This window comes from Oncorhynchus mykiss, chromosome 11 (genome assembly GCF_057628025.1).
Source record: "Oncorhynchus mykiss isolate SJ-2025 chromosome 11, ASM5762802v1, whole genome shotgun sequence".
Taxonomy (NCBI): Eukaryota; Metazoa; Chordata; class Actinopteri; order Salmoniformes; family Salmonidae; genus Oncorhynchus; species Oncorhynchus mykiss.
This window is the reverse complement of record NC_143032.1, coordinates 54,574,318-54,859,834: the sequence shown is the minus strand read 5'-3', so window position 1 is coordinate 54,859,834 and position 285,517 is coordinate 54,574,318. Positions and strand designations below refer to the sequence as shown.

The 285,517-nt window shown below is 43.3% G+C and overlaps 7 protein-coding genes, 1 long non-coding RNA gene and 1 pseudogene across 15 annotated transcripts; 6 read left to right on the top strand and 3 right to left on the bottom strand.

Annotated features, from left to right (window-relative positions):
- Window positions 1-75,516: 75,516 nt before the first annotated feature.
- LOC110535944 (coiled-coil domain-containing protein 92) lies at window positions 75,517-92,190 on the top strand. 2 transcript variants are annotated; one of them, XM_021621340.3, is made up of 4 exons: window positions 75,517-75,701; window positions 79,218-79,391; window positions 80,273-80,314; window positions 90,620-92,190. In XM_021621340.3, exons 2-4 carry the CDS (start codon window positions 79,256-79,258, stop codon window positions 91,408-91,410), a joined length of 969 nt encoding a protein of 322 aa, XP_021477015.1. In that variant the 5' UTR covers window positions 75,517-75,701; window positions 79,218-79,255; the 3' UTR covers window positions 91,411-92,190. The 2 variants fall into 2 exon arrangements, with proteins under 2 accessions (XP_021477015.1, XP_090046604.1); XM_090190478.1 differs by lacking the exon at window positions 75,517-75,701 and adding an exon at window positions 77,156-77,705.
- A 1,360-nt stretch (window positions 92,191-93,550) lies between these two features.
- LOC110535943 (E3 ubiquitin-protein ligase DTX1) lies at window positions 93,551-169,709 on the top strand. Of its 3 annotated transcripts, none has more exons than XM_036935768.2 (10): window positions 93,551-94,645; window positions 95,433-96,113; window positions 136,389-137,169; window positions 151,795-151,856; window positions 152,020-152,181; window positions 160,685-160,746; window positions 160,879-161,037; window positions 161,417-161,578; window positions 163,777-163,866; window positions 164,035-169,709. In XM_036935768.2, the coding sequence occupies exons 2-10, from the start codon at window positions 95,855-95,857 to the stop codon at window positions 164,257-164,259; spliced, it is 1,962 nt and encodes a 653-aa protein (XP_036791663.1). In that variant the 5' UTR covers window positions 93,551-94,645; window positions 95,433-95,854; the 3' UTR covers window positions 164,260-169,709. The 3 variants fall into 3 exon arrangements, with proteins under 3 accessions (XP_036791663.1, XP_036791665.1, XP_036791664.1); XM_036935770.2 differs by having other exon boundaries at window positions 93,553-93,750; XM_036935769.2 differs by having other exon boundaries at window positions 93,671-94,244.
- A 1,035-nt stretch (window positions 169,710-170,744) lies between these two features.
- On the bottom strand, window positions 170,745-230,157 carry LOC110535942 (rasGAP-activating-like protein 1). Its single transcript, XM_021621337.3, has 21 exons — window positions 229,481-230,157; window positions 228,994-229,050; window positions 217,507-217,620; window positions 216,683-216,744; window positions 208,938-209,067; window positions 195,694-195,775; window positions 195,430-195,570; window positions 195,153-195,244; window positions 187,077-187,194; window positions 184,735-184,888; window positions 182,057-182,121; window positions 181,711-181,823; window positions 180,163-180,355; window positions 179,864-180,001; window positions 178,762-178,906; window positions 177,680-177,855; window positions 176,484-176,621; window positions 176,179-176,314; window positions 175,846-175,966; window positions 173,547-173,614; window positions 170,745-173,395 (listed from the first exon to the last, which is right to left on the bottom strand). Exons 1-21 carry the CDS (start codon window positions 229,543-229,545, stop codon window positions 173,247-173,249), a joined length of 2,457 nt encoding a protein of 818 aa, XP_021477012.1. The 5' UTR covers window positions 229,546-230,157; the 3' UTR covers window positions 170,745-173,246.
- Window positions 230,158-230,400: 243 nt separating this feature from the next.
- dgcr6 (DiGeorge syndrome critical region gene 6) lies at window positions 230,401-233,288 on the top strand. Its single transcript, NM_001160553.1, is given in 6 exon segments — window positions 230,401-230,515; window positions 230,756-230,868; window positions 231,234-231,394; window positions 231,531-231,631; window positions 231,805-231,945; window positions 232,714-233,288. Coding segments are annotated over 5 exon segments (594 nt in total). The 5' UTR covers window positions 230,401-230,515; window positions 230,756-230,758; the 3' UTR covers window positions 232,795-233,288.
- A 3,558-nt stretch (window positions 233,289-236,846) lies between these two features.
- Window positions 236,847-246,559, top strand: LOC110535941 (cationic amino acid transporter 4). The gene is made up of 5 exons (XM_021621336.3): window positions 236,847-237,007; window positions 238,085-239,152; window positions 239,435-240,147; window positions 240,857-240,965; window positions 241,770-246,559. Exons 2-5 carry the CDS (start codon window positions 238,171-238,173, stop codon window positions 241,979-241,981), a joined length of 2,016 nt encoding a protein of 671 aa, XP_021477011.1. The 5' UTR covers window positions 236,847-237,007; window positions 238,085-238,170; the 3' UTR covers window positions 241,982-246,559.
- On the bottom strand, window positions 244,750-252,210 carry LOC110535940 (coiled-coil domain-containing protein 157-like; annotated as a pseudogene). The gene is made up of 8 exons (XR_002475343.3): window positions 252,189-252,210; window positions 250,852-251,475; window positions 250,693-250,770; window positions 250,408-250,577; window positions 250,064-250,240; window positions 249,686-249,862; window positions 248,425-248,503; window positions 244,750-248,228 (listed from the first exon to the last, which is right to left on the bottom strand). The product of XR_002475343.3 is annotated as a coiled-coil domain-containing protein 157-like (transcript).
- Window positions 252,211-252,539: 329 nt separating this feature from the next.
- LOC110535938 (splicing factor 3A subunit 1) lies at window positions 252,540-268,661 on the top strand. Of its 4 annotated transcripts, XM_021621333.3 has the most exons (17): window positions 252,540-252,679; window positions 252,816-252,914; window positions 253,017-253,111; window positions 256,186-256,295; window positions 256,408-256,615; window positions 256,762-257,013; window positions 259,902-259,976; window positions 263,863-264,013; window positions 264,135-264,334; window positions 264,489-264,603; window positions 264,733-265,040; window positions 265,175-265,429; window positions 267,133-267,340; window positions 267,510-267,670; window positions 267,851-267,952; window positions 268,081-268,152; window positions 268,241-268,661. In XM_021621333.3, exons 3-17 carry the CDS (start codon window positions 253,064-253,066, stop codon window positions 268,340-268,342), a joined length of 2,367 nt encoding a protein of 788 aa, XP_021477008.2. In that variant the 5' UTR covers window positions 252,540-252,679; window positions 252,816-252,914; window positions 253,017-253,063; the 3' UTR covers window positions 268,343-268,661. The 4 variants fall into 4 exon arrangements, with proteins under 4 accessions (XP_021477008.2, XP_021477007.2, XP_090046590.1 ...); XM_021621332.3 differs by having other exon boundaries at window positions 252,540-252,914; window positions 256,756-257,013; XM_090190464.1 differs by having other exon boundaries at window positions 252,561-253,111; window positions 256,756-257,013.
- LOC149979630 (uncharacterized) lies at window positions 260,853-261,409 on the bottom strand. The gene is made up of 2 exons (XR_016484564.1): window positions 261,271-261,409; window positions 260,853-260,915 (listed from the first exon to the last, which is right to left on the bottom strand). It is a non-coding gene; the product is annotated as an uncharacterized LOC149979630 (long non-coding RNA).
- Window positions 268,662-269,131: 470 nt separating the features above from the next.
- Window positions 269,132-279,339, top strand: LOC110535939 (TBC1 domain family member 10A). The gene is made up of 9 exons (XM_021621335.3): window positions 269,132-270,154; window positions 271,950-272,049; window positions 273,371-273,478; window positions 273,554-273,660; window positions 273,794-273,908; window positions 274,144-274,209; window positions 274,328-274,517; window positions 275,289-275,443; window positions 276,040-279,339. Exons 1-9 carry the CDS (start codon window positions 269,973-269,975, stop codon window positions 276,679-276,681), a joined length of 1,665 nt encoding a protein of 554 aa, XP_021477010.1. The 5' UTR covers window positions 269,132-269,972; the 3' UTR covers window positions 276,682-279,339.
- Window positions 279,340-285,517: the final 6,178 nt, after the last annotated feature.

The following is a 285,517-nucleotide window of genomic DNA, read 5'->3' as shown; positions in this document are numbered from 1 at the left end:
CAAACACTGGAGAAAAACAAGTTTATATTTTGGGTTCTCATGGAGTATGACAGTTGAACTAAGGTCATGAGGCATTTATAAGTTATATTCTTCAAGCATCAATGGATATATATGTATATATATATATACATAATTTATAAGTTTAAAAAAATATGTAGCAACTATAGATTGCCCCTTTAAATCGATCAAAAGTGTGTGAGTTTGAACATGTGTCCATTAGGCCTGTGGATTTTTTTTTTATCAGAATGAATTAGATTGAGCAATAAAAGCTCCACTTTTATTCCATAGGCTGGGGTCCGCACTATGCAGCTGTTGCAAGAGCGCATTTGTCACTGGCTGTCCACTGGTTTCAAAAACAATGATTGATAGGCAGCTTAAACTTCTTGAATTCAATCATTATTGGGTTCAAATACACATTTAGATTTGTGAACAGCCATCCACAACAACCACATTCCGTAAGGCGCAAAGAGCTGAATGAGAGAGCAGCAGTGTGATTCACATCAATGCGCTATGTAGATAACAATAAGTGATATCCGTATCACCGTAGCCTACACCACTGCTGTCATCCTTACCTCCAAGCGTTTGTTCAAGTTGGATAATCTTTTGATGCCGACAGCAGTCGCACCACTGGAAGATAACTTGGACTGTAGCCTACAAAAGCCTATTCCTGCTTTTTTCCCGCGATCCATCAAACACATTTGGTGTGTCATCATAGTGGTCTCTGACTTGTGGTCAGACTCGCTCAGGTGGAACAAACTTAAATTTGCACCGTTTTTCAATGCTGATTTGAATGTCATTGAGAAAACAGAGAAGTGTCAAAACATTTTTTTTCTCGCAATTTAAAAGTAATCATTGTAGTAATCATCTAGTTTCTGTAATGGGATTTTTGTAATCCCTTACATATAACGGATTACATGAAATCCGCTACTCCCCAACCCTGTGCAAACCTTATAAAAACATATAGGCCTATGGGTTTGGCTTCATGAGGTGTGAGACTATGATTTGAAAAAGTCGCAAAAAAAGCATGTTGTGTTTCTTGCCTTAAAATGGCCATCATTCACAAATAATAATATATAAACTTAACTAGCGAATGGAGGAGGCTTTTCACATGGTTCATTTTCATGCCAGCAAGGTAGGCTATACTCCTGTTGTAAAGAGAAGCAATGTGCTTTAAAAATAAATATAGTAGGCCTAGCCTATAGAAAGATGATAGCATCCTCCTCTTTTTAATAGAGGCCATCACTCTGTTTTCTCACACAATTGTAGGCTATAGAAATGTGCTAGAGGCGTCACTACAGACCCTGGTTTGATCCCGGTCTGTATCCCCAACCGGCCGTGATCGGTAGTCCCATAGCGCGGTGCACATAAGACCTAGTGTCGTCCGGGTTAGGGGAGGGGTAGGCCGTCATTGTAAATAAGAATTTGTTCTTAACTGACTTGCCTAGTTAAATAAAGTTTAAATAAAGAAATTAAAAATGTGCATTGATGTCAGGTTGATTCAAGGGACAATAGAGTGTGGTGTACCAGGCAGTTGTCAAGTTTGGTAGGCTACTAACAACCATCAGTAGCATCAGAGCTTGGAAAAGCCTAATTACCGTGACTAAACGGTCACGTGGAATTTGACTGCTGTCATGACACATGACCGCCGTTGTGGCGGTAATACGGTCACCATAACAGCCCTAGGTCTAGGTAGAGGTTTTAGTCAGATGAGAAAGGAGAGAGGACATGTTTGGTTGTGTTTATTGGAGAAGATTAAGAGAGGAGTTTGACTGTACATGGTTATGGGATAAAGAATAGATATTTAAATGTAGATGGTGATAATAGGAAGATGAGATTTGAATATATGGCTATGCAAGGAAGATAAAAAACTTGGGTGTATGTGAATTTGCAGGTATAATGGCAGGAAAATTGAAGAAGGGAGGTTTTTTACAGAATATTTTTCTCTGTGTTGATTGCCAGAATAACTGTGACCACCGCTGCGCACATTTTTATCTAATCATTTCCATGCATTTCATAGGACTGGAGCAAGTAGTGGAAGTGGAACATACATATGGGGCTAACTACTCAGCTAATGTAAACAGAAAAGTAAATTCTTTATTCTGTTTATCCTGCCTTTCAAATCACCAAACAAAAATAGCAATTTATACTAAATACAAACATTATGGCTCTCGCTCTCTCAATTCAATGGGCTTTATTGGCATGGGAAGCATATGTTAACATTGCCAAAGCAAGTGAAACAGAACCTCTCTCTCTGTCTTTCTCTCTCTCTCTGTCTCTGTCTCTCTCTCTCTGTCTCTCTCTCTCTCTCTCTCTCTCTCAACCCCCCTGTTTCTCTCAAAGTCTTTTCTCCTCCATAGCCGTTAATTAGCACTCTCTTATAGCAAACAGATGCCTATTAATACATTAGGGGCATGTTTTAAATTCCTTTAATGTTGCCATTCCAATACATAGGCAGCAAAATGAAAGCATTCCTCTGCCTGTTCAACCCACTGGCCACAATTCACAGAGATTTGCGGGTGGCAGGACAGCTGGAGTAAGAACTTTAGTCCTCGCCGTCTTCATACACACACTCATCCTGTGCTGAGTGAGTGTGTGTAAAATAACTATCTTCCTCCCACACATTTTTTGTTGTTGTTGTAAGCAGTCAGGCTGATCAGCACTGGGCGGATGCTTGTCTGCAAGGCTGCAACGATGCAGTGTGCAGTGGTGACCCGTCATTGAGGGCAGGTGAGCCCCACCTGTTTTGAGCCCCACCTGTTTTGTTAGAAAAAGAAAACATTTTATTATTATTTTATTTGCCTGTTTCGCATGTTATTTTGGCATTAATACGAGTCACAAATCCGTTTGCAAACAATGTAAATAAAATAAAAATAATTGAGTTAATAAAGCGACATATAAACATGGCCTAATTGTTGTTTTCTTGAGTAAGGCAGCTCCAACATGCAGGTGTTAAAGCCTAGCTCAGTGCTTTCTGTGGTGGTGGGGCAGCCCGCAGAAAATATGGAGGGTAGAGGTTGGTAATGTTCTCTAGTTGCGCCGTGATTGTCTCAGTGTTCTGTCACTCATGGGGACATCACGTCACCCCAAAATCTACGGACAGAGCTAGAAAATTCAAGCCCCTTGGGTGCTGCCATAGAGTTATATTAGAAGTGCCTATCCAAGAAGTCTCAAGGTCATTGCCCACAGATAAAATTACATAAAATCACGTTATATCTACCATAGCTTTGATTGCACTGATCATATCAACATCATACTTTCAAAATCTTAGCTAGCAGTCATCATGATGAATCAAGTTGACAATCTACTGGCAAATCCTTTTCAATCCTTGTCATATGAAGAGAAATTATGAAGAGAAATTATAGCTAAAACGCATCGGTGCTCATCGGCCATTGGACATAAACATTAAGAGAAGTTGGAACAAGTTGGAAATCGCAAATTCAACAATGAGTGGTTTAGAAGGAATCAGTGGCTAACTGCAAGCGGCGTTACAAAGCAATTACTGGAGTGGGTGTGTGGTCCAAGTCTGGGTTTAAGGGTCTCTTTTCCAAGCTTAAAAGGATAAACTTTCAACACCATGGGCCATAAAAGGTTGAATACATTGGTCATGCTGTCAATCCAGCATGACTTCTGCCGTGTTCAAAACAACTGGAAACTGAACTGGGAAATCTTAGACTTCAGTGAGTTCAAGACAACTGGGACCTCTGAAAAGAACAAGCTCCGACTGAGAAAATACGTTTTGAATGGTCATCCAACTCGGAATTCCAAGTCAGGAAGTCGGCATCTCTTCTAAAACTTTTTCCTGAGTTCCCAGCACCATAAATCCAAAGAATACCAGACTTTGATGACAGTTTGGTGACAAAATTTTCCCACAAAGGATTGCCGCGCCACCTACCTGTTCAAGTGAGCACAGCACAACAAGGTGAGTCCAAAAATATTTTGTATGCTGCTGCATAAATAATGTACTATGCCAGGGAGATATGTATACTGTAGCTAAGAAAGTAATGCTAAGTGTATGTTATGTAGTAAGCTGTTTGTAGGCCATGTGCCTCACCCTAATAATTTGGTCCCTGTCCCCCTCATAATTTGGCCTACTGTTCTGACATGGTGGTGCACATGTAGCCTGTTTTAGAGAAATGTAATCATCGCATATTGTAAAAGCTTTAATTGTCTGCTTATATGCCCCCTTTATTTATCCTACAGTTCTGACTTTGTGTACAGGGAGAAAACTGTAAGAACAGCCCGTGTTCTGAATTATGTCACTATACATTTCAAAAGGGCTAAACAAATAGTTATAATGACTACGTCCATCCTAGCTCGCTCATTAATGTCTTAATCGAAATTCGATTAAGTTTGCCTCTTATCCGCTTGTGGTACCCTTATGCTATAGTTTGTACATCTCAATTGTCAGTAGAAACCACATTTGTCAGCAAGAGAGCAATATCAGCTATGATTTCGCTGCCAGACAAGGCTCCTCTGATAGCCAGGTGTAGCAGTGGTAAGGATTCCCTCCATGGTGCTGAACAGAAAGCTCTGATGTTGAGACAGCTTTATGTTGAGACAGCTTTATGTAGGCCCTAACAGTTTGTGGGCAACGTTTGTCACCGTTATACTGCAATTAATGTATTGTGTTGTGGTTTGGCTGGCATGCATAAAAAAAAGTGTTTGCCCCAGCAAGATGTACATGCTAAAATCCTCGCTGGCACAGTGTGGTAGGAACTAGGCAAAACATGCCCAGTGATAACCAGCAATTGATAATTGAAAGCATATCACATTAACAGTTTCTTTTCCACAGCTATCTAGTTCCCTCTGCTGTGCTGATTGTTCTAGACATTGTGGATAGTCATTATTACCTGTATTGTTGGAAGTTCTGCTGAAGGTAAGTATTTCCCTGGGGAACGTCCTTACCCATGCCCTCTTTTGAGTCAAGTTCTTCCAGACTTTTTGTGGTTTCATTTTTTTATGTCTCCTCCTCAGGGAGTTTTTCCTGTCTAAAGTTTAATGTCTGTATCAAATGAAAAAGATTTCCCCCTCTTGATGGTGCCAGCTCAAGCCCCTATGAACCTAAATCCTTATGGTCCCCTCTGCTTACAGTACAAGTGCATAGCAGGAGGAAAACAACTCCAAATCTAATCCTCTTGAATCAAGTCTCTCCCAATGTCACGGTGTGTGTTGACTCAGTTCCTTAGACTTTCATTAAACCTAAGTACAGTGCCCCCTTTTTCCCCCTTTGGCAAATTTAGTAGCAAAGCGTGAAACTCTGTGTAACGTCTGGGTTGGCCCACAGCCCATTCACTGCTGAAGGATTTAGGTGTTCACTTAAATGACAAAATCAAATCAAATTAACACAAATTAGTTCCTGTAAGAACCCCAGTCCTTTAATTACTGTTGTGTACACATAATACACCTCATAAATTGAATGTAATCTGTTCTCCTTTTCCTCATTGTTTTGTACCAAAGTGACAAATCTATTACTGAAACAGCCGAGTCATTACCCTTTTTATTTTATTAGTAAGCCCCTTCATTTGAGCGGGTAAAATTGCCTTATTAATGTGCCGGTCTCCTGTTGGCAGCTCATGGCGTAACTAATCTGTAGGGCTGGTGTTCTGGATCTGCTCTCTCCCTCTTTCTCGCACTCCCTCCCTCCTCTCCTTTCCTCTCTCTCTCTTTCTCCTTCCCTCCCTCCTCTCCTTTCCTCTCTCTCTCTCTCTCTCTCTCTCTCTCTCTCCTTCCCTCCTCTCCCTTTCACTCCCGTCCTCCCTTGCTCTCCCTCCCTCCCGCTCTCTCTGCGGGGTGAAAAATGGACCTCATTCATACAGCACCCTGGGCCTCAGAAGACAGAGGAGAAACACTGAGGGAAGGAGTTAGTCCTATAGTGGTTACCACTACAGACTTTACAGTACCTGCACGCTAACAACACAAACTGAAAAGCCTTTATTCTCCTAATGATACAAGTCATGTTTTGGCTCTGGCTGAATGTGTGCTTTCTGGGTTACTGGCCACCTCCTCACTTCCTGCTATAACATTTAAGCGCACTATAAACCATGGGAATCAGTTTTTACTTCAGAGGCACTTGAGGATTTGACTCACTGTACCAAGCATTGTGTAGCCTATTAAGTCTCTCTTTTTCTGTCTTCTTCTGTTTTCTGCACTGTATGAATACATTGTGTGGAAAAATAGGACATTGTAATAGAAACCTCTCCACGTGGTCCTCATACTAGCAGCTGGTTTGGGTTTAGTCAGTTTATATGTGAAAGACTGAAGGAGAAAGGAGTGTGTTCCTCACTAATTAGAGATGTCATTTCCCTGTTTGCCATCCCTGGTTGCCCATGGCTGGTTGGTTGCTGTTGTTCTGATTTAGGAAATTATTTTATCGTCTCAGACCTCTGAGGGCTCAGGTTGTCCACTCTCCCCCAGCCTTGACAAAGCTGGTTTCTACACATCATTTTAAGAAGCATCTCATTGTGGCGCCACTCCTCCCTCCCAGCTCCATAGTGGTAATCCCGTCTTTAACAGTGTGGAGAGAACATTCCAGCAGCCTCCTGTTCCCTGCTGCTGTGGAAGAACAGGGCTTTAACCACTCTGCGTGGGAGGAGAAACACACAATGTCAGTTGTTAACTTCCCCTTTTATGGCCCTAGAGTAGCCAGCAAAGAAAGAAACCATGTACTGGCTTTTTTACGTGTCCATGTCCACAGACAATCACACACACACACACACACACACACACACACACACACACACACACACGTAAAATAGTTTTTGTCTCACAAAAGGTAAAGACACTCATGGTTGCACACAATACACCTACAATGAAAAATTGTACACATACAGATGCAGGCTGAAATGTTCAAATTCTGCAGGAATGCTACTACTGTACTGTGTTTTGGAAACAGGAAGAAATGTATCAACAGAACAAGAACTAATATGCACCAATCATTTCATTTCAGCAGAGTTACTGGGTTGAATTGAGGCAGCATGCCAGTGGAGGTGCTCAGGGCACAATTGGAGGTACTGGCGTCCCACGGGCACAAACTGGTTGAATCAATGTTCATTTATCAACGTATAGCGATGTTGAATCTATGTTGAAAACACATTGGGATTTGCAAAAACTCATCAACAAGTACTGTTTTCATATAATTTCAACCAGCATAGCAAACATTGAAATTAGGGTAAAACTTTAACTGAAATACAATGACTTAACCTGATTAACAAGTTGTTACATCAATCTAATTTTTACGTAATCATCTAACAGTGCATTTGGAAAGTATTCAGACCCCTTCACTTTTTTCACATTTTGTTACACCACAATCTTGTTCTAAAATGGATGAAATCTTTTTTTTCCCTCATCAATCTACACACAATACCACATAAAGACAAAGCAAAAACAGGTTTTCTGAATTTTTTGTACATTTATAAATAACATTTAAAAAAAATCATATTTACATAAGTATTCAGACCCTTTACTCAGTACTTTGTTGAAGCACCTTTGTCGGCGATTACAGTCTCGAGTCTTCTTGGGTATTCGCTCAAAACTGAAAGCGCGAACCACTGCACTTAACCATGGAAAGGTGACTGGGAATATGGCCGAATATAAACAGTGTAGTTATTCCCTCCGCAAGGCAATCAAACAAGCAAAACGTCGAAAAATGTATAAAGACATTCCTTTGATATTGCAAGAATGTTGGCAGAACAGTCTTTCTGAGTTCTGTAAATCGTCCCAGAATATTTAATTAGGTTGTGGGACCAGTGTGGGTTCATTACAAGAGATAGGTTCCCAAAAAACAAAATATGCTCAGTTGCGATGACATTCATACAATGTTTAAGTTAGGTTTGACAAGACATTCCCTTAATGTTCTAAGAATATAATAATGATGTTCATAGCATCGTTGTTTTAGATTTAAAATAATATGCTATTGATGTTCACGCAATTTGATCTTGTCTTGGAGTCCCCTCAAAACATTTCAAGAGAATTTAGAAAATGTTATATTTAAGTTTGACCTAATAATACCACAACATTCTGTCACGCCCTGACTGTGGAGATCATTTTATTCTCTATGTTGGTTTGGTCAGGGTGTGACTCGGGTGGGAAAGTCTATGCTTTCTGGTTCTTTGTTTTTGGCCGGGTATGATTCTCAATCAGGGACAGCTGTCTATCTTTGTCTCTGATTGGGAATCATACTTAGCAGACTTTTTTGCTTTTCTCATTTGTGGGTTGTTGTCTCTGTTAGTGGCATGTAAAGCCTTACAGAGCTTCACATTCGTTTTGTTGTTTATTGTTTTGTTGGCGACATTTAAAATAAAAGAATGTACGCTTACCACGCTGCACCTTGGTCCGGTCATTTCCTTGACGATGATCGTGACACATTCTCAGCATTAAAATGTGTAGCTACTTAAAGCAGATTGGAATACATCCCCATTATGTTTCAAATCAGATTGAATGGCAATTTGCATTTGAGGACTGTATTTTAAGTGATAGAGACACATGGCATTTTAATTGAATTCATATGACATTTGAACAGCATTTAATCAGACAAACACAACCATATTCTTTACACTTCATATGATGACAATCTTCACATTATTTCATTCATAGGACATTTAAATGGCATTTTATCAGACAAACAAAACCATATTTTTTACACTTCAAATGTTGACAATATGCACATGTGGGGTTTGAACCTTCAATGTTTAGTTTCTAGCCAGGTTGTTTATCCTCTGCACCCACAGGGAAGCACTCATATCTTTTTTTTTCAGGACAGTCCAGTATATAGCTACGGCAGCATGGTCAATCAGGAATTCCGTGCTTCCTTTTTAGCCTTCCTAGACATAACTAACCCAGGGATATACTGGTAACTGGGTTATTCATCATCACTTCACCCATCCTGTTTATATGCTGCATACTTCTGCACCCACATTTACAATGTATCCAAGACTATGAGTGCTGATCTAGGATCAGTTTTGCTTTTCAGATCATGAAAAATAAGCCAAGGGGGACCATATCAAGTGTCTCAAAAAAGGAATTATGTTGAGTGCATCTTTTTAGAGTTGAACAGTCAATTGTTTAACGTTTTAGTTAACATTTAGTCTAAATTATGCATTTCTGACTGGATTTTCTAAATCTGGACGAAATACAGACATCCTCTCTTTTATTAGAGTATATGGGCAGCCTCAATTTCACAGTTTTTTTTTTGGTAAAAGTAAAAGTGGGATTAAACCTACAATCTTCAAATCTGCAGCCAGAACATTAACTCTCTGCGCCACCAGGGGATATCTGTGGCCTTGGGGGTTTATTTTCTTTGTCAAATATGGTTCAACAGGACACAGAAACCATTTCTGAGTTGTTAAAATGTTCCCATCCGCTTCGTATGATGTGTTCTTGTAACACTGTATTTTATGATTTTATTTCTTCATCACTTGTTGAAAGTCTTATAAAATGCGATTTTCAAATTGAGAAAAGGTAAAAGGTTTTCTTAATTAGTTTGAATGTTCCGAGTTGTATTTAAGTATTTAAGAAGCATATTCATTGAAAATAATACAAGTTATTTAAAATACAGTGTTACAATGTTGTGTGCAACCTAACTTAAACATTGTATGAATGTTATCACAACTAAGCATATTTGTGACCCGTTTCAGGAAGCTAGGCGTATGTCGCACATCACTACTTCACAGAGAAATTTGAACAAAAAAAGAAAAGAAAAAAATCTAAATCCAGCCGACGCTTGGCATTGTGCATGGTGATCTTAGGCTTGTCGGCATTGAAAATCCATTACATAAACCTCCCGACGAACACTTCTTGTGCTGAAGTTGCTTCCAGAGGCAGTTTGGAACTCGGTAGTGAATGTTGCAACCCGAGGACAGACAATTTTTACACTTTGCGCACTTCAGCACTTGGCGGTTCCGTTCTGTGAGCTTGCGTGGTCTACCACTTCGCGGCTGAGCCCTTGTTGCTCCTAGACGTTTCCACTTCACAATAACAGCAATTACAGTTGACCTGGGCAGCTCTAGCAGGGCAGAAATTTAACGAACTGACTTGTTGGAAAGGTGGCATCCCATGATGGTGCAACGTTGAAAGTCACTGAGCTCTTCAGTAAAGGCCATTCTACAGCCAATGTTTGTCTATGGAGATTGCATGGCTGTGTGCTCGATTTCATACACCTGTCAACAACGGGCGTGGCTGAAATAGCCAAATCCACTAATTTGAAGGGGTGTCCACATACTTTTGTATATGTAGTGTATATAATGTTACTCATGGAGAACTGCAAGAGTGTTGCTACTGCTCTCAACAGCATTGCTGCCCTGAATTTACCAGGTGCTATCGACAAATATCATTTCATCGCAGTACTTGAGGCGTCACTACAGACCCAGGTTCGATACAAATCTGTGTCATAGCCAGCCGTGACCGGGAGACCCATGAGGCGGCACACAATTGCCCCAGCGTCGTCCGGGTTAGGGGAGGGTTTGGCCGGCTCGGGATGTCTTTGTCTCATCGCACTCTAGTGACTCCTTGTGGCGGGCCGGGAGCCGGCAAACTAACTCGGTTGCCAGTTGTACAGTGTTTTCTCCGACACATTGGTGCGACTGGCTTCCGGGTTAAGCGAGCAGTGTCTCAAGAAGCAGTGCGGCTTGGTAGGGTTGTGTTTCGGAGGACGCATGGCTCTCGACCTTCGCCTCTCCTGAGTCGGTACGGGAGTTGCAGCGATGGGACAAGACTATAACTATCAAATGGATATAACGAAATTGGGAGAAAAAGGGGTAAAACACACACACACACACACACACACAGTGTATATTTTGCATGTGAAAGATGTCAGATTAAAGGCTCTTGGAATAGGTGTGTAGTGTTGCACTCTGAGAGGACACATTCAGTGAGAAATTATGCTGATTTTAATAACTTGGCTAGACATCTCCATTGATAGACGCTGGAGTTACTTGTATTTCAGGGTTTCCATTCGATTTTATGCATTATTGTGTGCCATGAGGAGGATATTAATTTTCCTTAAACGAGGCCCTAGAACATGCAAACTTTCTTCCTCTCAGAAAACCAAGTTGTCAGAGGCTCAAATCTCCTTTCAAGGCTTATTGCAAAACAAATTTGCCCGACAACCTCGGCCACAGGCAGAACTTGACCGATGGAAAGCCACTGAGTACAGGCAGTATCTGCTTTAAACCGGTCCCATAGTATTGAAGGATGTTGTTTCCAAAAAAGGTCCATCACTATTTTATGTCCCTCAGTGTAGCCATGTAATGTAGCTAGATTCAGATGACGACAGGAGGCATTACCTTGATGATGCCAAACAGCTGCCGATGCACTTTGTTGCGATGAGCAAGAGTGTCTATGGTGATACATTTACAATGTAGAATGTACATGGTCTCACTCACTTGGTAGATGTTGCATTTCACAACTGCTCACTCAATGACCTTACATGCTACGAATTTGAGAACCATTTGCAGTGGTTTAAAAGTGCAATCAAAGGCCCACATAATCCATTGGTACAAGGGACTGTCTGAATCAAGCCAAGTGAAACATACTGTCAAGAACATCCAAACATACATCAAGAATAACATGCGAGATGGTTGTTTCCTCCTCCAGGACAAATGTGACTCAAATGTTTGCGATTATGGCTTATATTATATTGTTTAATAATGTCTATTTCCCCAGGTTCTAATCTCAGAGGATGTGGGCCAGAGCAGTGTGGATGGAAAATGAGAAGGAAGTAGAAGGTATTATTCAGGGCACTGGATCAAAGACTGTGTGGTGGCCCCCAAATAAATAGGACAAAGCAAGAAAGGATTGGTCCACAACCTCTTCTGATGAGAAAACTGACATCAGGTAAATAGCAGATACATTATACTTGATAATGCAATAAGTAAAAACTGCTGTTTGTTAATATTGACTGTTAAATGTTTAAAGCCTCACCCCACTTTGAAATCACCGAAGCCAGTGAAGTAGAGAAGACCCCCCCCCCAAGAGAAACCAAAAGAAAACTACATTCAAAGAATGTATAACTGGTATGTTGAAACACACATTGACAGTTTGTGTACATTAAACTTACTTGCCATTTTTTTCCCCTCTGTATATTGTTGTATATTTAGAATTTCATGATTAATGCAACCTCCCACCGCCAGCCGCTACTGCCTCCAAGTTATGTAAGTACGGTAGCCTGCAATGCCGATTACTAATAGAGCCTGTGTCCCTAAACCGTAGCCACTGAACAACCTCCTTGCCTGTTGACAGACTGGGAGAACCAGGATGTAATTTGTAATTTGTTGGATGTAATTTTACACTGTTTATTTTCAGGCCAAGGTTTACACCCCACCGAAATATGCTCCGAAACACTAGAAAACCTGTGCCACTGCTACCAAGAAGCAAAAGGCTAAAACGCAGCACAAAGCCACCAACTAATGACAGTGAGGACGACCCTTCACAATGTAAGCCAACTCTGTATTCTTGATCTCTGCATTTGAGAAAGGTATTCTAAATTGTAAAAACTCACATGGCTTATCCCTGGAGAATGAGTACTCAAGGTCTCCTTCTGCCTTCTTAATTGAGGGATCCCCCACACCAAATCGCTGCAAAGGATCAGAATCTTTTCTTGTGACACAACAAGTATGAAACTCACCATTTAAAATTTTGGTTTAAAGTTTGATAGAAATTAGATTGTGTTTAGGTTGCCTTACAAATGTGTGTAGAAAAATGCTGGACGTTATTTTACACTTGCATTTGTTATTTTCTTAGGCTTATCCAAGCCCAACTAAAATCTGCTCCCAAGTGCCAGAAAACCTGTGCCCATGCCACTAAGAAGCAAAGTATTGGTGGTAAGGGGAAATGGCAAACTGAAACACCCAGCAAGCCACCAAGTATTGTTGGTGAGGGGAAATGGCAAACTGAAACACCCAGCAAGCCACCAAGTATTGGTGGTGTGGGGAAATGGCAAACTGAAACACCCAGCAAGCCACCAAGTATTGTTGGTGTGGGGAAATGGCAAACTGAAACACCCAGCAAGCCACCAAGTATTGTTGGTGAGGGGAAATGGCAAACTGAAACACCCAGCAAGCCACCAAGTATTGTTGGTGTGGGGAAATGGCAAACTGAAACACCCAGCAAGCCACCAAGTATTGTTGGTGTGGGGAAATGGCAAACTGAAACACCCAGCAAGCCACCAAGTATTGTTGGTGAGGGGAAATGGCAAACTAAAACATCACACTAATGGAGAATGATTTTAGAAAATACACTGCTCAAAAAAATAAAGGGAACACTAAAATAACACATCCTAGATCTGAATGAGTGAAATATTCTTATTAAATACTTTTTTCTTTACATAGTTGAATGTGCTGACAACAAAATCACACAAAATCATCAATGGAAATCAAATTTATCAACCCATGGAGGTCTGGATTTGGAGTCACACCCAAAACTAAAGTGGAAAAACAACACTACAGGCTGATCCATCTTTGAGGTAATGTCCTTAAAACAAGTCAAAATGAGGCTCAGTAGTGTGTGTGGCCTCCACGTGCCTGTATGACCTCACTACAATGCCTGGGCATGCTGCTGATGAGGTGGCGGATGGTCTCCTGAGGGATCTCCTCCCAGACCTGGACTAAAGCATCCGCCAACTCCTGGACAGTCTGTGGTGCAATGTGGCTTTGGTGGATGGAGCGAGACATGATGTCCCAGATGTGCTCAATTGGATTCAGGTCTGGACGGGCGGGCCAGTCCATAGCATCAATGCCTTCCTCTTGCAGGAACTGCTGACACACTCCAGCCACATGAGGTCTAGCATTGTTTTGCATTAGGAGGAACCCAGGGCCAACCGCACCAGCATATGGTCTCACAAGGGGTCTGAGGATCTCATCTCGGTACCTAATGGCAGTCAGGCTACCCTCTGGCGAGCACATGGAGGGCTGTGCGGCCCCCCAAAGAAATGCCACTCCACACCATGACTGACCCACCGCCAAACCGGTCATGCTGGATGTGTTGCAGGCAGCAGAACGTTCTCCACTCTGTCACGTCTGTCACATGTGCTCAGTGTGAACCTGCTTTCATCTGTGAAGAGCACAGGGCGCCAGTGGCGAATTTGCCAATCTTGGTGTTCTCTGGCAAATGCCAAACGTCCTGCACGATGTTGGGCTGTAAGCACAACCCCGACCTGTGGACGTCGGGCCCTCATACCACCCTCATGGAGTCTGTTTCTGACCGTTTGAGCAGATGCATGCACATTTGTGGCCTGCTGGAGGTCATTTTGCAGGGCTCTGGCAGTGCTCCTCCTGCTCCTCCTTGCACAAAGGCGGAGGTAGCGGTCCTGCTGCTGGGTTGTCCTCCTACGGCCTCCTCCATGTCTCCTGATGTACTGGCCTGTCTCCTGGTAGCGCCTCCATGCTCTGGACACTACGCTGACAGACACAGCAAACCTTCTTGCCACAGCTCGCATTGATGTGCCATCCTGGATGAGCTGCACTACCTGAGCCACTTATGTGGGTTGTAGACTCCGTCTCATGCTACCACTTGAGTGAAAGCACCGCCAGCATTCAAAAGTGACCAAAACATCAGCCAGGAAGCATAGGAACTGAGAAGTGGTCTGTGGTTATCACCTGCAGAACCACTCCTTTATTGGGGGTGTCTTGCTAATTGCCTATAATTTCCACCTGTTGTCTATTCCATTTGCACAACAGCATATGGAATTTATTGTCAATCAGTGTTGCTTCCTAAGTGGACAGTTTGATTTCACAGAAATGTGATTGACTTGGAGTTACATTGTGTTGTTTAAGTGTTCCCTTTTTTTGAGCAGTGTACATTGTGAGAAATGAAACGTTTCATTGGTATGAGTTGAATGACATTATATTGCCATGTAGTACTGGATGGAAAAACCCTGTACATGTGTGATGCATTAATGTTCTTTTGTAAGGTTACAGATATCTCAGATCTCAAAGCTGGAGGGGAAAGACATCCCGGACCGGGTGAAGAGAACAATGCATCGGTAAACTATTACCATATTTCCTTTTTTCATTTTACATGACATTTAAATACCTTCTCTGACTAATATTTGTTTTCCCCCTTTACAGCAGGTGTGCATCTTGGTGAATCAAAGGCTACAGTGTTAGAAATACTACATGTGATGTCAACCTGCCTGAAATATGCACCTGACAGCACAGGGGGCAGTGGGAGGGCCAATGAGGAAGGAGATGAAAGAGTTCTTACGAAGTTTAAAGCATCAAAGCCTTTTCCGACAGTGACGTTTTGGGGTTTATTTTATATCTAATTTGTGTTTTCACAGAAGCCTGTGCCAGAAATGCATTTTTAAAAAATAATAATTTAATGGCTTGTACATTTACATTGTGGTGCAATTTTTTTCTTCTTAATTTAAACCATTCTTGACTTTGACAAAATACATTTGCATAAGAGTTTTTACATGGACAAAGGTTTACACAATGCTTTTGTTGTTGTTTCTGTTGGCTATTGTCACAAAATGACAATAGCCAACAGTAGTATGGACCCTAAGTCTGGAACATTTTGCACCATGTGTAGAACTGTATTATACATATCAGGGTGCTGTTCAAGAGTGTTCAGAATCAGAAGGGTCCTGGTTGATGCAGTTCGTTTTCCTATTCTTAGCTCAGGCTCTTATCCTTATTTAATGTAAAGAAGCCTACATCAACAAATGGCAACTACTTCTAAACATCTAATCAACGCACTTCATGGATTGGTCATAATCCCTGTTGAATTCATGGTGTGTTTAGGTCAAATCAGATCAATGTGTTTTCAACCTCATCCCAATATTTAAATGTAGTTGATTATTAGTTGAGTATAGTATATAAACCCTAAAGTACTGGAAATACAAAAATAACTGTTGGCAGTCTTTTTCAGTGGGTGAATAAAGGCTGAAATCTCATTGATCAACGTCTCAACCATATATTGCCCAATTTTCCACGTTGAAATGACATGGTGTCCCCAGTGCGGTGGGTCTGCACCCCTCTGACCTCTACACCCTCACTGCTGCCAGCCCTACACCCCTTGCCCCAAACCCCTCACAACACAAATATACAGCAGGGTCTCTAGGCTTGTTTTCCTCCCTCTTCCTCCTGGTGCCTTCACCAGGCCTGATGCCCTTGACTTTGTGCTTGTCTAGGATGCAAATTCACAGAGGTTAGGATAATAAACAGCGCTAATGGGCTAGGGCTCAGAGGAGGCCACACTTCCTGCCTCCCCAAACAGGCTCCTGGGAGAAATCACAACAGAGACACAGAGGGGGGGGGGGGGGGGGGACAGGCAGGCAGGAGGACTTAGAAATGTAATGCATGACTTACCCGCCAGGTCAGGAAGGAGACCTCGTCTAGCATCTCCCTCTGAGTAATCTCTATTAGAGCCTCTGCTCCTTTCTTTCTTTTCTGCTCATTAACGTAAAAAAAAAAGAGCTTTCACCACTTTCACTGCCTTTGTATCTTTTGTGCTGTGTGAGTTCGCCAGAGTTCGTACTTAAAGCACGTTTGTGCTTTCCTATTCAGGCAACATCACACAACAGCTCCACAGTATTTCAATCTGGAGTTAATATCATGTCTGAATAAAATATCAGACAAGCTTTGAGCCAGCTATGCAAAGTCCCTATGTTCTTTGTGTGGGTGGGTGGAGAAGATGGGAATCAATGCACATGCTTGTCAGTCTTTGTGGTGCTGATGGCTGCTCCAGCATGTTGAGGTTGTGGGGTTATGAGGGGGGTTATATGGTGGATCAACCACAGTTCTTTCTGGGGTTTTGGCAGATGCACCATGCAGTCTGTGTTGGTCCCATTAGACATTTGGCTGAATAGTCACTCTGTGATCATTAACACAAAAGATCATTAGGATTCCTGAGATACCTCGACACAGGGGAAAAACCCAGCAGCTGAACAGAGCAGCCTCAACAACACAGAGCGGGGACTTGGCCAAGTTCAAACGAACTACAGAAACCTCTCAGTGGGCAATTAAGGCTCTCCAACTTTTATTTTTTTCTCTGGCGACCAGATCTGGCCCTGCTAGAGGAGGGAGGGAGTCTCTGGTGTGTGGAAGATGATGGGAAGGATGGAAAGGGGGCACCAAGTTCTGCCCCAGTTAAAGAGAAGAGAAGGGGGTCAGCGGTGTGAGAGGAAGAGGAAGGAGGAAGGGGAATGGGGAGGGGAAGACTGCTACAGCTGCCGCTGTGCTTCATCTGGGCAATTAGCTGTTATCAGCTCCCTGGGTGTCCTGAGACCCAACTTTCACATTGCTGGCACTTCACCAGATATCCCTCATCCCCACATCACACACACACACACACACACACACAACTCCACAGGGACACACAAAAACATTCAGACAGAGAGAGAGAGAGAGACACACTCAGAGCAGAGGCACATGGACAGAAACACTCAAAGTACAGACTTAAAATTCCAAAGGAAACCTTCAGCAAAAATACGAATTTACATGGGAGAGCTAAAAGTTAGTTATATACTTTTAATTTTTTTAAACCACGCCCATCATCATATTTCCCAGTATGCTCTATTGCAGGTAGATTTTTTTTTAATTGTTTGTGTCAATATCTATGTTTTTTCATGTACATTGATTGATTAAAATAAATCTTATGCCACTCAAATATAAATAACATAAACTATTACAATCTGTTACTTGGACATATTCCATCCGTTACAGAAATGGTTGCTCCAGTTTAGATGTTTAAGGTAGTCTCATATCTTAGCATTCCTAACCCTGGCAGTCATGTCAAATGTTGGATACGCCCACCCTGGTTGGATTCCAATAGGAATTACAACACATCACTTTGCAAGCCAGGATAATGTGACATGCAGGCCTGATGTGGCCTGTAAACAATGAGTTTCAGGCCACTGTATCAGGGTAAAACTAGGCCCACAAAAGAATGCCTTCTAAAATATGTATTGTATTGTCTTAAAGAATTACATTTTAATGACAACATATTCACTTAGGATCTCACTTGATGAAGGCCACAGGACTGAAAATGAATGAATGCAACAACCATGTCTCCGTCACTAGCAAATACATTCATATGTGGTACTGGTAACTCTAAAATTCACTTGAAAGGCACCCTGGGAAATATGCTGATAAGGCTTAAAATCCTAAAGAAGGGCTATTCTATTCCGGTCCTGAGGGACGAAACATTTCTCGTTTTAGATTTTTGTATGGTTCTTCAGAGACTCTAAATTGGTTCCCTTATGGCATCACTCTCAAGACCCTTATTCGGTTCCAACTTGCACCTTTATTGTTAAGAGTGTATGCTACATATGACTGATGAAGACATTCCTCATTAGTGTTACAGTCTTATATCTCGAAGTCTAAGAGGCACAACTGGTATCTGGTGGTTAACTGTAGAGTGTGGTCTTTATGGGCCTCTCTCTTTAGGCTGTAGCTCGGATTGTCTTCTAGAGGGTTGTCACATGTTGCACACATGTTCGTCCAGCCTTGGGAATCACCCTTTGTAAGGAGCGGCATCCTTCACGGCAGTTGGTGTATTTCCCCTAGATAGAAACTCTGACATCGCCACCTTTCCCCCCTGATTGAAATTATATCACCTCCCAGTAGATATGGGACGACATAGGGTATGTGTTGGGGCATGTTACTGTTGGTCCCCATTAACACAAAATGCAAGCTTCTTTTCAAGTGGTGCTATGTTTTAGCACTTCTATCCTGAAGTTAAGCACCGAGCACTCTCAAGGGCACTTATAGAATGGACAGGTGTAGATGGGGTCAAGGGGGGGGGGGGGCTCAAAGGGATTAGCTAGGTTACAGGCACACCACAGACATTCAATCAGAGAGGGAACACTGCTGCACCCAGACAGCAGCTACAGCTGACAGTAGCTGCCCCTTTGGAGCACAGCACCCCTCTTTCCAGGCCAGGAGTTACCACCAGCTCTATTGGCTGCTCCAGCTCCCATCTGCTCACTCATGGCTGTGCGGTTTGGCATGTCCAGTGCGTTTTGGATGTCCTGTTCTGGCCAGCCCAATACTCCTCTCCTTTTTGGTAAATATGGATTGGTTTCCACGCCCTAACTGAGTCTGTACTCCCTTCTCTAGCCTCCGAGCTTGTTTTTTACCTCCTCCCTACACACACGTGCACATGCATGTATGCATGCGTTGACATGGACGCACACACACACACACACAACGCACAGCTGACTCACCCCAGCCCCCAGACCAGAGTGGAGCTCAGCACATTCTCCGAGGCACAGAGAAACCCTGGCAGGATATACAAGCAAGTTCTGGCATCAGGAGCATTCTGTTTTTCAAAGGTCTGCTCTTGTTAAATACTAACTCCTTCCACATTCCCAGCGATCAAATAGGAATTGAAGTTGATTCAAATGCATAATTCATGGTCTGGAAAGCAATGCTTCTCATTTCACAGTGAGACAGGGATTCATTCACCTTACTGTAAGCTGCTCTGCCCCAAATAGTACTTTTCTTGATCCTGTCACAGACTATTTTGTATTCTTTAACTTACTATACTTACTACACTCAGCGTACTACACTCAGCGTACTAAATGTTCTATACTCCTTGATATCTCCTTGTGTTCTTTGTTCACAATGCACAGATGCAGGGTCATGAACCGAGTTGCCACACTCAGTTGAAGAGACTCTGTCTGACAGCTGATGTTTGTGATTTACTGGACCTCCTGTCTCTGGGTAGAGAGAGCAACAGACAGGCCTCGTAACTCAGGTGTTCCCATTCCACACCCTGTCACTGGCTGCAGATGCCAAGGCCTGTAAATCCAATGGAGTCTTTAAGGCAGCGTGTGGGGAGAGCAGATGGAGAGACACACTGCTGTACATACTTTATGAATATCCTAAATTACGCAAGGTTCAAGGATTCACAGCATGACTGCTTTTACTGCAAAAAAACTCAAACTGAGGTGCAACATGCAATGAGTGGAGGGTGAGGAATAGGGTCTTATCAATCAAGTTCATAATTACATTTGTTGTTGATTATGAATGAATGAATAAATACAATGGTGTGTAGATGGACTCATCGATTGAATCAAATGATTCCCAGCATTCCATTTCTATTGCAGAACTATTTTCTCAGAGTGGTCCAGACTAATAATGTGTTTCTTCTCCCCTGTGTTCCACTGTAGTGCCTGTTACATAATGAGCACATCTAATTAGTAGCAGACTGTTTTGTTCTGACCAGGGTCTATATATACAGTGGGGAGAACAAGTATTTGATACACTACTGATTTTGCAGGTTTTCCTACTTACGAAGCATGTAGAGGTCTGTAATTACTATCATAGGTACACTTCAACTGTGAGAGAGGGAATCTAAAACAAAAATCCAGAAAATCACATTGTGTGATTTTTAAGTAATTAATTTGCATTTTATTGCATGACATAAGTATTTGACACATCAGAAAAGCAGAACTTAATATTTGGTACAGAAACCTTTGTTTGCAGTTACAGAGATCATACGTTTCCTGTAGTTCTTGACCAGGTTTGCACACACTGCAGCAGGGATTTTGGCCCACTCCTCTATACAGACCTCCAAATCCTTCAGGTTTCGGGGCTATCGTTGGGCAATACGGACTTTCAGTGCCCTCCAAAGATTTTCTGTTGGGTTCAGGTCTGGAGACTGGCTAGGCCACTCCAGGACCTTGGGATGCTTCTTACGGAGCCACTCCTTAGTTGCCCTGGCTGTGTGTTTCAGGTTGTTGTCATGCTGGAAGACCCAGCCACCACCCATCTTCCATGCTCTTACTGAGGGAAGGAGGTTGTTGGCCAAGATCTCACGATACATGGCCCCATCCATCCTCCCCTCAACACGGTGCAGTCGTCCTGTCCCCTTTGCAGAAAAGCATCCCCAAAGAATGATGTTTCCACCTCCATGCTTCACGGTTGGGATGGTGTTCTTGGGGTTGTACTCATCCTTCTTCTTCCTCCAAACACGACGAGTGGAGTTTAGACCAAAAAGCTCTATTTTTGTCTCATCAGACCACATGACCTTCTCCCATTCCTCCTCTGGATCATCCAGATGGTCATTGGCAAACTTCAGACGGGCCTGGACATGCGCTGGCTTGAGTAGGGGGACATTGCATGCGCTGCAGGATTTTAATCCATGACGGTGTAGTGTGTTACTAATGGTTTTCTTTGAGACTGTGGTCCCAGCTCTCGAGACCAGGTCCTGCCGTGTAGTTTTGGGCTGATCCCTCACCTTCCTCATGATCATTGATGCCCCACGAGGTGAGATCTTGCATGGAGCCCCAGACCGAGGGTGATTGACAGTCATCTTGAACTTTTTCCATTTTCTAATAATTGCGCCAACAGTTGTTGACTTCTCTTCTTGGCCATTGTGGAGAGGTTGTAGTCTGTTTGATTGAGTGTGTGGACAGGTGTCTTTTATACAGGTAACAAGTTCAAACAGGTGCAGTTAATACAGGTAATGAGTGGAGAACAGGAGGTCTTCTTAAAGAAAAACTGAGAGCCGGACTTCATACTGGTTGGTAGGTGATCAAATACTTATGTCATGCAATAAAATGCAAATTAATTACTTAAAAATCATAAAATGTGATTATCTAGATTTTAGTTTTAGATTCCGTCTCACAGTTGAAGTGTACCTATGATAAAAATTACAGACCTCTACATGCTTTGTAAGTAGGGAAACCTGCAAAATCGTCACTGTATCAAATACTTTTTCTCCCCACTGTAGATGGTTCTTGTACATACGCAGAGAATGGGGTTCATCTATCCAGCCTGGCCCACAGAGATCTAACCCTGAGTTTACCATGCATGGCAGCCCAGTGTGGGGCATGCAGTGAGAGATAATGGCAAACACATGTAGAGGGAAAAGGCTCAACGGCGAAGGAGCCAAGATGTTTCATCTTTAAAGTGATAATTATTCTACCCCAACTCTGCACTTCTCTATGTGGGTCTTTGATGTAAGGGAGTATATGGCAGTTCACAAGACAAGATTGAAATTAGAGGAGAGTGTAATGAATTTGATGGCCCCATATTTAGGTTAAATTACTAATTAGTGATTTTCTGTATGTGCGATGTGTGCAATTTGTGAGTGTGTGCTTGCTTGTGTGAGTGCGAGCATGTATAGGTATGCATAGGTGCGTATGCGTGGAGTCTATGGCAGGACACAGATGCCAATGGAAAAGAGTGCATCTCATTGTGCCAGCTGTGCATATTTTTTAAGTTAAATTGTGCAGATAACCCCCTCACCAACCATGAGTCTGGGGGAACTCCACAGGGGGAGCACTAAGGCCTGGAAATGGGGAAAAGGTATTTGAAGTCTTAGAAAAGTACTGAACTGTAGATATTGTACTGTACGTTCTTCAGTTTCATGTTGAATTACAGTAATTCGTGAATAACAGTTTGCAGTGGGGATCGCCTGAAACAAGCATATATCTGTCCACTTCAAATGAACTGGAACAACAGAGTAACATCCCAGTCCAAAACTGTGCTCTTATTGAGTCCCTACTCTGTCCTGAGTTTAAGCTAAAAGATAAACTGAGAAATCCTTTCACTTCTGTAGTAGCCCCTCATCCCCCACCTACTTCACCCCATCCCCCACCTACTACACCCCCATCCCCTTACCACTTACCTTACCTCCTTTAAAGCTGGGCAGCCCTCTTTCCAGCAGCCAGACAGGATAGCCCACATCCTGTGAGAGGCAGGAAAGAGCCCCACCCTCAGCCCCAGATGCAATCGCGTGCTCCAGGCAGCACCCCTCCAGCCTTCCACCGCTCATACTCATCTATCTCTGATACAAAACATGCTAACACTTCAGCATCACAGTAGAAAGCTAATCATTCTCGAAGCAAAACTGAAATTCGGTTCACATGGAATTGACACTTAATTATAGCCAATTGTGTGCACTGTGCAAAGCTGCAGCTCGTTTGGACACTCTCTCAGAGATCTCCAGGCTCTGTGAGGTGTACCACAAGTGTGTGGTTATCTCAACAGCTGACACCAATTTAAGTGAGCTGAGCTCTTCTTGGATCTATCTGCTCCCCCATGCTTCAGTGAACTCTGGCCCTACCTCCATCAGATGCACACAGCCAGTTATGGGTTTGCTGGCTGCAGTGACAACCACATACAGATCAGGAATTTTGTTACCAGTCTTCACAGTTTTTTCACTCTAAATACACAGCCAAAAAGGTCTGTGTTGGGTCAGCTCAGGGTTGGAGTCTAAAGTTTGAGGCAGAAGTCTGACATATGGTACTTATGGTGGGTGAAGCTTTCAGAGTGATTGACCTCTAGTAGACTACAGGTGTTGTGAGAAATACAGCATTTCGTAGATAAACGTTTTTTCTGGTACTCCAGAACAGTGTCTACTCCAACATAAACGGATAAGAAAGGGCTGGATTGTCTCAAGTTCAAATGTTTTGTTTTCATCATTAAATCTTTAGCAATTAACTTGATACTCAACATAACCTCACTCTTAACTACAATGTCAACAACACTTAAAGAAGTCCTTCATTCAGTCTCTGATGTAGACATCTGTCTCCCTGTGTTCCCATCATGCTCTAGTTTGAGGTCAAAGGGAGGCGTCCTCTAAACTCAGCCACACCAAACCTCCCTGGCTCTAACAAGTCGCTTGTTTTGGATAGGGCTGTCAGAATGTCAGGGCCCTGTTTTTCAATACCATGAAAGCACATGCACACCCAACCCAAGAAGCTTGGCCTCCTCCCTTACATGAGAGGCGGTACCAGAGAAGAAAGATGAAGCAAGACACCCCACTCGCTGTTTAAAAGAATAATCTCGTTCAATGAATGTCAATGGACTAAGTAGACCAGACCCAGCTGCAATTGCATTGGTGTCTATGGGAGACACACCCAGTTAAGTAGACCTGAACTGAAAATGTTCTCCCCAATGGTAAATGGCCTGAGTGAACTACCTTCATTTATCCACCATCTTTGACGGGACAACAAGTAAAAGCGGTCTGGGTCCTGAACAGCTCCACAGAGAGGCTAACATGATTGTTCCCTGTCCAGCGGTCATGTTTCTGGCTGCAGTTCACAGGCTGCTTTCAGGTGTGAGAACTCCTCTCTGCCAGACCAGGCCAACCATCCAACCGCGGCAGCGTTGTAATTTAGACCATTAAGATGTAGTGCAGAGGTCTGAGAGAGCTGGCAAGGGGACAGGTTCACACACCACTCCCAGGCCCAGCCGTTACAGTACAGAAGCAGCACTGAGGGAGTGGGCAGGGTCAGGGAGCTGGACCTGCTGGACCTGCTGGACCGGCCAACACATGTTGGATTTCCCTCCCCAGTCACTACCAGGTTGGACAGAGCAAGTCTTGTTTATTTAACTTGTTAGCCTTAACATTTCTAAAAGCATAATATTAAACTGATGAAACACTGAACTTTGCAGAGTTATACAATAGTTCAGACTGGGTGTTTGGCCTCCGAGACCTGTGTAATTAGTAGCCTCATGCACTTTGTCTGTGTGTAAATTTCTCCAGAGATGCACTGTTTATTTACAAAAGTCGAGCCACCTCAAGATTTTTCCAAGATGAATGGTGACTGAGTGTATGTATAAATGTGTGTGCATACAGACATAGGATCTTAATTGATCACTCTTTTGTTGCTGAGAATTTGCATTCAAGGTTTAAAAAGGCTTCTTAAAGTTTGTAATTTCCGCTTAAAAATGTCAGACTTGATTTGCTGTAAGATTTTTATTATCAACACCTACAAAAAATGTTCATTAATTATAATCCACATAATAATTAAATGTCCTGTTGCTGCAGGATTCTTTTCCTGCTGTAGCAAACTGGCTCAAATTAAGATCCTAAATCTGTAGTGTATTTGAGATTTATTAAGGCTTCAAAAGTTTGTAATTTCCGATTTGACATTTCAGACGTGATTTGCCCTAACAAAAATTTTATCAACCCCTTAAAAAAAATCCATTAATTATAATCGAAATAAATGTAATTTCCTGTTACTGCAGGATTATTTTCCTGCTGTAGCAAACTTGCTCAAATTAAGGTCCTGTGTGTATGTCACTGCAGACAGTATCTGATGGGCCTCTGTGCTGCAGTCAGTGTGGAAGTTGTGCCGCCAGGAGTGGCTCTGTCTGTCTGACTGTTTGGCCTAAGGCTCATAAAGCTTGCTCCATCAGCCCTAAAATGATTCCTCCACAGCAAAACTCCAGCCCTGCAGCTTCAGCTCCCTCCAGCCACCACTGAGATAAACTGGCAGGCTGCAGATATGGCATGAGAGCCATGGGGGAACCTAGACCTTACGCTTCAAATCGTGTGAGACCTAGCCATATAATAACTAACCAGATTGGTTGAATTCCCATTTTTATTGTACAAATATAATAACTCATCAATCTACTCCTCATTCTGACTTCTTATCATGATGACAAGCTGGGGGAGCTGATCACTTCATCTCCATCTGTCACGTTTAGTTCCTACAGTACACTACCAATGTAAGATCTTAATTTGATCACCATGTTGCAGGATACTTTTCCTGCACATTTGTAATTTCCATTGAGAAATTTCTAATAGATTTTCCGTTATGAAAAATTGATCCAACCCATACAAAAATGATGATCCACATAAAAATTACATTTCCTGATGCTGCAGGATAATTTTCATGCTGTAGCAAACTGGCTCAAATTAAGATCCTACATCTGTACTCCCTCTGGCTCTTTTAGTCAGTTAAAAATATCAGCTGTGGGAAGGAGCTGGGCCAGCCAGCCAGGATTCAATGCCCCAGCGTGGGTTGGACATGGACTGCATGGTGCAGCTTGACACATGTACACTGTAAACCCCAATGTGCTGTCATTACTCAAAACCTTTGAGGAAACCTGTTGCACTTAATGTATATGAGTACAGTTACTTAAAGTGATTTTGTAGTCATTACTCAAAGCGATACGAGTCCCTTTGACTCTGTAAAGGGTCCATATTTGAGATGTATCAGCTTAAAACATTTTGAGTAATGGCCCCACTAAGCGACACCTCACGTATAATTTCTGAGTGTGCCTTGCCTTATCGAGTGAATTGTAGAGTTACCACCCATGACCTTAATTTGTTAGTAACAGAGACATGAATGTTGAATTTGTTCATTTTCAGTCCTGTGGTCTTCATCCAAGTAAGTTCCTAGGTGAATGTTATCATTGTAATTAAACTCTTTATGACAATACATTACATATCTCATTAGGCCTTATTTTAAGGCCTAGCTTTACCCTAACACAGTGGCCTGCAACTCATGGTTTTCAGGTCACATCAGGCCTGCAAGTGGGGTTGGAAAATTCATGAAACTCTCCTAAAATCCCCAGATCTTCAAAAAATATTGGTTGAACGATTTCAAGGAATCTTCCGACCGAGATTTCTGGAAAACCTGGGAAATGTGACAGTATTTTGCAACCCTACCTGCTAGTTACATTATGCTGGCTTGCAAAGTAATGTGTAATTCCTATTGGAATCCAGCCAGAGTTAGGATATCCAATAGTAGATTTTTTTTTTAAAGATTGCCAGGGTTAGGAACAGTGTGAGGAGACTACCTAAGCCATTTAAACTGGAACAACCATTTAATTAACTAACGGGTGCAAAATTAGTTTAAAAAACAAACATATGTTATATATATTTGTAGCATAAGATTAATACATGAATTACTCAATGTACATGTAAAAACACAGATGTTGAAAACAATTCAAAAAAATTGACCTGCAGTAGAGTATGCTGGGAAAAAAGTGAATATGTTATCATAACTTTAAAAAAGAGATGATGTGACTTGTCATTTAGTTTTGAGTTGACTTTGAGTTCAGCTTACTAGAACTATTTGAGTAAAAAATGCCATGGGGTTTACAGTGTAGTTATCGATATAGTATAGTGTGGAGAACCAGACCGGGACACTCGTTATGTATTTATACTGGTCTAACTGCAGGTTATGTTGCTGTCTGGAGCTGGGTGGATGGATGGTGTCGTGACTGGAGGCTCTGTACAGCAGGACTGGGGAAGGAAGCAGAGACAGGAGACATCTAGCGGCCTTTTGTAACTGGAACACAGACAGGGTTCATTGGTTCTGCTGTTGGTGGATATCAAGCCCTTTGGTGTCTTTGGTGCCTGGTGGCAGGTAGCATAGTGGTTAAGAGTGTTGGGCCAGTAACCAAAAGGTCACTGGGCAGAATCCCCAAGCAAATTAGGTGAAAATCCCTAGTTGCTCCTGTAAATTGCTCTGGATAAGAGGGTCTGTAAAATGGTATATTCATTGTATGTTCCAGTCAGGTGTACAGTGACATCAGCCACTTCTATCTTTTGTTCTCTTTTGGTTTTGGAGACCAACATTTTAAAAGCATACATCATGTAAACACTTCTTTAAAATGTTTACATGTGTATCTATGCAATTTACAACAAGGACACAGCAGATTTATACGGCCATATACAACATATGTAAATATATTTAATATCTTAATGTATGCAACAGCAACAATATACTTGATTTACTGCTGTGCAACAAAGAACCTTTGAAAATGCATAAAATAAGATTGAAACTTTATAGCTTGTAAGTACTAGACAAAAAAATGTCAACCCAGCTCTCCACAGTTAAAAGTATTCTAAATGACATGGCTAATGTGTGCCATTATATCATCTCTTACGTCCAGTCAAACAAATCATCCCTCCCAGCCAACCAGGCTGAGGGACAGGGCATGTGCAGGCAGCGGTGCTCTGACTCCACTCTCCTCCCCCTATCGCCAGGCCTAATTTAGAGAGACATGGCCCAATAGGACAGGGGTTTTCTGTACACTCCCAGGCAAGGGGTCTTTCCTTCTTTTTCTACCCATCATTCTGTTATCTTGACAGACTGTCAGACCAGGGCAGCTACCTTCGGTCTCAACCAATTCCCAACATGTCTCTGGTATGCACTGCGTTGACATAGAATATCATGTCATAATGTCTTTCTTTTTTTTATACCTCAAACGTTTTGTTGTGTGTCAATGTCCTGGGCCACTGGACTCGGATGTGGTTACACCGAGTTTGTAGTCAAGCAGAGAGCACTGGGGGAAGCTGAGTCTGAATAATGGAAATATGTATGTGAACACATGGGGACATACAGGCCTGTTGACACCCAGTCTTTTAATATGTTTGAATTGGCACATCAATTAAAGTTAGGTAAGCCCATGGTTCGGGTTTAATTACGTTCCTGTCAGGTTACGCTCTCCCCCATTCCCCCTGACCTCTCTCTCCATGACTGTTGCCATGCCATTTGTTCCTGCCTGCCAACCATTATTTTCTCAGTGTTTTGACATCCTTCTTTCTGTTAAATGCTTGGTTAGAGGTGGCGGTAGGTCAGCGTTGGAGCATTGGGATGAATTACGACAGCAGCAGCAGCAGTACATGCCAATCGTTCCCTACAGTGCTTTCATAGACAATGTGTTTGACGTAAGGAATTTATGTGCACCAGTGTGCATGCACTAGGTCATTTGTGTGTGTGTGTGTGTTGTTACGGAGAACACATTCATGGGGGATGCATAATGAAGAGATATCTAGCTCTTCAGACCTACATCATACCATTCACTTTAGATGATTGAAATTAAGTAGCTTAAACGGCAAGAGTCCAAACCAAGTAGAACCCATACAGCCTTAGCTCTGAGTGTGACAGAGGGGTGTTTGTTACCAGGCTTATGGTCTCTGTGCTGAGGACAGAGGTTGCAGTGCCACGGTGCCAAACTCTGGAAGTGGGTCAGTGCTCAGTCACACAGTGGCTGTAACACATACATCATATCACGCGTGCACCTGTAAAAACACACCAAGCTGAGGGAGAGCAGAGCAGAACAGAGCTGGCATGGCGTCACCCTCCAAATCTGGACTCAAATAGTGGGTCATTTTCACCCACAGAAAATACTCTGTGACTGGGCTTTCATTCCTCCTCAATGGTAGGTTCTGTCTTCAATAAACCTAACCCAGGACAGGACAGGACAGGACAGGACAGGACAGGACAGGACAGGACAGGAGGGAGGGAGGGAGGTTACCGGTCCAGAGGATCATGGCAACCATGATAGTCTCTGATTCTAAGTTGAGATATTTCTCTTAGTAAATTATATTCAATATTTAGTGAATATTAGTACATTGTACCTGTAATAGTAATACAAACATGATTGATGGTTTGTTTATATCTCATTTGCTAGCCTAAGTTGAGGTGAATTTATTTGTTTTAATAAAAGATTGTGTTTCCATTCTATGGTATACTTATCCCCTAAATCTTTATGTGTGTTCTACACCACTTTATACTTGGGGTCTATCGGACTACTTTGACTCAGCAATTTAACTACACATCCCACTGGGCACAGACGTGAATTCAACGTCTAGTTTTGATTTACATTTGGTTGAGTTGCCAACTATTGTGAATTCAACATGAAATGAACAAAACATGTCACTATGTAATTGGATGTAGGCTAATACAAAATGGCCTTACGTTGAGGACTTCTTGCAAACTCAATTCGTTTTCTACATTGATTCAACGTCATCACATTAAGTTTGGGGTTGAAATGATAGGGAAACAAAGACTGTGCCCGAGGCAGTATCGAGTTGTGAGTTTAGCATGTCTGGAGGAGTAGGCTGTCAGTATGACGTTTTGAGCCAGAGGTCTCTTTGTCTGAGGCTACAAGCCTTCATTTGGAGCACTATGCTATACCACCATTCTTCTGGAGATCTGAAAACACACAGTTCAATGAGGTCGTACGGCACAAACCATTCTGGTTTCGAATTGTGCTTGTTTATATGATAGTTAATGTCATAGACAAATAGAAATCGATGGAGTCTCAAGCGCAGACAGAGTGATAGACTCCAGACATGGTAAAGGAACATGGTAAAGAAAGAATAACAAATGATGATGGCCACTGAGTTGCACCGTGGGTCGGGTCTGGGGGCCTGGAGAGGATCAGACGTATAAGGAAAAGTCTTATTCCTCCCCTGGGCTAACACACGGCCATCTCTCATCTGCTTATCAGCCCCTGAGAGAGCCGGAGTATAGCCAGAACACCACAGGCTTTGTGGATGGACTCATTTCCAAGATCACTGGAAAGTTTATATACAGGCAAGGTCCATATATTGTTCCCATCTGTGCAACTTTAATCATGAATATAACCATGTGCCATGTTTTAATGAAAATAACCAAATTTAAGAGAAATATGAATCTTCAGAGGGACTCCACCCATCTATACATAAAAAGGCTGCACAGAGGAACTTGTGTTGATGACACCAGTCTATGGAAAAAGGCCAGTATATGCCAGCTTCTTGATTGACGTTGGTTTGTTGGGCCTTTAACAACTTTACCTCAGTGTGTAATATTCTTTTACTAAGTTTACTCACATTGTCTAAACATGTCTCAACCATGTCTGAAATATGAAAAGCTGAATCTCAGAGGGGGGTAGGCCACTGTCTCTCCCCCTGTCGCTCAAACCTTCCGAACATGGGCTGTCATGTATGACATCAAGTAAACAACATGTATTAAGTTTAGTTTGTTTAATGTTTGAATAAATTGCACCAGCCTTGTAAAGTGTAACAGCTGTTTCGTTGCTCATTTGCACTTTCCTGCGTGGTTGATGTTTACAGTGGAAAATGTCCCTGACAGCAGGCTCTGCTATGAATCTACTTGTTCTCATAAAACAACCTTTTTTTGGGGGGTGGGATTTTTTTCCAATGCTCTGGCATACGGGCCAGTCTGAACGCTTTCTTCTCATCACGGGATACTTGTAAAGAGAAATTCCAGTAAAGTGGTTCATTAAAACATTTTACAACCAGAACTTGATTAAGGAGCTTTAAAATATATATATATATATAGAGAGAGATTATTATTCTATGTCAACCTCCACAGTCTGGGTTGCATAGAATACTATTGTTTGGAATAGCATGTCTGTCAGGTTAGACAGGATGATAAGCTTGACCTATTAAAGCAGAACATCCATCAACTCTACATGAAGATTGAGGCTGGAACAATTATAGGTCAAAATAGAGCCATATCATTACAAATACTCCTGGACTACAAAATATGGCCCTATTTTCTATTTTAGAGTGTCAGAGTTGTTAACTCTGAATCCCAGTTTTACCAGTCTGTCAGTTCTCTAATGTTACCTGTAATCCTCTGAGTAGGCAGAAATGGCCTCAATCAGGAGTGGCTGGTTCGTTCACCTGTCTAAACAGCTGCTGAACAAACAGGCTGCTGTTAGTTTTTGAGTTATTCTGGCCGGGTTTCGAGGCACACTGAAAGGTAAACATCCCATTCTGAGGATTATTGGCTACACCTGAGAGAGCCCAAAGCCAGCCGCACAATCCTGTATCTGTTCCCCAGGACCCGGCAAGAAATCTGTCAGATAGATCTGAATATGTACATACACCAACTGCCCTGCACACACAAATGGCATCACCCACAAAGCTCAACCACAGGACAACACATTTACACAGTCTGCCTTGATATGTGAATAACGGTATCAAAACTTGCAACCACACTGACTTACCGACATTCATATGGTGTGCGGTGTGGATTTTTCGTCCCGTAGTGTGAATGCACACATTCACAGACAGAGTTAACGGACAACTTTTCTCTGTCAAAGGTGTTGACACCCGGTGTGCATTAGAGTAAAATATTGTAGTCCCTGTTGGCAGCCTTGCCCTTCATTTTCAGCGCAGTAATAAGCAAGTTTACTTGCAATAATCATCAGCTGTGTGTCTCCAGCAGAGCAACAGATGTTCCCTCACCGCCTCTAGTGCTTGAGAGCAGACATACTGTGGGAAAGCAAAGAGTTACCTTATTTACATGTTTTCAGCAGTTGAAATATGCTGAAAGTACAGTTATTTTTGAACATAAGCATTCATGCTGTCCATTCTTTTTTTTAAATAGCTTGGTGACTGATTTGAAGCTAATCTCTTTTGGGAATAGTTTGTGGTTTTCATGCGTAAGATATTGACCAACCGTAAGTTGATCAGTGTGTCCGATTAAGCAGGAACCAGCTCTGTTAGCCATCCTTTTCAAAGAGATCTAATGTCCCAACTCACAGTGTTTCGGCCCAATGGGCACATCTCACAAACTCACACAGTGTTACTGTTCCCTGCGGTTGGCTCCATTCTTGGCAGTCACAACACACACACATAGTGCCAGGCAGGCCCAAGAAGGGGCGAATGTGCCAACGGGTGCTCTATTTAGCATGACTCAATGTCCGTTTAAACTATCACTAGTCTGTGTGAATAAGATCTTTCTAGACCCCATCACTGGTTACCCAGCCCTGGACACTTCAGTCTAACACTGGAATTAGACCTAAACCTGGAGGCCTTAGGGTCCTCTGCCTCAGAGGGTGAGGTAGTTATGGAAACTTATGCAGGTAAACCAAGCAATGGAGAGTGTTTAGTTTGCTCATGGAGAACCCATTAGAACAACCTGCACTCATTTTGCCCTAGTCTGGTTTGAGGACCAGCCTGATCGCCAAGTCAAATTTGCTCTGAACGGAATACATTTAAGAGTAGTGTTTGCAGTGCTGGCAGTCTTTCACATCAACTTCTAGACTAGCCCAGTTCTACACCCTGGGTTGAATTGACAGCGCAGTTTGTGGTATGGTCCCCACATTGCGGTTTTGTAGTTTACACCTTTCCTGCCATGGGGAAGCCATGCTGTGGGGGTTCTGTTTGTTGATGTTTAAATACTCAGGAAGATACTGTATATGGTGTGAATTAGAGAGCACCACCGACCACACAGTGCACACCAGGAGCTCCATTGTCGGCTGGCGGTAAGGAGGCATTTCCAATTTCATCATGTAAGAAATGTAATTTTCCAGCCCTTAACAGTTCGGCAATTTACCTGTGTAACATCAGCTCACTTGCGTTGAGGGGGAGGGATGGGAATATTTGAGGTGTGTCCTTAAAAACAGCGCAGAGGTGACAATTTCATGCTGCGCTAATGGGAAGTTTTAAGACCCACAAAAAGCCGGTGTTAACGGTAACAGTTAGTGGATAATGAATATCATATTTAGAAACAAACTATTGGTTTCCCCCCATTTTTTGGGAGGGGGGTTAAAAACAAGCATAGTATACCATCCACTCTATCAAGGCTAGTTTAGAAGCATCGCATAGGCCTATACAGTATGTGCATATTTTTATCCTGGCCATTAGCCAACTAGCCAATGAATAAAGTGGTTTTAAATTGTCTACTGAGAGTGCCTCTGAAATAATTTGCCAATTTTTGTCTTCATGCTTTTCCATTATTCACAATTCACATAACTGCATACTCATTTCGCTTGTTCGACTAGGCTATCCAATCCCCATTTTTAAAGACGGCCCCTCGTCAGATTACCAAAAACAGGCACTCTCCTCCAAGGTTTTCAATCCTCCTGTAATGCCATATCAACAGCAGATTATTTTGAGAATCTGACTCGCAACGATACAATTGACAGTAACCTAGTATTTTGAATAGATGAGTGAATGTTACGTGTAGACATTTAGGCCTGTGTGCACATACAGTGCCATGGAATGAGAGAAGCGATTTATGATATCACGCTTCCGACCTGATCCTATTTAGAAATATTGTTGTTTGTTAAACAAGATGTATAATTGTTTTGTTTAATTTGAGTTTAAAAAAAAAGAAAGATTCACCGTCCATGTTTTTTTATTTTTTTTTTACCTTTATTTTACTAGGCAAGTCAATTAAGAACAAATCCTTATTTTCAATGACAGCCTAGGAACAGTGGGTTAACTGCCTTGTTCAGGGGCAGAACGACAGATTTGTACCTTGTCAGCTCGGGGATTTGAACTTGAACCTTTCAGTTACTAGTCCAACACTCTAACCACTAGGTTACCCTGCCACCTGAAGATGTAGGATGCATGGCTCAAATGCAGTGCAATTTCCAAACAACAACACAGAGTTACACATGGAGTAAAACAAAAATACCGTCAATAATACAGTAGAAAAATAAGTCTATGTACAATGTGAGCAAATGAGGTGAGATAAGGGAGGTAAAGGCAAAAAATACCATGGTGGCAAAGTAAATACAATATAGCAAGTAAAACACTGGAATTGTAGATTTGCAGTGGAAGACTATGCAAAGTAGAGATAGAAATAATGGGGTGCAAAGAAGCAAAATAAATAAATAAATACAGTAGGGGAAGAGGTAGTTGTTTGGGCTAAATTATAGATGGGCTTTGCTTTGACAGCTGGTGCTTAAAGCTAGTGAGGGAGATAAGTGTTTCCAGTTTCAGAGATTTTTGTAGTTCGTTCCAGTCATTGGCAGCAGAGAACTGGAAGGAGAGGCGGCCAAAGGAAGAATTGGTTTTGGGGGTGACCAGAGAGATAGACCTGCTGGAGCACGTGCTACAAGTGGGTGCTGCTATGGTGACCAGCGAGCTGAGATAAGGGGGGACTTTACCTAGCAGGGTCTTGTAGATGACCTGAAGCCAGTGGGTTTGTATGAAGCGAGGGCCAGCTAACGAGAGCATACAGGTAGTAGTGGTGGGTAGTATATGGGGTTTTGGTGATAAAACGGATGGCATTATGATAGACTGCATCCAATTTATTGAGTAGGGTATTGGAGGCTATTTTGTAAATGACGTCACCGAAGTCGAGGATCGGTAGAATAGTCAGTTTACGAGGGTAGGTTTGGCAGCATGAGTGAAGGATGCTTTGTTGCGAAATAGGAAGCCGATTCTAGATTTAACTTTGGATTGGAGATGTTTGATGCGAGTCTGGAAGGTGAGTTTACAGTCTAACCAGACACCTAGGTATTTGTAGTCCACATATTAAGTCAGAACCGAGTAGTGTTGCTGGATGGGCGGGCAGATGCAGGCAGCGATCGGTTGAAGAGCATGCATTTAGTTTGACTTGTATTTAAGAGCAGTTGGAGGCCACGGAAGGAGAGTTGTATACAATGACAACTAAAAGATACCAAAAGAAATGTAGTCCAATCAACGTAAGCTACAGTGCATTCGGAGCGTATTCAGACCACTTTTCCCACTTGTTGTTAAGTTACAGCCTTATTCTAAAATGGATTCAATATTTTTTCCCTCATCAATCCACACACAATACCCCATAATGTCAAACCAAAAACAGGTTAAGAAATGTTGCACATTTATTAAAAATAAAAAACAGATACTTTATTTTGTAAGGGTTTTCCTCCTCTTCGTCTGAAGAGGAGAGGCGAGAAGGATCGGAGGACCAATTTGCGGCGTGGTAAGTGTCCATGTTTTTAATATGAAAAAACTCAACATGAACACTAATACAAAAACAATAACCGTGAACAAAACCGAAACAGTACCATGTGGCAAACAAACACAGACACGTTAGCAATCACCCACAAAAACCCAACACAAAACAGGCTACCTAAATATGGTTCCCAATCAGAGACAATGACTAACACCTGCCTCTGATTGAGAACCATATCAGGCCGAACATAGAAATAGACAAACTAGACATACAGCATAGAATGCCCACTCAGATCACGTCCTGACCAACACTAAAACAAAGAAAACACAAAAGAACTATGGTCAGAACGTGACATATTTACATATACTACCAGTCAAAAGTTTGGACACACCTACTCATTCAATTGTTTTTCTTTATTTTGACTGTTTTCTACATTGTAGAATAGTAACCAAAAAAGTGTTAAACAAATCCAAATACATTTTATATTTGAGATTCTTCAAAGTAAACACGTTTTGCCTTGATGACAGCTTTGCACACTCTTGGCATTCTCTCAACCAGCTTCATGAGGTAGTCACCTGGAATGCATTTTAATTGACAGGTGTGCCATCTATAATAAATGCTAATACATTTACATCATAAATAGAGATTTGGATGTAAAAAATAAAACGTATCCTTTAAAGCAATTAAGTAGAGGTTACTCAACCATCTCCAACTGCCTGTAGAACTCAAATCATATAATTGGTATGCACTCTGATGTTAATCAGGTGTTCTTGTGTTTTTTGAGTACTGTTTACAAATATTTTGTTCTGTTAATCTAATGTTACTGAGTTTACAAGTTATGATTGTTTAATATTTTAAAGTCTAACATTTATTAGACGAGCTGTTGTAACTTGATTCTATTATGTTTGACTTCTTTGCTTAAAATAGTAAAGTAGTAGCCTGACACTGATATTTGAGTAAAAAACACTTGATTTGTCTATGTTGTGCTGATATAGAACGATCACTTTTTTGCAAGTTACGACTACTTAATAAAAACAGCAAATCCCTTCCTCATCCTTGTTGTGGAGTATGGCGGCCCCCTCAAAACACGGGCTCAAAAAACACCCAAATACGTCCTTTTAGAAATGACAAACCTCTCAGTGTAGTGATGCACGTCTTTAGATTTTGTACACATGAAATTGTTTCATTCCGAACTTTATCCGCAATGTTATATTTCCTTTTGCACGACTCGAGATGTTTCCCCTATCCAGCTGTTCCATTCTCTGTGTAGCCTGCTGCTTCAGGTAACTGCCAAACTAAAGGAAACACTAACATAAAGTGTCTTAACAGGGTGTAGGTTGGGCCACCACGAGTCGCCAGAAAAGCTTAAATGCGCCTTGACATAGATTCTACAAGTGTCTGGAACTTCTTGTGTGGAAGCACCATAGGCTTTCAATATACTTTGTATCCCTCATTTACTCAAGTGTTTCCTTTATTTTGTCAGTTACCTGTACAGTAAAATGGACAGAGAGGCATCACTTGAGTCGCAACAAAATGGAATATAACACTGCTGATAAAGTTAAGAATGACAACATTTCATGTGTACAACATCTAAAGACCTGCATCATGGTGTTTTTGGAGCCTTTGTTCATGTTTTCTGTGGGCCCCTATACTACACAATGCGGAAGTGATTTGCTGTTTGGGGTAAGTTTCTCAAAAACATGTGAAATCACCACAAAAGGTGTCCGGACCCTTCTATAACATGCAGTTTATATCAAAAATAGAGGTTTGGTTGTAAAGAAATAAAACATCTCCTTTAATGAGTTAGGCAATGACTTTTAATTATGTATAGCCCTAGCCCCTATATCAGTGTGAATGCCATAGCCTACGTTTAACAATGCATTTCCATATTGAAGCAATGCAATTAGAACAATATTTTGCAAATGGGGCAGGCTATTTAACTAGGCTGTAACGGACTAGCATTTGAATTGGAGTTGACGACGACGCAACACGTAAAATACTGTAAATACGCAACTTAAAGCAACCGCATATTTAACCATGGAGCACGTTCTGATTGGCCAGTGAGGGGCCAAGCCTTGACACACCACAACTTGTTTATCCATCAAAACCCAGTCCTTCTGCGCCACCACCAGCAACTGCGCCCATAACTGTGGTGGTGAAAATAGCGAAGATATTTCTGACACACCCCCGAACCTATAGCGCTACTGCCAGCGCTTAACTTTACCATGCGTTCGGTTTGTTAAAATAGAGCCCCAGCAGAAATACTGAGCCACTGAACCCGCTTGATTATGTTAAATGACTATTTTAGCCGAGATGCTTGGATTCAACAAAGAGGTATTCAGGCCAGCTGAAGCACAGTTTTCTCCTCCAGAAAGAGAGTTTAATCCTAAAAGCTGTATTTGTTATAGTCACTTTGTAGAATCAATCAAATCATGAGATTAGATGATGTTAACTATAAACACCATATTAGAAGAGTAGTGAATTCGGCATATGACAAAATTAAAACGGCAGTGAGTAAAGTAGTTATTTAACTGTAGAAATAATTCAACAGAGAAAAACAATGAAGAGACATTGTTCAGTAATTTCACTCTCTGCAACTCATAATTAGATACATATTTGATTTGCAAGGCAGTGCTTTTCCACATGCAAGTGTCTCTGTCAGTGAAATGAGTAGGGAAAGGAAGGCAAGGCTGGGATGAGGAGGGAAGGAGGACAAAGGTATGTGTGACCAGAGCCCCTCCGCAGAGTCCTCAGTATCAGGTGAAAGAATAACAGCAGTGCTGCTCACTGGATACAGCCGCTCCGCTACTTCAACAACATTACAACATTCTTCAGTGGCATTCAAAAATATTTAGAGAGGGAGGGATGGAGAGAAACCCAAGACAAACACATAGACCTGGGAGGGCTAACTGGGTCTGAAGGAAGAGCTGCCAACAGGAGCTACTGCTTCTGTGGTGCACAGGAATGTGTACAAGCACACCACTATATCCCATCCAAACCTGGACTGGGGTAGACGTACAGTAACATAGTAAATATAAATCCGTGACACTCCAATTAGTATGATATGTTACGTTTCGTACGGTTTGTGTCCACCCTCCATTTCATATGACATGTTACAAATTGCATTTCGTACAATATGCTGCGAATTTGAAAAACGTATTATATGTTACGAATTCCAATTTATTATGGCTAACGTTACCTAGGTGGCTAGCGTTAGCTAGGCTAGGGGTTAAGGTTAACGGTTAGGTTAAAGGGTTAGGGTTAACATGCTAACCTCTGGGTGTGATGTGGTAAAGTTGGACAGTACACTTGAAAAAACAACACACACAGTCTCAGAAATTCACTCAGGAACAGACCGCACACGGTAAACGATTCAAATATTGCATACGACAGCAGAAAACACACCTCTTTTAACAGGGAAATCACAATGAGTAAATTGGACACACCTGAGTGTCGTTAATGTCTCCAGGATGGTCTCTGCCGACCTCTGGTGACAGGTGGAACCATGACATTGGGATGCTAGACATTCGTGTTATACACCCACACTTCCACCCTGACTAACCACCCTACGTTCGTAAAATGTACTGTTACGTCTAGTCTATGAGACCTCTCTCTCTCTCTCTCTCTCCCTCTCTGGTGCGGTAAGCATTGGACATTTGGAGCAGAAACACTAATGATGCTGTGTGTAGCTGTTACTTTCGTGCTCACTTCCCTCTGACGTCTCACCACCTGTCTCTCTCCACTGCTTTCTCAGCACTACTCAAAGTCAGCTAGGACAACACTGACAGGCACATAGCCACTGTGCTTATCTGACCTCTGATTCTGCTGTTTCACACTGGCAAGTTCATTTAAGATCAATGCTGTCAGATAATGATACCCTGCCTGCCAATGTGATATAAACATGCATTAGTTCTGTACAGACCTGTGTGGTGTGGAGCCCAGCCTAGTAGCAGATTGCTGCCTGCCTATGTGACTACAGGCTATTAAAGGTGCAAGTCAGAACACTGTATAAATGTAATCTGGTGTTACATTTACAGCATTATCAAAGTCAGGAGGGTGTGCTTGCTGTCAACCACTTGTATCAGTGGGAAACCTTGTGCCAAAAAAGTCCAATCCAAACAGACAAAGGAGTGATTTATGCAAAGGTGAATTGGGAGAGTTTTTAAATTGGCCCTGTGTCACAATATTGCATTATATATTTCATAGTATGATATTCGATAATGTTCTCTATTCCCTCCAAAAATAACTGTTTCTTATCACAAAGGTGTAATTGTGAGGTTCACAAAAAAAGCCTGTGAATAAAAAAAAAAACACTGTGAAAGTTTATAGACTTAGCTTTTGGTTTGTGTATACTGGGCAGCGCATGCATTTTGTCAACTAGAGGTTACACATTTCAACTGCAGATCATTAAAGGGGTCTTTTTGACAAATGTAAAATGTAAGTGTTTCTGGCGAGGTGTTGTTCATGGTAATGAGAGTGACTGAGTGGCAGATAAAGCCTCTTTTCATTGAGTGCTCTGGGGCAACAGAGTGGACCTGCGAGGCAATGAAAATACAGCAGGGAAAGTATTTCCTGAAATGAAACTCTATCTGATTGGCTTCTAAACAGTAGAATGTAGACCCGCTTAGGGATCATCGGTAAAGTTCTGTTTTTGAGTTGTTTCTAGAGTGGTTGGCAAAATAAAAAAAATTGTTTACATCCAAATAATTTTGTTGTATTATGGTGACACATTCATCAGAATCTGACAGCCTAACGGTTCAGTTACATGGTTGAGAAGGAGAGTTCTTTAGAATGAACAATAACAGCATTGTGGGAAAAATTCTAAGAAAAACACCCACAATATTGGTTTAAAGAAATGTACACTGTACAATTCAATGATTTCCATCTGAAGCGTTCAGACTGTGGCAGGGCCACTCTATTGCCGAGCGGCCTTCCTTCAGAGGAGATGAGTGGAGTGCCAGCCAAGGACGACATGGGCGTTACTAAAGATACATGGTGTCGCGGTGGAAGTCATAATCCGTAGCTTTCCTGTGATGGCTAGTTTCAAAGAGCCCAGCTGGTTTTGGGTTTCCACCGAGGCAGCTGGGCTCAGAGGGCCTGTGGTCCCCTTCAGTTCCCTTTGAAAGAAGATAGTCAAGCTGAGTCCTTCATGGGGCCCCTTGGACCCTGCCACTGAAGATGTGCACAGCAGACATACAGTGAGTCTATTCCCTAGGGCATGCTGCTGAAGAGGCATCAACAACAGACAGAAAGCTTGCAAAGAGCAGCTGGAGGACTCAGGGAAACAGGTGAGCACTTAAATCACCCCTTCCAGGGGAAAGAATTGGGAGTGGACTGTCTGGGACCAGGATGGGAAGTCAGCCATACCAGGTGCCATACTAGTATGGATGGATAGTAGAATGGCATAGAGGGGTAGTTGAATGGTCCAAGGGAGTGAATGTGGCACAGAGATAGGGCAGGTTGTGTGTGGAGCCTGACTAATTCTAGGAGAGAGGTACTTGGCAAGTTGACTGAGTCCATTTACTTTCCCTGCAGAGGAAGCTGACAACTTTAGGAAAAGCCTTGACAGTGCGTTGATTGGGTCTTTTCACCAATCTCTCTGATCTACACTTTTTCAATCGGGGAAGGTTTCAGGGTTGAAATGGTTTCCTTGTATTTTCCCTGGCCACACAGTCAGTGGAAAACAGGTCTGAAGCCCGTTTTGCTTGGCAAGGTAGCTCCGTTTTATTTGGAGGCCTCTGCTAAAGGATGAGTAGCACTGCTCGCCTGGAGCGGGCCCAAAACCTTTAGAGATCACACAGGCACTAAAATCCATGTGTGAGATGTATAAACAGCATCCAGTGTTTATTTTAGGCATAAGCTCCCTCAGCAGGTACCTCATACAGCTCCACACCGGAAAGAGAGAGGAGCAGGCCTCTAACATTCCTGTTTCAGGTGTAAGAGTACTGTGTTCCTCTTGCCGGCAAGGTGGAAAAATCTTCCCTTGAGCAAGGTAGTTAACCCCGCAACAACTGCTCCCCATCTTCCATCTGGGCAGGCTGGAGAAACTGCTCCCCTTCCATCTTCCATCTGGGCAGGCTGGCGAAACTGCTCCCATTCTGTCCTCCATCTGTGCAGGCTGGAGAAACTGCTCCTCTTCCGTCCTCCATCTGGGCAGGCTGGAGAAACTGCTCCCCTTCCATCTTCCACCTGGGTAGGCTGGAGAAACTGCTCCCCTTCCATCTTCCATCTGGGTGGGCTGGAGAAACTGCTCCCCTTCCATCTTCCATCTGGGCAGGCTGGCGAAACTGCTCCCATTCTGTCCTCCATCTGTGCAGGCTGGAGAAACTGCTCCTCTTCCGTCCTCCATCTGGGCAGGCTGGAGAAACTGCTCCCCTTCCATCTTCCACCTGGGTAGGCTGGAGAAACTGCTCCCCTTCCATCTTCCATCTGGGTAGGCTGGAGAAACTGCTCCCCTTCCATCTTCCATCTGGGTAGGCTGGAGAAACTGCTCCCCTTCCGTCTTCCATCTGGGCAGGCTGGAGAAACTGCTCCCCTTCCATCTTCCATCTGGGCAGGCTGGAGAAACTGTTCCCCTTCCATCTGGGCAGGCTGGAGAAACTGCTCCCCTTCCATCTTCCATCTGGGCAGGCTGGAGAAACTGCTCCCCTTCCATCTTACATCTGGGCAGGCTGGAGAAACTGCTCCTCTTCTGTCCTCCATCTGGGCAGGCTGGAGAAACTGTTCCCCTTCCATCTTCCATCTGGGCAGGCTGGAGAAACTGCTCCCCTTCCATCTTCCATCTGGGCAGGCTGGAGAAACTGCTCCCCTTCCGTCCTCCATCTGGGCAGGCTGGAGAAACTGCTCCCCTTCCATCTTCCATCTGGGCAGGCTGGAGAAACTGCTCCCCTTCCATCTTCCATCTGGGCAGGCTGGAGAAACTGCTCCCCTTCCATCTTCCATCTGGGCAGGCTGGAGAAACTGTTCCCCTTCCATCTGGGTAGGCTGGAGAAACTGCTCCCCTTCCATCTTCCATCTGGGTAGGCTGGAGAAACTGCTCCCCTTCCATCTTACATCTGGGCAGGCTGGAGAAACTGCTCCTCTTCTGTCCTCCATCTGGGCAGGCTGGAGAAACTGCTCTCCTTCCATCTTCCATCTGGGCAGGCTGGAGAAACTGCTCCCCCTTCCATCTTCCATCTTGGCAGGCTGGAGAAACTGCTACTCTTCCATCTTCCATCTGGGCAGGCTGGAGAAACTGCTCCCCTTCCATCTTCCATCTGGGCAGGCTGGAGAAACTGCTCCTCTTCTGTCCTCCATCTGGGCAGGCTGGAGAAACTGCTCCTCTTCCATCTTCCATCTGGGCAGGCTGGAGAAACTGCTCCTCTTCCATCTTCCATCTTGGCAGGCTGGAGAAACTGCTCCTTCAGTCTCTCACTTTTTTTTCTCAGTTGAATGCATTCAGTTGTGCAACCCCTTTCCCTTCATTCAGTTGGAGTCTGAATCTGAAATGTAACAATGTTTCTGTTCATTTTATTTAAATGTAGATGTTGCGATCATTGCTACCAGGGAGCTGGTGGGTTTATGTACCCTGAACCCCATCAACACTCCTGTACAGTCATACCTACAAATAAACATTGGGAGGGGTGCTGGAGGTGCAGGGTCCAGTTACCCTCCTCCCCCTGCACTGGACAAGTAGAAGGGTTTAATGATGTGTTCTTTAAGGGCTTCCATCGTACAGACATACGAATATTGTGAATATTGAACATCTTCTGATACTGTACCAGTGGTGGTGCATGGATAGAAACGAGGAGCCGAGAAGTGGAAGTCAGCAGGATCCTCTACATTATGAGTAGACATTGGGAAATACACCTTCTACTGAAAAAATAATGATCTTTCTGTTGAAAAACAATCATCTTTGAGCTCTATCTGTGAGCAGTGATTATGATGGTAAGTAGTGACGGTTGAGGTGGTTGAAATCGGAGCCTGGAGGATTTTCAGAGTCCAGGAAAGGCAGGTCTGCTGGTACCATTCCATTCTGTGAGTGATTGTGTCCACAAATAAGACTGAATATACACTTATTGTACTGTACAAAATATGACATAGACTAACCAGGTGAAATATATGATATCTTATTGATGCAATCAGTGTAGAGGAAGGGGAGGAGACAGGTTAAAGAAGGATTTTTAAGCCTTGAGACAATTGGGACATGGATTGTGTATGTGTGCCATTCAGAGGGTGAAGATAAAATATTTAAGTGCCTTTGAACAGGATATGGTAGAAGGTGTCAGCCGCACAGATTTGTGTCAAGAAATGCAACGCTGCTGGGTTTTTCACGCTCAACAGTTTCCCTTGCACATCAAGAATGGTCCACCACCCAAAGGACATCCATCCAACTTGACACAACTATGGGAAGTGTTGGAGTCAACATGGACCAGCATCCCTTTGGAACGCTTTTGACACCTTGTAGAGTCCATTCCCCCAACGAATTGAGGCTGTTGCAACTGAATATTAGGACGTTCTCAATGTTTTGTACAGTCAGTATAGATACAGTCCTGAGGCAAGGTTCTGTTCAGATTTTAGTGTTCAGAGAAAATATGGAAAGCATCTTGTCCAGATATTCAGTGAGCAAGTTATAGGTAGGCCTATTAGATTGTACAATATGAAATATACAACATGGTTACTATGCATCTTTGGTGATTTTAGTGGTGTATGTATGTATATGTTGAAACATGTAGTTCTGAAAAGAGAAAACATCACACAGTCCTTGGCCCGAAGGAATGAGGCACTGCTATTTCTTTACAGGCGAGATTCAAAGGTTAAACCGTCGCCAGAGGGTAGAGTCTGTGCCAAGTCCCCTTCCTGATCATTCGGTATTGACTCTTCAATAAAATGTCAAAGTTCAGGAGCAAAATCAGGAGTCGCTGAAATGAAGAATCCAGGTTTGTGCTACTAACAATAAAACATCTCCCCACCATAGGTCCATGTATTCAATAGTAATGCTCTCATCATGACTTCATCCAAATAGATGTTCTCCACAGACTGTACAGTAAACAGGACAGATCATAAAACAGCTAATGAGGAGCGTCTTGAGGAGATGTATGTTCTGTGACATGTTGTTTCAGACAATATAGCATGTGTTTTTGTTACTCCATCTATTTGTTGGTGGAGGGAAAAATGGTCGATTTTTTTTTTTTAGATGAACCTCTGTGCTTCAAGTCAAAGTCTGTATATTGTCATTGTCAGCTGTCCTGGGAACCCAAATGTTTTCATGTCCTGTCACTTCACTGACACTCTGTGTCTTATCACTATGTCTCTTGCACTGTACATGTTAAAAGATTCATTACACAATAATCACGCGGCACATTTTTTCCAGTGAGGCCGGTTGTGTGGGCACCTAGAGTTACAGCCACTTCTGAGGCTGGTGTTAGTGGTCCATTAAGCACTGGTAATTAAAGTGTGGCTGTGAATGGCATGGGCATCGTTACTCTCCCTGGACTGTACAAATGAGTCGGCCTGAAAGCACGTCTTTCTCTTATAGTCCACCCTCATTACCAGAATATAAGGAAAGTGGTTTGGCAATGGTGGAGAAAGCAGTCCTAGTAAACCTTTCCATGTCGACTTTAAACAGTATGTAACATGTTCACTATACTGTAGCTTTTCTCTCTCTCCTCTTCGCTGACGTTATGTACTCTTTTCCATCTCAGTCAGTAAACTTGTCCCAAACTGATTGAAGGACATAATACACATATCAACAGAGCAGTTGCTCATTGTAGACTTCTGAAATCACATATATTCAACACTTTCTTCACATCATCAAACCTTCTTGTTTTCCCACCATCTTTTAGCGAACTCTCATGAGCTAACCCTTACAGTAAGTGTCCCCCCTTCAGTCTTACAGTAAGTGTCCTCCCTTCAGTCTTACAGTAGGTGTCCCCCTTCAGTCTTACAGTAAGTGTCCCCCCTTCAGTCTTACAGTAAGTGTCCCCCTTCAGTCTTACAGTAAGTGTCCCCCCTTCAGTCTTACAGTAGGTGTCCCCCTTCAGTCTTACAGTAAGTGTCCCCCCTTCAGTCTTACAGTAAGTGTCCCCCCTTCAGTCTTACAGTAGGTGTCCCCCCTTCAGTCTTACAGTAGGTGTCCCCCCTTCAGTCTTACAGTAGGTGTCTCCCTTCAGTCTTACAGTAAGTGTCCCCCCTTCAGTCTTACAGTAAGTGTCCCCCCTTCAGTCTTACAGTAAGTGTCCCCCCTTCAGTTTTACAGTAAGTGTCCCCCCTTCAGTCTTACAGTAGGTGTCCCCCCTTCAGTCTTACAGTAGGTGTCCCCCTTCAGTCTTACAGTAGTTGTCCCCCTTAAGTCTTACAGTAAGTGTCCCCCCTTCAGTCTTACAGTAAGTGTCCCCCCTTCAGTCTTACAGTAAGTGTCCCCCCTTCAGTCTTACAGTAGGTGTCCCCCTTCAGTCTTACAGTAAGTGTCCCCCCTTCAGTCTTACAGTAAGTGTCCCCCCTTCAGTCTTACAGTAAGTGTCCCCCCTTCAGTCTTACAGTAGGTGTCCCCCTTCAGTCTTACAGTAGTTGTCCCCCTTAAGTCTTACAGTAAGTGTCCCCCCTTCAGTCTTACAGTAAGTGTCCCCCCTTCATTCTTACAGTAGGTGTCCCCCCTTCAGTCTTACAGTAGGTGTCCCCCTTCAGTCTTACAGTAGTTGTCCCCCTTAAGTCTTACAGTAAGTGTCCCCCCTTCAGTCTTACAGTAAGTGTCCCCCCTTCAGTCTTACAGTAGGTGTCCCCCCTTCAGTCTTACAGTAGGTGTCCCCCTTCAGTCTTACAGTAGTTGTCCCCCTTAAGTCTTACAGTAAGTGTCCCCCATCAGTCTTACAGTAAGTGTCCCCCCTTCATTCTTACAGTAGGTGTCCCCCCTTCAGTCTTACAGTAGGTGTCCCCCTTCAGTCTTACAGTAGTTGTCCCCCTTAAGTCTTACAGTAAGTGTCCCCCCTTCAGTCTTACAGTAAGTGTCCCCCCTTCAGTCTTACAGTAAGTGTCCCCCTTCAGTCTTACAGTAAGTGTCCCCCCTTCAGTCTTACAGTAAGTGTCCCCCCTTCAGTCTTACAGTAAGTGTCCCCCCTTCAGTCTTACAGTAGGTGTCCCCCCTTCAGTCTTACAGTAGGTGTACCCCTTCAGTCTTACAGTAGGTGTCCCCCTTAAGTCTTACAGTAAGTGTCCCCCCTTCAGTCTTACAGTAAGTGTCCCCCCTTCAGTCTTACAGTAAGTGTCCCCCTTCAGTCTTACAGTAAGTGTCCCCCCTTCAGTCTTACAGTAAGTGTCCCCCCTTCAGTCTTACAGTAGGTGTCCCCCTTCAGTCTTACAGTAAGTGTCCCCCCTTCAGTCTTACAGTAGGTGTCCCCCCTTCAGTCTTACAGTAGGTGTCCCCCTTCAGTCTTACAGTAGTTGTCCCCCTTAAGTCTTACAGTAAGTGTCCCCCCTTCAGTCTTACAGTAAGTGTCCCCTCTTCAGTCTTACAGTAGGTGTCCCCCTTCAGTCTTACAGTAAGTGTCCCCCCTTCAGTCTTACAGTAAGTGTCCCCCCTTCAGTCTTACAGTAAGTGTCCCCCCTTCAGTCTTACAGTAGGTGTCCCCCCTTCAGTCTTACAGTAGGTGTCCCCCCTTCAGTCTTACAGTAAGTGTCCCCCCTTCAGTCTTACAGTAAGTGTCCCCCCTTCAGTCTTACAGTAAGTGTCCCCCCTTCAGTCTTACAGTAAGTGTCCCCCCTTCAGTCTTACAGTAGGTGTCCCCCCTTCAGTCTTACAGTAGGTGTCCCCCCTTCAGTCTTACAGTAAGTGTCCCCCCTTCAGTCTTACAGTAAGTGTCCCCCCTTCAGTCTTACAGTAGGTGTCCCCCCTTCAGTCTTACAGTAGGTGTCCCCCCTTCAGTCTTACAGTAAGTGTCCCCCCTTCAGTCTTACAGTAGGTGTCCCCCCTTCAGTCTTACAGTAAGTGTCCCCCCTTCAGTCTTACAGTAGGTGTCCCCCCTTCAGTCTTACAGTAAGTGTCCCCCCTTCAGTCTTACAGTAAGTGTCCCCCCTTCAGTCTTACAGTAAGTGTCCCCCCTTCAGTCTTACAGTAGGTGTCCCCCCTTCAGTCTTACAGTAGGTGTCCCCCCTTCAGTCTTACAGTAAGTGTCCCCCCTTCAGTCTTACAGTAGGTGTCCCCCCTTCAGTCTTACAGTAGGCCTATGTCTCTGTGTGTTCCAGCTGCTACTACAGAGATTCTCTCAAAGGACATACATAGACAAATACGTTCCATACCTTAGAGCAGTGAGCAGTGAGCAAAGGTAAAGACTAAAGCCTCTGGGACGTCCCATTTACCATTTTAGAGAGTGGGAATAGCCTCAACATCTGGTTCAAACATGATGAGACGCCTTACCAGAACTAGGGTGGACTATAAGAGAAAGACGTCCCTTACCAGAACTGTCCCTTTGGGTATACAGTGCCTTGCGAAAGTATTCGGCCCCCTTGAACTTTGCGACCTTTTGCCACATTTCAGGCTTCAAACATAAAGATATAAAACTGTATTTTTGTGAAGAATCAACAACAAGTGGGACACAATCATGAAGTGGAACGACATTTATTGGATATTTCAAACTTTTTTAACAAATCAAAAACTGAAAAATTGGGCGTGCAAAATTATTCAGCCCCTTTACTTTCAGTGCAGCAAACTCTCTCCAGAAGTTCAGTGAGGATCTCTGAATGATCCAATGTTGACCTAAATGACTAATGATGATAAATACAATCCACCTGTGTGTAATCAAGTCTCCGTATAAATGCACCTGCACTGTGATAGTCTCAGAGGTCCGTCAAAAGCGCAGAGAGCATCATGAAGAACAAGGAACACACCAGGCAGGTCCGAGATACTGTTGTGAAGAAGTTTAAAGCCGGATTTGGATACAAAAAGATTTCCCAAGCTTTAAACATCCCAAGGAGCACTGTGCAAGCGATAATATTGAAATGGAAGGAGTATCAGACCACTGCAAATCTACCAAGACCTGGCCGTCCCTCTAAACTTTCAGCTCATACAAGGAGAAGACTGATCAGAGATGCAGCCAAGAGGCCCATGATCACTCTGGATGAACTGCAGAGATCTACAGCTGAGGTGGGAGACTCTGTCCATAGGACAACAATCAGTCGTATATTGCACAAATCTGGCCTTTATGGAAGAGTGGCAAGAAGAAAGCCATTTCTTAAAGATATCCATAAAAAGTGTTGTTTAAAGTTTGCCACAAGCCACCTGGGAGACACACCAAACATGTGGAAGAAGGTGCTCTGGTCAGAATAAACTAAAATTGAACTTTTTGGCAACAATGCAAAACGTTATGTTTGGCGTAAAAGCAACACAGCTGAACACACCATCCCCACTGGCAAACATGGTGGTGGCAGCATCATGGTTTGGGCCTGCTTTTCTTCAGCAGGGACAGGGAAGATGGTTAAAATTGATGGGAAGATGGATGGAGCCAAATACAGGACCATTCTGGAAGAAAACCTGATGGAGTCTGCAAAAGACCTGAGACTGGGACGGAGATTTGTCTTCCAACAAGACAATGATCCAAAACATAAAGCAAAATCTACAATGGAATGGTTCAAAAATAAACAATACGAGGTGTTAGAATGGCCAAGTCAAAGTCCAGACCTGAATCCAATCGAGAATCTGTGGAAAGAACTGAAAACTGCTGTTCACAAATGCTCTCCATCCAACCACACTGAGCTCGAGCTGTTTTGCAAGGAGGAATGGGAAAAAATGTCAGTCTCTCGATGTGCAAAACTGATAGAGACATACCCCAAGCGATTTACAGCTGTAATCGCAGCAAAAGGTGGCGCTACAAAGTATTAACTTAAGGGGGCTGAATAATTTTGCACGCCCAATTTTTCAGTTTTTGATTTGTTAAAAAAGTTTGAAATATCCAATAAATGTCGTTCCACTTCATGATTGTGTCCCACTTGTTGTTGATTCTTCACAAAAAAATACAGTTTTATATCTTTATGTTTGAAGCCTGAAATGTGGCAAAAGGTCGCAAAGTTCAAGGGGGCCGAATACTTTCGCAAGGCACTGTAGGTAGTTACAGCCCATTTTGTGCATGTGTTCTGGGTGTATTGAAAGTAGTTTGGAGTTGATGGCAAAGGTTAAATAGTACTCTAATAGTTAAGAACCGGTCAAACAGCGTTATACATCTAACATAGGGTGAAATGCATCATGATGAACTTGAAGTAATTGAAATGAATCATGTATTTCAGTTACTGTAAATGGACTGGTAGACTTGCTGACTTTGAAGTTATCAAATAAATGACACATTGCATTCAACATTGGAGTGATGACGACTGTCTTTTCACAACAACAAAAAATAAACTCGGAAAATGACATTAGGCTTTCAGAGTTTCAGGGCATTTAGCCTTGCCAACCTCAATATAACAACAGTAAAACTATTACAACCTGAAAAGAGTTGGCAATGGTAGCTGGTCAGAGCGGAGGCAGTAAAACCCAGCCTTATTGGATGCTACAGTATACAGCCACATCCAGCATTTGATTGGATTTCAATGGCATTTCGTGGCATCAGACACAGCAGGTCTATCAACCCTGATGTGCCAACTAAGAGCCCATCACCCACATTCTTTATTCTCCAGTTTAACAATTTCATATTTGTTTTTCTGACCTCCCTCTGTGTGCTTGACTGAATATATGCTGTTGTAACAAAAGCTTAATAGTTCAGTCTAATTACTTTCCCACCAGTGTGCCCTAGCTGTGCCTCCCTACGACAGTTTTGGGTCCTTTTCAAACACCCGTCTGTAAGGCATCACTTGGAACATTTCTGAAGATATAGCTGAATTTAGTGTCACTTGAAAGAATATATTTCCTTGCCTTCATAATTAAATAAAAATCACAATCTGGAGGCCTAGTGGGCAGTAAATCACTGCCACGTTTATTGGGCCTGCCAGCTTGTTAAAGAAAATCACAGACAGTGGACGGCTCTGGCATGGGGGAGTGCTTGGGAGATGTGGGGAAGGACATTTTTCAGCTGGACTTAATCAGCACCCCATTACTGTTACAGAGACAGGGATTCTCCTAAGGTGAGATGTCTGGACCTGCTTTTTTATCTAAATAGATGGCCATGAAATGAAAAAATCGGGTTCCTTCATGAATCTTCGGAACACAAAAAGCCCAACTCTTGACCTATGTGGACAATGTTGACAATGCAAGTCTATACAAAACACAGTAGTGTAAAGGGCACTGAGGACTTCTGCAAAATAAAAGTCAATGGCAGGAAAGGAGCTTTCCACGTTGATTCATTTACATGGCCATACACTCAATCATTGCTCTATAATAAAGGTGACATAAAGCTGGATTACAACCTGTCTGGTGAATGATTTTGTTCTCTTATGCAAAATAATGTGGACTATTCATGATATGTTTTTTTAAACAGCTGATACCTTAAATCAAGGCAATCTTGGAAGGCACAACAGACAAATATCTAGGCATGGGTTTGAGTAAATGAATGTATTACCAGAACATTATCTTTGGATAATCTTTTATTTGGGAGAAGGGACAACACAAACACACCACCATAATGTTTCTGCTATGGAGCACAGTGAAAATGTCTTGAAGCAAAGAAAAAGTGTGCTGATACAGTATAGACTTAAGCTCCTGGTGCCCCGCTTTTCTGTCAATAGGTATCTGAGTGACACACACAGTGACACACTCGCTCCCAGTCATGATTCAGTGCTTTAGAGACACTGGACTTGACTGCTTCTAGATGGTAGTTTATAATGGCCAAGCTCCTTGTTTTACTTGGTGAGCCTCTCCCCCCTCATTGAGCTATTTTACTACCTGTTATGTTATATAAATAACTCTAACAGCCTTTAAGTAAAACAAATCATGAGGAAGGTATGAGTCTCGGCTGAGGAATATTTGTTCACCTCAGAAGGGTAAAGAATATGCTGGAGGAAGGATATCTTATCCTCACCCCAACTGGTTGGTCTCTCCTCTCGATAGAAGGATCTGGGACGTGTGCCAGAAACACTCAAAATAAAGAAATGAGAAGAATTGAATCCCCGTCAAAAACATGCCAACGCCAGAGAGAGAGAGATTAAAGGCTGCTTTCAAAAGCAAGACAATAATCCCATTTATTCCATGAGACATTTTCCCCATTCATTTGAGACACTTTCTTAGGTTGGTTATGAAAATTGATTTCTTGTTTTTGGTTGATATCGTTTTACGCAGTATATGTGCCACTGTGGAATTCCTCGTGCCAGAGATAATTTAAGGTAGCTTTGTCAGGATGTGAGGAGTGCTGAGGGGGAAATGGTGGGAGTAGATAAAAAGTCCACTACTCTCACAGTTTATATACAAAAGTAGAAGAAACAGGACCTGAGCAGAGCTGTTATCCAGAGTAAAGCTTAGTTCAATTGTACCGCTTGAGAGGAAAGCAGGCCAAAGAAGTATGCTGAAACAGAGATCTCTTTAGGCTACTGTACTTACAATTGACTTGAAATAACTTATACGTTGGTATGTCGGATGTGTCAGGAAAAAGTGTTTGGGGAAAATACTACATTTTCCACTTAAAGTATTTGCAATGTTCATTATGTTCATTATTGGTCAGAAGTAAACATTTGCTGGGAAGGTGGAAATATGTTTTTATTTGATTTTACCGTCAATGGTTTAGAAGCTGCAGTATCTTCCTAGGTTTAACCTTCTCTGTAAATGTTTGATATGCGCTGTCCTGTTTGGATACCTGTGGGGAATGTGAAAGAAACCTAGACTTTTCAGAGCAGAAGAGAAGGGTGCTCAAGTTCCAGATACAGGACAAAGAAAAGTTGCATTCCAATCTTAGTTGAAGTGAAAATCAATCCGCATTATGTCAGTCTGCCCATCATTGTACACAGAATGTTTAGGTGGGCTGCTGTGCACTACTGCCCTGCATGTCAAAGGCCCATTCTTCAAGCATTGCTTCCCTCTGGTGTCTGTTCTGGTCTGTTGTATGTGATAATAATATAACAATTTAGGTCTATTATTTTTGTTGAGATATTTCATCTGTATTAATACTCAGATATACATATAGTGTAAATTAATTATGTTGTTGTATTTCCTTTTCACATTGTGAGGAAGAAAGAGAGCCCTCTCACCAGTTACATGTGCTCCTCTCTTTGCTAGATGGCTCAAATGTACGTACCAGATTTGTGAACAGGGCTGCGTTCAGTATGTTCTTACGTTCTAGAAAGAATGGGTTGTACTACAATCTTGGTTTTACAAATGAAGAATGAGAGTTCTTACTGTGCTATAAGCTGTCTCCAGGCAGCACCACTGAATAATTTTCAATTCTGCAACCACCCAAGTTACGTCTTGGCCACAGCAGGCAGTGATTGGCCCCTCTGGGCCATGACGCATATTGCCCCGCCCCTGAGGATATAATATGCACTGCCCTGCCTGACAATGTCACTCTAGCGACCCATTCAGCCCACGTAATGGGAGCCAGCAAGGCCGCATTAGTAAGAACTCTCGTTCTTCATTCGTAAAACCAGTTATAGTACAACCCATTCGTTTTTTTACTTCATTTCGAACTTGAGTTCTTACTTTGCTATAGTGTATATAACCAACCTTGCTGGTCAGCAGGACCTGCACCGCTGTGCAGCCTGTCGGATACAGTCAAGTGGTCTATAGAGAATACCCCTGATATAACATACTCAAGACCAGGATAAGACAGGCAAAGCCTGCAGGCTATGTGATACATTTAATAAGAAATCGGTAACACAGGCCATTGTAAAGAATAACCTACTCCTACGGCTATGCACTGGTAGAAGGGATTATAGTGTGGACATGTAAGGCCTAAAGGGAAGTGTACAGTACATGTTTTGTGGGAACTAACGTCTAGCTGCAGACTATAGAACCTGACAAAAGTGTGAGGTGTAGCCCAAGAGGCTGCTGCGCCCCAAAGTAGGGCCCAAGATGTTTCCACACCTCTAGTAGAATGCGCTTTAAGTCCCTCTGGGGGAGCCTTCCCTGCAGAGGAGTATGCCAAAGAGATACAGTAGCTTCAACTATCCAGCCAGATAGTCGTTCTCTGGACAAAGCCTTGAACCTGTGCTTGTGTACCAAAGCACACAAACAACTGGTCAGAGTGGTGCATGACTGGTGCAAAGAGAAGGCCGCTAGGTCACCTACCCTCTTTGCAGAGGCAAGTGCTAATAGTAAACAAGAGGAATACAAATGTATTGTGTCTATAGGCTCAAAAGGAGGGTTAGTTAACTCATCCAGAACTGTAACCAAATCCCATCCGGGTAATAGAAAAGGTGTAGGCGAGCGGGGAATAGAAAAGGTGTAGGCAAGCGCAGACGAAGGGTGCCCTTCATAAACTGAGAGGCCGAAATGTGACTTCCCGAGGGCTTCCCATCTATATCAGTGTGGCAAATAGACCTTCAATGTAGAAGGAGAAGGCCTTTATCAAACAGACTGTGAAGGAAGCTAAACATTTTACCAATACTGCAGTGCAGTGGTTCTTCACTAGGCGCCTCGCACCAGCGTGTAAACATTGTTGAAGGAGCCCTAGCACTCTGTTTAGTCTCTATAACCGCCAGAGGTAAACCGTCACTTAAAAGACGTTCCCGTTCTGGTACCAAGCGACCAGCTTCCATTTGGGGAGGGGAGGGATGGAATATATCCCCTCCAGTCTGAGACAGAAGGTCTGTGCTTAACGGGAGTGTCTAAGGCGCTCCGGACACCATTGAACTCAGGTCTGCAAACCAAGTCTGTGAGGGCCAAAACGGGGCCACCAGTATCAGCTTCAGCTTGTGCTCCCTCGCTGTCTAAGACCTGTTGTAGCAGGGGAATTGGAGGAAATGCATATGGACGAGCTCATGGGCCAGGACATCGCGAGACAACGGTGGTTTGTTGTTCAGAATGGAATACCAAAGAGGGCAGTGTGTTACTCTTCAAGATGCGAACAGATCTACATGGGTTCGTCCGAACTGTTGCCAAATCGCCTCTATCAACTTTGGGTGGATACGCCACTCCGCAGACTGAGGCTTGGCATTCGACAATAGGCTGCAACTAGATTCAACCGGCCTGGAATGTGTGCGACTGACAGTGAGGACAGGTGTGTGTGTGCCCACAGATGTATCCGTGATGCCACCTGGTGCATGGCCAGTGAGCGGACTCTGCCCTGGCAATTGACATGAGCGATCGAGGCTGAGAAGTCTGAACAAATCAGAATTTGATGCTCCTCTATCCTGGGGGCAAAATGTAATATGGCCAGGTGAATCGTTTTCAGCTCCAAAACATAGATATGACGATTTTTGTGTTCTACCCACTGACTGTTCATTATGCGTCCCTCGTAAACTGCCCCCGATCCCCTCAGGGAGGCGTCAGTCTTTATGACAACCCCCAAGGCTACTTACTGGACCCAGCTCGATCCCAGCTGAGCACATGCTTGGGTTTTTCCAGAAGGATAGGCTGTGGCGACATTGCCGCGTAATGGTTAATAGGCCGATAACGGTCTCTGTTGGATGAATGTGTTGGTTTGCTGGAGAGGTCTCATGCGTAATAGGCCGTGTGGTAAGACTGCTGATGCTGCAGCCATCAGCCCCAGTAGAACCCAAGCCCGGCGATCCCTGTCCTGTGTGTGCTGCAGTCAGAATGTACCTTTGTCTGGTAACTGTTAGAAGAGCATGCACAGACAGAGAGTTCAGCTGCAAGCCTAAGAAGCTTGTTTGTTGGAACTTAGATTGCAGATATGATTATGCAATATCCTGGTGTGTCTCGGCCAATTCTCCCGACTTCGCTATAAGACAGTCGTATGGATAGCACATAGATAGCACATGATCCGGGGGGGCGATATCTGCATTCACGCAAACGGTGACGCAGCAAAGGATTAATCTTATGCCGAATGGGAGGACACAAAACTTGTATTCTTTGTTCTGAAATAAGAACCTGAGAAATTTCCTGTGCCTTTCCACAAAAGGTATGTGAAAGAACGTGTCCTTCAGGCCCACAATGGTGAAATAATCTGCTTGAGCTGAAACTGTGCGGGCAAGACACCAGTGAACCCCAGTGGACTGCCAGCGAACTGCAATGCATAACCTTTCTAAATTGTATTCAGTCCCCAAGTGGTAGCTGGGCATGCGTGTTTCCGCACACTCAGTCAGCTGGACAGGTCTACTCTTTCTATTAGATAGGGCAGGGCTGTGGATTGATTGGGAATATCTGACTATAGACAGAGGCTGCTGTGTAGTTTTCTGATTTAGATTTGGACTGTTCAGCCAAGTCACAGGCAGAGGCTGCTGTGTAGTTTGCTGATTTAGATTTGGACTGTTCAGCCAAGTCACAGGCAGAGGCTGCTGTGTAGTTTTCTGATTTAGATTTGGACTGTTCAGCCAAGTCACAGGCAGAGGCTGCTGTGTAGTTTGCTGATTTAGATTTGGACTGTTCAGCCAAGTCACAGGCAGAGGCTGCTGTGTAGTTTGCTGATTTAGATTTGGACTGTTCAGCCAAGTCACAGGCAGAGGCTGCTGTGCAGTTTGCTGATTTAGATTTGGACTGTTCAGCCAAGTCACAGGCAGAGGCTGCTGTGTAGTTTGCTGATTTAGATTTGGACTGTTCTTCCCTCTGTAAGCCTGGGCAGCATGCTGCTGCTGAGGGCAGCAAGGATTGCGGTTCCAGCCTCTCGCACTAGCTGCTGGAGCGGCGCGGGACACAGACATCTGTCCTGGAAGCACTCGCAGAGTGACGGCGAGATGTCTTGGTGAGGCTGGTTGGAATGAGGTTGTGGGTTAGGGAAAGGAGCCCGGGGCCTGCGGGGCATGACAGCCTTGAAGGCTGCAGACTCCTTCTGTTCTGCTCAAACTTGTGTGTGATGGTCTCCACAATAGGCCCGAAGAGCCCTGGGCCAAGATTTGCAAAACCTTCTTGAGAAGAAATGTATTCTTAACTGCCATGTTTTCCTTAACTATAGACTTAAGGAGAAAGTTAAGTTGCTATTTCTCAAAAAGGTTATTGGGGGCCTCCCGAGTGGCGCAGCGGTCTAAGGCATTGCATCGCAGTGACCAGGAGATCCAAGAGGCGGCGCAGAATTGGCCCAGCGTCGTCTGGGTTAGGGGAAGGTTTGGCCGGCTGGGATGTCCATGTCCCATCGCACTCTAGCGACTCCTTGTGGTGGCCGGGGACATGCACGCTGTCTTCAGTTGTCAAGCAGTGCGGTGTTTCCTCCAATCTAAAATTAAATAAAAAATAAAAAATATCTTCCACTCAGTCGATGGCTTAAACAATTTAGATGAAAAATAAGTAAATATGAATTTACAGATAAGAATGGTGGCTTCGATAAACAGCGGTGGCTGAATAAAGAAAGTGACACTCTCTTCTTCTTCTGTGAGGTTTAACAGTGGTTGGCATCCAATTTGCTGCATCACCGCCTCCAATTGAACTATAGTATAGATCCATTACACGTTGTGATACAAAATGAAAATATATATATACACACACTACTAGTCAAAAGTTTGGACACAACTGCTCATTCAAGGGTATTTCTTTATTTTTACTATTTTATACATTGTAGAATGATATTGAAGACATCAAAACTCTGAAATAACACGTATGAAATCATGCAGCAACCATCAAAATGTATTTTATATTTGAGATTCTTCAAAGTAGCCACCCTTTGCATTGATGACAGCTTTGCACAGTCTTGGCATTCTTTCAAACAGCTTCACCTGGAATGGTTTTCCAAGGAGTTCCCACATATGAAGGAGTTCCCCTTATATGCTGAGCACTTGTTGGCTGCTTTTCCTTCACTCTGCGGTCCCACTCATCCCAAACCATCTCAATTGGGTTGAGGTCGGGTGATTGTGGAGGCCAGGTCATCTGATGCAGCACTCCATCACTCCTTCTTGGTCAAATAAGCAACTGCAGGGCTCTCCAGGGTGTGGTGCGGTCTGCCCAAAGCATAACCGGGGGCACTCTGCCTGCATATCAGGACACCTACAGTACCCGATGTCACAGGAAGGCCAAAAAGATCATCAAGGACATCAACTACCTGAGCCACAGACTGTTCACCCTGCTATCATCCAGAAGGTGAGGTCAGTACAGATGCATCAAAGCTGGGACCGAGAGACTGAAAAACAGCTTCTATCTCAAGGCCATCAGACTGTTAAATAGCCATCACTAGCCGGCTACCACCCGGTTACTCAAGCCTGCACCTTAGAAGCTGCTGCCCTATATACATAGGCATGGAATCCCTGGCTACTTTAATAAGAGTGGAACACTAGTCACTTTAATAATTAAACACTAGTCACTTTAATAATGTTTACGTACTGCTTTACTCATCTCATATGTACTATACAGTATATACTGTATTATATTCTACTGTAAATTAGTCAATGCCACTCCCACATTGCTCATCCTAATATTTATATATTTCTTAATTCCATTATTTTACTTTTAGGTTTGTGTGTATTGTTGTGAATTGTTAGATACTACTGCACTGTTGGAGCTAGGAAAACAAGTATTTCACTAGACCGCAAAAATTCTGCTAAATATGTGAATGTGACCAATAAAATTTAATTTGATTTATATTTTTATACTCATTGAAACCCATCACCTTATTCGACTACCTTATCCTACCCCAGGACAATGGCCTCTACTTAAGTCAAATCTCCAACCCCCATGTACTTTTCTGTGACTTTTACGTTCCATTTCTGTGGTACAGTTGATAGCCATTGCTATGAACGCTACGTAGACAACCTTAATGAAGCATATATCACTCATTGGCATATTTGTCTGTGCTGGCACAGATCTACTATTCACAGAGATCCTCTCAGAATACTTCACCCTTGACCCATCCACCTCTACTTTCTTCACTGCCTCAGCATACAACAACCTTCTGCACTACTCTGACTCTAGCTACCTCAACATGCCTCTCTCGCAGCGGACATTTCTTATCCCCAGCGTCCCCTACAGTTGACACACACAACTTTATCCGACCAAACTACACAATCCTCTTTCCCATACCCTGCACACTTCCCACATCTTGGAATCTCCCTCCTACACACTGCTGGGACATGACCATAAACATTGTAACTGAAACAGTGCAGTGGATTCGCCACAAAAGCTCTAGCTGGATAACTGACACATTCTAATATGACCTTGTCGGGTATTTTTTTTTTAAATATACATTTTAGCTTTATTTAACTAGGCAAGTCAGTTAAGAACAAATTCTTATTTACAATCACGGCCAAACCCGGACAGCGATGGGCCAATTGTCCCAATCACGGCGGATGTGATGTTGCCTGGATACCTACCCGGTACTTCATTGACACCTCTTGCCTTGAGATGCAGTGTCTTAGACCGCTGTGCCACTCGGGAGCCCAAGTGGCCATCGTGGTCATGATGGCTATTTAAAGACTCTTACTCAAAACTAAAAATGATTGACAGTGACTCCTCTGTTTCACCAGGCTCACCACCGGGTCTGCGTCGCATCAAACGGTGGGCGTCACAAACACCTGGAAAAACAACTTCAATTGCTCCACCTCCACACTTAACGCTACCCCAGAAATCCCTCCTTTCAATTGTGCCCTGTTCCTAAGAGCAAAGCAGGAAACAGATCTTGACCCAAGTTGCCTGACATGGAGCGCCCACACCCTCTGATCAGAAAAAACACAAACAAATATCAACAAGTCCACTACAGGTTACCTTCACTGATTCAACTGTACCCAACTCCTTTCCCACCCAACCTGAAATCACAAATGGATCCGCAGAAAGGCAAGGATACACTTTCACCTTCCACCTCATTTATCTCACATTCACCTCCATTTCACCTACAGAACTCGGTATAGCGCACAGCTCACTCTGTTTGCACTTGACACCAATCCTCTTTGACACCCCATCTCCACTTTTATCACCATCTTCCTCAAATTCAAATCCAACCTCTGCTTTCCTCATTTTCTTCAACCTCTTCTTCCTCTTTTTCCCCCTCCATTCCTCCTCAGAAATCCTCCTTTCTGTGTCCCTGCCCCAATATTCCTCTTCTCCTAACTTTGCCTGTGGCCCAATGGCATCCCAGCATAACTCCATCTCAAAACACTCCCTCCATCTGTCTTTCTCCCAACGACATTAGTCCAAGATCGGAACTCTCACTCGTGTTCCACCCAGTGACACGCTCTTCTTCTTCTATGTGGTTTACTGGTGATTGGCGTCCAATACATGTTGTATTACCGCCACCAACTACACTGGAGAATACAGTTACTCCCTTACACTTTGCTTGGAAAAAGGGTAATAAATCATCAAATATTCTACCATCTAATCCTACACTCATTAAAAACCCACCACCCTACTCCACTATTTATACCTATCTAGTCCTAGCTCAGGCCAATGGTCTGGGAGGACGGGACACCACAATTCTATTGTGGTGTCCATCCCTGCAGTAGAGTTGATAGCCATTGCTACAGTATGAATGATTAAAAGCCAATCTTATTGAAGCATATGACTTGTTGGCCTATCCCTCTGTACTGGTGCAAATTTACTACTCACATTAATCCTCTCAGGATCCCTCCCCCTTGAACCATCTTCCTCAACTTTCTTCACTGCCTCTGTCATGTATTGTCATGTTGTGTGTTTCTGTCCGTTCCCTTCACCCTGTCTCCCTCTGCTGGTCGTTGTTAGGTTACCTTTTCTCCCCCGCTTTCCCCCAGCTGTTCCTTGTCTCCTCTAACTACCCATTCACCCCGTTTCCCACCTGTTCCCTTTTTCCCTCTGATTAGGTCCCTATATCTCTCTCTGTTTCTGTTCCTGTCCTTGTCGGATTCTTGTTTGTTGTGTTTCATGCCTGAGCCAGACTATCGTCATGTTTGCTGTAACCTTGTCCTGTCCTGTCGGAATCTGCCGGTCTATCTGAGCCTACCTATGTTTGGTTATTAAAGAAGCTCTGTTTAAGTTAGTTCGCTTTTGGGTCCTCATTCACTCACCGTAACAGAAGAATCCGACCAAGAATGGACCCAGCGACTTCGGATCCTCTCCACTCAGCCGTCGGGATCCAGGGAGCGATGCTAGGCAGACACGAGCAGGAATTGTCTGCTGCTCGACATGCCGTTGAGACCCTGGCCACCCAAGTCTCCAACCTCACAGAACAGGTTCACCATCTCCGCCTCGATCCACCGGCCACTTCCAGGGCTTTCGAATCTCCGGAGCCCAGAATCAATAACCCGCCGTGTTACTCTGGGGAGCCCACTGAATGCCGCTCGTTCCTCACCCAGTGTGATATTGTGTTTTCTCTCCAGCCCAACACTTACGCCAGGAGCACTGCTCGTGTCGCCTACGTCATATCTCTCCTTACTGGACGGGCTCGTGAGTGGGGCACGGCAATCTGGGAGGCAAGGGCTGAGTGTACTAACCAGTATCAGGACTTTAAGGAGGAGATGATACGGGTTTTTGATCGATCTGTTTTTGGGGAGGAGGCTTCCAGGGCCCTGTCTTCCCTATGTCAAGGCAATCGATCCATAACAGACTACTCTATTGAGTTTCGCACTCTTGCTGCCTCCAGTGGCTGGAACGAGCCGGCCTTGCTCGCTCGTCTTCTGGAGGGTCTCCGCGCAGAGGTAAAGGATGAGATTCTCTCCCGGGAGGTTCCTTCCAGCGTGGATTCCTTGATTGAACTCGCTATTCGCATTGAGCGACGGGTTGATCTTCGTCACCGAGCTCGTGGAAAGGAGCTCGCGCTCTCCGTTGCCCCCCTCTCCGCATCACTACCATCTTCCTCTGCCGGCTCGGGAGCTGAGCCTATGCAGCTGGGAGGTATCCGCATCTCGACTAAGGAGAGGGAACGGAGAATCACCAACCGCCTCTGTCTCTATTGCGGTTCTGCTGGTCATTTTGTCACTTCATGTCCAGTAAAAGCCAGAGCTCATCAGTAAGCGGAGGGCTACTGGTGAGCGCTACTACTCCTGTCTCTCCTTCAAGATCCTGCACTACCTTGTCGGTCCATCTACGCTGGACCGGTTCGTCAGCTTCCTGCAGTGCCTTAATAGACTCTGGGGCGGAGGGCTGTTTTATGGACGAGACCTGGGCTCGGGAACATGACATTCCTCTCAGACAGTTAAGGGAGTCCACGGCCTTGTTCGCCCTGGATGGTAGTCCTCTCCCCAGGATTCAGCGTGAGACGCTACCTTTAACCCTCACTGTTTCTGGTAATCATAGCGAAACCATTTCTTTTTTGATTTTTCGTTCACCTTTTACACCTGTTGTTTTGGGCCATCCCTGGCTAGTTTGTCATAATCCTTCCATTAATTGGTCTAGTAATTCTATCCTCTCCTGGAACGTCTCTTGTCATGTGAAATGTTTAATGTCTGCTATCCCTCCTGTTTCCTCTGTCTCTTCTTCACAGGAGGAGCCTGGTGATTTGACAGGGGTGCCGGAGGAATATCACGATCTGCGCACGGTGTTCAGTCAGTCGGTCCAGGGCCACCTCTCTTCCTCCACACCGGTCGTATGATTGTAGTATTGATCTCCTTCCGGGAACCACTCCCCCCCGGGGTAGACTATACTCTCTGTCGGCTCCCGAACGTAAGGCTCTCGAGGATTATTTGTCTGTAGCTCTTGACGCCGGTACCATAGTCCCCTCCTCCTCTCCCGCCGGAGCGGGGTTTTTTTTTGTCAAGAAGAAGGACGGGTCTCTGCGCCCCTGCATAGATTATCGAGGGCTGAATGACATAACAGTTAAGAATCGTTATCCGCTTCCTCTTATGTCTTCAGCCTTCGAGATCCTGCAGGGAGCCAGGTTTTTCACTAAGTTGGACCTTCGTAACGCTTACCATCTCGTGCGCATCAGGGAGGGGGACGAGTGGAAGACGGCGTTTAACACTCCGTTAGGGCACTTTGAATACCGGGTTCTTCCTTTCGGCCTCGCTAACGCTCCAGCTGTCTTTCAGGCATTAGTCAATGATGTCCTGAGAGACATGCTGAACATCTTTGTTTTCGTTTACCTTGACGATATCCTGATTTTTTCACCGTCACTCCAGATTCATCTTCAGCACGTTCGACGTGTCCTCCAGCGCCTTTTAGAGAATTGTCTTTTTGTGAAGGCTGAGAAGTGCACTTTTCATGCCTCCTCCGTCACATTTCTCGGTTCTGTTATTTCCGCTGAAGGCATTAAGATGGATCCCGCTAAGGTCCAAGCTGTCATTGATTGGCCCGCCCCTAAGTCACGCGTCGAGCTGCAGCGCTTTCTCGGCTTCGCGAACTTCTATCGTCGTTTCATCCGTAATTTCGGTCAGGTGGCAGCTCCTCTCACAGCCCTTACTTCTGTCAAGACGTGCTTTAAGTGGTCCGTTTCCGCCCAGGGAGCTTTTGATCTCCTCAAGAATCGTTTTACATCCGCTCCTATCCTTGTTACACCTGACGTCTCTAGACAGTTCGTTGTCGAGGTTGACGCGTCAGAGGTGGGCGTGGGAGCCATTCTTTCTCAGCGCTCCCTCTCTGACGACAAGGTCCACCCATGCGCGTATTTTTCTCATCGCCTGTCGCCGTCGGAACGTAACTATGATGTGGGAAACCGCGAACTGCTCGCCATCCGGTTAGCCCTAGGCGAATGGCGACAGTGGTTGGAGGGGGCGACCGTTCCTTTTGTCGTTTGGACTGACCATAGGAACCTTGAGTACATCCGTTCTGCCAAACGACTTAATGCGCGTCAGGCGCGTTGGGCGCTGTTTTTCGCTCGTTTCGAGTTCGTGATTTCTTATCGTCCGGGCTCTAAGAACACCAAGCCTGATGCTTTATCTCGTCTCTTCAGTTCTTCAGTAGCCTCCACTGACCCCGAGGGGATTCTCCCTGAGGGGCGTGTTGTCGGGTTGACTGTCTGGGGAATTGAGAGGCAGGTAAAGCAAGCGCTCACTCACACTCCGTCGCCGCGCGCTTGTCCTAGGAACCTTCTTTTCGTTCCCGTTCCTACTCGTCTGGCCGTTCTTCAGTGGGCTCACTCTGCCAAGTTAGCCGGCCACCCTGGCGTTCGGGGTACGCTTGCTTCCATTCGCCAGCGTTTTTGGTGGCCCACCCGGGAGCATGACACGCGTCGTTTCGTGGCTGCTTGTTCGGTCTGCGCGCAGACTAAGTCCGGTAACTCCCCTCCTGCCGGCCGTCTCAGGCCGCTTCCCATTCCCTCTCGACCGTGGTCTCACATCGCCTTAGATTTTGTCACCGGACTGCCTTCGTCAGCGGGGAAGACTGTTATTCTTACGGTTGTCGATAGGTTCTCTAAGGCGGCTCATTTCATTCCCCTTGCTAAGCTTCCTTCTGCTAAAGAGACGGCACAAATCATCATCGAGAATGCTTTCAGAATTCATGGCCTTCCGTCAGACGTCGTTTCGGACAGAGGTCCGCAATTCACGTCTCAATTTTGGAGGGAGTTTTGCCGTTTGATTGGGGCTTCCGTCAGTCTCTCTTCCGGCTTTCACCCCCAGTCTAACGGTCAAGCAGAACGGGCCAATCAGACTATTGGTCGCATCTTACGCAGTCTTTCTTTTCGCAACCCTGCGTCTTGGTCAGAACAGCTCCCCTGGGCAGAATACGCCCACAACTCGCTTCCTTCGTCTGCGACCGGGCTATCTCCTTTTCAGAGTAGCCTCGGGTACCAGCCTCCGCTGTTCTCATCTCAGTTCGCCGAGTCCAGCGTCCCCTCCGCTCAGGCTTTTGTCCAACGTTGCGAGCGCACCTGGAAGAGGGTCAGGTCTGCACTTTGCCGTTATAGGACGCAGACGGTGAGGGCTGCTAATAAGCGTAGAACTAAGAGTCCTAGATATTGTCGCGGTCAGAGAGTTTGGCTCTCCACTCAGAACCTTCCCCTTAAGACGGCTTCTCGCAAGTTGACCCCGCGGTTCATTGGTCCGTTCCGTATTTCTCGGGTCATTAATCCTGTCGCAGTTCGACTTCTTCTTCCGCGATACCTTCGTCGCGTCCACCCGGTCTTCCATGTCTCCTGTATTAAGCCCGTTCTTCGCGCCCCCGCTCGTCTTCCCCCCCCCCCCCCATCCTTGTCGAGGGCGCACCCATCTACAGGGTCCGCAGGATTTTGGACATGCGTCCTCGGGGCCGTGGTCACCAGTACCTCGTTGATTGGGAGGGGTACGGTCCTGAGGAGAGGAGTTGGGTTCCCTCTCGGGATGTGCTGGACCGTGCGCTGATCGAGGATTTCCTCCGTTGCCGCCAGGTTTCCTCCTCGAGTGCGCCAGGAGGCGCTCGGTGAGTGGGGGGGTACTGTCATGTATTGTCATGTTGTGTGTTTCTGTCCGTTCCCTTCACCCTGTCTCCCTCTGCTGGTCGTTGTTAGGTTACCTTTTCTCCCCCGCTTTCCCCCAGCTGTTCCTTGTCTCCTCTAACTACCCATTCACCCCGTTTCCCACCTGTTCCCTTTTTCCCTCTGATTAGGTCCCTATATCTCTCTCTGTTTCTGTTCCTGTCCTTGTCGGATTCTTGTTTGTTGTGTTTCATGCCTGAGCCAGACTATCGTCATGTTTGCTGTAACCTTGTCCTGTCCTGTCGGAATCTGCCGGTCTATCTGAGCCTACCTATGTTTGGTTATTAAAGAAGCTCTGTTTAAGTTAGTTCGCTTTTGGGTCCTCATTCACTCACCGTAACAGCCTCAGCATACGACACCCTCTGCTCTACTCTATCCCTTACCTCAACCTGCCTTTCTCTCACCAAGCATTTCTGATCCACTGTCACGGTCGTCCTCCTCTTCTTCTGAAGAGGAGAGGTGCTGCCTCCTCATATCGCCGCCGCTCAGCTTTCGCTGCCTCCAGCTCTGCTTTGGGGCGGCATATTCCCCAGCCTGTGCCCAGGGTCCCTCTCCGTTCAGTATCTCCTCCCATGTCCAGGAGTCCTGTGATACCGGCCGCTGTTGTTGCTGCTGCTGCTGCTGTCGTCGCTGTTTTCTACCACGCCGCTTGGTCCTTGGTTGGTGGGTGATTCTGTCACGGCGAAAAGGATCAGAGGACCAATATGCGGCGGGGTAAGTGTCCATGGTAAATCTTTAATAAAGAAAGACTGAACACTATACAAACGAGTAACAAAAATAAGAAACCAAATTCGACCGTGAAGCTACAAAATGAGACCTGTGCTGAAACAAGCCATCAACATAGACATACCCCAAAACATAGAAAAACAAACATAGACTGCCCACCCAACTCACGCCCTGACCATACTAAATAAATACAAAACAAAGGAAATAAAGGTCAGAACGTGACATCCACAGCCCCATGGGCACCCCTACAATTAACACATACCGATTCTTTCCCGAATGCTACACATTCCTTTATCTCATGCCCTTCCTCACACGTCTCACACCTAGGAACCTCCCTCTCACACACTGCGGCCACATGCCCATAAACTTGACACCTGTAACAACGTAATGTATTCGGCACAACAGCTTGTATTACTTTGTCAGGCACTTTGTCAGGCACTTTGTAAGGCAAAATCAAAACTCAAAAGAAACAGTGACACTCTTCAGCAGGGCTGTGCATATTATACCCTCGGAGGCGGGGCAATATGCGTCATGGCCCAGAGGGGCCAATCACTGCCTGCCGTGGCCAAGACGGGACTTGGGTAGTTTCAAAGTTGAAAATTATTCAGTGGTGCTGTCTGGAGACAGCTTATAACATAGTAAGAACTTGAGTTTGAAATTAAGTAAAACATTCAATTGAACAGAAACGGTGCTGTACTGAACGACCAGTTAAAAAACGGGTAGGGGAACGCTGTCAACAGGGACTTATTTTCTGCAATCTATGGCATGACAACTGCCCTTTAATGTCTAATTTCTTCAAGCCACACCTCACCACGCCCTCCAAACGACAGCAAACATACCTCAAAGTCTGTTCAATAACAAAATAATGTTTTGGTGAAACGTGCCATTCAGTGAAAACCGTTCATAATTAAACATTCAAGAGAACTGAATGCACCTCAGCAGTGTTCTATTTCTATGACAATGAAGCTTACGCCCCAGATTAGCCTTTCTTAAAGTATGGGTCGATACCTAAAGTGGATCGCGGACCTGTTAATGGTGGGTCAAGATGTGTCAGAGTAAATGTATCATTATATTTCATTGATTACTGGAATTGATTTGGCCAAGTGCAACTGCGCTCACTGTTCAGTGTGCTCTCTGCTTAGCAGCAGCCTCTGCTCAGTTTGGCAGCTGCTTGAGTGGGAGGGAGATGCCTGTGGGCTTCATTGTTTACTGGATATTTTTTCTGCGGTTTTCTTGAAGATCACTCCATGACCCACATGATGCAGCTCTGTCGTTCAGCAGCAGATGATGCGCTGTCAGCCACTGACTTGACATTCCCACAAGCCATCACTCACCACTGTCATCAAATGGACTCAAGCTACCCACAAGTTCTCCCTGAGCTCAATAGTCATGAAACGAAAATACAGCAATGAGTTTCTCTCTCTCTCGGTTTCATACAAACTCTGAGAAATAACGAGGAGCGCCCACAATGGGTTTTGTGCAGGGAAGTACTTAAAAAATGAGTCTCTCAAAACAATCAAATTACTAAAACAACCAGTGGTGATTTTGGCATGTAAATCTTGGTGGAGCAACAAAAATACAAGTGGAATGCATGCCAGCAAAGCCACTATACTACACAACACTAAACAATACATTAATTGCAGTACAACGTTGACAATAGGTGCCAACAAACTGTTAGGGCCAACATAAAGCTGTCCCAACCAAATTCCCAACATCTTATCACTGCTACATCTGGCTATCAGCGGAGCATTGTCTGGTAGAGAAACAGTTCATTCAGCCTCATTTGCTGCCTTTAGAAAAAAACTTAGCTGATATGACTGACTTGTTTAACAAATGTGGTTTCTAATGTCAATTGAGATGTACAAACTATTGAATAAGGGGAAGACAGGTGGGTAAGAGGCAATCCGTAATTTCAATTAAGACCATGAGCAAGCTAGGACGGACATAATGTTAGTCAATTTGACTATGAAATGTCAATTGAACAATTGAAATGTACAGCAACAGAATTCAGAACATGGGCCGTTCTTAGTGTTCTCCTTGTACACCAAGTTAGAAGTATAGGATAAATTAAGGAGCAAATAAGCAGACAATGAAAGCTCTTACAATATTCAATGATTACATTTCTCTAAAACAGGTTATAGGATACAGTAGAACAGTCAGAACTGTATGCAAAATGAAGAGGGGTAAATAGACCAAATGTTTAGGGTGAGTCACATGGGCTACTAACATCTTATTACATAACATATACTTAGTGTTACTTTCTTAGCTACAGTATACATATCTCCCTGGCATATTACATAATTTATGAAGCAGCATACAATAGATTTTTGGACTCACATTGTTGTGCTCGGCTCACTTGAACAGGAAGGTGGCACGGCAGTTAGCATAATTACAAGATTATGTTATGTTTCTGCAGCAAATGGTTGTTTTATGAAATAGAGTAAGGTTTTCAGGACTCTCTCTATCCCTTTCTGAGTTAACTGAGAGGAGTCTTTTGTAACTTGGGTTGGCAACTGTTGAAGAGATGGTTTCCACTCTAGCTTCCTGCAGTTAGTCTGGGCACATGGTGAAGGACAATGGGTTTTGCTAGAGATAGCGTGAGCTGACAATGGCTTGGTGATGAAAACCTAAATTGGCATTTCATAGACAAGATATGGTGTGTGTGACTCGATATAGAGATAGCCTGGAAGAGTTTTGAACAATGCCTCATTGTCTCATCTTCCTGGCATCTGGGAAACTATGCCGGGGTGGGGATAAAACACCGTCCTGTGTAGATATCCAAGGCGGCTTATGGGAGTTGGAACCAGTCTGACTAAGCATTTTAAGGTCCTGTATAACATCTGTTTTTTCATTATGAGTTAAGCACTCGGCAACACAGTTCAGAGTGTGGGGTCGATGGTTTCATTATTGCAATAATGAATCAATATTAAATAAAGATGATTGTTTGAAGAAATGTGTAACGATTCTCTTCTTGTGAAGTAGAGGCGGACCAAAGCGCAGCGTGGTGGTTGTTCATTGTAATTTATTGACGACACTATACATGAACAAACTTACGAAAAAACAAGAAACGTGAGAACTCAAAACAGCCCTGTCTGGTGCAAACACAAAAACAGGAACAATCACCCACCAACACACAGTGAAACCCAGGCTACCTAAATATGGTTCCCAATCAGAGACAATGACGAACACCTGCCTCTGATTGAGAACCATATCAGGCCGAACATAGAACTAGACAAACTAGACATGAAACATAGAATGCCCACTCAGATCACACCCTGACCAACCACAACATAGAAATATACAAAGTAAACTATGGTCAGGGTGTGACAGTACCCCCCCCCCCCAAGGTGCGGACTCCGGCCGCAAAACCTGAACCTATAGGGGAGGGTCTGGGTGGGCATCTGTCCGCGGAGGCGGCTCTGGCGCTGGACGTGGACCCCACTCCATAATAGTCTTTGTCCACCTCCTTAGCGTCCCTAGATAGGTGACCCTCCTAAGAGACAGCTCGGGACAGAGGGACAGCTGCTCGGGACAGAGGGACAGCTGCTCGGGACAGAGGGACAGCTGCTCCGGGCGGAGGGGCTCTAGCGGCCCCTGGCTGACTGGCGGCACTGGCGGCCCCTGGCTGACTGGCGGCCCCTGGTTGACTGGCGGCACTGGCGGCCCCTGGTTGACTGGCGGCGCTGGCGCTGGGCTGACTGGCGGCCCCTGGCTGACGGGCGGCGCTGGCGGCCCCTGGCAGACGGGCGGCGCTGGCGGCCCCTGGCAGACGGGCGGCGCTGGCGGCCCCTGGCAGACGGGCGGCGCTGGCGGCCCCTGGCAGACGGGCGGCGCTGGCGGCCCCTGGCAGACGGGCGGCGCTGGCGGCCCCTGGCAGACGGGCGGCGCTGGCGGCGCTGGGCAGACGGGCGGCGCTGGCGGCGCTGGGCAGACGGGAAGCTCCGATGGCGGCGTTGGGCAGACGGGAAGCTCCGATGGCGGCGTTGGGCAGACGGGAAGCTCCGATGGCGGCGTTGGGCAGACGGGAAGCTCCGATGGCGGCGTTGGGCAGACGGGAAGCTCCGATGGCGGCGTTGGGCAGACGGGAAGCTCCGATGGCGGCGTTGGGCAGGCGGGAAGCTCCGATGGCGGCGTTGGGCAGGCGGGAGGCTCCGGCAGAGGCGCCGGGCAGGCGGGAGGCTCCGGCAGAGGCGCCGGGCAGGCGGGAGGCTCCGGCAGAGGCGCCGGACAGGCGGGAGGCTCCGGCAGAGGCGCCGGACAGGCGGGAGGCTCCGGCAGAGGCGCCGGACAGGCGGGAGGCTCCGGCAGAGGCGCCGGACAGGCGGGAGGCTCCGGCAGAGGCGCCGGACAGGCGGGAGGCTCCGGCAGAGGCGCCGGACAGGCGGGAGGCTCCGGCAGAGGCGCCGGACAGGCGGGAGGCTCCGGCAGAGGCGCCGGACAGACGGGAGGCTCCGGCAGAGGCGCCGGACAGGCGGGAGGCTCCGGCAGAGGCGCCGGACAGACGGGAGACTCCGGCAGCGCTGGAGAGGAGGAAGGCTCTGGTAGCGCCGGAGAGGCGGGAGACTCCGGCAGCGCTGGAGAGGAGGAAGGCTCTGGACGGATGGGCCGGAGAGACAGCCTGGTACGGGGAGCTGCCACCGGAGGGCTGGGGTGTGGAGGTGGTGACGGATAGACCGGGCCGTGCAGGCGCACTGGAGCTCTTGAGCACCGAGCCTGCCCAACCTTACCCGGTTGAATGGTCCCGGTCGCCCTGCCAGTGCGGCGAGGTGGAATAGCCCGCACTGGGCTATGCAGGCGAACCGGGGACACCGTGCGCAAGGCTGGTGCCATGTAAGCCGGCCCAAGGAGACGCACTGGAGACCAAATGCGTAGAGCCGGCTTCATGGCACTTGGCTCGATGCCCACTCTAGCCCGGCCGATACGCGGAGCTGGAATGTACCGCACCGGGCTGTGCACCCGCACTGGGGACACCGTGCGCTCCACAGCATAACACGGTGCCTGCCCGGTCTCTCTAGCCCACCGGTAACCACAGGAAGTTGGCTCAGGTCTCCTACCTGGCGTAGCCATACTCCCTGTTAGCCCCCCCCCCCAATAAATTTTTGGGGCTGACTCCCGGGCTTCCATCCAAGACGCCGCGCTGCCTCCTCATACCAGCGCCTCTCCGCTTTCGCCGCCTCCCGTTCTTCCTTGGGGCGGCGATACTCTCCTGGCTGAGCCCAAGGTCCTTTACCGTCTAATTCGTCCTCCCATGTCCATACCTCCTCGCGCTGCTCCTGCTGCTGCTTTTTCCTTTGCCCATTACCACACCGCTTGGTCCTGTTGTGTTGGGTGATTCTGTAACGATTCTCTTCTTGTGAAGTAGAGGCGGACCAAAGCGCAGCGTGGTGGTTGTTCATTGTAATTTATTGACGACACTATACATGAACAAACTTACGAAAAAACAAGAAACGTGAGAACTCAAAACAGCCCTGTCTGGTGCAAACACAAAAACAGGAACAATCACCCACCAACACACAGTGAAACCCAGGCTACCTAAATATGGTTCCCAATCAGAGACGCATATAAATATGGTTCCACAATGACGAACACCTGCCTCTGATTGAGAACCATATCAGGCCGAACATAGAACTAGACAAACTAGACATGAAACATAGAATGCCCACTCAGATCACACCCTGACCAACCACAACATAGAAATATACAAAGTAAACTATGGTCAGGGTGTGACAAAATGACTAAGTTGCTCTAAAGTACTGAATTTCCCCGACACGGTCCTCTGAGTTAACAGTTGTTTTGTGAGTGCGGCACAAATCATGCATCATTGACAGCATGATCAATGTTGAATGTTAATCATTTTAAACTGGGAAAAGAGTCCCTTAATCCCAGATTTGGGACCACACAACCACTGTCACTGATTCCTTCCAAACCACTCACTGAATTTGCGTAATGTTTATGTGCAATGGCCAATGAGCACCGATACGTTTTATGCATAATTTCTCTTCATTATTTCTCTTCATATGACAAGGATTAAAAAGTATTTGCCTGTATATTGTCGACTTGATTCATGATGATGACTGCTAGCTAAAATTGTGAAAGTATGATGTTGCTACTGTACATATAACGTGATTTGAAGTCATTTTATCTGTGGCCAATGACATTGAGCCTTCTTGGATGAGCACTTCTATGGCAGCAGCCAAAGGGGTCTCCTCTTACACTTGGCAGTGATGTAAAGTCCCCATGAGTGACAGAACACTGAGCCAATCACGGTGCAATGCTTTGTATTTTCTGCTGGCTTGCCCCATCACCACAGAAAGCACTGAGCTGGGCTGAAACACCTGTATTTTGGAGCTGCCTTACTCAAGAAAACAAAAAAGAGACCATGTTTGTATGCGTCTTTATTAACTCACTGATATATATTATTTTTTACATTGTTTGCAAACTGATATGTGACACCTATTAATGCCAAAATAACATGCAAAACAGGCAAGCCCCAAAAATAACAACAAACAAAAGGAATAAAAAATGTTTTGCTAAAGATGTGGGGCTCAAAACAGGTGGGGCTCTGCCCTGAATGGCAGGTCACCACTGAAAATGACACGTCCTGACCAAACATCCACAGCATGACGTTAAACAAAGTAGAGTACTTTCAGAACAGGGCAGAATGCTTCAGGAAACAGTGCTTCGACAGTGGAAAAGTAAGTCAGCATGGAATTGTTGTCATTTTCTAAGCAGATATAATGGAGTACTTTATTTATTTATTTAACTAGGCAAGTCAGTTAAGAACACATTTTTATTGACAATGACGTCCTACAAGAAGGTAAAATGACTCCAGCGGGGACGGGGGATAAAAAATACAAATAAATACAGGACAAAACACACATCACGAGATGAGAGACTGTGAGGACAGACGCTGGAGATGAGAAGCAAGTACAGAGAGTGAACATTGAATGAAACCCAGACAGGAACAGAAAACGGACAGCGTCTGGACAGGGGGAAACAAAATGATGCTGATACGGGGATGAGGAAACAGACTGATATAGGGAAGGCAATCAAAACGTGAAGAAGAAGAATACCACTGAAAATATCAAAAAAGAAGGTCCAGGCATCTTCGACAGAGGGGGATCAATGTCACGTCCTGACCTTAGTTCCTTTTTTATGTCTCTATTTTGGTTTGGTTGGGGCGTGAGTTGGGGTGGGCATTCTATGTTGTTATTCTATGTTTTCTTTTCTATGCGTTTGGCCTGGTATGGTTCCCAAACAGAGGCAGCTGTCTATCATTGTTTCTGATTGAGAACCATACTTAGGTAGCCTTTTTCCACCTGGTGTTTGTGGGTAGTTGTTTCCTGTTTTGTGTTTTCACCTTTCAGGACTGTTTCGATTTTTCATTTCTTACATTCACGTTGTTATTTTGTATGTATGTGTTCTGTGTTAATGAATGATCATGGACACTTACCACGCTGCATTTTGGTCTGATCCTTCCTACTCCTCATCCGATGAAGAAGAAGATCATTACAATCAAGCTGATTCTATACCAATTTGCAGAGGCCAGTTCATGAAGGAAGGCTTGCTCATTAAAGTTTTTTAGCAAGCGTCTATGACAAGTCAGGACAGGTAGTTTCACTGAGCAGCCACTACGAACAGAGGCTGTTAAACAGTGTTCAATAAGGTCATTACAGAAAACAACAGATTGATACCTATCAGGATTATTTGTAAGGATGACATCAAGGAGAGTAGCCTTTTCTTGGTGTTTGGAATCATACCTTGTGGGATTGGTAATAATCTGAGCAAGATTTAGGGAGTCCCATTGCTTTAGGACTTGGTCGGGTGGTTTAAGCATGTCCCAGTTTAGGTCACCTAGCAGGACAAATTCAGACTTAGTGTAAGTGGCCAGGAGAGAGCTTAGGGCATTTAGGGTACAGTGCTGATGGTGGCCTATAACATCCAGCAACAGTTAACAAAGAGTTATTTGAAAGTTGAATGCGCAAAACCAGCAAATCAAATTGTTTGGGGACAGACTTGGTGGAGACAACCGAGCACTGAAGGTGTTCCTTGGTAATGATTGCCACTTCACCACCTTTGGAAGATCTGTCTTGCAGAAAAGGTTATAACCATAGACGTTAACATCAGTGTTAAAAACACTCTTTCTTAACCACGTCTCAGTAATGACCAACACATCTGGATTGGAGCCACACATTCAAATGATTAATTTTAGGTAATAAGCTTCTCGTGTTAATGTGCAGAAAACCCAGGCTTTTACGAGAGCAGAAATCAGTGAAGCAGATATCAGAGCACAAATCAGAATTGGGGCTAGCAACATTAGATGGGCCAGGGTGTACATGCACATTTCCAGATATAATCAACAGTAATACAATCAGGGCACGGCAGAGGACTGGGAGAGCTCTGCAGTGTTGATTTATAACATTTTAATGTGCATTAAATGACAACAATATCATATTGTACAGCAATTTCATCAGGTAACATGAATACAAAGCTGGTGAGAGGTTGTTAGAATAGGTTGTGAGGCCAAGAGTCCAATAGAGAGTCAGAGTCCTGAGTGTGGGAACAAACATAGACTGTCCCACGGTTGGGTAAACAAGCTAGTTCATAGTCAACAAAGCATGCAGGAGTCATGATGCAAATAGCATAAAGCACAAGCGAAAAATATAACAACTTGAGGTTAGCCATTGTAAGTTCAGAGTTAATCGCCTCAACAGTGCAACAGGGGAAGGGGAAGGTGTGGCGGGTGTACCTATACCAGATAGGGGGGAGACAAGGCAGACGGTGAACAGATCGCCAGGTGGAATCCAAGCAACAGTGCAGCAGGCAACGGGAGTAGGTGTCACACCGACTTGGGAGAAGCTTTTTTCGGGAGGCAGAATCGTTGTAGAAAACCCCAGCTAGCTAGCTCTCTGTCCGTCTTTTCCACGTGGAAAAGGAGGTCGTTAGCTAGCTATATCTTTTCCGTATCGGAGAATGGTCCTTTACGACGTCCAAACAAAGTTGTCCTGTTGTATTTCGGGGATTCTGAGGTGGTTATCTTATCTGCGCAGATGGATGGGGCTTCAAAGTGAAACTCTCCTGCCATTGTTAGGCTCAAGAGTTTTCACACCTCTCACTTCATTCACACCTCAGTGCTAATTTCAGTCAGATTCTTTCCTAGCAGCTTGGTAGCTTAGTGGCCTTATTTATTGAGCCTCATATAACAAAATTACCTAGAGATTGTTGTATTTTACTTTTTGGCTTCAGAAAGTAGGTTCAGACTGAACATTACTCACTCAATGTTGTGTTGGATGGTATTTCCAGGTTCTGCTGTGTTTCTTCTGCAGGTTTTGGCATGATAGAAGTTTTTTTCTTGATTGTCCTTGGTAGTAATAGTCCATTCAAGTCATTTTGTCCTTGATTTTGGACAACATTACCTGAATGGACTATTACTACCAAGGACAATCAAGAAAACAACTTATATCATGCCAAAACCTGCAGAAGAAACACAGTTTTGATGTTGAGGTTAGTATATTGCAAAGAAATGTAAGTTTATCTACATTTATCCAAATCTAATTCTATATTTTTGCAGGAGCCCATGCTGACACTCACTCCCCACCTCCCTGCCTTGATCGGGCCTACCGTACATCTTACTGTAGAAATTATGTTGAAAACGAGTCTAGATTGGAACTGTGCTGTTAAAATACAAGTCAAAATTTGTATTCTGAACTGGAATAAACTGATTGAAGCAATGTGTTTTTAGAGGCAAACACACTCACACAGTTCTGGGTTGCTCATCTACAGCAGGACTGAGAAAGTATGTTCTTATCCAGTTTGGCACCACATACAAGACATGGTTGTCAACTTTGGCATACTTAAAAAACAAGTACAGAAACAGACTCAATGCTGAGCATGACCTCTATGTTGCACTGTCAAAAACTGAGCCCAGAATAGACATGCTTGGTAAAAACTTCAACCTGTGTGATTTGATTAATACGCTTATTCCAGTTCAGAGTGAAAATTATTTATTGTATTTTAACAGCAACAGTTCCAACCTAGACAGATATGTCAGAGTGTTTTTAATAGGGGGAAATAAACATGATTAGCTATTTATATTTCATTTCATTGTTATTTGTTTTTGTCTATATTGCATTTGTTTTAGGCATAAGGGCAATGAAATGTGCCAATATTTGCTTATAGTTGCATATTTTCATAAGTTTATGTCCCAGGAAAACACAGAATTTCTAATTTAGGCCCCAGGCTGAAAAAGTCTGAGTTTAACAATTTTATGTTTACTAAAATCACATTTCCTTTGATTTGTTTATGCATCTATTTCTGAGTGTCAAGTTATAAGTAATAAAACAAACGACCATTTATTGAACATTGTTACTACTTTTAGTAGTATCCCATGATGCATCGCCTTATTTTGTTGTAGTTCAGGGAGATGAGCGAGAGAACTGACAGACATAGTCCTCTCTATTACTGCAGACAACAGGAGCGTTTGACCAGCAGCATCGACAATGCCTGACATGACAGAACGGATTTAGCCACTGTAGCAATTACGGCAACAATTTATATATTAGAGAATATCAGACGATATTGTAATATTGTTGAAGGTAGGTATCACGATATGTTATTACATTTATAAACCGTTTTCCACATTGGTAACAGCAGGACCCCTCATCGATTGCATCTGTCTCTCGCAGAGTCTGGTTTTGTTAACATTCTCTAGCTAGCAGCAAGCTAGCCACATGAGCATAGCATTGTCAATGATGTATTGCTAAAATGAACATAACAACAGCTTCTTGGGTAGCGCTAGCTTCTGCACTCGTTGCTAACGTTAACGTTAGCTAACAGTTTGGTTGGCTAGCTAATTGTGACATGCCATGTGGGACTGGATATCAAGAATATAGCTACTAACGTTAACTAGCTGACTTGATGGTTGGTTGGCTACACAAAATGACAATCGTATTTACTAACTAGTAGGTGTACTAGATATTACCAGTTCAGCTATTTGGATTTGGAGTGCAATAAGACGATGTTGTTTACAAACAGGGCGGCCTTAACCAATTGTTATGGACTGATCATCCTACGTCTGAATTACAGTTAACATCAAATGAAACAATTAGCTAATGTAGCTAGATGCCTAGCTAACATTGTTGTCAAATAGATTTTTGATTGGAAAGTGATAGTCAGACGCGTGCCTGTGAAAGTCCGGGTGCTGTCCGCAATGCAGGTGCTGAAACCAATATAAAACTACTTTAATTTTGTCCTTGCATGAGGTCAGTTTGACTTGCTTTTCCATTCGGAGGAATAATTCTAATGAATAATAATTATTGCTCCAAACCCAACTGGCTACCTTGCTGTTATGGAGACAAGTGGATACATTTTAATTCTGCACATTTTCTAGTAGAGCAATGCGGCCTTAATATCTCAATTGATTATTCCAAAGCACATGGAAAGTTAGTTATATGAACTGGAACAAAGTATCCATGAGACAAAGATATTTGCTCAACACCCACCCTCCATAAGGTGATTTCATGATATTTTCAGCATACTAATTTGAGGCAGCACTTAGCTCGGTTAGGTGAATTGAAAGGGATTTTCTCAGTCTTAAGTGTGTGAGACTTCGACCAACCTTTTATCACAGGGGGTGTGTCTGTAGCGTTAATATCTGTTTAGCGAAGTATGGTAGCTAGTTTGTCTTGCTTCTGCAGTTCATTGGAGAGAGGGGAGTTGGATATTCAATTTTCTCTCCAAAAGCAACATTAATTTAGGATAACTGAGTATATCAAATCACTACAAATGGAGAAAGAGGGTGGAGGGTTGTTTGTTGGTGATGTCATTACAATGTGATATCATTAGAAAAGTATCGTAATCTAATGTTGTCACTGTGCTATGACATCAGCTGAGCTCTCAAGAACCAAGCCTGATGCTAGGAATGGGTTGTGCTGTGTGAGAGTGTGTGCCATCCAGGGTTTACAGGAAGGACTCAGGATTACTCATTTATTATAGATTATCTCTGAGTGCACCCTTTATGACGCGTCTCTCTCTCTCTCTCTCTCTCTCTCTGTGATTACTCGGCTGTGTTGGAGGTCAACTGGTGTCCTTTGCTTCTGTACACAATGAGAGAATTTGACATAAATCTCCTATCGCTGTAGAGCAAGCTTTGAGAGCCATCAGAGGTGACACAATTTATTAATGTTAGTAAGCCGATGATTTAAGAGGGAGAAGCTATGAGATGTGTTATTGAAGCTTGCTTGCTAATGTATGCAGTGGAAGGCTCTCTCTGCACTCAGAGGGGAAAATCAATGTGCTCTCTACTCCCGGCCCAGTAGTGTTGTCTGGGAGAGGGTGGAGACAATGGGACGGCTGCTCTGCTCTGACTGAGTGATGGTCTCTTACCTCACCTCTGGGCGCTGTCTCTGGCTGAACACTGGATGCAAGGACGTCCAAGGAGGGAGGAAGGGACGGGAGACGAGCGGACCCTGCCTGCTGCTGGAGACTGGCTGCATCATGCCGCACCCTGTATCACTGTGACGTTTACTAATCTTCTCAGGATCTCTGAAAGCATTCTGTTCTTAGCCTCCTCCTCACGCTTTGTGCACTGAAATGGAGGAGTAAGTTCCTGCCAGAGTTTTTTTGTTCCTTGTAGCCTAGTTTTTTTTGGATGACCTGTTGATAATGACCTATTCAGCCTATGATATACCCATTGGCCTGTTAACCTATTCATTTAATCAAATCCATAACGTGTGTTCTGAAATGTGTGTTCTCTTATATGGTATTTGGATTGGTATTCATTTGAGGTCTTTTTAATCCAGGGTCTTGTCTCATTAAAGTGTTGATGTTTATTTTAAGCAACATGCTGGTAAAGGGCCCAAGAAACCCAACAAAAATGCAGATGACTTGTTTCCCCCTGAGGTGTCTTCTTTAGAGACGTAGACTGCTCTCTATCTGATGATAAAATCAATAGTTCGACATCAGTGTGCGTAAGCCAATTAGAGTAAGCAAAAAGGTATTAGCCTATGTGACCCTTCTCTCCTTGCAAGAAATATAGAATTAGGCTGCATTGCGAATTCAATCAGTATAAAAAAGGGTATTGACTGAGTAGTGACCAAGACACTGTATAAATGTACTCGGTTCATTATAATTCCTACATAGTTCCGATTTGGTTTGAGTCATTTTTAAAGTATACTGAACAAATATATAAACGCAACATGTAAAGTGATTTTCCCGTGTTTCATTAAATAAATCGCTGAAATGTTCCATACGCACAAAAAGCTTATTTCTCTCAAATTTTGTGACCAAATTTGTTTACATCTGTGTTAGTGGGGATTTCTCCTTTGCCAAGATAATCCAGCCACCTGACAGGTGTGGCATATCAAGAAGCTGATTAATCAGCATGATCATTACACAGGTGCACCATGTGCTGGGTACAATAAAAGGCTACTCTATATTGTGCAGTTTTGGCACACAACACAATGCTACAGATGTTTTGAGGGAGTTTGCAATTGGCATGCTGACTGCAGGAATGTCGAACATAGCTGTTGTCAGAGAATTGAATGTTAATTTCTCTACCATATGCCGCCTCCAACGTCATTTTCTAGAATTTGGCAGTATGTCCAACCGGCATCACAACCACAGACCACGAGTAACCATGCCAGCCTAGGACCTCCACATCCGGCTTCTTCACCTGCGGGAATTTCTGAGGATGGGGGCATTCTGAGGAGTATTTCTGTCTGAAATAAAGCCCTTTTGTAGGGAAAAACGAATTCTGATTGGCTAGGTCTGGCTCCCAGTGGGTGGCCTGGCTCCCAGTGGGTGGGCCTATGCCCTCCCAGGCCCACTCATGGCTGCACCCCTGCCCAGTCATGTAGAGCCATAGATTAGGGCCTAATGAATTTACTATATTTCAATTGACTGAGTTCCTTCTATGAACTTGTATGTTGCGTATATATTTTTATTCACTATATATTGAGTTATCCTCACCCCAAAAGTACGAAAAATCAAAGGCAAAGTAAAGTTGGTGCACATCCCAAATGGGTGAAAGGGGGAGCATTTAGGCTAAGCACTGAACCCCAGATGGTACGGCTCTTGTTTTGATGTTGTCTCTCTGTCATCTATGTTTGCAGGTCTCTAGAGCTGGTGTGTTTCTACTGCATCGTCTGCCATGGCATCCCCCACTGGTACCCTAGAGAATAATCTGCACAGCGCCCAGAAGAACCTGCTCTTCCTCCAGCAGGACCATGCCAAGACACTGAAAGGTCTACATGCAGAGATCCGCAGACTACAACAGCACTGTACAGGTGAACATGCTGAACCTCAAACTGAACTTGAACTAGGGCCACTAGACCTAAATACATACACTTCACAGGGTTCGTACAGTCATGAAAATCCTGGAAAAGTATTGGAATTTGAAAATGGTGTTTTCCAGGCCTGGAAAAGTTTTGGAAAACAATAAAATAAAAAAATAAAAATGTATCCATCAAATAAAAATCAACATATCAGCCAGAATCGGAATGACAATATTGCATCTGTGTTTGCGCACATCACTTGCATAGTGCGAGACTAGTTTGCCGTTGCTTAAGGAGAAAGTGACAGTCGGGACATTACAGCAACAGGTAGGCCTATAAAATATGATAGAGAACAGATGAACTAGGTAGCCAAATCAAAACATATCTTGTACCCTCTAGTTAACTGTTTAGCTATTATTAGCATATATTTTGTTATGTCCCCAAAAACATTCCATCGACAATCGTGAAAAGGTCATAGAAAGTTGATTTTCAATATTTGACAACTAACAAACACCAAAATAAAATCTAGACCGTCAGGGAGAGTCTAAAACTCCAAAATGATGCATTGATTTTGTTATATGTTTGATATTTGAGTCACTCAGATAGCCATAAGTCTTGTCAAAATGTGTAGAATTTCAGGAAATTTGCTTTAAAACAGCTAAATGTTGTCTTTGTGGCCAACAGGATAGCCTGTTTAGGGTAGGCGACCTGCCCTAGCCATGCCCAACATCTAATCCACATTTTGATCCAGAAAAAAGCCTGCTCTCCACTAGAGCTGCTAGACAGGCTCTCTGAATAGCATGCTTCTTTATGCCACCACACCACTCCTGTCAGAACTGAAGATGTCACTTCCTGGTCTGACGGTGACATTTGATCCTCCTCTCTTTTCACAGACTTGACATATGAGCTGACAGTGAGAAGTTCAGATCCAACAGGTAAGATGTTTAACAGGCGTCCTTTCATAACGTGACCCCAGGCACACACACTTGGCCTGGCATTTTCAATACTTAATTATTACATAGTAATACCATAGTTATTGAGAGATTACTACTTTTTTACTGGGGTGGGATCCAGTCAGTTATTTTCTCACAATTTTTCTAGATGTAATTCTGTGGGAACTCTCTCTGTTTTGACTTGACTCTGCTGTCATTGTGTAAGTAATGCCAGTACTGGCAGTATAGTACACTGTTAGACAGACATGGAATGTAGCCATTGATGTTTTACCACTTGTAGTTATTCTCTTTGACACTGATTTCACTTTGATTGGAAAACTTGAAATTGATATATTTTCAATGCCTCTGCAAACTATCGTACTGGCAGGTATATTGTTCATGATATTATATAGCCTATGTGAACTAAAAAAATGCTCTCTGCTTGGCTTCACACTGGCTGTTCGAAAACAGTGGCAGTGCCTGTGAACAGCCCAGGTACTAAAACCTGCAAAGCTATAAATTAGACTTTCTGCAGCAGAACAGAGGCCTCTGTATGTCTTAGCCCTGGGAATGGGAGAGAGCAGAAGGCTTGTGCTGTATCCTGGTAACACTCTCCCACCCAGGAAGCGGTGCTCTGCGGCTGAGACCCCCTGCTGTTCAGGGCACTGTCCTCCTTTCACTGTCAGCTCACCGTCAAGCTCATAGCACAGCCCCCTCTCCCACGTTACCATGGACATGTCACAGAGTCAAACAGAAGTCTAAATTATATACACAGGAGAACTGACAATGAGCATACAGTAGAACCACACAGAGGTCCAACTCTGGGATTTGACCACGTAGTAGACAGACTCATAGGAATTGAACATGAATCACAGGGGATCTGTGCAATAGGTAGAAAATATAGCAATCAATGATGAAGTGATGATAGATATCCTGTATACGGTCAGTACTACAGAAATACTATTAACAATGGGCAGAAGTCAAGGCCCTCCCACCCTCATCTTTCAGGACATCATTACAGTCTTGAATAAATACCTGAAATAGCTTTATATACTTGCCAGAGAACAGTGAGCTGATACTCACACTTTGTAGCATCTCTAGCCATGGACCCAAGCAAAAAATAATGATAAAAAAGCTAAACAAATCATGGTTCTGAAATCAGGCTTGCTCTTTGATGTCTTTTGTGCTTTTGAATTATTGAATGGGAAATCAGTCAGTTCACTGTTACAGAATAACGGTAGGTTGTACGACAGGTAACATATCTCACTTAATGTTACCTTGTGAATCCTGTAAAGGGGCTCTGTGCAGTGCAGGCAGCGCAGTACTGTGGGGGCTATTTTCAGAGACAGTAGCAGGTTAGTGTGGGAGAACACGCAGATTTCAGTGCAAGAAATTAGATGATGTGTCTGCGACCTACTTAGTGCAGCAAGCAGGGCTCAGTGGCTCAAAACAAAGACGACATCCCCTCTCTCGGCTGGTAAAGAAACACCAATCATGACCCCCCCCCCCCCCCCGCCCATTAAGCTGATAGGAAATATACCAGACTGCCCAGTATAGAAAATAGACGTCTACTCTAGTATTCGTTGTAGATGGGTTGTATTGGGTAGACATCATTATGTGGGCTCTACAGTATGATATAGGCCTATCTATCTGATACAGAGAGGGAATAGCTAGGCTATATCTGTACAGTAGCTGCTTGTGAATGTGTGTCTGATCAATGCTAATGGGGTGGGGTGGGGTGAGGTAGGAGCTGTGTTGATGTGGTAAGGGGAGGATGAAGAGCAATGATGAAGGTCAGAGCAGTGCTGTGACCTTGCTATCGACCAGATCTGTAATTTGAGACAGGAGCTCTTCTCTCTCTCTCTCTCTCTCTCTCTCTCTCTCTCTGCCCACCGCAGATGAGTCTCTGTAGACCATCACTCACATCAGCTGACAGACTCAGTCCATGGTCAGTGGATATACTTACTCTAGAAGCACTAAAACAGTCATTTGGACTGCTCGTGAATGTCATTTTTGTATTACTCTGCCATTTTTAAAGTCATGCCCCTTTCCGTCCTTGACATTTCCGAGATACAGGGCATCGGGAAGTATTCTGACCTATTGACTTTTTCCACATTTTGTTGCGTCACAGCCTTATTCTAAAATTGATTAAGTAGTTTTTTCCCCCTCATCAATCTACAGACAATACCCCATAATGACAGAGCGAAAACAGGTCTTTAGAATTTTTTGCTAATTTATACAAAATAAAAAACTTAAATATCACATTGACATAAGTATTCAGAATCTTTACTCAGTACTTTGTTGATGCACCTTTGGCAGCGATTACAGCCTTGAGTCTTCTTGGGTATGACGCTACAAGTTTGGCACACCTGTATTTGGGGAGTTTCTCCCATTCTTCTCTGTAGATACTCTCAAGCTCTGTCAGGTTGGATGGGGGGGGGCGTTGTTGCGCTGCTATTTTCAGGTCTCTTCAGAGATATTAGATTGGGTTCAAGTCCAGGCTCTGGCTGGGCCACTCAAGGACATTTAGAGACTTTTCCTGAAGCCACTCCTGCATTGTCTTAGCTGTGTGCTTAGGGTCGTTGTCCTGTTGGAAGGTGAACATTTTCCCCAATCTGAGGTCCTGATCGCTCTAGAGTAGATTTTCATCAAGGATCTCGCTGTATTTTGCTACGTTCATCTTTCCCTCCATCCTGACTAGTCTCCCAGTCTCTGCCGATGGAAAAACATCCCCACAGCATGATGCTTCCACAACCAAGCGTCACTGTAGGGATAGTGCCACGTTTCTCATGGTCTGAGAGTCCTTTAGGTGCCTTTTGGAAAACTCTAAGCGGGCTGTCTTTTACTGAGGAGTGGCTTCCGTCTGGCCACTCTACCATAAAGGCCTGATTGGTGGAGTGCTGCAGAGATGGTTCTCCTTCTGGAAAGTTCTCCCGTCTACACAGAGGAACTCTGGAGCTCTGTCAGAGTGACCATCGGGTTCTTGGTCACCTCCCTTACCAAGGCCCTTCTGCCCCGATTGCTCAGTTTGGCCGGCCGCCAGTTCTAGGAAGAGTCTTGGCTGTTCATAACTTCTTCCATTTAAGAATGATGGAGGCCACTGTGTTCTTGGGGACCTTCAATGCTGCGGAAATGTATTCGTACCCTTCCCCAGATCTCTGCCTTGACACAATCCTGTCTTGGAGCTCTACGGACAATTCCTTCGACCTCATGGCTTGGTTTTTGCTCTGACATGCACTGGCAACTGTGGGACCTTATATAGACAGGTGTGTGCCTTTCCAAATCATGTCCAATTAGTTGGGACATAACATTTTTGCATCTGAGCTCCTAGAGTGTGTTGCTCTCCTTTATTTTTTAAAAAGTGTTCCACTCCGCTAGCCAGCACCTCGCCTAAATAGGTGTGCGTTTCTTTCGCCTCACAATTAGTTGGGTTTAACACAGGTGGTCTCCAAAGTAATACAAACATCTCAAGGATGAGAAATGGAAACAGGATGCACCGGAGCTCAATTTCGAGTATCATAGCAGAGTCTAAATACTTAAGTAAATAAGGTAATTCTCTTTTTGTTTTTTTTGCAAACATTTCCAAAAACCTGTTTTTGATTTGTCATTATGTGGTATTGTGTGTAGATTGATGAGGATTTTGTATTTATTTAATGCATTTTAGTATAATGCTGTAACGTAACAAAATGTGGAAAAGGTGAAGGGGTCTGAATACTTTCCAAATGAACTGTAACACACGGTCGTTGTTAGAATCTTAAATTCACAAACAGAACTGGAGTTATAACCATTTTTAAATGGTATTCCCCCATTGCGCCTCCTTCTCCCGACAGTAGGGCTTGCTCCCCTCCTTCTCCTGACAGTAGGGCTTGCTCCCCTCCTTCTCCCGACAGTAGGGCCTGCTCCCCTCCTTCTCCCGACAGTAGGGCTTGCTCCCCTCCTTCTCCCGACAGTAGGGCTTGCTCCCCTCCTTCTCTCGACTGTTGAAGGTGCTCTGCCCAGTTCATAATCACACAGATAATTGTCTCAACTGAACCTAAACTATGCCCAAATTAATTTCACACATAAGAACAGAATAAATAAATTAAGTGAAGTATGCTGGGGGAGAATGGGTGATTTGATGAGCGAGGGGAAGCGTACGCTGCAGTCAGACATCTTTGTCCTCGTCTTGTCGAGTGTGGTGTGGATCTGCTATTTTCTTTACTTATATATATATATATTTGTTTTTTTTCTTTGCATATATATATATATATATATATATATATATATATATATATTTATTTATTCATTTATTTTATCTATTTTTTTTCTTAACCTCAACATCAACATACTCTCCTGCAATCTGCCTCACCCAATGTGGTGTGGATCTGCTATTTTCTTTACTTTTGAACCGGAACCCCCAACAGAAGCTAGCCAGCTAACTAGCTACTAGCTAGTAGTCAGCTAGCCACTGCTAGTGGTCATCAGCTAACCTTTAGCCCGGACAACGCTTGCCAGTCTGCACAGCTCGAGCAAATCAAACTTATTTTTCTCCATATCTCCGGATTCCTACCGCAAGCTCTGAACCTTTTCACCTGGATCATCGCAGCTAGCTAGCTACTATTCCGAGTGGCCACTCCTGGCTAACATCTCTGTCCCGAAGCAAGAACCAATTAGCCTGGAGCTAGCCTTTGCTAGGCCCATCTCCCGGCTACCTGAAGAGGTCCATCAGCCACTCCTTGGGCTACAATACCTATTTTGACAATTGGCCTGGACCCCTTTTATTGCCGACACGGAGCCCCTCCGATTCCATCACGACTGGACTACCGACATAATCTGCCCGAGGGGGTTTTTCATCTGGCTCCTCCGTTACGACGCCACCTGAATGCCCATCTGCTAGCCGCGGCCCGCTAGCTGTCTAGAGCATATCGGACAACTTCTTTGGTCACAATACCTATTTTAGAACCTTTTACCACTCGGAGCCCTGCTGATCCATCACGACTAGTCTGCCGACGTAACAGCACGAGGGGGCCACAACAGACTTCTTCCGTTGCGACGTCCCTCTAAGGCCCTTCTGCTAGCTTGCTAGCCCCGGCCCACTAGCTGTCTGAATCGACGTGTCTCCAGCCCGCCGAGCTATTCACTGGACCCCTATGATCACTCGGCTACGCATGCCTCTCCCTAATGTCAATATGCCTTGTCCATTGCTGTTTTGGTTAGTGATTATTGCCGTATTTCACCATAGAGCCTCTACCCCTGCTCAATACACCTTAGCTAACCCTTTAGTTCCACCTCCCACACATGTGGTGACCTCACCTGGTTTAAATGATGTTTCTATAGACAATATCTCTCTCATCGTCACTCAATGCCTAGGTTTACCTCCACTGTATTCACATCCTACCATACCTTTGTCTGTACATTACGCCTTGAATCTATTCTACTGTGCCCATAAACCTGCTCCTTTTACTCTCTGTTCCGAACGTACTAGACGACCAGTTCTTATAGCCTTTAGCCGTATCCTTATCCTACTCCTCTTCTGTTCCTTTGGTGATGTAGAGGTTAATCCAGGCACGGCAGTGTCTAGCTCCATTCCCATTCCCCAGGCGCTCTCATTTGTTGACTTCTGTAACCGTAAAAGCCTTGGTTTCATGCATGTTAACATTATAAGCCTCCTCCCTAAGTTTGTTTTATTCACTGCTTTAGCATACTCTGCCAACCCGGATGTCCTAGCCATGTCTGAATCCTGGCTTAGGAAGACCACCAAAAATGTCCATCCCTAACTATAAAATTTTCCGACAAGATAGAACTGCCAAAGGGGGTGGAGTTAGCCTGCAGAGTTCTGTCTTACTATCCAGGTCTGAGCCCAAACAATTTCAGCTTCTACTTTTAAAAATCTACCTTTCCAGAAACAAGTCTCAGAAACAACTCTCAACAAGTCTCAGCTGTGCCCTGGACACCATATGTGAATTGATTACCCTCCATCTATCTTCAGAGCTCGTGCTGTTAGGTGACCTAAACTGGGACATGCTTAACACCCCGGCCATCCTACAATCTAAGCTTGATGCCCTCAATCTCACACAAATTATCAATGAACCTACCAGGTACAAACCCAAATCCATAAACAAGGGCACCCTCATAGATATCATCCTAACCAACCTGCCCTCCAAATACACCTCTGCTGTCTTCAACCAGGATCTCAGCTATCACTGCCTCATTGCCTGCGTCCATAATGGGTCTGCGGTCAAACGACCACCCCTCAACACTGTCAAATGCTCCCTAAAACACTTCAGTGAGCAGGCCTTTCTAATCAACCTGGCCCTGGTATCCTGTAAGGATATTGACTGCCCTCTGCCCCCTTGACCAGCACAAAAACATCCTGTGGTGTACTGCATTAGCATTGAATAACCCCTGCGATATGCAACTTTTCAGGGAAGTTAGGAACCAATATACACAGGCAGTTAAGAAAGCAAATGCTAGCTTTTTCAAACAGAAATGTGCATCCTGTAGCACAAACTCCAAAACGTTCTGGGACACTGTAAAGTTCATGGAGAATAAGAGCACCTCCTCCCAGCTGCCCACTGCAGGCTAGGAAACATTGTCACCACTGATAAATCCACGATAATTGAGAATTTCAATAAGCATTTCTCTACGGCTGGCCATGCTTTCCACCTGGCTACCCCTACCCAGGTCAACAGACCTGCACCCCCCACAGCAATTTGCCCAAGCCTCCCCATTTCTCCTTCACCCAAATCCAAACAGCTGATGTTCTGAAAGAGCTGCAAAATAATGACCCCTGCAAATCAGCCAGGCTAGACAATCTGGACCCTCTCTTTCTAAAATTATCTGCTGAAATTGTTGCAACCCCTATTACTAGCCTGGTCAACCTCTCTTTTGTATCGTCTGAGATCCCCAAAGATTGGAAAGCTGCTGCGGTCATCCCCCTCTTCAAAGGGGGAGACACTCTAGACCCAAACTGCTACAGACCCATATCTATCCTACCTTGCCTTTCATCGAAAGGTCTTCGAAAGCCAAGTTAACAAACAGATCACCGACCATTTCGATTCCCACTGTACCTTCTCCGCTATGCAATCTGGTTTCCGAGCTGGTCATGGGTGCACCTCAGCCACGCTCAAGGTCCTAAACGATATCATAACCGCCATCGATAAGAGACAATACTGTGCAGCTGTATTCATCGACCTGGCCAAGGTTTTCGACTGTTGTCCGGACCTCAGGCAGTCTCTATGGCAGTGCCACAGGGTTCAATCCTCGGGCCGACTCTTTTCTCTGTATACATCACTGTATACATCAATGATGTCGCTCTTGCTGCTGGTGATTCTCTGATCCACCTCTACGCAGACGACACAATTCTGTATTCTTCTGGCCCTTCTTTGGACACTGTGTTAACTAACCTCCAGATGAGCTTCAATACCATACAACTCTCCTTCCGTGGCCTCCAACTGCTCTTAAACGCAAGTAAAACTAAGTGCATGCTCTTCAACCGATCGCTGCCCACACCTGCCCACCCGTCCAGCATCACTACTCTGGACGGTTCTGACTTAGAATATGTGGACAACTACAAATACCTAGGTGTCTGGTTAGACTGTAAACTCTCCTTCCAGACTCACATTAAGCATCTCCAATCCAAAATTAAATCTAGAATCGGCTCCCTATTTCGCAACAAAGCATCCTTCACTCATGATGCCAAACATACCCTCGTAAAACTGACTCTCCTACCGATCCTTGACTTTGGCAATGTCATTTACAAAATAGCCTCCAACACTCTACTCAGCAAACTGGATGCAGTCTATCACAGTGCCGTCCGTTTTGTCACCTAAGCCCCATATACTACCCACTACTACCACCTGCATGCTCTCGATGTTTGGCCCTCACTTCATATTCGTCACCAAACCCACTGGCTCCAGGTCATCGATAAGTATTTTCTAGGTAAAGCCCCGCCTTATTTCAGCTCACTGGTCACCATAGCAGCACCCACCCGTAGCACGCGCTCCAGCAGGTATATTTTACTGGTCACCCCCAAAGCCAATTCCTCGTTTGGCCGCCTTTCCTTCCAGTTCTCTGCTGCCAATGACTGGAACGAACTGCAAAAATCACTGAAGTTGGAGACTCAAAACACCCTCGCTAACTTTAAGCACCAGCAGTTAGAGCAGCTCACAGATCACTGCACCTGTACATTGCCCATCTGTAAATAGCCCATCCAACTACCTCATCCTTTTATTTATTTTGCACCTTTGTACCCCAGTATCTCTACTTGCACACTCATCTTCTGCACATCTATCACTCCAGGGTGTAATTGCTATATTGTAATTTTTTCGCCACTATGGCCTATTTATTGCCTTACCTCCCTTATCCTCCCTCATTTGGACACACTGTATATAGACTTTTTCTATTTTATTGTTGACTGTGTGTTTGTTAATTCCATGTGTAACTCTGTGTTGTTGTTTGTGTTGCGCTGCTTTGCTTTATCTTGGCCAGGTCACAGTTGTAAATGGGAACTCTCAACTTGCCTACCTGGTTAAATAAAGGTGAAATAAATAAAACATTAAAAAAATAATGTAATCACCAATTGTGAATGAAGAACAGGGTGGGCCATTCTATTGTATGGATCTATTCTAATTATAATCTCAAAATGGTATGTATCCTATATCAGTCCAAGCAGTCTTATCAATCTACTCTGTCCTACTTAGAGTGCACAGTATGCGTAATATACAATGGCAAGAAGACCAAGACGAATGGATCTACTTGCTGCATTAGCGTGGCTACAAAACAAGCCTGGCCGATTATCAGCACAAAATGTCCTCACTGAGAGAGAAGGCCCTACATCAGAAGCAAAAACAACATCTGCAACGTACACCATGTCAGCACAAGCTGACAATAATTGACAATTATTTACATCTGTTGCTTCTGTCCTGATGTTCACTATTTATCAAGCACACTTTGCGCTTATAATGATGTTTAGTTTACTGATGTTTTCATCATTTCACCGTATGTCTTGGTGAGTGGGGTATTTTTTATTTTTTTTGTCATTATAGACAGAAGCTGTTACCGCTTTCTAACACATGCTTTCTATGTCATAGTTGTAACAAAGGCACGTCCCTCTCCAGCGCTCGAGTTCGTTGATTATTATTATTAGGCTGATTATTTTTATGCACACCTGTCACCATCGTTACGCGCATCAGCGCCTAATCAGACTCAATCACCTGCTTGATTACCTTCCCTATAACTGTCACTCCTGCACGCTGCTCGTGTTTCTTGTTTTGTTCATGTTTATTTTATTTATTAAATTATTCACTCCCTGTACTTCCTTCCCGACTCCCAGCGTACACTTTCCAGCACTCCATGAATAAAATCTGTTGGACACTTGAATATTGATGTTGTTTGTTTTTACAGCCTACAGTAACATAAACAAATTAAAATGCTGTTATTAAAAGAACCTATGCGCAAGGTGTGTGTGTGTGTGTGTGTGTGCGTGTGTGTGTGTGTGTGTGTGCGTGTGGAGGGTTGGATACACAGTATGTGTAGCCTATATTTGGAATTTGCAGTGTGTGTGTGTGTGCGTTAGGCCCAATGCAGCAGTTTTTATCTTAATATAATTTCGGGGTAACAGTTATTTACCTTACCTTTAAATTAAAATGGTAAAAAAGAACCAGAAATAGCTTCTTAGCAAAGAGCAAATTTTCAAGCAGGAATTGTACAATTTTTGTGTACCTATGATAAAAATGACAGACCTCTACATGCTTTGTAAGTAGTAAAACCTGCAAAATCGGCAGTGTATGAAATACTTGTTCTCCCCACTGTACATATATATGTAGGATGTTAATTTGACCAGTTTCTCACAGCAGGAAAATAATCCTGCAGTAACAGGAAATGTGAATTATTGTCTGGACATTTATATAGGGGTTGCGACATTTTTAGTTGAGGCAAATCAAGTCTGACATTTTTAAGATGACATTACTTTCTTTAGAAGCATGTTTTAACCTTGAATACACTACAAGTTTGCATTTCCTGCTGTGCAGGAAATTTCCTGCAACAACAGGGTGATCAAATTAAGATCCTATATCTGTACACAAGCCTACAGTATGTTAACTGCAGATGGCAGCCCTACCAGACAAATAGCAAAACAGCCTTGTTTGTACTCCTGATGGAATATTTTGAGAGGAATGGACAATGTTTTATTGTGGATCCAAATAAAGCAGGCTATGTGCGACTATTTTGTGTGTTGCAACAGGGTGTAGATTTCTGATGGTTGTGTGAATGTGCATGTTTTGTCTTCATATAGAGGTCTAACAGTGTGATTTGTTTGTGTGTGTGCAGACAGCAGTGAGGCACGCTGCAGGGAGCTACACAGTAAGTGTGAGGAGCTTGAGGCTCAGCTGAAAGTGAAGGAGGATGAGAATACTGAGCTGCTGAGGGACCTGGAGCAGAAGAATGCCATGATCTCTGTCCTAGAGAACACCATCAAGGAAAGGGAGAAGAAGTACCTGGAGGAGCTGAAGATGAAGAGCCACAAGCTGGCTGTCCTGTCTGGAGAGCTGGAGCAGAGAGCCAGCACCATTGCCTACCTCACCTCTCAGCTCCACGCCACCAAGAAAAAGCTCCTGGCAGGCAGCTCCTCTGAGGCCAGCCCCAACGTCAGCCCTGTGAGCTCCTACAAGCCCACCCCTCCCAAAGCCAAGGACCGTCAGTCTGGCCCTGAGACCCCTCTACGCCGCATGAAGAAGAGCCTGTCTCAGCCGCTGCACTCTGAGTTAACCGAGCTGTACCGGCTGGGTTCTGACGGGAGGAGGAAGGTCCTACGGGAGGCGGTGGACGCCATGCCCGACCCCACCCCATTTCTGCAGGCAGCTCGAGACACGCCTGATCTACAGATGGTACGAGACCGGCCTGCCGTCATCCCCCCCATCGCCTGTGATCGCTCGTCCAGCCCCCGCCACAGCCTGGCACGGGACCGTCAGCACCGGGCACACGTGGGCGTGGCACACCGCATCCACCACAGCACCCCTCCACTAGCGCCGTCTCAGCCAGAGGTGGAGATGCTGGCTGTGGATCAGGTCAATGGGGACAAGGTGGTGAGGAAGCGATCCGGGGCGGACAGAACAGTTTAACACACGACAAGAGCGAGAAGGAGCATCACCTACTGTATAATCAGCTGCTTTTTATGCAATTCTGCAACGAGCAAAAGAAAGTCAAATGGGATACAGACAAAAAAAGAAAAATGTCACTTTCTTCACTTCAAAAAAACATTTTTAATATGTAGACACGGACTACTGTAAGCATGCCAAATGTTTTGCTTTGAAACCCATGTGACTTAAACATCCTGTCCTTTTTGCATGGTCTCTCATCTCACTCCATCTTACATCGTGCACATAAACTTCTCCGCCAAACATCTGCATTATTGCCTGCTTACCTGGTGAATCCAATACACATCGTCATAGTTAATACTACAGTTAAGTTATCCATACTTCATCGGGTCAGCAATACTCTCCAGACAGATAAACAAGCTATATGAAGTCTGCAGCTACTTACATGTTATAGAAGTTAACTTATTAAACGAATACTCCCTGAATGTTTCTCATCTTGGGATGTTAATACATTAACAGAAACAAAATCACACAAATGAATTGGTAATTGTCTAGTTATCACACAAATGAATTGGTTTATGTCAAGACATTATCTACACAGAACTGTCTGACCTATGTGTCCGTGATCTCTGTAAATATGTGATGGATTTTTTATTTATGGTTTGTTTTACTTTTAATATAGAAAAATACATCTCAAGTATCGAAAAGTGGCATAATCACTTATTGTCATGCTTCTCACGTCACACTTACTCGTCCTTGAATACTATGTATATGACAATATAATAAAGCAGTCTTTTTTTGTTACTAACGTGGTGTGTGTTGGGAAGAATCGAACCTCTGTCACAGGCTTTCACCATGTCAGCGAAGCCTGGAAGCAGAACTTTGGAAGAATCTGAAGCGGAAACTGCTTGACGTTTCAGGCTGCCAGTGGACATAGGATGAGAAATAGGTCATTAATAGCTGTGTTTTTTGCAACTATTGAAACACTGGGTGTGGACAAAAGAATACCAACATTTTCACACTGTCATGCTGTTATTATGATAGCACAAGTAATCTAAAGTAGGTATTTGATCATTCATATAGATTTGGTCTATTATTGGTAGTAATGTGTGAAAACAACTAAATGAAAACAACTAGTTTCCACAAACACTCATCAGGTTTGCCATAGACATGGGCAGCCCTGCTTACTACTTTACATCTGTGTCACACTCTGCCCATGAGCTTGGTTTTCCAAGAGACAGGTTCAGATCCGGTTCAGATCCCACCTGTGTGTAGTTGACATGAGACAAGGTCACGGTCTCATGATGAGGTAGCCCTTCATGCGACTTCAAAATCAGTGTCTCCCTCCGCCCAAAAGGGAATTACCTATTGGGCTAACTGTTAAGACATTGGTTTCTTCTGTGGAAGATCCGGTTTCAGATCCCGGCTGTGAATGGCATCCAACGGTGGGATCTTCTTTCGTGGGAGAGGAGGTCAAAGAGGGGTGAATGTAGCTGACATTAGTTGCACTCAAAGTCTCGTGATGTAGCCTTGCCTGTTACTTCTAAATCACTCGCCCAAAAGGGAACCATGACGTTGGTTTCTTCGGTGGGAGATTGCGCCCGTGAGTCATAGATTTGCACTCTGTTACCACTCATTCGAATTCCCTCTTTCCAGAAGTCTGCTCTAAAGCCAGCAGAGGTCGTCTTTTCACAGACAATCAATTTGGTGAGCCAAATAACAAGGCGGATAGATGTGTGAAACACAAGCACAGCATGAGTGACTTCTAGAGGCAAGATATGTAATAAACAAGTGATCATACTGTACTGTACAAATTCAATCCCTAGGTTATTTATGAAGAAGAGGACTGGCCCAACTAGTCTATATAGTGCATATTCGATGTATTGTTTTAGGCAGAAAAGGGCTCCATGTTGTATCAGAGAAGGTTGGAAGATGTGGAGAAAGACAGTTTATGGGATGGAAAAAATTGTGGGCCGTTTTTGACATGGAAACTCTTAATTTACAATACTTGATGAGTGAAATAATTTACTTAGGACCAATCCAATTTAATGACTCGTGGAAGTGTTTACCTCTAGCCTACATTTCCATATCTAGACACAAGATGTCACTCTACTATCAGTACAGACTGGCAAAACCAAACATGTATTTTAAAATACCAAATGAAGCATAGGATAGAGAACAAAGGCCTAGAGATTGAGGAGACACAGCCAGATAAGGGCTTGAACCATGTAACCATAGGGTTACAGAGCAAGTACAGTACCTCCTGACATTTAGGCCTACAGATCCAGACCTCTTGGCAGAGACAGTAGCAGGTTACACTATTCGGGACAGCGAGAGATGGAGAGAGAGCGCACGCAGTTAGAGGTGCAAACATGGGAAACCAGAGATAATCCCACCGCTGCCATCAACGTGGCGAACATATCATCAAGTTCGCTATGATAAAGTCAAGTTCTTAACAAAAGTCATATGTAGAAAAATCCTCTGCCGCGAAAGTGGTGCTTTCTGTTAGGTTTATCTCTATAGCGTACTATTTTATCTTAAAGTTGTGGAGCAACAGTCCAGTGCTGTGATGCACACACCGCAGGCTTTTCTCCCGGACTCGGCTTGGGTCTACCGAATGTAGGCTAAGGAAATTCAATGGAAGCGTTCAGATCAAAGCGTTGAATATGACCTATTTCATGCAAATATTTATTTATTTATTTGATGAGTAAATAATATAGTTGATTTCGTTCATTTACATGAGCAATATTTTGCTGTTTTTAGAACAGACTGTTCACCGTCGTCTCATTTTCACTTCAGCGATGCAACATCTTCCTGTAATTTTTCCACAACGCAACGCGATTACGCGCGCAGCCAAGGTAATAGTAGAGATTTTCTTGGTCAGCATCACAGGTGCTCGTGGACCGTTGTGCGTAATTTTCGACCACTTTTGCATGTTCAGTTTATGAGCGAATTAATTTAATACATCTAAGGGGGAAACCACCAGACCAGTCCTATAGCAATAATGGCTCCGCACCTCAAACGTTTGGGTGATTGTAATTGGGGCATGCGTTTTATTGTTTATCCATAGCAGGCTGTCGGAGTTCGGATAAACTGAGATGCATAGAACGGAAAAATGCTAATAATTGGAAATAACACCCGGCACTGCTTGATTGTGAGGCAATTCATCATCTGAAATATATTTCTATTTGTAATTTATGGGAGGACATATCACAGGTTTGAATAACGCTACTGTCCTGAAGAATCGAATACCCTTTTTGTAAGTATTCCTGCGTTATACTAAATCACAACCTATGGTTTGATTTGCGCCTGTGTTTATTTTTGCTTGAATTTGCAATAGGCAACATTCGCCTCGATCACAACCTACAGGTCTGTCTGCCGACCAAAATAGGCAATCATTGCAAACTCGACGGGATTAGAACAAAACCTCGATTATTATTACAATGGTTTATCGAGTCCAGCCAAAATTGTGCTTGGACGTAGCTATACTTAATATATATATATATATATATATATATATATATATATATATATATTTTTTTTAAATGTATAATTAAGATCTCGGTAGCCTAGTATGTGTTGGATTAAGCTATAATTATATTCAGCACATAAACACTTAAGAGCTGAATAAGAATGCGAACCCTATATCGAAAAAAGAGACCTCGATAATATTGTAGGATACCGTTGAGGAATATCGTGCACATGATTGTAAATAATTAATAAATAAGATGTTGTAAATAAATTCCAAAATTAAAAGATAAAGACTCAAATCATCCTTATATTGCTGTTGATATGCTAACACATACATTGTGTCACCATACTACCTAGAAATAACTATGCAAAGTATAGGATCCTGGAGCAGCATGCTTATTATGGAGTAATAACACTGTGAAGTATTAATGGTATCCTTTGAATGTATTTAAATCATAATGTTTTTGTTGCCATTTTTCCTTTTAGTTAAGTCAGCTCAGGACAAATCCTACCAATGTGCATTTTCTATCTTTTTTTTTTATGTCATATTCTTTCCTGTCTCCTGTCTGATTTAGAGTGTATATCCCATGTTCATCTGCTTGGGGTTTCTGAGACTGCTCCGGTTGTATACTTCTGCAAAGCTCATCAACATAGACATCATCTGCCACTTCAAACACATCAAGCCATAAGAAGAGGGAGCTTAGCTGCTTTTGGCATTTCAAAAAGAGGCTGGTTAAAGAAACTGCAGTGAAAAAAAAACACTTTCAGGATGACAGTGAGTTTCTTCTAAGTGAACTAGATGACTCCACTGGACCTGTGCCCTGGAAACACCACCATTTGACCGAGGACTATCAGAGTGACTGCTGACATCAAAGTTTTAATTGTTGTTTTAAAAAAGAAGAACAAATGCTTGGGCATCTCTGGTGGCCTGCTGGGTAGCAGTGGTCTTCTTGTACTGTAGTAGCAGCAGCTGAACCACGGTTGCCATAGTCGAACAATGGCACGGCCAGGCTCTGGGGTGCTGGTGTCGGTCAACGGGCTGGGGTACCCTCCTCAGAACCTGGCCCGGGTGGTGGTGTGGGAGTGGCTGAACGAACATGGGCGCTGGCGGCCCTACAGCGCGGCAACGTGCCACCACATAGAGAACGTACTGAAGGGGGACGTGCGGGGGACTGTGGTCCTTGGACAGGTGGATGCCCAGCTGGCCTCTTACATCATCGACCTGCAGTCCATGCACCAGTTTAGACAGGATACAGGTAAGAAGCAGTCAAAACACCTGTGTCGTTCATCATCATTATCATGTGATGCATGTGGGGTCACACACACTTATGTAACTGTATTTCCCTATTATGAACTTCAATGGTAGAATAGATGAACAATGTAAAAGGTGCAGTTCATGCCACAGCATGCTGTATGTATTATTCAGATGTTCATTCTTAGCCAATAGACCCCTCCATTATGGTGTACATTTTCTTTGCAACCTAGCTCAACAAGTTAATATGGAAACCACCCTTGAAGGATGTGCATCTATTTCTGTATTTGCCATACAACCATTTGCGATATTAGCATCTTGGTAGGGGAAACTCCCCCCAATTTTTTGTAGATGCATGCCAGCAAAGCCACAACACAACACTAAACAATACATTAACTGCACTATAACAAGGCCAAGCGGTGCCCACAAACTGTTAGGGCCTACATAAAGCTGTCTCAACATAAAGCTGTCCCAACAGCAGAGCTTTCTTTCCAGCACCATGGAGTGAATCCTTACCACCGCTACACCTGGCTATCAGCGGAGCCTTGTCTGGCAGCGAAACAGTTCATTCAGCCTCGTTTACAGCCTTTTAAAAAAAAAAACATAGCTGATATGGCTGACCATATCTCCCTGGCATTTTACATCATTTATGCAGCAGCATATAAAACATTATGGGACTCACCTTGTTGTCCTTCGTTGGAAAATTTTGTCATCAAAGAAAAATATTGTGGGGCTCAAAAACATGGGTTGCCACTGCGTACAACAAATTGAATTGAACTACTTGGGGAAGTCAGGCGAGAGATCCAAATGTACTGGGACCTATCTGAACCACAGGTTGAGGTGGGTATTGTTGCTACAACAGAAGATGAAGCACTCCGAGGACCATTAATGCTCATCAGATGAAAAACAAGTTTAACAACCACGTTAATCATTACCTCATCCTCTACGCTTTAATGTCATGACCTTGCCAAAGGTCACCGTGAATGAGGCAGCCAAGCATTTCAAGTGATCGACTGCTGTAATCCTCACTCTCTCCAGCGCCATAAAACAGAAAAAGGATATTTTCTTTCAGAAAAGAACAATGTGAAAGATAATTCGTTTTTACGTTCGGTTTTGATGTTGTATTTTCATGCTTCATCTTCTTGCCTCTTACCAGTACTCACAGTGCTGCCACTCTCAGGTACAAACCTACCAATCATTCATGATTGGAAAAGCGGCATTGACTCCATCTAGTAAATAGAGATACTCTTAGAAATACAGGATAGAGATATCCTATAGATCAGTGATCATCAACTAGTTTCAGCCCCAGGACGATTTTTTTTCTTGAGTGGATGGTCAAGGGGCCAGAACATAATTACAAATCATTTGTAGACTGCAAATTGACTGCAAGAAACCCAAACAGATATAACATTTGACTAAGACATAATCATTTCAAACCTTGCTTTCATTTGTATACGATCACATATACTGAGTGTACAAAACATTATGAACACCTGCACTTTCCATGACATATACTGACCAAGTGAATCCCTTATTGATGTCACTTGTTAAATCCACTTCAATCAGTGTAGATGAAGGGGAGGAATAAGGATTTTTAAGCCGTGAGACAATTGAGACATGGATTGTGTATGTGCCATTCAAATGATGAATGTGCAAGAAAAAATGTAAGTGCCTTTGAATGCGGTGTGGTAGAACTGTGTCAAGAACTGCAACGCCGCTGGGTTTTTCATGCACACCAGTTTCCCTTGTGTATCAAGAATGGTCCACCACCCAAAGGACATCCAGCCAACTTGGCACAGCTGTGGGGAGCATTGGAGTCAATATGGGCCAGCATCCTTGTGGAACACTTTCGACACCTTGTAGAGTCAATGCCCCAACGAATTGAGACTGTTGTATATTATTATTTGACTCAGAAAACTTTGGGCCAAAGGTCACAATCCCAACAAGAATCAACAGAAACATACTAGGCTTCTGATCCCCCTATAGGTTGTTTGGTCATTGAACTCACAAATGTATCCCACTAAGGTGTTAATTTGCATGCCTGTGTTGCTTCTGTTTCTTGGACACGTTTGCTTCTCAGATGTGAGAGTGTTTTTGCCTAAGTTTATCAAAGCGTTCCTGTCTGAGTTTTAGATGTCAATGCTGCCACAGTGTGTTGTGGGAGAGGATGCACCTATGTGGGGGAGGTCTCAGAAAGCTGTTCTGTCTCAGCTATAGAGAATCCTTTGACACCTCAATTAGCCTCACAGGCTCATTCACCTGAACAATAATGTATCATAGTGATTCATTAATTGATGAACCTTCTATGTCCCAATGGCCAGACCTCTATATTAACAGGGCATAGAACATGACACTGTGTCAGAGAGAGTGCTGGAGAGAAAGGGGAGGATGTCTCATTGAGTTTTACTAGCTGGTGCATCTCTTTTTTCATAGAATATCAACTCACTCAGCATGAGCAAAACGTTCTTGCTATCCTATATGCTGTGTGGCTTATGAGGATTGGCACAACAAAACAAATGTTACTTTGAAGTGAAATGAATTGTTCAGTTGGATTCAAAGTCATTGGTCTTCTATTGATAGTCACGGTGAAATCATGTTGGCTGGTGTGAATGTGACGAGGCAGTATCTTAGCATGGCTGCCTGTCACACTTGCATAAAAGCCTAGGAAAGTGCTGTGGGTGATTTCCGCTGTCCTTGTCGTCGTGTCCTTTGATAGAATAGAGCTGCACATGTGTCTGAGACTGGGTGGCTGAGAGAGAGAGAGAGAGAGAGAGAGAGAGAGAGAGAGAGGAGCTAGCCAACCGTTTGTCAGCCATTACCATGGTGCTGGGCCTGTGCCTGACGTTTATCGCTCCTCATTGTGCCGTTCTCCGCGTTACCTTCCCCCTCAGCTGGGATAAAACTGTCACAACAGGTTCTGACGGACAGCATCCTGGACACCCACCCCTGCCCCCTCTCCTCCACCTTCTAAAAACTGTGATAGGCTCCTGCAGCTGTGGCCGTCTTCATATAGGGCCCTGGTGAGAGGCTATGTGATATTGATCCATTTAAATGAACGCTGGAATGGGAAACCGTGGCCTCGGCTCTGTTTGTTATGGCTTTCAATACATTTGTTCACAGTGGATGTTTGCTGTGTGAAGGACAAGCGCAAATCCACAATCAACTAGCCTGCTGCAGGGCCTCAGATTGTTCCTCTGGTGGAAGACCATGGTTAATATACCAGTGGTGCTGCTGTCTACTGCAGCTGTGGATGGAGCTAGAGGCTGAAAACAGCAGTGTTAGGGTCGGACTACTGCATTCGGGGCCCTGTGGCACCGACTTAAAATGATGCAGTTTTAAAGCAAATTTCCTGCTATTCTACACATTTTGCCATGAAGCTGGGAGAAAGTTGACTAGCAACAAGTACTGAGACCTAAAAGACACCCATCATGAGCGCCCACAAAAGAAGAGGCAAACAAAAGAAAAACTCACACCAAACCAAAAAGTGGAGCACAATAAAGACAGGGAAGAGCATTGTACATTTTCTACATTGTAGAATAATAGTGAAGACGTCAAAACTAATAAATAACACATATGGAATCATGTAGTAACCAAAAAAGTGTTAAACAAATCAAAATAAATTTTAGATTTGAGATTCTTTAAATAGCCACCCTTTGCCTTGATGACAGCTTTGCACACTCTTGGCATTCTCTCAACCAGCTTCATGAGGTAGTCACCTGGAATGCATTTCAATTAACAGGTGTGCCTTGTTAAAAGTACATTTGTGGAATTTCTTTCCTTCTTAATGTGTTTGAGCCAATCAGTTGTGTTGTGACAAGGTAGGGGGGTACAGATGATAGCCCTATTTGGTAAAAGACCAAGTCCATATTATGGCAAGAACAGCTCAAAAAGCAAAGAGAGACGACAGTCCATCATTACTTTAAGACATGAAAGTCAGTCAATACGGAACAAGTTTCTTCAATTGTAGTCGCAAATACCATCAAGCACTATGATGAAACTGGCTCTCATGAGGACCGCCACAGGAATGGAAGACCCAGAGTTACCTCTGCTGCAGAGGATAAGTTCATTAGAGTTACCAGCCTCAGAAATTGCAGCCCAAATAAATGCTTCACAGATTTCAAGTAACAGACACATCTCAACATCAACTGACACGAGCAATGGACATTAGACGGGTGAAAGTCCAAATTTGAGATTTTTGGTTCCAACTGCAATGTCTTTGTGAGACCCGGTGTGCGTAAATGGATGATCTCTGCATGTGTATTTCCCACCGTAAAGCATGAAGGAGGAGGTGTTATGGTGTGGGGATGCTTTGCTGGTGACCCTGTCTGTGATTTATTTAGAATTCAAGGCACACTTAACCAGCATGCCTACCACAGCATTCTGCAGCGATATGCCATCCCTCCTGGGCTTAGTGGGACTCTCATTTGTTTTTCAACAGGACAATGACCCAACACACCTCCAGGCTCTGTAAGGCCTATTTTACCAAGAAGGAGAGTGATGGAGTGCTGCATCAGATGACCTGGCCTCCACAATCACCCAACCTGAACCAAATTGAGATGGTTTGGGATGAGTTGGACCGCAAGGTGAAGGAAAAGCAGCCAACAAGTGGTCAGCATATGAAGGAACTCCTTCAAGACTGTTGGAAAAGTATTCCAGGTGAAGCTGGTTGAGAGAATGCCAAGAGTGTGCAAAGCTGTCATCAAAGCAAAGGGTGGCAACTTTGAAGAATCTCAAATATAAAGTATATTTTGATTTGTTTAACACTTTTTTGGTTACTACATGATTCCATATCTGTTCTTTCATAGTTTTGATGTCTTCACTATTATTCTACAATGTAGAAAGTAGTAAAAATAAAGAAAAATCCTTGAATGAGTAGGTGTTCTAAAACCGTAGTGTATATACAATTTTTTTTATTTTTTAAACGTATTTTTCTTTATTTATAGCAGGCTAAAACTCTGACGTTTCTATAACGCTCACCCACTTGGAATGAGCTAAACCAAAAATAAACTAAACACCAATACAGTAAAATTGCAGTCAAAACAAAATGTGTGCCAGGGCTACACACGGGCTAAACACACCCTTGAAAGACGATAATTTTTATATTATTTTTATGTTACCCCTTTTTCTCCCCAATTTCGTGTTATCCAATTGTTTTAGTAGCTACTATCTTGTCTCATCGCTACAACTCCCGTACGGGCTAGGGAGAGACGAAGGTTGAAAGTCATGCGTCCTCCGATACACAACCAAGCCGCACTGCTTCTTAACACAGCGCCATCCAACCCGGAAGCCAGCCGCACCAATGTGTCGGAGGAAACACCGTGCACCTGGCAACCTTGGTTAGCCCGCACTGCGGCCGGCCCGCCACAGTAGTCGCTGGTGCACGATGAGACAAGGATTTCCCTACCGGCCAAACCCTCCCTAACCCGGACGACGCTAGGCCAATTGTGCATCGCCCCACGGACCTCCCGGTCGCGGCCGGTTACGACAGAGCCTGGGCGCGAACCTAGAGTCTCTGGTGGCACAGCTGGCGCTGCAGTACAGCACCCTTAACTACTGCCCCACACGGGAGGCGGAAAGATGATCATTAACCAAGTTGTCCTTACCATGGACATGTCTGTTTTCAAAGGGCAAATCTTGTGATGTGAGACTCCAGTGAAGGAGTCGGCTGTTCGTGGAGCTCGTCTTTTGCAGGAAAAGAGAGAGTTGTGATCGGTATAGACCACCATAGGGGTAGAGGCCGTTACATAAAACTGGAAGTACTGAAGAGCCAGTACCAAAGCGAGTGTCTCCTTCTTGATAGTTGAGTAGTGTTTTTGATATGTCTCAAGGAAGAGCACGTGCCTCGGGGGCCCCGGGGCACGTGCTCTGCGTGCCCGTTTGGTAATCCGGCCCTGAGCAGCGTTGTGTTACGCTTGTGTGTCCATGGTGTCCTAGCGGTGGTGTGAGTGATGGAGTGCTCTGTCAGTTGGATGGTGTGTGTCCTCTCTACACACTCTCCGGGATCTGGATAGCCTCCTGTGGCTTTGGGCAAAACCGTCCCTCCTATGGGTGGGATCCAGACCATAGACCTACACGCACCAAGCCCATACTACCAGAATGAGAGAGCAGCAGCTCTATTTGAACTCCTCTCCCTGTAATCAGTGGAGGATGACGGCAGCAGCAGCCACCACAGCCTGTGCAGCAGGGTCCTTCTCTCTATCAGCCTGCCCAGCACATCTGCATGCTATTGCCATTCTAAACACAGGGTTTACACAGTGCTCAGCTCAGCACTGGCTTGTGAAGAGAAGATACCAGTCTATGGTGAAGTGTAAAAAAATGGATTGGGTGCACACAGGCTTACAGGGCTGCCTAATTTGTGGAAGTATCTCTGGCTGGAGACTGGGAATGGGTTGGCTCACATCCAAAGTGGATCGATCCATTCCCCTCCCCAGAGGGGTGTTTGAAGCTCTAAACACTGCTCTGGACTGATCCCCTTTCACTCCACCCACTCCCATAGCACAACACATGGGCTTATCAGCCATCTCTATTGTACCCCAACACTCTCCCTGCCACTGGCCAGTGATAGGGTTCAATGCTGCCAGACCACTGTTTACCTCTCATTCTCCTGATGATGGAAAGCCAATGTAATAAACACTTATGCACCACACACAGTCATGTAACACTACATGACTTTTACATATGCAGATCATGACATTAGGCACACACAAACTGTTGTTTGTAATTTCATTCCATGAGATGTCATTTTTACATGGAATTCAACACGCTTGAAACTCCACAGCAGCTTATGACTAATCAAAATGTAGAACTTGTGACTACGTCATGTTATGCTATGACTTTAAAGACATTGTATCATTCTTATATACAGTCGTGGCCAAACGTTTTGAGAAAGACACAAATATTAATTTCCAAAGTTTGCTGCTTCAGTGTCTTTAGATATTTTTGTCAGATGTTACTATGGAATACTGAAGTATAATCACAAGCATTTCATAAGTGTCTAAGGCTTTTATTGACAATTACATGAAGTTGATGCAAAGAGTCAATATTTGCAGTGTTGACCCTTCTTTTTCAAGACCTCTGCAATCCGCCCTGGCATGCTGTCAATTAACTTCTGGGCCACATCCTGACTGATAGCAGCCCATTCTTGCATAATTCTTCAATGCTTGGAGTTTGTCAGAATTTGTGGGTTTTTGTTTGTCCACCCGCCTCTTGAGGATTGACCACAAGTTCTCAATGGAATTAAGGTCTGGGCAGTTTCCTGGCCATGGACCCAAAATATCGATGTTTTGTTCCCTGAGCCACATAGTTATCACTTTTGCCTTATGGCAAGGTGCACAATCATGCTGGAAAAGGCATTGTTTGTCACCAAACTGTTCCTGGATGGTTGGGAGAAGTTGCTCTTGGAGGATGTTTTGGTACCATTCTTTATTCATGGTTGTGTTCTTAGGCAAAATTGTGAGTGAGCCCACTCCCTTGGCTGAGAAGCAACCCCACACATGAATGGTCTCAGGATGCTTTACTGTTGGCATGACACAGGACTGATGGTAGAGCTCACCTTGTCTTCTCCGAACAAGCTTTTTTCCGGATGTCCCAAACAATTGGAAAGGGGTTCATCAGAGAAAATTACTTTACCCAAGTCCTCAGCAGTCCAATCCCTGTACCTTTTGCAGAATATCAGTCTGTCCCTGATGTTTTTCCTGGAGATAATTGGCTTTTCTGCTGCCCTTGACACCAGGCCATCCTCCAAAAGTCTTCACCTCACTGTGCATGCAGATGCACTCACACCTGCCTGCTGCCATTCCTGAGCAAGCTCTGTTCTGATGGTGCCCTGATCCCTCAGCTGAATTAACTTTAGGAGACGGTCCTGGCGCTTGCTGGACTTTCTTGGGCACCCTGAAGCATTCTTCACAACAATTGAACCGCTCTCCTTGAAGTTCTTGATGATCCGATAAATGATTGATTTAGATGCAATCTTACTGGCAGCAATATCCTTGCCTGTGAAGCCCTTTTTGTGCAAAGCAATGATGACGACACGCGTTTCCTTGCAGATAGCCATTATTGACAGAGGAAGAACAATGATTCCAAGCACCACCCTCCTTTTGAAGCTTGCAGTCGGTTATTCAAACTCAATCAGCATGACAGAGTGATCTTCAGCCTTGTCCTCGTCAACACTCACACCTGTGTTAACGAGAGAATCACTGACATGATATCATCTGGTCCTTTTGTGGCAGGGCTGAAATGCAGTGGAAATGTTTTTTGGGGATTCAGTTCATTTGCATGGCAAAGAGGGACTTTGAAATGAATTGCAATTCATCTAATCACTCTTCATAACATTCTGGAGTATATGCAAATTGCCATCATACAAACTTAGGCAGCAGACTTTGTGAAAATTAATATTTGTGTAATTCTCAAAACCTTTGGACACGACTGTATATATACACAGTTGAATTCGGAAGTTTACATACACCTTAGACAAATACATTTAAACTCAGTTTTTCACAATTCCTGACATTTAATCCTAGTAAAACTTGGGTCAAACGTTTCGGGTAGCCTTCCACATGCTTCCCACAATAAATTGGGTGAACTTTGGCCCATTCCTCCTGACAGAGCCGGTGTAACTGAGTCAGCTTTGTAGGCCTCCTTCCTCGCACATGCCTTTTCAGTCCGGCCCACAAATATTCTATAGGATTGAGGTCAGGGCTTTGTGATGGCCACTCCAATACCTTGACTTTGTTGTCCTTAAGCCATTTTGCCACAACTTTGGAAGTATGCTTTGGGTCATTGTCAATTTGGAAGATCCATTTGCGACCAAGCTTTATCTTCCTGACTGATGTCTTGAGATGTTGCTTAAATATATCCACATAATTTACCACCCTCATGATGCCATCTATTTTGTGAAGTGCACCAGTCCCTCCTGCAGCAAAGCATCCCCACAACATGATGCTGCCACCCTCGTGCTTCGGCTAGCGACCCCCTTTTTCATCCAAACATAACGATGGTCATTATGTCTAAACAGTTCTATTTTTGTTTCATCAGACCAGAGGACATTTCTACAAAAACAATTGATTTTTGTCCCCATGTGCAGTTGCAAACCGTAGTATGGCTTTTTTATGGCAGGTTTTGGTTTCTTTCTTGCTGAGCGGCCTTTCAGGTTATGTCGATATAAGACTTGTTTTTACTGTGGATATAGATACTTTTGTACCTGTTTCCTCCAGCATCTTCACAGGGTTCTTTACTGGTGTGCTGGGATTGATTTGCACTTCTAGCACCAAAGTACGTTCATTTCTAGGAGACAGAACGCATCTCCTTCCTGAGCGGTATGACAGCTGTGTGGTCCCATGGTGTTTATACTTGCGTACTATTGTTTGTACAGATAAACGGGGTACCTTCAGGCATTTGGAAATTGCTCCCAAGGATGAATCAGACTTGTGGAGGTCTACAATTTTTTTCTGAGGTCTTGACTGATTTCTTTTGATATTCCCATGATGTCAAGCAAAGAGGCACTGAGTTTGAAGGTAGGTCTTGAAATACATCCACATGTACACCTCCAATTGACTCAAATGATGTCAATTAGCCTATCAGAAGCTTCTAAAGCAATGACATCATTTTCTGGAATTTTCCAAGCTGTTTAAAGGCACAGTCAACTTAGTGTATGTAAACCTCTGACCCACTGGAATTGTGATACAGTGAATTATAAGTGAAATAATCTGTCTGTAAACAATTGTTGTAAAAATGACTTGTGTCATGCACAAAGTAGATGTCCTAACCGACTTGCCAATACTTTAGTTTGTTAACAAGAAATTTGTGAAGTGGTTGAAAAATGAGTGTTAATGATTCCAACCTAATTGTATGTAAACTTCCGACTTCAACTTTTTATATATATATATATATATATATATATATATATATATATATATATATATATATATATATATATATATATATATATATATATAAAGTTGAAGTCGGAAGTTTACATACAATTAGGTTGGAATCATTAACACTCATTTTTCAACCACTTCACAAATAGGTGATTCATTTTTTTCTAGTAATTGAGATTTACATTAGGCTGCAGTGTGGGCTGCTGGTCTGACATTCTAGTGTGTGTGACTGACTACAGAGATGAACTCTATCCGAGCGGCTTTGTTCCGTTGCTATGACCTATGCCAGTGACGTGCTTTGTTTCTCCTCCTTATTTGTTTTGGTATTGCAGGCGTGAGAACATGTTCTCCTCTGACCTGCTTTCTCTGTGCTTGCAATCCTCGATGACTAATTCAAAACAGTTTGGTGGCTTGTGGTGGAAAAATATACAATTGCAGAAATAAAGCTGTCACTTTCCATTTTCATGTGCAGATGACAACCGGCAGGAGCTGCAGTCTTGTTTCTATTGCTGTTGACGGCATCTTGCTGAGTGTCTGTACTGCAGGTGTGTTGGGGGAAGGCAGTGTGTGGTTTCTTTACTAGCCTGCAGTGTGTGTGGGGGAAGTTCTGAAAAGGATTCCTGCTACGTGCTACAGGTCGGGTATGACTTGGCCCTCAGCCGTCACCATTTGAAATCAAAACATTATTGACCCACGTGAACAGGAAGGATGAGCAGAGTAAAGATAAAGGAGGACATGTGTATTAGAAAGGCTACGTGTATGTTTTGCAGGGGGGCTTTTGTAGGGCTAACTCCATAACCCTTCTGTCCTGAACTGAAGGAGAACTGGCTGGATCTAAGGAGATATCGGACCATTCAATTAGGAGGACCATGGACTATTTCTAATTTCCTGTAAAAGCCTACCTATTATTTGTATTTCCTGTATAGGCCTACCTATTATTTATATTTCCTGTATAGGCCTACCTTGTATTGTAATTTACTATATAAGCCTCCTGTATAAGCCTACCTCTTCTTGTTATTTCCTGTATAGCCCTACCTATTCATGTAATTTCCTTGTATAGGCCTACCTATTCTTGCCTTTTCCTGTATAGGACTGCCTATTCTTGTAATTTCCTGTGTAGGCCTATCTATTCTTGTCATTTCCTGTATAGGCCTACCTTTTCTTGTCATTCATACTTATAAATAATTATGTCTCTCTGAAGACAGAATTATCTGTTTTATTGGAAATAGCACACAATATATGTAAATCGTGTACACGATAATACAGTACAGTTTTATTGTGTACCTGAAAGGAAGGAGGAGAGGGAGAGCTTGTTTTTATGTAAACCGTGGATGTGGTGGGAGGGGTGGTGCGTATTTGTGTGTGTGTGTCAGCAATACGGAAGTGAGTGTGTGATGCCCTCCCTGTCAAGGCAGGGATGTTGTTGAGTGACACAATGGGGTTATGTTGAGCTACAACAGATGTTCTACGCATTGTTAGATAAGACCACGTCAGTGTTACGATTGTTGAGTGAGAGAAAGAATATTCCTATCTTCTAATGAACACTGGTGTCATGGTTTACAGACATTACATCCAACGCTGAGAAGAAGAGATGAAGTAAATTAATCTGAAGCTCCCAAGTGAACTCATAAAAGCACTTGTACCCCCGTATTTGAGAGAAGTTTTAGTTATGGGAAACCATTTTTATTTTAGCTCACAAAGCAAAAGCCCATGAGAAAGGTGCAGAGAGGAGCTGAGGACTGAGATCCTGAGAGAAAAGGGACAGAGAGAGAGAGAGAGAGAGAGGTGGAGTGTTCCCATGATTGTACAACGAGTGTACAAAACAGTTGGAACACCTGCTCTTTCCATGACATAGACTGACCAAGTGAATCCTGGTAAAAGCTATGATACCTTATTAATGTCACTTATTTATCCACTTCAATCGGTGTAGATGAAGGGGAGGGGACAGGTTAGGATTTTTAAGGCTTGAGACAATAATTGAGACATGGATTGTGTATGTGTGCCATTCAGAGGGTGAATGGGCAAGACAAAAGATTTAAATACCTTTGAATGGGTTATGGTACTAGGTGCCAGGTGCACCGGTTTGAGGGTGTCAAGAACTGCAATGCCGCTGGGTTTTCACGCTCAACAGTTTCCCGTGTGTATCAAGAATGATCCACCCCCCAAAACACATCCAGCCAACTTGACACAACTGTGGAAAGCATTGAGGCCAACATGGGCCAGCATCCCTGTGGAATGCTTTCGACACCTTGTATAGTCAATGCCCTGATGAATTGAGGTTCTTCTGAGGGCAAAAGGGGATGCAACTCAATAGTAGGAAGGTGTTCGTAATGTTTTGTACTAGAGGTCGACCGATTATGATTTTTCAACGCCGATACCGATTATTGGAGGACCAAAAAAGGCCGATACTGATTAATCGTCCAATTTAAAAAAAAAAATGTATTTGTAATAATGACAATTACAACAATATTGAATGAACACTTATTTTATCTTAATATAATACACCAATAAAATCAATTTAGCATCAAATAAAATGAAACATGTTAACTCTAAAGCTAACGTTTAAGTTCCTTGCTCAGAACATGAGAACATATGAAAGCTGGTGGTTCCTTTTAACAGGAGTCTTCAATATTCCCAGGTAAGAAGTTTTAGGCTGTAGTTATTTTTATAATTATAGGGCAATTTCTCTCTATACGATTTGTATTTCAGATACCTTTGACTATTGGATGTTCTTATAGAAACTTTAGTATTGCCAGTGTAACAGTATATCTTCCGTCCCTCTCCTTGCTCCTACCTGGGCTCGAACAAGGAACATATCAACAACAGCCACCCTCAAAGCAGCATTACCTGTCGCTCCACAAAAGCTGCGGCCCATGCAGAGAAAGGGAAACAACCACTCCAAGTCTCAGAGCTATGGACGTTTGAAACGCTATTAGTGCTCACCCCGCTAACTAGCTAGCCATTTCACATCGGTTACACCAGTCTAATCTCGGGAGTTGATAGGCTTGAAATCATAAACAGCTCAATGCTTGAAGCACAGCGGCGAGCTGCTGGCAAAACGCACGAAAGTGCTGTTTGAATGAATGCTTACGAGCCTGCTGGTGCCTACCACCGCTCAGTCAGACTGCTCTTTCAAATCATAGACAGAAATACGAGCCTTAGGTCATTAATATGGTCGAATCCGGAAACTATCACCTCGAAAACAAGATGTTTATTCTTTCTGTGAAATACGGAACCGTTCCGTATTTTATCTAACAGGTGGCATCCATAAGTCTAAATATTGCTGTTACATTGCACAACCTTCAATGTTATGTCATAATTATGTAAAATTCTGGAAAATTAGGCGACCCAAACTGTTGCATATACACTGACTCTGCGTGCAATGAACGCAAGAGAAGTGACACAATTTCACCTGGTTAATATTGCCTGCTAACCTGGATTTCTTTTAGCTAAATATGCAGGTTTAAAAATATATACTTCTGTGTATTAATTTTAAGAAAGGCATTGATGTTTATGGTTAGGTACAGTCGTGCACAGTCGTGCAACTATTGTGCATTTTTCGCAAATGCTCTTTTGTTAAATCATCCCCCGTTTGGCGAAGTTGGCTGTCTTTGTTAGGAAGAAATTGTCTTCACAGAGTTCGCATCGAGCCAGGTTAGCAGGCAATATTAACTAAATATGCAGGTTTAAAAATATATACTTGTGTATTGATTTTAAGAAAGGCATTGATGTTTATGGTTAGGTACACATTGGAGCAAGACAGTTCTTTTTCGCGATTACGCACCGCATCGATTATTTGCAACGCAGGACCCGCTAGATAAACTAGTAATATCATCAACCATGTGTAGTTAACTAGTGATTATGATTGATTGATAGTTTTTATAAGATAAGTTTAGTGCTAGCTAGCAACTTACCTTGGCTTCTTACTGCATTCGCGTAACAGGCAGTCTCCTCGTGGAGTGCAATGTAATCAGGTGGTTAGAGCGTTGGACTAGTTAACTGTAAGGTTGCAAGATTGAATAGGTAAAAGGTAAAAATCTGTCATTCTGCCCCTGAACAAGGCAGTTAACCCACCGTTCCTAGGCCGTCATTGAAAATAAGAAAGCTAAGAACACAGACTTGCATAGTTAAATAAAGGATAAATAAAGGTGTAAAAAAAATCGGCCAAATCGGTGTCCAAAAAAATACAGATTTCCAATTGTTATGAAAATGTGAAATTCCGATGAATCGGTCGACCTCTATTTTGTACACTCAGTGACAGCCATGAAAGAGGGGAGCACAAAGACAAAAACCAGACAGAAACACAGGGCAGGTGTGATTTCTCTTTTACTTTCTCTTTCCATCATCCCTTCTCTCCTTTTTCCAGTTCCACCCTCCCCTGTTCACTCTGGATAGAAGTCAGCTTTCCACCTCATCTGGTCCTTCAGAACGTTACTTTATTATTTTGCCATTGTCTTTGTTTATATCACATCAATGCAAAAGTACTGCAAGCTCTAATCAAATGTACAGGATCACATTCTAACTTGAGGCGGCTACACAGCATTTCTGTATATGGAACAGATAGACAGTTTATGAAGACTGAGTCTTTCAGAATCAAACAACTGTTCTAGCCTCCTGATCTCCATCACCACGTCATGGCTCCTTTTCTGGAGTGGGGACATGTAGCTCTGGGATACTATTCCACTCTCTAGCAGCTTGGAGAGGTAGTAGCTTACTACAACACTTGTAGCTCAATGTCCAGACCAGGCCCTTCTGCAGCTCCTTCATGAAAGTGACCCTATGGCCCCCTTTATTCCTGAACCTTGGGGCTGTAGTGTTTGTAGTTCTTCATGTGGTCCTGTGAGGAGGAGGAGGTCTGATATATGGCCACGTCCTACCCAAGTGATTGAGGTAAGCGGACTGGGCGCTGGGCACTGGAAATGGTAGCAGCTGCTCTGGCTTGGCAGCCTGGCACATGCAGAAGCACAGTTAGACACCCAGGTCATCTTTCCCTCCTCTCAACCTCTAATCCGATGAGTCAACACTTTTAACTTCTGAGGTGGATATCTGTCTCTTTCATCTCCCGTAGGGCAGCGCACAATTAGCCCAGGGTCGTCCAGGTTAGGGTTTGTCCGGGGATGGCCGTCATTGTAAATAAGAATTTGTTCTTAACTGGCTAGTTAACTAAAGGTTAAATAAAATGTATGAAATAAATATCGAGCCAAACCTTTTAAAGCTGCTCTCTGCCAGTGCTTCCCTTATCAGGGCCAATCTAGGAGGTCACTCAGATTCAAGCCTCCCCTCTCTCTCGCTCCTTCATGCTCACTCTCACTCACTCACCACTGCTGTGAATATGAATGAGGCCCACCCGCCTCTCTCCCTCTAAGCAACTCCATTAAGGTCTCCCTCTCTGCTGCCTGGTTTAATCTATCACCATCTTCTGTGTGTCAGAGGGACACTGGTGGTTAAGCTGTGAGTGCCAGGGTTGACTCTTGGGGTGCCCTAAAATAGTGTGGACTAATGTTTTTATGTTTGAGTTGGACCAATGTGCTAGTGGGGTTAGTCACGTTTGTTAAACTCCAGAGCACCCATACTTAACCTGGTCTGTAGATGTGGGTGTTTGATGGGAAGGTTTGTATGTGCCCATGTACAGCCTGCATGATAAATGGTCTCAGGTACTTTGAGACTACAACCCACCATGGACTAAAATTAAAGACAGGAGGTATATCTTTTTTTTGTCAAACTACCATGTGTTTGATCTGTGCAGTCACAGAACATGATTGATGAAGTTAACATTTAATTAATTTTGGTAACAGATGCTCGAATGAATTCATTAGAGCCTCAAGTCTCTATTTCAGCCATACAGCAGAACAAAACGATCGTTAGGCACTTGTCATGTTAAAGGTGACAAAGGAATGATAAGTCAGCACTGGTGTCTTTGATCAGTAGGGTATGTGATCATTAGTGCAGAAAGATCATTGTTTGACTCAGAGCAGAGCTGTATTAAGGGAGCTTTGCACAGCTAGCTTAGAGCACATGGCTCCCCTTGATCACTGACAGTACAGATCTCAGCATGGGCCTTTTATTTAGGTTCCAGTCTTCCCCATCTGTAGAACGCACTATTCAGCCACCACACTGTGTGCATTCTGCACTGCAAAGCTGAGAAAGCAGAGCTTAGTTTGAGGCTTTAATGATTGAATAGATGTACAGTGCATTCAGAAAGTATTCAGATCCCTTGACTTTCTCCACATTTTGTTACGTTACAGCCTTATTCTATAATTAATTAAATCGTTTTTTTCCCTCTCATCAATCTACACAAAATACCCCACAATGACAAAGCAAAAACAGGATTTTAGAATTTTTTACAAATGTATTAAAAATAAAAACCTGAAATATCACATTTACAATAGTATTCAGGCCCCTTACTCAGTACTTTGTTGAAGCACCTTTGCTATCGATTTCAGCCTTGAGTCTTCTTGGGTATGACGCTACAAACTTGGCACACCTGTATTTGGGGTGTTTCTCTGATTATTCTCTGCAGATCCTCTCAAGCTCTGTCAGGTTGGATGAGGAGCGTAGCTGCACAGCTTTTTTCAGGTCTCCAGAGATATTAGATTGGGTTCAAGTCGGGGCTCTGGCTGGGCCACTCAATGACATTCAGAGACTTGTCCCGAAGCCACTCCTGCGTTGTATTGGCTGTGTGCTTAGGGTTGTTGTCCTTTTGGAAGGTGAACCTTCACCCCAGTCTGAGGTCCTAAGTGCTCTGGAGCAGGTTTTCATCAAGAATCTCTCTTTACATTGCTCGATCCTGACTTGTCTCTCAGTCCCTGCCGCTGAAAATATCCCTAACGCATTATACTGCCACAACCAAGCTTCACGGTAGGGATGGTGCCAGGTTTCCTCCAGACGTGACGCTTGGCATTGACGGGCGCCAGGGTAGCCTAGTGGTTAGAGTGTTGGACTAGTAACCGAAAGGTTGCAAGTTCAAATCCCCGAGCTGACAAGGTACAAATCTGTTGTTCTGCCCCTGAACAGGCAATGAACCCACTATTCTTAGGCCGTCATTGAAAATAAGAATATGTTCTTAACTGACTTGCCTAGTTAAATAAAGGTAAAATAAAAAATTGTGGCCAAAGAGTTCAACCTTTGTTTCATCAGACCAGAGAATCTTGTTTGAATCTCCACTGATTGGTGGAGTGCTGCAGGGATGGTTCTCCCATCTCCACAGAGGCACTCTGGAACTCTGTTAGAGTGATCATTGGGTTCTTGGTCAACTCCCTGACCAAGGCCCTTCTCCCCTGTTTGCTCAGTTTGGAAGCCTTTGGGACCTTCAATGCTGCAGAACTTTTTTGCTACCCTTCCCCAGATCTGGGCCTTGACACAATCCTGTCTCGGAGCTCTATGGACAATTCCTTCGTCCTCATGGCTTGGTTTTTGCTCCGACATGCACTGTTAAATGTAGGACCTTACATAGACAGGTGTGTGCCTTTCCAAATCATGTCCAATCAATTGAATTGACCACAGGTGGACTCCAATCAATTTGTGTTCTTTGGGACCTTCAATGCTGCAGAACTTTTTTGCTATCCTTCCCCAGATCTGGGCCTTGACACAATCCTGTCTCGGAGCTCTATGGACAATTCCTTCGTCCTCATGGCTTGGTTTTTGCTCTGACATGCACTGTTAAATGTAGGACCTTACATAGACAGGTGTGTGCCTTTCCAAATCATGTCCAATCAATTGAATTGACCACAGGTGGACTCCAATCAATTTGGAGTCCACATCTCAAGTATGATCAATGGAAACAGGATGCACCTGAGCTCAATTTGGAGCTCATTGCAAAGGGTATGAATACTTATGTAAATAAGTGATGTGCTCTTGATTGTGCAGCTGTAGAATCTTTTGAGGATCTGAGGATTCATGCCAAATCTTTTCAGTCTCCTGAGGGGGAATATGTTTTGTCGTGCCTCTTCACGACTGTCGTGGTGTGCCTGGACCATGTTCGTTTTTTAGTGATGTGGACACCAAGGAGCTTGAAGCTCTCAACCTGCTCCACTATAGCCCCGTTGATGAGATTGGGAGCGTGCTCTGTCCTCCTTTTCCTGTAATCCACAATCATCTCCTCAGTCTTGATCACATTGAGGGAGAGGTTGTTGTCCTGACACCACATGGACAGGTCTCTGACCTCCCTATATGCTGTCTCGTCGTTGTTGGAGATCATGCTGTTGTATCATCGGCAAACTTAATGATGGTGTTGCAGTCATGAGTGAGTAAAGGAGGGGACTGAGCACGCACCCCTGAGGAGCCCCCGTGTTAAGGATCAGCATGGTAGATGTGTTGTTACCTACCTCTACCACCTGGGGGCAGTCTGTCAGGAAGTCCAGGATCCAGTTGCAGAGGAAGGTGTTTAGTCCCAGGGTCCTTAGCTTAGTGATGTGCTTTGAGGGCACTATGGTGTTGAACGCTGAACTGTAGTCAATGAAGAGCATTCTCACATACAGTTGAAGTCAGAAGTTTACATACACTTATGTTGGAGTCATTAAAACTAATTTTTCAACCACTCCACAAATTTCTCGTTAAAACCTCTCTGGGATATGTGGGACGCTAGCGTCCCACCTGGCCAAAAGCCAGAGAAAATGCAGAGTGCCAAATTCAAATAAATACTTTCATGAAATCACACATGTAAGATACCAAATTAAAGCTATACGTGTTGTGAATCCAGCCAACATGTCAGATTTCAAAAGGCTTTTCGGCAAAAGCAAACAATGCTATTATCTGAGGATATCGCCTCCGTAAACAAAGAGAGAGAAGCATATTTCAACCCTGCAGGCACTAAACAAAACACAGAAATAAAAATATAAATCATGCCTTACCTTTGACGAGCTTCTTCTGTTGGCACTCCAATATGTCCCATAAACATCACAAATGGTCCTTTTGTTCGATTAATTCCGTCGATATATATCCAAAATATCAATTTATTTGGCGCGTTTGATCCAGAAAATCACCGGTTCCAACTTGCGCAACGTGACTACAAAATATCTCAAAAGTTACCTGTAAACTTTGCCAAAAAATTTCAAACTACTTTTGTAATACAACTTTAGGTATTTTCTAAAGTAAATAATCAATGAAATTGAAGACGGGATGATCTGTGTTCAATACAGGAAGAAACCAAATTGACGCTACCTTTCTGGTCACACGCTTCTAACAAACAGTACACTTGAAGTGACCCTCGTTTTGAACAGGGCTACTTCTTCATTGCACAAAGGAATAACCTCAACCAATTTCTAATGACTGGTGACAGTCAGTGGAAGCGATAGGAACTGCAAGAAGGTCCCTTAGAAATCTGGATTCCCAATGAAACCCATTGAAAAGAGAGTGACCTCAAAACAAAAAAAGCGGGGTTTCGCCTGCTACATAAATTCTGTTATACTCACAGACATGATTCAAACAGTTTTAGAAACGTGTGTTTTCAATCCAAATCTATCCATACTAATAATATGCATATCTAATGTTCTGGGGATGAGTCGCAGGCAGTTGAATTTGGGCATGCAGTTCATCCGGACGTGAAAATACTGCCCACTGTCACCAAGAAGTTAACAAACTATAGTTTTGGAAAGTCGGTTAGGATTTTTACTTTGTACATGATACAAGACATTTTTCCAAAAATTGTTTACAGACAGATTATTTCACTTTTAATTCATTGTATCACAATTCCAGTTGGTCAGAAGTTTACATACACTGAGTTGAATGTGCCTTTAAACAGCTTGGAAAATTCCAGAAAATGGTGCCATGGCTTTAGAAGCTTCTAATAGGCTAATTGACATCATTTGAGTCAATAGGAGGTGTACCTGTGGATGTATTTCAACGCCTAACTTCAAACTCAGTGCCTCTTTGCTTGACATCATGGGACAATCTAAAGAAATTAGCCAAGAAATTGTAGTCCTCTACAAGTCTGGTTCATCTTTGCAATTTCCAAATGCCTGAAGGTACCACGTTCATCTGTACAAACAATAATACGCAAGTATAAACTCCATGGGACCGGTCGGGAAGGAGACACGTTCTGTCTCCTAGAGATGAATGTACCTTGGTACGAAAGGTGCAAATCAATCCCAGAACAACAGCAAAGGACCTTATGAAGATGCTGGAGGAAACAGGTACAAAAGTATCTATATCCACAGTAAAACAAGTCCTATATCGACATAACCTGAGAGGCAGCTCAGCAAGGAAGAAGCCACTGCTCCAAAACCGCCATAAAAAAGCTATACTACGTTTTGCATTTGCACATGGGGGGGACAAAGATCGTACTTTTTGTAGAAATGTCCTCCAGTCCGATGAAACAAAAATAGAACTGTTTGGCCATAATGACCATCGTTATGTTTGGAGTAAAAAGGGGGAGGCATGCAAGCCGAAGATCACCATCCCAATCGTGAAGCACGGGGGTGGCAGCATCATGTTGTGAGGGTGCTTTTCTGCAGGAGGGACTGGTGCACTTCAAATAATAGATGGCATCATGAGGGAAGAAAAGTATGTGGATATATTGAAGCAACATCTCAAGACATCAGTCAGGAAGTTAAAGCTTGGTCGCGAATGGGTCTTCCAAATTGACAATGACCCCAAGCATACTTCCAAATTTGTGGCAAAATGGCTTAAGGACAAAAAAGGCAAGGTATTAGAGTGGCCATCACAAAGCCCTGACCTCAAACCTATAGAACATTTGTGGACAGAACTGAAAAAGTGTGTGCGAGCAAGGAGGCCTACAGAGCTGACTCAGTTACACCAGCTCTGTCAGGAGGAATGGGCCAAAATTCACCCAACTTATTGTGGTAACGTTTGGAAGTGTACCTGAAACGTTTGACCCAAGTTAAACAATTTAAAGGCAATGCTACTAAATACTAATTGAGTGTATGTAAACTTTTGACCAACTGGGAATGTGATTAAATAAATAAAAGCTGAAATAAATCATTCTCTCTGCTATTATTCTGACATTTCACATTCTTAAAATAAAGTGGTGATCCTAACTGACCTAAGACAGCAAATGTTTACTAGGATTAAATGTCTGGAATTGTGAAAAACTGAGTTTAAATGTATTTGGCTACGGTGTATGTATACTTCCGACTTCAACTGTAGGTGTTCATTATATCCAGGTGTGATAGGGCAGTGTGGAGTGCAATATAGATTGCATCGTTTGTGGATTTGTTGGGGCGGTATGCAAATTCAAGTGGATCTAGGGTTTTTGGGATCATGGTGTTGATGTGACCCATGACCAGCCTTTCAAAGCACTTCATGGCTACAGACGTGCTACGGGTCGGTAGTCATTTAGACAGGTTACCTTAGTGGTCTTCGGCACAGGCACTATGGTGGTCTGATTGAAACATGTTGGTATTACAGACTCAAACAGGGAGAAGTTGAAAATGTCAGTGAAGACACTTTTTGTCAGCGCATGCTCGGATTACACATCCTGGTGATCCGTCTGGCCTTTCGGCCTTGTAAATGTTTAGCTGTTTAAAGGTCTTTTTCACATCGGCTGCGGAGAGCGTGATCACACTGTCGTTCAGAACAGCTGGTGCTCTCATACATGTTTCAGTGTTACTTGCCTCGAAGTGAGCATAGAAGTAGTTTAGGTCGTCTGGTAGGCTCGTGTCACTGGGCAGCTCTCAGCTGTGCTTCCCTTTGTAGTCTATAATAGTTTGCAAGCCCTGATACACACGACAGCGTCGGAGCCGGTGTAGTACGATTCGATCTTAGTCCTTTATTGAGGCTTTGCCTGTTTGATAGTTCGTCAGAGGAAATAGCAGGATTTATTATAAGCTTCCGGGTTAGAGTCCCGCTCCTTGAAAGCAGCAGATCTAACCTTTAGCTCAGTGCAGATGTTGCCTGTAATCCATGGCTTCTGGTTGAGGTATGTTCGTACAGTCAATGTGGGGACGACATCATCAATGCACTTATTGATGAAGCCAGTGACTGATGTGGTGCACTCCTCCATGCCATCGGAAGAATCCCGGAACATATTCCAGTCTGTGCTAGCAAACAGTCCTGTAGCTTTGCGTCTGCTTCGTCTGGCCACTTTTGTATTGACCGAGTCACTTGTGCTTCCTGCTTTAATTTGTGTTTGTCAGCAGGAATCAGGAGGATAGTATTAGGGTCAGATTTTCCAAAGGGACGGCGAGGGAGAGCTTTGTACGCGTCTCTGTGTGTGGAGTAAAGGTGGTCTAGAGTTTTTCCCCCTCTGGTTGCACATTTAAACATGCTGATAGAAATTAGGTAAAACGGATTTAAGTTTCCCTGCAATTAAGTCCCCAACCACTAGGAGCCTCTGGAAGAGCCTTTTCCTGTTTGCTTATAGCGGTATACAGCTCATTGAGTGCGGTCTTAGTGCCAGCATCGGTATGTGGTGGTATGTAGAAAGCTACGAAAAATACAGATGAAATCTCTCTAGGTAGATAGTGTGGTCTACAGCTTATCATGAGATACTCTACCTCAGGCGAGCAAAACCTCAAGACTTCCCTAGATATCGTGCACCAGCTGTTGTTTACAAATATACATAGACTGCCACCCCTTGTCTTACCAGAGGCTGCTGTTCTATGCTGCCGATACAGTGTATAACCTTTGCCAGCTGTATGTTATTCATGTCGTCATCAGCCACAACTCAGTGAAACAAAAGATATTACTGTTTTTAATGTCCCGTTGGTAGGATATACGTGCTTGTAGTTCATCCAATTTATTTTCCAGTGATTGTACGATGGCCAGTAATACAGATGGCAAGGGCATATTAGCCACTCGTCAGCGGTTTCTCACAAGGCACCCCGATCTCTTTCCGCGATATATTTTCCATCTTTTCTGACGGGATGACAGGGATGATGGCCTGTTCGGGTGTCTGAAGTAAATCCCTCTCGTCCGACTCATTAAAGATAAATTCTTCGTCCAGTTCAAGGTGAGTAATCGCTGTTCTGATTTTCAGCAGCAACATTATTTACAAAATAAGTTACAAAAAATGCGAAAAAACAAACAAAATAGCACGGTTGGTTAAGAGCCCATGAAACGGCGCCATCTTCTAGAATGGCTATAGAATATACTATAGTAATTAATGTAGTGTTTTTGCGGATTGTAGTATACTGTAGTATTTACTGTAGTGTTTTTGCAGACATTACTGTCGTATTTACTATAGTGTTTTTGTTTTTATTATCTTTGATGTAGAAGTGGAGGCTTTATCCTTCAGAAAACCTACTGGAGATACTAAAATATATATTTTTTTATAACCGGTAGGTAGGACTGGGGTCTGAACAGATGCGCTTCTGCTCTTTTCTATAACCTGTAGGGAACATAATATGGTTTATATTTGGCATGTAGGTTTCTCACTTATGGGTGGCACAAATTGCAACATGGGGGTGAGAAATGGGCAGGGTATATGTAAATGAAATACCGTAGTATTTATTTACTGTAGCTAAGTGTTTTTTGTGGACTGTAGTGCTTTTGCCAACATTACAGTAGTATTTACTACAGTGTTTTTTTAAAGGATAATACTGTAGTATTCTACAGTATACTACAACATTCAGCACTACACATAATCGAGGGATACTAATGTGTGTAGTATAATATTCTACAGTATACTGTAGTATTTTTTTCATGTGGGTAAAGACAAACAGAATTAATTGTTTGGCACTTTGAAATTAAGGATTGGTGTAGGAGTGTTTGTTGGTGTTATTTCTGTATACTTTCTGTACGAGCCCCAGAGACTTGAAGGTCTGCCTTGTGCAAGTCTGTCTGTCGCCAAGTTTTTGGTGTGTGAATCATTTACTCAAACTCTCAAAGGCTGTCAGTTCCAGGGACTAATGAAAATGAGAGTGGGGATGACTGCGACAAGCCAGGGGAGGTACAATACACGCCTGGCAGACAACCCGGGGTTCACACTCCCCACACACACACACTGACTCCTCCCTCCCTGCCATGGAACTACAATAATGTATTTTGATGTTTTCAGAATGGCCACTCTGCAGAATATCAATGTGAATCTCACCCTTCTCTCTCATTTTCTCTCCTTCTCTCTCATTTTCTCTCCTTCTCAGTCTTTCTCTCTTTCACCTGTAAGTGCTTCTAAATCGCCATTCTTGGTTCCACTCCAAGTCCTATGACTGGCCAGCAGGAGAAACATCCTGCCGCAGCCTGTGAGGTGAATAATATTGGCCAGGTGTTCATGGCACATGGTGCACTGTGCTGTCGATCCTGAATGGAGCACCGAGCGGCTTCACTTTCCAGATGTCTCATTAATAATGACAGCAAACACACTCTCAGGGGGTTTGTTACTATTGGCTCAAGGTGAATTGTCTTCAGGCAAAGAAATAGCCAATCCCTCTATACCTTTCTGTCCCTCACATTGGCTATCAGTCTGTGAGACATTAGTCAATGTGAAAGGGAGTGGGAGTCGCAGCAGAGAGATGTATTGTCTCTGGTTGAAATGTGTGTGGGTTTACACTGCAGATGGTTTCCCAGTTAATATGGACGCCTGAACAGACGATAGATCTGAAGCACAGCAAAGATCACACATTGCAGCTCAATCTGTTGGATGGAACATTACCATGTTCATTTCCATATGATGAATAATACAATTATTTAAATAATTTGATCAAATGCATACACAAAATTTAGTTCTACTTCATTGTATTCCCTTGAGGACTTTGTCTTGCATCTCATGTAACATACACTGAGTATACCAAACATTAGGATCACCTTCCTAATATTGAGTTGCACCCCCCACACTCTACAAAGTGTCAAAAGCGTTCCACAGAGATGCTGGCCCATGTTGACCCCAATGCTTCCCACAGTTGTGTCAAGTTAGCTGGATGTCCTTTGGGTGGTGGACCATTCTTGATACAAACTGGTGTGCCCGGCACCTACTACCATGCTCCGTTCAAAGGCACTTAATATTTGGTCTTGCCTTATTCACCGTCTGAATGGCACACATACACAATCCATGTCTCAACTGTCTCGAGGCTTAAACATCCTTCTTTAACCTGTCTCCTCCCCTTCATCTACACTGATTTGAAGTGGATTTAATAAGATATCATACTGTAGCTTTCACCTGGTCAGTCTATGTCATGGAAAGAGCAGGTGGTCTTAATGTTTTTAATGCTCAGTGTAAATCAATATAGCCTCTAGAACAAATGATCTGCATAAGAATGACCTAGAAACCTTTTCCCCTCAGAATTATATATATTATATATGGAAAAGTTACTTTATTTTTTAGAAATGATAAGCATCCTCCCCAGCTATTCAGAGTACACTAGTTATATGTAATGATACATTTACGGTGCTGTACTGAAAATATAATACTTACACTTCACACCAGTGTAGGCTACAGGCTATAACAGACAGAAGACAGTTATCCCATACTCGGGAATCTCCTATAGCACCAGCCATTGATATTTTATAATATTTCAGTTGGTTTTCAGTCCTCACGCTCCACACTGTACCACTAGGCTGACCCACCCGAGAGAGAAAGGCTGACTTTGAAAAAAGTGCTGAGCTGCTTGATGTGCGGTTTTGGATTTATGAAATGAGTTTCTCCAAAAGCTCTGACCCCATCTCTAGGTAACACTGTTACGCTGCTTTACCCTTTGATGAAGCCCTCTGGACTTCTGGCTAAAGCGGGTTGAAGCCTCTTAGACCTCCTACACCTTCCTAGAGAAGACATGATCCTGATTTAGAGCCTGAATATGACTTTTAGCCTTAACAAGCACATTCTCCCATTCTCAGGAGACCTGGTTGAGCTTGTCCTGTTTCTCTAAATACCCTGCTGGCTCAGAAGAGACAGTTCATTCAGGACAGATACCGTTTTGCATCAAAATGGTCTAAGTCCCTCGTTAGTCAATCAGATTGGAACAACATGGAATAATTGTAACATTCACCAGATCGGAACAAGATGGAATCATTTAAACATCCGTCTTTTTTTAAAAAAATTTAAAGACAACAACATCAATTTGTTTGTAACTGGCTGCAGTGTCAAGACATTTCCAGTTGATGTAGGTTGCAAAGTTCATAGAAGAGTGCATTAGAATCTTTCTCTCCAGCCATGTTGTTCCAGCAGTAAATCAGTGCAGCTCTGTCTCTATCTGTCTGCAGAGGGAACAGTGTGGCCTGCCTGCTGACCTGCTACATCACACCACATCTGACTACCTGGACGTGTTAGAGCTGATCAAAGCTGACCAGCACAGACAGGGAATCAAAGTGACACCTTGCTTTTATGTAGAGTCTTCACAGATAAAGCCAGACACTGAGCCTGTCTGGCAGCTGGCTGGGTAGACCAGAGGGTTTAAAAACCCCTGTCTCAGCAGCACAGGGGATACTAGCCTGTCTACTCAACCAAGGCATCATCATCCTACAGGAGGCTAAAGGACACCATATCCACACCAGCTAGAGTGGCAATAAAAAGTATGTGAACCCTTTGGAAATACCTGGATTTCTGCATGTATTGGTCATAAATTTGATCTAATCTTCATTTAGGTCACAACAATAGACAAAGTCTGCTTAAACTAATAACACACAAACAATTATACGTTCATGTCTTTGTGTAAACATTCACAGTGCAGGGTGGGAAAAGTATGTGAACCCTCGGATTTAATAACTGGTTGACCCTCCTTTGGCCGCAATAACCTCGACCAAATGTTTTCTGTAATTGTGGATCAGACCTGCACAACGGTCAGGAGGAATTTTGGACCATTCCTCTTTACAAAACTGTTTCAGTTCAGCAATATTCTTGGGATGTCTGGTGTGAACTGGTCTCTTGAGGTCATGCCACAGCGTCTTAATCGGGTTGAGGTCAGGACTCTGACTGGGCCACTCCAGAAGACGTATTTTCTTCTGTTGAAGCCATTCCATTGTTGATTTACTTGTTTTGGGTCGCTGTCCTGTTGCATCACTCAACTTCTGTTGAGCTTCAATTGGCGGACAGATAGCCGAACATTCTCCTGCAAAAGGTCTTGATAAACTTGGGAATTCATTTTTCTATTGATGATAGCAAGCTGTCCAGGCCCTGAGGCAGCAAAACAGCCCCAAACCATGATGCTCCCTCCACCAAACTTTACAGTTGGGATGAGGTTTTGATGTTGGTGTGCTGTGCTGTGCCTTTTTTTCTCCACACATAGTGTTGTGTGTTCCTTCCAAACAACACAACTTTAGTTTCATCTGTCCACAGAATATTTTGCCAGTAGCGCTGTGGAACATCTAGGTGCGCTTTTGCAAACTTCAGACGTGCAGCTATGTATTTTTGGACAGCAGTGGCTTCTTCCGTGGTGTCCTCCCATGAACATCATTATTGTTTAGTGTTTTACGTATCGTAGACTCGTCAACAGAGATGTTATCATGTTCCAGAGATTTCTGTAAGTCTTTAGCTGACACTCTAGGATTCTTCTTCTTGAGCATTCTGCACGGTGCTCTTGCACTGTGATCTTTGCTGGATGGCCACTCCTAGGGAGAGTAGCAACAGTGCTGAACTTTCTCCCTTTATAGACAATTTATCTTACCGTGGACTGATGAACTTCAAGGCTTTTAGAGATACTTTTGTAACCCTTTCCAGTTTTATGCAAGTCAACAATTCTTAATCGTAGGTCTTCTAAGATCTCTTTTATTTGAGGCATGGTTCACATCAGGAAATGCGCCTTGTGAATAGCAAACTCAAATTTTGTGAGTGTTTTTTTATAGAGCAAGGCAGCGCTAACCAACATCTCCAATCTCGTCTCATCGACTGGACTCCTGATTCCAATGGGCTTTTGGAGAAGTCATTATTCTAGGGGTTCTAAATGATAGACAAGAAAAATACAATAATTTGTGTGTTATTAGTTTAAGCACACTCTGTTTGTCTATTGTTGGGACTTCAGATCAAATTTGATGACCAGTTTATGCAGCAATCCAGGTAATTCCAAAAGGTTCACATACTTTTCCTTGCCACTGTATATCTGTTCATCTTCTATATTTGCCAAGAGTGGATTGTGAGAATGATACTCCATGAGTTGTATTATTTGATATGCAGTACATAGCAATTGAATCACCGCACTGGGGCTTGATTAAATCCAGCTATGAGTGTCTAGGGTCAGAAGGATTGCACCGCACTGGGATTGCATTGTCATATCCAATGACTCATAACCATTAGTTTGTATTTTATTTGCGTTTCTATGTAGCTAGTACAGCTCCTCTTGAGGTCGAGAAGGACCTGTGCAAACATCCCTCAATGGCCCCAAAAACTAGTATGTCTCTCAATTAGCTTTCTGCTGAGGTAGCGAACCATTTGAACTGCCTTACAGGCTTGTTAACTGGCTGATGGCTGACATGAAATATCATCCTGTCACATAGATAAATACTGCTTGGAGCAGGCAGGGGTGTGGTGGAGGGGTTACGTGTGCTTGTCACTCTCTCTTGTAGTGAAGGGAGTGAGAGGCTGTCTGCTCCACAGGTGGTTGGTGGCACCTTAATTGGGGAGGACTGGCTCATGGTAATGGCTGGAATGGAGTAAAGGAATGGTATCAAACGCATGGTTTCCACTCCATTCACCTCCTTCCAGGCATAATCATAATCCATCATACCCTCAGCAGCCTCCTGTGGTCTTCTCACATGTAAGGTCACCTGTCAGAGATAGAGAGGAGAGGCCTCTGAGCTCCAGCAATCCACTGTGTCTCCAGATGGCTCAGACAGACACATGCACTCACTTCCCCACCTGCCACCACCCACTTCCTGCCTTAACACAGTACAGTACTGCCACCACCCACCTCCCACCACCCACCTCCCACCACCCACCTTAACACAGTACAGTACCTCCACCCGCGTTAACATGGTACAGTACTGCCACCATCCACCTCCTACCACATGCCTTAACACAGTACAGTACTGCCAGCATCCACCTCCTACCACCTGCCTTAACACGATACAGTACAGCCACCACCCACCTCCCACCACCCACCTTAACACAGTACAGTATTGCCACCATCCACCTCCTACCACCCGCCTTAACACGGTACAGTACAGCCACCATCCACCTCCTACCACCCGCCTTAACACAGTACAGTACAGCCACCACCCACCTTAACACAGTACAGTATTGCCACCATCCACCTCCTACCACCCACCTTAACACAGTACAGTACTGCCACCATCCACCTCCTACCACATGCCTTAACACAGTACAGTACTGCCAACATCCACCTCCCACCACCCACCTTAACACAGCACAGTACTGCCACCACCCACCTCCTACCACCCGCCTTAACATGGTACAGTACATCTACCACCCACCTCCCACCACCCACCTTAACACAGTACAGTACTGCCACCACCCACCTCCTACCAACCACCTTAACACAGTACAGTACTGTCACCACCCACCTCCTACCACCCACCTTAACATGGTACAGTACTGTCACCACCCACCTCCTACCACACACCTTAACATGGTACAGTACTGCCACCACCCACCTCCTACCACATGCCTTAACACAGTACAGTACTGCCAACATCCACCTCCCACCACCCACCTTAACACAGTACAGTACTGCCACCACCCACCTCCTACCACCCGCCTTAACATGGTACAGTACATCTACCACCCACCTCCCACCACCCACCTTAACACAGTACAGTACTGCCACCACCCACCTCCCACCACCCACCTCCTACCAACCACCTTAACACAGTACAGTACTGTCACCACCCACCTCCTACCACCCACCTTAACATGGTACAGTACTGCCACCACCCACCTCCTACCACCCAACTTAACACAGTACAGTACCTCCACCACCCACCTCCTACCACCCACCTTAACACAGTACAGTACCCCCACCACCCGCCTTAACATGGTACAGTACAGCCACCACCCACCTCCCACCACCCACCTTAACACAGTACAGTACCTCCACCACCCACCTGACCACCCGCCTTAACATGGTACAGTACTGCCACCATCCACCTCCTACCACCCACCTTAACACAGTACAGTACCCCCACCACCCGCCTTAACATGGTACAGTACAGCCACCACCCACCTTCCACCACCCACCTTAACACAGTACAGTACCTCCACCACCCACCTGACCACCCGCCTTAACATGGTACAGTACTGCCACCATCCACCTCCTACCACCCACCTTAACACAGTACAGTACCTCCACCAGCCACCTGACCACCCGCCTTAACATGGTACAGTACAGCCACCACCCACCTCCCACCTTAACACAGTACAGTACCTCCACCACCCACCTGACCACCTGCCTTAACACAGTACAGTACAGCCACCACCCACCTCCCACCACCCACCTCCTACCACCCGCCTTAACACAGTACAGTACTGCCAGCATCCACCTCCTACCACCAGCCTTAACACAGTACAGTACAGCCACCACCCACCTCCCACCACCCACCTCCTACCACCCGCCTTAACACAGTACAGTACTGCCAGCATCCACCTCCTACCACCTGCCTTAACACGATACAGTACAGCCACCACCCACCTCCCACCACCCACCTTAACACAGTACAGTATTGCCACCATCCACCTCCTACCACCCGCCTTAACACGGTACAGTACAGCCACCATCCACCTCCTACCACCCGCCTTAACACAGTACAGTACAGCCACCACCCACCTTAACACAGTACAGTACAGCCACCACCCACCTTAACACAGTACAGTATTGCCACCATCCACCTCCTACCACCCGCCTTAACACAGTACAGTATTGCCACCATCCACCTCCTACCACCCGCCTTAACACGGTACAGTACAGCCACCATCCACCTCCTACCACCCGCCTTAACACAGTACAGTACAGCCACCACCCACCTTAACACAGTACAGTATTGCCACCATCCACCTCCTACCACCCGCCTTAACACAGTACAGTATTGCCACCATCCACCTCCTACCACCCGCCTTAACACAGTACAGTACAGCCACCACCCACCTTAACACAGTACAGTATTGCCACCATCCACCTCCTACCACCCGCCTTAACACAGTACAGTATTGCCACCATCCACCTCCTACCACCCGCCTTAACACAGTACAGTATTGCCACCATCCACCTCCTACCACCAGCCTTAACACAGTACAGTACAGCCACCACCCACCTCCCACCACCCACCTCCTACCACCCGCCTTAACACAGTACAGTACTGCCAGCATCCACCTCCTACCACCTGCCTTAACACGATACAGTACAGCCACCACCCACCTCCCACCACCCACCTTAACACAGTACAGTATTGCCACCATCCACCTCCTACCACCCGCCTTAACACGGTACAGTACAGCCACCATCCACCTCCTACCACCCGCCTTAACACAGTACAGTACAGCCACCACCCACCTTAACACAGTACAGTATTGCCACCATCCACCTCCTACCACCCACCTTAACACAGTACAGTACTGCCACCATCCACCTCCTACCACATGCCTTAACACAGTACAGTACTGCCAACATCCACCTCCCACCACCCACCTTAACACAGCACAGTACTGCCACCACCCACCTCCTACCACCCGCCTTAACATGGTACAGTACATCTACCACCCACCTCCCACCACCCACCTTAACACAGTACAGTACTGCCACCACCCACCTCCTACCAACCACCTTAACACAGTACAGTACTGTCACCACCCACCTCCTACCACCCACCTTAACATGGTACAGTACTGTCACCACCCACCTCCTACCACACACCTTAACATGGTACAGTACTGCCACCACCCACCTCCTACCACATGCCTTAACACAGTACAGTACTGCCAACATCCACCTCCCACCACCCACCTTAACACAGTACAGTACTGCCACCACCCACCTCCTACCACCCGCCTTAACATGGTACAGTACATCTACCACCCACCTCCCACCACCCACCTTAACACAGTACAGTACTGCCACCACCCACCTCCCACCACCCACCTCCTACCAACCACCTTAACACAGTACAGTACTGTCACCACCCACCTCCTACCACCCACCTTAACATGGTACAGTACTGCCACCACCCACCTCCTACCACCCAACTTAACACAGTACAGTACCTCCACCACCCACCTCCTACCACCCACCTTAACACAGTACAGTACCCCCACCACCCGCCTTAACATGGTACAGTACAGCCACCACCCACCTCCCACCACCCACCTTAACACAGTACAGTACCTCCACCACCCACCTGACCACCCGCCTTAACATGGTACAGTACTGCCACCATCCACCTCCTACCACCCACCTTAACACAGTACAGTACCCCCACCACCCGCCTTAACATGGTACAGTACAGCCACCACCCACCTTCCACCACCCACCTTAACACAGTACAGTACCTCCACCACCCACCTGACCACCCGCCTTAACATGGTACAGTACTGCCACCATCCACCTCCTACCACCCACCTTAACACAGTACAGTACCTCCACCACCCACCTGACCACCCGCCTTAACATGGTACAGTACAGCCACCACCCACCTCCCACCTTAACACAGTACAGTACCTCCACCACCCACCTGACCACCTGCCTTAACACAGTACAGTACAGCCACCACCCACCTCCCACCACCCACCTCCTACCACCCGCCTTAACACAGTACAGTACTGCCAGCATCCACCTCCTACCACCAGCCTTAACACAGTACAGTACAGCCACCACCCACCTCCCACCACCCACCTCCTACCACCCGCCTTAACACAGTACAGTACTGCCAGCATCCACCTCCTACCACCTGCCTTAACACGATACAGTACAGCCACCACCCACCTCCCACCACCCACCTTAACACAGTACAGTATTGCCACCATCCACCTCCTACCACCCGCCTTAACACGGTACAGTACAGCCACCATCCACCTCCTACCACCCGCCTTAACACAGTACAGTACAGCCACCACCCACCTTAACACAGTACAGTATTGCCACCATCCACCTCCTACCATCCGCCTTAACACAGTACAGTATTGCCACCATCCACCTCCTACCACCCGCCTTAACACAGTACAGTATTGCCACCATCCACCTCCTACCACCCGCCTTAACACGGTACAGTACAGCCACCATCCACCTCCTACCACCCGCCTTAACACAGTACAGTACAGCCACCACCCACCTTAACACAGTACAGTATTGCCACCATCCACCTCCTACCACCCGCCTTAACACAGTACAGTATTGCCACCATCCACCTCCTACCACCCGCCTTAACACGGTACAGTACAGCCACCATCCACCTCCTACCACCCGCCTTAACACAGTACAGTACAGCCACCACCCACCTTAACACAGTACAGTATTGCCACCATCCACCTCCTACCACCCGCCTTAACACAGTACAGTATTGCCACCATCCACCTCCTACCACCCGCCTTAACACAGTACAGTACAGCCACCACCCACCTTAACACAGTACAGTATTGCCACCATCCACCTCCTACCACCCGCCTTAACACAGTACAGTATTGCCACCATCCACCTCCTACCACCCGCCTTAACACAGTACAGTATTGCCACCATCCACCTCCTACCACCAGCCTTAACACAGTACAGTACAGCCACCACCCACCTCCCACCACCCACCTCCTACCACCCGCCTTAACACAGTACAGTACTGCCAGCATCCACCTCCTACCACCTGCCTTAACACGATACAGTACAGCCACCACCCACCTCCCACCACCCACCTTAACACAGTACAGTATTGCCACCATCCACCTCCTACCACCCGCCTTAACACGGTACAGTACAGCCACCATCCACCTCCTACCACCCGCCTTAACACAGTACAGTACAGCCACCACCCACCTTAACACAGTACAGTATTGCCACCATCCACCTCCTACCACCCGCCTTAACACGGTACAGTACAGCCACCATCCACCTCCTACCACCCGCCTTAACACAGTACAGTACAGCCACCACCCACCTTAACACAGTACAGTATTGCCACCATCCACCTCCTACCACCCGCCTTAACACAGTACAGTATTGCCACCATCCACCTCCTACCACCCGCCTTAACACAGTACAGTATTGCCACCATCCACCTCCTACCACCCGCCTTAACACGGTACAGTACAGCCACCATCCACCTCCTACCACCCGCCTTAACACAGTACAGTACAGCCACCACCCACCTTAACACAGTACAGTATTGCCACCATCCACCTCCTACCACCCGCCTTAACACAGTACAGTACAGCCACCACCCACCTTAACACAGTACAGTATTGCCACCATCCACCTCCTACCACCCGCCTTAACACAGTACAGTACAGCCACCACCCACCTTAACACAGTACAGTATTGCCACCATCCACCTCCTACCACCCGCCTTAACACAGTACAGTACAGCCACCATCCACCTCCTACCACCCGCCTTAACACAGTACAGTACAGCCACCACCCACCTTAACACAGTACAGTACTACCACCATCCACCTCCTACCACCCGCCTTAACACAGTACAGTACTGCTACCATCCACTTGCTCTGCTAACAAGAAGGCTGCTTGCCGTATCCTCTGTGGCAGGTCTGGACAGTGTCTTATGGAGAGTCTTTGTGACGCCCCAGGCCCGGGGCTTTGTGGGGCTCTGTGTCCCATCCCAGTGACATGCTAAAGATGCAGGCTCCTGCTAGACCTGCTGCCTGATGAGGGGCTTTCTCTGTGTAGCTGTGTGAAGTGGAAGTGACAACTTGTGACACACTCAACGGGGTGGCAGAGAAGTAGAAAGAGAGTACACTTGACAGAGCTGAAGCACCTTGACACAGGACAGTCACGACACACACACACACACACACGCACACGCACACACACGCACACACACACACACACACACACAGTCTGGAGGGTTGTTTCAGGGTCTGTTGCATTGCTGCAGTGCAATATCTGGCAGGTACCTCAAGACTAATTCAATTTTTTTGGTCCGTCTTTGTTACCACCATAACTGCAAACTCTGCACAAGTGCATTGTAACTGGCCAGCTCCCCAAGGCAAGGGGGTAGAGATGGGAGGGGGGGGGGGCTCTGCTACTCCCCCCCAGCTTGTCTTGTTTGGCAGCCTGTCTTAGGAGGCCTGAGTCATTGGGGGCTACTCTGCTCTGCTGCAGTATACACATTGTAAGCTTGCCCGGGTAAGAGAAAGTGAGACATCATTTCATTCCACTCTAGCAGAGAAGCTCTATGCATATCACCAACCCTCCCCCGCCAGCCTCTTCCTCTCCTCCCAACCACCTGTACCTTTTCGTCCTTTGTTCATCCATCACGTCGACTGGATAGAGGAGGCTGCTGCTGTAGGGATTCTAGGTTGCTTCCCAGCACCACGGGTCCATTATAGCTCTGCATTATTATGTCAAACCTGTACAGTGGCTCAGCAGTATAGAAATGTGCTTTGTTAAAGTGATCTGGATAATTAAGTTTGAGGGAGCTTGGTTGGGATAGTTATGGTAAGGAGTAGTATGGTGTAGCCAGTAACATTCTCAAGCCAGCTACTGATACCACACTGTCATCCTCATTACCTAGCTCTCTGATCTCAGACGAGTTAGTGGCATGCTGGTATAACGCTAGTACAGTATCTCACAGTACCTATGATGTATGTTTTATTACTTTGTGAACATGCTTGCTGATGCTTTATGCATGTCATCCATATGTTTCAGGGGTCCTAATCCTTATGGGTACATACCTAGAGATTGTATTTATCCATTTATCCATTTACTTCATTTACTTCACCACAGACCTGTTTGACCTAGATGTTTTATCTCACAACCAGGACATATTTTTATGTCATCGACACCCTCCTAGTTCTGTGTGTTCTCTCATAACTGTATCGGGTTAATTGTTTGTGAAGGCCTTGTTTCAGGAGATGAAAGGGATATTTCCGTTCAAGCTGTGCTAGTGGGGTTTATGGAAAACATCAAACATACCTCAATTACTTTATTGCCTGTATACAGTAGCAGCACATAATGGAATATTTAGTCTTCTTTCACTGACATACAATATTCGCATAGAGAACGCATAAATGGATAATAAATCCATTTAAGTGCAGGCTGATGTACAGCCCAATAAACATTTAGTTAGAAATTAGGTCGATGAACTGTACCAAATGGCAATATTTCACAGCAGTAAAATAGAAAAGCTTGTATATGTCAAACCCTGATTTAGGAAAGGTATAGCTATAATGAATCTTATGTTATGATATATAAGTGAGCAAAAGAGTGCACCTGACCCAGCACCACAGTGTTCGCCACTAGCCAGTCAGTTTGGCTGCTGTACAGATGTAGGATCTTAATTTGATCACACTGTTGCAGGAGAACTTATAGTGTACAGTATTTAAGGTTTAAAAAGACTTCTGAAGTTTGTAATTTCCACTTGACTTGATTTGATTTTCCATTTTGAAAAATCTAGCAACCCCTACAAAATTGTCCATTAATTATAATCCACATAATAATTCACATTTCCTGCTGCTGCAAGATCATTTTCCTGCTTTAGCAAACTCAAATTAAGATCTTACATCTGTAATAAAAATATATATATTAGCCTCTTCCTATTAAGTGCTACTCAGCTAGCTAGCATTCGGCAGCCTCACAGTGTAGCTGTTACTGGCCTCTCTCCCTCTGTAGTTACAGGAACTCATGGAGCTATTTTTAATAAGCTCAGGGTGGCCCAGGGGGAATTGGAGAAGCTTGTCAATTATTAGGATACATAATGGGCCTGTATCTAGAGGCATACAGGGCTTATCATCAGCCTGTCTAGTGCAGCACTAGCGAGAGCATGAGTTCTGGGTAATGTGGACAACAAGAGTGTTGTCTAAGATCAGGATGGTAGCCAATGAGTGACAGGGTGGAAAATGTGACAAATTTGTCAGAGAGTTGGTGACTAGCCAGGAGTGACAGGAGTGGAAAGGGAGGGCTGGCATCAGCGGGAGATGAGAGAGTGGAAGAGAGAGTCAGACAGACCTGTGAGGAGCGAGTCAGACAGACCTGTGAGGAGCGAGTCAGACAGACCTGTCTTCAGCTGAAGACCAAAACAATCCTATTAAAGAGAGTGATGGAATGATAGACTCTGTCAGGGAAGGAACAGATCTTCAGGAAGCCACAAGAGTCTTAACAGTTTAATTCACCCTGAACTCACCTTTCCGTGTGTGAGCTAGGGTCCCACAGTGAGGCTTGACACAGTTGTACATGACACAGCCACGTCTCCTCACCCAATGGGACCGCTGTTTTGTTGGGCAAGGACATCTGGAGGATGTCATGAGGAGGAGGATGGGACGGGGAGAGGGGAGGAGAGACTTAGGGGGGAAGGGAGAGACCGGTGCCAAAGGCACATAGGGTCAGACAGGAAGTGACCACTCTCTCTCCGTTTCCTGTCAGGAAGAGCATAGAGGGTCGGGTCACACGGAGAGCATCAACAACTCAGCCTCAGTCTTTGGGCTGGAGCCATTATATATACAACAGTAAATTACTGCATGAGACAGACAGCCATATAAGGTGCTGCGAGGTTGTTCATGCTGTATTTGAGTGGAGCTTCCTGTTATGGTTCCATGTGATTCCTGCACTGTTCTGACCTTCACTCACTCTTTGAGGCCCTATCTAACCCCAGTCACTACCACAGCATAGAAATGCGCACAGTAGACCAGATACAGTCCCTCAGCTAGAGGGTTAGCGCTTGTCTGTTCGACGTTCCCATGTTTCTTTTTTTGCCAGTTTATATCTGTCACGCCCTGATCTGTTTCACCTGTTCCTGTGATTGTCTCCACCCCCTCCAGGTGTCGCTTATTTTCCCCAGTGTATTTATCCCTGTGTTTCCTGTCTCTCTGTGCCAGTTCGTCTTGTATGTTCCAAGTCAACCAGCGTGTTTTTCCTGTACTCCTTTTTGCTATTCTCCTTTTTCTAGTCCTCCCGGTTTTGACCCTTGCCTGTTTCTGGACTCTGTACCTGCCTGCCTGACCATTCTGCCTGCTTTGACCACAAGCCTGTCTGCCACTCTGTACCTCCTGGACTCTGAACTGGTTTTGACCTTTTTGCCTGTCCACGACCATTCTCTTGCCTACCTCTTTGGATTATTAAATAATGTAAGACTCCAACCATCTGCCTCCTGTGTCTTTATCTGGGTCTCGCCTTGATAAAATCCTGAGGTTTATATGTGAGGTATATGATTTATGGTCTGGAATAGGAAGGGTAATGTATTCACAAATTGGCCCCTGGTGAGAGATTATTCCTCATGGGAATGTCATGGCCCTACATCATATCCTGTTGGAGTAATTTGCTGTAATAACCAGGTAACATGATTTCCAATCAAACCTCCATTTGGACATGTCACCGTTTACAGAATATATTTTAGTAATTGTGTGTATGTTCTCTACATTAGCCTCCATTAGGGCCTATGAAAACCTAATTGGCTCTTAAAGGAAGATAATGTTTATAGGGCCCTATAAATCTGGGATACAGAACTCGGACAGAGTCCAGACATTAAATCGTAATTCAACAAAATAAAAAAAATGAATTGAACTTAGTAAGGAAATCAACTAAATGTATTGAAAATGAATTAATTTGCCAAAATGTATCATAAGACATGAACAGAATGCATCAGTGATTCGTATTTCCTGCAACTTCCTGAAGAGGCGATGAGAATCCCCCGTCTGTGTAGCCGAGGCTAATGAAAAGTCTTCTGGTAGATGGAAAAGGCTTTCCCGAACACCTTCTCAATTAAATGTTAACTAGCTACAATGTAGCCTATGCCAACCTGGCAGAATTATATCATGATTATTTGCATCAATCCAGTTGGTATTTGTTTAGCAAACTCTACCAACACATGTGCGCTACAAAACCACCCGCTAAAAAACACGCTGGAATTAAAGGGTTACTACACCCAACAATGTAAATAAAATAACAAAATATCCTAGACCTCAAAAGTGGTCCCCTGATGTGGTTTAAACATTGTTGTGGATTTTAGAACATCCAAATGTGTCGTTTTTCTGTTTCTTTCTTTAAAGTGTGATTTTCTTTTAGGGTGGAAACCTGAAAAAACAAGGGAAAAGGAAACCTTGAAAAACAAAACAGATTTTTATAGGGCCCTATGTTTATATTTCCTTGGTGAAGCTAAATTGATGCCCAGCAGATAAAAAGTCTCCACATCATCAAATATTTATAAGGCAAGTGTTAGTTAACTCAGCGTTTAACAAGAGAGTGTGGTGCTGCTACACACCCATTGAGAGGGTCTGAGACGTGAGAACACACACACATGCACGCACGCACGCACGCACGCACACACACACCGCCTAACAGGGAGAAAGAGAGAATGTGTGTCTGCTGCATGTTAATGTGTCCCACGGGAGAGAACACTAAGTGATAAAAGCCTACTCTGTAGAAGAGCTGTTCACTCCATCTCATCCTCTATCCCCACCTGAGGCTCTGGGTATACTACTGTAAATCAACGTGCTGGATGAGTAATTGGTAGTCAGGAGTGAATAAGTGATACAGTGAGTGAGCTCATTGAATGGATGAAACAGTGGAAGCTATGAGTGAGTGAGTGTGAATTGGTGAGTTTTATCCTAACATCAGGCATGGGAAGTGATGCATGAGGGAGAGAGTGAAGAGAGTGTGTGTGTGTGTGGAGGAAATTGAAAGTCAATCAATAGACCACCGAGGCAAGGAGAATGAGGGAAGGAATGGATGACTGACTGCCTGGGGAGGTGAGTGACAGAGGCAGCTGGCTGTGTGTCTGTGTGCAGAGGTTCTCAGCAGCCTTCCAAATGAAATGAGCTGCCAAGCCAAGTCCTTTAGCACAGTTTGCGGCAGGGATTCAAGGTCAGTGCTGTTGATTCTGCTGATGCGTTTTATTCTCTGGTGCCAGTGATGCTGTGCTGTGTGTCTGGGGGAGACAGCCTTTTACGCCAGCCTTTCCCCCCACCACACACACGTCCTTCCTTCCATTATCACCCCGGTGCTCCACTGCAAGTTAGTGTGCATTTAGCTGTTAAATGAAATGGGGGAAGGGTGGTGGTGGCGGTCCTAGCCGTAGAGCCTGGATACCCTGGCTGGTGTGCTGTGTAGCAAGCAGGAGATGGATGGGGAGAGGTGTCCTGATTTCTCATGTGACCACAGTAATTGTGTTATATTGGAGGTGGGGGCTGTGAGGCCATCAGCGGGAGGGCAGGGTTACACCTCTGTCTCCCCCTCCCCTTCTTCTTCCTCAACACAGAGACATGTAGAAAATTATGACTGTCATTTTCACATATTAGAATCTGGGTTACTCTTTGATTTTGAAGCATGCTTGGCCAATTTATTCAATGAGTTATACATTTAAATCCATGATTATTTAATCAAAAAGTGGTTTGAGATCTTGGTAAGTGAATCATCTATGATGGACATGTACAGTAGTTCTTTCCTCTGACATCCTATCCTCTCGCTCTCTCCCTCCAGGCACCATGAGGCCGGTCCACAGGAACTTCTATGAGCCGTCGTCAGCCCCGGGGAAGGGTGTGGTGTGGGAGTGGGAGAACGACAGCGGCTCCTGGACGCCCTACGACATGGAGATCTGTGTGACCATCCAGAACGCCTATGAGAAGCAGCACCCCTGGCTGGACCTGACCTCTCTGGGCTTCTGCTACCTCATTGACTTCAACAGTATGGTCCAGACCAACCGGCAGAGCCAGAGGAAACGCCGCCTGCGCCGACGCATGGACCTGGCCTACCCTCTCATCATGGGCTCCATCCCCAAGTCCCAGTCGTGGCCTGTGGGCGCCAGCTCCGGCCAACCCTGCTCCTGCCAGCAGTGCATTCTAGTCAACAGCACGCGGGCCGCCTCCAACGCCATCCTGGCCTCTCAGCGTCGTAAGCTGTACGGAGGGGCCGCAGGAGCTCCAGGGGCCACAGGCACGCTCAATGTGGTACGGCAGAGTAACACTTTCGCCGGAACCACACTCTGGTCCCCAACCTCCGGTGCTGGGAGCAACAACATACAGCATAACAACATAAGTGCAGGAAGTGGCCAAGCTAAAGTTGAACAGGTGCAGTCGCCCCTGTCTAGTTCCAACTTCCCTTGTTCCCCGCCACTGCCGTCCCTTCCGCTTGCACATGGCCACTCCCACACCCATGCACACTCCCACGGCCACCATGTCATCATCAACGGGCAGAACAACCTGAACCGGCCGGGAACCCAGCGCATTTCCATGGGCACTGCTAGAGGAGCCATCCCACCAGGGTAACCAGGATTTATTTTGATTACATTCCACTATAGATTTGCAAACCAAAACCACATCTCTTTTAGTATGAACATTAGAATAACACACAAGCAGTAGGGACATAACAAAAGCACATTCGGCTAGTCAGTCTATAGATTGCTTTTTCAATGAGATGACAATAGATTAAAGTAATTTGAAGGTAAAAAAAAAGGAAAATAAGAACACCATCTCGCTCTGTCTTTCTACCTGTCTAATGTGCCATACAGTTTTAGAATACCTCTGTTGACATGCTGTATACAGCGTATGTGTCTGGTGCATTGTGTTGTGTTGCATCACATTATGTCTCTTTGTCTCGCTCTCTCTCTCTCTCTCTCTCTCTCTCTCTCTCTCTCTCTCTCTATCTTGCACTCTCTCTCTCTCTCTATCTCGTTCTCTCTATCTTGCACTCTCTCTCTCTCTCTCTCTCTCTCTCTCTCTCTCTCTCTCTCTCTCTCTCTCTCTCTCTCTCTCTCTTTCTCTCTCTCCCTCTATCTAGTTCTCTCTATCTCGCTCTCTTTCTCTCTCTCTCTCTCTCTCTCTCGCTCTCTCTCTCTCTCTTTTTCTCTCTCTCTTTGTCTTTCTTTCTCTCCCTTTTCTATCTCTATGTTGTGTGTCTGCTGATTTACTGCACTTCTTGTTAACTGGGTGATCAATGGCTCTGCAGTGGGAGCTCCAGGTCCTGGGTGCATTGACAGCTCTACTGCCTCTCCTCTCCTCTCCTCTCCTCTCCTCTCATCTCCTCTCATCTCCTCTCATCTGCTCTTTCTCCTGTTTAATCTCTTCTCTCTACTCCTCTCTCTGCACTGGGGAGTGTGGGGAACTGTTCTGCTCTACATTTGAATCTTAGCATGGTTGTCCTGGATATCAAGCTTACACTTGCCTCAATAGACTCCAAATAGCTGTTTTCTGCTCAATGCCTCTAATTTTACCCAGTATTTTTTTTACCACACAGCAAGCTATGTGTCATTATATTCTATGCGGAACACTGTGTGTGTTCTGTTGTTTGTGTGTGTGAAGGTGTGTTCAGTAAGCTATGTGTCGTTATGTTCTATGCTGAACACTGTATGTGTGTTCTGTTGTTTGTATGTGTGAAGGTGTGTTCAGTAAGCTATGTGTCATTATATTCTATGCTGAACACTGTGTGTGTTCTGTTGTTTGTGTGTGTGAAGGTGTGTTCAGTAAGCTATGTGTCGTTATGTTCTATGCTGAACACTGTATGTGTGTTCTGTTGTTTGTGTGTAAAGGTGTGTTCAGTAAGCTATGTGTCATTATATTCTATGCTGAACACTGTGTGTGTTCTGTTGTTTGTGTGTGTGAAGGTGTGTTCAGTAAGCTATGTGTCGTTATGTTCTATGCTGAACACTGTATGTGTGTTCTGTTGTTTGTGTGTAAAGGTGTGTTCAGTAAGCTATGTGTCATTATATTCTATGCTGAACACTGTGTGTGTTCTGTTGTTTGTGTGTGTGAAGGTGTGTTCAGTAAGCTATGTGTCGTTATGTTCTATGCTGAACACTGTATGTGTGTTCTGTTGTTTGTGTGTAAAGGTGTGTTCAGTAAGCTATGTGTCATTATATTCTATGCTGAACACTGTATGTGTGTTCTCTTGTTTTTGTGTGTGCAGGTGTGTTCTTGTGGAAGTGTATGCCTGTGTGTGTGCGTGTGTAAAGTTGTGCTCCCATGTAGCTGTGGAAACCCATTTGCCACGGAGGCAGAGATACACTGGGGAGAGGTGAATAATGGATCAAGGAAAAATGGGAGCTTGAGCAGAGCGATCCGACCCGAGAGCAATTTAGTGAAGGGAACTAAAGGAAAGTTGTGTCTAGAACGGTAACCAATACCGTTGTTCCTATCAAATCAAATCAAATGTATTTATATAGCCCTGGGTACATCAGCTGATATCTCAAAGTGTTGTACAGAAACCCAGCCTAAAACCCCAAACAGCAAGCAATGCAGGTGTAGAAGCACGGTGGCTAGGAAAAACTCCCTAGAAAGGCCAAAACCTAGGAAGAAACCTAGAGAGGAACCAGGCTATGAGGCGTGGCCAGTCCTCTTCTGGCTGTCCTGTTTTCTATCCTGTTTTCTTTACTAAAATAAACCCTCTGGTGATCTCATTTCATTCCATTTCCGTTTCACAGCTTATGGGGAGAGGCACAGTTAGACAGTATGTATTGAAATGATACTGTCCTTCAGGCAGACTTCACAAGGCCTAGTTCTGTGTAAGGGAATGTGCGATGTTGGCAGTTCATGGCAGCACATGACTGAGTGGACAGGTGGAGGCTGGAAACCTGAACATGTGAAACGTGTATTATTATTATTATTGTGTGTGTGTGTGTGTGTGTGTGTGTGTGTGTGTGTGTGTGTGTGTGTGTGTGTGTGTGTGTGTGTGTGTGTGAGTGTGTGTGGGTGTGTGGGTGGGTGGGTGGGTGGGTGGGTGGGTGGGTGGGTGGGTGGGTGGGTGTGTGTGTGTGAGCCAGCTGAGAACCCCTGTAGTGATTTTTAAGGGTCCTATCAAATCAGAGGGCTGGAGTGGATGGAGTGCTCGTTTCTCACCCCTCTGCGCAGTGGGCGGGAGGGAGCTGTGAGAGGCTGTGGGAGAAGACTGAGAGAAAAAATGGAGCGAGACAGAGTGAGAAAGAGAAAGGGTTGAGGTGGAGAACAACATTTCCCAGGCGTGTGGCTCTGTACACACAGGATGAGTGTGGTTAACAACTACACACACAGGAGGACACAGACACGTGAACACCCTCACATATTCTCACCAGTGCATTGCAGACGGATAACACAGAAACCCACGCAGAATAGAAACATTTCAAGTTTTTTTTCTCACACACCTACACCCAAATATCACTTGTTTTATACTTAAACTCATCAACTCACTGCGTCCTTTCTGTTCTCTGTGCTGATTTTGAAACCCACTCAGGGTTGATGGTGTGAAGTAGCTGAAAAGAAAACATGCGTCTTGTCTGATGTTGCAGTAATTCTCTCCATAGTAAATGTTCAAATAACATGTTCCATTCTGCAGCACTGTGTAGTATGAATTTCACACTTGCCGGTAGTAGGCAGGTGCTATATTACACATCTATACACATTGTAAGTTGTCGCCAGTGACAAAGAATGTCATTGAAATAATAACCTTGTGAGAACATGTAGGTGTTTATAATTTTTATTTATTTATTTCACCTTTATTTAACCAGGTAGGCCAGTTGAGAACAAGTTCTCATTTACAACTGAGACCTGGCCAAGATAAAGAAAAGCAGCATGACAAAAACAACAACACAGAGTTACACATAAACAAACGTAGAGTCAATAACACAATAGAAAAATCTATTTACAGTGTGTGCCAATGTAGAAGAGTAGGGAGGTAAGCAATAAATAGGCCATAGAGGCAAAATAATTACAATTTAGCATTAACACTGGAGTGAAAGATGTGCAGATGATGATGTGCAAGTAAAGATACTGTGGTGCAAAAGAACATAAAGATAAATAACAATATGGGGATGAGGTAGGAAAAGGAAAGGCAACCAAAGGAAGTGTTGACTTTGGGGGTGACCAGTGAAATATACCTGCTGGAGCGCATGCTACGGGTGGTTGTTGCAATGGTGACCAGTGAGCTGAGGGAAGGCGGGGCTTTACCTAGCATAGACTTATAGATTTCCTGGAGCCAGTGGGTTTGACGTTGAATATGTAGTGAGGGCCAGCCAACGAGAGCATACAGTTCGCAGTGGTGGGTAGTATATGATGCTTTGGTGACTAAATAGGAAGCCAATTTTAGATTTAATTTTGGGTTGGAGATGCTTAATGTGAGTCTGGAAGAGAGTTTACAGTCTAACCAGACACCTAGGTATTGTTAGTTGTCAACATATTCTAGGTCAGAACATTCCGGAGTAGTGATGCTAGTCGGATGGAGGGTGCAGGCAGCAATCGGTTGAAAAGCATGTACTTAGTTTTACTAGCATTTAAAAGCAGTTGGAGGCCTCGGAGGGAGATAGGAGTTAGTTTAATGAGCTAGTTTACGCCTGGATAATTTCAGGCTTAGTCTCAATCTCCTCGAACATGGTGGTTGTAATGTAGTCATGATTATCAGAGGTGGAGTGGAGCTTGCCTTGCTACCCAGACTCCTTGCTACAGCCAAACGCTACGCACAAGGATGTTAGTTTCTTCTCTGCAATGAACGCATTCGGGTTAGTCTGATTGGTCCAGAAACCGATGGGTTTGGCCAGAGCCAGAACACAGGCGTGTAAAGCGACAGTTTGAAAAGTCGTCATTGACTTGATATTCTGATTGGTTAAGGACGATCCAATCAGTGATGACTTTGTTTTGTACAATGATCCTCGTGCGCCTCGTCACCGCAAACAACTTCCATGGTGGCAGTCTCAGACTAAAGTATGTAGCGAACGACAGAGCAGCGAAAGAATTTGTGTTTATATTTACCAGTCAAAAGTTTGGACACACCTACTCCTTCAAGGGTTTTTCATTAGTTTTACTATTTTCTACATTGTAGAATAATAGTGAAGACATCAAAACTTTGAAATAACAAATTTAGAATCATAGTACCCAAACAAATCAAAATACATTTTATATTTAAGATTCTTCAAATTCCTTTGCCTTGATGACAGCTTTGCACACTCTTGGCATTCTCTCAACCAGCTTTATGAGGTAGTCACCTGGAATACATTTCCATTAACATGTGTGCCTTGTTAAAAGTACATTTGTGGAATTTCTTTCCTTCTTAAACCTCTTGGAACTACCCATCCCGGATCCAGGAGGATTGTCATCAACTACACTAATTAGCATAGCGCAACGGTCAAAAAATATTACTAGAAAATATTCATATTCATGAAATCACAAGTGAAATATAGTGAAACACAGCTTAGCCTTTTGTTTATCACCCTGTCATCTCAGATTTTGAAATTATGCTTTACAGCCAAAGCAAGACAAGCGTTTGTGTAAGTTTATCGATAGACTAGCATAGCATTATGTCCAGCTAGCAGCAGAAACCTTTATTCACGAAAATCAGAAAAGCAATCAAATTAACCGTTTACCTTTGATGATCTTCGGATGTTTTCACTGACGAGACTCCCAGTTAGACAGCAAATGTTCCTTTTGTTCCATAAAGATAATTTTTATACCCAAAATATTTCCTTTTGTTGGTCACGTTATGTTGAGAAATCCACCGGAAATAGTGGTCACGACAACGCCGATAATAATATAATATCGACAGAAACATGGCAAACGTTTTTTATAATCAATCCTCAAGGTGTTTTTCAAATATCTATTCGATAATATATCAACCGGGACAATTGGCTTTTCAGTAGGAGCGAGAGGAAAAATGACTACCTCTGTCCTTTACGCAAGAATCACTCTGAGAGCCCTCAGCTGGCCAAGTACGCAATGTAGTCGTTTACGCTCATTCTTCAAAATAAAGGCCTGAAACTACGTCTAAAGGCTGTAGACACCTCAGGGAAGACACAGAAAAAGGAATCTGGTTGATATCCCTTTCAATGGGCAATTGGGATGCATAGAAAGACAGGGGTTTCAAAATAAGAGTCACTTCCTGATTGGATTTTTCTCAGGATTTCGCCTGCAATATCAGTTCTGTTATACTCACAGACAATATTTCTACAGTTTTGGAAACTTTAGAGTGTTTTCTATCCTAAGCTGTCAATTATATGCATATTCTAGCATCTGGTCCTGAGAAATAGGCGGTTTACTTTGGTAACGTTATTTTTCCAAAAATAAAAATAGTGCCCCCTAGTTTCAAGAGGTTAATGAGTTTGAGCCAATCAGTTGTGTTGTGACAAGGTAGGGTTGGTATACAGAAGAGAGCCCTATTTGGTCAAAGGCCAAGTCTATATTATAGTAAGAACAGCTCAAATAAGCAAAAATAAACCACAGTCCATCATTACTTTAAGAAATGAAGGTCAGTCAATCAGGAAAATTTGAAGAACTTTGAAAGTTTCTTCAATTGCAGTCACAAAAACCATCAAGCGCTATGATGAAACTGGCTCTCATGAGGAACGCCACAGGAAAGGAAGACCCATAGTTACCTCTGCTGCATAGAATACGTTCATTAGAGTTTCCAGCCTCAGAAATTGCAGCCCAAATAAATGCTTCACAGAGTTCAAGGACACATATAATAAGAAGAAACTTGCTTGGGCCAAGAAACACGAGCAATGGACATTAGACCAGAGGAAATCTGTCCTTTGGTCTGATAAGTCCAAATTTGAGATTTTTGGTTCCAACCACTGTGTCTTTTTGTAAGACACAGTGTAGGTGAACAGATGATCTCTGCAAAAATAATTGAGTCATCTATTGCCTGTAAGCTCGATAAATTATTATATACAGTGCCTTGCGAAAGTATTCGGCCCCCTTGAACCTTGAAGTCTCCGTATAAATGCACCTGCACTGTGATAGTCTCAGAGGTCAGTTAAAAGCGCAGAGAGCATCATGAAGAACAAGGAACACACCAGGCAGGTCCGAGATACTGTTGTGAAGAAGTTTAAAGCCGGATTTGGATACAAAAATATTTCCCAAGCTTTAAACATCCCAAGGAGCACTGTGCAAGCGATAATATTGAAATGGAAGGAGTATCAGACCACTGCAAATCTACCAAGACCTGGCCGTCCCTCTAAACTTTCAGCTCATACAAGGAGAAGACTGATCAGAGATGCAGCCAAGAGGCCCATGATCACTCTGGATGAACTGCAGAGATCTACAGCTGAGGTGGGAGACTCTGTCCATAGGACAACAATCAGTCAGTCGTATATTGCACAAATCTGGCCTTTATGGAAGAGTGGCAAGAAGAAAGCCATTTCTTAAAGATATCCATAAAAAGTGTTGTTTAAAGTTTGCCACAAGCCACCTGGGAGACACACCAAACATGTGGAAGAAGGTGCTCTGGTCAGATGAAACCAAAATTGAACTTTTTGGCAACAATGCAAAACGTTATGTTTGGCGTAAAAGCAACACAGCTCATCACCCTGAACACATCATCCCCACTGTCAAACATGGTGGTGGCAGCATCATGGTTTGGGCCTGCTTTTCTTCAGCAGCTACAGGGAAGATGGTTAAAATTGATGGGAAGATGGATGGAGCCAAATACAGGACCATTCTGGAAGAAAACCTGATGGAGTCTGCAAAAGACCTGAGACTGGGACGGAGATTTGTCTTCCAACAAGACAATGATCCAAAACATAAAGCAAAATCTACAATGGAATGGTTCAAAAAATAAACATATCCAGGTGTTAGAATGGCCAAGTCAAAGTCCAGACCTGAATCCAAGCGAGAATCTGTGGAAAGAACTGAAAAGTACTGTTCACAAATGCTCTCCATCCAACCTCACTGAGCTCGAGCTGTTTTGCAAGGAGGAATGGGAAAAAAATTCAGTCTCTCGATGTGCAAAACTGATTGAGACATACCCCAAGCGACTTACAGCTGTAATCGCAGCAAAAGGTGGCGCTACAAAGTATTAACTTAAGGGGGCTGAATCATTTTGCACGCCCAATTTTTCAGTTTTTGATTTGTTAAAAAAGTTTGAAATATCCAATAAATGTCGTTCCACTTCATGATTGTGTCCCACTTGTTGTTGATTCTTCACAAAAAAATACAGTTTTATATCTTTATGTTTGAAGCCTGAAATGTGGCAAAAGGTCACAAGCCAAATCTGTTTATGGTCCAATCGAACAGTTTGCACACTTGGTTCAAAATTATTGTTAATTAATATCATCACCCCTTTCAAGTTTCTTTGCCTACGGGAGAAATATATTTAGTCCCCCCAGTCCCTTTCCCATTAAACTTTGTCTAAAGGGGTGATGATACTGTTCAACAGTTTGGGGTCACTAGAAAGAGGAGTGGCAGGCCCCGGTGCACAACTGAGCAAGAGGACAAGTACATTAGAGTGTCTAGTTTGAGAAACAGATGCCTCACAAGTCCTCAACTGGCAGCTTCATTTTGCCCGCAAAACACCAGTCTCAACGTCAACAGTGAAGAGACGACTCCGGGTTACTGGCCTTCTAGGCAAAGTTCCTCTGTCCAGTGTCTGTGTTCTTTTTCCCATCTTAATCTTTTATTTTTATTGGCCAGTCGGAGATGTGGCTTTTTCTTTCCAACTCTGCCTAGAAGGCCAGCATCCCGGAGTCGCCTCTTCACTGTTGATGTTGAGACTGGTGTTTTGCGGATACTATTTAATGAAGCTGCCAGTTGAGGACGGATCGTCTTTTGAGGGCTGATCGTCTTTTCTTATTATCTGTTAAACCATTACATTTATAACTAGCTATACTTATTTCACCACCTACCATAATGAGATACAAGTTTCGATTATACTTACCATAATATATGTTTGAAAACTTACCATTAAGAAGTACCATGATAATTGAATGTTTATATAGCTGTACCATGATATTTGCACTGTTAAGAATACTGCAGCGGTGACTAAGTAAACCTCTAATTGTCCTCTAATATTCCACCTGCTAAAACCTCTCCCCCATCCCAAGTTGGGTTGTCATCCCAGTGGCTGGCTGACCACCCCTTTACACATGGATCCTAGGGTCTTCAAGAGATAGGGGCCCATCCTTTAAAAATAACACATGGTGCCACCTACATTACAGGTCCAGATTTGCAGAGGAATAATTTTGTGCTTGTCTTCTATGGCTAGTAAAGAGCATCACCTACTGGTCTGGGTAGGCATGTCACATTTGCTTTTCATATTGAGTTTCCACGGTTTTCATCTGCTATTCACTTTCCAACTGGCCTTTACTTTTGATCTTCTGTACCTGAATCACAAATGTCAGAACGTGTATCAGTAAAAACAACCTCAGAACTACGAACACATTCATCCAAAGTAGGAAGAAAGTGGAATTTAATAGATGTTTGTGTTCCAACAAGGCCTTTGATTCTTTGCCTATCTGGAGTGTACAGAGCACTCCTCTTATGAACGTTTCCTCTGTGATCATACCAAATGTTAAACTCAAAGCTTGCCATATATCTGGACATTGAGTTTTTCAGGGAGTTTTACAGTTATAGTAAAGGACAGAGAGGCAGTTTGCAGGTGATTTGTTTTGTTTTGTAATTTCAACATCAGGAAGTCACTTCCTCATCTCAACTTCCTCAATTCACTTCCGCATTAGAGCACAGAGAAACACAATCTAAGGTTTTGTGCTGTCAGACAGGAAATGTTAGTTTTACTTTATCTGTGTGTGCTAAAGATGGCTGAGGGGGATACATGGTAAGAGAGATCCTTTCTACTTGCACTACTAGCTTGTTTGATAATGAGGCTGTGAATAGTACTTTACTCTGCAATTGCCCAGCAGTTCTCTCTGCCCTTGGCTGAGTGAGTAAGGCTTGTTTTGGTGCTCATGTCTCCTTGTGTTAAGTGATTATTACCAACGTTGTCCTCTGCTCAGACTGGAGAGCAGAGCTAGCTCTCTAAAGAGGGGAAGCCAGTGGATGAAGCAGGGATTACACAGCCGTGTGTGTTACCTGCCCTTCTCTGCTCTCCACTAGACCCCCTAGCCCTGTCTCAGTCCTGTCTCAGTCCTGTCTCAGCCCTGTCTCAGCCCTGTCTAAGCCCTGTCTCAGCCCTGTCTAAGCCCTGTCTCAGCCCTGTCTAAGCCCTGTCTCAGCCCTGTCTAAGCCCTGTCTCAGCCCTGTCTCAGCCCTGTCTCAGCCCTGTCTAAGCCCTGTCTCAGCCCTGTCTCAGCCCTGTCTAAGCCCTGTCTCAGCCCTGTCTCAGTCCTGTCTCAGCTCTGTCTAAGCCCTGTCTCAGCCCTGTCTAAGCCCTGTCTCAGCCCTGTCTAAGCCCTGTCTCAGCCCTGTCTAAGCCCTGTCTCAGCCCTGTCTCAGCCCTGTCTAAGCCCTGTCTCAGCCCTGTCTAAGCCCTGTCTCAGCCCTGTCTCAGCCCTGTCTAAGCCCTGTCTAAGCCCTGTCTAAGCCCTGTCTCAGCCCTGTCTAAGCCCTGTCTCAGCCCTGTCTAAGCCCTGTCTCAGCCCTGTCTCAGTCCTGTCTCAGCCCTGTCTAAGCCCTGTCTCAGCCCTGTCTCAGCCCTGTCTCAGCCCTGTCTCATCCCTGTCTCAGCCCTGTCTCAGCCCTGTCTCAGCCCTGTCTCAGCCCTGTCTAAGCCCTGTCTCAGCCCTGTCTCAGCCCTGTCTTAGCCCTGTTTCCATTAGATTGAATTAAAGGAGAAATAACTGAATAAATCATGAAGGCCCATCCAGACCAAACCGATGCTATGTAAGAGATGCTCTGTGTCATTATTGCTTATTTGTCTGTTTTGAGAGTGCTTTGTAAAGTGCATTACTGATGTTGTTCTCTTCCCCTGGGCATAACCAGGGGCAGGGTCTGCCTTCCTCTCCCAGTCCTCCAGCACATCAATATGCGATTAAGCACTTTTTGAGTTTTCTCCTCTCCTCCTCCCCCTCCCTGTCTTCCTGGTGCATGATAAACAGACGATGAGATATAAGGGCTCCGTCAGCACTTCTGTAACTGGGCCTAATTTGGTCTCTGTATCCGGAGGAAATCACATTGCTCTCAGCCTAATTAATTCCTGCTCAAGTCAGGCTGGAGAGTCAGTCTTGGAGAGAGGGGAGGAGAATGAATAGAGGAGAAGAGAGGGATGGAGGAGAGGAAGGGTAGACGGGACTGTGAAAATGGAACAGAGGATGAAGAGAGTGATAAGGGTTGATGGAGTGAAAGAGAAAAAGAGGTCCTGGGTCTGTATTCACTCATGGAATTTACTTGAAAGTGAAATACCAGAAGACTCCTGTGGTATTGTTTTAGTGTACTATACGTTTGTAAGGTACTACCTCCTGATCAAATCTGAACACCAGTTTTAATAATAGATGAAAATACAGCTAAATGATCAGTAGATCTTAGGAGTGACTGCGAGGCTTTTCTGTGTGCAGCATGGCATCCAGCTGTGAACTCGTGACCATGTCCCTGCCCACACAGGGAGAGGAGCAGAGGGGGGATGTAGGTCAGCAGTGGCCCATCGCATGAATCCCAGCCCTAGCCCCAGCTGCAGGAAGGACCAGGTCACTGGCCCCAGAGACGGTCCCTTCCCTGAAACAGTTCAATGATAAAGAGCAGAGCAGAGAAGAAGAGGGATACTATAACCCTATTACACCCTGAATGTTGTCAGATCTTCAACCAAAACCCAATATTAAAAAAAAAGGATCCAGAGTGAACAAATAACACAAAAATGTGATACTTGTTTCATTTTTCTGCAACACTCAATTCCCCTTTGTGAAAAAGTAATTGCTCCCTTACATTCAATAATTGGTTGTGCCACCTTTAACTGCAATGACTGCAAGCAAACGTTTCATGTGATTGTTGATCAGTCTCTAACATCACTGTGGAGGAATTTTGGCCCACTCTTCCACTCTTTAACTCAGCAACATTTGTAGGTTTTCAAGCATGAACTGCTTGTTTCAGGTCCTGTCAAAACATATCAATCGGGTTTAGGTCTGGACTTTGACTAGGCCATTCCAAAACGTTGCATTTGTTGCTTTTCAGCCATTCTGATGTAGACTTGATTGTGTGTTTTGGATCATTGTCTTGCTGCATGACCCAGCTGCACTTCAGCTTCAGCTCACAGGCGGATGGCTTGACATTCTCCTGTAGAATTATCTGATACATAACAGAATGAATGATTCCTTCAATGATGGCAAGTTGTCCAGGTCCTGAGGCAGCAAAGCATCCCCAGACCATCACATTACCACCACCATATTTAACCGTTTTTGTTTAAAGGCACAGTCAATTTAGTGTATGTAAACTTCTGACCCACTGGAATTGTGATACAGTGAATTAAAAGTGAAATAATCTGTCTGTAAACAGTTGTTGGAAAAATTACTTGTGTCATGCACAAAGTAGATGTCCTAACCGACTTGCCAAAACTATAGTTTGTTAACAACAAATTCGTGGAGTGGTTGAAAAGCGAGTTTTAATGACTCCAACCTAAGTGTATGGAAACTTCCGACTTCAACTTTTTGAATTTTGTCTAACGTTAGTAGCTAGTAGCCTTGTCAAGGATGCGTCATTCATTTCTCAAACTAAACTTGTTACAGAGCAAGCAGAACAATAGTAAACCTTACATCTTTTGGTTGAAAATATCCCTCTGGTGTCCAAGTTGACCTATTTTAAAGATTTTACTTGGCAAGTCAGTTAAGAACAAACTCTTATTGACAACAACTTGTAAAGCTCCCCCAGCCAAACCCTCCCATAACCCGGACAACACTGGGCCTATTGTGCACTGCCATATGGGACTCCCAACCATGGCCAGTTGTGATACAGCTCAGGATTGAACTCGGGTCTGTAGTGCAACGTGCGATGTAGCACTGCGATGCAGTGACTTAGGCTGCTGTGCCACTCGGGAGGCCATCGGTTGGTGGATATAAAGTCGAAGATCTTTGGTTGGCTGATGAAGAATTTCATTTTGGAATAATCATGGCCAGCTGGTTTTGTTATCATAGGGCTAACTGTGCCAGGTTATCCCATGGGAGCAGATAACAAGAAATATTCTATCACATTTTTCTATTTTATTTGGCTGATGCAGATTTTAAGACGCAGAAAAAGTTTACATTTTTTTCATGTTTGCAAGTGTGGACCAGGTGTTACTAAGAATAACTCGAGGGTCTTGTTAATTAAAAGCTTCAAGTTGGAGTTACTAGCTTCCCATATTTAGAAATGAAATGTGGCAAGAAATGCTGTTGTGTGTCTTTGTGCAACAAGAGTTTATATGGTTGAATGATCTCATGGTGTTAAAACATTATGCTTACAAATCCTGTAACACTTACACTGTCTCAAGGTGCACTCGCGTGTGTGTATGCATGTGTGTGTGAGTGCCAAGGGCTCTTTTATATGTTGCTCTCTCCTGGTGAAAATGTATTGTTTAATCACAAACACTCTCCATGAAATTCCTGAATTATACATGTGTTTCAAGAGGCAGGCGCTCTTGATTTGAGATACTGTAAGTGCATGTTTAAATATAGGGAGGAATTCTCCCCGTGGGCAATGCCTAATTTGTTTTCGTTGAAAATGCCTGATTGTCTGCTTGAGCTGATTTGCGCGCACTGCAGACATGCCAGCACAATAATCTTATTGGCTCTTGGCCTTTCTCCAACACAATACATACGTTTTTTTCGGCCTTCCTGAGCATAAATGGGCCACACATGCACACAGCTGTCTGACATGCATCATGCTATAGTATAGGCCATTACCCAGCTAGCTGACCTTGTCCTGGCCACAGCTTCATATCTCTACTCCTCTATGTAGCCCAGCCTGCATATCGCTATGCTAGTTCCCCTGAGAGTGAGTGGAGATAAGGCAGATCAGACCCAGAGTGTCCAGGACACGTGGGCCTTTGTTAATTCTGTAAAGCTCATTGAAGGGCTCCCTGGCACAGGAACACAGGGTCTGCTCACATCAAAGCGGCCTTTCGTTAGGGATTTGTGAGGGAGGTGCTGAAGAGATACTGGGCTAAGGGTCCTGGACACTGTCTGTACATGGAAGAGAGAGACAGAGATGGAGAGAGAGAGAGAGAGGCTGGTGGGAGGGGCGGGTTCGTGTGGAGCACATCTAGTCAGAGCTGCTATTGGGGGAAGGGATCTCTTAGATCAATGGTATTAACGTTACATAATACCTTTGGGGAAGTAAGGCAGTTTTATTATTCTACTCTAATTCAGTGACGTGCTTCTTGCATGTACTGAAATACTGTGTAAGTTAATACAGGATAATAATTCAATCATCAAAGCAATGATCATTGCGTAAGCGCTAAACTGTTTTGGTTGTTGACATCAAAATGGCTTCCTTTTCTTCTATTTGGTCCTCTCCATCACCGCAGATCAGTTGTTCTTTTCTCTGCACATAGAGTAGCAGAAGCAGCAGCAAAAGAAGCTCAGCCTGTGGTCTCTAACCCTAAAGCTCTAATCCTAGCTCTGACAGGTGACCTTTCCCTGCAGTCTGGTCTGCCCTGTGTGGGAGGGCACTCCATTACCAGACTGAAGCTGAGGCTGTGGTTTCTTAAAAGGGACTTACCAACACACACTCACACAAGCTCATCTTGACCCACATGCTTTGTTCACAGCTCTCTATCACTCCTATTTTAGATGTCTTTGCGAGTGAACAACTGTGGTTGTCCTCTCTCTCTCTCTCTCTCTCTCTCTCTCTCTCTCTCTCTGTGTGTGTGTGTGTGTGTGTGTGTGTGTGTGTGTGTGTGTGTGTGTGTGTGTGTGTGTGTGTGTGTGTGTGTGTGTGTGTGTGTGTGTGTGTGTGTGTGTGTGTGTGTGTGTGTGTGTGTGTGTGAGAGAGAGAGTGTGTGAGAGAGTGTGTGAGAGTGTGTGTGCTCTCTAAGTGTCATTCTGAATCATGCTCTGGGACAGCAGTGACTGTTGATGAGTCAGGCTGTCTTGTCTGTGTTTGTGGTGTAGTTGCTAGCTAGGACACGTGACTTGACCATGGACTCTTTCGCACAATGGCGACATATTCTACATCTGTGTAAGTGTGGCCATTCTGACTGAGAAAGTACAGTACTTTATAACAGTGACCTGTAGTGTCATTATGTTTAGTTTTCTGAAAACCGGACGATTTCATATTGGACGTTTTTCTCTCTGCAGGGTCCCGGCCCTCCCTGTTAAGAACTTGACTGGCTCTGGACCAGTTCACCCAGCAATTGCAGGTAATGGTTCTATTTTTCTTCTCTTTTGCAATACATTTTATTTTTTATTCCCGTAGGCTGCATCTACACGAGTGCTTTAGTTTTCGCATTCCATTCTTAGTCATAATACTAAACCAACATGGCTCTTTTCTTTCCTGTATGTATGTATGTGTGTGTGTGCCAGGTATGACAGGTATCCTGATGTGTGCTGCTGGCCTGCCTGTGTGTCTGACCCGGGCCCCTAAACCCATCCTGCACCCGCCGCCCATAAACAAGAGTGACATGAAGCCTGTGCCCGGGGTCAATGGCATCCGCCGCAAGACCAAGAAGAAGCACCTCAGGAAAGGTAAGTACAGGTGTAGGATCTTAATTTGATCACCCTGTTGCAGGATAACTTTCATATTATGCCAATTGTGGTGTAATTTAGGTTTAAAAAGGCTTCTGAAGTTTGTAATTTCCACTTTGAAATTTCAGAGTTGATTCTCCCTTAAGAAAAATGTATCAACCCCTACAAAAAATGCCCATTAATTCAAATCCTTTCACATTTCCTGTTGCTGCAGGATTATTTTCCTGCTGTAGAAAACTGGCTCAAGTTAAGATCCTACATCTGTATGTATGACAGGGAGGGTTCCCATGGACACTGGAGGGGTGGGGCTGTCATGGAGTGTGAGAGGAATTCTATTGAGACATTAAGATGTAAAGTAAATCTCTCCTCTGGATAATCAGAATATCTTTATTCGCTAAGAACATTTAAACATACCTGGTATTTGACTTAGTGACTAGGTTCTGCCACCAATAGACAATGTACAAACAGATAGAGACACAAAGTCAACATACAGGATATACAGTATAAATAGGGTAAACATACAACTCTGGAGTATACGATGATTTACAGTGATGACATACAATTTACAGAGGGGATATATCTATATATGGAGAGGTGTACATAGTGCAAATGCAGTATAGTGCAGTTATTATTATTTCACATCATTGAAGGCAAGGTGCAGTGCTCGGCTCAATGCAAAGTTTTAATCCCTATGAGCCTGAGGGCCAGTTAGTGAGGGCCACAGTACCGGATAAGAAACTGTTCAGGAGGCAGCTGGTTTTGGTCATGATTGACTTGAACCATTTGCCAGAGGGGATTCTTTGAAGGATGGGGTGTCCGAGGTGGGTGGGGTCTGCGATGATCTTTCCTACACGCTTCCTTGTCCTGGAGTCGTGCAGGTCCTCGATGGAGGGCAGGTCAATCAATAAAAATAATACAAAAATCTACTTACATTGCTACATCAAACATGTCTAGCAAACCAAACACAGGTATTAACAATACTCAAACATACAAAAAATATCAATAAAATACAAAAAAGAAACAATTTAAGTGCAATTATATTCACTCTGAAAATATCTTATTGTAATGATTCATGAAGATGTTATTCTTTTTGTTATTCACTATGGTTAGTGTTTTAATAAGATAATTAAATTCAATCAGAAAAATGTGTAATTTTGGTATAGAATTTTGGAATTTGGCAACAAGAATAAAAACATTAACACACAGGTGGATTGTATTTATCATCATTAGTCATTTAGGTCAACATTGGATCATTCAGAGATCCTCACTGAACTTCTGGAGAGAGTTTGCTGCACTGAAAGTAAAGGGGCTGAATAATTTTGCACGCCCAATTTTTCAGTTTTTGATTTGTTAAAAAAGTTTGAAATATCCAATAAATGTCGTTCCACTTCATGATTGTGTCCCACTTGTTGTTGATTCTTCACAAAAAAATACAGTTTTATATCTTTATGTTTGAAGCCTGAAATGTGGCAAAAGGTCGCAAAGTTCAAGGGGGCCGAATACTTTCGCAAGGCACTGTATGGACATCATAGAATTACATGGATATATCTTATGCAAAATGTTGAAGTGCACTTCCTTAACTTTGTTTGGTATACAGTATTTGTAAGGCCTTAACCATGCATTTTTCCAGACAATGTCAGGAATAAGCATGTTCCAGAAAAACTTTCCTCTCGGTGTAAGTTGGTTTTGTGAATGAAGAATTTGTTTTATATATTTATTACAACAAGATTTCTCAAGTAAGCCCACTCCTTCTAATCTGAGTTCTGGTTAAATGTTGTAATCATTACCAAAGCTAAGATGAGTTTTCATTAGTGTAGTTAGACCACTGGGAATGGCTTTGATCACAGAAATAAACTCTCTGAAAGGTATTGGAAACTCTTTCAATGTTATAAATTGTTCATTTGTGAGAATATTACCCTTGTTGTCGAAAATATCAAGGACAAAGTCAATATTCCTCTCATGCCAGCTGGGGTAGAACAGACTTATTCCTTACAGTTATGTCTGAATTATTCCTTTTCTTTTTACACAAAAGAGCTTTATGAGGGGAAAAATTGTGCAGGAAACATATTTTCCAGGCCATTAAAGCATGTTGGTGAAACCTAGCCAATTTAGCAGGTAATCTTTCAGGAATATAAATACATTTCAGTAAAAATTGAAGACCTCCCAATTTATTAAACACATTATTTGGAATGAAATACCATATTGAATCAGTATCGAGCAAAACATTTTTCAGCCAGTTTATCTTGAAAGTGTTATTTATGTCAACAAAGTCCAACACTTCTAGACCGCCTTCAACTCTTTGGTTAGAAAGGACAGATTTTCTTTAGTTTGTGAGACTTATTTTTCCAGATGAAGTCAAGAAAGGTTTTATTGATCTCTTTACAAGTAATCTGGATTTACACATAACGATAATGAGGGGTACACAAAACGAGACAGTCCTTCTGCCTTGGACAGAAGTACTCTGCCAAGTATAGGAAGATCTCTTTGTAGCCAATTATTAAATATATTTTTAGTTCTCTTAATTTTAGGAGAGAAATTCAAATGTTGTCTGACTAAGTGTTTTTTTGACCGATGTATTCCTAAATATTTAACACAGTTCTTTACAGGAATATTTTCAATTTCTTTATCATCAGAGTCAAATAAACATAAGATTTCACATTTAGAAACATTCAGCATTAATCCTGATGCAATAGAAAATGCAGTTATAGCATTAAGGGCATGTGAGACCTGGTCTTTGTCTCTTAAGAAAAGAGTAGTATCATCAGCCAGTTGGGAAATTTAGATTTCTTTGTTAAAAATGGTTAAGCCATACACATTTGCATCATTCAGAAAATCTAGAGATAGAAGTTCCACAACCAAAATGAATAAAAATGTGAAATTGGGCATCCCTGTCGTACACTTCTGTTGATACTAAATCTTTTGGAAGTATTAAGGTTTAGTAGCACAGAACTATTTATATCTTTGTAAAACATGCAAATTACTTTAATAAAATGTTCACCAAATCCAAAAAGTTTAAGAGACCTAAAGAGAAATGAATGTTTAATTGTGTCAAAGGCTTTACAGAAGTCCAGAAATATGACAACCGCATCTGAGTCAATTGCATCTGAATAATCTATAAGGTCCAAGACTAAACAAATGTTAGAGCTTATGTGACGGCCCTTCATAAATCCTGTTTGAGTCTCATTTATAATGGTATCTATTCCTTTCTTTAATCTTTTGGCATAAACCAGAGCAATCCATTTATAATCAACATTTAATAAAGTCATTGGTCTCCAATTGTCAATGAGAGAAGGGTCTTTATCAGGCTTCGGAATCAGTGAAATAAGGCCCTGTTTCATAGTGGAGACCATTTCCCCTTTTTTTAATGCAATCTTGAAACATATTGAAAATCGGGTCTTCTAGTAACTCCCAAAACTGTCTATAGAATTCAACTGTCAGACCATCAGGGCCAGGTGATCTCTTTTTTCATTGAATTCAGAGCCTCTCTAATTTCTCCAATTGACACAGGTGAATCGCAAACTGAGATGAAATCATCCTCAATTACAGGGACATAATTCTGAATGTGGCAAATGTAGCTTTCACAACCATCTTCCTGAAATTGAGATCTGTAAAGGTTTTCATAAAAGGAATTGATAAATGATGATATTGTAATGGGATCTTTGCATAAAACATTGTTAATTTTGAGTGCAGTTATAGATTTTCTTTTGTAGTTTCTCTTTTCAAGTGCAAAAAAGTAACTAGTGTTTTTTTCCCCAAAGGCGCTCTTTGCCAGATCCGTGTAAGTCTGTTCTAATTCTAGTTGTAAAGACCTGAACACAGACTCCTCTTCTTCAGATAGATTATCTTTCTTTAGAAAACTGTCAAGCTTGCTCATCATCTCTTTTTCTCTATTGTTCTTTAATTGCATCAGCTCTTTGGCGCGTTTAATGGCTACCACTCTGACTTTATATTTGAAAAATTCCCACCTAATTCCATGACCCAAGTCTTTTCTAGCAAAAATATCTTTAGCTAATGATTTGATGTTTTCAATGAGAGCAGTATCTTTAAGAAGTGTGTTGTTTCATTTCCAATATCCTCGAGTACCTTTTGATTTTTTAGTAGCTTGTAAATTCAGAGAAATCAAGTGATGATCAGAAAATGGAGCCAACTGATGATCTACATCTATAACAAATTGTAACAAAAAAAGGGGAAATTAGGAATAAATCTATTCTAGATTTACATGACATAGTTTTGTTGGTCCAGGTATAACCCTTAGCATCTGGATTGAAATAACGCCAGGCATCCTCAACACAGAGATCCTTGCATAATGTAATGTTACTGTTTTGAGGGTTTTGACTCGTTCTAGGAGGAAAACAATCAGCAGATGTATCAGGTGTTTCATTAAAATCCCCTGAAATAATTAGAAAAGCCTCAGAGTATTTGTTGTTTAAATCCTGTACTTTCCTGGTAAATTGGGTAAAAAGGGTCTTATTAGGAGCATGTGAGTTATGTCAGTATACATTACAGATGATGAAAATAGCATTGTCAAGTTTAACAGTTACTATGACCCATCTGCCGTCTTGTGAAGATGTGGATTCTAGAATGTCACCTTTAAACTTGTGAATAAGTGTCAAAAGAATGATTTGATCCATGACTGAAATAGGCCATATCTCCCCATTGTGCTTTCCAAAATTTCAAATCACTTTCACCCGAATGAGTTTCCTGAAGAAGGACAAAATCGGCATTACTGCGTTTACAGTATAAAAATAAAGCTTTCCTTTTTGTAGGATTTCTCAAACCCCTAGCATTCAGACTAACGATATTTAGTGAATTGAAATACGAACTCCTGCATTAAAAAATAAAGAACACAAATTAGATAACAAGTATTAATGTGAACAATAAAACAAACAGTGAACCTTGAGAGGATGACTCGACGGAAAACTACACTCAGATGAGGTAGCGGTGGTTAACAGAATAACAAATCTATTTACTTCCTTTTCTTTGGCAAGTGTTCATCAGTTGTAGTTCGAACGGTACATGTATAATTGGCAGTACATGAACTGTACTCATGGTAGTACTCACAGTTCCAATTTGCTTAATGTCAACAGAGTTACCAAGTAATCATTCTTCCTTCGATAAACGCGTATGGGCCCTTGAACCCCGCCTTCTTTCCTTCTTGTCGCGCCTTCTGTATAAATTGCCACAGTTTCTCACTGGCAGCCTGATCCTGCGGTATCAGAGCTTCTTTGATGCGGAGTTTCTTCTCGTCCAGAAACTTGTTCCCCTTGGCCATTTTCCATATGATGTCCCTGTAATGGCGCATAGTTAAGCGCAAGATGATATTGCGAGGGGGTCCATCAGATCTTCGTTTCCCAAGTCGATGTATCATATCAATCACGTCTCTTAGCTTGTCTTTGATGCATGGTGCCACTTTTCCCAGGATATTAATGACTACTTCTCTAATATCCTCTCCCTCTACCGCTTTTACACCTTGGATTTTCAGATTCCACCTGCGAGAGTACCTTTGAAGTTCAGCTACATTCTCACACACACAGCTCATTATTTTTGGATGGCATTTTCTTCAGCTCATTCTCTAGGAGCGTTATCTTTTCCTTGTTCTCGCTCACAATTTTGTGTTTTTGATTGACAGTTTCTGACAGATTATCGATCTTCTTTGATGTTTCGTCTGTAGCCCGCTCTATGATGGACGCGTTGGAGAGCGTGGCGTCTTGTTTAGTAGACAGGGACTGGATTGCAGAGAAAGGTTCCGACATGGAAATGTCTTCTTTTACTTTTTTCACCAGTGGATTTTTACTTGGGGTCTGAGGTAAAGAGGTTGCAAGGATTTCATCCTGGTCAGCTTTGTTCTTTCTCTTGCTTGAGATCGCGGCTTCTTGTGTGTCCACGCTGCTCTGGTCCTCGTGGTGGCTAGCTAGCATGTCAGCCGTCTTCTGTGAGACTTGGGTATTTCGTCTACTTTTGTCTTTCTGTCGTGTTCTTCCAATTCAACTTGACAAAAACTAACTCTAAACTTATCCCATGTCCATAAAAAAGTTAGAGTTAGTTTCTTTCAGTATTAATAGCCAATATTTGACTGTTAACCACCTAACCCTCAATATTGCTTTGAAGAGCGCGAAAACACTCCCTCTCACAGCGGCGCCATCTTGGAGTCTCAATCAGATGTATTTATAAAGCCCTTTTTACATCAGCAGATGTCACAAAGGGCTATACAGAAACCCAGCCTAAAACCCCCAAACAGCAAGCAATGCAGATGTAGAAGCAGGTAGCTAATGACCCTCTCAGTATATTGAACAATGCACTCCCGATGACCCTGGCGAAGGGGAAGGGAGGGCTCACGGTCACATTCACCACATTTCATTGGCTTCCCACCACATTGAAATTAACAGAGCTATTTCCACAAGCATAATTAAGATGAAGCTATTGTAGAGAGAGGGGTTGATGACAATCCAGTGGTGATATGTGGTCGCTTTAGCTAAAATGGCACCAGGCCAATGTCAATTTGATGACGTGGAAACCATAGGCGTCCCCAGGGGACTGCCTGTCCTAATTGGTCAGTGCATGATGTGGGTTTTTCAGCCCTGCATCACTCTGTTCCACCCAGATGCCTCCGCCATCTCTCCCCTCCAACCCCGGTCTGCAGACCCAGGCGGGGGCATTGGGACGGGAGGACACCACGGATTGATAGATGGGTTGCAGCCAATTGTGCCTGCATTGATGCAGCATAGCCCCCATGGAGCAAGGCAGAGAGGGAAAGAGATTTAGGGATATCCTGTTCCGGCTTCCGCTGTAAAGGAGGCCAGAGAGGCCTTTGATCTAGCAAATGAAACCATCAAAAAGGCAATGCCGGAAAATGCATAATGCAGTCCTTCCCCATATCTCTCCCTCTATCGCTCTCTCTATATCTCTCCCTCTATAGCTCTCCCTCTATCGCTCTCTCTATATCTCTCCCTCTATATCTCTCCCTCTATCGCTCTCTCTATATCTCTCCCTCTATCGCTCTCTCTATATCTCTCCCTCTATCGCTCTCTCTATATCTCTCCCTCTATATCTCTCCATCTATATCTCTCCATCTATCTCTCCCTCTATCGCTCTCTCTATATCTCTCCCTCTATCGCTCTCTCTATATCTCTCCCTCTATATCTCTCCATCTATATCTCTCCCTCCATATCTCTCCCTCTATCGCTCTCTATAGCTCTCCCTCCATATCTCTCCCTCTATCGCTCTCTATATCTCTCCCTCTATCGCTCTCTCTATATCTCTCCCTCTATATCTCTCCATCTATATCTCTCCCTCCATATCTCTCCCTCTATCGCTCTCTATATCTCTCCCTCCATATCTCTCCCTCTATCGCTCTCTATATCTCTCCCTCCATATATCTCCCTCTATATCTCTCCATCTATATCTCTCCATCTATATCTCTCCCTCTATCGCTCTCTATATCTCTCCCTCCATATCTCTCCATCTATATCTCTCCCTCTATATCTCTCCATCTATATCTCTCCCTCCATATCTCTCTATATCTCTCTATATATATCTTTCCCTCTATATCTCTCTATATATATATATCTCCCTCTATATCTCTCTCTCTCTCTATATATATATATATATATATATACAGTGCCTTGCGAAAGTATCCGGCCCCCTTGAACTTTGCGACCTTTTGCCACATTTCAGGCTTCAAACATAAAGATATAAAACTGTTACATTACACATACAGAAGTTTCAAAACAATAAAGACATTCCAAATGTCATATTACGTATATACACAGTGTTGTAACGATGTACAAATGGTTAAGGATACACAAGGGAAAATAAATAAGCATAAATATGGGTTGTATTTACAATGGTGTTTGTTCTTCACTGGTTGCCCTTTTCTTGTGGCAACAGTTCACAAATATTGCTGCTGTGATGGCACACTGTGGAATTTCACCCAGTAGATATGGGAGTTTATCAAAATTGGGTTTGTTTTCAAATTCTTTGTGGATCTGTGTAATCTGAGGGAAATATGTGTCTCTAATATGGTCATACATTGGACAGGAGGTTAGAAAGTGCATCTCTCTCGCTTCTCTGTCTCTTTCCCTCTCTTCCTCCCTTCCTCCTTTCTCTCTCTCCCTCTCTCTGTTCCCCAAATGAGCAAACAAAAGTGTTGGGGGAAGAGTGCCCGCCTGTAAGCGTGTTAGAGGTGTAAGCTGTGGGTGAGCTCTGTCAGCCATACTAGCTTGGTTTCACACTGGGATTAGTTTAGTGTGTGGGTGATGGCTCATTGTTCTATGTCACTTTGAAGGTGATCTCCTCTTCAACATCACACCCAGTATTATTCATACTCTCTTATTGAACTGGTCTGTCTCATCATAATAAACTAGGGCTGTGGTACTTAAGAGCCAGACCAGTCCCTCGGTTTACCTAGTGCTCAAATAGACAGCATGCACTTCTCCTTATGCAGATCTATCTAGTCATGTTTTCCTTTTAACCATATCCTTTCAATGTTGTGTTTTGTTGCTAGGGAAAACCCCAGAGGATGTGGTGCGGAGATACACGGAGAAAGTGAAGGTTGCCCCTGATGAGGTAAGGAGAGTCCTGGGTGACACACACTTTAATACGGTTTGAAATCAATATACTGTACAGTGTATCATTGCTATGCATCCCAACCCTGCAGTCAGATACAGTAACTGGTGCCCACTCACTTTCCCTTCCCAGGACTGCACCATCTGCATGGAGAGGCTGGTGACGTCATCGGGCTACGAGGGTGTCCTGCAGCACAAGGGCATAAAGCCAGAAATGGTGGGCAAGCTTGGCAAGTGTGGGCACATTTACCATCTGCTGTGCCTGGTGGCCATGTACAACAATGGCAACAAGGTGAGAAAGGGCATTCGCGCCAGCGCTTGTTATGGTATCAATATGATATTGATATGGTATCAACCATATCGTAATATGATATTGTATAATAGTGGGTGAAATTACACACCCCATTTGATGTGGTGTTATTCTTTGATATCATTCGATTAGATGAGATTAAATTGAGATCAAACTAATTCAGAACAGGCCTTAGTCTGCCAAACACAGTTCATGCTCATTTTAATGCATAACCATGAAACAAAATTAAAATTACTTGTTTTATTAAAAGTCAATTTAGTACAGAAGGTGGCTCGATGTTCATGAAGTCACTGTAGATTAGATTCCATTTGTGTGATTAGATTAGTTATGAATATTGAACATTTAATGTGTCCCTGTCCAGGATGGCAGTCTGCAGTGCCCCACCTGTAAGGCTATCTATGGGGAGAAGACAGGCACACAGCCCCCTGGGAAGATGGACTACCATGTCATCCCCCACTGCCTGCCCGGCTACCTGGAGGCCAAGACCATCCGCATCGTCTATGACATTCCTGCTGGCATACAGGTAAGCACGACTCACGACGTGCCACCCTTATATCCGCCACACTCCCACGTCCACTCATCCACTGGCTCTCCTTCCTAGGTCTATTTTCTTCCATCTACGTTGGTATAAGACTGCTGTGTCTGACATGAGGATGCTTCAGAGGGTATTTGACTACGTGCTTAGTGTTGCTGAGGGGGTTGAAGTGTCCCAAAGCCGCGTGACTGCATCTTTGTAAAGAGAGAGAGAACGATTCACCTCCTCTCTTTGCAGTGGGCGGGGGCGGTCGAGAGGAGGGAAGATGGCTGCATATTTCATCCTGACTGCAGAGTGGAGCTTTAGTAGAGTCAATGACCTTTATTTTCAGAAGAGCAGACTTAGCCTCAGTCTGTCCTCTGCCCTCCACACTGCAGCAGCACATCACACCACAGCCCACTCACAGTGCCCCATCACACCACAGCCCACTCACAGTGCCCCATCACACCACAGCCCACTCACAGTGCCCCATCACACCACAGCCCACTCACAGTGCCCCATCACACCACAGCCCACTCACAGTGCCCCATCACACCACAGCCCACTCACAGTGCCCCATCACACCACAGCCCACTCACAGTGCCCCATCACACCACAGTCCACTCACAGTGCCCCATCACACCACAGCCCACTCACAGTGCCCCAAACACACCACAGCCCACTCACAGTGCCCCATCACACCACAGCCCACTCACAGTGCCCCATCACACCACAGCCCACTCACAGTGCCCCATCACACCACAGCCCACTCACAGTGCCTCATCACACCACAGCCCACTCACAGTGCCCCATCACACCACAGCCCACTCACAGTGCCCCATCACACCACAGCCCACTCACAGTGCCCCAAACACACCACAGCCCACTCACAGTGCCCCATCACACCACAGCCCACTCACAGTGCCCCATCACACCACAGCCCACTCACAGTGCCCCATCACACCACAGCCCAGTCACAGTGCCCCATCACGCCACAGCCCACTCACAGTGCCCCATCACGCCACAGCCCACTCACAGTGCCCCAACACACCACAGCCCACTCCCAGTGCCCCAAACACACCACAGCCCACTCACAGTGCCCCAAACACACCACAGCCCACTCACAGTGCCTCATCACACCACAGCCCACTCACAGTGCCCCATCACACCACAGCCCACTCACAGTGCCCCATCACACCACAGCCCACTCACAGTGCCCCATGTCATGGAAATTTCCTGTATTTACCAAATCATGAGAGCAAACCACACACAAGTCAGAGTTAGTTATCACAAAGTCCATCTTTAATTATATGAGCTCCGTCACAACCCTGTGACTCTCAGATGAATTCAGTGTCTATCAATGAATTCTCCGAGAGTCCCTTACACATTGCAACTGAGATCCTTTATAGCAAAGACACACATAGCCAGACAGCATAGGCATAATTTATCGTTCAGCTTTGTCTCCTAAACTATGTTATTTTCTCAAACTCAGAACCATAAACCAATCCTCCATATCAACAGGCATATATCAAATCCATCCTATCTTGACAAGATCACAGAGACACATTTACTGGCACACAGACATTGTGGAGCCAAGAGATACACGCTTGACCTCTCCCCTCTCTCCGGCCCACGTAACTTAGTCTTGACAGAGACCAGATGACTGCAAACCTCGCCACAGTATTATACAAAAACATTCTGATGAGAAGTAACTTACAAACATATGATGAATATAAAACATCTTAACTATGTTACCAACTAATTCTGATTATTCCCCAACACCCATCACACCACAGCCCACTCACAGTGCCCCATCACACCACTGACCCTCCTCCCTTCCCCCTTGAAACACATCTTCACTGACAGCTGTACTCTGTGGAAGAAAGTCATGAAATAGTAATGATACAGTGCATTATGATGTAGAGTGGAGTACAATGACTATGGTGTGTCATGTCAACACATATCACCTGCATCACAGAGCATGGCAGTTACTTGTTTGCTATACAACTGGTATAAAGAATATGTTTCTTAATGATAAGTAAAAAAGCTTTTGGCAGTGCCCCCCAAAATGAATGATTTGATAGAGTCAAATAAACTAGTATGACCATTAGTATAAAAGTTCATCCCAGGGGCACATTTGACATTTCCCTCTGACTGAATGTTAAGAGAAAGAGAGGGGTTGTTTTTGTTTTTGTCCTTTTCACCAGGCCACAGAGCATCCCAACCCAGGGAAGAAGTTCAGCGCTAGAGGCTTCCCACGGCACTGCTACCTCCCAGACAATGACAAGGGCAGGAAGGTAAGACTTACATGACTGTCTGTGTGTATATGGGAAGGACATGTTTTCCAAAATACATTATGCAGAGATGGTGACTGCACTGTAAGCTGCTGCTGTACCTACAAGGCTCTCATCCTCTGTCTGTCTCTGTCTGTCTGTCTGTCTGTCTGTCCGTCCGTCCGTCCCCAGGTCCTGAAGCTTCTGATCATGGCGTGGGACCGCCGCCTCATCTTCACCATCGACACGTCCAGCACCACCGGCGAGTCAGACACGGTGGTGTGGAACGAGATCCACCACAAGACAGAGTTTGGCTCCAACCTGACAGGGCACGGCTACCCAGACCCCAACTACCTGGACAACGTCCTGACAGAGCTGTCAGCCCAGGGGGTCGTAGAAGACAACCTGAAGGACTGAGGGGGGAAGAGAGGCCACTGAGGACCACCACCCATCTCTGACATAGAGTGGGCCTCTGCATGAAGAGGCAACATGCAGCCAAGATAACTATATTTTACTCCCACACCCAAAACAGACCTAAAGACCCTCAGATTCTGTATGTGGCCATGAGAGCGGAGGAAATATAGCAAATGACATGATAACATCACGATTGTGTTATACTGTTATTTGCATTTACCTAAACATAACTGTAATACTTTTCTGACTACTGTCTCTTTGTCAATGCCTTGAGCAGGTGTATGTTTGGCAAAATTTCAACCTGATAGGGTAAAGGAACGTGAAGACAGGATTTGAATGAAAACTGATCTCAATGTGTATTGGTGGTTGTGGGGTTTAGACATTGATGCACATCAACTGTTCATTGATTCCTCTGAGACTGGATTTTGAACTTCCTCTTTTGTACTGAAGAAGATTTAAGACTGTGACATCGTAGCATTGAAAGAGATGTCTGTTTATACTCACCACCAAACCATGTGGCCCAGAATTTGATATTGCATTTTAATGTTGACTGCACACCTGGAATTTTTGCAGAGACAGTTGGCTCGGGCTCTGAAGGCTTCAGATGTCTGTCCCGGTTTGTTCTAGTTTTATCAGATGTGTATTTTTTAATGAGTAGGGAAGTGATTTCTCAAGTTGTAGTTGGTATTTGTGTGGAAATCTTCAGGATAATTTTTATATGCTGAATTGTAAAAGCGTGATTGCTTTCCCAGTCCAATTCACACCAAATCTACACAGTTCAGCTTGTTGTGATATGCTGATGAGGTTGATAGTGAGAGTCTTTTGAAAGTGAGGCCTTTTGTGATTTTCTGCAACAAAACTGTCTGTAGATCTGAGTGGACAGTCACGGTGATGCGATTCTCAGGAAGGAGAGAGGGCATCTCTGATTGGCTACACGGGGCCGTTTCACAAAGGCTTGGCTCCACTGGCCTTTGAGCCTGTTGAAGGTTCACATGCACCTTCTGACAGAGAGACAGTCAGTTGATCTGAAGATTCAGCTGTCTCACAGTAGATGTATATTCTAACAGGGGTGCCAACCTGGGGAGGCCTTTGGAAGTTAACCTGATGTAGATCCATACACAAGCATCTTACCGATCAGTTAGATGATTGTTCAAAAAATGTATGCTTCTGTAAGTTAAGATCTGAGGCAGTCGAGCAAGTCTCGCTCCACTCCAAGGTTAACATCATTAGTTTTGTTGAAACACTGGTGACGTTGACCTCTGTGAATAAGCCTGTTTTAGAGGAGGCGTTGGAATGATCTATCACGCTCGCAACACATGTGCTTGCCTACTTGCGTGTGTTTGAATGTGTGTTAGTGTGTGTGTGTGTGCTGTGGTGTTAATACACTCTCTGGCTTTCTAAGGGCTTTATTTAATCCGTATTGCGGTAGTTCAGCATTACAGCGTGATTGAAATTTAAAGACAATGTTCCCGCTTCAGCAGAGACTGCATTCATGGTAAACTAAATCGGAAATGACTTATACATTTCCATGGCGCAATCTGGAACGCCTCAGTCCTTGAACAGAGGAGCAGAACATGCTTCGCAGAGAGCGATGTACTCTTCAAAGAATGACTCTCTCCTCTGATCCATCATAGAGTAGAGTAGGCAGAGCGCCCCCCCCCCTCCCACACACACACACACACACACACACACACACACACACACACACACACACACACACACACACACACACACACACACACACACACACACACACACACACACACACACACACACACTGTGATGTACGAGCCTCTGGTGTTCCTCCTGTTGGGCTGGTTGCATGATAAGCCTCTGCTGCAGACAACACCTACCCCATACTGTCTGATTCCTCTGAAGGCTCTTAGGTCTGATACTGATGTACGGGCAGCAGCTGCGTTTCCCCTTCCCTCAGCAGCTAGAGGAGCCCATTTTACAGTAGGATCACTCAGAATGTTGTTCTATAAAGTACAGTATGTGAAGCTGATGTTGCATTGGGAATTTCCACTCCCTTTGCTCCCTCCTCTCTCCCTTCCCACAGATTATTTGCTCATAAGCTAAAGAGTTCTTGAAGATTTGAGTTTATTTTCCAAAAAGAAAAGTGAACTTTTAAGCTGAATAATTCTCTCCTCCAGTTGGATCTGACCAATTTGAATGAGTGGGGATGTTGGTATAATCTAGAAGAGATTCATGTTGAGGGTTTTATGGTGTCCCACCCACGTCACGGGTTTTGATCCTTGAAATGCTTTTGAATATCTTGGACTGAATCATAGTCTTCCGTAGCACTTTGAGGCAGCACTTTTCTTTCATTGATCCTTTCATTTTAGGAAGATGTCTTGAAATGTATTCAAATTCAGCTGTTTTTTATGTTTATGTTTATAAACTTGTCTTGTATTGCTTCAAAAATATACGTATATATATATATATATATCTATACATTTGCAGATGTGATCTACCTTTAAATGTACATGTATGCTCAATTTGAGTCATATGGTGTAAGTTTAATTTATTTTTATACTCTTCTATTTATGAAAATATACACTCACATTTACCCGTCCACATCACTATACACACAGGCACATATTAAAATGAATACACTGCCTTCAGGAAGTATTCGGACCCCTTGACTTTTTCCACTTTGTTACGTTACAGCCTTTTTCCAAAATTGATGAAAACAAACATTTCCTTCCTTTCTCTTAACACAATACCCCATAATGACAAAGCAAAAACAGTTTTTGCTAAGTCATTAAAAATAAAGAAAAAGGAAATATTACATTTACATAAGTATTCAGACCCTTTACTCAGTACTTTGTTGAACCACCTTTGGCAGCGATTACAGCATCAAGTCTTCTTGGGTATGACGCTACAAGCTTGAGACAACTGTATTTGGGGGGGTGGGGGGGGGGGTTGCTGCTATTTTCAGGTCCCTCCAGAGATGTTTGATCAGGTTCAAGTCCGGGCGTTGGCTGGGCCACTCAAGGACATTCAGAGATTTGTCCCGAAGCCACTCCTGTGTTGTCTTGGCTGTGTGCTTATGGTTGTTGTCCTGTTGGAAGGTGGCCACTGTGTTCTTGGGGACCTTCAATGCTGCAGAAATGTTTTGGTACCCTTCCCCAGATCTGTGCCTCGACACAATCCTGTCTTGGAGCTCTACGGACAATTACTTCGACCTCATGGCTTGGTTTTTGCTCTGACATGCACTAACAACTGTGGGACCTTATATAGACGGGTGTGTGCCTTTCTAAATCATGTCCAATCAATTTAATTTACCACAGGTGGACTCCAATCAAGTTGTAGAAACATCTCAAGGATGATCAATGGAAACAGGATGCACCAGATCTCAATTTCAAGTCTCATAGCAAAGGTTCTGAATACTTATGTAAATAAGGTATTTAAAAATATATATATATTTTCAGAAATGTCTAAAAACCTGTTTTCACTTTGTCATTATGTGGTGCTGAGGATTTTTCTTTCTTTGATCCAATTTAGAATAAGGCTGTAACGTAACAGAATGTGAGAAAAGTCAAGGGGTCTGAATACTTTCCCAAAGCCCTGTATGTCAAATCTGGCATATGTGATCTGCCAGTATGTCAGGGACTGTTGAAATATGTCTGCCATGTTATGAGCATCTTATATTAGCAGTAGTCTTAGAATTCGCTGCTGTCGTCAATGTAGATTCTGTATTGGAATCGCTGAGGGATTCAGTAAGTACAGCAGTTCCTCTTTATTATTGGTCGGGGGGAGTTTAGCAGCATGTAGTCGACCCTATCCCCCAGATGGGTCATTGACCATAGAATGAGAATTCTAATTGTGTCATTTACCATGTATATAACCTAATAGAACCAAGAGGACGATACTGTCAGTACCCCAAACTGGTGAGTGAAAAACAAGTCATTTTGCCTGTTCATTTCTTCTTTATCCTCGTGCAAGTTTTGATGTCTTTTTGTCGCTCTCTTAAATAGGGAAAAACAGGAAAGAAATGCTTCCAGTCTTATCAGGGAATTTCCCATTTAAAGTGAGACTCATTAAGTTGCACAGATGAAATGTTTTTGCTTGGCCAACCCTATTTTCCATGTCATTGTACTTTAACTGATGTACTGTATCAGTTCATATTTCTAGACTTACATTTCCAGTCTCCAAATGCTTAAGTATGTAACTGTAATTTCATGGTCTAGGCCTCCTCCGCTTTTCAGGTGTTGTACATAAGGTCAGTATGCTTTCAGTGGAGTCTGTACACTGGGGTATTTTAATGTGAGCAGACATTTTATTGTCTGGTTTTGGACAGAGGAATAGAGTTTATGCAATTATATATGCGAGCAATTTGTACCTCATGTCATGTGTAGCAGAAGGTATCAGGAGGTTTTGGGTACAGGAGAATGGATGTTCAACATTTTGTACGGTGTGTCCATTTGCTATCCAAGGTTATTGCTCAAATGCTCCAGATAGGAGAACACATATTTTTGATGTATTTTTTAAAAGATTGAATATCTTCAATTGAGCATTCATACTGTGTAACGTTGTTATATTACTATTAGTAATTCATATACATTCCATACGATTTTCCATAGCATATATTGATTAGGTGTGGGAAATGGAGTGAAGCTGACTTTAAGGACACATTAACAGGGATACTTTCTCATTGGGAGTTTATCTCACAATCATATTGATAACCTCCACAGCATACTGTGCTTATGTCTACACAGATTGGCCTGCAATAATTTGGTGGGAATCTGTGTAGGTGTGAGATAGAGGGTCTGCGTGTGTGAGCGTATTGCATGTGTGTGTGAAAATGTTTGGTTTAAGTTCCAAAAAGATTGAAACGGTAGACGTTTGGGGGTTGAGACAAAAAAAAAAATAGACCATAGAAGTGCATGTTACTCAAGACCTAAGCAAGTCTGCTGACAAAGAAAATATTTTGTGACAGTTGAGTCATTAGAGATGTCATCCAGCTGTGTCCTGTGGAGTGGCACGGTGGACCGCTCCGTACTCCACTGCTTGTCTGTTTTTACCTCTAAAGAGGCTTTGATGGAGAGAGATGAGAATGAGCGAGCGCTTTGCTGCTCTGCTCTCTCTTCAGGTTGCACAGAAAAGGTAACCATATGTATGAGGTAATCGTCTGCATTTTAAGTGCCCATTTTTTACTGACAAAATGTCAGAGAGCCATGTGGCTATGGTTCAACATTCAAATTTCATTTCTCATCAGAAGCAACATACTACATATTGCGATTTAAAAAAGAAAACACAACACACAAAGAGAAATTGAGATTTGAAATGTATAATAAAATGAAATAGAAATAAAGGCAAGATTAGAGACAAAACATTAAAGGGCTTCTTAATCTATCCGTCTTTATTGGATTGTGATGATTTTGTTGCATGTTTGTGTGTTTCATGTGAAAAATAAATGTGCCCTCAACAGGGTAGTTTGTTTGACCTTCTCTCGTTCTTTACTGTCTTTCGTTGCCACCACGTCCTCCTCTTCCTCTGGCTTTTTCGTTCCCCTCTCCTCCTGGCTGCCCTGCGCCTCGTTATGCAGATATAAACGAGCTTCGCTCGAGCTGTGGAGTGTGGGGGTAACAGTTTTTACCGGCAGTAAATGTTGCATTATGGCCATTTTCTGTCACTGGCTGCTGAATGTTGGTGCTGTGTGAAAGAAATGGAGGCTGGGTCTGCAGGCACTGTGGCGCATACTAAAGCAAATACCCCAATCCTCCCCCCTCCCTTCCAGGTCTGGAGGAACAGCTTGTGGGGTTGTCATGGGAGGTCTCCCTGCTGGTCCTGCGGACAGCCTGTGGTGTCTGTCATGGGGCTCATCGCCCCTCTCACAAGCATAGCCGTGACACCGCAGCTTAGAGCGTCTGTCGTGGCCCGGGGCTGACATCCCAGACTCGCCTGTCCCAGCCGAGCTCCCCTCATCTCATCACTCACCTCCGTCACTAATGTAATGAGGGTGTTAACGAGGGAGCCTCTGCTGCCCCATAGCAGGTGCCTCTCATTAGCATTTTAATAAGGTTAGGAAGGGGATGTGCTGCGAACACATTTTACTCATATTCTTAAATATTAATCTAATATGAAGGGAAACTGACTTTGTACTTCTCGGGCCACTTTCAATGACTCATATTTCGCATGATTTACCTGGTCTAAATCCTGGGAGATTTGATGTCTGTGTTCACAGAGCTTAGAGTAAGAATCAGCTGGGAAAAGTATCACTGTGGTGGGTTTTGTGATATGACCTGAATTGGGATTCAGTAAATACACTGAAGTAACCCTCCCTTATCTTGATAAGTAACACAAGACGGATCCTTTGTGACCACACAATCAGGGGCTGCAGTTAACCCTAGTGGGAATTGGGACCTACTGAAAGAGCTGGAGGTGTCCCCCAGACCCTCCAACACCTGTTACAAAAAACACTTGACTGATAAGTTGAAAAGGTTGTCCATTGTGTGCATAAAACACAGATTCAAACTAAACAGTAGAAGTGGTAACATTCCATTTTACTGAATATTTCCAATACAGTTCACAGTAATATAGCTGATGTTACCACTCATCTGTAACCACCCACTTTGTACATGCAGTAACTTTGTGTAAGCACTCAAATTGAAGCTCATTTTCAAAATTGCAGCTCTCTTTCAGCAAATACCAAGTCAATGAGCAACATTCAATATTTGTCCAGATTTGAAATTGAGGGCATGCTTGGTGAATTTCTGTAAAATACAACAGTGGTCTAAAATAAGCCATAGTAGATACAATTTGGAATGTAGAGAATACAATTTACAAAACAGATTACTATAACAGGTCAAACATCTATCTGGATAACAGTTCAAGATCATTTGTATAAGTGAAATTGTACAATTCTAATAAGTTTGGCTTTTTCTCTCTTGATCGACAAGTCTGATCGAAATAAAATATTATTCCTTGTGACTAATTAAGACAACACACAGTTTGACATCTGAAACATCTCCCACATCTCCACAGAAAAGCATTTCAAATGGCACACACCATTCCACGCAACTCAACTCACACACTTGGAGTCTGACTCCTCATCTCTCTGAGCTTAGCTCGAAACAAGCAACCTGAATTTGGTCAAAACTGTGGAGGAAAAACATAAATGTATACAAAATATAAGGTACAGCAACTGAAATGTCTTGTAGTGTACATCAATGCTGAAATGGCTAAGACAGGATATGGTCATACTGTTAAGAGTCAACATCATAAGCTCTCCACAGAGAGCCCAACTGAAGTAGAACAGAAATGATCTACATAATATGTCCAATTTTCATTAAACGCATGACAGCTACTCAGTGGTGGAAAAAGTACCCAACTGTCATACTTGACAAAAGGTAAAGACACCTTAATAGAAAATGACTCAAGTAAAAGTCACCCAGTAAAATTCTACTTGAGTAAAAGTCAAAAAGTATTTGGTTTAAAATATACTTAAGTATCAAAAGTAAATGTATAAATAATTTCTAATTCCTTATATTAAGCAAACCAGATGGCTCCATTTGATTGTTTTTTAAAAATTGTTCAGAAAGCCAGGGGCACACTCCCAACACTCAGACATCATTTACAAACCAAGCATGTGAGTTTAGTGAGTCCGCCAGATCAGAGGCACTAGGGATGACCAGGGATGTTCGGCTGATAAGTGTGTGAATTTGACTATTTTCCTGTCCTGCTAAGCATTCAAAATGTAACGAGTACTTTTGGGTGTCAAAGAAAATGTATGGAGTAAAAAGTACATAATTTTCTTAAGAAATGTAGTGAAGTGAAACTAAAAGTAGACAAAAATATAAATTGTAAAGTAAAGTACAGATACCTCAAAAAAACAAATTAAGTAGTACTTTAAAGTGTTGTTACTTAAGTACTTTCCACCACTGCAGTTACTGTATGACACTTCACTCAAAATCAGCTGTCTTAAAATACAACACCTGAGAAGAAGTGGAAACACATCACTGGATTGACTGGATAAGATTGTCAGTAGTACTGCTACAAAGACACGTTAACCAATTAACTAATCAACTGTGAACCCTATACTGTACATGTCAAATATGTATTATATCAAAGGCACAGCTTTGTGTTTGAGTTACTCCACATACATGCACAGAGCAACAGTACCAAACACAAGCTTCACTAAATATTCATCTCAGGTGTCCATGGCAACAGTGAAAACAATATCCTAATAGCAAACACGTGACTGTTCAGTTCAGGCAATTATGGCGCGTGTGCCGTTGTATTAATAACATTTACTTAGGCATCTCACAGCGCCATGTCCTCAGTGAAATGAACACCACATCTCACTGCTACATTGTGGCGGTTCTCAATTGAAATATATACAATTAGAGAGTAAAAAACATCCATAAAAGCAATATCAAAATAGCATACATTCAGGTAAATTCAGCTAAAACTAGAGTAGATTGCATAATCGTCCTCCTTCAAGGTATGACAATATTGAATATAAAAGCATTTTCTTCACATTTCACAAACGCTGGATGCAGGGCATGCATTACATTATAGCCATGCAATAACGCAGTACCACCGAATGACACACTATGTCCAACCCCTCCTTCAGCTCTGATCCACATAACAGTTTGTGTCCTGCTCAATCGACAAGAGCCCAAGCTTTGTGAGAGTAGCAGAAGTTAATATGTGGCAGTCAATCTGCATGCAAGGCCTGTAGCAATCAGTTATGTCACTAGATTGCCCCTCTGCCACAGCTGAAAACCTGTGTATGATGTCAAACGTCCATTGAAAAGAACGTAGCAGAGTGGGCTTGGCATCCTCTACATTCTGTCTTTTGAAGAAGTAATCTGGATGAGAAGAAAGTTCCTCTTGATATCACATGTAACAGACAATATGACAGGGAGAAGGGAGACACTGCCTTCCTTCTGCGATCACTTAGCTTTCCTACACAGTTGTGACTGATGCAGGAAGCTGCTCTCCCCCTCAGGCCCGGGCTCATGCTGCTGGGAAGGCCACATCTAGGGGGTCAGGATGAGGCTGCCTCCCTCCTCTCTTTCCCTCTGCTGGAAGGTGGCATGGGCCTGCTCCAGATCCAGAACCACCCCCAGCAGCCGAGCCGCTGCAGCCTGCTTGTGCTTCAGGAGCTGTCCACTACTGTCTGCTCCATCTGGGGGAGAGTTAGATTTAAAGCAGGAGAATGCTTTAAATTATAGTATTAAATTATAGTACAAGGGTCTAGTGAACCAACCTCTGAGGGCTAAGGTGTTACAACTACTTCAACTGCATATTAAAAAGGCACTGTTTTGACAGAGTCTCACCAGTCAGCAGCCCAGAGTTCAGTCTCTTCTCTTCCTCTGGGGTCGTCTCAGCCTCCAAATACTGCTTCCTGTAACCACACAGCACAGGGCACAGCACAGCACAGTGCACAGCATGGCACACTCGCATTAACGCACTGATCAACATGTTTATCAATGTTTAGATAGTGTGTAACAGAGTTTGTGAGAGAGGCTGAGAGTTGTGAGAGAGGCTGGCCTTACTTTCATTGATACCATGGTACTACTATGGTACTTTCCCTTATACCATGGTATAGACGTGGATCATAGAAAAACCATGGTTTTAACCTGTATTATACATTAACCATGGTAATGCACAATTATGATAAATGGTTCCAAAAATCCTATGGCACCATCTTTATTAATTGTGAGTTACCATGGCACAATGCATTAATTAATAAACGCGCTCTCACTCTACATTGGCTCTAGCCTGCTTACATTTGACATTTTTGCAGACGCTCTTATCCAGAGCGACTTACAGGAGCAATACCTTGCTCAAGGGCACATCGACCAATTTTTCACCTAGTCTGCTTTGAGATTCAAACCAGCAACCTTTCGGTTACTGGCCCAACGCTCTTAACCGCTACACTATCTGCTGTCCCATAGTCAGCGAGTCAGTTTCATGAGAGAGACAATTGAACACTAAAGAGAGAAGCACCAGATAAATGATTTATCTTCACGGTGAGCGAGTCATAAAGCACAGGATATGAAAGACCAAGTTAACTGGAGTTTAATTAATCTATAAAAGTCCTTTAGCATAGAAGCTGACATCGGCTAACATTAGCGCCAGTCAAGCTAGCCTGTCGTGGTCAGGGCGACAGAGGACTCTAACGAACAGTAACTTGCTGTTGTTAGTGGTATGTTGAGAATGACATGATGCAAATGTATTTATGAAGTAAGATGATAATCTATACCTTTTGTAGTTTTTTAGTATGTTTTTTATATAGTTTTTTAGTATGTTGGCTATTTACAATTGTATTTAGAGTAGTTGAAGGAGTCAGTTGAATGAGAGAGAGACAACTGAAAACTGTATTGAAGAGCGCCAGATAAACTAGCTAATTATTTTAAACCTTATCTTCAAGGTGTCAGACTCTATTCTCCTCACGATACCCTATCCAGGTCCCAAGTTTTAAGAGGGTACACTACTCTACTAGACCATGTGTCTGTATCATCCAGGCTGTATCACATCCGGCCGCGATTGGGAGTCCCATAGGGCGGCGCACATTTGGCCCAGCGTTGTCTGGGTTCGGCCAGAGTAGGCCGTCATTGTAAATAAGAATTTGTTCTTAACTAACTTGCCTAGTTAAATAAAGGTTAAATAAAATTTTTAAAAATGTGTGTTGTGGTTTTTCACTATGAGCTAAAGGGATTTAAGAGGGTACACTTTGCCATTGCAGAGCAAGAAGTCAATGTCACTTTCCTCGAAAAATGGTGGGACACAGACGATCATGATAATACATTGTAAACAACTACCATGATTTCATGTTTCACTACATGCTGCTAGTACAAAACCATGTTATTTTTGTCATTGTACTACCATGCTTTCATGTTTCACTACATGCTGCTAGTACAAAACCATGGTATTTTTGTCATTGTACTACCATGCTTTCATGTTTCACTACATGCTGCTAGTACAAAACCATGGTATTTTTGTCATTGTACTACCATGCTTTCATGTTTCACTACATGCTGCTAGTAAAAAAACATGTTATTTTTGTCATTGTACTACCATGCTTTCATGTTTCACTACATGCTGCTAGTACAAAACCATGTTATTTTTGTCATTGTACTACCATGCTTTCATGTTTCACTACATGCTGCTAGTACAAAACCATGTTATTTTTGTCATTGTACTACCACGGTACTTTACATTTCAATACCATGGTACTATCATGTTTTTTTGGAAACAACTTTGGCAGGAAAATACCACGGTACTGATGCAAATACCATGGTATTTTCCTGCAAGGGTAGTACAATGAAAAAAATACCATGGTACTATTATGTTATTTGGTCACTAGCGTGGCAGGAAAATACCATAGTATTTGCACCAGTACCATGGTTTTTCCCTGCCATGGTAGTGACCAAGTGTGAGAGAGGCTGAGCATATCAATCCACATTTATGTATTCCTGGGTTACAGGCTATTTCTAATGAATATGAGTAGAGAGTAGTCCTAGTGTTGCAATGTAGACCCCTTGTGACAAGGAAATTATCCTGCACACTGTCTGTTGGAGGAGGTTTATCAAAGCCTCTAAATGTCATAATATCAAAGTGTATGCCACTGACCTGAGTTTGTCTCTTCCCTGAAGAAGCTGTTTGTAGATGGTCTGAGTCTCTGCGTCTGGATCCAGTGGGTCACTCCAGTCACCCAGAGTCACTGCAGAGTGAGTGCGACTGCAACCTAAAGCTGAACAAGAGAGAGGGGCCATACAGTGTATTCACATTCCTTTTTGTCTGTGAGTTACTTAATCTGAGGGAGCAAACAGCTATGGGCTGGTGTAAGAGCAGTGCACATAAACGGCAGGTAAAAAGATCATTATGAAGAGTTAAAAAAAGCACTAACATGTTAAGTGTGTGGCACTTGAACAAAGCTTCCATTATGGTCAATGTTATAATTACTAGCGCGGTTGGCCTGTAGGCAGCATGTCCACTTCCCACTGCGGTACGCCCCCGGGTGGAAGGAGGGCAGCATGCGCTCGTTGTAGATACTGGCCTTCCTGATGGCTGACAGCCACTGGTTCAACTCATTCACATTCTGCAGACAGACAGACTCTACCTTTTATACTGTCTCTGATAACGCCCACCATTTTGTAGTGGGGAGGCTGCACTCAAACATCACAGTGATGCAAAGAAAGTACCACATAGTCAACCCAGTCCAGGGTCAATTGCAATAGTGTGGTCAGTGACTGGGGGTCTGTCAGTACCTTGCACTGGATATAGATGGTGTGGATCTGTCCATCGTTGTCCTGGGCGACGACCTGCATCACATGCTGCTGTTGGAAGGCATTCTCATCCACTCTCTCCACGACACACACACACTGGATGGGGATGGAGGAACGCACCTGCAGGATACGCACATAACACAGTATGAGCAACCAAACACAGGTCCATGTGGCACTCCTGTATTACTCTGTAGGTAATCTTATGAATACAGGCAAATAGCTAAATGATTCATTTGATGTGTATCAGCTTCTCCTCGGGAGAGTAAAGGCCCGGCTTCAAGTGTCTGTACAGTATGTATCCGCTTTTATCCTTCCCCTACATTTTATTATTATGCAATTCAAGATGTGCAAAGAAAGAGGACTGAGAAGAGAAAAGAGTGGTGGAGAGGAGGAAAAAGGGGGAGAAAGTGAGAGAGAGCAGGAAGGAAGAAACCCGGCAGAATGGCTGCTTTAATGTGTAAATCAGTTGCTTCCATGGGGAGCCTGCCTCACTCAGGCTAGAGCACGGTGGGAGGGGCGAGGCGGAGAGGGGGTATTGTCCACAGTCTGATTTGCAATGTTGTTATGAATATCTACAGCCTTCAATTAACCTAGCCTTTATTCGAGCCACACAAAGGAAGGAGCCCGCTCAAAGAGAACAGCCTTTTACTGGCCTGACTCTCTTCCCCACATCTCTCTCTCTCTCTATCGATCTCTGTTTCTCCCCGCCCCCCCCCCCCCCCCCCCTCTCTCTCTTTTTGTCCCTCTTCTTCCTCCTACCCCCTCCTCTCTCTCTTTTTCTCTCTCTCTCTCATCCCCACTCTTGTCCTGTGCTGGCTAAGCAAATGAGAGAAGTTCATTATCAAAAGGCTGGGCATCACATGACAATGGCCTCCACACTAACGATGTTCCCATACAGAGCCAAACACAAATAAATAAGGCAGAGGGATGATTAAAATGTTTTTTTTTATGAGGCAGAATGACGATCAAACACCCTTTGAAGGGTGCAGGAGCCAATTCATCACCAGAGGAAACATTGTTACCTTGTTATAATGAATGAGTCACTTTCAGAGGACTTTGATCCTTAAAGTTTTCTTGTCCGGCTTTCTCTGACGTAACAGAGTGGAGGAATTACCATCAGAGCTGTTATCAAAGCTGGTCATGGATAGGTTTCTGTACAGTGTATGTTGGGATCAGACCTGCCAGAGGTCCAGAGTCTTGGCGTACGACAGGGTCTCACTGCTCAGCCAGAAGTATCGCTTCTTGAAGGCAAAGCGGGACAGGAGCTGGGGGCCCTCGGCCTTGTGCTTCTGGAGATAGCCCTCCTTCACTGTCACTGAGGGCAGGAACACAGCCCTCTGGGGCACCTCAGACACTGCAGAGAGATAGAGGATGGTGGGGTAGAGAGAGGGAGTAGGAAAAACAGTGACAATAAGTGGAAGGACGTAGGATGAGGTAGGATGGGAGAAAGGAAGAGAGTGAAATAAGACAGCTGATACGGGAGAGCACGCAAACAAAAATGATACTGTTATCAATGTGGACACAAGGTGGAGCTGCAGCAGTATTGTTATACATATTGTTGAAATACAGTACAGCACCACAGGAGGTTGGTGGCACCTTAATTGGGGAGAACAGGCTCGTGGTAATGACTGGAGCGGAATGGTATCAATTACATCAAACACATGGTTTCCAGGTATTTGATGCCATTCCATTTGCTCCGTTCTGGCCATTATTATGAGCCGTTGTCCAGTGTGTGCATTAAATGTCAAAGTGGCCTTTGAGGGAGAGCCCAGTGGCTGAGATGACATGGAGATTGGAACGTGATATTTCAGAGGGACAAGACGGATCACAACAACAGAGTCGCTGACACGTAACCACGAAATAAAAGGGGCATGCTATCTAATCTGTGTGGTGTGTAGGGGTGGCGAGGGCTGCACAGTCCAACGCCCAGCACACCCGCTCCCTTGTTACCCCAGTATCAGCTCCCAGCTGCCCATTAATATTTCACCAGTGGGTCTATTCTTACGATTGATATCAGTAATAAACGGCCTTGCCACACCGGCACCTGGTGGGTTAGCCTGCCAGGACAGGAGCCCAGCCAAGTTCTGATGTTCCCCTCCAGTGGCTCTACCTTATCTCTACGGTAACCTGCTTGCTCTTCATCAGGCTACTGATGCATTACTACTAGAGTCCAGAGTTCCACTAGTCAGGTGACGTAGTGACAAAAAACTCCTGACCCTATGCATTACTGAATAAACAGTGTCTTGCTGGTGCTTCTTACCACTATCTTGGTCTATGTCGATGAGCTTGTCCAGGAAGTCTTTAACAGAGGCCACGCTGCAAAGGATTATGGGATGCAGGGGCTCCATCCACAGCTCCTTGCCGTGGCCCAGCTGCAAACCCAGATTCCCCACACTCTGCACTGCCTGGAGCACACAGAGAAACAGCCATGTTCACCCATCACTATCTCATGTAACTAAAACCATCAATCAAATGGACAAGGAGTGTCATTATCAAACCTGGCATTAAATGAAAAGCACAGTATGATCCGGTGCTGCTTGTGCTTTAAGTAACAGAGTATCTCTCTCACACACACACACACACACACACACACACACACACACACACACACACACACACACACACACACACACACACACACACACACACACACACACACACACACACACACACACACACACACACACACACACACACACACACACACACACACACACACACACACCTGACTAAGGGAGCAGAGAAAGCCCCTCTCCACCCCTCTCAGAAGCTCTGCTTTGAACCACAGCCTGGCCGCACACAGAGGTAAAAATAGAAAATGTTCTGTAGAGGACGCATAGCAACAGGACTTCAGCACCACGGACAGCAACTCTATCCTCTACAACTGTTTTACCAACACGGTCTCATAGTTTTCCTTCGAAATTCAACGTATTATGGATGAACTTCTATTTTTGACGCATTAATTCTGCATGGGTACAGGGTTAATTCAGCGTGGTTACAGGATTAAAACAGAATCAATTCAATTGTTGACAGTTAAGGCATTAATGCTGAGGGGTTAAGGTCATGGGAATGGTTTGGGGATGGCTTAAAAGCAAAACGACTTGCTGTAACCGTCAAGCATTATCAACCATTGTCATGGCTTGCTAGAGCATTGTGAATTGCAGTGGCACAGTGGTCTGAGCATCACATGTTCGCGCCCAGCGCTGACCAATCGTTTTTCTTTTTCTGTGTATATCGACGTTCTCAGATGTCAGAAATCGAAGTCTATTTCTAGTGATCAGGCTGGTTTTACTGTGTGGCACTGTTTAGGAATGTGTGTGCATGCATGTGTGTTAGTGTGTGTGCGTGCAAGGGCACAGTACCTTGGCAAGCAGTAACAGTGTCCTGCTGGTGCGTGTATCTGCATGCTGGTCCCTCAAGTGAAATAGCTTGGGTGTGAGGATAGCAGGGGCAAAGAAACGCAGAAAGAAGAATCCACTAATGGCCAGATACTTCACATCCTGTGGGGAGAAGGTGAGTAGGGAAGGAGTACAAGAGATATGAATAAAGAAAAACACTGACACCGCCCCAGTGTCTATTCTCTATCCAGCACTGAAAACACACCTTCATCTCGGTGACCTTTGTAGGTGCATTTGACCATTGACCTATTGGTGAGACTGACCTCGTTCTCTGGCTCAGGGAACTGCTCCTCCACCCTCTTGTGCAGCTGTTTAAAGGCCACCCTCATCACGGGAGGGCACTGGGCAACTGACCCCACAATGGACTCTACGACGCTGGACAGATAGCCCTGCAGCATCTCCACACTGCTCTCCCTCACCTCAGCCTCAGACGCCGCACCTTTAAATGAGATACGCCTCCAGAGAGAAAGAGAGGGTCAGTGTTACATTGAAACGAAATGTATACTGCCAAATCAATGATGCTCTGAAACGCAAGGGTCTGTCGGATCGTTACTGTGATCTTTGCTTTGTACAAAAAGCATTGTCACTAATTAGGAAGTCTGTGCACAGGGCAAATCAATACAATATCAAGACATTCCATGAATCAATAGATACCTCAGTGCTGTGATGTCTGTAGAGACATGAGCACATATGTGGACAGATAGCATAGTGTTACAGTACATAGCAGGTTAAGTCTGAGGATATTTAGGATCAGTCTGTGTAAATATCAGGTCTGGTCTTGGCTGTAGCGATGATAGATACTGGAGATGGGTGGGTATTAGAGATAGGCATAGTCCCAGGCGGTATTCACATAATAATAAGGAATTCCCCTCGACCATGCCCACAAATTGGGGAAACCAACATTCTTTCCTATTGACCCCCATTGTAAAAGAGGCAACTTCGTCATCGATTTTTGTTATACAGAAATAACAAAACATGCTGAAAAGCTGCTGTGTCGTTCAATGTACACGCAACCAGGTCAAAAATCCTAACCTACGATTCGTAATATTCCCACGTAGGGAAATAGAGCCTGCGAGAGGAACCCTCTGGCTTCAGCCCTCTGGCTTCAGCCCTCTGGCTTCAGGCTGTTCAGTGTGGGAGAGTGGGAAATATGGGGATGCAGTGTCCAAGAAGGCTAAACGTAAAACATTTCATCACAGGTAAGACATTTAACTTGTTTAATACAGTCCATTTGTAACTTCACTTACTACTTGGAGCTGTATAGTTTGTTTGTTTGTGTTGTTGGTCTTGGCTAGCTTAATGTTCCATTTGCTAGCTAGCACTCACTCACTTAAGCAGCTGCTAGCATCGTCATGAAAAGGGGGATGAGGGAAGCCCTACAATATTACATTTTTCTAAGTAGTGAGAACGCTAGGGAGCAGGCAATATTGAAAAGTCATCTTTACACATGTTGTACTTTTCTTAAATGTTGTTTTGTAATTGACTAAAATCAGGCAACAAGAAAATTGCGTTTGGAAAATATCAAGGTTTTGCTGTGAGCCAATGGGGTAACCTAGGTAACCACAGGTTTTTTTTTCACCACAGGCGGGCAGGGTCGCGATGTTCTATCTAATACCGACTGGGCCTATCTTAGGGGGTTCTCTCTGGTTGCCAGGCAACAACCTTCCCCCATTTTTACATTCCTTTTTCATATCTTGATGTTGTTGTCTCTAGTCAACTGTGAAGATGTTGTGTGCTGTTATCCAGGAAACTATTACATCTCATAAACCATTTTTTACATCTGTATTTCTACACCAGTATTTCCTCTTTACCTGGTTCTGTTCAGGTCAATTTTACACGGGTCCAACTCAATGTACTTCTTCTCCTCAAAGATGCGGTTAATGATGGGCTTCAGGACCTCATGAAGGTACAGCATCCCCACAGCCTGCCAGTTCACAATACCTCACATTTACAAAGCATACATTCAATGCTATTTTATATTTATCCGGCTAACACCAGTTATTCAGAATAACAGTGGTTCTTAGATTGAAGTCTTTGGCATGTATATACTGTGGGACAGGTGTGAGCATAGTGTGACTGCCAAGAGTGAATCCAGCTAACATGTTGGATTGAGCATGCCTAGACAACATGATGAGAATATACTGGAGTTCCACTCACCTTCATGAACTGCTCCATGGCTTTGGAAGCTAGAGAGTTGGACCGGAACAAGGTGTTTGGATCCGCTGTCAGAAGGATAAATGAAAAGGAAGAGGAATGTAAATAACAAAAAATGTAACATATCTTTATAACATAGGACAGGCTATTCACTTCAGGGACATCATATTTCTAAACCACTGTATATGGGGCTAAGAGGAGTCATGAACCAGATATTGATCTTGGTCTACGAGGGTCACCCAAATACTAGCGCTACTCTAATTTCAGTATTCAAACATGACTGTCTTTGGCCCTCTTTGCTACACAGTTACCTTTATCCTTGGAGGGAGTAACATTGAAGTAGTCATGGTGATATGACCTGTTACCAGGCAAAGTGTTTTAGTTGTATACCTAAAGGTCATTTGTGAGAGGGGATAGGGAGGAGCTGCCTGCACTTTCACGACATAAAGGATAGTTAGAAGTTTGGGTCCACCACACAACTTCTAAGGTAGTTTTTTTCTCATTTGTCTTTGTGCCCTGATTTAATGTCTTGCTGCTCCCCAACATCTATTTTGATCTCCCTTTCAGATCGTGTGGAGTTGCTATGGAAACTTAGGCATTTTGTTTGTAATCGCAAGGCACACGAACAGAAAGAGAAGAAAACACGCAGAGCACAACAAAACTCCTTATGACTTAGCCTGGGGACGCGGGTGGAGACAGAAATATAATTAATGAACACGCAGAACTTGTGAAACGACTTAAGGGTGGATAATTGTCGGAGGTCTGATAAATATAGTGCTGGCAGGCGTGCACCGCCCGCCCACACAGCCCGACCGTGGCTGCTGCTACGATTAGAGAAAGAGCGTCAAATCAGTGTTAAATACCAACAACGCTTAGAGCCTCTGTGGGATACGCAGGAACAAGAGCAGGTGAGCAGCTGGGCTCTTATTCAATCTGCCTAGCACACATACAGTACCAGTCAAAAGTTGACACACCTACTCATTCAAGGGTTTTTCTTTATTTTTTTTACTATTTTCTAAATTGTAGAATAATAGTGAAGACATCAAAATTATGAAATAACACATATGGAATCATGTAGTAACCAAAAAAAGTGTTAAACAAATCAAAATATATTTTATATTTGAGATTCTTCGAAGTAGCCACCCTTTGCCTTGATGACAGCGTTGCACACTTGGAATTCTCTCAACCAGCTTCATGAGGTAGTCACCTGGAATGCATTTCAATTAACAGGTGTGCCTTGTTAAAAGTACATTTGTGGCATTTCTTTCCTTCTTAATGCATTTGAGCCAATCAGTTGTGTTGTGACAAGTTAGGGGTGGTATACAGAAGATAGCCCTATTTGGTAAAATACCAAGTCCATATTACATCAAGAACAGCTCAAATAAGGAAAGAGAAACAACAGTCCATTACTTTAACATTAATCTGGTAAAGGTTTCTTCAAGTGCAGTTGCAAAAACCATCAAGCGCTATGATGAAACTGGATCTCATGAGGAACACCACAGGAAAGGAAGACCCAGAGTTACCTCTGCTGGAGAGGACAAGTTCATTAAAGTTACCTGCACCTCAGATTGCAGCCCAAATAAATGCTTCACAGAGTTCAAGTAACAGACACATCTCAACATCAACTGTTCAGAGGAGACTGCGTGAATCAGGCCTTCATGGTCGAATTGCTGCATAGAAACCACTACTAAAGGACACCAATAATAAGAAGAGACTTACTTGGGCCAAGAAACTCGAGCAATGGACATTAGACCGGTGGAAATCTGTCCTTTGATTGATGAGTCCAAATTTTAGATTTTTGGTTCCAACCGCCGTGTCTTTGTGAGATGCAGAGTAGGTGAACGGATGATCTCCGCATGCGTGGTTCCCACCATGAAGCATAGAGGAAGAGATGTGATGGTGTGGGGATGTTTTGTTGGTGATATTGTCTGTGATTTATTTAGAATTCAAGGCACACTTAACCAGCATGACTACCACAGCATCCCATCTGGTTTGCGCTTAAATGGAACTATAATTTGTTTTCAACAGGACAATGACACAACACACCTCCAGGCTGTGTTAGGGCAATTTGACCAAGAAGGAGAGTGATGGAGTGCTGCATCAGATGACCTGGCCTCCACAATCACCTGACCTCAAACCAATTGAGATGGTTTGGGATGAGTTGGACCGCAGAGTGAAGGAAAAGCAGCCAACAAGTGCTCAGCATATGTAGGAACTCCTTCAAGACTGTTGGAAAAGCATACCAGGTGAAGATGTTTGAGAGCATGCCAAAAGTGTGTAAAGCTATCATCAAGGCAAAGGGTGGCTACTTTGAAGAATCTCAAATATAAAATATATTTTGATTTGTAAATTTTAAAAAATGGGTTACTACATGATTCCATATATGTTATTTCATAGTTTTGATGTCTACACTGTTATTTTACGATGTAGAAAATAGTACAAATAAAGAAAAACCCTTGAATGAGCGTTCAAACTTTTGACTTGTACTGTACACTCAAAGCTCCTTCCCACACTGTACACTATCTTAACCTACACACTCCCTGGTTGTTCACAGCTTCACAGGGATTTGTTTCCCTACATCCAAGAGATTCAGTGGTCATATAACCATGTTTTTTTTTAAAGCTCACAAATATGACTTTCCTATCCAATGTTAAATTCCCAAGCCAGCCCGTGTCTCTTACAAGTGTGGTTGACCTCACGGGTGCTGAGGTAGTCCAGAAAGGGCACCACCAGGCCCTGGCCCAGGTAGATCTTGACCAAGGTCATGGCCACATCCTGCCGGCTCTCAACCGTGGTCACCTCCTCCAGCATGGTCAGAGGGCTGCTGTCCTCCACCTGGGAGGGGTCATAGGTTGGAGATAGTCAGGGTGTATTAGCCAGGTGTTCATATATGAGAGGAAGCTGACTTTGTGTCTGTCAGCCATGGAGCACATTATGCTCTCTATATAACCCTGTTGTGGAAGGATATGGCATATTCGAATAAATCTAAAGAAGGAAATGTATTTTCATAGAAAGGAATCACGCATCATGGCATCTCCATATGGCATGAAAATGGAATTCATTAGTAGCTGAATAAATCATAACAATATCAGTGGCGGTCAGTGCCCTTTAAGATGGGGGACAACATTTTTTAGGAGCATGGCCTTATTTCTATTACAGTATGTTGGACGACTGTCATTCATATTCCATTCACCCAGTTCAATGTAACCTCTATAGGTTTAGGCTACTAAATGACACTCAAATTTTGCCTATACCCATCATAAGGCTGTTACAACCTAGCCTATGAATGAAAGATCGCAACATAGGTGACACAGGTCCAGAGAAAATGTTGAGGTGACAGACAGTGACACATGGACAGACAGTGACACATTCAATACAGCCTTGCACACTCTTACCTGCATCTAGCTGATCTAGGGTGTAATCATTAGTCCAACAGTTGCAAACAAGAGTTTCTATTGGACACATTCAGGTATGTTAATCCCAGTTTCGCTTCATTTTAAGAAACATTTTTTCAACAGAATTGGTGGAATGAATACACCCCTGATCACACATAAACACAGCTCACATTCAGAGCAGCCACGTTGTATTCCTTCTCGTATCTATGTGCTCTGTGAGGCCTCCCGAGTGGCGCAGTGGTCTAAGGCACTGCATCGCAGAGCTAGCTGTGCCACTAGAGATCCTGAGATCCTGGCTCTGTCGTAGCCGGCCGTGACTGGGAGACCCATGGGGCGGCACACAATTGGCCCAGCGTTGTCCGGGTTAGGGGAGGGTTTGGCCGGCAGGGATGTTCTTGTCCCGTCGCGCACTAGCGTCTCCTGTGGCGGGCTGGGCACAATGCACGCTGACACGGTCGCCAGGTGTACGCTGTTTCCTCCGACACATTGGTGTGGCTGGCTTCCAGGTTAAGCGGGCATTGTGTCAAGAAGCAGTGTGGGTTGTGTTTTGGAGGACGCACAGCTCTCGACCTTCGCCTCTCCCGTGTCCGTAAGGGAGTTGGGACAAGACTGTAACAACCACGAAATTACCACGAAATTGGGGAGAAAAATGGGTAAATAATAATAATTCTATGTGCTCTCTACCTCTTACCTTTTCACTTCGTTTGTGGACTTCAATGCACAACACATCAGGTGAAAAAACCTTTCCAAGCCAAACCATATCATAACTGCTACACACAACCTACATCGTTGTCCCCATATTAGCTAAAGTAACGTCATAGTCAACATAGCTAATAAAACTAAGAAGTTAGTAAACCTGCTACAATCATGCAGTAACTATAGTGTATAGTCAGTTAAAAATTTAGCAGTTACACCGGCGGCAATAAAGTAGTAAAACCAAAAGCTTACCTTGACTTGGAAGAGTTCCAGTATTGTGTTGGATAGCCATAGCAAGCTAGCTAACATCCCTCTATTTGAGCAGGTTGTATGAGTATGCTAAACTAGCTAGCTGCATTTGCTAGCTAAGTAAGTGAAACTGCTTCTCCTTTATTTTTGAAGAAATTCATTTGTTCAAAACTATTGTCAACTCCTCACCACATTTTATGCACTGCAGTGCTAGCTGGCTGTAGCTTTCAGTACTAGATTAATTCTCTGATCATTTGATTGGGTGGACAACATGTCAGTTCATGCTGCAGGAGCTCTGATAGGTTGGAGAACATCCTCTGGAAGTTGTCATAATTACTGTGTAAGTCTATGGAAGGGGTTGAGAACCATAAGCCTCCTAGGTGTTGTATTGAAGTCAATGTACACAGAGGAGGACGGAAGCTAGCTGTCCTCCGGCTACACCATGGTGATACCCTACAGATGGCTGTTGAGGCTACCTTCATTGCAAAACAGTGTGTTTTAAAACATTATTTGGTGAATGTATTTAGTATAGTTTTTAAATGTTTTAACAATTTTATTTTGTATGAAATTCACTGAGGTGAATGGTACACCTCTTCCTCCTCTGAAGAGCCTCCACTGAAAAATATCCTGTAGAATGAGTTAATAACAATGTGTTGTGTTTGTGACAGTAGTGTGATGCTGACCTCAGCAGGAGAGATGACAGACTCCACCAGCAGGTCAATGAGAGGCTGGTAGTACATGGAGGGCAGGATACGGTCCTCCACCAGACGCACCTTAAGACGCAGCGCACCCAGCTTACCTCTGTGGACAGAGAGAGAGAGAGGGAGGCCTCAGAGACATTACAGTCACAACACTTAAACAATACTCACGGGAAGTTTGCTTAGCACAAACATAGCACAAGCAGTGCTGAGTATTAAAAAGGGAATGTGCCCACACCGGGGATAGGTTTGGTGGATTGCCATGCGGGGTATGATGTGTGACAACCACCCTATAATGGCCTTTCCAGTTTCCTCTACCCTGCCATCTTGGGAGTGACAGACCTCCCTTCTGATAGTACCTTGTCATTTCTTCCGGAACAAATAACCCCCTAAATCTGTGACTCATTCCGTAATGACTCTCTCTCTGTGTGTGTGTGTGTGTGTGTGCCTTGCTATCACAGTCACCCTTGTTCTACTGTTATCACAGAGAACAGATGCCTGCAGAGCCCTAGCTGTATACCCTTGTCCCTTGATGAAACTCGGTGAGGGAATAAGATATTTAAACAGTGATCCGCCGGCTGTCTTCAAACCTTTGCCTTATACTTATTAGGCTGACATTCACCTGACAGGGTAATAAACACCTGAGAAAATGGGGGTCCGTTTTTCAATTGTCCATTTTATTTCAGCAATTCATTATTTTAGCTAAATATACTGAACAAATATAAACACAACATACAACGTCAAAGATTTTCCAGACTTTCATTTCATTAAGAGAAATCAGTCAATTGAAATACATTTATTAGGCACAGCAACTGGGGAGCCAGTCTCCCAGCCAATCAGAATTGAGTTTTTTCCCACAAAAGAGGAAGCCGGATGGGTAGGTCCTGGGCTGGCGCGATTACAAGTGGTCTGCAGTTGAGGTTGGTTGGACGTACTGCCAAATTCTTTTAAAATGGCAGAGAAAATTAACATAAAATTATCTGGCAACAGCTCTGTTGGACATTCCTTCAGTCAGCATGCCAATTGCGCGCTCCCTCAAAACTTGAGACATCTGTGGCATTGTGTTGTGTGACAAAATTGCACATTTACAGTGGCTTTATATTGTCCACAGTCTACAACGTCTCAACAGTGGAGGATATTCTAGAGCCAGTCTACCCAACGAGTCAGCACACCAGCCCATCCAGCAAACCACTCAGGTCAGCGATGCCTGTTTATCCCTCCAGGAGAAATATGAAGGGACACCATCCAAATGCCGTGGCTTCCTCCTTCAGTGCTCCCTCTATTTCTCACTTCAGATGGGAGCTCCCACCACCGAGAGGTCTAAGGTTGCCACGGATATTTCTCTGCTGACTGGGCGGGCATTGGAATGGGCTACGGCCGTCTGGGAAGAGAGGAGGAGCTCGAGTCTTATGAGGGGTTCATGGCTCTGTTTTAAATGTATTTTTGATCATCCCATGGCGGGCAGAGCGGGAGGTGAGTGTCTGCGTCAGCTCCAGCAGAGGAATCTGAGGGCTACTGCACTTACCTTCCGGACAGTAGCAGCTTCCAGTGGATAGAATGAGTCAGCGCTCAGCACATTATTTAGAAGAGGTCTGCACGAGGAGGTCCAGACTGAACTGGCCTGCCGAGATGACAACCTCACCCTAGACACACTCATTGCGATGGCCATCGTCTGGATAACCTCCTCCAGGAGCTTTGGCATCTCCATCACTTATCTCCCTCCTTCGGCGAGTGTTCGGGATCAGAGCCTGAACCCATGGAGGTAGGGGTTACACGTCTTCCCGCTGCAAAACGAGACAGACGGATACAGCTGGGGCTCTGTCTGTACTGTGCCCAGGGAGGGCACAAGCGCCAGCGGTGTCCATTACTTCAGAATCTGGGATCCATTAGAGCAGAGGGATGGTCACGTGATGTTACATCCCCCAGACCTGGAGTGAGTATTCCATTTACTGCTCTTCCTGTTAGACTATTTTTAGTACCCATCACTCTGGCTGACTGTCCCTCATGCCCTGTGTCTACATATTGAGTGGATTCCAGCGCCGCAGGGAACTTTATGGATCAGACCCTTGCTTCCTCTCCTTTTCCAGTTCAAGGTCTCGACTGTCAGCCTCTAGGATCTGGAACCATCACACACATCACCCAACCACTCACCCTCACCATGGAGCCCGATCACCAGGAAAACATCCCTTCATCACCATTGCACCAGTTCACAAGATCATCCTCTGTCTACCTTGGCTTCAGCGCCATAACCCTATCATCTCATGGTCGAGGATGAGAATCACCGACTGGTCACCTGAATGCCGGATGACCTGCTTTCCTGTCCCCTGTGGTTCCACGTCGTTTGAGAGTCCTGTGGTTGCCCTCCAGCCCAAACATTCCGGAGGAATATCAGGATCTAAGGGAGGTATTCTCCAAGACCTGCGCTACCTGTCTACCTCCTCATCGCCCCTGGGACTTTGCCATTGACCTGTTTTCCGGTGCTTTCCCTCCGCGCAGACGCATCTACCCTCTGTCAGTGGCTGAGACCCAGGCCATGGAGGACTACATTCAAGAGGTGCTCCAACAGGGTGTCATCCGCAGGTCCAAGTCCCCTGCGTCGGCTGGTTTCTTCTTCGTGGCCAAGAAGGAGGGAGGATTACGCCCTTGTATCGATTACCGTGGACTCAATGACATCACCGCGAAGTATCGGGACCCTCTCCCGCTGGTGCAGTCAGCCATCGAGCAGCTCCGCTGGGCCCGGTTCTTCACCAAACTGGACCTGCGGAGTGACTACAATCTCATTCGCATCCGGGAGGGGGATGAGTGGAAGACGGTGTTCAGCACGATGTCTGGTCACTACGAGCACTTGGTTATTCCCTTTGGCTTAGCCAATGCTCCGTCAGTGTTCCAGGCATTCGTCAACGAGGTGTTCAGGGACATGCGGACGTCAGGTGATTGTGTACATCGATGACATCCTGATCTTCTCGACCAACCTGGAAGATCACATCACTCACGTTTCGAGCAGTCCTGGAACGCCTCTTGGCTAGCAACCTGTTCGTGAAGGCGGAGAAGTGCCAATTCCACCAGAGGGCTGTCTCCTTCTTGGGCTACCAAATCAGCCCGCAGGGAGTGAGGATGGTGGACAAGAAGGTAGATGCTGGAAAGTCATGGCCAGTCCCAACCACCATCAAGGGGTTACAACGGTTTTTGGTGTTTTCCAACTTTTACAGTCGCTTCATCAGGAACTTCAGCGTCGCCGCTCCTCTCACCTCCCTCCTCAAGGGTGGGCCTCGTAGGTTGGTTTGGTCTCCAGCAGCCGACGACGCCTTTCATCTCCTCAAGGGGTGTTTCACCTCCGCCCCCTTGCTAAAACACCCAGATCCCACGCTACCCTTTGTGGTTGAGGTAGACGCATCGGAGGTGGGTGTCGGAGCAGTTTTGTCACAAAGACAGGGGGACACACTAAAATTGCATCCTTGTGTTTTCTTCTCCAAGAAACTGTCCCCCGCAGAGAGGAATTACGACGTCGGCGATCGGGAGCTCTTGGTGATCGGTAGCTCTTGGCGGTGAAGTTGGCATTAGAGGAGTGGAGACACTGGCTGGAGGGAGCCAAGGAGACACTGGCTGCCAGGCTCTAGAGAGTGAGCCCGCACCCCAGAATTGTCCTCACGCGCGCATCTATGTTCCCACAGGGATAAGGGATCGGTTGCTGACCTGGGCACACACATCTACGTTCCCACAGGGATAAGGGATCGGTTGCTGACCTGGGCACACACATCTACGTTCCCACAGGGATAAGGGATAGGTTGCTGACCTGGGCACACACATCTACGTTCCCACAGGGATAAGGGACCGGTTGCCGACCTGGGCACACACATCTACGTTCCCACAGGGATAAGAGACCGGTTGCCGACCTGGGCACACACATCTACGTTCCCACAGGGATAAGGGATCGGCTGCTGACCTGGGCACACACATCTACGTTCCCACAGGGATAAGGGACCGGTTGCTGACCTGGGCACACACATCTACGTTCCCACAGGGATAAGGGATCGGTTGCTGACCTGGGCACACACATCTACGTACCCACAGGGATAAGGGATCGGTTGCTGACCTGGGCACACACATCTACGTGCCCACAGGGATAAGGGATCGGTTGCTGACCTGGGCACACACATCTACGTTTCCACAGGGATAAGGGATCGGTTGCTGACCTGGGCGCACACATCTACGTTCCCATAGGGATAAGGGATGGTTTGCTGACCTGGGCACACAGCTGTCATCGCTGGACATCCAGGTATTTCTCACATCATCCATTCCATCACTGAGGAATACTGGTGGCCCACCTTGGTGCAGGATGTTACGCGGTATGTCAACTCCTGTTCAGTGTGCTCAAACCAAGTCCACCCAGAATGCTCCAGCAGGGAAGCTCCTGCCGCTTCCCGTGCCTCAGAGACCTTGGTCCCATCTATCGATTGACTTACTGAGTTACTGATCTTCATTCTAGTGGTAGTGGATATATTCTCCAAGTCATGTCGCCTAATCCCTCTTCCTCGTCTTCCCACTGCTCTCCAGGTCACTGAGGCACTTTTCCAGCAGGTCTTCCGGCATTATGACCTTCCGGAGGACATCTCAGACCGTGGCCCCCAATTCACATCCTGAATTGGAAAAGCTCGAGGTCAAGGTTAGCCTCACATCCGGGTAGCGGCCACAGTCTAACGGGCAGGTGGAGAGGATGAATCAGGAGCTAGGGAGGTTCCTGAGGAGTCACTGTCAGGACTGGCAGGGTGAGTGGGCACGTTCCCTTCCTTGTTGGTATTGTTATTGTGTATCGGCGTACTGCCTTATGTTAGTGTCGTGTTCTTGATTTTGTTTTATTAAAACGTTTCACCTGCTTCCGACTTCCGCCCCATCATTACAAAAGATCCTCTATGCTTCAGCTACAGTCACTGGAAGAGTAAGAAAAAATCTGAGAGCGATCCACAAATTTGGACTGTTTTATATTATTCTTAACGATTTCGCACAAATCAGAAAAAATGCAACAATATGTCTGTGAAACTACAGTTGAAGTCGAAGTTTACATACACTTAGATTGGAGTCATTAAAACTTGTTTAACAACCACTCCACAAATTTCTTGTTAACAAACTATAGTTTTGGCAAGTCGATTAACAATTGTTTACAGACAGATTATTTCACTTATAATTCACTGATTCCCAATTCCAGTGGGTCAGAAGTTTACATACACTAAGTTGACTGTGCCTTTAAACAGCTTGGAAAATGTCAGAAAATTATGTAATGGCTTTAGAAGCTTGTGATAGGCTAATTACATAATTTGAGACAATTGGAGGTGTACCTGTGGATGTATGTCAAGGCCTACCTTCAAAATCAGTGCCTCTTTGCTTGACATCATGGGAAAATCTAAAGAAATCAGCCAAGGCCTCAGAAAAAAAAATTGTGGACCTCCACAAGTCTGGTTCATCCCTGGGAGTAATTTCCAAATGCCTGAAGGTACCACGTTCATCTGTACAAACAATAGTATGCAAATGTAAACACCATAGTACAACGCAGCCGTTATACCGCTCAGGAAGGAGACGCGTTCTGTCTCCTAGAGATGAACGTACTTTGGTGTGCAAATCAATCAAAGAACAACAGCAAAGGGCCTTGTGAAGATGCTGGCGGAAACCGGTACAAAAATATCTATCCACAGTAAAATGAGTCCTATATTGACATAACCTGAAGGCCGTTCAGCAAGGAATAAGCCACTGCTCCAAAACCACCATAAAAAAGCCAGACTACGATTTGCAACTGCACATGAGGACAAAGATCGTACCTTTTGGAGAAATGTCCTCTGTTCTGATGAAACAAAAACAGAACTGTTTGGCGATAATGACCATCGTTATGTTTGGAGGAAAAAGGGGGAGGCTTGCAAGCCGAAGAACATCATCCCAACTGTGAAGCACGGGGGTGGCAGCATCATGTTGTGGGGGTGCTTTGCTGCACGAGGGATTGGTGCACTTCAAATAATAGATGCAAAATTATGTGGAGATATTGAAGCAACATCTCAAGACATCAGTCAGGAAGTTAAAGCTTGGTCGCAAACGGGACTTCCAAATGGACAATGACCCCAAGCATGCTTCCAAAGTTGTGGCAAAATTGCTTAAGGACAACAAAGTCAAGGTATTGGAGTGGCCATCACAAAGCCCTGACCTCAATCATATGGAAAATTTGTGGGCAAAACTGAAAAAGCGTGTGCGAGCAAGGAGGCCTACAAACCAGACTCAGTTACACCAGCTCTGTCAGAAGGAATGTAGGAACTTATTGTGGGAAGCTTGTGGAGGGCTACCCGAAACGTTTGACCAAAGTTAAACCATTTAAAGGCAATGGTACCAAATATGTATGTAAACTTCTGACCCTCTGGGAACGTGATGAAAGAAATAAAAGCTTAAATAAATCAATCATTCTCTCTACTATTATTCTGACATTTCACATTTTTAAAATAAAGTGGTGATCCTAACTCACCTAAAACAGGGACTTTTTACTATAATTAAATTTCAGGAATTGTGAAAAAGTTTAAATCTAGTTGACTAAGGTGTATGTAAACTTCCGACTTCAACTGTATATATTCACAGTATTATTAATGAATAGTGGTTTATTTGGTAGCCTTTCGTAGTGTGATTTAGTGTGATTAGTGTGATTTTACTAATTTTGTGATTAGTGTGATTTTACTAAATTGCATTAGTACTGTACAAAGTTAGAGGTGCGCTATTTGATAGATTCCCCCTAATTCAGGCTCCAGTGTTGAGACCTGAGGTCAACCTACCCCCGCCCCCACCCCATCTCGTACTTCTGAGTGCGAGACCTTCCCAGGCAGTAGCCTGCTTAGCTCACAAACTAAACTCAGCAAAAAAATAAAAACATAATTTATAAAAATCTAAATATTTTCACAGATCTTCATTGTAAAGGGTTTAAACACTGTTTCCCATGCGTGTTCAATGAACCATAAACAATGAAATTGCACCTGTGGAACGGTCATTAAGACACTAACAGCTTACAGACGGTCGGCAATTAAGGTCACAGTTATGAAAACTTAGGACACTAAAGAGGCCTTTCTACTGACTCTGAAAAACACCAAAAGAAAAATGCCCAGGGTCCCTGCTCATCTGCGTGAACATGTCTTCGGCATGCTGCAAGGAGGCATGAGGACTGCAGATGTGGCCTGGGCAATAAATTGCAATGTCTGTACTGTGAGATGCCGAAGACAGCGCTACAGGGAGACAGGACGGACAACTGATTGTCCTCGTAGTGGACACATTATTCCATTTCTGTTAGTCACATGTCTGTGGAACTTGTTCAGTTTGTCTTGAATCTTGTATGTTCACACAAATATTTACACATGTTAAGTTTGCTGAAAATAAACGTAGTTGACAGTGAGAGTTTCCTTTTTTGCTGAGTTTACAAAAAATACCCCATAATGACAAAGCGAAAACACATTTTTAGAAATTATTTGGATACAGCTTTAAAGAACATTTCGATACAGGTAAGTAGTGACAGGTAGGCTAGTTAAGGATCATATCACATCTACCTTATCAAAGCACTTCATGATGACAGAAATGAGTGCTATGGGGGGCGATAGTCATTTCGTTCAGTTACCTTTGCTTTCTTGGGTGCAGGAACAATGGTGGACATCTTGAAGAAAGTGGGGACTGCAGACTGGGATAGGGAGAGATTTAATATGTCCGTAAACACTCCAGCAGGCTGGTCTGCGCATGCTCTGAGGACGTGGCTAGGGATACCATCTGGGCCGGCAGCCTTGCAAGGGTCAACACGCTTAAATGTCTTACTCACATTGGCCATGGAGAACCTAACCTTAACCCCAAACCATAAAATGAATTCCTAACCCCAAACCTAAACTGAACCCCAATTATAACCCTAACCTTAAATCTAACACCTAAGCCTAAAATAGCCTTTTTCCTTGCAGGGACTGGCAAAATGTCCCCACTTGTCTGAATGTTCCTTGTTTTACTATCCTTGTGAGGACTTCTAGTCCAAAAACAAAGAAAACACATACACACACCCCTTACCCTGCATCATCCTCATGGTTTCCCAGGGGCAGCAGACGAAACCAACCCTGCAACACAGGTGTTTTGTGCAGGCAAGCAAAAGGGATTTCCACCTGAACAGGAAAACAAATAACCGAAACATCATACCATACACTAAACTGAAACAGCACTCTAGCACCAACAATACATATTGGCATTTGTAAAAATATGAATGATTACACATAGTAGAAATAAGTGTAATGTGTCCTCACATAATAACATAAGTAACCCATAGACATTAGGAACATAACCTCTTCACCTTTCCCAGGAAGTCATTCTTGCCCACCATGTCCCAGTCCCAGACTTCCACTGTGACATTCCCTCCCTCAGTCAGCTCCCAGGTCTCCAGTTCCAGCTCCAGGGTCTCACTCCAGTGTGGATAACGAGTCTTCTTAATGATCTAACACACACACCAGAAAACCCCTTCATTTACTATTTCACATGCTCAAATCAGTCTTTGTTTCCACTAAAGTTGGTGATAATTCAGACATGAACATGTTATCTGGCTCATCTCCCTCCTCACCGAAGTTTCTGCACTGTGGTTATTGAAGAGGATTCTGGCAAAGGGGTCAGAGGTTCCAGAGATGTCTCTTGGCGCCAGGTCTCTAAGAGGTCAACGAACAGAAACACATTAATGTATGAGCAACCCCGCAGCCCCTTTACCTGTCCCTATACATGGTGCTGGAATGATTCAATGAGTGAGATGATATGTGCAGATCATTCCTCTAGATTTGACATTACTCTGCTAAATCTAAAGATGAGAGAACTTTGAACAGCATAGAAGCCTGTTAGATGGGCCTGTGTTGTGAGACAGTAAGTGTAGTGAGAGTATGACTCAGACTGAACTGCATCCATGAGCAGAAGGCAAGCTGCTGAGCGACAGTGGTGAAGAGTGAGCAGCACTGAGACAGTGACTTCACCATAGAGGTCGGCTAGAGACAGACTCTTTCACAGAGAGCCAGTTAGTGACCTGTTTATACACCCAGTTTTCATGATCAAACCTGTCTCTCACTGCTCCCAGTGCTAAGACGAGGTGCATTCACACTCAGATAAGTGAGAGCACAAACCACCATGGTATATCAGTCTCTACAGAGATAAGCACTGTCTGACAAACAGAGACAAAGCTATACTGGATACATTTTGTTGAATACATTCTCATGTGTAAGAGATGTGAATGGGCATGTAAGATAGTTAGCTATGTCACCGTCATCATAGCAGCAAAAATACTTGGACCACAACAGAAAGCATATTTACCACATTCAGGGGCCAGGGCACATAATCCATTAAAACTATGTTCTCATTAGGAGCCCATTGCTGTCTACAGGACACAAAGGCAAAGGAGCACCAGACTTTCTTAACTCTGCTGTTTGATACAATCCCACTGGGCACACCAAGTCATTTCAACGTGGACATTTTGGCAATATTTGGTTGAGACGTCGATCAATGAGGTTTGAACCTTTAATCACCCACTCAAAAAGACAGCCAGAAGTTTGTTGAATTCCCAATGTGTTATCACTATGCTTTCAACCAATATAAAAGCAAAGCCAAAATCCAATGGAAAAATAAGGTCAGATGTTTTGTTTAGTTGTCATCTAAATGTGTTATCAATGCGCTTTCAACCATTAAAACCACAACAAAGTTCAAATAGGAATACAATGTCAGATATTTTGTGTTTATACAACAACTTCATGTGTTATCATTGGGCTTCATCTAATAGCACAACCAAATGACTTGGATTGTAGTTGAGATTACATGGTGCAAGTGATCAATGCTGATTTTACAGAAATTGTGATCTCCACTGAGACTATCAACATTTAAAGGATATCTAATGCTTGGATAGTTTCATCTGCGCCACTGGCTTGATCCTATTCTTTTTTTCTTTTACTTTTGGTTTAGTTGGAGACGTGAATCCAACATTTAATTTATGAATTTGTCGACAAGTTGATGGGCTATTTATACAATTGCAAATGTGGTACTGAAATGTGTTTGGATGTCAACAAATTCCATTTTGTCTACAAATGAATCAGTTTTATGTTGGATTCACATCTCCATCTCAACCAATAATTAAAGTTAAAGAATAGGACTAAATTCAATAAAACTTTATTTAAAGTGTTTTTGTTTTTTTTCATCTTTATTTAACCAGGTAGGCCAGTTGAGAACAAGTTCTTATTTACAACTGTGACCATGCCAAGATAAAGCAAAGCGACAAAAACAACAGAGTTACACATGGGATAAATAACACAATAGAAAAATCTGTATACAGTGCAAATGAATTAAGGAGGTAAGGCAATAAATAGGCTATAGTGGCGAAGTACTGTAATTACAATTTAGCAAATTACACTGGAGTGATAGATGTGCAGATGAGGATGTGCAAGTAGAAATACTGGTGTGCAAAAGATCAGAAAAACAAAAACAAATATGGGGATGAGGTAGGTAGTTGGTTGGATGGGCTATTTACAGATGGGCTGTGTACAGCTGCAGCGATCGGTAAGCTGATCAGACAGCTGACGCTTAAAGTTAGTGAGAGAGATATAAGTCTCCAACTTCAGTGATTTTTGCAATTTGTTCCAATCATTGGCAGCAGAGAACTGTAAGGAAAGGAGGCCAAAACAGGTGTTGGCTTTGGGGATAACCAGTGAAATATACATGCTGGAGTGCGTGCTACAGGTGGGTATTGCTATGGTGACCAGTGAGCTGAGATAAGGCGGAACTTTACCTAGCAAAGACTTACAGATGACCTGGAGCCAGTGGGTTTGGCGACGAATATGTAGCGAGGACCAGCCAACGAGAGCATACAGGTCGCAATGGTGGGTAGTATATGGGGCTTTGGTGACAAAACGGATGGCACCGTGATAGACTGCATCCATTTAATGTTTGATTTGATTTAATTTAGTCCTATTCTTTAACTTTGATATTAGGTTGAGATTGAGAATCCAAAATACAGTGCCTTCAGAAAGTATTCAGACCCCTTGACTTTTTCCACATTGTTACATTACAGCCTTATTCTAAAATGTTTATTTTTTATTTTTTAATTCCTCAGCAATCTACAGAAAATATCCCATAATGACAAAGCGAAAACAGGCTTTTACAAATGTTTGCAAATAAATAAATACCTAAATACTTATTTACATAAGTATTCAGACCCTTTGCTATGAGCTCAGGGCCATCCTGTTTCCATTGATCATCCTTGAGATGTTTCTACAACCTGATTGGAGTCCACCTGTGGTAAATTCAATTGATTGGACATAATTTGGAAAGGCACATACCTATCTATATAAAGGTCCCACAGTTGACAGTGCATGTCAGACCAAAAACTAAGCCATGAGGTCAAAGGAATTGTCCGTAGAGCTCTAAGACAAGATTGTGTAGAGCCACAGATCTGGGAAAGGGTACCAAAAAAATTCTGCAGCATAAGAACACAGTGGCTTCCATCATTCTTAAATGGAAGAAGGTTGGAATAACCAAGACGCTTCCTAGAGCTGGCCGCCTGGCAAAACTGAGCAAATGGGGTAGAAGGGCCTTGGTCAGGGAGGTGACCAATAACCCAATTGTCACTCTGACAGAGCTCTAGAGTTCCTCTGTGGAGATGGGAGAACCTTCCAGAAGGACAATCATCTCTGCAGCACTCTGCAGCACTCAAGATGAACGGAGCAAAGTACAGAGAGATCCTTGATGAAAACCTGCTCCAGAGCGCTCAGGACCTCAGACTGGGGCAAAGGTTCACCTTCCAACAGGACAAAAACCCTAAGCAAACAGCCAAGACAACGCAGGAGTGGCTTCGGGACAAGTCCCTGAATGTCCTTGAGTTGCCCAACTAGAGCCCGGATTTGAAACATCTCCAGAGAGACATGAAAATAGTTGTGCAGCAACGCTCCCCATTCAACCTGACAGAGCTTGAGAGGATCTGCAGAGAGGAATGGGAGAAACTCCCCAAATACAGGTGTGCCAAGCTTGTAGCGTCATACCCAAGAAGACTTGAGGCTGTAATCACTGCCATAAATGTACCAACATTTCTAAAAGCCTGTTTTTGCTTTGTCATTATGGGCTATTGTGTGTAGATTGATGAGGGGGAAAACAACAATTTAATCAATTTTAGAATAAGGCTGTAACGTAACAAAATGTGTAAAAAGTCAAGGGGTCTGAATACTTTCCGAATGCACTGTATGTGCCTTTTGTAGTTGTTTTAATTGATGTAGTGCTGTTCATGTCTATTAATGTTCTGTATTATGTCAGCACATTGGTAGTAAACAATAGTGATGAGGGGGAAAAACCTGTACTTCCACCAAAACGCCAGTATTTTTCCTTCATAGCTTGTTCTCCATCTGCTTTTTAAATAGTGAGCCAATTTGTTTTCAGCACTTTTATTCTCATGACTAATCAAAAGTCATTTTCTCATGACTCTCTCTGTCTCTCTATTGTGAGCAGTATGCTTGGAACATCGAATTGCAATAAAATCATAGTATCGAATCGCAAATACATGTAGAATTGATTGGAAAGGAGCATCAAGTTCATCACCTTTCACCACCCTGTGAAGTTCATCATAACTTATTTCATCATTAGCCTAATAAACTGAATGCTTTCCTGACGAGTTGTAGTGGGAGGACCACGCAACATGTGACTTGATGGTTATTATATAAATATTTGCGCATAAGTGTTTCCACCGACATTTCTTGCATAATTCATTTTACAGACACAAAAAGATCCCAACAAGTGTAGCGTATTTTGTTTTGTCAACATTTTGAAAGTTACCCAACATTTCCATCAGGCCTGTCATGACATTTTTTTTAAAGATTGGTTTATGTTGAAAATCGGTTACAATGATGACATAATCCTGTGGTTTGAAATGTCACCCTCAAATCAGTTGATGTCTTTTCAAATCCAATTTGCTCCATGATTCCACATCACAACAGGTAAACACATTTAGTTGAAACAACGTTAATTCAACCAGTTTGTGCTAGTGGGATGTTTCCCATGTGGTGCTCTGCTTCCATGAGAGAAAACAAAGTTGTTTCATCCCATAATCTCAAGTCTCTGGAACGGTATCCTCATTATTCTTGGTTCTCACCCTTTGCCCAGAAGTTGGTGTATGTCATGATGGAGACCAGGCATGAATTATCCGGTTTTGTTATGTTTAATAACTCTTAAATCAGTCAATTAACATGCAGTCCACCGAGCTACTATCTGCTAGTCCTCATTGCTAGGTTAGTCCTATTACCGTAGTTCGCTAGGTCAGTCATACCTATCAGACATTACTACATATCGGCTTTTCTGAGAGGAATCAAAACTATAACATCCTCTCGACCTAATACAAATATTCACCCTGTGGACCGTTTCAATACAAATACAAATATTTGTTTTTCAATAACATACAGTATATATTTTTTTGTAACATATTAACATACGTTTTGTTTTTCTCTAACATCGACAATACACATAACTGTGTCAACTAGGACATAGGGGTAGACAGCCCTTTGTCCACAGCAACATAAGGATTATTCTGCCCCAAAACAGTTGCTGTTCCCATACCTCTTTCTTTCTTATGTTTTTTCTCAGGTGTCTATTAACCTCAGTGGTAGTTTTACCTCTCGAGGTCATTCTCGCCAGTTGTGGTGAGGCTGGCTGAGGTGGTGGACTGAGTGAGGGAGCTGGCTGGCCCTCACTTGTAGACTGGGTGACTCTTTTGTTGTTCTGCTGCTGTCTCTCTGGAGTAGGTGACTCTGGAAAAGCCTGAAGGTGTTGCATGTTTCTCTGAGCGATGGTGCCGTGTTCAGTTTCCACAACGTAGGATCTCGGCTCTGGAGATTTGCTGATGACAACTGCTGGTATTTTCCATCCTTTCTCTCCGTCCAGCTTGACTCTTACACTCTGTCCAGGGTGTAATTCCGGTAGGGGGCGCACTGAATGCCTCCTGTAATAGAATAACTGGTAAACTTGTTTAGCTTTCTGGTCCTTCTGTTTAACACCGTTGTGGCTGATGCGTTTTGGTTGGAGTTTCTCATCAATCACGGGGACCGTCGTCCAGATCTGACGTCCAGTCATGAGTTGTGCTGGGCTTGCTCCTGTTGCGCTGATGGGCGTGGCTCGGTAGCACATTAGAGTCATGTGTGGTTGTTTAAGAATTTGCTTAGCTGTCTGTACAGCTCTCTCCGCAGCTCTAGTTGCCTGCGCGTAATGGAGACCGGAGGTGGTATGAGCAAAATCATACTTCTTTCTGAACTCCTTGAACTCCTTGAACAAACTGAGTAGCATTGTCACTAACGAGCTCTGTAGGTACAAACATACCATTGAGGCGGTTGATGACCTGCTGGCTAGTGGTAGTGGGCAGGTGAGCTATTTCTATGTCCCTAGAATAGTAGTCCACCACTATGAGGTATTTCTTGCCCTATAGCTCACACAAGTTGGCTGTGATCTTCTGCCACGGACCCTTAGGTAAAGGTGTGATGACAAGTGGTTCTCTCTTTTGAGTTTGTATGTTCTCTGTACAGAACCTGCATTACATCACTTTTCTCGCGATGTGGGCACTGATGCCCGACCATCACACCGACATCTTGGCTCTTTCTCTGCACTTTGTCAGCCCCATGTGACCTTTGTGTATCTGTTGTAGATCTGTTTCCCTCTGTGAAGCTGGGATGACAATCCTGTCTTGATATAGCACAAGTCCGTCCCGCTCCGATAGATGCGCTCTCGCTGTGTGGAATCCCTGTAGAGTGTAGGGTAGCTGCACCATTCTCTGAGGCCAGCCTTTTGTGGATGTAGCCCATGACCATTTGGAGGTGTGCATCGTTGCATGTCGCCTCTCTGATGTCATCGGACCTGTGTGCAGACACTGGTCTGTTCTCCTCCACAGCCTCCACATATGCTTTGACTTCTTCTTCTGTCTGACGTGTTTTCATTCAGTGGGTTTCTTGACAGTGTGTCAGCCACCACTAACTGCTTCCCAGGGAACACTGCTTTCCCATTGACACGCATGAGGCGCATGAGCAGTTGCTGACAGCTGAGTGGTGCTTTGTCCAGGTCGTACATGTTGATCAATGGAACGAGTGGCTTATGGTCTGTATGTAAAACAAAGCTGTCCATCCCCTGCAGGTAGTGGGCAAATCATTTGCATGCACATACACCTGTAAGGCACTCTTTTTTAATTTGCACGTACCTTCTCTCAGTCTCTGGATGGAGCTCACCTTCCTCTTGTTCCTATAGGAGTGTAGCTCCGAGGCCATAGCTACTTGCGTCTGCACTGACTACAGTTGGTTTGCCGGCATTGTTGTATGCCAATACCTGCTCCTGTGGGTCTCCCCACATCGCTCTTTTCAATAGCTCAGTGATGGGGTGTAGCACTGATGACAGGCCCGGCTCAATGATGTTTGTTGGACTGGGCATCTCGGAGACGTCTTTCACTTTGCTGTCATCCGGCTTTATCCCATCCGCTCCGATCACATGACAGAAGTACTGGATCTCCGACTTCCCAAAGTGGCACTTGTTATTGTTCAGCTTTAGTCCTGACTCTTTGATGGGTTGCAGCTGGGTTCAAACGGTATCTGACAAAAACCGCTAGACGCATCGAGTGTGGAGAAGACTCTCGCCCTGGATAGCTTGGGTACTATATCCTCCAAGGTGAGTAAGATGAACCTCTCCCGCGTCACAGCTTCGTTGAGTCGTTTTAAGTCTACGCATGTTCTCACACTGCCATTTTTCTTCATCACCAGCACCATGGGAACACACCAGTCTGTAAACTCGGTTACTCCCTCTGATGCCATTTCTTTCCATTCTGTTGAGTTCATCCTCCGCTTTTGAAAGGGAGTGGAAAAGGAATTCCGCGTGGCGAAGTCAGAGAATAGGAGACTGCATCGGGCCTAAATTCAATCTTGACTGGTTCACAGTTCAGTGGCCCTATCTCTCCAAACACATCTGTGCTGATCTCATCTGCTCTGAGGAACAAACTCTTCTTGCAAGCAACGGTTCTGCTAACTTGGTTATTAGCATATGGTCCTTGAATCACAAAGATCCAGAATTTGTACTTTTCTCCTTTTCTTTCACTCATGGCTAAAAAATTTCCCATACAGTCAAACCTGCCACCTGGGCTGCGAACATCAGTTACAATGTTAACCAGCCGGGAGCGCTGTTGCATTCTCTGGTAAGTGCTCTGAGACATCGCTCTAATATCAGCACCGGTGTTAATCTTGAACTTTACAGGTGTGCCATTTACTGGGAGCTCAACATGCCACTGATCTTCAGACTACTTAGTAACTGATCCTAAAAAGAATGCCCCTTGCATTTCCTCTACATCCTCAGCTGTAACTTCTTTGACCATTTTTGTTTTGCATGCAATCTCAAAATGCCCCATTTTGTTACACTTCCTGCATCTTTCGTTGAGTGCTGGAAAATTTTCACTGTAATCATGGCTGTGGTTACAACGTGAGAAATTCCCCTGTTTTGATTGACTATTTCTTTGCTTAAACTGTTTGTCCTATGCTGTGGTTTGCCTCTCATCAACGTAGTTCTCAGCTCCCACTCGCATGTCTGTGCTGCTTCTTTATCTGCTCAGACTGGCATGTGATTTGTATCGCCTTCTCCAGTGTCAAGTCTGCCACCAGCTGTAGCTTTTGTGAAAGATCACTGTCCATAAGGTCAATCACAATCCTGTCCCTTATTTGTTCATCCTTTGTAGTTCCAAACTTGCAGTGTTCAGCTAGCTCATACAGATTCCTTACAAAAGATTCCATTGTCTCTCTCCCCTTTTTATTTTAATCCGTTTATGGAGACATGCTCGTTCGTGAATCACGTTGCGCCGTGGCACAAGATGTTCATTCAGTTTTTCGATCACCACATCATTGTTGAACTCATCATTAAAGTAATCAAAGGAGAATGCATTGTAGAAAATCTCTGCATCTTTCCCCATTGCATAAACTAGTGAATTCACCTGCACCACACCGGTCTTCTTATCCAGTTTCGATGCTACTCGAAAACAGGAAAAACGTTGTCTCCAGATCGGCCATTGGCCAGATCGGCGACGGCTGTGAAAAATGTAACGGCTAGGTAGGTAGGTAGGTTACATTTCGACATTTCCCCACTAATCTTCGACGTGTGAGTTCTTTAATTCTGACCACATGTCATGATGTAGGCCAGGCTGTGAATTATCCGGTTTAGTTATGTTACAAACTCTTAAATCAGGCAATTAACATGCAGTTCACCGAGCAACTATCTGCTAGTCCTTACTGCTAGGTTAGTTCTATTAGCATAGTTCGCTAGGTCAGTCACATCCGGTTATGACAATGACACGCATAACCAATCAATTACAGAGATATCTATCAGACATCAATCACTACAGTGTACAAATGTTGTTAGTATTAATTTAGTAGAAAATAACTAAATTGAAACCCCTAATCTCAAATGTTAGGCAGTAATGAGAGCTTGCCAGATCTAGTTAGAAGCCCTCCTTCAGGGGGTCTTGAGCACATTGCCACTGATTGCTCAAACCCTGCAGAAACAGCCAAGCTGGACAGATGCCATGCTTACAGTGCTCAGTCCCCATCACGTTATTGAAACCCTCTCAGGGACCTCTCTGCCTCTCATTTCTTAATGGCTTTCTCTGTGGCACATTCCTTTTTCTAAATGAGCGTATACTCCTCAAAATCTGCTTATTGTAACTCTGTGGCCTTGGTGTCTGCTGGCACTTCAACAGGCGGGTAAACACAATCTCCTCTGGGACTTGTATTTATTTTAAGAATAAAGGCGACATCAATAACATACAGTGCCTTAAGAAAGTATTCACGATGCCAATGGTTACACAGTTTACATGGCTGCGATTGGAGAAAATTGAGGATGGATAAACAACATTGTAGTTACTCCACAATACTAACCTAATTGACAGAGTGAAAATAAGGTAGCATGTACAGAATTCAAATATTCCAAAACATGCAACATGCATGTGGCAAAGCCATTAATTTATTTTCCTGAATACAAAGTGGGGGGGGTTTGGGGAAAATCCAACTACTACTACTTTCAAGCATAGTAGTGGCTGCAACATGTTATGGGTATGCTTGTAATCGTTAAGGATTTGGGAGTTTTTCAGGACTAAAAATAAACGGAATGGAGCTAAGGAGCTAAGCGCAGGCAAAATCCTAGAGGAATACCTGGTTCAGTCTGGTTTCCATCAGACACTGGGAGTTTAATTCACCTTTCAGCAAGACAATAAGCTAAAACAAGGCAAAATCTACACTGGAGTTGCTTACCAAGAAATCAGTGAATGTTCCTGAGTGGCCGAGTTACAGTTTTGACTTAAATAATCTTAATTCAAAAGGCATTCGCACATCTGAGCTATCTTTTTTGCATGTGCATGGTAACAGTTGAATAAGGTGAGAAAAAAGAAGGAACACGCCCACTGCTCTTTATAGTATCACTGCTCTTTAATAAGCTTTACTTATAGGTCTCAAGGCCTTCCTCAGAGCTTTTGTGAGTTGTTTTAAAATTAGCACCCTTATGTAGACACAGCTCCACCCTCATCCATTCCATGCATCGAATGGGGTTGGAGTCGAGGGAAAATGAGTGTTACCCAATATAACAATGCGCATTTCATAAATATTTAATCATGTGTTTTACAAAATAAGACGTATTAAACACGTCTGTAAAACCACAATGAGGACATCGACCCATCAAGCAACTTTTCATAAATCATTGGGAATAGCCCAAGATAAGCGTCAGAGAAATTTGAAATGGGGGCATTAATTAATGTTCACATTTACAACATAACATACATAGGCATTTCATCATTAAGACCTTTGGGAAATAATGTCTGGAGGGTGAAAATCCCAAAACATTATATTTTGCTCAGAGTATTATCTATATCACCTCCCCTGTCTGATATCTTAACTTTCTCTATGCCACAGAACCTAAAAGTAGAATGTCCTGTTTTTGTTCATTAAAATGTACTGCGACTGGATAATCCCTGTTGTTACTCCTGATTTAACTTTTATGTTCACGAATTCTGTTTGAGAGAACAAGAGGTTTTACCTACAAAACACAGCCCAGGTGGACATTTAATAATGTAGATAACATGGGTGGGTTTGAGCACGTAATAATGTCATTTATTTGGAACCTATATGTGGGTGGCAGAAATATTCACACTTCATATTACTGCACGGTGCGCAACCTCTGCATTTTTAGCTACCATTCGGAGGAAGGCGAAAAAATGCCTGGCTGATTTTCTTTCATGGCTGGCAGTCGGCATGGACCAATTTATCCCGTAAGTTTCGACCTCTCTTATATACAATAAGTGGTGGATTCTTAAATTCAGCTGGCAAAACTGGGTCCGATGATAAAACATGCCAGTGTTTCTTGACAGCCTCTCCATATTTGGAAGCGCTTCGGTCACAACAAGTAATAATAATAATATAAAAAAGTTACAATAATAATCAAATAAATTATTTGTACTAACTTACACCCTCGCTTCTCACACGCATGTCCCTTAAATAATTCAAAAAGTGATCCCACATCGTACTAAATTTCCCTTTCCTCTCCTGTCATTTTGCTATCATTGATTCATGAGATGCAGTCTCCACCATAAATTTGAGCCAATCTGTTGATTTCAGGCAATCTGCACTCTTCCAGTTATGAGTCTACTAAGAAAACCCACTGAGGCAAAACCAAACTTTTCTTTGCTAACGTCTGGTGCTAAAATATAGTGGTGGAAAAAGTACCCAATTGTCCTACTTGAGTAAAAGTAAAGATACCTTAATAGAAAATGAAAGTGAAAGTCACCCAGTAAAATTCTACTTGAGTAAAAGTCTAAAAGTATTTGGTTTGATACTTAAGTATCAAAAGTAAATGTAATAGCTAAAATATACTTAACTATCAAAAGTAAACGTACAAGTATAAGTAATTAAAAATTCCTTATATTAACTTTTTATGGCTGCAGGGGCAGTATTGAGTAGCTTGGATGAAAAGGTGCCCATTGTAAACAGCCAGCTCCTCAATCTCAGTTGCTAATATATGCATATTATTATTAGTATTGGATAGAAAACACTCTAAAGTTTCCAAAACTGTCAAAATATTGTCCCTGAGTATAACAGAACTGATATTGCAGGCAAAACCCTGAGGAAAATCAAAACAGGAAGTGGCTTCTATTTTGAAAACTCCAAGTTCCATAGCCTCCCTTTGCTGGATTTAAAGGGATATGAACCAGATTCCTTTTCCTATCGCTTCCTCAAGGTGTCAACAGTCTTCCGACATAGTTTCAGGCTTTTATTTTGAAAAATGAGCCAGAGCGATAACATCGCGTCAAGTGGTCACATGAGTTTTGCTCGCGCAACAGAGTTTGGATAGGTATTGCTTTTCCCTCTCCTACTGTGAAAGCCATTTGCGGTTGATATATTATCGATTATATATTTTAAAAACAACCTGAGGATTGATTATAAAAAGTGTTTGACATGTTTCTGTGGACAATATGGAAACTATTTGGAATTTTCGTCTGTGTAGTCGTGACCACTCTTTCCTGTGGATTTCTGAACATAACGCGCCAAACAAACGGAGGTATTTTGGATATAAAAATAATCTTTATGGAAAAAAAGGAACATTTGTTGTGTAACTGGGAGTCTCGTGAGTGAAAACATCCGAAGATTCGTGACCAAGCTACCTGATGCTAAGTGTACTTAATGCTTTGTCGTGCGATCGATAAACTTACACAAACGCTTGGATTGCTTTCGCTGTAAAGCATCATTTCAAAATCTGACACGACAGGTGGATTAACAAAAGGCTAAGCTGTGTTTTCCTATATTGCACTTGTGATTTCATGGATATAAATATTTGTAGTAATATTTATTGAATGTAGCGCTATTCAGCGGTTGTTGATAACACTCCAACACTTAGACATCATTTACAAACAAAGCATTAGTTTAGTGAGTCCGTCAGATCAGAGGCAGCAGGGATGGCCACGGATGTTCTCTTGATAAGTGTGGGAATTGGAACATTTTCCTGTCCTGCTAAGCATTCAAATTGAAATAAGTACTTTTGGGTGTCAGGGAAAATGTATGGCATAAAAAGTACATACATTTCTTTAGGAATGCAGTGAAGTAAAAGTAGTAAGAAATATAAATAGTGAAGTAAAGCACAGATAAACGACTTAAGTAGCAAAAAAACGACTTAAGTAGTCCTTTCAAGTATTTTTACTTAAGTACTTCACACCACCGGTAAAATAGATATATCTCCTAATAAGAACAGCTGTGGGGACTCTGGAATAGGCTGTCCCACCCATTCTTCAAGCTTCTGAAGAACCTTCTTCCAGAAAAGGAGCACCATGGGACAATCCCATATAGCATGCAGAAAGCTACCTACCTACCCTTGCAATTCCAGCATACATTATTTTGCAATAAACCCCATTTATTTAATCTAACAGGGGTCCAATAGTACCTATAAACAATCTTATGTGTACATTTCACCCTTGCAACCCTGGTACACCACCCTACATTGGAAACAATATTTTTCCATACATCCTCCTCAATGTCACAATTAAGATCCGTCTGCCAAATCAACATTAAAATCTCACAATTTCCATATTATGCATTCGAGACTCTTTTATAAAACACTGAAATGGAGTGTGATATTCCTGGTAACATGAAATATTGCATGATGATCTGTCACACAGAGGATGAGCATTTTGATGACCTTTTGAGATTGAAGAAGCAGTTATATATTTCAACAAGAAGTTATATATTTGAACAAGAGACCATAACGGCTTACAGTAGCATCAATTAGGCAATAAAGTGGGTGTATTACCTGGCCTCTATGAAATGGCAGCGCAGTCCTATCCTCTTGGCATCTCTGAGAAGCTCCAGTCCCAGGTGGATCTCCCCCTGCACTTCCTCATCTGGGTCCACCCGGGTTAGATTCAGCCAGTTATCCAACCCTGGACAAAGGGGACATTTTACAACGCATACACAATATTACAAAAGTATGTGGACATCCCTTCAAATTAATGGATTCGGCTATTTCAGCCACACACGTTGCTGACAGGTGTATAAAATCTAGAACACAGCCATGCAATCTCCATAGACAAACCTTGGCAGTAGAATGGCCTTACTGAAGAGCTCAGTGACTTTCAACGTGGCACTGGCATAGGATGCCACCTTTCCAACAAGTCAATTCGTCAAATTTCTGCCCTGCTAGAGCTGCCCCGCTCAACTGTAAGTGCTGTTATTGTGAAGTGGAAACATCTAGGGGCAACAACGGCTCAGCCACGAAGTGGTAGGCGACACAAGCTCAAAGAACGGGACCTCAGAGTGGTGAAGTGCATAGCGCGTAAAAATCACCTGTCCTTGTTTGCAACACTCACTACAGAGTTCCAAACTGCCCCTGGGAGCAACGTCAGCACAATAACTGTTCGTCGGGTGCTTCATGGGTTTCCATAGCCGAACAGCTGTACACAAGCCTGCGATCACCATGCGCAATGCCAAGAGTCGGCTGGAGTGGTGTAAAGCTCGCCGCCATTGGACTCTGGAGCAGTGTACACGCGTTCTCTGGAGTGAAGAATCACGCTTCACCATCTGTCAGTCTGACGGATTAATCTGGGTTTGGTGGATGCCAGGAGAACAATAACTGCCCCAATGCATAATGCCAACCAAAGTTTGGTGGAGGAGGAATAATGGTCTGGGGTTGTTTTCATATTTCGGGCTAGGCCCCTTAGTTCCAGTGAAGGGAAGTTTTAACGCTACAGCATACAATGACATTCTAGATGATTCTGTGCTTACAACTTTGTGGCAACAGTTTGGGGAAGGACTTTTCCTGTTTCTGCATGACAATGCCCCCATGCACAAAACAAACAACTTGACTGGCCTACACAGAGCCCTGACTACAACCCCATAGAACACCTTTGGGACGAATTGGAACGCCAACTGCGAGCCAGGACTAATCGCCCAACATCAGTGCCCAACCTCACTAATGCTCTTGTGACTGAATGGAAGCAAGTCCCAGCAGCAATGTTCCAACATCTAGTGGAAAGCCTTTCCAGAAGAGTGGAGACTGTTATACCAGCAAAGGGGATGACCAACTTCATATTAATGCACATGATTTTGGAATGAGATGTTCGACAAACAGGTGTACACAAACTTTTGGTCATGTAGCGTATGTATCGTTTAATAAAGCCCATCAGCAGTGTTGTAGTACTCAAGACCACATATTGAGTGTCCCTGTCTTGTCTCGGGGTCAGATACCTTTTTTATCCGGTCTTGACTCGGTCTCGGACAGTGAGGACTCATATTTTCTTCCAGATACCAGCCAAGACCAGAGGAGTAAAAAAAACTCTAAATGATCAGCTCCCATTCACTCAGCGCATAAAACCACTTGGTCAGGCACACTCTTTTAAATGACACGTTGATATGTTATCGCCCATTGAAAGCTGGGCTTCCTGCTTTACTCATAGCATTGCTGTCCTTTACTTTAGTTGAAAAATATCCTCAATACCTTGTCACACTCATCAGAATTTCTTTGATTCGCTGGTAGGGAAGAATGAGGGAAATTGTTTGAAAGTTGCATGCCTACTATTATTAGGGGAGACCGGGGGAAGTTTTAACATAGTATTTTTTTCTATTATAGACCTGTTTGGGTTAGTGATCATTTGTAAAGTGTCTCTCTATTTGTCCTTGGCATGTATTTTTTCACCATTCTGAATGTCTAAAGAATCCAGATGTTGTTCTGAAATATGAACACAGAAATACTGGACATTTTTAACTCTTATTATGGTAGCAATTTGACATTGGATTCTGATAAAATAATGTATATGTTGAAAGATAATGATAAAATAATTCAACTCTGAAACCTTATAACTGTATGAAATTGATTAGAATCATAAAATGATAACCTGATGATGTGTGTAGTTTTAGTCGGAATTAGGTTAAACAATGTATCTGTATAGTGGAAAAACAGACTGTCTGAGCAAGGCGTAGCTTAGGATTTGAACTTGAATGTGGGTGCCTAGAAAAATACAGAAGAACAATTAAAACTGTGTTTGAACCGACCTGGCTAGGCCTCTGAGGAACCTATGAGAGCATAGGGAGTACTTCTCAAGGTTTCCCTCATCTCGGGGGAATGGGACTGTCGGCTGGGCAGTGATACACAGTGGTGAGAACTATGGAGATAAAACTCTCCTACTGTTTGTGTGGAAGTATGTGCGTAGGATACCTACTGTTTGTGTGGAAGTGTGTGTGTGTAGGATACCTATTGTTTGTGTGGAAGTATGTGCGTAGGATACCTACTGTTTGTGTGGAAGTATGTGCGTAGGATACCTACTGTTTGTGTGGAAGTATGTGCGTAGGATACCTACTGTTTGTGTGGAAGTATGTGCGTAGGATACCTACTGTTTGTGTGGAAGTATGTGCGTAGGATACCTACTGTTTGTGTGGAAGTATGTGCGCAGCTATAAAATGGATGTCTTTGTATAATGGACTTAAGAACGTTCTCTGAATAAACTGTACTCTCTTTTTGCATAAGCTGAGTCTTTGACTAATTATTATTAAACCCATGGTCTTACAGATCTCGGGGATTGGTCAGAGCTATTGATTGTCAGTTATTATCATTGGGATTGAAAATTCTCGTGACAGATTCGCATTTGTCTGGTCTCGGTCTTGACTTGGTCTCAGACCACTCACCCCACTCCCAGTTTTGGTCTTGACTCTGATTCGATTTCCTTCAGTCTTGGTGTTGAATCGTTTCGCTTTAGGTGGTCTCGAACACAACACTACCCATCAGTGAAATGTAGAACAGCCAGCCCAGTACTACATCAATAATGCCTAGTGTCTCTAATGGGTAGTGCCCTGCATGGTTCTGTCATTGTGAACATTTTGTAAATCCTTAAACATCCTCATAAGTCAGACCCTGGATAAATGTCTGCTATCAGTGGAGGATCCTCAAAGGAGGAAGGGGAGGACCACACTCAGTGAATTTCATAAAAATAAAAATAGTGAAACATTAAAAAAGTTATCCTTTTTAGATAAAACTGTACTGAATATATTCACGTCACCAAATCATTTATTAAAACACAGTTTTTCAATGAAGGTGTACAGTAGGAGGACAGGATAGATGCGAGAAGGGATTATACAATGAGCAAAGTGATCATGCTGTTTGTATGTGTCTACTATCAAAGTGAACTGTGTTGGTGGGTGTGTATTCATTCCGCCAATTCTGTTGACAAAAAATCTTAAACAGAGGGCAAATGGAATGAAACAGGGATAAACATACCTGAATTTCTCCAATAGAAACTCTCGTCTACAACTGTTGCGACTAATGGTTACACCCTAGATCAGCTAGATGCAGGCAAGAGTCTGCAAGGTGATTTTGAATGTCACGGTCACCTTGATTACAAAATAAAATTCTCCAGACCTGTGCACCTGTTGTAAACTTTCATTAGTAGGCTAGGTTGTAGCAACCTCATGATGGGTATAGGGAAAATTTGAGTACAATGTAGCAGTCTAAACCTATTGATATTACATTGAAATGGGTGAACAGAACATGAATGACAGTCATCCAATATGCTGTAATAGAAATAAGGCCATGCTCATAAAAAAATGCATCACCCTCCCTCATCTTAAATGGCATGGACCGCCACGGTCTGCTACTTACAGTGCCTTCAGAAAGTATTCATACCCCTGTTGTGTTACAGCCTGAATTCAAAATGGATTGAATAGATTTGTTTTCTCACCCATCTAAACACAATACTCAATAATGACAAAGTTTAAACATGTTTTTAAAAATGTTTGCAAATGTATTTTGAAAAAAAAAAGAAAAAAATTGAGGAAAAAAAAGAAAATTAAATACAGATCTCATTTACATAAGTATTCAAATCAAATGTAATTTGTCACCTGCTTCATACACAACAGGTGTAGACCAGCAGTGAAATGCTTACTTACTGGCCCTAGTAAAGAACAAGAAGGACCGCACACGGTTAAAGCGCCCAATTCACCGCTTTATTGACAACGTTTCCATCCGAAACGGATATTCGTCAGGTCAAACCAACAAAGTTTCACCTCACATGACCATTTCACCTCACATGACCATTTCACCTCACATGACCATTACGCACATGCCACATGGTGGGTGCAAAAACAATCTGTGTATCTCTAATAATTTGATATCAATGAGATGGGCACATGTAGTAGTTACAGAAAATCATATATATTTACAAAATGACCAAGTAGGAGACCTGGAAGGCAAGACAACTCAAAGTGGCATACTGTATTCATGTAAGAAATGGTCTGATATGAAACTCTTGGTTCAGACTTACTGGCCCTTCCCAACAATACAGAGAGAAAAAATAGAAACAAGGAATAAATACACAATGAGTAACGATAACTTGGCCATATACACGAGGTAGATATGTACATATAGGTAAGGATAAAGTGACAAGGTAAAGGGATACATAATAAACAGTAACAGCAGAGTACGTGATGAGTCAAAAGAGATGAGTGCAAATATGGTCAATGCAGATATTCTGGGTAGCTATTGGTTAACTATTTAACAAACGTTTTAGCAGTCGTATAGCTTGGGGATAGAAGCTGTTCAGGGTCCTGATAGTCCCAGACTTGGTGAGTCGATGCCGCTTGCCGTGCGGTAGCAGAGAGAACAGTCTATGACTTGGGTGGCTGGAGTCTAACAATTTTTAGGACATTCCTCTGACACCGCCTGGTATAGAGGTCCTGGATGGCAGGGAGCTCGGCCTCACTGATGTACTACCCTCTGTAGCACCTTGCGGTCGGATGCCAAATAGTTGCCATACCAAGCAGTGATGCAGCCAGTCAAGATGCTCTCAATGGTGCAGCTGTTAAGTCAATACTTTGAGGACTTTGAGGAAGCACCTTTGGCAGCGATACAGCTGCAAGTTTTTCTGGGTAAGTCTCTAAGACAGGGCCAATTTTTTTCTTGAGCAAATGGTCGGGTGGCCAGAACAAGAATTACAAATAATTTGTAGACTGCAAGAAGCCAAAAACAAATATAATATTTGACTGAAACATAATAATTTCAAATCTTGCTTAAATTTGTATATGATAACGTCTCTCTAATATGCGTGGAAAATTTTGGGAACAAATTAAAATCACTTGGAGCTGATTTCCTGGTGTTTGTACAGTTTTATTTTTATGTCCAACAATGAAAATTCAACAATAACGGGCCAAATTCGTTGGGGAACCCTTCTCTAAAAAGCTTTCCACACCTGGATGCAACATTTGCCCATTATTCTTTTCAAAATTCTTCAAGCGCTGTCAAATTGGTTGTTGATCATTGCTAGACAACCATTTTCAGGTCTTGCCATATATTTTCAAGAACATTTAAAATTGTAACTCGGTCACTCAGGACCATTCCCTGTCTTCTTGGTTAGCAACTCCAGTGTAGATTTGGCCTTGTGTTTTAGGTTACTGTCATGCTGAAAGGTGAATTTGTCTCCCAGTGTCTGGTGGAAAGCAGACTGAACCAGATTTTCCTCTAGGATTTTGCCTGTGCTTAGCTCCATTCGGTTTATTTTTTATCCTGAAAAACTCCCCAGTCCTTAACGATTACAAGCATACCCATAACATGATGTAGCCACCACTATGCTTGAAAATATGGAGAGTAGTACTCAGTAATGTGTTGTATTGGATTTGCCCCAAACATAACACTGTCACATTTTTTGCAATATTACTTTAGTGCCTTGTTGCAAACAGGATGCATGTTTTGAAACATTTTATTCTGTACAGGCTTCTTTCTTTTCACTCTGTCAATTAGGTTAGTATTGTATTAACTACAATGTTGTTGATCCATCCTCCATCACAGCCATTAAACTCTGCAACTGTTTTAAAGTCACCATTGGCCTCATGGTGAAATTCTTGAGCGGTTTCCTTCCTCTCCGGCAACTCAGTTAGGAAGGATGCCTGCGTCTTTGTAGCGACTGGGTGTATTGATATACCAACCAAAGTGTAATTAATAACTTCATCATGCTCAAAGGGATATTCAATGTCTGCTTTTTTATTTTCATCCATCTGCCAATAGGTGCCCTTCTTCAGCGAGACATTGGATAACCTCCCTGGTCTTTGTGGTTGAATCTGTGTTTGAAATTCACTGCTCGGCTGAGGGACCTTACAGATAAATGTATGTGTGGGGTACAGAGATGAGGTACTGTAGTCATTCAAAGATCATAAACCCTATTATTGCACACAGAGTGAGTCCATGCAACTTATTATTGACTTGTTAAGCAAATATTTTGTTCTGTACATATTTACGCTTACCATAAAAAAGGGGTTGAATACAAGACATTTCAGCTTTTCATTTTAATTCATTTGTAAGAATTAATAAAACATAATTCCACTTGAACATTATAGGGTATTGTGTGTAGGCCAGTGACAAAAAAAACGATTTAATCCAGTTTAAATTCAGGCTGTAACACAACAAAATGTTTAAAAAGTCAACGGGTGTGAATGCTTTCTGAAGGTACAGTATATCAAAAGACAAGAGGATCCTTTTGTGTGTAATAATATGGGCACTGCTGCTGACATTTCTGGTTGAGATACAAGGTGGCGAGGGCAGTAACTTCAGTTTCACAGCCAAAAGAGGAGAGAATTCCCAAGATCCTGTGAAGGAGTTGTTGACTCAGTGGCAACATGTTGCAGTGAATCACAGGACTGAATGCAGAATGTTCCCAGGAGAGGACTGGTATCAGACACTAACTAACAGAAAAGGTTTCACATTTAGTTTTATGTAGCGATAAAACACATTCAAAGTAACAATATATTTCTAACCAACACACTTGCGTGTTTTTTTTCTTCTTCAGGGTTTTATACCTAGTTGCCATGCATAAGAAAAAGCAGTGCAAGGATATACCGTATTGCTAGAAATTCAAACTAATTCCCACGTTAAAAGCCACTGTAGGAGAGCCAGGTGTACTGTGGTGAAGAAAGCCGCAGGCTGACAGTTTGAAAAGCTTTGGCTGATTCTCACAGACTACAGTGGCATTTCAGACATAAAGGACAGCTGCAATGTACAATGAATGATCCTGGCATTGATGTAAACCCTGATTCAAAGAGCAATCCTGCAAAAATGTAACTATGTACAGGTCGTTCCCTCAGCCTGTAGCCTGTCCAATGAAATGAGAGCATGTTGCTCAGAGACAAATCAGAAAAAAGAAAAAAAAAAGAGGTGGACAGCGTGTGAGCAAATAAATAAGCATAAGTCAGGAAATACATCTCTAAATTAACCCATGGATGAGTGAGAATACACTGGCAATATTTCCCAGCAAGAGGACCTAAAAAAGGCCCAGCTCCTCAATTACAGTGACCTACATGGCAGAGTCTTACTCAGAGTCGTGGGAATAACCCCTCTCTGGTGACCCTCTTTTGGCTTGCCCTCTTCAGCATGGCATAGGCAGAGAAGAAGACCCACAGATAAACCACAGCAATGAAAAGCATTTAGAATTGTTTCTGTGCTGGTAGTTTCTCCCCATCATGATGGTGCCACCCTTTAATTTAAAGACACCAACAGTATTGTGGCATAGTGATCAGGTATACCTTTAGCCTGGGCCCCGATGGCGTCTTTGCTCAGCAATATCTTTCCAATGACGTCATCATGGCTAGGGCAAAAAATAGAGAATTTTAATACCACAATAGCATATTCATAAAAACTTATTATAGAAAATACAGATACGCTGTCTAAAATTGACCCTGCTTCTCACAGCAGGAAAACAATCCAGCAACAAGAGGAAATGTGAATTATTATGTGGATTATAATTAATGGACATTTTTGTAGGGGCTGATATATTTATCAGTGGGGCAAATCAAGTCTGAAATTTTAAAGTGGAAATTACAAACTTTAGAAGCCTCTTTAAACGTTGAATACACCACAATTTGCATTTCCTGCTACACAGGAAAATGATCTGTGACAAATTAAGATAGCCAATCTGAAGAGAACTTCACGAGATATTTCTCAAAAAATAACTTAATATCCTATAGAGTTCCCTGATATAACAGCTAAAATATATTCATAAACTGACGAGACCGTTGATCAGGACAGGAAGGAAAATACTGAGGTTGTCTTTCATTTTTCAATCTGTGGTATCATCTGCGTGTTGGTGTTTGTTTATTCAAAGCATGCAGGTTTTTCCAAAATACACATGCATGGCTCCTAACCCAGTCCGTCTAGGTAACAAAACTCTCAAATCACAGCCTCTGCTAAACAAGCAAATACAATCATGAACATCTCTTACATTACAAAAATATGATACCTTTACAGGTTATATAGATATAACTTGTTTATACACCATTATCAACTAGTTTGTTGACACACTACAACAATTCTCTGAATTATCTTTGACAGCTGTTGAAGACCATCTTACCCAATGGTGTCCTCATCCATGACATAGAAGGAGAGCGAGTGGAACCCCGTCGGGAGGTGCAGGGTGTATTCTTCTCCCCAGAAAGGGTTAAGATTCTTCCACACTGTGGCTGTCCTGCAAGGAAAGGTTGCAAATAATTGTGACAGTAACCTCAGAACGTACTGTATGACCCTTATTTCTTATTTATAACAATATACCCTGTCGTCATGGATGTCAGTAACAATGAAAGATGACAATTAAGAATGAGGGTTGTGTGTTGAAAGTAATGAAACACAGTGACAGAATGATGATGCAATACCTTCAAAAGGTGGTGTATAGCGTAACAAAATACAAGTCTACACGCAATCATTCTTAAATCAACCTTTTCATTATGAAACATTAACTACTGCAGATGCTCAAACCATAAACTGGAGATTGCAAACCTGCTGTCTAGACATGATATTGAGGAATGACATCTGCATCATGTCCTCTATGCCAATGGGTAGCTGGAAGGTCTATTTCCATCAGTAATGTGCATCCCTTTATTATAATGACTCTGCTTTTCCAGACACCATTAGCCCACAGCAGGGTCAAAGCACCATGATGCTGACAACGAGCCAGCCAGAGACTGATGCAGATCTCTGCAGTCAGTCAACCCTCCAACTCATCTCATTATGGGAGAGCAAACAACAAAATTAAAAGACAAAACAAAACGCATCTTATCAACCTGAAACACTTCAGTTTGTCAGGAAGTAGAAACAGTGCGTTGGGATCTGGTCTGCATTCATTTTACAAAGAGGTATCAGGAGTCTTGATTAGCCAACTCGTTAGTGGTTACACATAAGGACAAATCGACCCAACAGTTCTCATACACAGTCCTTAAATGACAATAAATTAAACATATTGGAAATGTATATACACAGAGTAGACTTGTGTGCAGGCGCATAACTTGCAATATTAGAAACACACCATGATTAGTTTGATGGATTGGTAAAAATGTCCCCAATGTCCCCCAAGCGCCAAGGCAGCTACTGGCTATGTGCCTTTGCACCACAGACTCAGTTCCTAATTTTATGATTGGATCCCCCGCTGCCAAATATGCTTTTTTTGTTGTGCAGGTCCCCAGAGGCAGCCGGCTGTTCGGTAAGCGCAGCAATGCACACACACAGTATAGGATACAAGCGAATGTTCCAAAATGGCAATTAGCTGGAACACACTGTTCTAAAAAGCGCACTACACATGCGAGCGGTTTCATGTGACAGAGATGAAAATATCTGTTTGGAATTGAGAGAGAGGGGAGATCTAAAGATGCAACAACTACCATGGGTTGCTAATATAACCACGATTATGTCTTTGGCTGCTGGGCAATGAAAGAAAGTTGATTTGAAAACCAATACATTATAGAAATGCTGGTATCAATGGCATAAGGAAGAGTTTATAAAATGATTCCCTCAACATTTCTATGGTCTGATTTGGCTAGGCTAATATGAAACAAAATAAGACATGCCTCATAAAATGCCATAAAACCTCCAGGTTATTAAACGATTAAGTTAATGGTTAAATTGTTTTGAAATGCTGACTTCCTCCACTCAGATTGCAAAGTGGGTGATGTGGCTTTCTCTCCGCTCTTTTGACCATTTTCTCTGAACAAACTGTGCCTCGATTATGTCAACAGAATCAAGCCTTAATTATACTACATTATATTTGTCAAATACGACTGCCGTTTAGTCTATATTTATGTAATTAAAAGTTTGGTTACATTTTATGGTTCCCCCCTCATGTCAGCATCGGTGTGGACATATCACCTAGGCTACACTTTGAGATTTAGGCTAATTATATACAGTACCAGTCAAAGGTTTGGGCACACCTACTCATTCAAGGGTTTCTTTATTTGTACTATTTTCTACATTGTAGAATAACAATAAAGACATCAAAACTATGAAATAACACATATGGAATCATGTAGTAACCAAAAAAGTAGCCACCCTTTGCCTTGATGACAGCTTTGCGGACTCTTGGCATTCTATCAACCAGCTTCATGAGATAGTCAACTGGAATAAATTTCAATTAACAGGCATGCTTTGTTAAAAGTTAATTTGTGGAATTTATTTCCTTCTTAATGCATTTGAGCCATTCAGTTGTGTAGGGGTGGTATACAGAAGATAGCCCTATTTAGTAAAAGACCAATTCCATATTAGAACAGCTCAAATCGGTTACACCAGCCTAATCTCGGGAGTTGATAGGCTTGAAGTCATAAACAGCTCAATGCTTGAAGCACAGCAACGAGCTGCTGGCAAAACGCACAAAAGTGCTGTTTGAATGAATGCTACAAGCCTGCTAGTGCCTACCATCGCTCAGTTAGACTGCTCTATCAAATCATAGACTTAATTATAACATAATAACACAGAAATACGAGCCAAGGTCATTAATATGGTCGAATCCGGAAACTATCATCTCGAAAACAAGACTTTTATTCTTTCAGTGAAATACGGAACCGTTCCGTATTTTATCTAACGGGTGGCATCCATAAGTCTAAATATTCCTGTTACATTGCACAACCTTCAATGTTATGTCATAATTGGAGGTCGACCGATTAATCGGAATGGCCGATTAATTCGTTTTTCCGTTTTCATAATAATCGGAAATCTGTATTTTTGGACACCGATTTAAAAATAATAATAATTTATACTTTATTTAACTAGGCAAGTCAGTTAAGAACACATTCTTATTTTCAATGACGGCCTAGGAATGGTGGGTTAACTGCCTTGTTCAGGGGCAGAACGACAGATTTTCACCTTGTCAGCTCAGGGGATCCAATCTTGCAACAGTACAGTTAACTAGTCCAACGCTCTAACCATTGCACTCCACGAGTAGCCTGCCTGTTACGCGAATGCAGTAGAAGCCAAGGTAAATTGCTAGCTAGCATTAAACTTATCTTATAAAAAACAATCAATCATAATCACTAGTTATAACTACTAATCCAGTTTAGCAGGCAATATTAACCAGGTGAAATTGTGTCATTTCTCTTGTGTTCATTGCACGCAGAGTCATGGTATATGCAACAGTATGGGCTGCCTGGCTCATTGCAAACTAATTTGCCAGAATTTTACGTAATTATGACATAACATTGAAGGTTGTGCAATGTAACAAGAATATTTAGACTTAGGGATGCCACCTGTTAAGATAAAATACCGAACGGTTCCATATTTCACTGAAATAATAAACGTTTTGTTTTCGAAATGATAGTTTCCGGATTCGACCATATTAATGACCAAAGGCTCGTATTTCTGTGTGTTATTATGTTATAATTATATCTGATTTGATAGAGCAGTCTGACTGAGCAGCAGCAGACCCGTAATCATTCATTCAAACAGCACTTTCGTGCGTTTTGCCAGCAGCTCTTCGCAAGCACAGCGCTGTTTATAACTTCAAGCCTATCAGCCTAATGGCTGGTGTAACCAATGTGAAATGGCAAGCTAGTTAGCTGGGTGTGCACTAATACCGTTTCAAACGTCACTCGCGTTTAGATTTGGAGTAGTTATTCCCCTTGCGCTGCAAGGGCCGCGGCTTTTGTGGAGCGATGGGTAACGATGCTTTGAGTGTGGCTGTTGCCGATGTGTTCCTGGTTCGAGCCCAGGAAGGGGAGAGGAGGGGGACGGAAGCTATACTGTTACACTGGCAATACCTCAATGCTTGGTCAAGTAAGCAATATCAACTCCTGGCCACTGTTGACGAAGTCATTTCCTTGCTGTTCTTGATCTAAGCTGCCTCCTGATAATTAGATGGTCGCTTTCTTTCTCATCTTGATCAAGACCAATACCTAAGAACATCCAATAGTCAAAGGTATATGAAATACAAATGGTATAGAGAGAAATAGTCCTATAAATACTATATTAACTACAACCTAAAACCTCTTACCTTGGAATATTGAAGTCTCATGTTAAAAGGAACCACCAACGTTCATATGATCTCATGTTCTGAGCATGGAACTTAAACGTTAACTTTTTTACATGGCACATATTTTACATGGCACACATTTTTACATGGCACATATTACTTTCTTCTCCAACACTTTGTTTTTGCATTATTTAAACCAAATTGAACATGTTTCATTTATTTTAGGCTAAATTGATTTTATTGATGTATTATATTAAGTTAAAATAAGTGTTAATTCAGTATTGTTGTAATTGTCATTATTACAAATAAAAACATTTAAAAAACGGCTGATTAATTGGTATCGGCTTTTTTGGGCCTCCAATAATCGTTATCAGCGTTGAAAAATCATAATCAGTCGACCTCTAGTCATATGTACAGTATACAGTACCAGCCAAAAGTTTGGACACACCTACTGTTCCAAAGGGTTTTTCTTTATTTTTTACTATTTTCTACATTGTAGAATAATAGTGAAGACATCACAACTATGAAATAACACATATGGAATCATGTAGTAACCACAAAAGTGCTAAACAAATCAAAATATATTTTATATTTGAGATTCATTTAAGTAACCACCCTTTGCTTTGATGACAGCTTTGCACACTCTTTGCATTCTCTCAACCAGCTTCATGTATTAGTCACCTGGAATGCATTTCCATTAACAGGTGTGCCTTGTTAAACATTTATTTGTGTAATTTCTTTCCTTCTCAATGCGTTTGAGCCAATCAGTTGTGTTGTGACAAGGTAGGGGTGGTCTACAGAAGACAGCCCTATTTGGTAAAAGACCAAGTCCATATTATGGCAAGAATAGCTAAAATAAGCAAAGAGAAACCCCAGTCCATCATTACTTTAAGACATGAAGGTCAGTCAATCAGGAAAATGTCAAGAACTTTTGAAGTTTCTTCAAGCGCAGCCACAAAAACCATCAATCGCTATGATGAAACTGGCTCTCGTGAGGACCACCACAGGAAAGGAAGACCCGGAGTTACCTCTGCTGCACAGGATAACTTCATTAGAGTTAACTGCACCTCAGATTGCAGCCCAGATAAATGATTCACAGAGTTCAAGTAATAGACACATCTTAACATCAACTGTTCAGAGGAGACTGCGTGAATCAGGCCTTCATGGTTGAATTGCTGCAAAGAAACCAACAAGAAGAAAAGACTTGCTTGGGACAAGAAACATGAGCAATGGACATTAGACTGGTGGAAATCTGTCCATTGGTCTGATGAGTCCAGATTTAAAATTTTGGTTCCAACCGTTGTGTCTTTGTGATTGTGTTTACCAAGTGTATTCCTTTCCTGAGTGAGTTTGAGAGTTTGTTGTTTTTTCAAGTGTACTGTGATCCTGGGGCTACCGTTTCTTAGTAAAGTATTATGTTTATCCTTAACCACCGATTCCTTGTCTGTTCTTTTTTCTGCACCTGGGTCCAACCTCACCACGTCACAGCAAGCTTCTGCCCAAACATGGACCCAGAAGAGATCGCCCAGATCAAAAATGTTGTAACCCACCAAGGAGTATCATTGAGGAGCCCATTCAGATGGGGGACACACGTCTGAGCCCACAGGAGCGTGACAGGCGCATGTGCGAAGGCTGCTTCCTCTACTGCGGAGGTCTCGCCCATCTCCGTACTACATGCCCAGAGCTGATGGGAAACGCCAGGGCTCGGCAGGACAAGGTGAGGCCCTGACAAGCTGTGAAGTTATCCACCGGCTACCCAGTCACCGTCTGTCACTACCTGCAACCCTCCACTGGGACAACCGTCAGCACCAGATTCAAGCCTTAGTGTAATCCGGGGACACAGTTCATTTGATTGATCAGAACTTTGCCAGAGAATTACAAATCCCCTGAGTGAAATGTCCCATCCCTCTGCAGATTCAAGGCCTCGATGGACGACTGCGTCATAGAACTCCTACCCGGCTCCACACCTCCCTGGGGTCGTCTGTACTCCCTCTCAATCCCTGAAGCAGCAGTCATGGACAATTACATCTGGGAGTCGCTGGAGGCATGTTTCATTCACCCCTCTACATCTCAAGCTGGTGCAGGCTTCTTCTTCATGGGTAAGAAGGATGGAGGCCTGCATCCTTGCATCCATTAGAGGGCTGAACCGGATTACGATAAAGAATTGTTACTCCCTACACCTTATGTCCCGCCGCTTGGAGTTAGCCTTTAACACCCCTAGTGGTCACTGAGTATTTAGTCATGCCCTTCAGATTATCGAAGTCACCAGCAGTCTCTCAAGTATTGGTCAATGACACTCTTAGGGATATGTTGAATCTGTTCATCTTTGTTTACTTCTACAACATCCTAATCTTCTCCAAATCCCTTCCGGAACACATACTGCACACCCGCCAAGTCCTTAGACGCCTCCTGCAGAGTCAACTGTCAAGATAGAGAATTTGAGTTCCACGTATCCCAAGTGTCCTTCCTGGGTCACATTATCTCTACCGCAGGAATCCAAATGGATCCCGTAGAGGCAGTCGCCGACTGGCCCCGTCCCACCTCCCTCAAGCCGATCCAGTGGTTCCTCGGGTTTGCCAGTTCTTACGCAACTTTGTGGTGGCAGCGACTCTCACGGTTCTAACCCGCAAGTCTAACCCGCAAGTTGCTGGACTCCTGAGGCTGACAGTGCATTCATGGAGCTCAAGGGACTTTTCACCTCCAAACACATCCTCGTTCATCCTGATCCTACTCTTCCCTTTGTGGCAGAGGTGGACACCTCAGACACCAGAGCAGGGGTGGTCCTTTCACAGCGGAACGAGGAGGACAAGAAACTGCAGCCATGCGCCTTTCTCTCCAAGCGGTTCTCGCCAGCGGAACACAACTAAGATGTAGGCAACCGGGAGCCCTTGGCAGTTAAGTGAGCCCTTGAGGAGTGGAGACACTGGTTGGAGGGGGCACCTCATCCTTCGTGATCTGGACATACTATAAGAACTTGGTCTCCATTCAAGAAGCCAAGAGATTGAACGCTCGCCAGGCTAGGTGGGCTGTTTTTTTAACAGGTTTGATTTCACACTAGCCTATCGACTGGAATCCAAGAATCAGAAAGCAGACGCCCTGTCCCGCCAACACAATGTCTCTAACGAGGAGAGAGACTCCTAGCCCATCATCCCCAGCTCCCGCGTTGTGGCCCCTGGGATATGGAGTATTGAGACCACGGTCCGACATTCCGAGACCCAGGAACCTGACCCCGGCAGGGTACCCACTAAAAATACTTTACATTCCGCAATCAGCCCATTCCCAAGTACTACAATGAGGACACTCCTCTCAATTAACTGCACATCCAGGTCAAGTCCTCACGACAGCGACCAGCTGGGTTGCGCCAACCTCTGCCCATCCCCAGCCGGCCCTGGTCCCACCTGTCCGTAGACTTTATCACAGTGTTACCTCCATCCCAAGGGCTTACCACTATCCTGGTGGTCATTGATCGGTTCTCCAAGGCAGCCCATTTCATTGCCTTACCCAAGTTGCCCTCAGCGAAGGAGACCTCTGATCTCATGATTAACCATGTCTTTCGACTACAAGGACTTCCCCAGGACATTGTATTGGATCGTGGGCCTCAGTTCGCTGCACAGTATTGTAAAGCCTTCTGCTCCCTGCTGGGGGAGTCGGTGAGTCTCTCCTCTGGGTTCCACCCACAGTCAAATGGGCAAACGGCGCGGGCCAACAGGAGCTGGAGAAGTTCCTCCACTGTTTCGTCTCTACCCAGTCCAGCAACAGGAGCAAGTTCCTTGTCTGGGTGGAGTAAGCTAACAACACACCGCCGAACTCGTCCACTGGACTCTCGCCCCCCGCCGTTTTCTGAACAAGAGGCCGAAGCGGGGGTGCCTCGGCTTTCATTCAACGATGTTGCAGCACCTGGATCAGAGCGCGATCCTCCTTGCTCCGCTCCTCTGCCTGACAACAACCCCAGGCAAACTGACACCGAAGGCCTCTTCGGGTATGGCTGTCCACCCGTGATCTTCCCTTAAAAAGGTGGACTCGCGGAAGCTCACTCCGCTCTACATAGGACCATTCAAGATCCTTAGTCGCATCAACCCAGTCACCTATCGTCTTCAGTTTCCCTGGTCTATGAGGGTCTTTCCATGTCTCCCGTCTCCCATCCTTCCATGTCTCCCGTCTCAAGCTGGTGAGGACCAGTCCATTCGGCCCCTCCGCCCCCTCGACTTGTTGATGGTCGTCCGGCCTACACTGTCCGGTGTCTCTTGGAGGCTCGTTGGGTCCGAGGTACCCTGCAGTACCTAAATGACATACCAAATCTAACTGCCTGTAGCTCAAGCCCTGAAGCAAGGATATGCATATTATTATTATTTTTGACCCCCTTTTCTCCCAAATTTCGTGGTATCCAATTGTTAGTAGTTACTATCTTGTCTCATCGCTACAACTCCTGTATGGGCTCAGGAGAGACGAAAGCCATGCGTCCTCCGAAACACAACCCAACCAAGCCGCACTGCTTCTTAACACAAAATGTTGCAGTCTGGCTTCAGTTTTTAAAGCTTGACAATGAATACCAAAAAACAAAACCTGCAGCAAAACACAATACAAAGGGGAAACATGTAGGTATATTACTGCAACATTTGAGAAGTAGCCTAGGCTGGCTACACAACTACAAGACATTTTGAGTGCACCATACAACAATGCTGCATTCAACCGCACCGGTAATCCATGCAGTGCAAAACATTTTTTTTAAACTTGTTTTTCAAACGTTACAACAACCTATAGCTACGTTTTTGTTATTTGGAATTATTAAATATTTGTATATTAGGGTCGCAGCATATTATGTACATATGCAAGCATAGCAGCAAAGACTGGATAAATATTATGTATCGCTTATTTTGTTTTAACATGTTAAAATGCTATATACAGTATCCTATGTACCTAAGTGGACATTATAAAGGAGCATATTTCTTTCAAATATTTAGCAATGGCCAGTTTGGGTTGCAAGTTGCAAGTTTTTTAAATAAAAACAAATAGGCTATGTCAGTGTAACAGTATAACTTTAGACCGTCCCCTCGCCCATACCCGGGCGCGAACCAGGGACCCTCTGCACACATCAACAAGTCACCCACAAAGAATCGTTACCCATCGTTCCACAAAAGCTGCGGCCCTTGCAGAGCAAGGGGAACCACTACTTCAAGGTCTCAGAGCAAGTGACGTCACCGATTGAAACGCTACTTAGCGCGCACCACCGCTAACTAGCTAGCCGTTTCACATCCGTTACATCAGGCCCGCAAATATTTTTTCAATACGATAGAGTTTGACACCCCTAGGCTAGCATATCTATTTATGTAGCTAGCTAAAAACACGGAGCCTAACGTTAGCTAGCTAGCTGCTGGGAGGATGTCATTGGAGGAGTGGCATGAGTGACCGACTTTTCCCCTCATATAATTTTTCAGTGGCTACAACTAGGGATGCATGTATCATTTGGTTAGCTAGCAAGAAATGTATATTGACTTATTCACAGTTAGCATATCTCTTAGTTGTCAATCAAATGTATTTGGCAGGCAGGCAAGCAAGATCCCATTCAGTTGTCAAAAAGTGGATTGGGACAAGCATGCATTGGTAGGCAAGCTGCAAAAGGAAGAGCAGGCTACTATTCCCCATCGTTTATCTGTGCAATTTTGACGGCCAACTGGCTGAAAAAGTTTGAGAGGGTCTGGGTTCCCTCGTTAGATTTTAGCTCATCTCACTCTGGCTAGCATTAGTTGTTGATCTTGTTGTTGATGTGCATAGGCAACTGAGGGAGAGAGAGCCTACCTGTTCATGGTTGCTTGATCAATATTACTGTGAAGTTCCTAAATGTAAGAGGACTCCCGTGGTATTTACATACGTATTTGCAGAAATCCATTCAGGTGTGTTTTGTGGCTTTTGGCGAATGCGTTCTAATGATCTAAAGTCTCGCTGTTGCTACTGCCTGTAAACACACAGTCCAGTTCAAAGTAAATGACGGCAGGCCCGTGTGGCAAATGGCTTATTTGCATATAGGCCTACTGTAGCTCTGATTAGAAATTAAGCACCAGTCTGCATAGAGTCCAGGACAAAACATGTTTGTATTCAGTTTTATTTACTGCAGTGTCTATTAAATTGTCCAATTGCTCTTCTGTTTTCCCACTGTATATTGCTATAGATTTTTCACAAATGCCTTAGCATATGTCATTCCCAAACATTCTATGAATTTATGAAAATGACCATATCTAAGTGCTCGCTTGTCAGAACATTAACAAATGCTGTCATTCTTCCTGGGGATTTATATGAACAGATTTTTAAAAAGATTTCATGTTGCTAAAACGCTGTCAGTTCCACTTTAATGGAGGTGCCAATGCCAAAGAGGAGAAAAGTGCAGGACATAAGATTTTTGGGGAGTGCAGAGGACTGTAAGTAAATGTTAGCTTATTAACATTAATTAGATTCTGCTTTTATTCACTATTCTTTATTTACTGTCTGGCAATAGGTATAGCTAGCTAGCTAACTACACTGTACAATTCAATAGACTGGTACTACATAGTCAGCTAACTAGCTATACATATTGCCAGACAATAAATTAATAACTTTGCTAATAAAAGCAGAATCTAATTCGTGTTGATAAGCTAACCCCATCACTGCTAAGTGCAGCCATTTTTGTCATATGATAATTGTATTTGGTTATACGATTATGGGAAGGTTCAAAGACAGGCAATACAGAGAGTGAGTGAGAGAGCACCACCCATGTTGAGGCAAGGAGAGGACGAACAAGTCATCAGGTGAGAATTTGAGTTGTGTAACCAAGGAAGATGTTTCTCGACTCAGATTGCCTTGACTCCTTTGATGTTAATTGGGTCGAAGAAATGTGTTATTGAAGACCATGTGGTTAAGAGTACACAAATAGAATAATGGGTTTTAACTGTTTAAATGTAGTTAAAGAAGGGTTGTGGGCGGTGACTTTCTGAGTTTGTCGTTATTGGGGTATATTGACCAAATGATCAGGACATTTTTGAATGTATTTCCCCTTCAGAATTAACCAGAAATAACCGTTTCAAAACTTTTTTAACACCAGGAGGACCTCGGACACCCTAGAGGGGTGAACTGACACCGGAAACCACTGACCCCGACCCCCGAATATCAAACACAAACTTACACCATTGCTTGTGTGGAGACACAGCCAAAAACAGGGCAATGCACTGCCTGAACCATGGTTACCTGCTGGTGTCCTAAAGGCCAGCTCTGGATCAGGTTCTCATGGGCTTGTGGGGGGCTCAAGCTAAGAACACCACAGTCCTGATCAGTAATCACACATCTATCCTACTGTACCACATCCCAACCCACTCCCTCATCATACATTCTGTTCTCATCCAGTTTTGAATTCAACGTGTATGCAGGATACAATAGTTTCATTTGAACTGATAAATATTTTTGCATTTACAGTTGTCCCCTTATGTACATCAGTTTTCATGTTCTTGGCAGCAGCATGCCACTTGCTGTCACATGAAATTCTAAAGTAGCAGTATAGCCCACTTATCAATAGCATTTCTGATCATAAAATAGTCAAATTAAGTAGCAAACAAAACAAGAACGCATAGGACTTGATGGACTCACCTGGCCACAACTTCATTGTCCACTTTTACAATGCAATATGGGTCACTGGTCCCAGAGCTTCAGAGATAACAAAAAAAAGTTAAAACATTTTTAAAAAAAAGTTCAATATATATTTAAATAAGATGGAATTAAGATGGAATTATGGTACAAGCCCACTGTGCACAGAGGTAAATTCAACATATGTTCCACGTTGGTTCAACGTATGACATTACGTGGAAACAACGTTGATTCAACCAGCGTGTTCCCAGTGGGAGAGGAAACCTACAGATATGTCTTCACTTATTATTTGCTTAAGAACGTATTGATATACATTTCTTAGAGAACACCTGTCAAGTATACTCATTTTTAACATACACTAATCTGTAAAACAAAGGTATTCTTGACTTCAAACAAGTGTACGTCCTATAAGTGTACTTCACACAACGAGACACCTATAAATAAGCAAATAGTAGTAATTGCTGCCTGATTACAATTACGAAATACTCACACGTCTTTGGCTGGTAGGCTCCTGCCCTCTACAATACGGAAATATAGGGATGTGTTTTTGGCCATTTCTGACAGAGAGTGGTTTTGCCACTTGTTTTCATCTGCCCATCCAAGATCCTTACTACGGTGCTCCCCTCATCAGCAAGTGTGTTCTCTTCATTTCTGGCACCTTTTGCGCGTGACGGCGCGTCGAGCCCATGTTAATCAATGTTGTATCGTTTGCATTGTACAGGTTTAGATATATAATTAACAGTCACGTTGCAAACGAATAAGCGTAAGACCAGTGTAGACAAACAAACAACAATGTTGTTAAATGTTTGGGTGGAAACAACCAAATGTTTTATATATCTAAAGTATCGTGCCAATAAACAAATCTATATTTTCTGACTGACATTTACTTTCCTAATTTCGGTCCTTTGAAGAAAATAATCATCCTATGCGTATTTTCGAATTTCCAGATACGATTTGTAGCCACCTATTTTAATGGAAAAAAATGTAGATCATAGTAGCTACTTTAAAAAACTATACATCTTTAGACTTCATTGGCGTCTCATTAACCTGCACTACCTGCCGAAAAGAGACACATGACACTGTCAACTACAGTTGCGAACACAAGCATCCTCAAGTCATTAGCGATGCTCAGCTGCTCGCCTTGTTGCATCTGCACCTTACTCGATTGACAGACATTGCGCGGCGCACGCCATCTAGCGGACGAATTTACCTTCTGCAAGTTCTCGCGCCCCCTAACTCGCGTTTGTTTGTGTCAAATTATAGTTACATATTTAAAATGAACTTTTCTATCCTAATATAATACATACTAAGATTGATAACAAAAATTAAATTAAATAAAAATCATATGAGAAGATTAATTTACAAGCAGGCATCTTATAGACAACAAACCTTTTGTTAGGGTCCTCCCACAGAGCATCAGCCGCTTGCCTGACTGTTTGCTAGGCTACAGCAGAAATGCACGATACATTGTGTATACTACGTTTTGATGAACTTCTAAAATAAATTACTGTAGTTGGGTAACTTGGTAAGTATGTGGTTCATCTACGATTTTACGGTAAAGGGTATGATAATAACCCTGTGCTTTGGCTCAGAGTGATGCTAACTAGCTAGCATGATGGATTGCTGACTTATTCATGACTCGGAAATCCTTTGGGCTCCCTTGATTTTTCTCGAAAGCTAGCTCGGGGATAGCTAAAAACATCGACCTTCTGGTGTAAATATTATGGATTTTGGTGATTGATATGGTTCTTTGACTTCACTTTAGAAAATGGAGAGTTATCCTGCGGTATACGAAGAGCAGAATGATTCTACAAAACAACAAGAGAGACATTACTACTTACTTTCAGAACTACAAACCCTTGTCAAAGATTTGCCCAGGTAACCAGCCCAACCTAGCACTATGGGATAATTTAAATTGCATTTACCTTATTCCTCGCATCTTCTTTCCTCGCGTCTATCTAAAACCCCATCGAATGGTCCCTTCCAATTGATTATTTGAGAAGGTGAGGATGCGAGGAATCAAGTTAAAGCAATTGAGGTTCTCCACATAACTAGGAGTTACATAACCATGAGTGCATATAAGATATCTACAGTTGTTGGATGTCAGAGGCATGTCAGAATTTCAGGTAGTCCCATCCCTGTTTCAGTCTGTTTGATTCCTAGTGAATACACCCCAGGTGTTACAGAAACTAGACTTGACCTCCAGAAACAAATCTGTTGAACTATTTCTCCCCCATGTCCAGCTCCTTTCAGCAGCGCCTGTCCTACACCACACTGAGTGACCTGGCTCAGGCACTCATAGATGGAACAGTGTATGATATAGTACAGGGACTCCTGGACATCCAGCACCTGACTGAGAGGAATCTGTACAACCAGAGACAAAAGCTACACTGTGAGCATCGAGGTGTGTCTCTCTAGGTTTCACATGTTCTCTGTCTTACACTCAAATGGTTATTTTTTTATATGTTGGTGTGCCCATTATACTAGGGATCTGAGGTCCTTTGACCTTACAATGTCTCTATTCTCTTCCTCATGCCCAGCACTCAAGCAGGATTTGATTCGTAAGCATAAAGAAGCCCTACAGGTTTGCAAGTCCCACAACCTTGCAGTTATGAAAACCAATCAACAAGGAGAAACTGAGGTATGGAATTGACAAAGCAACATGCCATTTTATTAGTCTTTTTGTTGTTGTTGATATGCTGTTATATTAGTTTTCCACATGTTATCGAAACATCCATCATCCTATATCACAGCCACAGAGTTAAATTATGTTGATCATGTCAGAGTTATTATTGTTATGATTGTCTCTATCAGGCTCTGGAGATTCGAGTGAGAGAGGAGCAAAGGATGATGGATGAGAAGATTGTGGTGGAGATGGACCAAAAGGTGATAGACCAGCAAAACACCTTGGAGATGGCTGGAGTCCCAGGGTTTTACATAACCACCAATCCCCAGGTGAATCAACACTTTGTAAATGTACATTCTTGTGCATATGGCAGATGCATGAAACATAATGGTTCAATGTCATTGTGTGCTTCTACATAAGCTCATAACCAGATGTCTGTTCTATCAAATAATATGGTAGATTTTAGTTTGTCTCCATTATAATGTTTATTTATTTAGGTAAATGTATTGCCTTGAATTCTAAAAAAAATATTTGTTCTGCCGTTTGAAGTGTTGAAAGCTAAGTACACTTCCATTGGGGTCAGGGGGTGAAACACCGATTGCAGTGCAAAAACATTTCCAGTAGATGGTGGTAGAGGCTCTCTCGTTCCACCATTGTAACATACCTGTATGCTGCAGGTGTAGACAAATTGTGGGTTTTTAGCTGCTTCACTGGAATCATATCCTGGAGGCAGTCAGTGCAAGCAGAGTGCCAGCCACTTTAAAGGAATACTGCGGCAATGAAACCGTTTTATACCTCCTACTGTACCTGTAGACTTCCAGTTATTGCGCTAATGCTAGTTAGCATTGACTCGCAAAACTACCTCTAACTTCCTTCATAATGCACACCGAGACATAAAAATGATTTTGGGCGTGCGCAGCTTAACGCATTCTTGGTTTTGCGGGACTGCACTGCTCACGTAGCCAGTGTAGCAGGCTTCATTGACAGCAATCGGCGTGCGTCACTAGCAGCTCACACCTGGCAAAAGTTGCATGTCCAGTGGAGTAGTAGGTCTGTAATGCCTCGGGAGATTTCATGTTCCATTCTTGTCATTGCAGGAGCTGACGATGCAGATTAACCTGCTTGAACTGATACTTAAACTTCAACAGAAAGAGTCCCAGTCAGGAGTTCTGTCATGAGCCAGACACACACACACACACACACAGACAGGGTCTGATTGTGTTAAATAAAGCACTGGACACTGAAGAGCATTTCCTAGAGTGGATAGACACTTCAAAGAGCATCCTGTCCTCTTGTTAGTGAGCACTTGAGCGGGGCTCAGGATTCACGTTCAGGTTCATGTCTTCAGGTGCTGTGTGTGTTCCCCTAAATGCACATGGAAACCAAGAAGTTGTATTGCTTTGTGATTCTATGTAGAAATCACTGGTTCTGGATGGTAATGGGGTCCCTGATGAGAGTGCAGGAATTTGAAGAATCGCTGAAGGCTGTAGATACGTTTCTATTTGTGTTGCCACTCACTCACAGATAAAAAATGGAAATAATTTGTATTATTCATCCAAGTTATCATGTTTGTGATGACATTATTATTTTTCATTCATGTTTATCAACATTACATGTTTACCATGATTTTGGCCCTTGTAAAATGTGTGTTCATGAAATAGTCCATTTACTTTGATTGTGACTCCTGTTTCTTTATTAGTCTAGTCAGTGACAATAGGGTCTACCTACATTGGTTAAAAGGTATTCAAATTGACTAGTACTATACATACTTAGAGGACTTGAATATAATTTGCATTCTGATACTGTAGCATATATGAGTTACTATGGTAGATGAATACTTCTGACAGCTTTAGACTTAAACTCGTGGGAATTGGCCTATATGGATAGAGCTCAATTGAAATGTTTCTTACAGAAGAAATATGAAAGCATAACCATGGTGGCAATTAAAATAGAAGAGTTTGGAGATTATGAGTAAATTATTAGACTTAAGGTGAGGACACAATAGTTCACCTGACACAACTGAATTCAAACATTGCACTGTTAATTTAATGAGCATTTGACATTTTCTGTGCTTTTCACTCTATTTGTTCATAATGAAATCTTAAAATACTTTGGATACATTCAGTAACATAAGAATATTAATTGAACATGTGGGGTAGGTGCAACATATGACAAGGTTTAGAGTGAGGGTCTAATTGGTCCGTGACTGTGGCAACACATCTCCAAAATGTTCACAGTTCCTAAGTAATTTCAATGCACTTTTATGACTCAAATAATAATCTTCAACCATAAGGTGCTTTTTTAAAATCTCTTAGCGATGCAATTGAGGAACTAGAGCAAGCGCTTTTGTTTTGTTTTGTTTGGAACACAGCCCTGCATCCCAGCCATCACACAATAACTTGTGGTTTACACATTCTAAAAACAGTCCATTATAAATTGCAATCTGAGTCAGGTGGGAATCATTTGAAAGCTTGTTATATTGCCTACATGACTAGCTAAGTTATAAAATCCAATCTTAGTGTTATGATTTCACAAGGCAATTCAAAGAAGCAGATAATTTTGATGCGCATGGAATGGATTCATGAGTGCATTCAGATGCGTGTTCCATGGCCAATTTTCTTCACAATAGACAGGCTCATTCTGTTCAGAACAACCCAGTGTATCTTGTAATGTCATCTACACACAATACCCCATAATGTCAAAGTTAAATGTTTTTAGACATTTTTACAAATTAATGAAAAGTAGAAATGTCAGATTCAACAACAAAGACCAGGGAGGTTTTCCAATCCCAAACAACGGACATTGAATATTTCTTTGAGCATGGTAAAGTTAATAATTACACTTGGGATGGTGTGTCAATACACCCAGTCACTACAAAGATACAGGCATCCTTCCAAATTCAGTTGATGGAGATAAAGGAAACTGCTCAGGGATTTCACCATGAGGCCAATGGTGATTTAAATGTTTTTATCAATTGTATTTTACCACCCTTTTCTCCCCAATTTTGTGATATCCAATTATGATCTTGTTTCATCGCTGCAAACGGGCTCGGGAGAGGCGAAGGTTGAGTCATGTGAAACATGACCCCCCAAACTGCGCTTCTTAACACCCGCCTGCTTAAGCCGGAAGGCAGCCGCACCAATGTGTCGGAAACACTGTTCAACTGACAACTGAAGTCAGCCTGCAGGCACCTGGCCCACCACAAGGAGTCGCTAGAGCACGATGAGCCAAGTAAAGCCCCCCCCCCGGCCAAACCCGCCCCTAACCCGGACGACGCTGGGCCAATTGTGCGCAGCACTATGGGACTCCCGGTCACGCCAGTTGTGACACAGCCTGGGGTCTGTAGTGACGCCTCAAGCACCACGATGCAGTGCCTTAGACCACTGTGCCACTCAGGAGGCACCTCAATGGTGATTTTAAACCAGTGACAGAGTTAAATGGCTGTGGTAGGAGAAAACTGAGGATTGTAGTTACTCCACAATTGTAGTTACTCCACAATACTAACCTAAATGACAGAGTGAAAATAAGGAAGTTTGTACAGAATTAAAATATTCAAAAGCATGGATCCTGTTTGCAATAAGGCAATACTGCAATAAAAATTGTCAAAGAAATTAACTTTTTGTCCTGAATATAAAGAATTGTGTTTGGGAAAAATCCAACACAGCACATCACTGAGTACCAATCTTCATATTTTCAAACATGGTGGTGGTTGCATCATGTTATGGGTATGTTTGTCATCGGCAAGGACTAGGGGATTTTTTGGGGATGAAGAAATGGAATAGATTCAAGCACAGGCAAAGTCCTAATATGCAAAGCCAAATATACAGTGGAGTTACTTACCAAGATGACATTGAATTTCCTGAGTGGCCTAGTTACAGTTTTGACTTAAATCAGTTTGAAAATCTATGGCTGTCTAGTAATGATCAACAACCAACTTCACAGAGCTTGAAGAATTTAAAAAAGAATAAGGGCAAATATTGTACAAGACTCAGAAAGACCCAGAAAGTAATCGCTGCCAAAGGTGATTCTAACATGTATTGACTCAGGGGGTTGAATACTTATCTAATTAGTGTTATTTTTAATTAATTAAAAATAAGTTTTAATTTTTCTTTCACTTTGACATTACAGAATATTTTGTGTAGATAGTTGACTATTAAATACATTTAATCCCACTTTGTAACACAATGTGGAAAATGTGGGAAAAGTAAAAGGGTGTGAATACTTTCTGAAGGCACTGTATGACAACAATGAAATTAAAAAAATGTGCCAAATACAACAGGTTCACCTTACAGTGAAATGCTTACTTACAAGCCCTTAACCAACAATGCAGTTAGGTAATATGTACATGTACGTAGAGTTATTAAAGTGACTATGCATAGATAATAACATAGAGTAGCAGCAGTGTAAATGGCGGGTGCAAATAGTCTGGGTAGAAGGAGTCTTATGGCTTGGGGGTAGAAGCTGTTTATAAGCCTCCTGGACCTAGACTTGGCGTTCCGGTACCACTTGCCTTGCGGTAGCAGAGAGAACAGTCTATGACTAGGGTGGCTGGAGTCTTTGACAATTTTTAGGGCCTTCCTCTGACACCGCCTGGTATAGAGGTCCTGGATAGAAGGAAGCTTGACCCCAGTGATGTACTGGGCCATACGCACTACCCTCTATAGTGCCTTGTGGTCGGAGGCCAAGCAGTTGCCATACCAGGCAGAGCTTTGGTTGAGTTTCCCTGGCACTGTTTCCACATGCTAAAGTCATGGGACCGATATTAGAATTTTTCAGCATCATGTTCAAACATCTATAAGTGACTTTGTAGAGCTTCACAATCAATTATAGATACTTTCAGTTGATTTGGAGATGGTGCATGAAAAATGCTAATATCTGTCCCATGACTTGAATGGGATTTATGTCATTATGTTAAAACGTTAGCATGTGAAAACAGTAACAGGGAAACTAAACCAAAAGCATGGATTGTTGTCATACAACAGGTTACTTTTAACAAGGTAAGGAAACCATTGTGGAATTTTAGAATTTTTTTGAACTATCCATTTAAACATTTCCCAGGCATTACTGACTTATTCCAGATTTTATAACTTGTGGATAAGTATTTTAAGTTTCGGCTAACCATATTATGTTATAGCAATCTGTCATTCGGTGATACAGTCGATGGCAAGGAACTGATGATGCATGTAATGTCTGAGAAGGGGTATGCGACGCTTGTCTGATGGCTGATCCTATCGTCATCAGATGTACAATAGACCAGTACTGTGCCTTTAAGAAGAGAGCTCGGTCAGCTCACAATCCTCTGGTTCTCCACCTTCCTCCCTTCTGTTGAGCTTCAAGGGATATCAACCGGGCCCGAGATAGGCTACTGATAAGCAATATTCAGCATTCAAGGTAAACCAATAAATTAATTTGTTACCATAATAGAGCGTTTTATATTACACTATATATGCAGAATAGCAGCAATGGTGTTTCTCACCTGGCTCTTGCCATAGGCTACCTATTGAACCACCTTGTTTGTGCCACAATAAAGCAATATAAAACGTAAAATGTCATAGAATAGTCAGCCATTGCTTTATTAAAATAGCTTATCGTTTGTCATGAATAATATTTGCATGAGTTTCCATTTTCTTTTAAATTATTAATGTGGATTTTGTGAAAACGACGCACATAAAGCCATTCATTCTATTTCACACGAATCACCCGGTTATTATGGAGGACAGATGTATGGGTCGCTTCACTTTGTGTTGGTGTTTATTTCTAGGGAATAAAAGCGTTACGTAATGTATTTCTAGCATTGAGGCACAACTCGCCATATGCTCGCAGCGCGCAGTTTTGTCGGAAACGGTGCATCAGAAAAGCCGCCTACCGATGGTCCAATTTGTAAATGTATTCTATCACATAAAACGTCAATTGATGTTTGATTTTGGTACAGCAGCGTTAAATCATAACCAAACAGCTGTGTATGAATATGGTTAGGCTACTTCTAGTCAGTCTCATTACAGGAAGCTGAATATAATAGCCAACAGGCCTATCATCATTAGGCCAATTTGGACTGCCAGTGAATAGAAGACGTGTCAAACACCCAGAGCAGATGTTTGAACTCTTTAGTATGGACAGTTATTGATCACTCTTAGACAGAGCGATCACATTTAGTTAAATTGCATACTTTATAGCTTTATTGATAGGTTTTACATTACTCAGGTAGACCCAATAGACATTTATTAAGATAAGGCAAATACGAAAAATGTGTCTGCAATTCTGAACATGTTGTTTCCACCTTTTGATGAGGGCAGACATGGAAAGCACAGCATCATCAATATGACATCAGGCAGCAGTGTGGATAGGTGATCGATGGATGAGTTGAGTTGCTTTTGTCTACCTGCTCTGAAGTCACAGGCTTCAGGGCAAATTCAATGATGGCTGCTTTGTCCCTGCATGATGGTATGCATGTGTGTTTTTGTCTCACAGGTTAGTCGAACAGGAGAAGAATGGATCCAGTTTGAGCATCTTGACTGATAAGACCCTGTCCAGTTGCTGAGTGTGATCCTGTAACCATGGCGACCTGTGGGCGTGGCTGTGTCCCTGCAGTGCGTTTCTGCCAGAGGCTGAACCGACTGAAGACCCTGGATGATGACTTGATGGTGACGTCAATGAAGCGTTGCCTGACCATGGTGGACCTAGCCCTGCTGGGTGTTGGTGGCATGGTGGGCTCTGGCCTATATGTCCTGACTGGCACTGTTGCCAAGGACACCGCTGGACCTGCCGTGGTCCTCTCCTTCCTCATAGCAGGCATCGCCTCCCTGATGGCTGCCCTCTGCTATGCAGAGTTCGGAGCTCGTGTTCCCAGAACGGGCTCGGCCTACATGTTCACCTATGTTTCTTGTGGAGAGATCTGGGCCTTTCTCATTGGGTGGAACGTAGTGTTGGAGTACATGATTGGTGGAGCCGCAGTGGCGCGGGCGTGGAGTGGTTACCTGGACTCCATGTTTAACCACACCATCCAGAACTACACAGAGAACCACATAATGAAGTGGAATGTTCCCTATATCGCCCACTACCCTGACCTGCTGGCTGCCGGGATTTTAGTTGTTGCCACTATCTTCATAACCTTCGGAGTGCGAGTCTCCTCTTGGCTCAACCACATCTTCTCAGCCGTTAGTCTAGTTGTCATACTCTTCATCTTGGTGTTTGGCTTCGTGCTAGCCGACCCAGTCAACTGGAGCCAGAAGGAAGGAGGTTTTGCACCATTTGGTGTTAATGGGGTAATGGCGGGCACAGCCACCTGCTTTTACGCATTTGTTGGCTTCGATGTGATTGCAGCCTCCAGCGAGGAGGCAAAGAACCCCCAGCGAGCCATTCCCATGGCCACAGCCATTTCCCTGGGCATGGCCGCCACAGCCTATATCCTGGTCTCCACAGTCCTCACTCTCATGGTGCCTTGGCACTCGCTCGACCCCAACTCAGCCCTGTCTGACGCCTTCTTCCGCCGAGGCTACAGCTGGGCTGGCTACATTGTGGCAGTAGGGTCCATCTGTGGTAAGTGTCTCTTGAAAGACTGTAACCACACCAATGTTAGCCTAGCAAGCCACCTGATGTCGCAAGCTTACATGAATGGTTTGCTACCACTGATTCATGATAGCGCAGCAGTAGTCAATCTGGTAGTTACGAGGCTACACCAATGTATCATGTCATTAAGTTTATTTTGGTTAGTTGATGATATAAATGATTGAAGGGCAAATGTGTATAACATTTATTTTTACTTCATACAGTAGGTATCTTGGGCTGATAATGTGACTCTCTCTCCATCCCCTTTTCCAGCCATGAACACAGTGCTACTCAGCAACCTCTTCTCTCTCCCTCGGATTGTTTACGCTATGGCGGAAGATGGCCTCTTCTTCTCCTTCTTCGCCAAGGTCAACCCTGTCACCAAGGTCCCTGTTAATGCCATCTTGGTGTTTGGCCTCCTCATGGCTGTCATGGCCCTCATCTTTGACCTGGAGGCCCTGGTCCAGTTCCTGTCCATCGGCACCCTCCTGGCCTACACCTTTGTGGCAGCCAGTGTCATCGTGCTGCGCTTCCAGCCTGAGAAAGAGAAGACCAGTTCCAAGGCTAACTCCACTACCTCCCCCAACTCTAACCCTGAGCCCTCGCCTGAAGTCTCAGAGTCTCAGATCATAGCTCAGGACAGTGGGGAGCTGAAGGAGTATGAGTCCTTCTCAGACAAGCTGCAGCTGGTGGAGATGCAGAAGACCAGGGAACGGAGTGCCCCAGGGGTGTTGAAGGCCCGCTGGGAGCCTTACCTGGGCAGGATGCTGGGGGACTTTGAGCCAGGGGAAGTGGTGGCCTTTTCTGTGCTGGCGGTGATGGTGAGCTCAGTGTCCCTTTGTGCCGTGTTTGTGTTTGGGAGTAACCAGCTTCAGCTGCCTACGTGGAGCATCGCCCTGCTAATAGTGGTGTTTGGCTCAACCTTCCTTCTCTGCCTGGTCATCATATATGCCCATGAACCTCATGTCAACACCAAAACCTTCCAGGTGAGCCAAACAGATTCTCACTTTTGTATTATATGTCTGCTCATATGCCCAAAGTTTAAATGTAAAGCCATTCACAACTTTGTTGACTTTCACTTGTATAGAATAGTGTGGGCCCACCCATAAAGTTAGGGAAGCAGAACAAAACCCTCTTCTTAGAGTTATTATCTGTATAATGTTGTCTGCCTGGGGAGTTGAGCAAACAGCCTTTTATATTTACCTAAGTTCTTATGTAGCTATGATAAACTGATACTACTCTTTATGAGTTTTAAGTCTCTCACAGACTAATTGTAGCTGTCGCTACACTTCAGGTGTGATAAACTCTGCTCAGTTTGACTAGAGCCCAGACTGCCTATAGCCCAGTAGACAGGGACTCAGGGAGCCACATTATCAGCCAGAAGACACTCACTCTCTGCTGTGTGGTCGGTCTGCTCCTCATATAAAATAAAAGCTGTTTCTGTGACTCATATTTGAGAGGCAGACGTTTCTGTGAGCTCAAGCAGGACCCATGTTCCCCCTGGCACCAACCTATTCATTCTGCTGAATTAAATTAAGTTAACCAAGCTCTATTCATCTTTTAGTAAAGACTAGTGGTCTTTCTGGCTCTCCAGCTTCCTTTTTGTCAGTGACTAAGACTTATGAAATTGAGGAGGGCTATTTGACAAATTTGAATGCATGTCAGTATGGTTGTTTGCTGTTGTAATATTTCTAGGTACCCTTGGTCCCATTCATTCCCGCTGCAAGCATCCTCATGAATGTGTTCCTAATGCTGAAGCTCAGCCCCATGACCTGGATCCGCTTTACTGTATGGGTGGCTGCAGGTAAGATTACGTCTGCTAATGGCACAAATATGTGTTGTGTAAAGACCATGTGCTATGTAGCACTGACAGGCCTTGTAAGCCAAACATCATGTCAGGCAGAACTGAAATGGTTGCATTCAGTGGTTGAAATACTGTGCCTTTTTAACCTAAATGATCAACAAATAGTATGGTTACTGAATACTGATTGATGATAAATAGCAGGATACGAAACAGGGTTTTATACCTACAGGGTTTTGTACATGGTACAAGTTTGTATTAAAACATCTGCAGGTTTCTTGAGCGTAAACCCCTGAAGAGACAGTGAGTTTTCTAGCCAACACCTGCTGCAGTAAGAAGGTGTTAATTGGCTATAGAGATTGCTGTCATAAAAATGGATCATCAAGGAAACATGAGTGGCTGTATGGGCTCAGAGGTCTTCTGGACCATGTAAACCATTTAAACACACCTGTCTGCCTACAGAGATTTAACTGGCTTCACAGGGAATATTGGACATGACAGAGGCTTGGGCTAAGCCATGTCTAAGTAATAATTTCCCTGGTGAAAGTTGTGGCCATAACACACAGATGGGATGGGCCAAGATGTGTCTATAGGCTGTGGTGACTGTTAAGCACCGCCATATTCCTGCTATAGCTGTATGTTCTCAACAGAGTTGCACATACAGTATGATAACAATAACAACATGTCTGTGTGATTCTGATTATGTAGTCAAACAATATTCAAAAGTGCTACCCAATGCTGTAACAAATACCATTTGCTTTTTAGAATATTCAAATTCAATTAACAGTATGTGTTGCACCTCTCCAGGTCTGCTTGTGTATTTTGGCTATGGGATCTGGCACAGTAAGGAGGGCCTGAGGGAGATGCAGCCCAAGGATATGGCAGCCAGGTATGTGGTGCTCCCCAGTGGCAGCCTGGTAGAGACAGTCCAGTCTGTGCAGCCGAATGGACAGCATGACGCCAGCACCCTCCACACCACTCCATCCCGGTCTGCTGAGGAGCAGCAGGCAAAGAGATGATGTGTAAGAAGGGAGCCATTCTTATTCAAGTGGGCCATTATTGTCTATCTGCTCCTGCTCATATACTTTTACTGCTTTCATTACCTCACTCTCTTCTCTTCTCACCCCTCCCTCATGTGACTGGCCTCATACAGTTGGTGTGTAACCCCACAAGGCTCTGTTTCTCTGCATTAGTAAACACACATCACAGGATGGGACTCACTCTCATTATGAAACATATTTATAGCTGTTAATATGGGAACATACCTTTTTATAGATATCCAGCATTGTTGACTATATTATTTATTTCAATAAACCAGCACGTGTTTTTTTATTGTTAGTATTGCTCTCAACTTTAACGTCCCTTTGGCACTCACAATTGAATGTTTTTGGAAGATGGAAAGTGCTTATGATTATGGCATACATTGAATCATGATTAGGGCTGTTGCGGCGACCATATTACTGCCACACCGGCGGTCACGAGACAGTCATGAAGACAGTCAAATTCCATGTGACCGTTTAGTCACGGTAATTAGGCTTCTCCAAGCTCTGATGCTGCTGATGGTTTAGTAGCCTACCAAACTTGCTAACTGCCTGGTACTCAGCACTTTGTCTGACATCGATGCAAATGTAATTAACTTTTTCAAATCCTAGTCGCACACGTCATGCAGCCTAGCCCATACGCATATGTTTTGTATCACAACTAAAGTGGCCAATAACTTCTTAGAATTAAGCACATTAATCCGCTTTACAAGGGGTGCAGAGCCTAACGGGCATACATAAGCAATGTGTAAGTTTCAAGTTTGAGTAAGATAATTTTCACCATAAAAATGCACCTATAATAAAAGCATTACATGCATAATGCAATTACAGTCAATTTTGATAGTGACCTACTCTTATTTTTGGCTGTTTAAAAGTAAATGGACAGTTTTCCCAATATCTTCAATATGCACCTCGGAATTGTATAAGGACGTGCACAGTTGCGTCCCCGATGTGTCTGTCTTCACTTGTAGCCTGTGAGAAAGACCAGATCACTGCTGGAGAGCCATGTGAGTGAGAGGTGCTTCGGAGCGTGCAGCATTCCAGGCCAAGGGCACAACAGCCACTGGACGCAAAAGACATTGATATTTTTAGGGTGCTTAATGGCCACACAAAGGGGATGCCGCCGGGAAATTCGAGGCATTATCAAGTGCTTGTCAAATTGTGAATGAGGGACTGATGTAGTGTGTACAGCCTACGCAAAAAACAAAACAGATCTCATGCCTTTCAAGCTTTTTTCAAGTCATCATTCGTCGCATCATGCAGCCTTACAATGTGTTAAAAATCAAAACAGATAGACCAACGTTTGTAGAACAACTAAAGTTACATTAATAACTCTAAATTAAGCATATAGGAGTACCTATTTATTTGTTAACCGCTCAACGCAGAATAACCAAGTGTGAGTTTGGAGAAAATATCCTTTCTATTTTATTCAACTTTGTTCAATTGTATTCTTCAAACTATAAAATGATGCCACGGAATTCTAAGCAAATCTTGTCTGCTAAATGAACTAGTGTAGCCCCCAGCCATATGGCATAGCCAGGTTAGAACCTAACATAAGGACAACTCAGAGTATGCTATTCTGTTCTTCTGAAATAGACCACATTTTCTTAATATCATGCTTCTTTAGACCTGTCTAAAATAAATAATGGATTCATTGTGAAGGTGTAGGCTATATTACATGGATTTATTAGCATTTTTTAAATGGAGCTGTTCCAAAGGTCTGCATCAGTGGCTTGTGTGGAAGCCAGGAGATGCTAAATGTGTTTATGTTAATTAATGGTCAGTTACTGTGAGACGGGCAGTTATTTGCTTGACAATCATCGGCTGAAAAATTATCTATCTCTCACACACAAACACACACAGTCTTGTATAACTAACCTTGTGGGGACACAATTCAGTCCCATTCAAAATCCTATTTAACCAACCCTAACTCTTACCCTAACCTTAACCTTCACCCTAACCCCAAAACCTAACCCTAAAACTAACCCTGGCTCCTAAAACTAATTCTAACCTTAGCTCTAAACCCCCTAGAAATAGCATTTGACCTTGTGGGGATGAACAAAATGTCCCCAGTTGGTCAAATTGTTGTTTGTTTACTATTCTTGTGGGGACGCACACGCGCACACACACACACACACAAGCATTATTCTCGCCTGAGGAGAGACTAGATTCTGTCAGTGGGTCATGTGGCTCTACTTACAACCCCTGTGACCACCTCTGTAGCTCCCTCACGCTGGTGGCTGCTCAGCCAAATGCAAATCAACAACATTGCTAAAGTTTCTTAAACGTACCTTTTCTGGGTTTTTTTTAGATATTGATTTATTTTGTGTATTCTCCGAACTGTGATACATTTCACTGATGATGGCATCTCTCAGATGGTACTCTCCTTAATTAATCTGTGTCTTTCCCCTATCCGTGACTAGGCCAATCAGCATATCACACACACACTATATTTTGGTACCTCACTTCGTATTATAGTGACCCGACTTCACTTGAGATGGTCAAGTGACAATTCTTCTAATGGTGACTAGGGGGTGAGAAGACCTTTCAACCTCTCACCTAATCCACAGACTCCTTCCTATCCCATGACCTCACTCTCTCTTATGTGTCCCACATTTTGTCAATGAACTTAATCTCTACTGAGAAGGGTTTTTTCCCATGCACAATAACTAGACAGCGGCCCATTCCCCGTCGCTCTGCTAGCATGAGGTTAGATTATACAACCAGCTGATATAAAAGCACATGGATTGTTTTAGCTATTGTTTTATTCTAATTTCTCCTCATACACAAGAGGGATAACGAGAGTTATAAACATATGAAATAAAAATGTAAAATCAAATGTTATTTGTCACATGCACCGAATACAACAGGTGTAGACGTTACAGTGAAATGCTTACTTACAAGTCCTTAACCAACAATGCAGTTCAAGAAAGAGTAAACAAAATATTTACTAAAAATACTAAAGTAAAAAATAAAATAAAAAGTAACAATAAAATAACAATACCGAGGCTATGTACCGGGGGTACCGGTACCAAGTCAATGTGCGGGGTTACAGGTTAGTCAAGGTAATTTGTACATGTAGGCAGGGGTAAAGTGACAATGGGGAGGGTGGCATGTGTCATAGTAAATACTCCAAGTGGCCATTTGATTAATTGTTCAGCAGTCTTATGGCTTGGGGGTAGAAGCTGTTAAGGGGCCTTTTGGACCTAAACTTGCCGTTCTGGTACCGCTTGTCGTGAGGTAGCAGAGGGAACAGTCTAAGACTTGGGTGACTGGAGTCTCTGACAATTTTATGGGCATATGATTTAATACATACTTTTTGTAAGGCAAGTACAAACCCAGTGCATGATGTACCAGAACAGGGTATTTGGTGGTGGTGGTGGTGGTGCTGCTGCTTAAAAGCATATTGGCAAACAGAGATTGGGAGTTATGCCAGCCATAGGACATCCCTCATCCTCATGAGGCCTCTGTAATCTGACAGATTTGCAGCGGTCCCTGCAGCTGCCTAATAGCTTGACCTAGATGATAAAACACATATGTGAGATCACACAGTGCTGAATTACACAATGTCTCGGAGAGACAGCACTCTCACCAACAGTTACTCCCTTTCCTGTCTGTGTCTAAGATGTAACAATGTCTTAAGGTGATAATCATAGCATTCCAATGGCTGAAGTTTTCAGTCGAGTCCTGACAAGGGGTTATTTTGTTACCTATTAGGTGTAGATTTGCATGGTTGTCACGTTTGGAGATTGTGGTAAAACATCTACCATTTTATCTGTGTTTTAATAATGTTACTAAAACATTGCCTTAATGTTATTAGCAGTTTCTATATATCACAGCCCTTAGAATGATGAAGAATGAGCATGATTCCCTGACTACTGGCTACCAGCCTCAGAAGTGTCTGTAGCTCAACTTAGTGTTGTACTCAGAAATATGTTGTTTTGTCTCTTATTTATCACTATTTATTAGTTATTATAATATAAATATAAATATATGACACAAGTAACCAATGGCCTTAAATATGTTTTCATGAATAAGGAATGATTCCCAAAGCTTACGTGAAATCTAAATTCAGTTGTTCAGGTATTTTTTTTTCCTCTATCCAAGTAGTTTTCCCTGTTATAATCTCAGTATTTACTCATAGGATATTATATCGTAAATGACTATATAACATTCAATTGATTTGAACAACAGATATAACCTTTGAAATAATCTAATGTTATTGGATGCGGGGATACCAAAAATATTCAATGGATTTTTGTACAACTTTGCACATTGTTTAAGTTTCTAACTGCAAATGACTGTATGTCCTTCTTCCACCGTGTCTCTCTTTTTCCTGTGGGGGCAAGTTGCAGGTGTTGACACTGGTGCTTTTGGCAAGCTGAACATTTCCTCACCTCTGAGTTACGGTCTTTGTCTTTTGTGTATCAGTAAGCACAGTGCGATATGAGGTCTGACTGTACCTATGTACTCTATACTTTCACATCCATATGTCTTTTTGTTGTATAGTCTAAAATAAGTTGTTATTTTGTGACAAATAAATGTTTTGAAGCAGCATTCTGAATATTGTTATTTTTACAGGGTAGCATACTATTAAAATAACTAAATTGATTATACAATGCTCCATTTTACATGTTCAGATAAATACTGTGTCTGACATATTTTGTTTTTATACTCCATGCAACAATTTAACAATTAGGCTAAATCAGTCTGTCAATCATGAGACAAGCATGCGATAGATAATGAATGTATTGTCTATCGGGGGAGGACACATCTCAATTACATGCTTGAGGGATGACACAGCTGTATAATTGGCTCAACTGAAAGACTGAACTCTGAGGTCCAAGGTTAGACTTGATCAAGCAAGTTTGTCTCTGAGGAGAAGGATTCGTGAGTTAGTGGGCTAAGAAATGATTGATTTCATTAGTACATCTGCACTCCGCAAATACTTCAGTATCTAGGTATATCCCTGAAAATGAAACCCAGTATTGTGCTACCACTGAACTCATGCAGAAACATTTAACAGGCATGAACAATAATATGGGCTTGAATTGCATAGTTTCAGGTGTAGTCAGTATCCAGTCTGGATCTATGGGGCTTTTCACAGGTATCTCCATGACTACTACCCACCTTCAGAAAAGTAATTTGGTATTTCTAGTGCAAGGAAATACAAAGGACAAAAATATTGCACCCTAACATGCCATGGGAAGCATACTTCACAATGAATTGGTTGGTCTACCATCAAGTATACTCCTCAATAGGTGAAGGGTTGGACTGACAGTAAGGACAGGAGGGAACCCACACAAGATGTCATGCTCTGATCATCAATGTTGCCATAGGAACTTACCCCTCCCTCGTCAGAGTACTCTGTAAATCATTAGACATCTGCATTCGTGGCATTGTGTTGGTGACACAATAGTAGAGCCTTTGCTAAACACACAGACACACACCATGGCTTGTCTTTTACCTAGCCACTCCCTTTTCTAGACTGATCATTTTAACACTTATTTTTAGTGTGTGTTTGTGCATGACCAGATTATTTATGAGCTTAAATAATGAATGTGCTTTGATAGGCTCATTATGCTCAGTCTTATTGCTTTACCATTCTAAACTAGATAAAACTGTTTTGCTAAATGCATGAAGTCAACAAATGCACATTTGCAATCCAAAGTAGCAAAGTGATTAACACAACAGTTCAAGAAAGAAAAAACATGATACCACAGTTTGAATTAATCAAATTCATTTTCAGTTAAATAGCAACTTCAAGCCAGCTCAATGTTGCCAAGATCCTGAACTCTATAACTTTTCTGCATCTGCCTCAGCTGATACACAAACAACTGTGTATGAGCTACAATGCAATGCCTTACTGCAGTCTCCTGATGGAGAAGCCTGACATATACTTCTAACAGCCTCTTTCTGCCTCAGCCTCTTTCGGCATTACTATGCTCCAAAAATGGTCAACATTAGGTTGATCACCCAGTGCTGGATTTATTTCTTCCTCTGGAGATTGCCAACAGAGCATGTTTGGGACGCCTGGCGTATCTTTGCTTAGGCTCTGGCTGCGCTGGTGTCTGGGGAGAGCCGTAGAGTCCGCTGGTGCACCAGAGCTGTAGAGAAGGTGGTAGAGATGTGATCCCAAGGCCCCATCACCACAGGGATGGAATCCCCTTTGTCTGCTCCCTTCCTCTGCAATCAATGTTTCAACACTCCTGCACTGGAGGTCTGTCTAGGATGGGCAAAATGAGAGAAAAGATGAGTCATAAATACATTCATAAATGATGCATTTATGAAAACACTATACATGCTAAGGTAAGATTCCATTTTTTGTAGTCCCCAAGAAAAACGGTTGGTCAAGCAAAACAGTTGACTGCTATATTACCTGCAGTATACATAAATGTATATGTTCTGTGGTGTTGACTTACAGAGGGCTGTGTTGTACGTAGGGGGTGGGATTTAGCTGTCTCTCTCTGGGAGCGTCAGGCAGACTGGGAGAATCCAAAGCTGCTGAGAGAGGTTGTCTGTAAGTGATAATATGTTTTGTGTTTTACAGCTGTCGTTATCATTGTTCAGGTGTAGTCGATAAATAAAACATGCAGTACAGATGTAGGATCTTAATTTGAGCCAGTTTGCAACAGGAAATGTGAATTATTATGTGGATTATAATGAATGGACATTTTTTGTAGGGGGTTATACATTTTTCAATAGGGCAAATCAAGTCTGACATTTTAAATGGGAAATTACAAACATTAGAAGCCTAGTTAAACCTTGAATACACTACAAGTTTGCATTTCCGGCAACAAAATAGTGATCAAATTAAGATCCTACGTCTGTAGTTCTCCAGCAGCAGTTTTGAAGTATTATTCCAGGATTGTGTCAAGAAGCAGTGCGGTTTGGGTGGGTTGTGTTTCGGAGGACGCACGGCTCTCGACTATTCGCCTCTCCCGAGGCCTTACGGGAGTTGCAGCGATGAGACAAGACTAACTACTAAATTGGATACCACGAAATTGGGGAGAGAAAGGGATAAAAACAATTTAAGAATAATGGAGGCCAGTGTGTTTTGGGGGAGCTTCAATGCTGCAGAATATTTTTAGTAGCCTTCCCCAGGTCTGTGCCTCGACACAATCCTTTCTATGAGCTCTACGGACAATTCCTCGACCTTATGGCTTGGTTTTTGCTCTGACATTCACTGTCAACTGTGGGACCTTATATAGAAAGGTGTGTGCCTTTCCAAATCATGTCCAATCAATTGAATTTACCACAGGTGGACTTCAAGTTTTAAAAACATCTCAAGGATGATCAATGGAAACAGGATGCCCCTGAGCTCAATTCCGAGTTTCTTATTTTTAATACATTTGCAAAAATTTCTAAAAACCTGTTTTCGCTTTGTCATTATGGGGTATTGTGTGTAGATTGCTGAGGACATTTTTTTGTTTAATACTTTTTAGAATAAGGCTGTAAAGTAACAAAATGTGGAAAAAGTCAAGGGGACTGAATACTTTCCAAATGCACTGGAGTTGTAACTCGGTCTATGCTTGTAATACTGGTATTTATATTTGAAACCATATGTAAGTAAACCCACATGAACAAACAATACAATACAAACAATACAGGTTGTACAAGTAATGTCAACATTGTGGTTAACATACAGAAAATGCTCTGAGTTATTTAGGGAAGTGATCCTACTCTGTGGCGGTCCCTGAGGCAGTGGGTTGAGCTCTGGGAATGACACCAGCAGCCTCTCCCTCTGTGCTAACTCCTGCACCTCTCCTCTCAGCTGATCCAAACTGTCTTTCAGCTTGCTCACATGACTCTCCAATCTCTGCTTCTCCTGCTGCAGCTCAGAACACAAGGCCTCAGGGACTGCAGAGGCAAGGCCATTAGTTACATACACATTATTGTTCTTTGAAAATGAAATAGGATCATATTTATATACTGTATCTGCTATGGTGAAGTATGGCTCTGCCCAACGTATGCAAGCAGCACTATAAAATGAACTATGACGTGAAACATTTCATTGTGCTTAATATTGTGTTGAGTCACATCTGTCTGGTAATAATGTACCTGTTCTTGGGTGAGCTGGGTTTTAAGTTGGTCCTTCTCCTCTGAGATGTGTGTCAGTCTATCCTGTAGGCCTGTCTGTGTGTCCTCAGTCTCCCCCAATTGTCCTTGAAGCTCCTCACACTCCTGGTCCAGAGCATCCACTCTCTCCAATAGAGACATCTGCTTGGCCTGCAGTGACTGTTGAAGACACAGAGTGAGACTGTGCAGTAACAACTCACGTAAAACAGGATCAAGAGTTTTTAGATGTGGCCTTTAACACATTTACTAGTACTGCCCCAGGTCTGGTTTTAAAGACTCATCTGCCCCCATGAGTATCCAACCCCATTCATGGCTGTTATACTGACCTCCTGTTGGTGACATGCATTCTGGAACTTGGAGTTCTCTTTGTCAAGTAAGAGCTGAGTACTGGACAGTTGAGCCTCCAGTGTTTGTGTCTTCTCCTCTTGTTTATTCCGTGCCTCTTCCTCTATCTGCAAGGCCTTCACTTCCTGATGTAGCTTATCTCTCTCACACTCTGACAAAGAAAAGACAAGGTTCCACATATTTTCTGTTCACAACAATTAGATAACTTTGGCTGTCTCCTTCTGCTCCTAAAACATCAGACTTGGGGTGGGGGTGTACGTCCTTACCGAGTTTGTGTAACCTTTTTTGTTGCAAACTAATCTCTGCCTTCAGTTTGGAGTTGCTATCCTCCAGGGACATGGAGCCTAAAATGGACAGATATACAGTATACAGTCAAATAACAAATATATTGTTGTCAGCGAGGTTTCCTCTGAGTGCTACTGTACCTCACCTCAGCTCCTCATGTTCGTCCTGCAGTCTCCTCTCTGTCTCCTTTCTCGATGCCTGTGCCTCCTACAGTCTTGCTTGGTCCTTTGCCCATTCACGCTTTAGTTCCTCCTGTTCCCTCCCCCAGCTGAGCCCTGCACTGTGGACTGCACCTTCAGCAGATGCTTTCCCACCTGACCCATGTCCCTGTGCTGCTCTGTGGACCACTGGGACACATCTCCTACAGTCAGACGGCCCTGCTACATAGTGTCATCCGCAGCCACCAGGAGGCGCTGCAGAGGTGGGAAGGCCCTCGCTCCGACACAGCTCCACAAGAGCATCACCAGTCTCCCTCAGGCTGGACTGGACCTGAGCACAGGCATCACAGGGGACAAGGGAGGACTCTACTGTCTGGCAACTTACATTATGAGTGTCTGTGGATATAGGGGAAAGGCAGGAGGGGATGATGCTTGCTGTTCTGCGAGTAGGACAGGAGGGGCCGCCATTTGCTATTATCTGTGGAGGAATGGAGTGCTTGCTGTTGTTCTTGAAGTACAGTGCTGAGACACTACGGATGGAGACTGTGGACAAATATCCCTTTTTGTGGTCAGGAGTGAGGATGCTAAAGAGAAAGTGGTGTTTTCCTCACACTTTGGAGTTTTGATCAATTCTTGAATATCTTGCTTCATGCTCTGAATAAGAGGGAACAACATGGTCATATAAAAAGCATCTAGACATTATCTCACATTTCTTTTAGACTAACATTTAGTTTTCAACAGTATGATTTGTATAAACCTTGCGGTCTGTCTCGCCGACATTTGCCAAATTGTTTCAATATTCAAATTCGATCTCCAGCCGTCCCATAGTAATGAACGAGTTGGGAGAAGACAGACAGACAGGCAGGCAGCGTTTCTCAGCCGGTCGAAATCATGAAACAGCGGGCTTCATTTTTATGGATATATATATATATATACAAAGAAATGTAAATTGAAAAAAGGTCAAAATGAAACGAAGTGCAGCTAGTTTGCAGTCTTTCCAGCTTCAGTTGCTCTAAATAACGGTGTCCTGACAAGCACATTTTCTATGAGACGAAATCGCGCCTCATTAGCTCATTGTTATGGATGTCTCCTCAAAACAGCGTAAACAAATGCAAATGTAGCTACTTTGCTGTTATTCTGAATGCAATTTTTAACATGACTGTGAATTAGCCGTAGTTGGCTAGCTAGAAGGCAAAGGATAATAACGTTGCCAGCTAGTATGGCAATGGAACATTTAGAACGAACGACTGGGTATCGTCCATAGATACAGAACAAAAATACTGGGTCGCGTCTCTGGCAAACGAACCGATTGAACAAACGACCAGCCAGTTTGAGTAGCATATCGTAGTAGCATATCTTGTGTAAGGATGCAATTGTATGAATACATTTTTTTTTTTTTAAATAACGTTTTTAATGAAAATATGTAACTCATTATTTTAATATGTTGGTAACCCGTATAAAAGTGGTAATGCCCTCGAAACCGGTGTTTGGAGGATATATTGGCACGGTTTGCTGGCCCTCTACTAACAACACCCGTGTCAATATATCCTCAAAACCCCGTCTTCTCGGGCATTATCACTTAAATCACCAAATTCAGCAAAACAATGTGAATGCTGATTGAATTCCACCTCCCCATCAACAACGTCGTAATGTTCAAATTGTGGCACCAGGTCCAGATCGAATGAAAGCTTATCTGAGAACTTCCAGGAGTGGAAACGAACTGGGCCAGCCCGAGAGAAGACATCCAGAATAGCACCATGAAGAGCTATTAGTTGGTTCAGGAGACTTTCCACGCAGTCCTAAAAGATGGGTAATCTTGACAAAATTTAGTAGCTTGCACTCTTTCTCTCATGTGTTGTGTCTAGCCACTTGTTGTGCCTGCTTCAGGAAACCGCTGTGAGCGAGCAGAGCTTAGTCGGTTGGATGGTGTCACTTAATTTCCACAGCTACCTGCTAGAAGAACTGCAAATCCCACAATGCTTAGATGTGTTTCCGGAAGTAAAAGACCTCCATTCCAGGCAGGTCAACGACAGAAAAACGCACTCGTAGGTCCTATCTGTAAATATTTTGTGCAATTTATTAGGTTTCTAGACATACAGTACGACAACAAGTAGTGCAATTGTGAAGATAAATAACGCTTTTGTTAGACTTTTTACGTTTTAACAGATAACCCAATCAAATAATTGACGCAGCCATGCCGCCTGGGCCTGTACAACTTGTTCAGCTTGAGCCCAACAGCAAGGTAAGATTTGCTACCCCAATCGCCCTTTAACGTTTTTACTACCTCCCTGTAATTGTGAAGATGTGGGGTAACATTACCACCGTGTTGCGTATTGTCTAAAAAGAGTAGCTAGCTATGTCCAGCAACGTTGCTATCTGTTTCTGTTTGTATAGTTACTAATGCTAGCGCTACCTAACTTAAAGTAACTGTCCAGTTTTTCCACATTTCTGTGAAATATGACCTATAATAAATTACAATATGAGGGAAATAGTTTATTTTTTTAAGTATGTTAAAAGGCAACTTTTCTGTGTGGGCGTAACCCAACAGCATAATGGGGTGGTGGGTGTTTAGCAATCATTACAAATATTCAAATCAAATGTATTTGTCACATACACATGGTTAGCAGATGTTAATGCGAGTGTAGCGAAATGCTTGTGCTTCTAGTTCCGACAATGCAGTAATAACGGAGTAATCTAACCTAACAATTCCAAAACTACAACCTTATACACACACAAGTGTAAAGCGATAAAGAATATGTACATAAAGATATATGAATGAGTGATGGTACAGAACGGCATAGGCAAGATGCAGTAGATGGTATCGAGTACAGTATATACATATGAGATCATCAACTCTACATTAATTATTGGCCAACTCTCATCCCCCGAGGAAATAGCAAGCTATGTTTTAAACGGTCTGTTTGAGGTAGGGTTTTTCAAGTGCTTTTTTTCCCCTCAAATGTATGCTTTGTCCACGCTTATGAGTATAGGATAAGTCAAAACATTATTTTGGTGTGCGTTTTAATTACTTTGCAGATATGAAATAAACAGGCAATTGTAATATCAGTAAAAATTATAAAATTCCCAGTTTATGCTACAAAACCAACAGATAAGAGGTTTTAAGAATAGGTTATATTTGACCCAACAGTCCATGGTGTACACCAAGGCATTGTTGGTAGAATAGATGGATGCAGTTCAATGCATAATCTATATAGTTCGCCAATACATTTCTTGGTAGCCCAAAAAATATTGCTATCAGGTTGTAAATCACAGCTGACCTGGTACATTGTTTTCTGCCTCCATTCGGTATGCACTGTTTCTGTTTCTCAATATTTTGTACAAAAACGGACGAATGTAACAAAGGCTGGGAATGTCAATACAATCAAACTAGTAAGGGCAATGATCACAGGTCATTCATAATGTAGCTAATATGCTAGCGTATCTATGTAGAAAGCTAAAAACACAGAGCCTAACGATAGCTAACTAACTATCAGCTAGGAGGATGTCATGTCATTTTAGGAGTAGGTGGGTGAGTGACTTTTCCACCTCGTATCGTTTTTTCAGTGGCTACAGCTGGAGATTCAGGTGTCATTTGGTTAGCTAGCAAGAAATGTGAATTGCTAGCTAGCTATGCTGAACGACTTATCTATTTAGCATTTCAGAGCGCAGAATAACTGCTGAATTTACAACACGCAAGACATGCTGAATATGACCGGTGTCAGTAAAAGAAGGCACATTTAATATATATATATATATATATATATATATATATATATATATATATATATATATATATATATATGAGTCAAGCACGCTCTATATAACATGTAAACCGCCTAACCAGCTCTGCTAGGTTGAGTAAAATGGTCAGTGAGGTGTTCTCTCATTTGCGACTGGAAGTAGCAAGCTAGCCAACATTAGCTAGTTAGCTTGGGTGCTTGGTTGGGACAACGCATGCATTGTCAGGCAAGCTGCAGAAGGATGAGCAGGCTATCTATCCCCCATCGTTTATCAGTGCTAATTTGATGGCCAACTAGCTGAAAAAGTTTGAGGGTTTATATAATGTTCCTTCGCTAGATTTTAGCTCATTAGTTGTTGATCTTGTTAATGTGCATAACAAGATCTTGTTAATGTGCATATAGGGAAATATAGTCTACCTTTTTATGGTGGTTTGATCAATAGGACTGTAAAGTTTCCAAATGTAAGAGGACTCCCGTGCACCGGTCTGCGTAGACTCCGGTCCTGTCTGGTCCTGTCTGTAAATGATAACTAAACTAAATATAAGCCTTCCACAACCATAAGACCCACTAATAATTGTATTATTTTATCAAAATAGTTTAACCTGCCTTTTTGCAATAATCACTGATCTGGTTTTCAAGTCAATGTGAAAATGCCCTTTTCGTTACACATTTGACCAGAACCATGCATAAAGCACATTACACTAATAATGACTAAGCAGGCAAATTAGCTCAAGTCTCATAATCTCTCAAGCACAAGCCCGCGTGCTAGTGAGTAGCCAGCTAATTGTTATATTTCAAGTTTAGCCAACTTGGATCTATTGCTAGCGAACAAGGTAAAACGGTTGAGTTGTTGTGAACACACCCTTCTGTCCATCTCCAACTGTTTGAACAGCATGCTAGCCTGTTCACTTTTTCAGATGTTGAAATCAAGTGGCATACCTTATTTCTCAGAATGAGAACAAGTTGCCAATTCCTTATATAATTATGTTTTGAGACATAAAAAGGTTATCGTTAGGTTTATTACAGTAAAATAATGTCTCAATGTGTTTGTGTCCAAATGACCCATTCTGTTGGACCAAACCTCAAATACTAATATTCAGTTGAAACTGCTTGTCAGAGAAGAAGTGATCTCTTTGTTGTTGTGAGTGGCAGGGGGAATGGACTTGGTGTGTGTAGACGGAGAGGATGAGCCTTCCCGCCGTTAGGACAAGAACTCCCATTGTTAGGGCAGAAACATGAACATCTCGTCATTATATACAGATTTCTGGTGTAAATGGAAAAGTGCACAGAAAGACTGAAGGAGACAATACCAAAAAGACAAACGGACATAAATTAAAAACTAGATTCTTGCAATATAGGCATTTGGAATATCGTGCAAAAACATATATTTTTAATTAATTCTATATATCGCCCAGCCCTATCGGAAAGGTTTGCATTGATGAAAAATCCACCCAGTCATCAGAAGATCTACTACCATAGTACTTAGAGGGGGTAGGATGTAGGGTAAATTAAATGTCATTAATGTAGCCTCAAACACCTCCACGTGATGAGACTTCAATTTCTATTGTTTCAACAGGCAGATGAGCCTACAGGGGAAACCCCAGCAACGAAACCCATAGTTGGGATCATCTATCCACCTCCTGAGGTCCGAAACATCGTTGATAAGACTGCCAGCTTTGTTGCCAGGTTGGTTTTTCAGTCTCATTCTCAGTCATGTTTTTTATTAAATTGTATGAAGTCTTGAATATGATGTCATATTGCAATGATCATTAATTATTTTCCTTCCATTCATTCTCAGGAATGGACCAGAGTTCGAAGCAAGGATCCGTCAGAATGAGATCAACAACCCAAAGTTCAACTTCCTGAACCCTAATGACCCCTACCATGCTTACTATCGCCACAAGGTCAATGAATTCAAGGAGGGCAAGGGCCAGGAGCCGTCTGCGGCCGTGCCAAAGGTCATGCAGCAGCAGGCCCTGCTGAACTCGCAGCAGCTTCCTCAAAAGGTGTGCCTTCCTAGACATTGAGTGGTTCCTTGTCTATCGATTTATAAATCACTGATTGTGTCAATGGTTCACTGTAAAGTGTAAGATGTGATTGATGCCTTAAAAGAGCTATTCTAAGTTATGGTTTCCTTTACCGGTAGGTGCAGGCCCAGGTGATTCATGAGACAGTGGTGCCAAAGGAACCTCCGCCTGAGTTTGAGTTCATTGCGGACCCTCCTTCAATCTCGGCATTCGACCTGGATGTTGTCAAGCTGACCGCCCAGTTTGTGGCTCGCAACGGGCGCCAGTTCCTCACACAGCTCATGCAGAAAGAACAGCGAAATTACCAGTTTGACTTCCTGCGACCTCAACACAGCCTCTTCAACTACTTCACCAAGCTGGTGGAGCAGTACACTAAGGTACAACTTCTTACTAATTATTATTATTGATTGTGGCACATACTTTTTATATAAAGTATGTGGACACCCCTTCAAATTAATGGATTTGGCTATTTCAGCCAGACTCTTTGCTGACAGGTGTATAATATCAGGCACACAGCCAAGCAATCTCTATAGACAAACAATAGCAGTAGAATGGCCTTACTGAAGAGCTCAATGACTTCTAATGTGGCACCTATCCAACAAGTCAGTTCGTCAAATTTCTGCCCTTCTAGAGCTCCCCGCTCAACTGTAAGTGCTGTTATTGTGAAATGGAAACGTTGAGGACCAACAATGGCTCAGCCGCGTAGTGGTAGGCCATACAAGCTCACAGAACAGGACTTCTGAAGCATGTAAAAGTTGTCTGTCCTCGTTTGCAACACCCACTACTGAGTTCCAAACTGCCTCTGGAAGCAACGTCAGCACAATAACTGTTCGTTGGGAGCTTCATGAAATGGGTTTCCATGGCTGAGCAGCCCTACACAAGCCTAAGATCGCCATGCACAATACCAAGCATCGGCTGGAGGAGTGTAACGCTTGCTGCCAGTGTACTTTGGAGCAGTGGAAACGCGTTCTCTAGAGTGATGAATAATGGTCTGGGGCTGTTTTTCATGATTCGGCTAGGCCCTTTAGTTCCAGTGAAGGGAAATCTTAACGGTACAGCATACAATGACATTCTAGACGATTCTGTGCTTCCAACTTTGTGGCAACAGTTTGGGGAAGGACTTTTCCTGTTTCAGCATGACAATGCCCCCGTCCGTGCACAAAGCAAACAACTTGACTGTCCTGCTCAGAGCCCTGACCTCAACCCCATCAAACACCTTTGTGATTAATTGAAACGCCGACTGGGAGCAAGACCTAATTGGCGTACATCAGTGCCGCCCTCACTAGTGCTCTTGTGGCTGAATGGAAGTAAGTCCCCGCAGCAATGTTCAAATATTTAGGCTGGGGTCCAAGCACTTATGCACCCATCCTGTTAGTGGGATCATTTTCGTCAACATCCGCTGAATTGCAGAGCGCCAAATTAAAATTAAATTACTAAAAATATAAAATTTTCATGAAATCACAAGTGCAATATAGCAAAACACAGCATAGCTTGTTGTTAATCCACCTGGCGTGTCAGATTTCAGAAAGCATACCAAGCGTTTATGTAAGAACATCTCTCTCAGCAGACAAAACATTACAAACAGCTAGCAGCCAAGTAGATTGCTTTTCTGACTTTCGTGACCAATCAAATGAATCGCTTACCTTTGATCTTCGGATGTTTGCACTCACGAGACTCCCAGTTACACAAATGTTCCTTTTGTTCCATAAAGATTATTTATATACACAAAATACCTCCATTTGGTTGGCGCGTTTTGTTCAGAAATCCACAGGCTCCAGCGGTTCGACCGGGCAGACGAAAATTCCAAATAGTATCTGTAAAGTTCGTAGAAACATGTCAAACGTTTTTTATAATCAATCCTCAGGTTGTTTTTACAATACATAATCGATAATATTTCAACCGGACTGTACCTTCTTCAGTAGGAGAGAGAGAGAAAATGTCTGCTCCAAACTGTTGCGCATGCAAATCGCTGCTGGCACCCAGTCATACAATGACGTGATGTGATCGTTCTCTCTCATTTTTCAAAATAAAAGCCTGAAACTATTTTATTTATTTGACCTTTATTTAACTAGGCAAGTCAGTTAAGAACTAATTCTTATGTTCAATGACAGCCTAGGAACAGTGGGTTAACTGCCTGTTCAGGGGCAGAACGATGCAATGGAACAGAGAAATTTCAGGAAAAACAGCACTTCCGGGTTGGATTTTCCTCAGGTTTTCGCCTGCGATATCAGTTCTGTTATACTCACAGACAATATTTTGACAGTTTTGGAAACTCATCCAAACATCAAAATACTGCCCCCTACACTCAACAGGTTTTAAGACACACCCTCGTCCATTCCCTTGGGGGAATCCCCGTTGCCATCTTGGAGGGTGGTCCCGAATGATTAGCCAAGCAAGGGAAGTTTACAACGTAAGCTCCTCAGCCCTCGTTTTTAGTCGGCTTTGCGAGTGTGCAATTATGTTCAAACTCCCCATAATTCAATTTACATCCGCTAAAAAATGCTAAGAAATGTCCACGAAAACTTAAACATCAATGGAGAAGTCAACATACAAGTGTAAGTAAAAACAAATGCAAATAAGTTAGAAATTGTGCTACTAATGCACATGACGGCACAAACGTCTCGTAAATATGTTTTTGTTTGGTTCTTTTGGAAATTGTAGAAATAAAACATCTTTCTTCAGAAGTTCCAGCTAGGCAGGCTAACATTAGTTAGCTAAGTAATTTGCTAGCTATCATACAGTAGGCGCATATTAATAATTATATATTTAATATAAGAAGACATGCACTCTTAATTGACTATAGCATATGTAAAGCACCCACAAGCTACCGGTGGCTGAAAAGACAATCATCGCGGGTTGAACTTCCGGCTAAGGATGGTCCATTTAAAAAGCATTCCTTCCTCCCTCTCCCCTTGCCCTGCAAGTGTATACTCGTCAGATGTCATAACACGTCATCAGAAGTGTCTACTTAATTTGAGGGCTGAGGGGATAGGGTGTCTTTGAAGTTTTTGGTCCACAGCCCTAGTGGAAAGCTTTCCCAGAAGAGTGGAGGCTGTTATAGCAGCAAAAGGGGGACCAACTCCATATTAGTGCCCATGATTTTGGAATGAGATGTTCGACCAGCAGGTGTCCACATACTTTGTCATGTAGTGTGTTTTGTTGAAATATTATATTTCAATTATTTGACTTGTTAGTGGTAGACCATGTCTTCGGCTGGTTGTGTTGTGATGCTCACTTGTGTTTGTCTTGGGTCTTTTTTTCCTAGATTCTGATCCCTCCCAAGGGACTGCTCATGAAGCTGAAAAGAGAGGCTGAGAACCCCAGGGAGGTGCTGGACCAGGTAAGCCCCTGAAGCTTTGCTGTTGGGTTCAGATCTTGGATAACTATAGTTTTTATCTATGCTTTGTGAAAATAAACCATTTGAATTCAGATCTCAGAAAGTAACTGCCATTACTTTTTTTAACTAATATAATACAGATCTGAGAAAGCAACTACTTATTCAAAATATTTAAATACTGATTTCAGGCAGTGACTAATATTCAGAAACTATTGGATTGTCTGCCTTCAATTAATGGAACTGCATGTTGAACATAGAAATGGAAAAGACAATCTTCTATACTATTCCAATATATCTGACATTTGATCTAAACAATATGTTTCTATCTGAACATTCTGTAAATGTCCATTGCCCCAGGTGAACGTTAAGTCAAACCAACTAACCAATTATACAGTTGAAGTCGGAAGTTTACATACACTTAGTTTGGAGTCAACAAAACAATTTTTCATTGTTTAGGAGGCCTACAAACCTAACTCAGTTACACCAGCTCTGTCAGGAGGAATGGGCCAAAATTCACCCAACTTATTGTGGGAATCTTGTGGAAGGCCACCTGAAACGTTTGACCCAAGTTAAGCAATTTAACCTTTCTGATCTCCCCATCCCGGATCCGGGATCGTGAATACAGACTCAAGCTCATTACCATAACGCAACGTTAACTATTCATGAAAATCGCAAATGAAATGAAATAAATATGCTAGCTCTCAAGCTTAGCCTTTTGTTAACAACACTGTCATCTCAGATTTTCAAAATATGCTTCTCAACCATTGCAAAACAAGCATTTGTGTAACAGTATTGATGGCTAACGTAGCATTTAGCATTAGCATTCAGCTGGCAACATTTACACAAAAAAACAGAAAAGCATTCAAATAAAATCATTTACCTTTGAAGAACTTCAGATGTTTTCAATGAGGAGACTCTCAGATAGCAAATGTTCAGTTTTTCCTGAAAGATTATTTGTTTAGGACAAATCGCTCCGTTTTCTGCGTCACGTTTAGCTATGAAAAAACCCCTGTATCCAGGATTGTGTAAATCTATCAGCAAGCTCATTAGCATAACACAACGTTAACTATTTATGAAAATCGCAAATGAAATGAAATAAATATGCCATCTCTCAAGCTTAGCCTTTTGTAAACAACACTGTCATCTCAGATTTTCAAAATATGCTTCTCAACCATAGGAAAACAATCATTTGTGTAAAAGTATCTAGCTAGCGTTAGCATTTAGCGTTAGCATTAGCGTCAGCATCCAGCACGCAACATGAACAAAAACATAAAAGCCTTCAAATAAAATAATTTACCTTTGAAGAACTTCTGATGTTTTCAATGAGGATACTCTCAGTTAGATAGCAGATGCTCAGTTTTTCCAAAAAGATTCCTTGTGTATTAGAAATAGCTCCGTTTTATACATCACATTTGGCTACCAAAACAAATCCGAAAATTCAGTCCTCAAAACGCGAACTTTTTTCCAAATTAACTCCATAATATCGACTGAAAACATGGCAAACGTTGTTTAGAATCAATCATCAAGGTGTTTTTCACATATCTCTTCATTGATACATCGTTCTTGGACACATGCTTTCTCCCCTGAATCAAATGGTAAAGTAGAAGCAGCTGGCAATTGCGCACCGAATTCGACGCAGGACACCAGGCGGACACTTGGAAAATGTAGTCTCTTATGGTCAATCTTCCAATGATATGCCTACAAATACGTCACAATGCTGCTAAGACCTTGGGCGAACGACAGAAAGTGTAGGCTCATTCCTTGCGCAATCACAGCCATATAAGGAGACAATGGAAAACAGAGCTTCAGAAATTCTGCTAATTCCTGGTTGATGCATCATCTTGGTTTCGCCTGTAGAATGAGTTCTGGGGCACTTACAGACAAAATCTTTGCAGATTCTGAAACTTCAGAGTGTTTTCTTTCCAAAAAGAATATGCATAGTCGAGCATCTTTTCGTGACAAAATATCGCGCTTAAAACGGGAACGTTTTTTATCCAAAAATGAAATAGCGCCCCTAGAGCTCTAACAGGTTAAAGGCAATGCTACCAAATACTAATTGAGTGAATGTAAACTTCTGACCCACTCGGAATGGGATGAAAGAAATAAAAGCTGAAATAAATCACTCTGCTATTATTCTGACATTTCACATTCTTAAAATAGGTCATCCCTGACCTAAAACCGGGAATTTTTACAGGATTAAATCTCAGGAATTGTGAAAAACTGGGTTTAAATGTATTTGGCTATGGTGTATGTAAACTTCAACTGTATGTAATAGGGAATTGATATACACGAACAATCAAACGCAAATAATTCACACAATGAAGTTATGAAACAATGAATGTTCACAAATTGGCAGGAGAGGGCACATTCTGGAGTGCATCTGGGCACATGGTCAATCCAATGTCTGCATTGGCCATGCAGCATTCACAGTGATATGGCCTCTACAGAAGTCAAGGCATTCATACTTCTTTTGCTTCACAGAGCAGTGATGAGCTGAGATTGCGATTTTTGGTTCCAATCGCCATGTCATCGTGAGACGTAGGTGAATGGATGATCTCCACATGTGTGGTTCCCACCGTGAAGCATGGAGGAGGTGGTGTGGGGGTGCTTTGCTGGAAACAGTCAGTGATTTATTTAGAATTCAAGCTACACTTATCCAGCATGGCTACCACAGCATTCTGCATCAATACGTCATCCGATCTGGTTTGCGCTTAGGGGGACTATCATTTGTTTTTCAACTGGACAATGACCCAACACACCTCCAGGTTGTGTAAGAGCTATTTGACCAAGAAGGAGAGTGATGGAGTGCTGCATCAGATGACCCGGCCTCCACAATCACCCAACCTCAACCCAATTGGTTTGGGATGAGTTGGACCGCAGAGTGAAGGAAAAGCAGCCAACAAGTGCTCAGCATATGTGGGAATTCCTTCAAGACTGTTGGAAAAGTATTCCAGGTGAAGCTGGTTGAGATAATGCCAAGAGTGTGCAAAGCTGTCATCAAGGCAAAGGGTGGCTAGTTTGAAGAATCACAAATATAAAATATTTTTATTTAACACTATTTACTTTTTTTTGCTTACTTCATGATTCCATGTGTGTTATTTCATAGTTTTGACGTCTTCGCTATTATTGGGGCGGCAGGGTAGCCTAGTGGTTAGAGCGTTGGACTAGTAACTGGAAGGTTGCAAGTTCAAATCCCCAAGCTGAACTATTTAGAAAATAGAAAAACCCTTGAATGAGTAGGTGTGTCCAAACTTGTGGTGTATGTATGTATGTTTTAGTCGAGCAGTGACAAATAATCTCGGTCGACCAACAGCCTTACGAAAAACAATTGATCTGTCACACGTACTGTACACAATGAATAGTGACTTCCTTATTCCACTCATGTAATAACTCCATTATAAAGCAATGTCCTATGTAACCACAACTTTGCTTTTGTAATAATCAGAGTTACTACACATGTATAAGAACTTGCTGTCAAGTGTTGCTGTATTACCTTATGTCTCACTCGGGTGAAAGTAAGGCAGTCCGGTAAACGTGAGTCTATCAAAATGAATACAGCATGCCCAAAAAAAACACTTTTTTTTTGTTTTCAAATAACTTGCATATTCAAATACCTTAAAATATGATTTGGTTTTCTGAGAGGTATTCAAAATACTTTTCAATATTATTCGTTTTTCTGAGACCTGTATTTGATTATCAAAGAAAATAGTTGCCTTTTTAGCTGAAACTCTATACAAACGATATTTGACTACCTTGAGTATTTGAGAAGTTGGTATTTTCAAATAAACTACAAAATAACACTTCTGCCCTTGTCTGGTAGGGTTTACCCACAATTGGCTCATAAAAATGTTCATTGTCTTAACAGCTTATCTCCTGGTTTTACCAACAGGTGAGGTACCGCGTTGAGTGGGCGAAATTTCAGGAGCGTGAAAGGAAGAAAGAGGAGGAGGAGCGGGAGAAAGAGCGTGTGTCCTACGCCCAAATTGACTGGCATGACTTTGTAGTGGTGGAGACCGTGGACTTCCAACCTAATGAGCAAGGTAGGGAAATTAACTGAGAGCCAGACAAGATTATTTGAATAGATAATTCCTGTTCCTGAGAGAATGTTATCCACCCCCTGTGTCAATCGCTTTGTAATGATGGTGTTGTGACTTCCAACAGGCCACTTTCCCCCACCCACCACACCTGAGGAGCTGGGAGCTCGCATCCTGACCCAGGAGCGTTATGACAAGTTTGGAGAGAGCGAGGAGGTGGAGATGGAGGTTGAAAGTGAGGACGAGGATGACGTTGAGCAGGAGGATCGGGATGATGGGCGTCCCACACAGCCTGATCAGGACACACAGCTGCAAGACATGGATGAGGTTAGTAAACACAACCTGTTTTAGTAGACACACACAACAGGATATCATTAACAGCGTATTACTTCTTCAGAGTTACTGATTGAATCTGAATGTAATATTACCATTGTTAGGAAATGGTGTAATCAATGTAGAGTCTTTGATTCCTTCTCCCCAGGGTTCTGATGAAGAGGATGATGGCAAGGCACCATTGCCCCCAGACAACCCCATGCCACCCCCACTGCCCCCTACTCCAGACCAGGTCATTATCCGCAAGGACTACGACCCCAAAGGTGAGAGGGATTTCATCATCAGGACCTAAATATCTAATGTTTTATTATCATGCATGACATAAAGGACTGGAAAATACATGCCTGTTCTTAATTTGCCCTTACATTTGATCCCGTATTCTTGCCCTGTAGCCTCCAAGCCCCAGCCTCCAGCCAAGACTCTGGATGAGTTCCTCATCTCTCCCATCACCGGTGAGAGGATCCAAGCCAGTAAGATGCAGGAGCACATGCGCATCGGACTACTGGATCCCCGCTGGCTGGAGCAGAGGGACCGCGGCATCAGAGAGAGGCAAATAGAGGATGAGGTTTACGCCCCTGGCATGGACATTGAGAGCAGCCTAAAACAGCTGGCTGAGAGGCGTACTGATATCTTTGGTGTGGAGGAGACCGCCATTGGTAAGAAGATTGGAGAAGAGGAGATCCAGAAGCCTGAGGAGAAGGTGCGTGCAAGTGAAGAGAGGGAAATAGCCATGTGGTTTATGAGTGATTAGTGTATAATTGCTGTTTAGGTTCAATCTTATTTATTTTCGTTGTCATTATGGGGTCAAAGTCTTAATGCACCTTCCCTCCTTAGGTGACCTGGGATGGGCACTCTGGCAGCATGGCGCGTACTCAGCAGGCAGCACAGGCCAACATCACCCTACAAGAGCAGATTGAGGCCATTCACAAGGCCAAGGGACTGGTGCAGGAGGATGAAAGCAAAGAGAAGATTGGGCCAAGCAAGCCTGAGCTTTACCATCATCATCATCAATCACCCCTCATCTCCTCTGCCCCCCTTCTGCCCAAACCCAGCCCTCCAATGAACACGATGGCACGGGCCCCTCCTTCCGTAAGTTGCTTTCTTGTTCAATAGAAGTGCTAAAACACTTTCTGTCAGGTTGTTATGTCAATATACAGTTGAAGTCGGAAGTTTACATACACTTAGGTTGGAGTCATTAAAACTCGTTTTTCAAACACTCCACAAATTTCTTGTTTCTTGTTAACCAGCTATAGTTTTGGCAAGTCGTTTAGGACATCTACTTTGTGCATGACAAGTAAATTTTTCCAACAATTGTTTGCAGACAGATTATTTCACTTATAATTCACTATCACAATTCCAGTGGGTCAGAAGTTTACATACACTAAGTTGACTGTGCCTTTAAAAAGCTTGGAAAATTCCAGAAAATTGTCATGGCTTTAGAAGCTTCTGATAAATTATGTAAATTAGCCTGAGTCAATTGGAGGTGTACCTGTGGATGTATTTCAAGGCCTACCTTCAAACTCAGTGCCTCTTTGCTTGACATCATGGGAAAATCAAAAGAAATCAGCCAAGACCTCAGAAAAAAAATGGTAGACCTCCACAGTCTGGTTCATCCTTGGGAACAATTCCCAAGCGCCTGAAGGTACCACATTCAACTGTACAAACAATAGTATGCAAGTATAAACACCATGGGACAACGCAGCCATCATACCGCTCAGGAAGGAGACGCATTCTGTCTCCTAGAGATGAACGTACTTTGGTGCTAGAAGTGCAAATCAATCCCAGAACAACAGCAAAGGACCTTGTGAAGATGCTGGAGGAAACCGGTACAAAAGTATCTATATCCACAGTAAAACGACTCCTCTATTGACATAACCTGAAAGGCCGCTCAGCAAGGAAGAGGCCACTGCTCCAAAACTGCCACTAAAAAAATCTGGACTACGGGTTGCAACTGCATATAAGGACAAAGATCATACTTTTTGGAGAAATGTCCTCTGGTCTGATGAAACAAAAACAGAACTGTTTGTCATAATGACCATCGTTATGTTTGGAAGAAAAAGGGGGATGATTGCAAGCTGAAGAACACCATCCCAACCGTGAAGCACGGTGGTGGCAGCATCATGTTGTGGGGGTTCAGGAGGGACTGGTGCACTTCACAAAATAGATGGCATCATGAGGGAAGGAAAATGATGTGGATATATTGAAGCAACATCTCAAGACATCAGTCAGAAATTTAAAGCTTGGTTGCAAATGGGTCTTCCAAATGGACAATGTCCCCAAGCATACTTCCAAAGTTGTGGCAAAATGGCTTAAGGACAACGAAGTCGAGGTATTGGAGTGGCCATCACAAAGCCCTGACTTCAATCCTATAGAAAATCTGTGGGCAGAACTGAAAAAGCATGTGTGAGCAAGGAGGCCTACAAACCTGACTCAGTTACACCAGCGCTGTCAGGAGGAATGGACTTGTGGAAGGCGACCTGAAACGTTTGACCCAAGTTAAACAATTTAAAGGCAATGCTACCAAATACTAATTGAGTGTATGTAAACTTCTGACCCACTGGGAATGTGATGAAAGAAATAAAAGCGGAATTAAATCACTCTACTATTATTCTGACATTTCACATTCTTAAAATTAAGTGGTGATCCTAACTGACCTAAAACAGGGAAATTTTACTAGGATTAAATGTCAGGAATTGTGTGAAACTGAGTTTTAAATGTATTTTGCTGAGGTGTATGTAAACTTTCGACTTCAACTGTATATGGTTGACTATTTTCCACTGTGAATCATGTAGATGCTGCCCCCTGTACGCACCACTCTCCTGTCAGCTGTGCCTGTGATTCCACGGCCCCCCATGGCCCCTGTGCAGATGCGCCTAGCCCCAGGGCAGGTTCTAACACCCATGCCCCCCATGATGCATGCTCCCCGCATCAACGTGGTGCCCATGCCCCAACCACCTCACATGATGGCCCCCAGACCACCACCCATGGTGGTCCCAACTGGTAAGACAACCATTGCCACACTATTCCCACAGTGTTAAATACTTTGAAATCCAATGGATGACTTCAGAAAAATGCATTGCTACAAATTACTTTCATGATTATTTACTATTTTAATTCAGGTTGTCTTTTTAAGCATATTATTTGACTCATTTTATTCTTCCCTGTCCAGCATTTGTCCCTGCCCCTCCAGTCCCGCAGCCCCCCCGCCCCCGCCCTGACCCGCAGCCACCTTCCCAGCCACCTCCACCCCATAATGATGAGCCTGCCAGCAAGAAGATGAAGACAGAGGACAACCTCATGCCAGAGGAGGAGTTCCTCCGTAGATACAAGGTTTGTTGGCCAATTAGATGTCAAGGACTACTGGCAAAATGCAGTAGTGTGAATGATCCACAGCTGGATTTAGATATGCCCTGTCATTCATCCTATGCTTGCTGTTAGTAGTTCTGTATATTGGCATGTAAGGCTTCCTGTACAAATATAGTTATTCTACTGTATATATTTTTTTTGTAGGGTTCAGTGTCCGTCACAGTGCAAGTTCCCAACATGCAGGACAAGACTGAATGGAAGCTAAGTGGACAAGCGCTCAATTTCACTATCCCACTCACAGATCAGGTATGTTACTAGTTCACCCACCATTCCACACTCTTTTAGCTATACTTCATATATTCTCAGGAGTGCACCCCCAAGTCAAATTTACTGGAATATTTATAATAGTTCATCTTCCCATTCTCTCACCACAGGTGTCTGTTATTAAAGTGAAAATCCATGAAGCCACTGGAATGCCAGCCGGAAAGCAAAAGCTGCAGTATGAGGTAAGCATTGTCGTCCCTGTTTTTGAATAATTGTAAATGTAAACTGGCATGATCGAGTCATTTACATCTATTACTTCTTCCATTACAGGGAATTTTCATCAAAGATTCCAACTCGCTGGCCTACTACAACATAAACAACGGTTCAGTCATACACCTGGCACTGAAGGAGAGAGGTGGGAGAAAGAAGTGAGGTGTACATCCCCCTCAACAGGTTTCTCTCTGCCATACACACAGCCAGTTTGGGACATTTGTCTGAGCAGATCTTTCTAAACGATTTATATCCTTTGTTGGTCATAGCAATTTTAAAGAATGCTTAAGGCATAAATAAACCATAAATAAAAACTATAACTTGCTACAGTTTCTTATGTTAAGCGTTGATTATTTTCTAAAGGTTAATTGTATTGTTTAAGGGGATAGTTGTTCATGTTGCTGTTTTGGTCAGTGTATTTGTTACCCATGTCCAGAGCTTACAGCCCATGTCAATCATCAAATAAAGTAATAAAATGCCACCATTGTCATTTTAGTTTGTTCAGTATGTTGAATGGAATGGGGCATATTGTCATGCTGTGCAAGTGGGGTATTAAGTCAAAATATTAAAAGTCAGCAGAAGTTCAAAAGTGAGGCAGCTGATGTGGCAATAGATGTAAGTTTAAGCTGTTGGGGGAATTGTTTTAAGATGGTCATACTATGGATCGTTTAGCTATTTGCTATTTGCATTTTAGGACCTCTTTAGGTGTGTGTAATGTATATATGATTTGATAAAATATCGAATTTGGCCTTTATTACTATAGCCCAGAGAAAGGCATTGAACAACACCATAAATGACAAAAAAAAGACAGTCAAAAAATAACACGTTTTTGAAGTGTCAGTACTATATCTAGGAGATAAGAAAGCTCAGGAAATAATTTTAGCATATTTTATTTTACACATATGTAACCCCATTTTTGGGGTAGGCGCACAACTACCTTGATAAAAAAAAAATAATAATAATGTTACCGCTTACCTTCAGACGAGTCCCGTGACAGGGGAGCCCTTATCATAGTGGTCATAATAGTTTAGGTCAAACCGTTCTAACAATACAGACGTTTTCGCGAGAAGGCAGATTTTCGGGACGCGTCAATCGACTAATGGATTTCTCAAACGAAGCAGGGAGGAGGGACCTACCTTTTGCAACTGTTTTGGACTAATAACACCCTGAACACAGACTAAATGAGACAGCCGAACTTCCCCCCCAGGCGAGGAAACGGAATCCATGGACCAGGAAGGAAGGAATGACACTAAAACGTTGTTTAGCTTGCTTTACCGACATAACAAACACAAATGTCACATTTGTGGTGAATTGTGCTCGTTAGATTAACATGTAGTCGATGGAAGTTATTTAAACGTAGCATGCGTATTTATGCGTTAACTTACTAGCGAACGAATACATCATTGACACATCACAAGCTAGCTAGGCTAACGCGTTAGTCAGCTTTGAAAGGCTGGAAAGTCAACATCATACGGGGGATTTTGCGGTATTTACTAATTTGGCTCGCTCAGAGATCATGTTAAGTATTTGTTTGTGTTAATAACCAGATAAAGTAACTAGCTAGTTAACGGTAGTAGCTAGTTACAGTAGCTAACTAACTTTTTTTTTTAAGTCGATTAGTCCTGACAGGCTGTTTGCTAGCGGCTAACATTAGCTAACTAACGCTAGCCTAGCTACGTGTTCCATGCCATGGCAATGGTTTTGTTTGTTTGGAAACTTTCGTCTGGTTTCATACTGTTGGTTGTGACCGTGCCAACGAAATAACGTTCGCTTTGGTTATTTTTGAGCTATCATGGCTAAAATAGAGAATGGTCGCAAGTCGGCCGACTCTAGAAGTATCAGGACAATTAGCAGCAGTCATATGGACGACGAGAGCTCCCTTGGCTCAGACTCCGAGATCAACGGCTTCACCAACGACAGGCATACGGATAAATATGGATTTATTGGAGGGGCGCAACAGTATTCAGAAGAATCGTAAGTAACCTTGGTGTTCTGCTCGCGTGTCCCCATTTGTAAGCTTGTACACTCCTATAGTTGGTTGGCTAACTCTCACAACTTTGGTGGGGAATATGTGAAATGTTTACCAAATGCCAGTTCTTTCAGATGTACATGAACTGAACTACATCAAATGTGTGTTTTTAAAGGTTTGTCTCGTCTCAAACCCCACCCATGAAAAATACATGGCACTAGTATCAACCTCCCGATCATGTCACCTAGTTGATATAAAAATGGGCTATTTGAGGTGGACTTGACAGAAACTCACTGTTCTAAAATGTGTTTTATTTCACTAGCTAGCTATGTCATTTAAATACAATACTATTTTAAGACCTGAACAAATTTGCTAACATCATAACGTCTCTGTAAACAGAGCCCTCCCTGACAACCACTTCTCTGCTCTAAAGGTCAGGGGAGGCCCCTGATTGTTTATATGTCCAATGTTTGGTCTTGTATAAGATAAGAACAGAATGCTCTGGAGGCAAACCGAGAATAACCTAAGTGGTGTGAAGGGCGACGCTGGCCGGCTTCATCATTTTAATCTCCTTTCCTGTTCATCCCATCTCTTTTGTTGTGTCTCTTTGAATGACAATGCCTTATGGACACTGATGGCATATAACTGCTGGTAGCATGGAGACGCAAACGCTCCCCTTTGTGATTGGAGGGACACCAGGTTTTGTTTTCTTGAGCACATGTACTTCCTTCTACACTTGGTTCAGCACATCTTTTTTTATGACTTTGATTCCGCTCTTTTCCTAATGTTAATAGTTTTCTTAAGATGCATAGAGTTGGAGCACAACTGGATTCAGTCATTGGATTACTGCTACCTTCACCTTCCAAACAACTTCATATCTAAACAATATTACGTATTTCATTATCTGCGGCATGAGCACTTTTCCCATTTCCTCTCTGGTTTTGCCAGAGCAGAGGTAACAAATGAGTTTCTCTGATTGTGAGAAGGCTCTGTTCTTGTGCTCATGCCCCTTGGCCCTGCTAAGTAGCACACTGTGAGTGGAGGAATGAGTGAAAGTCGTGCCAAGCTTAGTTAGTTGCTTGGGAGCTTCCTGTTTTCTGTGAGGTTGACTGGCCTTGTGCCACAGCTCTGGTGCCCTGTTGTTGGAGTGCCTATTCTGGCGCAGTGTTGTATAGGAAGTGGAAGACAAAAGGGTTTTATTTTCATTTGTGTAGGGTGGTAGGCAAACTTGCAAAGGAAGATACACATATTTATAGCCCTTTGCACACTTTTGGGTATTGGAGTGAACAGAATTACAGCAGACTTCTAGGAGAGAGGATTGTCCAAATTTAAAGGCCTCTCTTTGAAGACTTCTAACATCTCATGATTACAAGGTTGTGCTCATGATTACATACTAGTTGAGCGCCATCAGGCTAACCTATAAGAAAACGTTAGGCCTATATTTTGTCATGCATTGTGAGTGTTCTATTCTCAGTTCCGTTTATTGGCTAGAGCCAAACTTACCACATTATAGCATTACCTCATCTCTTGACTGGTTCTGCACCAGGCCCGCCTTGCTTAAGTACGTAGAGGGAAAATCGAATGCCTCTGATAGCATACCTGTTTTTCCCTTTCCCCCTGCTTGAATCTCTTATCTTTAATGCTTCAAAACCTGTACATTTGCATTATAGTTCTTCTAGACACAGTTTATATACAACTAGCTGTAATACACACTCACATTTCTGAGAAATTATATTATTTTTTTAAGATATAGTTTTGGAAATTCTAATATTTTCCTTCTGGTTCTTCTCTCTCCCCCAGGGCTCAGGACGTCCCTCCAGAGGTTTTGAGACAGCGAGAGGTCAAGTGGCTGGACATGCTCAGCAACTGGGACAAATGGATGGTCAAGAGACACAAAAAGGTCAGAGACCTGCTGAGAGTTGGAATTCATAGGTCTGACTTCATTTGTTGCCATGTCTAGACTGTTGTGACACTGTCTCTCACCATCTGGTCTTAATTATTCCTCAAACGATCCTAAATAAGTTTGTTCACAGTATGTGGCAACTCCTTATTATGTTATTAGCCAACCGGGGCCTAGTTAGTGCTTTCATCTTGTTGGCACTCTGCCCTGTATGTGTAAACCCAACTGTTACTTCATCCTCTATCCAGGGCAGGCATGTTGGGGGTTTGGGTTGTATTGGATGACAACAACATTTTGCGGTGCCTAATAATTCAAAGACAAGCCAGTGATTAACCTGTATGTCACTCAGACATTGACTTGTTTGTTCCTCTGTAAACTTAAAATGTTTGGAAGAAGCTGACCTTTTGATGATAGTTTTCTTCATGGCAGTTGTGCTTGTCTTTGGCCTTTGGCCAGTTTTTCATCTCTAGTTGCCTAGCCGGATCTACCCGTGTGTCTAGCGTTAGCTATTCAACTACAGCCTCATCTAATTTTCCATGAGTCAGCAGCAGGGAGTGACACAACCCGTCCCTTTGTCTCCGGTTAGTGCTTTCCCAGGATCCTTAGGGGGTCCTTAACATAAACACTAACCTTAGCTAAACATTTTACTTTAATATAGTATGGATGTCCCAAGGAACCCAGATAGCAAGGATCCTTCATCTCCCTCACCGACTCCATGTTGGGCTAAGTAACAGAGCAAGACTCTGGGTGTGGTTGTACTAACATCACGTCCGTGTTACAAAGATGGTGGTGAGATTTCGGGTTTGACAGCGACTAGCTTGTTCTCACTGCAATCTCAAGTATGGGCATGGTTAAGGGCATTACCACATGAAACGTACTGAAGCACACACTTAAATATACACACACTTATTCAGTAGGCATTTTTTGCCTCTGACTGCTGTGCTGGTTAATTGAGGTCAGTCAGTGAAGGTCATAGTGTCTGTTTCCCCTTCTCTACTTTGTTGTTCCATGACATCCTCATGGATGTTCACACTCTTCTGGGGGGAGGAGGAGGAGGGGCCTATGATCTCAGTAAAAATAAATGGACTGAGTAGTACTGTGAATAAGCCATTATTCCACTGAACCTGTACAATATTGTCTTGGATCATCTATTTCCAAAGGCCTGTTCTGTTTTCCCTGAATACGAGGTCCACCCTGTTCAGTCAACAATACTGGCCTACAGTATAAATGTGTAGTATAACAACTCTATTGCAATGCAGCTTTATCTTCACTGGCACATTCCTTGGTTGGTGATGAATACATTTCTGTCTCTGTTTAACAGGTGAGACTGCGGTGTCAGAAAGGGATTCCTCCCTCACTGCGAGGCCGTGCTTGGCTTTACCTGTCAGGGGGAAAAGTGAAGAGGGAACAGAACCGAGGGAAGTTCGAGGTTGGTTATGTTCTCTCTTGCTCTGTGTGTTTTTTACTGTGTGGGAGTGTGGTTGACTCCCTGGTGTTGTTTCAGGAGCTGGACAGTCAGGCTGGAGACCCGAAGGAGCTGGATGTGATTGAGAAAGACCTGCACAGACAGTTCCCCTTCCATGAGATGTTTGTGTCACGGGGGGGCCACGGGTTAGTTGTCTCAAACAATGGAATAATTGACCCTCACTCAGTGACTGATGTTTGACTTTTAGTCTTGTTTGACCTTTGTCCTTGTGTGTTCATTGCCTTGTTCATGGGTTTGTATGTTTGTTTACCCACACAGGCAACAGGACCTGTTCCGTGTTCTGAAGGCCTACACACTGTACAGGCCAGAGGAGGGCTACTGTCAAGCCCAGGCCCCCATTGCTGCTGTGCTGCTCATGCACATGCCTGCTGAGGTGAACCCTGTGCCTCTGGGCTCATGTTTGAACTATGGTTCTCTCAAAATGACTGCCTGACCTGTGGTGTAGCTCAGTGAATAGTGCTTTGAACTAGCTTCCAATTTACAATGGAATTGTTTGTATGCTACACCTGTGGCTTGCCTGCTAGTGTGTGCTTTAGTTTTGGTTCCTTCTGTAAGGGAAGGTTCCGTTCACAATTTCCTCACACCACCATCTCTACGTTTTCCCACAGGATGCGTTCTGGGGACTGGTCCAAATTTGTGAGAAGTACCTTCCTGGATACTACAGTGCTGGGCTGGTAAGACATGTGCCCTTCACAAATGCTCTACAGGAAAAGGCACATAGAGTTAACCAGACCACACAAGATGTTTTGTTATCCTGTCCGTATGAGACTACATGCTCATCTGTCCCTGCAGGAGGCCATTCAGTTAGATGGAGAAATCCTGTATGCCTTGACTCGGCGCGTCTCTCCTTTAGTCTACCGCCACCTGGAGAAACACAAGATGGAGCCCATCCTCTACATGACAGAGTGGTTCATGTGTGCCTTCTCCCGCACCCTGCCCTGGGCCTCTGTGCTCCGCGTCTGGGACATGTTCCTCTGTGACGGTTTGTTGCAGAAACTTCAACACAAACATCTCTTGCAGTCTACTTGCAGTCTACACATTTCTGTGCTGAATGAAATATTACCACTACCCTTTTAAAGCCATGTCAGTCTTTATTTCCCAAACACAATTCAACATAATCATAATCGCTTTTTGGTCTTTTAATCATTTTAAGCATCTTAACACGTTTAACACCTTTATAGAAAACTTTTAACATGGACCAGGCCCTGTTGTTACCTCATATCCCAGCCATAATGCCTTGCATTTCACCTGGGAAGAGAACACTTCAATTGGCTCAACTTACCCCATGGCCATTGGCTGAACCTACCCCAAGGCTAACATTTTGACTATATTACCCAAAACAGCTACAAGGATTCACTTTCATCCAAGGTTTAGGACCTCCTATGGAAGCTTATAGAGAGCCCAACTGATGTATAGCAAGGTCTTAAAATAATCTACTTTGGTTTAGATACATTTGATTTGGTGAAAAAACAGTTTTTTGGACCTAACTTGTCTACCACTTTTTCCATGTGGTTTCTTCCTTTAGACGCCATAAAATTATGACCTCTCCCTAAATATTTGGTCAAGTTATACATTTTGTGAATGGTTCCCCAGAAACAAGGGTGGCTCAACTTATCCCACTCTTCCTATTTGTTGATCACCCAAATTAGATAATCAATAAAGTTCCTGTGATGCTTGTAATTGTGGATTCTAACATCTGCGATCATCCCTCATGTCCAGTTAGTGACCGTGTGACCTCTGACCCCTCCCCCAGGTGTGAAGATCATCTTCCGGGTGGGCCTGGTGCTGCTGAAATGCATGCTGGGTACCCGTGAGAAGCTGAAGGCGTGTCAGGGCCAATATGAGACCATGGAGCTGCTGAGGGCCATAGAGCCACGCTACATGCAGGAGGGCTTCCTAGTCAGGGAGGTAAGGACTTCACTAGCAGGGAATCAATGACTGTAGAGAGACACAGGACTTACCCAATAATAAACACAGTTAGAGATGCATGACCGCAGGATAAGTATGGTCTTTGAGCAGACTGGGGTAGTAGAAAGGACCAAGAAAAGGTCACACCCCTATTTCACCCAGATTGAGAATAGTCATCTGTGTTTGTCTGTAGAGGACAATGGCTGTTCAGAAGTCTATAGTACTGTGGAAATGTAGAGTTCAGGGTGGAAGTTCAAGTGATGCAGAGAGAGACACATTGACCACAGTTCTGACTAGTCTGTGTCTAGTCCCTTTCCCTGGCTTCGTGTGAGTGTCTCTTCAGTTTGACAATGGCTTCTCTGACCATTCTCACTGTGAGAAGCTCCTTCAGCCTCAGGCAGTTTGACATTTACTAACAAGGTTAAGATTAGGACTGGAATGAATCCCCACTGAAAAGCCTTCTCTCCTCTTGGCCATTAGCCCTGGTCTTTTTGCATGACATTTCCTACAAGGCAGACTAAAACTATTTTCTATTTAGTAACACTATGTGCCTGTAATGTCAACCACCAGCAGTAACCTCTCTTCTCCTCCCTCAGGTTCTGGAGGTGCCTGTGTCAGAGCGGGACGTTGAAAGGGAGCACCATGTTCAGCTGAAGCGCTGGAGGAAGAACCGTGGTGAGCTTCACTGCAAGTCCCCTCCCAGAATGCACGGTGCTAGGGCTATTATGGCCTCGGAGCCTCCCAGTCGCCAGGACCTGCGTCAGAACCCCACCATCATTGTAGAGTCGCCCCTGCCTCCCCCTCAGCCTACACCTCAGCTGAAGAAGGGAGAGAAGAGCAAGGAGGAGAAGAGCAAGAAGAAAGGAAGTATGAAGAAAGCCCCTACTGTCATGGAGATCCCCAACCCTTATCCTTTAGCCGGTGACCCCCAGAGAGATCCCCAGCTTCCACTGAGAGATCCCCAGCTTCCACTGAGAGATCCCCAGCTTCCACTGAGAGATCCCCAGCTTCCACTGAGAGATCCCCAGCTTCCACTGAGAGATCCTATGCCTACTCTCAGAAACTCAACAGTACAGCAGCCCCTCGTCAATGACACACCCCTCCCAAACACACCTGAAGACTCTCCACCGCCACACCAACCAACGCTTAACGACCAGTCTCTTCTAACAGTGTCGCCCCTCCAGAAGTCCACACAGAGCCTGAGTAGCATAGAGGCAGATCAGGACACATACCTGTAGCTTTTGCTTTGGGCAGAGGGTGGAACAGCATGTCTGAAACTGGGCATGATGGGTACAAGGTGGAGGAGTGAATAGTAAAAGAGGAACTGGAACAATCCCTGTGTTATCCTGGACATGACTCACTTCCACAATGAGTCTAAATCTGATGTCACCCAGACACAAAAAGCCTTGCTCTGCCCCAGGCCAGGCATATGTGCCCCCTGACCTCTTGTGGGAGATTCCAGAATGGCTCTACGGAGGATGTTCCAGTTGTCATTGGGACGATCTCAATGGCATACTACTTGCGTCCTCTCTCCTCGTCTCCTTCTCAAAAGCCATTTCATGAGAAAGCCAGAGGACTCTCCCCTCTGACTTTCTCCTCCAGTGGGTTTTGAGAAGAGATGAGGAGCGAGGACACAAGGATTATGACATTGAGATCTTCCCATTCACTCGCTCACTTTAGGCCCTCTGCATGCCAACCAAGCCCCCTGTCTGTTTACCAGGCACTAGCACAGCTCCTTCATCAACCTGCAACTGGGTGTATCATGGCCAATGGCACTGCTGCCCAACCATGTGCCACAATTGTATATTTTTCTATAGATTTATTTTCTTCCCTGCTTGCTTTTAAGACACCGTGTTGCCTAGACCACACAGTCAGCAGCATTCACTAATGCGTCACTTCTAAGTGTTCTACTACTTTAATCCATATGTTACCTCTTCATTATTCTTTACTCTGACTATTAGTGATGTGAAAGGGAGACATGTTACTCATTTACTGGTAGTGTAGTTATTGTATACATGATGCATTCCTTTTTAAACATGTCAAAGACCACCCAATAGTGTACCAGGTTCTAGGGTTTTACTCAACCTGCCTTTGTTTGGGCAAAATGCATGTTTTTTTAAACATTTTTTATATTAATTCAAATCTCCAAGTCACCTGTGGTGTGTAAGAAATAGGAATGCTTAAGAAAGAGAGAGAAATATTGTTTATAGTCCCAGTTAGCCTTGGTGATAAGCAAAGAGCGCTTCCATTCTTCACCACCAGAGAGCAGCCTTGGTATGTGCTTCCATCTGTTACATTCCCCGTCCTAAATAGGAACGCACAAATCTTGTCTCAAATTTACAATACGAGGACATACACTCCCTATCAATTCCGTACTTTCCATACTTTCAAAGGAACTTCGTTGTCACGTTTCACTGGAAAGTAAAACATGCTGTGTGCCTCGTACGTGTGCATAAATTCTCCGGACCAGCATGACTTGTGACTGTTTATTCTCCTAGTCAGGTGGTAATGGGCCTGATGTCCTGAGACCAGACAAATCCTCACTGTGCCAGGCTGTTCCAGTCCCTATGTAGCGTTTAACTCGTGTAAGATAAGTGAAAGGGAGAGAGGACTGGACATTCCTCACAATATGACACATTCCTACCCTTGGGTTCCTTAAAAGCCAATTAGTCTTGTGGCTAACATGCATAGTCTTCTCTGTATCGTGTATGTATTAATGCATGTTTCTATTTTTAACACTTCTTTGGGGGTGGGGGGGTGGGGGTGCTGTGTGTGCTATGCCAGTTAGCTGTGAAGTGTTGACCTCTGCTCCTTGCCACAGCTGTGCTAGGTGTCCTGGACTTGGCAGGCTAGTTACTGTATCTCTGTGGTATTGGAAAGACGTGAATGACCTCATTGCAACACTGAGTGACCGATCCAGAAGGCGCAAAGATGTGATTAGAATCATCAGTGATCCACTTCCTTTTACTAGATACTTAGTTGTCTCAATGCAATCGTTGCAGACGGGCAAAGAGGGTTTCTGTACATGGTGATTGAGACCTTACTTTTGGGACATTTTTGGAATCTTCATGTTTTGGGATAACATGGGAGCCTTTCCATTTTTAAATCAGTGTAATTAATTTGGGAACGTCGCGAGGCCTGTTATGATCCTGCCTTTTCTTTGGGGAAGAAACAAACAAATTGGACAGTGACCATAACCTTTTTGATGAATTCAGTTTAGAGGGAGCTTAAGGTTTGCAATCGAAGGTGTCAAGTTTAAATATTCTGTTTACAGCACGATGGGAAATGATTCATTAGGGATTAAGATGTGCATGACTCAATGCACATCAAGTATTATTACACATCCTTCCACTGAATCCTGCAACTTTCTTATACAAGTCACCTCTAAGACCTCACTAAAAAGCAATACAAGTTGAATGGAGAGCAAATAACAAAGCCTTTCTCCACCTAAGTGCATAGTGGCCTGTATTACATACTTCCCATTCTGCAGGTATTCTAGTTGAACTTGATGCTTCAAATGTGTAGATAAGACTAATTTGTAAAAACGGCGTTATTTTGTAATGAACATTTATTTTTTCATTTGTTTCCATGCTACATATTTTATTTAACAAACAATAATCAAAATCCATCATTTGCCATATCATGGTAGACTTATCCATTTTAGCTAGACAATTTTGACACTAGTTTCACAGTTTGAAAAGCAAACACCAAAAGTCAATGCTTTCTTCCCTAGAAATATCTTCTCAGCAGAATGCTGGTTTTAATTGTTCTTCTGAAGAGACCTCTGGTATTAATGTCAACCATCAGTAAATATATCCTATGTTCTGTATTTCTCCTAGAAGGGGTTACATATTGTTGTTTTTACAAATAAAATCACTTTGATCTTCACCAACTAATGACTTTGCAAATTGGAAATTGGTTATTTAGTATAGTAGTGAATAGGTGAGTGAGCCTGATGAGGTTTGTGGGGTGAGTTTACTTTATAGCAGCAGAGGGAGCAGTAGAGCTGTAGAAGACCGTATACACAGTGTACAAAACAGAAACACATTCCTACACCCAGAACAGCCTCAATTCGTCAGGGCATGAACTCTACAAGGTGTCAAGCATTCCACAGGGATGCTGGTCCATGTTGACGCCAATGCTTCCCACAGTTGTCAGGTTGGTTGGATGTCCTTTGGGTGGTGGACCATTCTTGATACACACACAGGAAACTATTATGCCTGGTAAGAACTAGCAACGTTGCAGTTTGACACACTCAAACCGGTGCACCTACTACTATACCCCGTTCAATCTTTTGTCTTGCCCATTCCCCCTCTGAATAGCGCATACACAATCCATGTCTCAATTGTCTTGGCTTAAAAATCCTTCTTTAAACTGGTCTCCCCTTCATCTACACTGATTTAAGTGAATTTAACAAGTGACAATGAGGGATCATAGCTTTCACCTGGTCAGTCTGTCATGGAAAGAGCCGGTGTTCCTGATGTTTTGTACACATTGTAGACTTGTCTTCCAAGAACGCTCAAACACTTCAACCAATTAAGGAAACATTTGACGTATGTTTTTTACCCTAATTTCTGCAATGTGTAACCTACTCGAGGTGAGGTCATCCCAAGGTACTTCTGCCACCCTGACTAATTATACACGCGGTTTTGTTTGTCTTCATTTGATTTGATGGTCAAACATCTCTTATTCCCACCTCGAGGTGTGAGATAATTGGAGTGAATGCCTAAACTCTTCCCCTTGTTCAGCACAAATTGCTACCTCTACGCCCCCAATAAACCCATTTCTGGTCAGACAATAGGTGGACTACCTGTGTCTCCAAGCAACAACAAGTCATTTCTTCCCTTGAGGTCAGTATGAATAATTAGGTCTTTCCATTTCTATTGTTTCTTGTGTCAAATAAACAAATGCAAGTCAAGATTAAAAAATGACTAAACAATTACCAGAATTTGAATTTCTTATATTGAATTGTTTTATTTGGTACAGAGAACCAAACATTTTGAAATACTGTAAAATGCTGGATACACTTTATTGTGCGTAATTTCACAAGTTTGATAATAGCTGGTTGCATGGGGCTTTGCGAAACCATGGTAAAGAGTACAATGATTTGTTAGTCACATTCTGTATTGCCTCTTGCTCTCGTGGTCTCTAAACTGGCTAGAGGTATGTCAACAGTTAATGGTTTAGGAATCCATGCACCCACCGTTACGCACTCCCTCTCAGCAGTGGACACCTGCCCTTCTTTCAGTGCCACCGTCCCATTTACATCTCAAAGGGGGACATCAAGAAGGCCTTTTTTGTGCTCTTCTCCACTCTCCAGAAATGATCTGATTTATCTGTTCAACGGAAATATGTGCCTTTAGAAAGCCATCCCTCCCTTCTTGTCCTCTGCTAATAGAGATAGGGAGAAGGAGCAGTAAAAGAGAGACTTGTGGTCCTGATCCTTCGACCTAACGGACCCCTGTCACAGTGGTTGATTCATGCGATGTGGGTTACTTAGAACTCAATGCTCCCGTGGCTCTTTGTGTTAAGGAATAGGGGGCACGGCAAAGTGCAAAGCAAAAGCCGCCTGTATTTCTGAGGTATCCGATTCCCATGTTTGATGGCACATGACAGGTTGGCTCAGGTCAAATTAAAAGGCAGAGGTAACGAATTTGTCTACGGAGCTTTTCAAGGCACGGTGAAATAAGTGTCCTTTATCACACCTATGGAAAACATTAGGTGTTGTGCGAGGAGCCCTACTCAGGAAGGGGGTCTGGGGCAGGCCTGATAATTGAATCATCCCAGTGTTTCTCCATGTGGAGTTCTCATCAACTGTCAAAGGGAAACTCTACACTTTGACGTTTTCCCTTCCTTATGAAGATGTAGTTACCTGTAGCAACCTTGTGTAACATTGGTAATACACAATGTCTATATTTATATATGCACGGGGAAGTTGTGCAAAGCAATGCTTGTCTTTGTGTATATGCTGTGCTAACACTGCACTTACTTACAAATCCCTTCCTCCATACAAACTTTGCTTGTCTCGTGTGTCCTTGTAAATATTCCCCATGTTTTGGCTCGTGTATTCCTAACCATTCCAAACAGGCTGCCGTTTATTCATGTTATCATTATGTCTGTTAATGTTTTCAGTGTTGAGTTTAGCCTGCGGGCCCCAGTACGCCACCATACAGCCTCCTTATATAGAGGCTTTTGAAAACATGTGGGACTGTAATTTTGCCAGCTGTTCTACATTTTTCCATGTTAATATTATCCTCATATGGGGTCTAAGTATACACTTAATTCCAAGGTGGTAAATGTAACTTATGATAACAAGCAAGAATGCCCAAGGGCACGTTTTAAAGGGAACTGAAATACTTAATGTCATCATGGTCTTTACTCCAGTTACCCCCAGTTGACATACGCCCTGCGGCTAAAAACAAATAAAATACAGCGATTGAATAGTCCGAGGACTAAATTCAGCCTGCCAATCAGTAGACTCTTATCTGATGAACAATAGAGACGGTGTTCATCTTGTAAGCTACAATAAAGTGTGGGTGAATGGTGGAAAGACAAGTGAAGCGTAGTAAGTGTCTGCTAATCACCTTGGTGCTAAGCCCACGGAACACTGAGCAGAAAGAGATGATGGGTGTGTGCGGGGGCTGAATGATACACACCTGTGTGCCCTGCAAAGGCTGTCACAGTGTTGAGGCTTTTCATTTCCTCTTACACAGCTCCCCTCCACTACGACCCCTCTAATCCATCTCCTCCTCCAGCTCAGCAGTGCCAGAGGCAGGCTCAATTAGGGCTGCAGTTTTGTCAAGAAAATGAACCATGAGGCGTACACCCACATTCTCACCCTGAAACTCATGAACCTTGGTCCAAGTTAGGTTAGTGTCTCCCTTGCTTGTCTTAATCATGTACTAGATGTTAAACTAATCCCGAATGACCTGACTCTGGGCATGTTCTTCCTCATATAATGCTTGTAAAAGTAATAATGGGAGATTCAGTGGAATTCACATGTTAGTCTCAGTCTCCTCATCACCCCTCCATCTGATATACTTTATCCTTTTTGCTGCAGCTCTCTTCCCCTCTGATTGCTGAATCATTAAATATTGTTTACCTGACGGTTATATCATGTACTCCTCCTTCACAAAGCTCGTGATCCTTGTGACCTAAATCATTATTGCCCTATTTCTAAACGCTCTAGCTAAAATATTAGAATCCTTGATTAATTCTCAGCTAAGACCTTATCTTTGAAATCTATTCTAAATTTACATCAGTCGGGTTTTAGATCAAGTCATAGTACTATCTCTGCTGCATCCATAGTTATAAATGTGGCTAATTGTTTGGACAAAAGGCAACATTGTGCTGCCCTCTTCATTGACCTGTCAAAGGCTTTCGATACTGTTGATCACTCACTGCTAATTCAGAGGCTTTCCAAATTGGCCTAGGTAGACCAGGCTGCATGTAACTGGCAAAAAAATTACTTGACCGATAGAACTCAACATGGATCTACTGATGGTGTTAAATCAGGTTTCCTGGATATTACGAAAGGTATCCCGCAGGGGTCGATTCTGGGTCCTGTACTTTTTACTGCTACATTAACAATATCAACTTGTCTGTAAAAAAAAACCTGTAACCTACACTTGTATGCCGATGATACTGTTGTGTATGCTATTTCCCCCACGGTTGACCAGGCTTTAACTGAACTACAGGCTGCCTTTATTGTATTACAGAAGCTTTATTGACCTGAAATTAGTATTGAATGCAGGTAAATTGAAGTAAGTATATGTTGTTCTCTAGAGCGCATATAAACAACTCTGATTTATATGTAGTTGGGATGGTGTCCATATTGATCGTGTCCCTGCTTGCAAATATCTGGGCATCTGGATAGATAAAAAGCTGTCTTTTAAAAAGCATATTTATGATTTAAGAAGCTATGAATAAAAATGGCCTTCTTCCATAGAAATAGGTCCTGCCTCTCGCTAAATAGTAGAAAGCAGATTATTTAGTCGGTCCTAGACTATGGTGTTGTCATTTATATGAACGCAACTGCCATTACTGATGAATGTGTTTGTTTTTATGACCATGCTTTTCTTCTGCTTGCATTTAGTATTTATATGAATGTGTGTGTTTTCTGTCATTTATGTTATTCAGGGCTCATCTGTAAAATAGACCTTGGTCTCAGTATGACTCCCTGATAAAATAAAGGTTAAATAAATACATTAAATAAAACAATCTTAAGAGATTTAAACATGGCAAAGGGTTTCTGAACTCTGCTGCTTTTGTGGCACTGATTGTCAGTAATTAAAAGGACCAAGCAGGTAGAGAGTTAGCTGTTAAATGGATTTCCGCTGGGGGTGTTTGTTTAGATGTGCTTATGGTGGTTCCTGGTCAGTGGGTGATGAGTAACAGACACAGATGGTGGGCATAAGCAGCCTGGCCTGGCCCGGGAACTTATTAACCTCCCATGTCTAATTCAGCCCTATGCAGCCCACTCCCACTGAGCCCCCAGAGGACTGCAAGCCTGGCCTGCCTTGCCTGCTTCTGTAACTCTACCCTCTGTGGTAGGACTCCATTGTTGATGGAGGGGGGCCACTGGCTTATCTAGTCCCACAGAGGGTGGAGTGGGACAAACAGGCTCAGGGGCTCCCAGAGAGAGGGCATGGAGGGGGTGGGACGGGGGAGACCTGCTTTGCTTGTCTGTTTGAGCAGCCTTTTTCAAGCAAACTATCTTGTTTTAAGATGGCATTACGTTTCTGTTCTAGCATGTTGTTGTGATGCTACTGCATCTCCGATTTTTGATTAAAATCAAATCAATCACAATTTTTTTTGTCACATGCTTCGTAAACAACAGGTGTAAATGAACAGTGTGTTGCTGATTTATGGGCCCTTCCCAACAATGCAGAGAAACATAGTAGAAAGATAACACTAGGAATAAATGCAAGCGTTAAGTAAGCGATATCTTGATTATATACACGGGGTACCAATACAGAGTCGATGTTCAGGAGTACGAGGTAAATATAGTGACTTCGGAAAATATTCATACCCCTTGACTTAAACATTTTTATTTAAATTTTTAAAAATCTCACATTTTTATTGAAAATGAAATACAGAAACATCTAATTTGCATAAGTATTCACACCCCTGAGTCAATACGTGTTTGAATCAGCTTTGGCAGTCATTACATATGTGCATCTTTCTGGGTAAGTCTCTAAGAGCCTTGCACACCTGGATTGTACAATATTTGCGCATTATTAAATTCTTCAAGCTCTGTCAAGTTGGTGGTTGTTCATTGCTAGACAGCCATTTTCAAGTCTTGCCACTCAGGAACATTCAATGTCGTCTTGATAAGCAACTCCAGTGTATATTTGGCCTTGTGCTTTAGGTTATTGTCCTACTGAAAGGTGAATTTGTCTCCCTGTGTATGTTGGAAAGCAGACTGAACCAGATTTCACCCTAGGATTTTGTCTGTACTTAGCTCTAGTCCATTTCTTTTTATCCTAAAAAAAACTCCCTAGTCCTTGCTGATGACAAGCATACACATAACATGATGCAGCCACCACCATGCTTGCAAATATGAAGAGTGGTACTCAGTGATGTGTTGGATTTGCCCCAAAAATAACACTTTGTATTCAGGAAGCATGTTTTGCAATATTTTTTTTCTGTACAAGCTTTTAACTCTTGTCATGTAGGTTAGTATTGTGGAGTAACTAAACTGTTGTTGGTCCATCCTCCATTTTCTCCTATTACAGCTGATTTTAAGTTCCTAAGCTGTTTACTTCCTCTCCAGCAACAAAGTTAGGAAGGACTAGGTGTATTGATACAACATCCAAAGTGGAATATTCAATGTCAGGATTTTTAAATTGTATTTTATTTTTATCTACCAATGGGTGCCCTTGTTTACGAGGCATTGGAAAACCTCCCTGGTCTTTGTGGTTGAATCTGTGTTTGAAAGTCACTGCTCGACTGAGGGACCTTACAATTATCTGCATGTGTGTGGTACAGAGATGAGGTAGTCATTAAAAAGTCATGTTTAACACATGTAGAAATGTTTCCTCCTGAACTTATTTAGGCTTGCCATGACAAAGG

Excerpts from the sequence above, each read along its gene's own strand:
- LOC110535944 (XM_021621340.3), top strand. The coding sequence starts at position 79,256 with ATGGCATCCCCCACTGGTACCCTAGAGAATAATCTGCACAGCGCCCAG. Across the intron at positions 79,392-80,272 it reads ACTACAACAGCACTGTACAG|ACTTGACATATGAGCTGACA; the intron begins GTGAACATGCTG and ends CTCTTTTCACAG. Across the intron at positions 80,315-90,619 it reads GAGAAGTTCAGATCCAACAG|ACAGCAGTGAGGCACGCTGC; the intron begins GTAAGATGTTTA and ends GTGTGTGTGCAG.
- LOC110535943 (XM_036935768.2), top strand. The coding sequence starts at position 95,855 with ATGGCACGGCCAGGCTCTGGGGTGCTGGTGTCGGTCAACGGGCTGGGG. Across the intron at positions 96,114-136,388 it reads CCAGTTTAGACAGGATACAG|GCACCATGAGGCCGGTCCAC; the intron begins GTAAGAAGCAGT and ends CTCTCCCTCCAG. Across the intron at positions 152,182-160,684 it reads GAAGAAGCACCTCAGGAAAG|GGAAAACCCCAGAGGATGTG; the intron begins GTAAGTACAGGT and ends TTTTGTTGCTAG.
- LOC110535942 (XM_021621337.3), bottom strand. The coding sequence starts at position 229,545 with ATGGCCAAAAACACATCCCTATATTTCCGTATTGTAGAGGGCAGGAGC. Across the intron at positions 209,068-216,682 it reads CATCGGGGCCCAGGCTAAAG|GGTTGGATAACTGGCTGAAT; the intron begins GTATACCTGATC and ends CCCTTTGTCCAG. Across the intron at positions 180,002-180,162 it reads TCCCTGAGCCAGAGAACGAG|GATGTGAAGTATCTGGCCAT; the intron begins GTCAGTCTCACC and ends TTCTCCCCACAG.
- LOC110535941 (XM_021621336.3), top strand. The coding sequence starts at position 238,171 with ATGGCGACCTGTGGGCGTGGCTGTGTCCCTGCAGTGCGTTTCTGCCAG. Across the intron at positions 239,153-239,434 it reads GGCAGTAGGGTCCATCTGTG|CCATGAACACAGTGCTACTC; the intron begins GTAAGTGTCTCT and ends CCCCTTTTCCAG. Across the intron at positions 240,148-240,856 it reads TCAACACCAAAACCTTCCAG|GTACCCTTGGTCCCATTCAT; the intron begins GTGAGCCAAACA and ends TAATATTTCTAG.
- LOC110535938 (XM_021621332.3), top strand. The coding sequence starts at position 253,064 with ATGCCGCCTGGGCCTGTACAACTTGTTCAGCTTGAGCCCAACAGCAAG. Across the intron at positions 253,112-256,185 it reads AGCTTGAGCCCAACAGCAAG|GCAGATGAGCCTACAGGGGA; the intron begins GTAAGATTTGCT and ends TTGTTTCAACAG. Across the intron at positions 259,977-263,862 it reads CCAGGGAGGTGCTGGACCAG|GTGAGGTACCGCGTTGAGTG; the intron begins GTAAGCCCCTGA and ends TTTTACCAACAG.
- LOC110535939 (XM_021621335.3), top strand. The coding sequence starts at position 269,973 with ATGGCTAAAATAGAGAATGGTCGCAAGTCGGCCGACTCTAGAAGTATC. Across the intron at positions 270,155-271,949 it reads CAACAGTATTCAGAAGAATC|GGCTCAGGACGTCCCTCCAG; the intron begins GTAAGTAACCTT and ends TCTCTCCCCCAG. Across the intron at positions 274,210-274,327 it reads GATACTACAGTGCTGGGCTG|GAGGCCATTCAGTTAGATGG; the intron begins GTAAGACATGTG and ends CTGTCCCTGCAG.